Source organism: Vanacampus margaritifer, chromosome 18 (genome assembly GCF_051991255.1).
Source record: "Vanacampus margaritifer isolate UIUO_Vmar chromosome 18, RoL_Vmar_1.0, whole genome shotgun sequence".
NCBI classification, from domain to species: Eukaryota; Metazoa; Chordata; class Actinopteri; order Syngnathiformes; family Syngnathidae; genus Vanacampus; species Vanacampus margaritifer.
This window is the reverse complement of record NC_135449.1, coordinates 381,600-632,436: the sequence shown is the minus strand read 5'-3', so window position 1 is coordinate 632,436 and position 250,837 is coordinate 381,600. Positions and strand designations below refer to the sequence as shown.

The window sequence follows — 250,837 nt, the reverse complement described above, 5'->3', positions numbered from 1 at the left end:
ACCATTAGTGACGTTATGCAATTATACTAGTGAACTTCCAATGCTTTACTAGTTGCATACAGATGTCATCTAGTTCTGTTTTGCCTTGTTGTTACCTGGAGTTGTTCTACAAGTGCGCAGAAATCACAAACAGTGTTGGAAGGATTTTTTTTTTTACGAATGTCGCCTTACATTTTAAATGTTGACTTTTAAAAAACATTTGCTAAGTAATTGCCATCAATAAAAAGTGGGATTTAAATCAATTATTGAGGTAGTTTGTCCCTTGTTCACCCCAAGTCAACTTGAAGAGGGACAAAAAAGGTTTGAAAATCACCTCTTTGAGTTTTTCCATTTGTTTCAGGCAACAACAGAGCACAAGTCATTGTCGAGCTCCACCAGGAGAAAACACAGCAAAAAAAAGAAAGAGAAAAAACAGGAATGTCAATCGATCTTCTACTAGTGCACTGACTTGTGTTGCTCCTAGTAGCCACCCACATCTTGTTCGTACCCGACACGTGTGCGCGTGCCGATCGAGGCCGCACAAATGCCGGCGACAAATGTTGACAACAAATGTTGACAACAGGTGCGCGCTCGCGGCGCTCTCGCCATCCTCACGTAGTCCACGTGCACGCGCGGGAAGTGTGTGTGGGCTCACCGTAGAGGACTTGGGTCCAAAACTTTGCTGGTGCACGTCAAAGCCGGCAAACTTCATCCAGGTTGTTGTGCTTGTCCAGGTTCTCTCGCTCAGTGCACCGACATAAAACCCACCCGCTTATCCGGAACCGCGCCAATAGTGTGTGTGTGCGTGTGCGCGCGTGTGTCTGCCTTTGCTGTGTCTCGCAGGTCCGGCTCGAAGCGTTTTAAACGCACGGCACGGACTGGGCACGCCCCCCCCCCCCCTTACCCCGAGCCCCCACCGGTAACCAACCCCCGATGATACTGCCGCCGTGCGCGCGCATGACGTTGCTGCTCGTGCACGCGCCGCACAGGCAAGGTGACTTCCAAAATATTCCTCTTTTTCACTTGATTCACGTGCAAATGAGGAAAAGCAGGTGCACCTACTTTTTCCAAAGGCAGATGATGATGATTAATAATCCTCAATTATTTGTAAATATGCACTTTACCACTTGCACTACTTATGTGCTTTACATTGTTGATGAAATAGGAAAGTATGAATTATTGAAGAATTTTCTTACTTGTTGAAATGTCGTTTATGTTTTATTCACCTGCCACCTGAACGCTAATTATGCGTTGTCCCTGTCATAGCAATAAGAAATATACACATATTTTTTAATTAATGTAACATAATTGCTGTCATTATTTTATTATATTGGATATTTAGGTCAAACTACTTAAAAAACAAACAACTCATGTGCTACTCATTTGCTTGTTTGCGTGTGCGTATGTTCGCCACATGGAGGTGCTGTGGAGTGTAATTTGCAGGTCGTTGACCCTCCAAACGAACTCATGCAGTACACACACACAATCAGTCTGTTTGTCTGTCTGTCTGTCTGTCTGTCTGTGTCACTCACTCACTCACTCACTCACTCACTCACTCACTCACCTGTGCAGTAAGCCACACACGTGCAGGTGATGTTTTCATATCAAACGAGTGCGCTTTTGTTTTGTGCCAACACACGCGCTTACGTGAGCCCACAATGAAAGTTTCACTTGGTTCAGTTCTTCATTCAAATCTTTCTCAACTTTTATTATGATGATAAAAAAAAAAAAAATGATTCAAAACTAGTAGTCTTGATGAGGCAACAAGCAGAAGTCAGTAGCAAACGTGCTAACAAGCTCGTGCTACATGAGCAAAGCATCCACACGTTTACTTTTTTCATCTTAAGCTTCAATCTTGTCATGTATTTGATTTTTTTTGTTTTTGTAAGAGGTTCTAGCAAATGTTTGCTGGTTAGGGTTCTACTAGGAGGTCCTATTAGAAGTTTTCTTGTCGAATGCTGTAATAAGAAATTCTAACAGGTTTTCAAGCAGGTAGTAAAAGGTTAACTTGAACTTGTAGAAGGTTCTAGAAGACGTTTTCTAGGAGGAGATTGTCGTAAAAAGATGTTTTCTAGTGGAAGGTTATAGTACAGAACCCCATAAGAAGGTTCTAGAAAAAAATTCTCAGTGAAGGATCTAATAATATGCTTAAAAGTCTTCCACATGTTGGTGGCAAGCTTGTTTTCTTCTCCGTTGGTAAGTGTTGACGTCACGTTTTTTAGCGTATGTTTTGATACCGCAGCTACTTTTCCGCATGTGCGGCATCAGCTGGCGTGTCAAGATGTTGGCAGTGGGGATCTGACGGCGGCGTTAGCGTTTGGGCGCGGCTCGGGACCTCATGGCGCGGAGAGGGCCGCGGTGAGGGCCGCAGCCGCCTTTTGAGCCTCTGGTACGCCTCGGCGCTGGTCTGGGGCACCAGGACCTTGGCGGTCTGGTTGAAGAGCACGTAGTCGACGGTGTAGCGCCTCCTGCCGGCCCGGATCATCTCCTGGAAGACGTGACCCCACAGGATGTCGTCCTGCGTGTAGGAGGTCCGCGTCTGGTGTAGAGTTCCTGTGCTGTCGTCGGTGTACGTGAAGGACACCACCACCTCCAGGTCGGCGTGCTGCAGCTCTGCCGGGCTCATCCCGTAGAGCGGGCTGCCCTCTTGGATGCGGTGGCAGATGGTGGTGGGCGCCACCAGAACGATCTCCGGCTGCTGGATGTCAAGGTCCCGGTAGCTAACGTCGACCCTGCCGGTGGCGTGGGCGTCGGTGCGCACGATCTGAGCGTGTGCCATACCCTCCACCAGGTGGTTGCGGCGGAAGTCGCCCACCCGCCAGGAGAGACACAAGTGGCCGTCGCGCAGGTTGACCACGGCGCAGTTGCTAAATCCCACCGTCTGCGCTCGCTTCCTGGCCGAGGCCATCTTGGCGACGGCGATGCCGATGACAAAGGTGTCGATGAAGCAGCTGACGACGTCCTGGATGGTCACCACCATGATGGCTACGGCGCAGTTCTCCGACATCCCTCTGGACCCGTAGCCGATGGTGGTCTGGGTCTCCAGCGAGAAGAGGAAGGCGGCGGTAAAACTGCGTACCTCGTAGACACACGGCGCCGTCTTGTGGTCGTGGACGTCGCCGTGAGCCAGCGCGATGACCCAGAAGAGGATCCCAAAAAAGAGCCAGGACAGGATGTAAGACAGCGTGAAGATGAGCAGCATCATCCTCCAGCGGATCTCCACCAGGGTGGTGAAGATGTCGGTGACGAAAAGGAGCCACTCCTCGGGAACGTGGCGGAAAACCACGTTGCAGCTGCCCTCTTTGCGCACGTAGCGCTGCTTGCGCTTCTCGGGACTCTTTTCCGTCTTCACCGCCGTCATGTCGTCCCCGTGGTCAACGCTTTGGTACGACTTGTGCATCTTGGCGGCTGGCAAACATCAAACAGAAACACACGAGTCACACGTTCGCACCGTTCAACAAAACCTTCCACAATTTTAACGGAGCTGCAAGTTACGGCCTTTTAGTTTAGTTTGAGTTTGGGTTTTAGTGGCTTTATTGCTTTGCTCACTACTCGTCGTTTGTACGACGCTATACATTTGTATCGTATGCACTGAACTCGTGTTGTAGTCAAGACCACGCCAAAACAGACCAGGACATTATCGAGACGAGAGCGTATCAACACCAAGACTTTTGGAGGTCGAGACAGAGACAAAATAATAGAACAAAATGACGTGTCTTTTTTTGCAACAAATTCTATCTTGCTCCTGAAATAATCTGGCATTTAGGGGGCGTGGCACTCACAGCAGCTGCATTCTGCATTTCTCACTGATCACAGTAGTACCGGTCTTGATCCAAAATCCAGAGAGTCTGCCCTGTCCCAGACCAAAACCAGCCTGAATAAAAATGCCTTCCATTCCGAAACAGGACCCAGACTCTTAATAAGAGGTCTCTAGACCATAGGCGTCAAACTCCGGTCCTGGAGGGCCGCAGTCCTGCAGGTTTTGGAGGTTTCCCTCTTCCAACACAAGCTGATTCCAATAAGTAGGATCGTTATCAGGCTTATGCAGAGCTTGCTGATGATCATATATCAGCTGTGTTGGAGAAGGGAAACATCCCAAACCTGCAGGACTGCGGCCTCTGCTCTAGACCAAGACCCGTCTGGAGAACTGCAACACTACACTGCACTGGACTTTTCTACTACATTATACGTACATTTGGACAACATTATATTTGGACCGTTACATTTTTATGAAGCTAGACCTGGATACTACACTTGTGTTTTCATCGCATGTCTCAGTACTGCCGTGTAAGTTGACTTTGTACGATACTGAATACTGGATTTGCCCCCCAGGGTGAGTAGGTTTGTGTGTATGTTTTTGGGCCATGATGTGCTGCTGTTTTCCCCACATGGCGGCGGGTGGCGTGTCTTTGAGGCGCATTTTGACCTCAAAGCCGCCGCTGCCGCCACCGCTGTGTACAAAACACACGCTGACCTTCCCCACAAACTTTCCACTGCAGCCTTCAACGTTCTCCACAGTCCTGGACACTGCGTGATTCCCTCACTTATTACGCCATTACATGCTCACTTGCTGCCAGTGGTGCTGTGCCCCCCCCAGGCAGGGGAGGTAAGAGTGCCCCCCCCCCCCCCCCCAACCACCATCCTTGGCTGAGTACAACATAAGCTGCTAGTTCGCCCGCGGCCACGTTCTACGACGACCTTCAACTGTTTCATGCAAACAGCGAGTATTACAAAACGGCGTTACAAGTTAACGCTGGTCGTCTCGCGCTCTGCTGAGCATACCAGCTGTTAGCATGTTATTAGCACGCCATTAGCGAGCAGTCGCCATGACACCAGTCACCGACACATGTTGACGGTTGTGTTTTGGACAGTGACATACACAAACCTCTCCAGGCAGGCCGCAATATTATTGAACTATGAGGTTCTAGCAGAACATTCAATCACTAACGGAGGTTTTTGTGCTAGTAAAACCTGTTCTCGCAAAAAGGTTCTTGTAGAACATCAAGGGAAGAATTTCAATGAAGAGGTTCTAGCAAACATTTTCTTCTAGAAAATTCTATTCAAAGGTCCTCTTATTAAGACATGAAGTTCTAGGGTAAGATTCAGGTTCTACTAGAACATTTCTAGAGAAAGCTATAAGCAAAAGGTTCTAATATAAGTTAAAGGTTCTATTCTAAAAGGTTCAAGAAGTTTTCTAGCAGAAAGTTCTGGTAGAAAGTTTTGATAGGTTATGTGGGAAGTTGCAGTACAAGTTTTCCAGCAGAGGTAGAAGGTTAGGACATCAAGGTTCTAGTTTTTTAGTAGAAGGTTCTAGTTGATGTTTGTTATAGATGAAGCCTCTAGTAGAGGTTTTCTTGTAGAAAGTTCTGGTAGGAAGTTTTTAAGTCAAATCTTTTGGTGGACGTCAACTTTTTGTGACAAAACGCCTCATTTCAAAACAAAAATCGAACACAAGAAGAAGAAGAAGAAGAGGAGGAGGAGGATGAGGAGAACAAGTGCTACCTGAGCTTTGCGCGTGCCTCCGCAGGCGTGCTGGAATGAAACGACACACCTGTCATGGCAAAACGCAGCAGAGTGACACCTCCCAAAATTCAGGTGACCTGGCCTGGCTACGCCCCCCAACAGGACACGCCCTCGCCGGCTTTTCAAAATAAACCTCAACAGCTACTCAGACTCATATCATGTGACCAGCTCGCTACAAACCGGCCTGTTCTTTGCAGCGTGGGTTTGTGTTGCGCAACTAATAAATCAGTCAGTGTGTTGAAATTCTCACAAAAACGCTTTACGGCGGCGGGGGGGGGCTTGTTGCAAGCTAACAAGAGCACAAAGTGGACTCTCCTTAAAATAAATACATCTTTTGTTCCCAATAAAAATCCAACAACGGAGCTCTGGAGTGACGCCGATTAACGATTTTCTCTTCTGTGTTAAAAGCGTCGTCATGTCGCGGTTCTTCGGGTTGAGACCTTCACCCTAGCGAAAGGTTCTGTTGGTTTGCGTCTGTCACTAACCTGGTGAAGGTTGGTTGATCAGGTGTCTGTTCAGATGTTTGTTCAGGCAGCCATTCAAGAGGTCCTTGCGGCGGTCATTCCGACACTCATTTGGTTCTTGAGGTGGTTGTTGAGGCCTTTGTTCAGATGGTTTTCGGCGTTTGTGTGCCAATCATGCAGGCGGTCATGCAGGCGGTCCTTCCTTCCGATGGTCATTTGCTTGTTCAGGTGTTGAAGGTTTTTGTAAAAGTTTTCTAATGGAAGATTCTGCTCAGTTAGTAGGAGAACGTTGAATCAGAAGCTTCAAGTAGAAGCTTAAGACATGACGTTCTAATAGAAGATTCTGGGTAGGAGTTCTACCAGATGGTTGTTTCTAGGCAGAAGCTTTAAGTAGAAGAAGTAGAAGGTTCTGGGAAAAGTTTTCTTGTCGTTTGTTCAGGTGGTTGCTCGGGTGTTTTTCATTTTTGATGGTCGTTCCAGGGATGGTTCAGGCGTCCCTTCTGGCTTTTTGCTGCTGTAGCAGTTGGTGCAGACGTTCAAGCTGTTGTCGGAACGATCCGGTCGCTTGCGAGCGATCAGGCAGTCGACGTGCGGTCAAAGTCTGACTGGACTGTGTAATCATTTAGCAAGCATTTGAATATCGCAAATCCAACGAGCCAGCGCTCCTCGCCTTGCGTGACGAGACCCGATGACCTCTTCAGGCGTCAAAAGAAGTCCAAGACCAAAGGCCTCGCTGAGCTTGCAGATGGCTGCAGTTAGCGGCGCGTATCAGTTACGACACATCAGCACGTTTGTACTCTGACGTACTCGAGTACAGCTGTACTCTACTGCAGTGTTTCTCAACCGTGGGCCTCGGGGCACACTATCCAGCCTGTTTTCCATGTCTTCCTATTCCAACGCAGGTGGTTCCAATGATGAGGTCATCATTAAGCTCTGCAGAAGCCTGATAACGATCCTGATCATTTGAATCAGCTGTGTTGGAGGAGGGAAACGTCTAAAACATACAGCACAGGGGCCCTCAGGACTGGAGTTGATGAGCCCGGGCCTAAATACTAATATAATAATAATTAATAATTGGTTAATCAGTTATTTAAATAATCAAAAATTAGTTCATGATAAAATGATAATCATGATCAAAAGAAACAGTTTTACATGGTACTCATTTTTTGTTTTTAATTGGTTTTATCCAACAATTATATTCAAATTCATTACAAATAATACAATTACAAATGAGAATTATTTTTATTTCATAGTCGTATAATATTTCAGTATAAAAAGTATATTTATTGTTTTAACAGTTTTCTGTAAAAAAAAAAACATCACTTGGCTTAGTCTGCAGTTATTTTTTGAACACTCAATAAATTTGAGTTGATAAAACTCTTCTTAAAGTATTGGATATACAAAATCAATGTATAGAACATTAATCTGTTATATTGATATATTTCAAATAAACTTTCTCATACACAAGTTATTTATTTTTTTAACCTCGAGAAGCTAACGGCTTTTTTTCTTTCTCCCAGGGTGCACTGGGGCCAAGACCGGTGCCCATCTCATCTGCTGCCATGAAATTGTGTGTGCGTGCGCGCGTCATTGATTATATTGTTACAATATTCCAGCCGCTTGTAACATTTTCCGATGCTCTAATATTTTCCATGATATTTTTCCAGCGTGGCTGCAGGCGCTGTCATCGCTTTGCGTTCCTCAACATTTTGCCGCCACCGCCGCCGCCTTTTAACGGCCTTATTAACCTTTCACACACACAAACTCGCGCGCCTTATGAATGTAGCTTTTAACGAGGAGCGTTAGCATGTTAGCATGCGCTCGTTAGCGTCCCGCCATGCTCGGCGGGGCGTGCAAACTCGGGTGCGGGGCGCGACAAGGTCACGCTGACCTTGAAACCGTGACGCATGCACGCCTGGCACAGCTAGTTGCGCGTTAACACCTTCGTCACGTACGTGTCACGTGGAACACTTTGCTACGTGGCACCTTTTGGACTTTCAAAGCCGCGCTCGCTCGCTCGCTCGATTGCGGTCGGCCGGTAGAGTTAGCGGGCAAGTGTGCGGACATTTTGGGGGGCCGGTGGTCACACCAACAAAAGGGCTGGTCTGTCACAATCAAATCTCCTCGCGTTTAATTAGCCCAAAGCTAAGACAGGGAGGAGTCATTGGTTTATTTGGAGTTTTGTTGGCTGCCAATTCCCAAAATGTCAAAGTCGCTTTATTTGAAGAAAAAAAAAAAAAAAAGCCAACAGGCCAGGGTCCTGAAATTCCCACGCTTGTGGAGCACCTGAAGGCTCACTATCGTGTTCTGCGGCTTTTATTATTTGCAGCTGCTGTGCGTGCGTGTGTGCTGTTTGGCGGGAAAAGCAGCGCATGGCGTGGATGAATGTTGGCGCCGAAGGACGCGTCCTGCACTTTTGTGGGAAGGAGCCAATCCAAACGGTGGAAGCTGACGATTACGCCTGTTCTGACTCCTTAGCCTCTTGCTAACGCGTCGTGAGGTGTGTGCATCAACAGCTGGCCTATCACTTCCTGTCAGCACAGTGACCACTTCCTGTCTCCTAATCAAATCACAAATGAAGATTGGAAAAGAAGCAGAATGTGTTGTATGTGCTGCGTGTGTGTTGTCGCCGTTGTGTGTCGCACACATGGACCACACGTGTGCCGGTGTCACAACAACAGCAGTAGAGCTGCACGCACACGCGACGAGTGTGTGTGGCCTTTTGTGCGTCTGCCATGTTGTGTCCTGCTAACGTGCTAGCTGCTCATTACAAGCCGAGCGTGCACGTAAACGCTGCAGCTGTGACACTTTTGTTTATTTGGCAACCGTGTTTGTTAACTTGTTTACCAGCTAACAAACTAGCTTCTTCCGTTCAGCTAAGTACAGCTCATTAGCATCTTCCTGTGTGTGTGAGAGAGAAATTGTTGTTTGTGTTGAATGTACATGCAGCCCTGCGTGCCGTGTGTGTGAGTGTTGTAAAAGTGTGTGCGCATGCGCAGCAGCCAACGTGCGTATGTTGAATGTATGTTAGGGTGAGCACACGCCCGCTTTTATCTGGGACGGTCCTGCTTTTGAGCCCAGCAAATCCTGCTGAATTTCGACGGCTATATTGTTTTGCCGCACTTTCCCGCAGGTCGCGTGCCGGCGTCCCACTTTTGGGCCACATGTAAGTTGTCATTAGGGTGCACACTTCCATAAGGTCAAAAAAAGAGGACTTTTTTTTTTAAATTAATAAGTGTTCACTTTTCGCGGACTCGCTTTATCGCAGATTTTTTTTTTTTTTTTACAGTAATTTTCCTATTATATAAAATGTATGAAGGTTCGAACATTGAGAATGTTTAAACAAGAGAGAAATGCGAGAAAATGTAAAGGCCTTGATGAGAAAAGTGTATAATGGCTTAAACCACTAAACAGTAACATGCTTCTGTAAAAGTGCCAAAAAACACCTTATTTTGAAAAGCAAATAACAAGGAAAAAATGTCTTTAGTGATGACGCACCTGCTGCTCGCCTCGTGCTTTTAAGCTTCCCATTTACATTTACGTTTGCGTTCTCCTCATCGGCCTCTCATTGCGTCTAACGGGCGTCTTTTCATCATACTGGAACTAGAACTACTCGCCTGTCTACAAATCATGGGAAATGAAGTCCTACTAGCGGCTAAGCTAATGCTGCGGTCGTTAATCAGACCCATTGCTAGCTGAGCTTTTCTGGCGGCATATTTCCAATGTTGCGATGCGGGACCGGCGCGAGGTCAACGGCACAGCCGGCTTCCAGTAGCTGCCGGGACCGAGCAAAAAAGGTTGCAGAATGGCGAGTGCATCGATTGTTTAGCGCCCTTGAACTGTCACCCAAGATAGCATTTAGCATTAGCTAAAGTAAGCCTGTTTAACTCCAATTTTCTCATGCTGAATTTAGTTCCCACTCTGTCACCAGCTGGACTCGTTATAAATGTGTATGTTCGATTTTCTTTGAAAATCTGGTCAGCCTAACGTCTTTTTTATTTTTGACCTGACTTCTTCCCCGTCCCTTTGTACACCTGTGTGCTGAAAGTGGGCAGTCTTTCTTTATTTGTACTTTATGATCCTCATTCTTGTTTTACGATGGCCGTGTGTAGGCTAATTAGCCGCAGACGCTAATCCCACGGCAGACGGCACGTTCAGGCGCTAACGGCCTCGTAAAATGCTCAAACGCCAGTCCGGAAAAGTCGGGCATGGCGGTGGAGCCAACGTTGGGACCTTCGCCAACGCTGGGACCTTCGCCAACGTTGGGACCTTCGCCAACGCTCGGACGTTCGCATTTGTGCCGGTATCGCAGAGTACGGCCAAGTAGCGGCGAGTCCTGCCAAGTCCCGTCTGAGATTGAGTGCAGCCAAAAGCGATTTCGCTTTCATTTCCAACGCGGCCACTTTGTAGCCACGGGAGCTCGTGGCTAACATGCTCGCCGTACCTCAAATAAATACCAATGTTTCAAATAAATGACATTGTTAAAATAAATGACCAAAACATTGTTCAAAATGAATAACAAAGAAATGAATCAAAATGGCCCAAAGCTCCTGACCAGGTGAGAGTGGAAAACTTTTCTAGTCATTTGGGGAAGAAGAAAAAATTTGGCTAACAAGTAGTGCAGACTGTGGGAACAAAGAGGCTAATAAAACTGCTAGAACAGAGAGTGGTGGTATGCGTGGTGAGCAGAGAGCCATGGTTGGGTGGAGTCTTGCCACTTGGTGTTTAGAGATCAACATGGACCAGAGATGTGATCCGGAGCCCGCGTGACTGCGGTCGCCTCCCCAGTTCTTTCCTCAATCGTAAGCAAGACTTGAACTCCACTTGGGCAGGATCTCGTCCCCACTCCGCCCTTTTCTGACTGAGGGTCACGGCCTCAGATTTGGAGGTGCCGATTCTCATCCCGCAAAATGCTCCAGTGAAAGTTGAGCTTGATGAAGTCAACAGAACCGCATCATCTGCAAAAACCAGAAACGCAATCCCGAGGTGGCCAAAGCGGACCCCTTCGACCCCTCGGTTCCACCCACACATTCTGACCACAAAAGTTTTGAACAGAATCTGTGACAAAGTGCAGTCCAACCCTCACTGGATCCGACTTACAACGCTGACGCCGGTCGTGCAGGAACCGGACAACCTGTGTCGGGGTTTCACAGGGCAGTCCTACCACAGAACTACTTAAGGGGCACGGTCGAAAGCCTTCTCCAAGTCCATAAAACTTGTAGGCTGTTTGGGCTAAGACCTTTTTACCCTCCAGAACCCAGAACCAGAACCCTACCGAGCCGGTCCGCTGTTCCACACCTGGGACGAAACAAATAAATCCCAAATGCAGAATGCGAGGAAAGGAGACGTGTCCTTCGCATGACCTCCATTTGACCCCTGAACAAGTTGCATAAATCAAGTGTGAGCGAGTGCGTGTTTGCGCCGTGTGTGTTGAATTAGAGCGTCGGCGGCGGTGAGTCAGGAGCCTTCAGATGTCTGACATGCGGCTTCCGACCATTCCGGACTTAAACGTTTTCTCGTGTCTGCGCGGCTCTACTTTGTGTGTCCACTTCTTGAAAATGTTTATTTGGCACGCACACGCATTCACACGCACGCACGTCATGTGATGAATGAGAATCGTAATCGGCAGTGTTTAGATTCCCTCGCTGCAGATGTCGTCATGGCGATCCCGCAGCGTGTGCGTGACGGCGTGCGGTTGTTGTGATCCCTCACAGCTGAGCTTCGTCTGCGGCTCGATAAAAATAGTTGAGCGATGGGACCGAGATGAGTGCGAAAGGGGAGTCGCGTTTTGCGTGACCCCGCATCCTTTCCACACTTGCTGTCAGGAAAGGACGGCGTTGTCCCGCCCGCTACATATCGTGGCTCTCCTTTCCCATCTTGCACATTCTCAAGCCATTGTTTTGATGTTCGGAGCAGTTGCTTGAAGATCACGCTTGGCATCTCCGCTCATTTGCATCGATGGCGTTTAGCATGACATGCTAGCTTGAAGCTAATGGAAAACGCTTTCAAAAAAAAAAATCAGCTTTCTGAAACTTTGGCGAGAAGCCGACTGAGTTCTAAACCGCGATGCACGGACAACGTCATGACATAAATACACGTCATTTCCGCTTTTAACTTGTGGTCAAGAAAAGACATTGTCTTCATGTCATTCACCACGTTAAATAAAGTAGTTGCTTTTCTCCTGGCTCCAAAAACCTGCTTATGTGCTGTGCCGCCATGTTTGTTTACTTCTGCTTGTGTTTTTCCGCTGGGCTTTGGACTTTTCACCGAACAGACAGAAATAAAGCAATGTATTCAAGTTGGGCTTGTTTAGCGAGTGGCAACGTAAGATGTCTGCCGCGCTAGTAGTTCCCACAGTCAAAAGAGCAAGATTCCTTGCAAATAGAGCATGCGCAGAACACAAACCAAAAGTTTCGTACCGCCATCAGTTTTCTTTGAGCAAATATTTGAGTGGGTCTTATTTTGGTCACATGGCCTTTCAAAATGCAAATATTGCCAATATTCATGTTTTATTGACTCTATTTAAACAATGTGTCAACAATGTCAACGTTCTTACAGACAAGCTGACGATTTGGAATGCCGGTAAATGCCGGCGAACGGTCATTTGCAGGAAGAGGTTGGAGAGAAAACAACCTCGCTCATAACAAGACTCAAAACACTTTTGCTGTTCAACGTTGTGGAACGGACACAAAGTTGAGCTCTAGTCTAGAATATGACCAATCAGTGTGTACATTGTGGTGGTGTGTGTGAGTAATGTGATCGGCTCAGTGGCGGGCGGGCGGGCGGGGTGGTCCTTCTTTTCTTTCATCAAGGAATGTGACGCTTGCGTCGAGGAAACTCGGCACGCCGATTCCCAGGCCGCCGATTGGTGCGGCGCCGCGCTGCATCCTGGGAAATGGCCGGCACTCCATTGTCCACATGGGTGAGTGTGTTCCTGTACACTTCGCTGGCCTCCCAAGGGGGGGCGGGGCTGTCACAGGCTTGTGTTTTATCTGGATTGTCTATTAGTTCTTTTTGGTTACGTTTTTGGGACATGAGTGGGCAGGTGTGGTCGCCGCACTCAACTCGGACATTCACACACACATTTGACTGCTCGTTGATGGATTGTGTGTGTGTGTGTGTGTGTGTGTGTGTGTGTGTGTGTGTGTGTGTGTGTGTGTGTGTGTGTGTGTGTGTGTGTGTGTGTGTGCGTGTGCGTGTGCGTGTGCGTGTGTGTGTGTTGCTAATCATCCGCTTGTGGGGACATCAATCTCTTTCCACAATCATTTATGTCAGAAAAACCTTCTGAAAAGTCAAAGGATGCAACAAAATCAGACAAACTTTTCACATCTCACCGTTATTGACCCAATGATAGGAAAAGAGACGACCCGGCGGTACATAAATGTGAGGAGAACCACACCATCTTGCCGTGTTTTTTTCACTTTTGTTTTGGCGTGTTACATGTCAGGTGTGCCGCACTTCAGGAAGTCCCGCTGCAGGTCAACAATCAAGTTCTATCGGGGCCCCAACGCCGCTCCGGCCCCCAGCTGGAAGGGGGCGTGACCCCCGGGAGGACCCGAGCGCCGGTGGCCTCTCGGGCCCCTCGGAGGCCAGGCAACTGAATCAACACCAACCGCTGAGGTCCCTCAGGTCCCGTTGGCCCCAGGACACTTGTGGAGGACAGGTGAGCGACAACTTCTGTCATCATCAACATCATCAAGACACGCTTGTCAAGCTCTCGCATACAATACTGAAATGCTCTCTCACAAAAAATACGGCAGAATTATTTACTCACCTACTGAATACATCCGTCACAAACGACAGAAACACACACGACTGAAATGTTTCCACTCAAATACACGACTGAAATGCTCTCACATTACCACTGCAACATTCTCTCATACACTATTGAAATGTTATGTTAGTGAAATACTACTGAAATGCTCTCACTTGACTAAAACTCACTTGTGAAAAACTCCCAAAACAAACATTTGTCATACACGCTACTAAAATGCTCACACATGCAACTGAAACATTCACTCACACGCTATTGAAATGCTTTCACATGCTAGTGAAACACTCTCGCACTACTGAAATACTGTCTCACTTGACTCAATCCCTCTCACACACACAACTGAGACGCTTCGGGCCGCTTACTTCCTTTTGTGCGTCTCGGTTCGCGCTTGGGGCTTCCGTGTCGGCGAATGTTGATGAGCGTTTGCGGCCGTCTGATTCCTGGCCAAGCAATGGCTCGTCCGCCGCGTGATGATTGGCGTGACCGCACGGATTCTGGCGCGCACTCTCAGACACAACATTTACTGGGCTGTAACGCTTCCAGAACTTTCTTCCAGACGGAGCCGCTGAAAGATGCGTTGGTTCGGCTGCCAGGACTCGTTCGTCGGCCGTGACGTCGTGTCGGCTTCCCGCGGGTCCAGCGCACGCCACTGCAGAGAAATTGGGGAGAAATGTCAACCTCGCGTGCTGACCGTAAGCCCAAGAAACACGCATGCACACACACACAACATGCGCACACACATTCCTCGGGGCCCATTCCGAATGACGATGGGGCACACAATGGCCACCCGTTGCCTTACCGGGTTCAAGTTGGGCTTGTAGTTTAGGTTAAGTTAGCCCCACCCACCCCTTGATGAAAAGCCGGCGAAGGCCAAAAGCCTGCCAGGCCCCCTTTGGTCAGAAAGCGTCTGTCTGTCCGTCTCGCAGCCGTCGGCAGGTCAGGACAAGTTGAAAGGTTGCGTCTCGGCAACATGAGCGAAAGGTTGCACGTCACGTGAACGTTCACGTGCACGCCGACGTTCACGTGCACGCCAGCGCCGCCGTCCTTCCCACCAATTGTTGATGTATGACCGTCCGGCTGGGAAGGGGATAGATTCCTTCCTCTTAGCACGCCAAACACAAACAGGAAGTAAACACACACGCACGCACAGTCACACATAAGTGATGATGATGATGATGATGATGATGATGATGATGTCTACTGTGCAGATGCGTTTTCTTCTTTTGTCTCGTTTTGGTGAAGTTTTTTCTTTGGGGGGGGGTGCTTTTCTTGTAGCGCATGTTTCTGCCGGGACCCACTTAGCGGCGGGCACGTGGGCCATATTTAAAATGCCGGAAGCGTTTGCAAAGATTTCCTCCGACCGCCAAAGACAGACAGCCGGTAACAAATGTTTGCCTCTTAAGTCAAACGATGCTTGTTTGTGTAAAGTGTGTTCTTTGTTGCTGCTCGGTTGCTCGTTGACGTTTTGGTCAGTCGTTCCCATCAGACAAAATTGTCATCAATGTGTTCTATTGCCAGTTGGAAAGAGGAAGCATCCCAAGCATGACGATGATTGTTGTGATGATGATGATGATGATGATGATGATGGAAGAGGGGGAGGGTCCAAGAAACTTAGCACAAGTCCAGAGGACTCCAAATTTGGGAAAATGAATGCCGTGTTGTTGCTCCACTTAGTGGCCAACTCGTGGAATGGCACGTTCGGCATCTGCCAAGATTTTTTAGCAGTATTTTTGTATTCTATGTAAATGTATCATTCTTATACAAAACCCAGAGAAGAGGTGAGCCGTGATTGGTCGTTACTTATTTTCTCAGCACGGTTGAAGTGGAAAAATATGTTAAAAAAATATGAAGTTATCAAATTAATTCTGGACAAAATATTAACTTTTTACTGCTGAAAATGGCTCAATGAATCAAGTATTGCTTTAAAAATAATTTTGGGATGAAATGGAAGAAAAGTGAATTTCTCAATTTCACAAGCACGAGAAATACCTCAATGCGCGACATATAAAAAAAAGGCCATATGATCTCCTCAGTTTCAAATTTATTTGTTTTCAAATGAGGTGGGGAAAAATCTTGATTACAAACGCACGCGCAATCGGCAAGAAGAGTAAAAATTGGTCAACAGTCGAGAGTCTTGGGAAGGACACGCCGGGCAGCCAACAACAAGATGTCTAAAAGCCGCACAAGGCAAAACAAACACGAGTGACAAATGCAACAATTTGACTCCCTGGAGGAGGTCAGAGATGCTTTCAAGTAAAAACTCAAACTAACGGCCATCTACTCACTTTCAACAACATTTATCCTTGTTAGGTTGCGGGTGAGAATGGTCAGCAGCCAGTTACAGAGCACGTATAGACGAGGCCCACAGAATATTGTGTTCTATTGCTATCAAAACATGGAAGCTACCAAAAGAAAGATGAGTCTCTTTTTTCATCAGGAAAAGGAAGTATATTTATATTCGTTTCCGTTTTGCAGCAATTAGCATTAGAATATAGCTAAAGTCACAAAATTGTTGTTCCATTTCCATTTCAACCAAAACATGGAAAACATACGATTGTTTGTGTGCTCGTCATTTAGGTCGTCTATTGTTGTGACTTTCTCTCAATTCGCGTCACAATTTAGCACCAATTTACAGTATGTGGACAACCAGCTCATTGGGAACGTTCACATAAGAGCTGTTGATACAAAGACATGCGGACAATCAATCCGTTATCCGACAAATCCATTTAGGATTTTCTACAACCACCACAAGTGACAGCGGACAAACATGACAAACAAAAGTGTTGAAAATGGACACAATTCCTGGAGGAAGGGGACGGAATAACCGCAAGCAGAAGGGCTCCCATTGGCCCGGAGCTCAGCGGTCTGCCAGGATGACCTTGACGAAGGCCGCCACGTCGGTGTCTTTGGTGTCGTGAGACGTGAAGAAGGGATGTTGCTGAGGAGGACAAACCGTTGGTGCTACAGCGCCCCCCAGTGTTTGATGTGCGCACTCACCATGAGCTCTGCGTAGCTGGGTCGCTCTTTGGACACTTTCTTCAAGCTGAACAAGAAGGAGGGCGGGAGAAAAAAGACATTGAACAACGTAGCTGATGAAAGACAAGAGAAGGACATAGACGTGGCGCACCACAGGGAAATGAATTGGACGAATTCTGGGGAGAACTTGTCGGCAGGAAGCTGAGGAGAAGGTTCCTCCACCACCTGCTTGAGCTGCTGGAAGGGCGTACCCCAAGAGTCGTACGGGAAGCCCAGGATGGCCAGCTCCAGCTGGACTCGCCGATTCAACGTGGACGCCAGCCGAGACGTTGGCGTGTCAAGGCCAGGCGGGCGAGAAAAGGACGAAGGGTGAGGAGAAGCAGGAAGAGGAGGAGAGAAACAAAGAAGAGAAGGATGTGGAGGATCAGTAGGAGGACGGCTGGCAGGAGGGGCAGGTGGAAGAAGAGCAAGAGGAGAAAAGACAAGAAAAGGAGGATGTAGAAAGAGAAGAGGAAAAAAAGGTGAAGGAGGTGGAAAAGGGAAAAAAGCATGAGTAGAAAGAGGAGGAGAAAGAAAAGAAGAGAAAGGGTTGTCTTTGGTTACCATGGTGATCCCCAAACTCCAAATGTCGGATTTGACGTTGTATCCTTTCTGGTTGGTCTCGGGGTTGATCCTCTCCGGCTAAAGGACGCAAACGACATCAGCGAGGGACATCAGCGAGGGACGTCATCCGCCGGCTCACGCGTGTGCGTGTTTGCGCTCACCGCCATGTAAGGCTTGCAGCCGGCGTCCATGGTTTTGGCCACCGAGTCCACCAGGTAGCCGCTGATGCCGAAGTCGCACATCTTCACTTGCCCTTGCCGGTTGATCAGCACGTTGGATGGCTTGACGTCTGCGCGGTGAGCACACGCCACGTGAGCACAAGCCGCACATGACAACACGCGACCAGTCCGCCGCCGCCGCCGCCGCCGCCGCCGCCGCCATGACCCACCTCTGTGGATGACTCGCAGGTTGCTGTGAAGATGCTCCAACGCATTCACGATCTGAAAGCAAACCAGCACAGCCTGACGCACCATAGGGACAAGGATGAGACGTGGCGGCGGCGAGGGCGCGTACTCACACAGACGGCCATCTTTCCCAGGATATCCTCGGGTATGGTGCGCTCCTTCTCCAACACCTTCTTGTAGAACTTGTCCAGCGACGTGTCCATCAGCTCCATGCAGATCCACACGTCTCCCTGGCAAGCGCACATGCTCACCTGTTATGATGACGTCATCTCACTGGACAGGAAGTGTGTTACAGTGACATCCTGTCCCAATAAACAGGAAGTTTCTTACCAGGACAATGTCCCGATAAACAGGAAGTGAGTTACAGAACAACACAGGAAGCGTTACGATGACATCATCTCACTGGACAGAAAGTTTCTTACTGTCCCAATGATCAGGAAGAAGAAGCCGCGTCCACATTCATGGTCTGGGTCCACGAAGGACCCTTCGCATGCCGGGCCCTTGGAAGTCTCCTCCTCATGTAGCCTCTGCGGGCTGCTTAAGCCGTGGCCAATTTGGAAAGGCCTTCTGTGAATTTGATCTCAGCTGCGCGTGTCCAAAGGGGGCGGAAACAGAAATGCCGTCTGTCACTCAATCGTGAATCTTTGCAAACAACCAATCAGAAGCCTGCGTCAGGCGGGGGAGGGACTTGACTGAACGTCATTTGATTGGGATTCATGCAGCAGTTGGCCTAGAAGAGGAGCAGAGTAGCGTTCTGTCAGGGCCCGTCGCCACGGAAACCAAGGCCAGATTTGAAGGCTGCTTTCCAGGGAGCGTGAAATTGGACACCGACTTGCGGTCCAGTTGGGCCCGATGTTACGTCATGGCTGACAAATTCGGCTCCAGCCTATGAATTTGGACACAGCTAATGTCTTCCAAGGACGTTGTCCCAGTAAGCAGGAAGTGCTACGAGGACGTCTGGTCACTGGACAGGAAGTGTGTGTTTGCGAGTAGGAGTCACCTCTCTGAAGAGCGCCCCGTAGAAGGTGACGGTGTAGAAGCAGTCCACAGTCCTCATGGAGATGTCCAAGTCCATGAGCAGACTCTTTTGCTCTTGAGTGTTGACGGTGGCGCGGATCAGCTGAGATCGAGAAAAAAAAAAACATCAACATCATCAGAAAGTTTTATTTTGGTGAAGACAGAAAAGATTTCAGAGGAATGCTAGTGGATTTTGCAAGTTTAATGATTAGTTTGACTTTCTTCATGTGTTAGATTTTTTATTTTGAGCATTTTGCTCAAGCAGTCATTTAGTACCACTGGGGGAACCTTTGACCCAAGGCAGGTGCTTGCAACTATTTTGCCAACGTGACTTGAAATTAGAGAATGCGACATTTTGGAAGAACTGGATCTGGAGTGTTGAACCGGTTTGTCGACGTGTTCCTGGTCTTGTACACAATACCGATTGTTCTTTGGCCACGCCCCACAACCGCAGACCGTCGTCTCACATTTCCTGGCATATTCTTCTGTAATAGGAGGACACGAACAGTGTTGCTGAGGTCTGTTTGTCCAAAATCCTAACCCGTTGCGGACACAAATGACGACGGAAGAGACAAACAGAGGTGGAAGCACATCTTCATTGTCAAACTAAAGGCAAGAAACACAAGACCAGGAGACCGAGGATGGGACTCGTTTTATGGCAGCTGGTTTGAGGTTTGAGAAAAAATCTTGACCAACTGGAATATATACTTGTTGGTTGTGATGGACTTCCTCGTGCCATAAGCTGGTTCGAATGTCATTTCTCGAAACAAGAACACAAACCTGTATGATCGCTGGATAAAAACTAAGCAAAACTGGGAGGCGGACACACTTGGCCTCAACCAGACTGACTTGCTGGAAGTCAACGTTCAAAGTTCGTGAGACGCTGGTGTCTTCACAAGGATCATGGCTGACCCAGTTGAGGACCATCTCCAATGTCCATCCTGTTTGGACATCTTTCACGATCCCGTCATCCTGCCGTGCAGTCACAGCTTCTGTCGCGAGTGCGTGCGGCGGTGGTGGCAGCAGAAAAGCGATCGGTCGTGTCCAGTCTGCCGGACGCAGTTTAAATCCTTGGACCCGCCTATGAACTTGGCGCTGAGGAAGGTGTGCGAGGCCTTTTCAAGAGCCCCGATGGAGTCGGAGGACGTTTGCAGCTTGCACAAGGAGAAACTGAAACTCTTCTGTTGGGACCACAAGAAACTCGTGTGCGTCATTTGCAGAGATTCCGAAATCCACGCGGGCCACAAGTTCCGTCCCGTTGATGAAGTTGTGAAAGCTCACCAAGAGAAGCTCGGGAAAAACCTCAAGTATGTCAGGAGAAGGCTCGAATATTCCAAAAAGAAAAGAGACAAGTACATTGAACAAGCAGAACACATCAAGGTCCAGTGGGAGCGAGTTGAAAGGAAGATCAAGGAGGATTTTGAGGAGCTTCGGGGCTTCCTGCAGGCCGAGGAGGACGCCAGGTTGGCTGCCGTGAGGGACGAAGAGCAAAAGAAGAGTCGGAGCATGAAGGAGAATATTGCGGCTCTCAGCAAAGACATGGCCGCCCTCTTAGAAGTGATCAGGAGCGCAGAGGAGCAGCTGACCTCTGACCCCGTTTCCTCCATGAAGAACTTCCAGGCCGCCACGGTCAGAAACCAGAAGCTACCCGGCAACCTGGAGCCGCTCCCACCTGGCGCTCTGCTGGACGAAGCCAAGCATGTGGGCAACCTCAAGTTCAGCGTGTGGGAGCGAATGAAGCGGGTGGTCTCCTACAGTCCCGTCATTCTGGACCCAAACACGGCCGGTTCAAAACTCCGCCTGTCGGACGATCTGACCGGTGTGAGTTTTCAAGTCGGACAGCAGCGTCCAAGCAATGCAGAGAGGTTAAAGGGCAACATTGTGCTGGGTTCGGCCTTGGTCTCGGCAACACGTAAGTGGGATGTTGAGGTGGGAGACAACACTGACTGGAAAGTGGGTGTGGCTTGGGGGGACCCTTGTTTGCCAAGCGCAATGCTACAATCAAGTATTGGATTTTGTAATGGACGATACAGAATATTTGCTGACACGCTGCTTGGATCCTGGAATCCTCCAATGAAACTGCAGAGGATCCGAGTTCACGTGGACGTTAACGAAAGATCGATAACTTTCTCGGAATGTCAAACAAACACAATATTGTGCAAAAAGAATCCTTCCGATTGGCCACATTCATCTGACAACATCAACATGTATCCCTACTTTTACACAAAGGATGTGATTCCTTTGCAAATAATTCCACTTCCAGCTCCTCTTACCACTTCAAGTCCGCGATTATGAGATGCATCGTTTCACGTGCAACGTTAAAATTTATGAGATTAGAAAAAGATATTTGAAATGTCATTTTGTAGAAGAAAAAAAAAAGAGAGAGAGAGCAATGATGATGACATGTCAAATCGGTAAAATTACAGAATGAACAATACTGAGCTCTCTGGGGGGGAAAGAAAAAAAAAAAAGGATGTTTTGGACCATGTAAGAAAAAATCTACCTGAGCAAAACTGTCATTTTGTTGTTTTGAATTATTTGACGACTCAAAAGGTTTTCTTGTCAATGATTACAATTATTGAATGTGAATATGCTCAAGTTCCTCCACTCGCTTCAGCATAACATTCACTTTTCTTAACTCATTTTCTCCCAAAGACATATAAATACGTTCTATTTTAAATATTACCAGTGTCCCAAAGACATATTTACACGTTTCTATGTTGTTGTTTTTTATACGTGAGCATACGGAAGGCTTTGTTACTGAAGAGAACGGTTGAAGCAATTATTACAAAAACAGCCACAGTGGCATCAGAGTATAAGAGATCCACCAGGGCCATGTTGCAAACAAGCTCTTACCCCCCACAGCTTTAAACAGATTTGTGAATAATGATGAAACTTAGCTAATGCTAATTGCTGCAAAACAGAAACTGATAGAAATATACGTTTTTTTTTTCTAATGAAAGAAGAGACTTTCATCTTTCTGCTTTGTGTTTTTATAGCAATAGAATACAATATTCGGTGGGCCTTGCAAAACCAGTCCAAATTCAATAAAACAGCCAGGAGCGAAGGGGGTTGCTTCAGTCAAAATGGCTGCCAGTCAATGAGTTAATGCAGAGGTGGGCATCGAGGGCCGGAGTCGTGCAGGTTTTGCATGTTTCCCTTCTCCAACACAGCTGATCTATGATCAGCTCATCAGCATAAGCCTGGTAAGCATCCTGTTGATTGGAATCAGCTTGCGTTGGAAGTCAGAAACCTCCAAAACCTGCAGGACCCACAATGCCCACCTCTGAGTTCATGTCTTCGTGGTCTTAAAGCTAGTGGTGAAAGGAATGCAGACTTTTATTTTGAAGGCGTCTGCGGTCGGGCCCACCTTGACGGCCATAATGACGCCGCTGGGCACGTGCCTCATTTTGTCCACGACGCCGTACGCGCCGCGGCCCAGCTCGCCGATGCGCTCCAGCTCGTCGGCCTTCACCTCGAAATTCTGCCCGGCGACAAAACCGGTGAAAGCACAGGAAGTCAAGCAGGTCAACAGACAGGAAGTTACCTTGTCGCCGATGGTCACGCACGCTTTGGAGTCTAAATCTCTCGGCGGGCTGAAGCACACAAAAACATGATTGATTGATCGTTTGATTCACTGCTGTGTCCCAACACTGTATTGCAAGGGTGTGCAGACTTTTGTTACCAATGGTCACACGTTTAATTTGAAATTGGACCTAAACTAGAATGCATTCATTTAAGGGAAAAGAAGAAGAATGAACTAAATAGTGAAGTCATTCATGTTAATGTTGAAATCAATATTTTTTAAATTGTTAAATGTTGAAATAATAAATATTTAAATAGCTTAAATAGTTCAATCAGTCCATTTTGAAATAGTTACATTTTTAAATCAATCTTTAAATATTGACAAATATTGATATCGATATTTGATGGCACATGAATGTATTTTTGGGTCCTCATTCATGAACTCGTTTTTTCCCAAAAACCTCTAAACACGTTCTGACATGTTTTAAGTGTCCCCAAAACGTATTTATACATTTGTTATGTTTGAGCATACGGACGGCTTTGATGCAGCCTGTGAACTGAAGCGTGTGCTTGAAGAATGCTAGTTTTGACAGAAACGGCCAGCAGGTGGCATCAGAGTACAAGAGATCCACCAGGGCCATGTTGCAATAAAGCTGATTTCTCCACACTTTGATTTGTGAATAATGATGAAACTTGGCTATATTCTAATGCTAATTGCTGCTAAATGAAAACGGATAGAAATATTCTTTTTTTTTCTGATGAAAGAAGAGACTCTAATCCTTCTTTTGGCAGGTTCCATGTTTTTTTTTTCGCAATCAAACACAATATTCTGTGGGCTTTGCGAAATCAGTCAAAATCCAGCCAGGAGCTTCAGTCAAAATGGCCGCCGGTCAACGAGTTCATGATGTGACATGATGTTCATGTGTATGTCAAATATAAGTACAAAGTAGTTTGTTATTAATAATAACACAAGTTGGTTTCTTTTCCCAAATTAATTTTATTATAATGAATGAAGCACTTGCATGGAACAAAAAATGGGAAGTTTAAAGGAAAGTGGAGAAGTCAAATGAATGAAGAAATAGGATGGAATAGGATTGTCGACCCTCGGGATTCCGTGCAACGGTTTTCAAAATGTAACAATGAGTTTGATTTTGTCACGTCAGCACACGCAAGGTCAGACCTTGTTTTGATTTGGTGCTTTATCAAATTATTCAATGGATGATGATTTCTTGCATTTTGCCGTGCTAGCGACGCAGGCGCAGAAATGAAAAGCTTTTGCTTCTGCCTTCGCCTGTCGGTTGCATATTTACACGACGGATGCAATTTGTTTTTGTCCATGTTGAATTTTTCATTTATCTTGCCAATGATGCAAATGAAATGTTCATTCATTCATTCAAGTCAAAACAAATTTTCGAATTCAAATCGTTTTTGTTCCACCTCAACAGTATATATTTGAATATATTAGAAATGGATTAAAGATGTACATGTATTTTTTTTACATGCTAATACACTATCTTTCTTATTTACAATCAATCAATTAAATATTGACGTATATAAAAGAATGAAAAATCAATGGCCTGGCCCGGTGAGTGCCGTGGGGGCCTGCCAATGAGAGCGGAGCGTTGTCCGGTGGGCGTGTCTTGTTGTGTCAGGTGTTGGTGCCAAGTGGAATGTGGCAAGATGAGCTTACAGTGCGGGAGGGGGCGCTTGTTGGAAGACTTCCCTGGGGAGGGCGAGGACCAACTTCCGCTTGCCTGCCAACGCAAACAAAACAAAACGTCAGTCGAGTCGCTCGGCACGGCGGACTCGTGGCTTGGACGTGTGGCTCGCAGTCGGAGGTTCTGCAACCAATCCATTGTTTTGGTCTGAGCTGTTGTGACTGGCGACCAGTCAATCGGTTGTTTATATGTGGCTGGCGACCAATCGAGGGCGTACGCTGACTCGGCAATGGCACACCTCAAAGGTGGCAGCTTGAATGTTTGTTGCTTGTCACCAACAAACAAACGCACACACACGGCGTGATGTTGAGGGTTCAAATGTGAAGCAATGGGCAACGTGCCAAGTGAGCCACAAACAAGTCAGAAGGAATTCCAAATATTCTTCCAAGGAATTCCACAACAAGGACCAGCGAAAATGTTTGGCGCATTCCAGACGGTTTCCTTGCGTCGTCGTGACGACCAAGAAAAACTTATTTTTTAAATTGTTTTTAAGGACTCCAAACCGAATGTCAACACTGATTGGCAGCACCGAAAGGGGCGGGGCCTACCTGGTCACGTCCTGCAGTGTGTGTGCTTGCGTTTATGTATTTGCATGATGTGTACGTATGCATGCGTGCGTGCGTTATACACGTGCATATTTGTGAGTTTAGGTGTGCGTTTGCACGTGTACGTGTGTTTATTCACCTGTGTGTTATGGAGGTACCACACACACACACACGCACGTACGCTAGTTGTGTAACAGTTGAAGTGTACGTGCAGAAGAGGATGTGCACGCGCAAAAATGTCAAGTTGACAGCAGCAAGTGGGTCATGCGCCAACACCCCCCCCCCACCCCCACCTACACACACACACTTTTGTTTAACGCACGTCCCGTGACCAATTGCAGCGCGCGTGCAAGTGAGCGAACGCAGCATCAGGTTTGTACGCGCAAAAATGTCATCTGAGCGGAAGTGTGTCTCCGGCACGACGTCGCGCTTACCTCCCTTAGCTCTGCCGGGGCGGGGCCCCCCAGAGGGAGGTGGGGGGCCGCCCCCCTCGCCCCCCTCGCCCTCCTCCTCCTGCTGCAGCGAGCTTCTGGCGGCGCACATAGGTGCACCGTGCACGACGATGCGCGTGCACGTCGGCCGCTCGGATTTGCGCCTCGTGCACGAAGCACTCTTGCAGAGAAGGCAGCGCGCGCGCGTGCAGGAGGGGCGGGGACTGCTGCCAAGCCTCAACTGGCCAGCTGCTTCCTGCTCCGATGGCCGCAAGGCATCATGGGAGATGCAGTCCTCACTTTCTGGCACTGGAGAAGAACAATGATGACAATTCTCCACAACAATAACGTCGACTTTGTATGTTTGTCATGTTAACTTTTATGGATTATTATTTGTCATGGATGGATGGATACTTGAGCCAACTTTTTTCAGACCGATCCTCTCGATTGATTACCGATGCCAAGTACCGATACCGCTCACGCTTGTGATGCATAACGTTTTCTCCCTTTGTGACATTCGCTGATGTATGAGACGGCCGCAGCGTAGTAGCGCCATCTCCTGGCACGTAGGACCTACTCCACTTTCTTGCCTTGAGTATCACTACCTCATATCAGCAACCTTCACTAGTACCCGATACATGAATTTGATCAAAAGCAGCTGTACTGATACCGCACTCCCTAATTATTATTCATGTTTGATCCCAACTTTTTCAGGCCGATACCAGTACGAGTCTGCCAGTACTCAACTCTTGAATAGTCACAGATACCAAAACCAAGGATTGATCCGATACCATTAGTACTTTTGATATTTAAAAAAATAAACAATTGACAGATAGTTTTCAAGAAGGATGCTTAAATCCCAATATAGCATTTGCCCTTCAAATTGCATGAAATGAATGGCAATTTTCCATTCTTCGAATTTTTTGTTTATAGGTCTTGACTGTAAAACGGCCACAAAAGGGCGGCCGATATTGTCGTGAGTCCTGATGCCTTGAAATAAAACCCAGGGTTCGACCTCAAAACGGTACCTTGTATGTACTCTCGTCTCAAATTGTTTATGAAACAATTATTTTTGAAAACTTCAGTTGAGTTAGATTTTTATGTTGATTCCAAAATTGCAATCCGTTTTTTTTTTCTAGCACGTCAATTATGTTTCCACAGCTCAGCCTCCAGATAAACACAGTTCAACCGATTAGCATCACACGCAATCGTCCTCAAGTTGAACTTTTGACCTTGCACACAATTAGCACACATCCCTTGTAAAAGCATTCATACTTCATTTTTATCAAACAAGCACAAGCCTGTTAAGTGGAATTTTGATTATTTTTTCATATTTCCAAGAAAATGTTGATTCTGTAGTTCAAAAACTTGACGTGATGGAGAAAAACTAAGATCAGTTTTGAATTTGAAAAGAGCCACGAACTCAACAAAAATGCTCTCCCTCAATTTTATTGACTTAACTCACTCTAAATCCCGGAAGAATCCAACAGAAGAACTTCATGGACAAATTCAATTTCAACAAGTTTATTATTTTGCTTTTGTCAAATTCAAAAACGGGTTTCAAGTGTACGATTAAATGAACGTAGAACGAGTTGAAGGGAAAACATCAACAATGAAGTCAAAAGTAAATATTAGCACCAGACGTTTGAGAGGCAACACGACGTCAACGTGGCGGGACGACGACGACAAGCGAGAGCAGAAAAATGTCAACCGGCAACCCTCCCTTTTGCTTTCCCATCCGATGATGCAAATGTTGGGTCAGAAATGCTGCCGAGGCCGCGTTTCTTCGGAACCCTCTCGGCTGCCTGAGCTGCCCCAGTTCTGCTTCTGTTTTGCTCAGTTGATTTTTGGGGGGCGCGTGTTCCTAAGTAGTCATCAAAGGTCGGAGCGAGGCAAATGGTTGACGCCCGTCCGTCTCTGACAGGTTGAGCTTTCTGGCTCAAGGTGGCTTCTGAAAGCAAAGATGATGATGACGGTTTACACGTCGCTGCTGGAGCTGAAGAAGCCTCTTTGGATTCAAGGTAAACCGACCGCCTTCAATAAACAGGAGGATTCCCGTTGCCGGCGTTCAACCTTTGCGACGTAACGTGACCCGACGACCGACAATCTCTGCGGACGTGCAGACAGAGATGGCAAATCCGGGTCCAGAAAGTCAAAACCCTGAGCATGTTGAATAGAAGCACCTAAAGCCAAACGGTGGCAGGGTTTTGACCTTCCGAACCTGGATTTGCCGTCTGTGCGTACGGGAAAGCCAAACAGGTGAGGGTGCGATCGGCACGTGCGCATGATTAGTTGTTGCTGGCGACGAGGCTCTGGTACATGGGTTTGACCAGCACGTGGAGCGTCAGGGACCCGTCCACCAGGTACTCGGAGGTGCGGCGGTGCAGGTCGGCGTCGGCCAGGAAGTCTCCGTTCTCCTCGGTGCTCTGGTGGAAGTCGTACACGTGCTTGACCAGCAGGCGGCCCTGTTGCTGCGCCACCACCAGGACCGTCTTCTGGAAGCTCACGCCGGCAAAGTCGGCGCTGGAGGTGGCGGGCGTGACGATGATGCGGGGACGCCCGCCCTCGGCCCGCGTGGGCTGCATGGCGCCCGTCTCGGTGTACATGGGCCTCACGCTGAGGGGAAGCCAGCGGGGCGAGAACAGGACGTTCCAGGTGACCTGCACATTTACAGGTTTCCATTTTCAGCTCAGCAAATTCAAGCAACCTTTGACGACATCTCACAGTGGGACGGGCAGGAACACAGACTTAAGACTTCGATTTGGGGTCTTTGACCCGAAAAGGGGGAGCATACGTTGGAAGGAATTTACTGTGAGCTTGGATGAAGTCATATGACCCCGTAAAGCCAGAACATTTGACTAAATCCAGGTGGGGTCACATCACCTGGAGCGGCTTCCAACAAATATTTGTGACCGTTGACAAATACTTTTGATTGACGCACTTTGGCAGTCGTCAACGGAAAACGGCCTTCGAGTGGAACAAATGAGCAGAATGCAGCAAAAGAGTAGACAGAAGCAGTAAATTACCCGCTTGCTGGCGTCATGGCCGCTGGGCCCGAGCTGCGTCTGGAAGCTGGTGCTGCGGTCGTCGCGGGTGGGGTTGCTCACCACCCAGGGGGACCCCCACAGCGGGGCCAGGTAGTTCCTGGGCACAAACAGGCTGCAGTTGACGTCAAAGTACTTGGCCATGTGCACGGGGGAGGCGGCGTGGAACTGGTAGGACATGTAGAGCAGGTCGCGGACCGACTCCCGGTAGCGGGCCAAGACCGCCGACTGGGTCTGAAGGCGGAAGAGCTCTCGGGGTGGCATCATGGCGTAGCGCACCGCTCTCAGCGCGTTCTCCGCCATCAGCCCGTCGGGACGGTTATGCGAGATCCACTCCTCCAGCCCGGCAAAGAGCTCCATCTCGCTGCGGAGAACCAAATCGGACCGGCGCAGAAGCGTCATGAGCAGCTGGGAGCTGAGGCCGGTCCACTCGGCGCTCTGCAGGACCGAGGACAGGTTCCAGGCCAGGTACTGGAGGCAGCCGTCCCGCAGCACCGCGTCACCCGCCTCCAGCGCGTACTCGTACCAACCCGCCACGTGGCCCGAAGGCGATTGGCGGGCCAAGTTGAGGGTCATGTAGCGCGTCAGGCCCTGCTGCAGCGCCACCACCTGGTACTTGGTGGCCAGGCGGTGCAAGGGCGTGGCCTGGTCCAGTCGCAGGGAAAGGTCGCCGCAGTACAGGTACCTGCAACCGCACGGAATGGAAAAAAGGCTCACGCATTTCAAAAACATGTCAGCTTTACTGAACACTTTCAATTGTCCAACCTGATGAACTTTTCAAAGACGGCGGCACATTCCGGACTCTCGAGCAACGTGAGCATGCTGTCGTTTCGCTTCCGCAGCAGGTCCTCCAGAACCGGACTCTGCAGTGACAGAACCAGCGCGTGGACCGCCATCAGCTTCACCTCGTCGGCGTTGGGCGTCTCCACCCGCAACGTCACGTCGCTGCCGTTGCCCTGCAGCAGGAGCGCCTCCAGACGCTGAACCAGCGTCAGGGAGTGGCTGAGGGTGTCCACGCCGCCGTCTGGCCCGCCGTCCGGACCGCCGTCCACCTTCAGGGGCCCTGAGCCGAGGCAAGACCGGGTTATTTTGAAGAGCGCCATCGTGAAAATCCAAAGAGAAAGTCTCCAAAATAATGATCGCGTGCCAACATGAAATCCGGATGAATTAGAGCAGGCTTCCCCAATCCCGGTCCTGGAAGGCCGGAGTCGTGCAGGTTTGACATGTTTCCGTCCTCCAACACACCTGATCCATACAATGAGCTCATCAGCCCGAAGCCTGCTGACGATCCTGATCTTTCGAATCCGTTGTGTTGGCGGACGGAAACATTTCAAACCTGCAGGGCTCGTCCCACCCTCGAGGACCAGGATTGGGGAAGCCTGAATTCGTGGATGCAATTTGTTTTGAAAGTTGTTGACAGTGAAGTCAAATAGCATGAAATGAATTGACTTGTTGCAGAACCTCCACTTGGGACGTGAGCTCCGGACTAGAACCTTCTCCGGGGACTTGTACCTGGTCTCGGGACTCGATCCTTGACACAAAACCATGACTTGTCCTTTCTGCCTTGACTTTAGTTTGACTGCAACGCGTTGAGTGCCGACCTTCTGCCCGCTGTTACTAGGACAGTCATGAGGTCATCGATCGCTGGCCTGCCGACTGATTGCGGGTCACATTTAATTAAAACTCAGCCCCCCTGTGTCGTTATTGATCGGCTTCTCGTGGCTCGTGTCCGGCACGATCAGCAGATTCATCGTTTGGTTCCTGCTGAAAAACCGGATGGAGTTCTACTCCAAAAGGATCAACTGCAGGAGTCGTTCATTTCCTCCAGCTGGAGTGAACTGGAGTGCGGACTCCGCCCCAGACAGATTGTCAACCAATCACACGGCAAACGTTCGCAAACACGTTCACGCCAAACGACAATTTGGAGTCGCCGATGAAGCCGACATGAATGTTGGCGATCGCCGCAGTAGCCTGGAGAAAACCTCAGCACAACTTACTTGGACCCATTTTCCGGTCAGGTGTTGCCAATGTGAAAGTTTTGCCTCACCCGCTGCCGCCGTCAGCGCGCACGCAGCCTGGAGCAGCAGCTGCGCCACCGCCTTCATCATCTTCATCATCTTCATCTTCTTCTCTGAGCGTCCTTCTCCTGCCTGCGTCCGATGCAGATGAGGACGATGAGGACTTTTGCATGTGGGTCATCGGCCGTGCCCGCTTCCTGGGTGGAGCCTGTCCTGGGGGGCCGCACGCACGCACGCACGCACGCCACCGTGGCGCTCAGCAGGACGGCGGCTCCAGTTCAGAACGTGACACGCGGGTTCAAACGGAAGAACTTTCATGTGCAGTTCCCACGCCCAAAGTAAGTTTGTGTGTGCGCGTGTGCGTGTTTTGCACCCTCCGTTTGTATGGTACACGTTGTATAAAGGATCATACATCTTGGATACAGCATATAATAAATTATTATTAATATATTATCCAATAGAAATACATTTCAATACAGTATATTTTCTTTAAAAACATATTCAGATGAAATTTACATAGATGAACTTAAAATAAAAAATTGAGTAGTAGATGTGCGTGCGTGCGTTTAGCTCGCATCTGAACCAGCTTTCAAACTGCTTGCACTTACACGAGGTGGCCGCTAGAGAGCAGCAAGTCACCGCTACTCAGTACGCGCCTGTGCGGTTGAATGAGCTCTTTGCACAGCTCGACTACTTCCCGAACTTAACACCACTTCTTTGTTTCCTGTCTCTCATCAGTGGACAAACTGATGAATGCAGGCGTGTCTGGCCAAAGTCGTCGTAATTACTGAGGCCAGGCACACCTGAATTAATCACCTTGAAAGACAGGAAATGCAAATGAAGGTACATGAAGTGATGGATTTGTGCAAAGAGCCCATTAAGAAACTTTGTTTGAATGATAAATATTCGTTTTTATTAATGATACTCATTTATGTGAAATAGGAATAGATACTCATCAATATGTGACAGTGTTTCTATCAAATGATCACTTCTGCAACCTTCCTAGGAAATCACAATGCCTCAACATTTTAGCTCCTCTTGTACGTTGATGACCCTACATGTTTATGATTAAAATCGTTTTTCTTTTGGCAGAAAAACATTTTTTAAATAAGAGTTTACAAAGCATTTCTTTCACATCACGTCCAAAAAATGGAACAACAGTAGTTGAGTGTGCCTCAATATTAGCTCGTCGCTATTTCTCGTCTGTGCGTGCAATGACGTTTTGTCCTCATTACAGGATGCGACCACCAGGCGTCGCTCCAGCCTGACTCGGGCGTTTGCGTGGAGCGGCAGCTCGTTGCATTCAAGCGTGCAGGACCCTCCTCGGACCTCGCCGAGGGATTTCTTCTTTTCTCCTTTGCGCTTCATCTGGTGTCCACGCAAAGACAAGAGACGAAAGTGAAGCCACCTGAGAGCAGCTGAATGTGACGTTCGTCCCACTTTTGCTTCCCGCCTTGACTGATCTCGTCACGTCAATCTGAGCTCGGCCGTCAGGTACGTCAACGCATCACTCGCACTACATTTGTTAGTGCTTTAAAATGTATTTTTACAATTCTATTTGTCACTCCGGTCTCTTTAGTTATACTTTTTGTTGTACTTTTTAGAAGCTTTTGTCAGGAAGACACGTTGTCAAGTAAATTTTAGATTTGAAACTCATTTCTAGTTCTGTTTTTGTGTTTTTGTTATTTCACACTTGTGTTTCGTTGGCGGCTAGCTCCGTTAGCATTAGCATCCATTCGTCATTGGGATGGGGATGCTTGACGAATGCCAATCATGCCAAGGTGCGCTGTCACCATGGCAACCGTCACAGCGACCTTGTTGCTATCGCACAGTCGTGACTGACGCGAGGTCACGTGACTGCGCTACCCAACAATACTGAACAAAATGATGCGCTATTGCAGTACACTCAACTACACGGTGCTACATTAAAAAATAAAAAAAATACACTCAATTAAAGTGCTTAACAGTTGATGAAATCCTACTAATCAACATTAAATTGGAGTTGGCTGAAGTGGACAGCAACTCACATGTCCGCTATGTTGACTTTTCGGAAGCACATTTGTGCACTTTCACCCGCGTCAAACTTGAAATATTTGACTTGAGTTAAACATTAATGTTTCTCTCTCGCCTCATCTCACAGTTGACAACAGGATGTGTGAGTGCCCCCCCCCCCCCTCACTTTCACGGAAAGGGGAAATATTGGTGTCCAAATAAAAAAGAATACAAACTCCAACAATTAACTTTGTCCAAAAAAAAAAAAAGTATATTTATATTGAACCACTTTTCAGATTTTCAAAAATGTTGATTTTATTTATTTAAAAAAAAAAAAGTTTTTAAGTTCTAATAAAAAGTTCAGGGTCTATTATTATTCTATTCTATATACATTTAATTTAATATTTAATCATAATAAAAATACATCAGAATATTATAATTACACGAATTACATTCATGAATACATTCATATTAATAAAAACAATTATGTTTCATCCAAATTTACAATATCAGCGTCGATAATCGGCCTGGTCGATAATCGGTCTATCCCCGCTTGAATAATAATCGTTGCATGTCTCCCCACCCCATTTTTGCTGGCACTGACCACCAGGCTGAGCAAGTTTGCTGTTTGCCGCGTGTGTGTGTTAACAGGAAGTATTTGCTGACGAGCACGATGGCGTCCAACGCCAGTCAGCCGGCAGGTTGCGGCCCCGAAGTGTGGCCGCTCTACTTTGCGCTGTGCGACCTGGACGCGGCGTGGGGCGTGGCGGTGGAGGCCTTTGCGTCGGCGGGCGTGGCGGTCAGCCTGGTTCTGTTTATCGCGCTGCTGGCTAACGTGCCCTTCACGCGGGAGCGCCACCGCAGGAACGCGGTGGCGCTCCACGCCGGCTTCCTGGCGTGCACGGCCGGCCTCTTCGGCCTGACCTTCGCCTTCATCGTGGGGAAGAACTTCTCCACCTGCGCGTCACGGCGCTTCCTGTTCGGCGTCCTCTTCGCCGGCTGCTTCTCGTGTCTGCTGGTTCAAGGCGTGCGACTCAACGCCCTGGCCAGGACGGAGCGAGCCCCGCGGGCGTGGACCTCGTGCCTCGCCGCTTTGGCCCTGTGGTCGGTGGAGGTGCTCATCAACGCCGAGTGGCTGATCATCACGGTGGTGCGCCGGCCGCCGGGGCCGGGCGGCGATTCGATTGCCGTGCCCTGCGACGTGGCCAACGCCGACTTCGCCATGGCGCTGATCTACGTGATGGCGCTCCTGCTGGCCGCCCTGGGCGCGGGCCTGGGCGTCATGGCGGGAAATGGCAAGCGGTGGAGGAGGGAGGGCGCCCTGGTGGCGGCGTGCGGCGCCGTCTCCGTCGGGATCTGGGCGGCGTGGATCGCCATGTACGTCCACGGGAACCGCGGGCCCCGCTGGGACGACCCCACGTTGGCCGTGGCCCTGGCGCTCAACGCTTGGGTCTTCCTGGCGCTGATCAGCGTCCCGCAAGTCTGCTGCTCGGCGAACGGCGACGCGGACGGCGAGAGCGAGTGCGGGGAGAGCGCGTACCCGCGCGGAGGCGTCTGCTACGAGAACATCCTCAAGGAGCGCAACGCTCGCAACGTCTTTGCGGACAACATCGACAACAAGGCCTTCAGCATGGACGAGAACGCGCAAGGTACGAATGGCGCCGGGCAACAGCTTTGAACGTCGCTGCAGTGTTTTGCAATGAGTTTTTTTTATTTTGGTTTGATTTGACTTCATTAATAATCAGTTAGTTGTTGACATTCATTATTTTACATGTGATTGTTTTTTTTCTATTCCTAAAATCCAATTGAGAAAACGAGGGTCAGCGTGTCGCTCTGGTGGTCGGGGTCACAGTTCAAGGTTTGGATCTCAGTTGTTTTCCTGCGAGTACCTCAGATTGCTTCCAAACCTGAAGATGAAGAAAAGTCTTCTGGGACGGGACCCGACTCACGTGGGACCCTCGTGAAGACAAGCGATGGTTCTTGAAAGCGCTTGTCAAATGTGATAGCGCCACCTGCTGCTTGGGCACGCACTTGACTTGAGCTCTTGCTGACGGCCACGAATGTTTGACCTTGGACAAGGTCGAGGCGGGCACAACAATGTCAGCTTCCTCTTGATGTGTCGTCTTCACGCGTGAGCGCCCGATCACGTCCCGGCGGTCTCCGTGGTGACGCGTCCCTGCTTGTGTTAAACAGCAACAGCCTCACTTCAATCATTGCCACAGCAGGAAAGGGGAGGGGGAGGTCAGAGGAGAAACGGCAGCAAAACAGCCCAAAATGCACTCTCGGGCAGGGAAAGGCCCGCGGCTCGCAAAACGAGCGCAAGTGACGATGTCGAGCTGTTGCGGATGTTGACGGTTGCGTTTGCGCTTGCAGGCGCCAACATGGTGTCCCCGTACAGCGGCTACACGGGCCAGCTGAGGAGTTGCGTGTACCAGCCCACCGAGCTGGCCCTCATCACCAAAGCACGCCTGGCCGCTGTGAGTACGCACGAGTCCCGCCCACGCGCGTGGCGGTCCCGGGTCACCTTCGGGGATGGCTTTGCATTTCCGTTGCTCCCCCCGACAGAATCCTGCGGCAGACTCGGCCATTCCCAGAGCGTCGGCGGCCGGCGGGGGAGACGTGCGCGTCGCCAACGTGACGGGCGTGACGGATGCGGTCAACGTGGCGTACGCAAACGGCAGCGGTGTAGGTTCGCACCGACGCGTTTGTGTGTGCGTGTCGTGTCTGAATTTGTCTCTTCCGCCATCAGGGCGACGCGTCGCGCAGGACGCGTGACGGCTGACGGCGCCAACGCCGCCTTTGCTCTCCTGAAGATCGGCTGGACTTTGACCACATTTGACCTTTGACCTCCTCCCCGCTGTGATGGAGGCAAGAAGTGAGGGCTTATTGTAGATGTTTTTGCTCCACGCATTTCCTTTGTGGTCATGTGACGAGCGTGCGCGACGCCACGCAATCTGAACGTGGCGGATAAAAAAGGCATTTTGGACAAATGGCTTTTGCATTCTTTGGCAGTCACGAGAGTTCAAAGTTTCACGAGTTTGCGTCCAGGTTCACGTCGCCGCGGCAACAGTGCGCCACGCTCAACTGCACCGCGACTCGATTGTGCTGAAAACAACACTTGAGTGCATGACAACGTCAGACTAAAGTACACAACAAGTACACAACAAGTACACAACAAGTACACAACAAGTACACAACAAGTACACAAGAGTCAAAGCAGGCTTTCGATTCAGATTTCTAAAATCCATCCATTTTTTTACTGATGTAAAAAATGTTCATAGTTCATTTGCATTTCATTTAAATCATTGTAAGCATAACTTGGAAAGATTTTGAATTGTGTAATAAGTCAAGTTTTATCACAAATGGAAGAAAATACTTTGAAATTCCCACGAAGAGTACATTTTAAGAAAACAGCAATTATATTTTTTTTTGGGGGGGGGGGGGCTTTAACCCGCCTCAGGAAAGGGGTCGAGGTCGTCGAAGGACGTTTGAATGGAAAACTTTCTCGCTCGCCCGTGTGTGTGCATCAGCGAGTTTGTGTGTGACGGGGTTATTATAGTTTGGCAATTTTCATTTTGAGTTTGTTTTGTGTGTTTTTATTTTTATTTTAGTTGGTTTTAATTAGTTTGCACGCTGGTTAGTTTTTCATATTAGTTTTACTTCTTGTAAAAATGCTTAATTTTACTTTAGTTTTAGTTTCAGTTTTAGTTTTTATTTTAAGTGTATGACTTGTGTGAAATATTTAATAAACACTGTGTGTGTGTGTGTGTGATTATAACACGTTATTTTCATTAATAAATAAACCATTTAACCAGTTACTGCCTCTGCAAAAAATAATTTGGAATTTAATGTTGGTGTTTTGTTTTTTTAATCAAATCAAGAATTGATGTTCCATAATTAATCAATATCGGATTGAACTAAGTAATTGAATCGAAATCGAATCGAACTGAACTTTTTTTTTTATCGAAATCGAATCGATTGAGGAAATTCGAATCGATACGCAGCCCGAGTGCGTGTGTGCATGCGTGTGCGTGCGTGCGTCAGTTCGACAAAGGCCAGCTTGCAAGCTTGTGCAAATGATTGTTTTGCACAAACAAGTACTTGAAAAGTAGTTTGCGTTTTCGTCATCTGCCACAAAACAGGACGAGTCCGACACTTCTTGGTTCTTTGGAGTTTTTTGCTGCTCTCGCAGGAAGAGGAACAACAACAACGTGGAGCACAATGTTCCCTTTGTGCTCTCGGGACAAAGACGGCGCTGTGAGAAAAACCTTGAGCGAGGACACCTGAGCGACACATCTGCACGCGCACACTACACAAAAGTACACACCGCACTACACAATCAATGTGTGATGTCTTTTTTGTTGACATCATTGACGTGACTTCAAGCTGACTCCGAAATGAGTGAGTAAAAAGAGGAAGCGGGTGGTCCCGCATAGAAAACATGCGGACGGACGAGAGGCTTTCTCTCTTTTCTGTCTCTGTCCTCGCTCGCTCTCCCCCTCCGTCCTGTCTCTCTCTCTCTCTCTCTCTCTCTCTCTCACTTTCTGTCGTCAGGCAGCGTTTCCATGGCGTTTCCTTCCCGTGGGGGAGCCTTGCTTGCAAACAAGCAAGGCTCCCCCACGGGAAGGCAAACACACATCAGCGCAGGCTCACGGGGCTGGCGTTAGGGCGCGGTAGGTGTCGCGCGTTAAGGACAAACAACACCTGAAGACGTGGCTGGACTTGCGCTCACAAAGATTCCTACATACGAGCAAGCCACGAAACTCAAACATGAAAAATACAAATGGATACTTCATATGTATTTTATAGTACAGTGCAACATAACTCATAGGCATATATTCCTTATCCTCTAGGTGGAATGTTGTGGCAATCTCCGTGTATGAGTGATGTCTGTATTATACTGCCCCCAGGTGGCAAAGATGTGCACACTAGAATGCACCAAAGTGCATTGAATTAAAGCAGAAAGTGGAATCAAAACAAATGATTGCCATTCTATTTAATGACGTCATTATTTTTATAAAGTACAATACCATCGATTTAAAAAAAAAAAGAGAGAGAATCCAATTTGTATTTTTTATTTTATTTCTTTATTTTTACTGGTCCCGAAATTATTTTTATGTATTTCCTACAACTAATACATAATTAGTTAACTAAAAGGCAGAAGGTACATGCAGCCCAACACAATAATAGTTTTGTGTTTTTCGATGTAGGCCCGCATTTAGCGGAAATTTAGGGAAACGATGACAAAGTACACTACTGCCATCTGCTGAGCATGTTTTGTAACGCACGGCAATTGTTTTTTTTCCTGATTGGTCCATATTTGTCGCTCACGGCCAATCAATGCTTTTGTTGACAAGGGTTTACTTCCGGGAGAATGAAAGGACATTCACGTTTACGACTAGGAAACCTCGGCTAGTTTTTTGTTGTTATTTTTTTTAGGACACAAGTTTAATAGCATTGAAAACAAATCCGAGTCGTAATCGGACTTTTGTGGTTCCTCACGATGGTTTATTTGCTTGCGACGAGGTCGTCGGCGTCTTTACGAAAGGTCGGTTGCCTCCATTAGCCTCATACGTAACCGATCATCTATTTTCCACCCGTCCGTGACAAAAATAAATACGTTGCATTCTTTGTGTTTAGATCACAAAAAGCAGCACAAAAAGTACGTTGTGTCAGATGACGTTGAATGAATTCTATCGAAAGTCAGCCTTTGCTTTTAATTCGCCCATTTGACTTTTCAAAGTCTAGCTCAATATCAGTAATATAATATTATCGTTCCATTTCTGTTTCTTCTTCTTTTAAATAATAAACTTTATTTAAACAAAGTATGCTATGCAGAACATTTAAAAAGGCCAAACGTCGAAACGGTTTAGAACTTCATCAAAACACGCCAGGGAAGATTTAAAGAAGAAAAAAAGGGCACATCAAAAATGGAGAAGATGCCGTGTTAACAAAACTAATGTTTGTTTTCACAGCTTTTTGTTTCATTCACACAGATCATGTAGAAAAACAATTGTTCATATAACATATATCATAATATAGAACTTTGCTAAAATCATGTTTCATTATGTAAAATGGTGCGTGGGCGGTCCTATCATATTCAATAAGACCAAGTCAAAATGGTTGCCAACGAAAGGACAAGCATTTTGTTGTCATGAATGAAGCTTGTGTAGCGCCTCATCGCGACATCAACACACGCCATCATCCAAACATTACAACGGGAAGATTCAAAGTAGCCATTTATAGAAAGGTCAAATTATTAAATGTTGTTGCAGATGTGCGTGTTGTCTGTCGATATAACCAACAATGATCTGACGTGGAGTCGAGTGGAATCATGTTTGAAACACGGAAGGATTCAGAAAATGGATGTCCAGATGGAAAATGGGCAGCGGTATCGGACTAACTTGCCTCATGTTGTCGTTTTGCAGCTGTGCATGGCGTCCTGGGGGCGGGGTCTGCTCAACCAGAACATCCGCAGCAGGTGCGCGGACGTGGCTCCTCCCCGCGCGCCGCCGCCCCCCCCGGAGAGCAGCGGCTCGTCCGGCGGCCCCCCTGCCCCCCCCACGCACTGCTGCATGAGCGGCTGCCACAACTGCGTGTGGATCGCGCACGCCGAGCAGCTGCTGGCCTTCTACAACGACGGCGGCGAGCGAGCGCTGGCCGCCATCGAGGAGAGCGTGCTGGACGACAACCTCAAGACCTTCTTGAAGATGGAGATCCGACTGCTCCAAAAGACCTGAGCGCCCCCCTGTGGTGAGTTTGGAGGCCGCCGTCGCTGGCGCGGGCGCGCAACCTCAAGTGGGAACTTTTGACAATGAAAGCGCGACGGTCCGACTGGCGTGGGAATGTAAAGTGTTGCTAGTCGATGAGTCACGATGACGCGGCCGATGGTCGAAATGGAGAACTTTCCAGAACGGGGACGCCTGAAGCAGGAGGAAGGATTTGGATCTGGTGCGGATGTTTTCGAAAAAGTAGCGCGCCACCGGCGACGACCCGCCGCTCGCCATCAAGTCTGTTTGCACTTTTGTTTGCCGTTGTTTATTTATTGTTGTGAATAAAACACGCACGTATTTGTTGCACTTGTGTTGTCAATGAAACAGTGGCAGGTGCAACTTGTTGTTGTTGTTGATGGTTGGTCACCATGGCAACGTGAAACTGTCGGGATTACGCCACCACTGAATATGACGTGATGGAAAATGACAGATTAGTGACGTCATCATCAGGAGCACCGGCAGGGTCACCTCAGGTCACTTTGCATCCTTCAGTGGTCGTTGACTTTTTTTCCTCTCTACTTTTTGTCCGTCTTTGCGTCCGTCAATGACATCCATCTTTGAATCCAGGCATCTACGCAGCTCCATCTTTCTGTCCATCTGTCTGTCTGTCCTTCTATTTGTGTCCTTCTGTCCGGAATGAAGTCGGCAGACGTATCTGAGTAGTCAGCAGCTCATTCTGTAATAATTGCTCTCTTCCGGCAAAAGCAGTGACGATCCACCACAGATTGCTGATCGGTCGCTGTGGCACATTTCCAAAGAGCAGTCGGCTGCGTTCGCACCCGCAATGGCAAAAACCTCCCTTTCAAACGAGCGTCGGCCAAATGACCAACGTTTGGTCTAACCCGCCCCTGCGCAGATTTGCCGCTCATGAAATTGGAGCCCCATTTGTTTGTCCGTCCGTCTCTCTCCCTCGTGATGCATCCGACCGCCCCTCCGATCATCTAGCGAGCTATGACACGACACGAGGCGTGTCGGCGCTAATCTCAGCCGTATAAAAGCGACTGGTCATCGTCTTCCGCTCATCTGCCGTCTTGTCATCGGGCCATCGATCACGCAAGCAAAGCAGCACGTGAGTAGATCGCGTCCGCCCGGGCAACTTTGGGCCCAACGTGCTGGGGGGTCCGTTCGCCGTTTTTCAGTTTGCACACGAGTCGCGTGGACATTCCGTCCTCGCGAGCGCTTGACGGACGTCTCCATGGACAAATGAAGGACAGGATGAGGATTAACATGAGAAGGCAAACGTGCACAATTCAGGATTCATACTAATCGTAATATTTACAAGAATATGCTTTGATCAAAGAGTTTTATTGGCCAGTTTTATGTTCTTAAAAAAAGTGTACAAAAAAAGTTCACAGTATTACTTTTTATTCCAACGTGTTATATTTTTGAAATACTAATAAAAAAACGACATATGGGAAAAAAAATAAATATTGGCAATTTGTCATGTGAGTGTTACAATATGTTGCACTTCATTTGCATTTTTAAAGTCGACATTTCTTTCATAGGTTTGTCTCAATGTTAGACAAGGTTGCACATTTTATTGTGAAGCACTTTTTAAATATTAATTTTTTTTTATTGAATTTAAATGCGCAAATTTACCGTAACCACATAACCAGGTTTTTTTTTTTTGGTCAAAAGAATGACAGTAGTTTTGCGAAATGTTTTATGTTGTTGTGCGTTTGTCATTGAGATGTTAGCTCGAGGTTTAAGAGCGCCAGTGTTTGCTCAGCATTTGTTCCTCGTCCTCGCTAACAAGATTGAAGGCAGATTAGTAACGTGAGCCCGGGATTAGGATTAGCTCGTATTGTCTCGGGGTCACGCTGACAGAACATTGTGTTGTCGCATAAAACAAAAACACAAAAAACGTTTGTCTTGCTACACGTGCGTGTGCGAGTCGTTGTTTGCTATCAAACATCCTCTGGCAGCCTTTCAGGAAATCAAATGCGCGTATCCTCAAATCTGATCAACACAACTCATAATCCAAGTAAAAAGACACATTTTGCTGATTTACTAGATTATGCCATTTTTTTTATGTGTGTGTGTTAGGGCTGGGTTTAAGAAAATACAATAATCGATATCAAATCGATTTTCCTTTTCAAACACGATGATCTCTTTTTTCCATAAATTAACAAGAAAATAGAATTTTAAGGGTCCATTTTTTTGTATTTGACTAATTTCTTGAAATTTGCTGTTTACGTGAATTCAAAAGTATTTTCTTACATTTATGAAAGACCTGACTTATTGCGCTTTATCACAATTCAGAATATTTTTAATTTACAATGACGATTATTCAATTAGAATTATGAAAACATTTTCATCTGATCCTTGCTGATGTCAATGTTCGTGTAAGTGATCGTAACACGTCATTTTCATTAATAAATAAACCGTGTGTGTGTGTGTGCGCGCGCGCGCTTATGCGCATGTTAACGTGTTCCCCAGAAGCGCATCAGCCTACACACGCACGGACGGACGTGCGCGGCGGCGGAGATGAATCTGGAGGCGCCCAAAGCTGAGATCAAGTCGGCCACGCGGGTAAGCGGGGGCCCCGCCACCCCGCGCAAGGGCCCCCCCAAGTTCAAGCAGAGGCAGACGCGCCAGTTCAAGAGCAAGCCCCCCAAGAAGGGCGTGCAGGGGTGCGTGCGTGCGTGCCGCATTCTTTGCCTAAGTAGCAATTTCAGCAATCGACCATTGAATTGAATCAGCGATTGAATTCATCGTGATGAATTGTTGTCGGTCTTGTCATCATCCTGGTCCTTTTTGCGCGCAGGTTCGGCGATGACATCCCGGGAATGGAAGGTTTAGGAACCGGTGAGTCTTCCCACGCGCACGGACGCCATGTTGGCAAAATGTTCAAATGTTTTTTTTTGGAAGCATCTGCTTCATTCTTTTTTCACTAGCCGTGACAAAGCGCGGACTAGTACGCGACATCAAGTCGAGTCACGTGACATACGTACATATTGACGTGTGTGTGTTTGTTTCAGACATTACAGTGATTTGCCCGTGGGAGGCCTTCAACCATCTGGAGCTGCACGAGCTGGCCCAGTACGGAATCATCTGAGCTCACACGGAACTCAACGTCAACACAAAACTCAAACACACGCAAAAAGAGAGAGAAAAAAAAACGTTTTTTTTAAATGTTGTTGTCGTGGCACAGCAGCTGCTCGTATCTAGGATGCGATCTTCTTCTTCTTCTGCACACTTTGCCTGCCGTTGTCGTCGTCTGTCCGTCTTTCCTCACAGTCAACTCTGAACTTGTTGCTTTGTCCTTAGCGTGTTTGCATGCATCCTCAGTTTTATGCTGAAGTGATCCTTTTCTACTGCCATCTTCATCATCATCATCATCATCGTCGTCGTTTATGCGTGCAGAGTAACTCACAGCGTTTGCCGCTTATTTCTAAATGCTTTCATTGTGCTTTTCTTTTTTTCCCTGCAGCCTGGTTGGCTTTGCAAATGACAGGTTCAATAAAAGAACAATTGTTGATGGAGAGCTTTTCTTTTCTTGCCTTCTTTACGGTATAAAAAAAAGGAGAATTCAAATGTTTGTTTGTTATTGTTAATGGCAGGAGTGCGTCAAAAATCTAATATTTATCACTAAAATAAATGAGAATATATTTTTTACAGTCCATTATTGTTTTATATCTCATTGCAATAATAGGTTAAATCATTATTGCAAATGATACAGTAAATATATTTCTAAAATAAACAACTTTACAGCTACATTTGGAAAAAAATAAATCAAATGGTGATTTAGTGAAGAAGATAAAACTCAAGGTTTAAAATATTTTGTATTAAACAATTGATGAATTCATTATAAGTCCAATCGTTTTAAATGGATTTAAAACATTGAATAGTTATTTGAAAATGATTGTATTAAATGAGAAAATCATTACAATTCAATGAATTTAAAACAATAAAATGACACGTGACAAATAATTTTCATCATCTCATTGTAAATGGTTAAAATGATTACAAATAATGGACACATTTACAGAAAACAATCTTACACCTACAATTTAAAAAACAACAACCACGTTATAATAAATACATACAATGACTTCTATTATATTTATGTGACAAGCTGACGTCACCTCATTTTGACATTTTGATATGTACTGTACATAAAGCTGGCTGCATTAAACTCTACTAATGAATAATAAAACGTGTGAAAAGTGTTTGATAATGTGTAATGTGTCTGTATGTATGTATGTAGTTTGTTTATTTATTCTTTTAGGACGACCGGAACGTATGAATGAACATGTTTTCAGAGGGACGGTTATCGGGTGGACCGGCGGTGCCGCATCTGACGGACCCTAATGTTGGTTGCACCCGCTGTGTGATGGAGTTTCGTTGACAAACAAACACAGCGTCAAAGCGCGTCCAAGTTTCCACCATTCAATTTGTAGCAGCTGACGAAACGACAACAGCATGGCGGAAACCATCGTAAGTAGAAACAAACCAGCAAGCAAGTCACGAAAAAGTGTCGTTTGTGGCTTGCTGGGCTCGGCGAAGGTGAGCTAGCCGGGTTAGCATTAGCCGTAGCGGCAAATGTTGGTAGTGATGAGGCAGCACAATTAGCTAGCTAGCTGGCTAACGTGACGGCCCGTTCAAAGTGGACGGGCCCGGCCGGCTAACCGGCTAAAGGCAATGTTGCCTTTGGACTCCTCGACACAAATGTCACTTGGAGTCTGGAGAGTGTTTAACAAATGGTCTTTAACGTCCAGTTGTAGTGGAAAGGATTTCGACTTTGGCACAACCAGCTGGAACGTTCCGCCTTTTGGAAAGTTGTTTTTGGTCGCATTTGGTGTCATTAACCTCAATGAACTCCTCGTCAAACTAGACACCAAACTCATTTCATTTTATTTTTATTTTATTTCATTGTGGCACTGTCATCGTTGCCATACTGTGGCTGTTGGAGTACTTGTTATTATGACTGACTTTAGACTTGCAAGGTGTAGCTAAATTACAGGCACAACATTTGACTAAGAATGCAAGTAACAATTAGTTAACCTATTTTGTTGATTATTTGGATTGATTTATACATAAAAAAAATCACCCCTTCATTCAAAAACAAGATATCAATTCAAATTGATAGTACAAAAAATCTAAGCCGCAAAGTGACAAGCAGGCCTTTGATTGAGCCGCAAATCCATCATTTGGCAGACTTTGACTTGTCTTTGATGTTTGTGACGGTCGTCTGTCAACTGGACATTTTGGGAAATCCATTCAATTTGTGAGCCGCTTTTATCCTCATGAGGGTGGCTGGCGCGCGGCAGGCTGGAGCCCATCCCAGCGGTCTTCGGGCAGTAGGCGGGGTTACACCCTTAACGGCTTGCCAGCCAATCGCAGGCCACATTTTGGGAAATGTTGGACATTTGTAGCGAGTGGATCAGATGAGCGTAAAAGAATTGTTGTTTTTCTTTCGAGGTCATCCGCGTTCAGTCCCCAGACGGGATGAAGAAAGTCCCTTCAAGCAAGCGGGAGACGGCTGCTGCCTTCTTGAAGAAGGTTCGACTCCAACAGTAGATCACAACCTTTGCAGTTTTTCATCTTTCACTTTCTCATGCAGATGAAACCATTCAACATTTTTAGCCGAGCTGCTATTTGTCAAAAGGATATTATTTGGACAGCAATGTTTTCATAAAGATCCAAATATTTCATACATACTTTTAAAAGAATCCTTATTCTTTCCAAGCCTTTTAGTCAAACATTCTGTTGGCGCTCCATGAACATCGTGCTTCTCCTCCTGGTCTGCGTTGCCCACTTGGGATTGGGTTGCCATCCTTTTTCTTTCCTAATCGAATTAATCAATTCAGGAATTTTGTGTTTGTCTTCATTTTCCCGCCAATGCAATTCCAGTTTGTTGCCGTTTGCGCGAGTTGACTTGTTGGATGTTTTTTTTTGCTGCCGTTGGCAGGTGGCCAAAGAATTTGGCTTCAACTCCAACCGCTTCTCCCTTTACCTGAACCGCAACAAAACCGGAGAGATCCTCTCGCAGAACAAAAGCCTCAGCCTGCTGAAGATCAAGTGAGCATCGGCTGACGTGAAAGTCTGCCGGACAGGAAGTGATGTCACTAAGATGCGTTTTTGCCGCCGCAGGCATGGCGACATGCTCTTCTTGTTCCCCTCGAGCTCGCCGGCCGCCTCCTCGTCCACGGAGGTGATGGACACGGCCGCCCCGCACTCGTCCTCGTCCTTGCCGTCCGCTTCCTCCTCCTCCTCCTCCTTCTTGTTGCCCCGCCCCCAGCCGGCGCCGCAGATCCAGGAGGACGACATCGACCAGTTTCTCACCAAGCAGGACGGCAAGATCTACAGGAACCGAGACGCGCAGTTGTGAGGAGGCGCACGCCACATCCAGATACATGCAAAGTGCTAGCTTAATGCTAACATACAATGTGAAAAGCCGTAGACAAGCTAGCAGGAATTAGCATCGATGCTACGGCATTTCTAAACATTCAAACAAGTTTGACATGCACGGAGCAGAGATACGACGAATGCTCACAAGCATGAATTGTGTTTGTCACGTAAGAACAACAAGTCTTACTGCAGTTGAGTTGGGGACCTTCTCTGCCTCTTCTGACTTTTAATGACGCTATGGCTCTTCTAGAAGAGCTCGGTGCTGCCTGCTGTGGCACAATGTGGAACTACAGCTCTGCTGTCAATTTTAAAAATGGCCTCCCCATAAAGTGTCCATGCTAAAGAAATGCGGCAAAGCTTTACTTTTGTCCGAGTGAAGGTCCTCAGCTCACTGAAGTTGTGGTGTGTGCTTGCAGATGTCGCCACGGCGCCTTGGGGAAGTGCGTTCACTGCGTGCCGCTGGAGGTCAGACAACAGCTGACGGTCTTCTTGATCTGCGCTCCTGCTGCTCGACCTCCTTTTCTTCATTTTCTGCCGTGTTTTCATTCTTCCCTTCTCCTTTTCTTTCTTGCGCTCCTTCCGCTTCTCCTCTTTCTCTTCTTGCTCTCCTGGTTTGTCCGGATGCTGACGTGTGCTTGTGGCGTCTTGTGCTCCGGCAGCCTTTTGACGAAGACTACCTGAACCACCTGGACCCGCCCGTCAAGCACATGTCGTTCCACGCGTACCTGCGGAAGCTGACCGGAGGAGCCGACAAGTGAGCGCGGCGGCCGTTCGTGACATTTTCTTCATCGCATTACTGACCACGATCATGATATCAAGCATGCGCAATCAAGCCGGTACTTGCCATGTAGTCAGCCCACCACCAGGGGGCGAGCGCATGCTTGCCAGGATTATTTTAGTTTGGGAATTTTCTTTTTAGTTACTTTTCATTTCGTTTTTTAAATTTAGATTGCTACCAATCCGTTCCAGTAAAAAAAAAATAATTAAATGCTGTGTCCCTCCCCTGCGTGCTTTTGAATCTTGTCCGTCTTAGGGGCAAGTTTGCCGCCCTGGAGAACATCAGCTGCAAAATCAAGTCGGGGTGCGAGGGTCACCCGCCCTGGCCGGAGGGCATCTGCACCAAATGCCAGCCCAGCGCCATCACGCTCAACAGACAGGTACCGCAAACGCCGCCAAAGTCCACATGCACGTCGTCACTCGGCTGCCTGCAAGTCAAGACGCTGGTGAAAAAAAATAGCGGCCGCCGGCAGGACTTTTTGCATCTTGCTAAACCAAGCAATCTGACACTTTTTTTCTTTTTTAGCTTTTTGATATTTCATTTATTTTTCCAAGTCGTTCAGGATGATTACGATTTGAATTGATTTTAATGTAATAAACCCAACCAAGATTTATTTAAATGTTTCATTTCTTCCAAAAATAATTACTTTGCAAAATAATGTATGCTGATTCTAAATCCGTTTTTTGCTTAATTGTCACAATGAAGTCGTTGTTAGCTGACGTTAACGCGTCTTTCTTTGTCAAGCACCCAAGCAGCATTCTGACACGTGTGGGAAATCACAATAACGTCTGCGTGTAACACAACATTTCCAACAACGCCTTTTGATAATCCACGAGACAAAATTCCATATCACATTTTAGCACATTTTCAAAACGACGATGAATCAAATTCATTCATTGAGATCTGTAAGTGCTTTTGAGATCGGTGGTGGGTTCGAATGTGAGCATGCGAGCAAAAGTGTGGCACGTCTTTCCGTCATGTTGCGTCCGTCCCAGTTTGCGCGTTTGCTCCTCAGAAATACCGGCACGTGGACAACATCATGTTTGAGAACCACACCATCGCCGACCGCTTCCTGGACTTCTGGCGCAAGACGGGCAGCCAGCGCATGGGTTACCTGTACGGCAGGTACACGGAGCACAAAGACATCCCGCTGGGCATCCGAGCCGAGGTGGCCGCCATCTACGAGCCGCCGCAGGTGAACCAGCGCACGTCCGCCGGGCCCCTCGCCGGGCCCCTTGCCGGGCTCCTCGCCGGGCCCCTCGCCTCTTCCGTTCCAAGTGGCCAACGCTGGCGTGCTGCCTTTCAGAACGCCACTCAGAACAGTCTGGAACTGCTGGAGGACGCCAAAGCCGCAGCCGTGGACGAGATCGCCGCCAAACTCGGCCTTCGGAAGGTGGGTGGTCCTGACGCCGGCCTCGCTCGCTGTCCGCTTTCTTCACCTCAGCCTGAAACTGCTTTTGGCAGGTGGGCTGGATTTTCTCGGACCTGCTCTCGGAGGACACCAGGATCGGGACGGTCCGCTTCACCAGAAACCAGGTGGCCACCATTTGCCAGGCGTGTCGACAGTCGCGTCGCCGTCCTTCCTCAGAAAGATGACCCGTGTTGCTTTTGGCGCCAGGACTCTCACTTCCTGAGCTCCGAGGAGTGCATCACGGCGGGCTTCTTCCAGAATCAACATTCTAACCCCTGCAAGCTCTCTCGCGACGGCCATTTTGGATCCAAGTTTGTCACGGTGGTCGCCACAGGTCAGGCCGCCGTTGCCCCGCCCGAGCGGCGTTGGCCCGTTTGTCGCCGATTGTCACCGATTGTCGCCGATTGCGGCGCTGCTTCTCAGGCGGTCCCGACAACCAGGTCCACTTTGAGGGCTACCAGGTGTCCAATCAGTGCATGGCGCTGGTGAGGGACGAGTGCCTGCTGCCCTGCAAGGACGCACCCGAGCTGGGTTACGCCAAAGAGTCCAGTCCCGAGCAGTACATCCCGGACGTCTTCTTCAAGGTAACGCTCGTCCCGCCGCCGGTCGCCATTTTGGGCTCAAGGCGGCCTTCTGCCAACAGGATAAAGACAAATTTGGGAACGACGTCACCTTCCTGGCGCGACCTCTTCCCGTCGAGTATCTCATCATCGACGTGAGTTCCTTCTCGCTTCATTTCTTCCCCATCGCACACAAACGGATCAAATCGTATCAAGCATTGTGAAAACTTGGACTCCGCTAACATATTTAAGGTCGAATGTCACAAACTGAAACGTGACATCAGCATTTTTGCTGCTCACGTGTCGAGCTCGCAAGTGGATTTGCCCCAAAACAAGAAATACGGAAACGCTCGTCAGTCAAAAGCAAAATGTCCTCCCGATGGCGTCGCCAACAAATATTTTCCCAAGCAAGCTTATTTTTGCCACCACAAAGTTCTGGCTGCGATTCTGGGACCTTTTCGGGAGGATTTCGGATTTGGGCCAAACGTAGCAAATGTTGACTTGATGAGCGTATGAAAATGCGTGGACGGTAAAATACACCAGCAGGGAAAGGATCGCATTATTAGAGCTGGCAAAATTCTATTAAAACTATTTTAATAATCCAGTTTGGAGCCATTTTATTCCTTAAATTGGTCCAAATGCTCCATCAACAGTAATTGTTGACGGATTTCTGTCATCCTTGATGAAAGAAGACCGATTATTTTCTGTGTTTGATCCAAATAAGACATTTGCAAAAATCTCTTTTTACTTTGGAAAACAATGACCCAACTGCTAACATCGTACAATTTTGATCATAAAAAAAACAAACACTAATCACTGGTTCATAAACTCATCAGAGCTTTTGTAACTCAAAATGAAAATGAGTCCGATGAGATGCTTAATGGATTCTTAAAATATTGGATGGTGACGGCACTAAAACGGACGGTCGGCAGCGCGTAAGCAAAAGAGAAAGTCAGCGACTGAAGAGAGGAAAATGCCGGCTTGTATTTGTGGTCTTCCTGGTGCTGCTTTGTGGCCTGCATGGTCTCGTTTGCTTGCCAGATCACCACAACCTTCCCCAAGGACCCGCAGTTCACCTTCACCTCCGCTCAGCGCTTCCCCATCGAGAACCGAGAGATCCTCGGAGAGACGCAAGTAAGGACGCCCGCTCGCTGGCTGGCGGTCGACCCTGAGAACGGCAACGGCGCCAATCGTCTCCCTGGTCTTTCTCCTCAGGACTTCCACAGCCTGTCCACGTATTTGTCGCAGTGCGCCTCCACGTCCTTCCTGGACATCGTGTCCGACTTCCATCTGCTTCTCTTCCTGGTCACCAACGAGGTCATGCCTCTGAGGGTGAGTTTGGCACCGCCGCCGCCGCCGCCTTTTGCCACCGCTGAGCGCCGTCGGCCGCCTGACGCGTTGGCCTCCTTTTGCAGGACAGCATCGGTTTGCTGCTGGACGCCGTCAGGACGTGCGACCGGGACCTCGCCGAGACCTGGAAGAAGTCGGAGCAGTGGGCCACCATCGAGCAGCTGTGCGGTAAGTTCACTTCCTCACGGGCACGCGAAGCCCACGTTCAGCTGGCAATATATTGTGTAACATCCATCGGGAAAATCGTCAAAAATGTGACAACGTTTTGCTTAAACACAAAAAAAATAGCCATCTTTGTCCCACACAAATCGGAGACGATTAACGGTTGAGAGGCTGAAATCTCAACATTTGTACAATTTGAAACTGATTGCAAAACGATCAATGACATTTTCAATTATTACATTCCACAATTACAAAATCTGCACAATACAAATTTTGGAGTTGTTTAAATTTACACATTTTCACCTTTAAAAAAATTTACTAATATAATAATAGTTTCATCCAAAATGAACTTGCATAATTATAGTGTTTAAAAGAATTTTATTTGTCTTACTGATCTTAGCGTTTAAACATTTTCTTGTTTTGTATCAAAATAAATAAATGATTGTCTTAATCGTGATTTCAATTATGACCAAATTAATTGTGATTAATATTTTCTTCATAATCAAGCAGCCCTAATCGTCATAATTGCCAATTCATTTTACGATTGACTAGTTGATGACAGCAATTTCATCAAAGAAGAAAAAAAACAGTCTTGATTTAAAACAAAAAACGCGATGTGAAATTGTTTTCGTGCCCAAATTGCAGGCACGGTGGGGGGGCAGCCGTCGTCATCGGTGGGTTTCGACAGCATGGGCGACCCGTCGGCGCCGCCGTCCTCGTCCGCCATGTGGTCGTGCGTGCACTGCACCTTCATGAACCAGCCCGGGACCGAGCACTGTGAAATGTGCAGGCTGCCCCGCACTTAACAACACGCCAACAATTTGCCCCCCCCCCCCCCCCACCACCGCCACCCCACCCCCCAGCCTCCCTTTTACTTTCTAATAAAAGATGATGGTCCCTTGTGCTGTCAGTATTGAGCGCTTCCTGCTGGGATGCTTTGGACTGGGAGGGGCCAAACGCGTTCTGTAGCTCATCTGATATGTGATTGGACGCCGCCGCTCATCTTCATCTTCACTCAACTCGTGCTCGCCACTTCCTGGTCTCGACGTTTGATTGACGCAATCTGAAAGAGGCCAAAAAGCAAAGGTGCTGCTTTGAGGTACAAGTTTCATTCCTTTCCTGATCTCAAATCGCTTTTTGTCTGCTGAGGTCATCGAAAGAAACAATTCATCAAGTTCATTTTGTTTTTAATGTGTTTTCATAAGAAATATCAGATCCCCACCAATATGGAGTTTTACGAGGGCAAAATAAATTGGCAACAATTCTGATAACTAATCGGCTGATTTCTTCATTTGAAAACTTTATACAGTAATGAATAAAATAAGTTCTTTTTTGATCCCTAAACACTCCCAACAATAAAAGACAGCTAAATGGCGCCATCAAGTGGCGCTGTCCTTCCATTGCAGGGAAACCATTCTGGCCTGATGCGAAATGCTGCTGCCATCTAGTGGTGGGGATCTGAAGTGCACATACGCAAAACTTGTAAATGGATGCACTCGTATCTCAAGGCAGCACTGTCAGGAATCTCGGCAATCTCACAAATGCGAGCTTCTTGAATGTTACATGCACGTCGAACCCGTGGAATTGATTACAAGACATGGGTGCAAAAACTGCTTATGAGATTTGCAAACGTTCAACCGGATTTTTAAGCTTGGTTTGGACTTAAAGGGGAAAGTCAACGATCCCAATTAGTTTTTTTTTGACAGTATTCTATTGTATGCAGCGGCAGCCCCACTCGTCTAAATGCAACATTTTGCGTAATATTGCGTTCGTGGAATGCGAGTGACGCAGCGCAAGCCAGCAATTTTGAATCAATGTCAGAAGGCGGCCATTTTGACACTTGCTGTCCAGTCTAAATGACATCACAGCAACCAATCACAGCTCGGCTTCAGAAAGCGGGTGAGCCGTGATTGGTTGTTGCCTGAGCAGCTGTGATGTCATCTTCAGGTCACATAACATCTTATTGTCACGAAATGTTTACGGTTGACTTCCACGTGAATAAATTAGGCGGCTTATTAAGCTGCACTCGTGAGATTTGGAAGTTCTGCGAGATTGATTCGGACGAGGTTACGTTTGCGATATTCAAAGGACGTGCTTACAATTGATTACGTCGCGCTTTCCGGGTGACGCAACGCGCCGCTGTCACGTCGATTGCGCAAGATTTTTAGGCTACGTCGCACTTACAAGATAAGAAATGAAAATGATGACTTGCTACTTTGCTAAGTTGAGCTTGCAAGACGCGTTCAAGGACGCACGCAAAAAGTACACGTTGGACTAAATTGCACGTCAGCGCGTCTCCTTTTCTAAATTGAGTTGCGAGTTGTCAGGAAGAAGACATCCTCATGAATGTGCTGAGTGGCGTCTGCGACTCGCTAGCGCCCCCTGAGGACGTGGCGTGCTTTTGCCAGGATTTGCCACCTTTCCAAAACCAGGAAGGAAATGGACGCGCTTTGGCACAACTTTGCTTTGAGTCCAAAAGTGGTGTTTTGGCCATTTCTGCTCCTTGACGAGTTTGACCACAATTGCGTTGATGATGTGAGAACATTTTTTTGAGTTGAGGTGACATTTGTTGTTTTTGAGACGTGAACGTGTCAAGTCACATTAGTGGGCAAATTCTGTCCACGTTTGCTGAGCAAGCTTCCTCTTGACGTGATTTTCATTTGAAGGAATAAAAAATTCCAATTTGAAAATGGCTTTGGTCTTCCTCTTGAAGTGTTGATGAAATCATCATCTGATACTTTTGTGGCACTTTGACGTGATCAAGAAGCACGAATTTGATAACGGCATTTGTTTCCCCCTAAAATGGCTTCATTCAAATGATTCAGTCTTTAACTTGTCGTTGTGTGGAAATTAATTTCCATGAAAAAATGTCGTTGTAAAGAATATCATTTAAAAATGCAACTGAATAACTTTGGTTCAATTCGTTAAAGTAAGAAACATGACAACAAAGCAACTTTCTAAACAAAAGGTTCGTAATTGCAAATGAAAAGTAATGAAGCTTCCTGGCACGTTTTTCCGAATGTGGAAGGAAACGAGAGCAAAGCCAGGAAGGCGCGGACGGCGACGACATGCAAACTCCAGCCGGACTCGGTCTCGGCGGACGTGGAAACTCTCGACCACCACATTGTCCAAACATTAACAAAGGAGATGAAAGGAAGCTTCTGTGTATAAAAAGTCTACACACCCCTGTTTGAAAGACCTTTTGTTGTTGTAATGTTCCAAAATAAGACCGAGATGAATCCTTTAAAAACTTTCTAGCGCTATTACTTAAACGGTTAAAGGATTTCCCTGAAAAGTAAACGGTGGATGAATACCAATGAAATAAAAAATGGCAGTGAAAATCAAAAGTTATGTTTCCATACGTAATATCCAAAAGCGAGACGGGACACGCTCAGCTCATTTCCAACTGATGATGAGTCCTGGATCAGTTGGCACATCCTTTCAGAAAGTTGTCAAAAATGTTCATTGTTTTCCAACAAACCCCCCACAAAGATAATCCGTCTGCTTTCATGGAGGACGACCGAAATTGGGAGACAATTGATTTCCTGCTCAAAGTCTCAAATGCCAAAGATTGGGACCATTTCAAATGAAAAGTATATTTCTTGTTTCCCCTCAAGTTAACTGTACTAACAAAGCGGGCTAGCTTGATTGGCACGCAAGTTAGCCTGCTAGCTAAGTCACATGACCACGAGGCTGCAGTTCAAGAAGTGAAATGTGAATTTGTTCAGATGTGTAAAAGGGACTTTTATTAGTTTTTTATTTTTTTTAATCAAAGGTACACCTGTGTGAATGTTTGGGAGCAATTGCCTAAAGACAAACAACGCAAGCGCAACGTGATCAAGTTCCTTCTTGGCGTCCTGCAGGTCCAAGTCCGTCTTCCGAGATGTTGCGTGCGCACCTCGCCGCTGTTTTCATCTCCGCGGCATCAACAACGTCTTGAAGGATCGTGTCCGGAAAAGCAAATGATGAGCTTTGAAACATCAGCGAAACATAGACAAGCTTTCGACTTCCTGTTGCCAAGGCAACGCGTGGTTAGCAGCGCGCTAACAAACAACAGGAAGGCAAACATTAGAATGTTGCCAGCTTGGAACGCAAAGTTACACAAGTCATCTGAACCTGAAATGCTGTTTGTAAATGTCTTATTTTTTTCTTTTTACATATTTATATATATATATATATATATATAATAATTTACTCTCATTTATTCCCCCCCTGTCTGATTACTAATTCATTATTTAACCAATCATTAAATAAAACACTGTAAATGCAAATTCCTAAACGTATTGGTGAAGATATTTAGTTCACATATTTTGACTTCATTAATTACAATTATTAACCAATGACTGAATGAGAGTAATAAAAAATAAATACATGTTAAATATGTAAAGGTTTATTTAACTAATCAAATAATTCATTCTCGTAATTTGATCTGATTGATGTAATTATTCAACCTACTTATTTAACCACACACATTAAAAAATGCTAAATATGTATGTTTTTGTTATTTACAACAAATACATTTAATTAGATGATTGAATACAAAAGAAATCTTTAGAAATCGTGGTCTTGCTATTGCTGGATGTTGATATTTGCCAAATGGGTTTTGTAAACGACAATCGCAACTCAATTACCTGCAAAAATCAAGGACGAATAAATATAAACACAAATAATACATCAATGCTCGCTGGGCCCGATTCATGAAAGAACGGAAGCGGCCCCTGAGCCTGACGTTGCCCACCCCTGAATTGGACTACAGTACTCAATACTATTATTATTATTATTGTCATCATTATTAATATTATGGTGATGTCGTTCATGTTATTGTGCAGCAGTTAAACTAGCAGGTGACAAATTGTCAATAAAGTTTTCACTTCGCTGAGAAGTCTTGCTTATGCCACCATTAATCATAAATATTGATCAAATACGTCTCACGTGGTTCCATTTGAACTCTTGAAGCAAAACAGGAGATTGTCAAAATAAATCATCTTAAATATCAAGTCCAATTTCAAAGCAGCGACCTTGAAGCTTTTGTCCCGTCAGACAAACTTGTGCGTCTTTTGTCGTCCCCGTTTTCAAACATGCACGTGTTACATGAATCTTGAAACGCCCGCCTTGGTTTCGTTCCATTTCCTCGTACGAGTCTCGCAAAGGTCACCTTGTCGTCTTTAGTTGGAAAAGTCCCAATGCAACGCTTGGAAAGCGACCGTCTCGTTCTCCATTTAGTGGACGTTCCCGATTTGTTTGTGAATGTCCGTCCTTCACTCCTTGTCTCCGTCCTCGCTGCTTCCTGCCAAGCAAACAAACACAGTCGCGAGTTTTGTTGTTGAGGCGATGTGCTCAGTGTAGTACCACCTTGTGCCACAACATGCCTGGCAGCACTGAGCCGGACTGGAAGACATGCAGTTCAATTCAGAGCAGGAAGAAGAGGAGCAACCCAGGAGCTTCTTTGGCCATTTTAATGTTTGTTTTCCCCACACAGCACCAAGACCAGAGATGACAAATCCTGGCCCGGAAAGTAAGAACCCTGCCAGAGTTTGCTTTTAGCCGCAGGTGGAGATGAGCTCGTTTACCTGCGATTTGAGTAGAAACACCTGTGACTAAAGACAAACGGTTTCAGGGTTTTTACTTTCTGGACCCGGGTTCCCCAACCCTGGTGTTGTTGTACGGTGTGAATGCAACACACCTGATTCAACGATCAGGATCATTATCAGGCTCCTGCAGAGTTTGCCGATGAGCTTAAATATCAATCAGCTGTGTTGAATGTGGGAAACCTCAAAAAGATGCAGGACTCGCGCCCTCGACGACCGCACTTTGACACCACTGCTTTCGAATGACGTAACATCCATGCTAATTTAGCTCATGGTGTTATGTTGGCAACTTGGAATTCAGATTTGTCCATCCTCACCTCCGGCAGAGTCCACATCCGAGTCGGAGATGTGCGTGATGGAGAAGCGGGACACGCTGGAGGGCGACACGGTGAAGCGGGAGAAGCGAGCGGCAGACTTGGTCTCCCGGGGTTCGGCCACGGCGGCGGCGCGGGACGGCGAGTCGGAGGCGGTGGAAGATGTTGGCAGCGGGAGCAGAGGGAAGTCGTCCTCCCACTCGTAGCCCGCGCCTGGCACAAGGACGCCGGCTGAGTACGGGTTCCGGGAAAGCCCACGCTTGGGAACGGCACACTCACTCTCTTCCGAGACGTTCCCGTCCGAGGAGTCGTCAGACGCGTTGACCCTCTCGGGAGATTTGCTGCCCGAACCCTCGGCGGCCAAAGGGAATCCGTGTGCCGTCAGCTCCTTGGTGGGACTCTCCTGGTACGCAAAGTTTTCACGTTAGAAGCTCCAGACTTTCCTGATGTTTTGGCTGGATTACAAACTCATCGGGCGGGACTTCGTCACACGGGTCATCATTAAGTCTTAAGGCGTCACCTTTAAGTTTCAAGCACGTCTCAAGTTATTGTGGGGGAAAAAAGCAAGTCATTACTTGAGTTAAGCATATTTACATGCCGATCCACATGAACATGGTGGGCGAGCTGGAACCGATCCCTGCTGACTTTGGGTGAAGGGCGGGCAGGGAACACCCTGGACGGGTCAGCGGCTCGTCACACGGCAACAGACAATGACTCACATTCACACCTATGGACAATTTGCGGTCGTTAATGAAGCTAACGTTCATGTTTGTGGAACGTGGGAGGAAGCTGGAGTGTCTTGAGAACACAAACGCCACACAGGAAGGTCCGCGTCAACATTCGAACCCCAAACCCTGAAGTGGCCTCTGAACACTGTCGGTTTTGTGCACTGACCGACATACGTAACTTTCTTTCAATAACAAACAAACGGCGTTGACGGTCACGCAGTCAAAAGTCAACGTTGGGTTTCCATCCACACATTTTTATTCAAATTTGGAAATAATGCGCTAATAAAACTGAATGGAAACGGGAGAAATTTGAAAAAGGGCCCAAAATTCACAAACAAAATTTTACGCTTAGATGGATTTTGAAGTGTATCGAAAAAGGAAAATGCTAATTTTGGCGATGGAAACAGGTTTTGCGAATAAACGCTGACGGACGATAAAGTAAGGTACGTTCGGGGGGACCAAACTGAAGTCTTTTTGGAATTAATTCAAGAAGCGAATATTCATCCTATTTTAGATGGAAAACAGCAAAGAAACGCTGCGGTCAAGAATGACAAAAGCAATCTCGTACGACCTGGCCTTCTTCTTCTCTTAAATGACTGCTGGATCACATCTCTATGGTGTATAGCGCCACCTACAGCGGCGGAGTCCCCTCTCAATATTCGCAAAAGAAGAACAGAAACGCGCAGAAGTCGCATGTCCGTTTTTGCGCATTTTCAGTAAATTTGCATGAAAAATTCAAAAGAATTGGATGGAATCCTGACTAAAGTGAGTTTTAAAGTCCTAAAACCGGAGTCCGGTCCGAGTCGCCCACCTCTGCCGCTAACGACTGCTCACCTGATCAAAGAGATAAATGGTGACGTCATCAAAGAAGGACACGTTCCTCTTCCTGCGTTCCAGCTCCTCGTGCAGCTTGAGCGCGGCGGGCGTCTTGAGGAGGCCTCGCAGGCTGTGGGCGTGGCTGTCGTCGCTCACCACGATGGGCACCGGGTGGCACTCGTCCTCGCTCTCCTCCTCCTGGACGCCGAAGGTCCGCGGGTCCTCGTCCGACTCGTCGCTGTCGTCCGAGTCGCCGTCCTCCCTGTCCGCGTCGTCCCCATCCAGAGGACAATCGTGTGCGGGCGTCGGCTGAGGCGGCGGAGAGGACGAAGAGGACCTTCTGGAATTGGCGGCGTGCTGCAAGGCCACCTCGTCTTTGGGCAGGATGTGCAACACCTGCGCTTTGTCCTTAACCTTGGCTTCTTCCTCCTCTAACAGGCCGGTGGACTTGCGTTCTTCATTCAGGGCATCGAGAGCCTCCTCCATGGCTCCCACCACCTCAGCCGCCCAGTCTTCAAGAGACGAGCTCTCCTCCTGGGAGGGCCACTCATCCGGGCCCCCTTCGGCCGTTGAAGCGTCCAGCAAGTCATCATGGTCACAGTCCTGCGTTTGGTTTGTTCCACTTGGTTCTGGCAAACCATCTTCTCCGCGTTCTCTTCCTGAAGTCATCGCAGTGTCTGTCAGTGCTTCCTCATCTTCAGTTTTAAAACCGTCGTCTGTTTGATGCTCCTGCTCGCTCCTCATCTGCCGTTCGTTCTCGTAGTCGGAGAAGTAGGCAGAGTCCCTGTACGGTGTCTCTTGACTCAGTGGTGAGAAGGTGTGTTCGCAGGAGTCCAAGGACAGGTCGTCACAAGATGCTTCGTCCTTCAGGGCGCCGACACCAAAGTCCTCCTTCAGGCTCGCGTGGACGGCTGGCTGAGGCACGTCTTGGTCTTTGGCTTCGTGAGGTTCTTTTGGGACAAACTCGGGACTTTCATAATTTTCTGTGTCGTAGCCACTGTCCATGGCTTTGGGGGAACAGGAAGGGCGCGAGGCGGGGCTGGAGCCCTCACAAGACCCGGAAACGGAGTGTAGATCCATGGACTCGATGGAATCTGGCGTTCCTACCTGCTTCTGAAGTGACTTGAACGCAGGGGAAGCGCTCCGCTCACCGGACTCCTCCGCAAAGATCCCTGAAGTGATGTCAGTGATGTCATCATCTTCGTTGTCGCTGCAGTTGTCAAGGATGTCCGCGAGGCTGACGCTGGAACCCCCGCGGTCCAAGCCGCTATCTCCTGCTTGACTTGTCTCTGACAGCGGATCCGACGGGACCATCGTCACGTGTTTGTTGTCTACCGGCGCCGGAGGACTTTGGCTCACGTCTTCCATGTCGGGCTTGGTCATGAGAGGATGTTCTGTGATGATGTCTTGCTTTATGGCTTCTTCTGCTCTAAGATCCATATATGGCTGAGGCTTTACTGAGGCAGGTTTGGATACAACTGGACCTCCTGGTGCTGGTGAGAGGTTGATCATCTCGTCACTGCTCGGGACGTCCATGACTTTGTTGTGGTTGTAGCTGCAGCCGTTGCTCACCAGCAAGCCTGTGAGCGGGTCGACAAAGTGTGAGTGGCAGCACTCCCGCGGCGGTGCCACGTGGCCGTCGCTCTGGTGGCACAAGTACACCATCGCGTCGCAGCGGTCTGGCGACACCATGGGGGGGTGTCGACTCAGACGGCCGCTGTTGTCTTTAGCCTGGCGGGGTTCCAGGTAGCTGGCACTCTTCGGCAGGCTGTGGTATTGCAGGCCGAGCTCCTCCGGCCACGAGTCTTCGATGTCTGTGCTCGGCATGGTGTAGTGAAAGTCCACATAGCTTTCCTGTCTGCAAGTCTGACTGGCTCGTCTTTGGTGGCCGACGCTTCTATGGCGATGTTTGGAAGGCCAAGTGTTGCACGTGTGCTTCTCCATGAATATGTCTTCCTCCTCCCCCGAATCGCTCTCCATGAAGAGTGCCCTCTCCGCGTCCATGTTGATGCTGACCGAGCCGTGTCTGCCGTGACCCGGCATGGTCTTCCTCAGGGAGCCCATCATGTCGTAGTAGCCGCCGGTCACAGTTTTGCTGATGATGGACGAATGGCCTGTGTCCAAGTCCAAGTATGAGTCTCCGTAGACCTGTTCAGATGAACTGTTGAGGGAGGGGGGTATTCCCGCTGGGTTCTCCAGCTCGCCCAACGCCTGGCGAAGGCTCCTGGACCCCCAACTTTCTTGAAGATGCTCGGTGGCCAGCTCATCTCCCATTAGATAGTGGTCAAAGTCCACAGGTGGGGAGTGCTCGTAATAGTAACCTCCATCGCGGTCTTTGTAGGACACGTAGTGACTTGACTCCCAGGGTGCTAGAGGGCTGTTATCACACACCTGCCCTAAGAGGGGCTCCATTGTCAGGGAGATGGCAGGACTGGAGTCATTGGAGTCGTAGACGTCCACGTTGCGGATATCTGCTGACCAGTAGGTGTCACAGTTCGTAGCCTGTGACGGACAGACCATGCAGTCCCCCGAGTCGGCGCTCCCAGTGAGGAAGCTCCCACTGCTCTGGTAGTCCGGGCTGTAGGAGCACATGGTGTAGTCGGGCTCAATGCTAAAGTCCACCGGTTCTTCGATGCGGATGTAAAATTCGCTGTTGACTGACGGACTGTGGGCACTGAAGACGGGAAGTACACCTGGCGCATGCAGATGTTTTGGCTGGTAGTAAGTGGGAGAAGCTCTGAGGTTCTGTCTCTCCAAGGGGCAGCCTCCCACAATGCCCGCCGGGGGATAAAAAGCTTCATGATGATTGACTTGACTGAGGGCACTTGAGGACTCCGGGCCTCTGAAGGACTCTTGCGCCCTGGCCTGCTCCCACCTGTACTCAAAGTTTAGGCCGTGGCTGGTCTCGGTGATAGTCAGAATGTCATCCCCGGACTCTGAGTGGTAGCCATCGGCAGGTGAGAACTGCTGGAGGAGAGGGAACGATGACAGGGTGGACGAGGGCTGCTGGTGGGCCGTCAGCGGGGGACCGCGATGGACGTTGTGTCCGACACTGGGCCGCATGGACTTCCAGCGTCTCTCAAAGTCCTCCTCGGCTTCACTGGCCCCCTTAGCGCACAGATAGGTCAAGAGCAAGTGAACCTCCTCAGCATTGGGCCTCTGATCAGGTGGGAGCCAGCAGAACTGCATCACCTCGAACCTGAAAGTCACCCGCAAATGATGACAGTGGAAAAGATATCTGCAGCGTGCGTGGAGTGTTCGTGTGCTCACCAGCGTTCAGCCAGAGGAACTTGGAGTGTGGGCTTGGCCAGTCGCAGCTGCTGCTCCCTCACAGCGTAGCACAGAACTTGCTGGTCAGAGTAATGACTGTAAGGTTGCGTTCCCAGCTCCAGCAACTCCCAGATGGTCACACCCAGAGACCTGACACCACAGGGGGGACTCGTGTTTCTTCATGGTCCCAAACCCGTGACAGGACAGCGGTGCTTACCAGATGTTACTCTGCTGGGTCTGCTTGGCCACCAGCAGCTTTCCGTGCACGTCGTCCACCAGCTCAGGAGCGATCCATCGAAGCGGCACGTACGTCTGCTCAGGTGTGACCATGTAGTCGTCCTGACGGGAAAGCGGATGGAATATGAAGCCTCTTTGGGTGGCCGCTTTTCAACGGTGCAGGTTCTACCTTGTACTTGGTGTGGGATAAGCCGTAGTCGCCAATCTTCACGGTGACGTCGGCCGTCAGCAGGCAGTTCCTTAAAGCCAGGTCGCTGTCGATCCATGTGACAACATACTTAGAGATGTCGCATGTCACAAATTGCAAACATGTCAAGAGCCAGACAGAATTCATCACTCACTCGATTTTGGTTTTTAGCACAAAATCCTGTCAAAGAAACGCTAAGCGCGACTGATAAACAATCTTGATGACTTTCCTGAGACCATTTGTCCAACTCACTTCTTAAGCGGACTGTAGTTTTGTTCGGATCTTTCGGGTCCGCAACACTGCCTGTTTCATCAAACAACTTACCAATCCTAGCAAGTCTTTGTTATGGCTGTTGTTGGCTCATAAGTGGCACTCATATTAAATAATACTCTCAACTTGGCGTGCTCGGAGATACAGCAATGGTCCTAAAAACGGGTTCGCCCCCACTCAAGGAACCAAACGCTCGGCCCGCCACTGCAGAAGTACGGCCAACAAGCAAGTCATGAACTCTGGCCCATCCTGGAAATACGGACGTGACGATATCCACGATTGGACCTGCAGAGGGCGCTGCAGTCTGGTGGCGGGGGTCCACCGCCTGCAACAAAATCACTGATGCTGGAGTCTTTTCAGCAACACTCGGGCAGCACCAGGATGTTGTTACAGGAAGTGGCCGTCTCCAAGACAAGAATAACAACTGGATGGATGGACAGAAGGACAGATAGATGGACGGACGGACAGATGGATGGATGTGGTACCTGTGAGCAAAGTTGTGCGCGTGCAAGTGTTTGAGTCCTGAGGCGATGTCGCAGGCCATCCTCTGCAGGATTAGCGGCTCGGGGGCACCAACGCCGTCAACGCGCTTGCTGCTCCTCAGGTAAGCCTTCACGTCGCCCTGGTAATGCAACACACCATTACGTCTTACCACCTATGGCCACCGGGGGCAGTGTAGTCTGCGGAAGAACAACCGTACCAGCGGACAAAACTCCATGACCAGCAGGAAGGGCGTGACGTCGGTGCACTGTGCCAAGCACTGCAGCAGAGCCGAATGCTGCAGCACCCTGAGGGCCAGGAAGCGACGCGCCACACAGGAAGTGATGTCATCAGTCAGTGGCAACCATCAAAAAGTAAGTCAAACCAGGGTGACGGTATACCGGTAGGGTTGCACTTCCTCCAGGAAGTGCATCTGTTCCTTGATGCTGGCGCTGGCCTTCAGCTCCTTCACCACCACCTGATTGGTCCTCAGGTTCTCGTTCACCTCCCCCAGAAGAACCTGCCACATGGACATATGGACACCAATGCACCAGGAGGACACACGGACAAATAGGTGGTTTGGAATGGGTGTTGGTGGTGGGTCGGGGGGACACAGTGATGGACATACCCAGTCATGAAGATAACGCGGTTGTTGATGAATGTGGAAAACGAGGATGGAGAGAAGAAGACGTTATCTGCTTGCAAACATTGGAGACGACGTGACTCCGATTGCAAATGTTCATGCCGGAGTTTGCAGGGGTTGCTTTGAAAGGAACTTCCCTTTCCCAGGCAACATCAACCAATCAGAGACGCTCACAAATCTTCATGCTGACCTGCTTCATGAGGCTCGCGGGCTTCGGTAGGTTTTGCAAGCGTAGTCACGACCGTCGGAACGTGCGCACCTGGCGGGCGGTCTTACCTTCCCGAACCAGCCGGTCCCGATCTCTTTCAGGTAGAGCAGACTCTGGCGGCTCAGGTCGGACCATTTCAGGTGATGCGCTGCCAGGAGACAGAACAGTCCACGTGAGAGCTGTCAATCGCACAACATCGGCTTTCTCAAGCGTCCACTGAAGGACCTCCGACGTGGAACGTCCCAGAATGTCCGAGGTCCGCCCCCCCAGCCGCCAGTGACGCCGGACTGTCGGACTCCGTGATGCATCGCAGTCGACGTCCTTGAACACAAACTCAGTCCAGCTCATCCCGTCCATCCGTCTTTCATTGTGGGTGGAGGTGCAGACAAACAGACCTTTGTCAATTGACCCCCCCCTCGTGCAAGCCCCTCCTCCCCACCCTAAAAGAACACACAGTCCAGCCACTGTCCATACTGGACATGGCGTCACCCTCCCCACGCTGCTCATTCCTCACAGCCGCCCACGTCCTCGCCCGCGCCGCCTGGCACCAGCTAGCAAGCGCCAGCTAGCACCGGTTAGCACCATCAGCAATGACGCCATCATTTACTAAGCATGTAGCCAAGTGAAGATGTTGTGTTTGTGTGTGTGTGCTTCGAGGTTGTCTTGTTGTTGTTGCTAATCAATACTTGCGTGGGTGCTCTAAGCCGCCCGCCGCCTCCGTCCGGCCTCGTCGGCCTCGTCGGCCCGCTAGCCAGGAAGTCGTTAACGGGATGTGCAGCGCAAGCCTCCAAATGGACCCAGCGTTGCTTTTAGGACCGGCGGCCATTATCCCGTGTGAGTGTTTTTTTTTTTTTTTGGAGCTGAGGCGCTTCACAAATGCGTTTGTGCCTGCGAGTGTTCCGAATTGTCCGCGTACTCGTGTGTGCGTTGGCCTCTCGAATAAGACAACATGAGGGGAGGGATGAAGCAGTCGTAAAATAACAAGAGTTGCACTAGTCGGACGACGAGGCCGCACGATTGTGCGCTGATGCAAAAGTGCTTTCCGCGGAGGTGCAGCGTGCGCGTTTTGTTGAGTTTGTTTTTTTCCCGCGAGAGCGCCGCAGCAGCTGCACGAGGGCGCGTCCGCCAACATCACAACGGCTCTCACGCTCGACGAGTCTCGTGAGGAGACGCGCCCACTCGCAACTGCAGCGGGGAGGAAACACGCCGCATACCACGCACGCACACATTCCAACGTGCGTGTGCGCGCAGCTCCGCTCGTGTGCGCGTGTCCATTTGTGTGTGCGTGTGCAGCGACGCGTTCCACACCAGCGAGCGTTTGCGTGGGGCGCACAGCGTCCTTTGACCCACCTGGTGGCGCCGTCCGCCTGGCGAGAGGCAGCGCCACCTCGCCGAGGGGCAGAACGTAAACGTCCGGGCTGGCCGGCGAGGCCGGCGTGGACGCGTGCACGTGGTACGCCTCGCCATCTGGAACGTTGCGCAACTCCTGAAACGACAACAACACACGTCACACTTTTCTCTTGCGCTAGTAGCTTGATGACGCGGCACTTAGCATCGACGAGCAAACATTTTCTGACTCCTCCCCAAAGATTGCTTGTGAAAGTGGACATTAACGAGCCGTTTTGCCAACAGGGGGACACGCCCACCACAGATCAAACAAACTACCAATCAATTCATCAACCAACCAAACGAATGGCTGACATATCAATCAATCAATTAAGTGACCAACGAACCATTTGATTTTAAAAAAAAATCATTAACCAAGCAATCAATTAATGAAATATACCAATCAAGCTGATCAACCAAGCAATCACTAACTAATCAAATCAATGAGTCCACAACCAAATGTCAAACCGACCAATCGCCTAAACAACAACAATCAACTGACCTGCTAAACCACTGAACCAATCGATTGATTAACCCACCAAACCAATTAACCAGTTGACCAAGCAATCAATCGATCAATCAATCCAAGGGATGAAGCAATAAGATGTTTGCTGGACCGTTTTCTTCTTCTTCTTTGAATTTTCTGGCGGATTCCTTGCGTTTGGTGTTTAGCACCACCTAGTGGACTTGGCAGGTAATGTTGTCTGCAGTTTTGGCACTGAGAAGACGCCAGCAAGTAACGAGAAAAAAACTAAACTATTTTCTAGTCTACAAAAATGAAAAACTGCTCCCTGGCCAGCCAGCTGGCCACGCCTGGCCTTGGGACCATGAACCCCCCCCCCACCCATTGACAGAAGGAGGGGAACCCCAAAGACAAAAAAAACCAAAAACATTTTGCCAAAAATGGCTGACACGATGGTTGGAAGATTTTGATTTGTTTTGTTTTTTTGCGCGTCAGTTTCGAAGTCAAGTCGGGAGTCTGCGCAGGAAGTTGCGGGAAACGCGGACGGGTCCCCAAAGACCTCAAGAATGCGACCTGACAACACCCAACACACACACTTGGAGGCTTCTTTTCTTTCTCCTCTTCTTGACTTTTTCTGACTTTTTCTCCTCCTCACTTTCTCTTTCTCATCTTTCTTGTTCTTCCTTTTGTGACCTTCACATGCACACGCACACGCAAAGTTCACACGCCCCGCTCGCCCCTCGCTCGCCCCTCGCTCAACATGTTCTCTCTCTCTCTACGTGCACTTTTCACACTGCGCTTGAGAAACAGCCGTGCATGAGAGGAGGACGCGTGTGTGTGTGTGTGTGTGTGTCGAGAAGACAACGTGCACATACATCAAGTTCACCTGCTCAGAAGGTAACACGCACGCAACAAGAGGGTCAACACAAGCAGACCTGCAAGTGAAGAAGGTTCCGGAGTGTGACAAGGACTTACCTTCCTCAAGTCAACACACACACACACACACACACACACACACACGCAATCGGTGTCGTCCGACTTCGGAGTGTTGAGAGGACGACGAATCGTCTGAAGACGAAGAGGACAGTAGAGCGTGTGAGGAAGGCTGAGAAGGACCCCAGGACGGAAGTGGGAGGAGCTAAGAGGTTGGGGGTCGCACCACCCTCCTCCCTTCCCCTCCCCTCAAGGGAGAAAAAAATGGGGGAGAGGACGGGGGATCCACATAGTGTTAGGGTGACATCATCAGCAGCAGCACAACACAACACACGCACATCTGCAACACTCACACAAACACACTCACACACACACATAGGCAGAAAGACACACAAGATGACAGAAACACACGTACACACAGACATAAACATGAGAGACAAACAAAAACACACAAATAGGGAGGCACACACACGCACGCAAATAAACACACGTACACACAAAAATCTCAAACACATGAAGAATGATGCAGACACACACAAAACACACACACAAACAAACACATCCTGTACACAAACACACACACACACACATTAATGACATGCAGGTGTGTGTGTGTTTGTTGTTGATTGACAGCTGTCCCATCGTTAGCAACGTGTGCGTGCGACACCACCTTTAAGCGTGCACGGCGAGTTAGTGCCTGTTAGCATCAGTTGGCGTGTGTGCGTGCGTGCGCGCGCACGCGCGTGTTGGCGCTGACCTTGAATGCGGCGCCGCGATTCTTCTTGCAGCACAAGCAGGCCAGCAGGACCAAGAGCAGACCCAACGCGGCCGACGCCCACGCCAACGCCGCCGACGCCCACGACGGCTCCGCCCACTCGTCCACACCTGCCGGACGCATCGACAATCAGGACAAACTGCGAGGAATGCCAAACTACACGCTTGTGTGTGTGTTTTATGAAACAGTCGCACACGCGAGTGCGTCTTGCACTTTCGTGCACTTGAGTTCTTTTTCCGGCGCTGACCCACAATGCACTTGTGCGATGATCGTCGTCGTGTTCTTGAGGCATCCGTCGCGGATCCAAGCAGGATACGGAGGATGCAGTTGCCATGGAAACGGGCGTGCTGCTCCGTCCTTCCTCCGAGCTTCTGCTTGTGTTTCCTCGCCGAGCGGCGCAACTTTGCCGTCTGCCACAAACCGCCTCCACCTCAAATGCATCAAACAAGCTAGGCTAGGCTAGGCTAGGCTAGGCTAAGCTCAAGGGAAGGATTTTGCAGGGTAGCGACCCAGCAGCTCGTTTGACGAGCATCATCCTCAAGACGAAATTGTTTTGGGCTCAATCAGCGGAAGACTTACGGCACTCAATTTCAATTTCCTGGTCAAAAACATTTGATTTCACAGATATTTGAATTATTGGCACTTGTTATCATTCAAAAGACCAAAACAATGTTCCTCCGATTGTATAAAAGGAATTTCCATGAAAAGAAAACAAATCAATTCCTTTTTTTGGCTTCTTTTGCAAAAACGCTCGTTGAAAAACGACGCGCGTTCATCATCAGCGTGTCGTTTCTTTCTGTATGCAAATGAGGAGTCGTAACGTGACCACGTGTACTTCCTTTGCTGTTTTTGCCAGGACGCGCACGTGAGCAAAGTCTATTTTTAGCCCGCTGATATGAATGTGTTTACAATAATCAATAATTTAGCATATGAATTATGCACACGGCAATAGAGACGCATCAACAAACTCAGGCGACTTTTCTCAATTTGACATTTGGATTGTTTACATCACGTCAGTTTAATGCTAACAGCACATTTGAAAATGAATGTCACATTTTAAAGGTAACGTCACAATTTTATGCTAAAATGTTAAGTTTTTTCTTTCATTTGACAGCATTCTGTTTACTTCAAAAGTGATTTTAGCATCAATGTTTTGCTAGCTTTGAAATGTGACGTGACCAATAAAAAAGCATCCAAATGTGATGTTAGCATTCCACCTGAAATTAGAGTTAAATGTCAACTTGGATTTCAAATGTGATCAATGTATTTTCATGAAAATGTGATGATCTCGCATTAAAACACGAAATTGGCTTTCAAATGTAGCGCGAGCATTGAAATGTATAACGTTAGCATTCGGTTAGCTGAGTGAGCTAACAAATTCATTGGAGTACACAATTCGCACATTCTAGATCACATGACGGCATGATGACGTCACATAACGATGACGTCATCATCACCATCAGGTGACTGACAGGATGCCAAAAATAGAAATGGTTTGTTTTTCTGCTCTGTTAGCAAGAACCCGGCGCTGCGGTTGCCATGGCAACCGGCTGCACCACATTGTTGCGTAATCACGAGACAGGATGGACCATTAATTAGCGCCTGATGAGGACAAAAACAGGATTTTTAATCAACTTAATGAAGCGCTGCATGTGCGCGTGCGACAGCAAGAAGACGCTCACGTGAACACACACGTATACACGTTGTCACACACACACACACACACACACACACCGAAACGGAACCGCAGTGCTGGAATGTTTGTCTCACCTGGGCCGATGGCGGCGGCGCGGGTCCAAAGCGCGGCGCACGTCAGCATCATCAGCATCTTCCTCATCTTCATCTTCATCCTCATCCTCATCTTCAACCTTTCCGAACCGAGCCCGGCCAGCTGCCGATTGGCGCGTCCATCTCCGGGAAGGAAGAAAGCTTCAAAGGAGTCAGGAAGGTTCCGTGGAGCAGGACATTCCCCGTGGGGGGAGGGGGTGGGGTGATCAGTCAATCAATCAGACGCGAGCTTGCGTGATTTGGGTCCGCTGATGTCGGGGAGAAGAAGAAGGGGGAGGGGGGGCGGGGGGGCGTCTGCTGGTGCTGTCCGTGGTCCTGCTTGCGAGCGCCATCTTGCTCGCTAATGCTGGGGGAAGGGGCGGAGGGGGGATGCTGAGGGGCATTAACGCGCATGCGCGCGCGCACGCAGAAAGTACAAAAATGGAAACACATGCGTAGGCACACTCAGACGCTCGGCAGAAATGTTTCCGTGGCCAGCCGGGATTTCACAACATTTGACTTTGGGGTGGCCGCCGCGACGTCTACATTCGCCTGCTTGTAACTTGATTCTTATATCAGATTCATTCACTCGTTATCCGTCGCTTGTACTATCTGATTCTACCTCATGCACTGATTTGCTAGCTAACAGCCAATCAGAGTGATCGATTTTGCATACTTTGATTGCTTGGCCTGTTCATTGAGTCCTTTGGAAAAAGCACAATGGCGCAAAAATCGTAAACGTTTCTCTATTTTACGTGTCCATGTTGTTAGCTTGCTATGCTGTGAAAAGTCATGATCTTCATTGACTTTGAATAAGGATCAAAAAATAATATTCATTAAAGGGACATTTGTGAAGAGTTTGCATTTGGGTAAGTCGTGCTTTTTAAATACACGCTTTGTATAATTGCAGTGTGGTTAATGATCTCTAACAATCCATCCATGAAAATGAAAATGGAGGACAGCCACAGAGAGCAAAATGTTCCTCTAGATGTGGACACCACATAGCTCGGCACCTGCAGCAGGATACACACAAACACAAAACCAGTAACACAAATACAAACAGAAATACTTAAGAGCCATGCAGACAAAAACATTGCGTACACACAATGAGGATGGTTGCCTTTCCTTTACTCTTATGTAATCATCAGCGCATTTATAATTCATACAGATTAACATCACTTTCGATTTTCCCTCTCAACACAAATTTGTGTAACACACGCACACGTACACGCACACACACCAGCTGAGTGTCCTCAAAGGACGCGCTAGCTGTGTGGCTAATGCTAACGATAGATACTTCACGTGCACTTCCTGTTTTCAGTCAAGTGAACAAACTTGAACGTCTCTAACTTTGATTACCTTATGTCTGCTTGTGAACTAAGATTATTTAATAAAGTTTGAAATCTTGTATAAACAAAAACAAAAAAAAAAACTTGAACGTCTCAATCCAGCTGGCGAAAGCGCAGAGGCATCATGGGAAATGTAGTCCGACGAGCAACTGAAGCCAGCAGTGCTCGTGGTGATCGATAGAGGGCGGCAAAGTTACATCACAACTTGTCAAAAATATTGACTGCTTGTCTCCGCCATACGAAAGCAAAACTAGGATGAAAACAAACACGAAAATGGGGAGACGTCATATCAGATTTTATAAGCATTACATTCACTTCCGGGTCAAGCAAATGTATAACCGAAAATGGAACGCGGCATTAGCATGAAAGACACAGAATAGCAGCAGAGCTGCAGTGAGATAGAATCGCCACTAGACGGCGATCCAGTCAAGCCTGTAAAAAAGAAAGAAAAAGGAATCTATACAAACTACTTTAGACACTAAAGACAAGAAGACAGTACAGATTTATAAAAACATGTACGTTTTCTTCATCTATCAGGATTCATTTCATTTCATCACAATGACACTTGTCAAATAATGTAGCGGTGCGGTGCACGACATGGCAAACACAATTTGTCATTGACTATTTTTAGCAAAAGCTAATGCTAATTTGTGCAAACACTGCAGCTCTGCTTATCTTTGGGCTTTGACATGATTGTGCTTCGGGCTAAGTTCACTGTGGAACTTTATCCAAGGTTTTATTCCTACACATGTTTTCAAAAATGTCATTTTCAGATCACTTAGAAAATTAATCTATAACTCTAAAATGGACTTTTTCCCCAACCATTTTTTTCCCCGTGTGATGTTAAAAACTTGTTTGCTATAAGATTGTACACCTTTAAACACACATGGCAACATTTTTGAGCAAAGACTTACTGGATTTTCCGTGCAAAGTTTTATGATTAACTTTTGTTGTATTTGCCTTGTGACACGTCAGCGCTCACACGCGCTCTTTTTCAGGCGCTTTTATTGTGCACTCCAGTTATTCATTCACTTGACACTTGATAAGCGTTTCTAATTCTTTTGTTACACACAAAACAGGAACATTCCAAATATAATAAGTTACCGAGATGATGGAAGTCAGTCAATAAACGCACTCGCCGCATCCCGTCACTTCAGTTTGTTCCCTCACGTACTCAAAAGAAAGTCACTTGGTCATGTGACTTTCACTGCCAGCCATCAAGGCACTTAAAAAAAACAGCCCGAAAAAGAAAAAGAAAAAAAGTTTAAAACAAGCACGTCTACAACAGGCGTAAAAAAATAACAAATAAAATTATTTTGAGCTTGAAGATTGATTTTTATTTTCAGACATGCTTAAAAAATTGGACATGTCATAAGGACATGTTTTTACACCTTAATTATTATTATTTTTTATATAATAAATGTCTTAAAAGGAAACATCTTGAAATCATGTCAAGCGCTTGTTTAAACGTTTTTCTGTTAAAAGCACTTCTAAAAAGAAAAATGTTAAAAATGTTTTTTGGGGAAGAACAAATAAACATTTGTCTCAGTAGAAACATGTAAAAAAACAAACAAAAAAACATCTCAAAACAAACCTTTAAAAAGCAAAGCAACAAGCAAATGTTTTTTTTAATGTGTTTCTTTTTGGAAAAGGCCCACGATGCATTTCCATTGTGGAAAGGCGGGAGGCTAATTAGCGGCTAGCGCTCCAATCTGCTGCTATCCTAGCAACAGGAGCGGCCAGTTGGCGGTTGCCACGGCGACCGCTCAGCAGACAGTCTGGCTCAGCGGGCTGCTTTTGCTTGCGGTTCCGTCGGCGCGCATCCAAAAACGGGCACTGGCCGACGTGGAAGCCGCTGCGGCACAACTTGAGACGGCGAACACACGCTCAGCTTAGCGTGCTGCCTGCCGTCTCCTTGCGAACGAGCCGTCGGCGGCCAGCGCGAGTGGTTGAGGACATGCACATTTGCTGATAAGAAGTCAACGACACCTTCAGGCGGTGTTCGGGATTGTTACGCAGCACTCAAGAGTGTTCAGAAACATTCAAGAGCATTCATCCGGCTGCGTTCAAGAGTGTACAGGAGCGTTCAGGAACACCGAGGGACGTTCAGCAGTCGACAGAAATGTTCAGGGCACTCCGAAAAATGCACTAAGCACGTTCAAAAGCCTTCTTGAGCGTGTTCACAAGTGGTTGGAAAATGTTCAGGGACACTCGAAAAATATTCATGAAGGAGTGTTCGGTCATGTTCATTCGCTCAGAGGCATTCAAGAGCATTCAGGAGGATTGAAGTGCGTTCAGGAGAGGTCAAAACTATCGAGGGACCCACAAGAAGAATTCATTCAGGAGTGTTCAAGAGCCTTACGGGGCGTTAAGTAACGTTCAGGAGCATTCAGTCAGGTGTGTTGAAGAGCGTTGGGACGATTTCAGGAGTGTTCAGAGGAGCACTGAGCAGCTTGAGGGGTGTTCAGTAACGTTGAGGAGCTCCGAGGGCCATTGAAGAGCCTTTGGAAACTTGTGCGCGTTCAAGAGCGCATGTAGAGCGTGATGAGGCCGGCTCGGTGCAGCCGCTGCCACAAGTCCAACTCCAACTTCAAGTCGTGGTTGATGAAGAAACCCACCGGGTGGTACTTGCTGTCGTAGTAGTGGTCCGAGTACTTTTTGTACTGCGGCGTCATGAAGCCGTAAGCGCTGACGCGGTCGCAGCTGTGCAACGCCGCCAGCAGCATGACGCCGCCCGTCGACGGCCGGTAGATGTTCTTGTGTTTGCTTTTCAGGATTTTGGACGGGAGGAACCTGCAAGGAGAACATTTGCGTGCTCACTTGGAGGTCGCCGCCGCGCCGTCAGCGGTCGGGGGGGGGGCGGGGCTTCCTCACCTGTTTCGGACGTAGCGGATGAAGTCGGGATGGTACATCTTCAGCTTGGCCGCCGTCACGTCTTTCCCGAAATACGCCGTCGGACTGAGCGGGGAAAATGACATCGGCGGATAAAAAAAGCATCCAATCAGAAACAGCAAATACAAACTGACGACCGCAGCAACAGAAACTCGTTCAGTTTTGGGCCAATGGACTCAGGTGAGAATCCAACGTCATTAGCGATGTGCATGCCGTGTGCGCCACTGACTCTTTGCCTCGCTCCCGTCCTTGCTCAACGAGGGTGCGCCGGGCCGCCGCCTTCATTAGCAGGTAGTCGCGGTCGTGGTCGGGCAGGAAGACGTAACGCGTTTCCTGTCCGGGGGGGGCACGTCAGCGTCACGTGACCGGTGGCAACCTCCACGAGCGCTGGGCTCACCTGAGACTGCGGCGGCCTTCGGTAGCCGGCCGAGGCGTAGCTCCTCATGGAGTTCATTAGCGTGTTGGTGGAGAAGGTGTAGTGGGTGGTGCGAGTCCCCACGTCGGCCTCGAAGCCCGCCAGGATGGCGCCGTTCGTCCTGCCACGCCAAAGTGTCACGTCATCGTCAAAAGGAAGGACAAACCTGGATGACGTCTGCGCGCACATGACTCGACTTTGTCGCTGATGTTGGACTCAAGACGAAAACTAAAACCGTCCCACTTAAACGGAAACTCGGGACTTGGCTGGATTTTCTTTTCCATGCGAACGTGCAAAACGCCAAAAAATCACCTGAAGACGTAGTGATGGCCGTCGATCTCCTTCCCTTTCTTGGAGTCCTTGAGGATGCCGCCGTTTCCCACTACGGCGCAGCGGATGCAGCCGGACGAGTTGTCGCGACCATCCCAGTCGTCAAACATGGCGCCGTTGGCGGACGAGTTGAGCAGCGCCAGCGCGTCTGACAACGCTGGCCAGAAGAAAACACACAAATAAACGTTACCCTGCAGCAGCAAACACATGCAAAACAAAATATCATTTATTATCGCCAGAGACGTTTACTGACGGGGGAAATGCAAAAAAATTGGACCATTGCAAAAAGAGAAGAAACTAAAAGAACTTATCATTGCAAAAAAGCTTTCTAAAAAGCGAGATTGACGCAGATTTAACTTTGAATAAACTCCAGCAGAAAATGGTTGATCTTGAAATACTTCCTGTTTTCTCCTTTTAAATGTTTCAAACTAAACATCTGCTGCCATCTAGTGGCCAACAATGGAATGGCACCAGAAATCAAGATGCCGAACAAACCAGTTGTGGCAGTCCCATGTCAAAGTCCTGATGTTGTTTTTTGTGGCATTTTTCTCACGTCAAACTCGAGCGTTGCGTCAATAGAGGCGCGTTTCTCAAACATCCAACAAAGGAGCAGCTTTCGCGTTATTGACCTTGGACACGCCCAACTGCACCTTTGACTGCTCCAAGCACTTCCAGTCCTGGACGGACTCAGACTTTTCTTTTTTAGGATCGTCTTCATTTCAAAGTACATTTAAGAGTCAATTTAGACGACACGTTCATCGTTTCAAGAAAATGTTTGAAAGATGTTTTTTTTGTTCTTTTTGTTGTGGCGCGTTTGATGATTGACAACGAGATTTTCAAATGTGCTCGTGTTGCTACTGACTTTGGTAGCTGAGGCCCCCCCAGCCGTTTGCGCCCCCGTACGGACGCAGGCGGCGGTATTCGGCGGGCGTGGCGTGCTTGGACCACTGCAGCACCGGGACCTTCTTCAGGAAGAGCCCGGACACGTCCGATTCGGGGACGCGGCTTCGGATGGCGCCGGGGCAGTCCTGCGCACAGGAAGTGGCACGTTGAGCTCATCCTCGCGAACCGCGACCGCCATCGATTCCGAAACGTCCAACGACAGCATTTCAAACGAGAGTCTAACCTTGAATTCAGAAAGATTCCAAAAGGATTCTTGGCATGACAACAAAACAGGATTCCAAGCATGATTCCACGATTCTGACATTGAATCCGACATGATGATTTTAGTCAATTCAATTCGCAGCATGATTGCGACACGCTCGACCGCATCTTATTCTGACATCTCGCCGAGTTCCGCTGGACTCGAGTCATCGGCATGACGGCGCCGCCCTGTGACATCATCTTGTAACCGTGGAGACCAAACGAGTCAACAGCTTATTTTTTTTTTGGGGGGGGGGGGGTTCACTTTTTAGCGAACCGCATGATGAGTCACGGGCCAATGAGGCGACAGGCAGCAACCATGTGACAGTTGGCTGCGAATAGGATTTGAACACAATTCCAACATGAACTCAACAGAATTCTCAAATGATTTGCAACTTTTTTTTTGGAATTCTAAGCGAATCCCAGCATGATGAGCAGCCATGAATTCAACATGCTCCCAAATGCATTTTGAATTGGGATCTGGCGTGATTCCATCCAGATTTGAACATGATTGGATCTCTTGATTACAAGCTGATTTTGGCAGGAGCTTATTGATGATTCTAATCATGAATTCAAGCCGATTTTCGGACCAATGAGACGACAGGAAGTCTGCATTCCACTTACAGTTTGCGGCGGGACGTCTTCGCTGGCGTACGCGTCTCCAATGAAGTCGGGCTCGGTGGGCTTTGGGGAAAGGTTCTTACGCGAGGTGGAGTGAGCGGCCGGCGCCGGTGTCGTGCGCAGCTCAAAGTCTCGCGGTTCGCTGCGGAAGGTCAAACGTTGGTCAGTCGGCGGCGCACGTTGATGACATCATGAGGAGAGTCGACACCACGTCTTGTCTTATGTTATTTTTTCCTTTTCATCATCGCTATACATTTTTCGGAGTACATCGTTTGCGATTCATTGGAAAGTAGACAATCAGAACTTGTATTCAATATTAGCATTCAATTGATTATAATAAAATGTAAAATGAGTTTTTGTTATATTTCATTCTTTCATCATTTGTCACTTATCCAATGAAACAATTGTCAATCAAATAAAACCTATTTCCCCCAAATTCTAAAACATTTTAAAAACATTTTAAAAACATTTATTCATCCAATTCCATTCATTGTAAAAATACAACACAATTATTTGATCATCCAACTCTTTTCTATCCACATTCAAATCTATGTTTTAAGCTCATGTCAGGTTTCAAACTCAAGTGTAAAAGTTGGTGACGTGAGACTGACCTCCACGATGACCCCAGGTGGGCCCAGGACAGCGCCAGGGGGGTCTCCAGGCTCCCGGACAGGAAGTAGACGCATAGCACGGAAGCGGCGGTGACGGCGGCGAGAGCCAGCTGCCTCTTGGCCGACATCCCTGCCGGCGCGCAATTTGGCACGGCCGCACTCGCTCACAAGTCGGGAGCTTCCATACATCCGCCCCCGCCCGACTCCACTGAGGGTGGAGGGTGGAGGGTGCGCTCTGTGTACGTGTGAGTGCGTGAAGGCGTCCTTGGGGCCGAAAGTTGACGATCTGATGGAATTCTCTGGAGACGACAAGAAAAAGTGGAAGAGAATCAGCAGACCGGTCGTCATAAACAAACAACGTGACAGCGACGACGGTTTGAAAGCGTTGGAAATGAAGACGACTTGACTTGATTGCTAAGGCTAGTCTGCGCTAGCACTCGCAGCTCTGCTTACCTTCCGACTTTGACACGATGCTTCATTCCATCTGCTGCACTATTTGCCCGCACACGTGCCGTCCAAAGTGTGCAAGCCACTTGTTTTCACTCTCCGCGTCCGTTATCTACTTCCTGTTTTGCCAGCTTGGCTTCCTGTTGCTGGCTGAGTGCAGATAAGACACGTCGACACATAGCGGCCGTGACAAACGCGGTAGTGGCGGCGATGAGCACACGCGCGCGCGCGCAGAACGGGAAGCGGAAACACAGCAAAAACCAAAAGCAAGAACTTCAGCGTGCTGAACAGGATGGAATCTATTGAGATTCGAACCCAACTCCAAACATGACCGCAAGCCGAGTAGAAGAGGATTCCGAACGCATTTGGACTCTTAAAGACAAAATGGCTCCAACCACGAATCCAACATGATTTTGACATCACTGTTACAAGGATTAAAAGGCAGATTCCAACACGACTTGAATCCAACGCGCTTTTGTTCTTTTCTTTTGTTCTTTCTCACCAAGACTCCAGGATTCTTGTGACATTCAACCAATCGGATTCCGACACAATTCATTCCAACAAGATTTCCAAATGATTCTTAAGACGATTGTAACCATGAAGGCAACCTGATTTCATCCAACAAGTGTCGACTTTTGCACTCGTGTGTGCGTCACCGTTACCTGGTGAGAGTCGTTAAAGTGAAACACAGCCTGACACAGCCCCCCCCCCCCCCCCCCCCCCGTCCTTTTCCTGGGACAATCAAGCAGACTGGAAGGCAAGGCAGTGGTTGCTTGTTTACCGCAGTCTGCTTAACAACCACAGCCCGCTTGTTCAAAACTCGCTTCTATCTTTAACCACTGGTTAAGTAGATTTAACCGACGGTGAACTTAACCTGTCTTTGGAATCCCCTCCCACTAAATGTTGTCCATTTTTACAACTCAGCTTAAAAAACATATTTTTATTCTTTCTCTTTTGACTCCGCATGAGACTCGACATCGGATTCCTGCGGAACTCTTCATCCGAATAATCGGCAATGTCAGAGTTAAGCCCTCGATAGACACAGAGTTAAGCACACTGTTAAAAAGTTGAACTTTAACAGCAAGTTAACAGCCGGTTAAAGTTAACAGAGTTTTGAACAACAAGATAACGGCGCCATTAACGTTAATGGTCGGTTAAATCTACTTAACCAGTTAGTTAACGGCAGGTTAAGAATTTAACCGCCGGTTAGGGGTTAAACAGTGGTTAAAATAACCGAGAATTGAACAACGGAGCCCAGGAATTAAACATGATGGACTTTAAAAGGGTTGGAATACGATTTCATTGATGACTTTTCAACATGACAAATCGCAAAGATTCAAAGTTTAATTACAAGATCATCCGGACCAGGATTCAAAGCATTGATCTGGAAGATGAAGTCGCAATGTCAAATGTTTTGATCACGCGAGTAATCTCAAATCCATTCTGATTCCAACCCAATTCAAGTGCTCAATTGCATGACTGCTCTGTGATTGCCGTGGTGCGTCTGTGGTGGGAGGGGGGAGTTGTTAAAAGGCCTCACCTGGTGCGGACGGCCCTCGACGCTCCCTCGGCCAAGCTTGCCCAGGACTTGGAGGCGCTTTGAGGACTTGGAGGCGCTTTGAGGACTTGGAGGCGCTTCGAGGACTTGGAGGCGCTCGACGACGCTCGGCTGCTGCCAGGACCGCCTTCCTGGGGGGGGGGTTTGGGGGGTGCCTTGTCCCGTAGGGTGGGGCCACTGACTGTGAGAGCGCAACAGCTGCTGGCAGCAGTGGGAAGGGGAGGGGAGGGGACAATTTGCAGCCAATAAGAGCGCAGCGGGCGGGTGACTCCGAGGAAGGACTTCTTTTTTTTTCTTTCTTCTTTTTTTTCCTTCTTCTTTTTTTGTCTTTGCCGACCCGGATGCTCAAGCTGACTTGTAGCGCTTGGTGGGAAGGATGAAATACTGGAAATCGTCAATTTTAGGGCAACGTTTCCAAATGAATGCAACAAATAACCTGCTTTATTTCAATCATTAAGTCGCCAATAAAAATAAAGGAACCAATTCTTTAATGCAATTTGTTACGGTAACGTAAAATAGTTTTTAATACATTTATTTGATTATTTCAAACATTATAATCAATTTAACAAAGCGAGATCAATAATAAAAAAGGGGGAAATGGCAAAATTAACAAAACTATTTTATTTCTTTAATAGCAATCTTGCTTCAGTTATTTAATTGTACATTTTAATTGAACTGTAAAATTGTTTTATGTCCAATAAAATCTGCTAATCTTAATTACATTTATTGTATTTTAATCAAAGAATTGAATGAAGTATAAAATGTAAAAAAAAAAAAAGTTATTTTACTAAAACATTTGTATGATATTAAATAAATTGAGAAATGAATTTTAAGAACGAAGGTAAAAAAACAAACAAAGTCCATTTGAAGCAACCGATCTTGGGGGGGAAACGACCACAAGAGCCTTTTGATGACGCAACGTCCACGTCTGCGTCCTGCTGACGTGTCTGAAAATCAACTGCACGAGTTGTCTTCTTGCCGTGCAGGCAGTCGGGAGGGTTTCTTCGCAAGGCTTTGGAGTTTGGGTCGCAACCTGCTCGTGGCCACAGAGCTTCTTTTGTTTGTGTGCGTGTGCGTGTGTGTGTGTGTGGCGTGGAGGCGGGACGCCCGACAGCCATCTGAGCTTTCATCGGCAGAAAAGAAATCCGCTGAAAGACGAGACCAGTTGACAGCAAAGTGGGTCACAAGACTGGAAAGACTTTTTTGTTTTGTTCCGCCCACTCACGTCTCGCTTTGTCCTGCTGGAGGCGGCAAAGAGCAGCTGCCGGTTCCAAAGTTCAAAAGCAAAAATCCAGTACTGTTGAGCTGCTTTGAAAGAGCCCCCCCCCCCCCCCCCCAACCCCCCCGGACGTCCTTGCGTCCAGTCTTATTTTGAAAAGCAGGTGCAAACGGCAACCAAGCCTTGCTGGCCCGCACACGCCGATCACATTTGTGAGTCAAAAAGAACATTCTACTACATTCTTCCCATCCATAATGAACGTTTCAGTTTCCATCTATGACCAAATGTCACTTTTGCCTTTCAGGTGGGAACGTTTTGCCATAACAGAAAGCAACAATTCATTTGCAGATATCAACGAGGCCGGAAAATTGAAGAGATTTTCAAATACAGATTCCTGCAAAATGCTTCTTATGAGCCATTTCACGCACTTCGATTAGCCATGTTGTTGTTGTTGTTGTTGTTATGTCGAGATTTCGCTTCCTTTTCAGATCTTCAATCAGGTTTGAAATGAAGTAACCAAGTAGGATGAGTACGAGAATCATCTCAAACTGGACGTTCAGACATTCAGATCGCCGATTCCTTCATTCGCATAGCAAACATCTGCAAGGAGAAACCCGGACTCGGTAATGGCAAAAGTCACATCATTTGTCTCGGGCTCATTTATTATTGAACTCAAATTCATTCAATAATCACTAAATTCATATTTTGTACCAATAAAAGTTTGCTATTCGATTATTTACATGAAATTGAGATATTAGAGTAGAAAAACAATCCATACACTTTTAATCAAATGAAAAAGTGTGAACAAATCTCAGAGGATGGACCCGAATACAGAAGCCCCCCCCCCCCCTCACACACACACTTTCTTGGTGGTCCAAATGGTTTTCTGACCCCAATAAATAGCGAGTGCAAATAAATACAGCAGTCCTGTCCCGGTGGCCTCCGTTTTGCCATTTACTCGTTTGCTTCGTAACCGTGGCGGTCACGTGACCTGTGGTGCCCCGCCTTGGAAAAGCCCCCGCTAACCCCCCCCCCCCCTCGCATGCTCGCTTCAAACTTTTTTCCACTTCCCGCCCGCACATTCTTCTCGGCCCTCGCCGGCATGTCTTGACGGCCGCACTGCAATCAGGCCACCTCAAAACTCGCCGTCCTTCCCGGCACGTCCTCGTCTCCTTCTTTCACTTTGTCTCTTGAAAACGCTCGCTCGCCACAAACAAAACACCAGTCGCTATGATTTACGCCCCCACCCCACCCCCTCAGGGACGCAGGCTTGCCCGGGCTGGTCACAGAAACATCTGGAAAAGATCTGAGGGGAACACGGAGGCATTCTTGCTCTGTTGGGGGAGAGGTCGGGGTCGGGGGGGTCTTTTCAGTCAGTTCCAGCTGGTCCTTCGCGTCACTTCAGACTTGACAGAGACGACTTGGGCTTGCGTTACGTGACGCTTCCAAGTCACTCGGATGAAAATTGCCTTTTGTAGAATAAGAATAAAGCAGAGGAATCCGCCCGTTTTCCTCCATCTCCGTTGGCGGCCATTTTGGCCTTCTAGCGCCCTCTGCTGTTGACGCAAATTGCCGGCCGTCGGGCTCGTATTGCGAATGGCGCAGGTGAGCCCCGGAGATGGCAATGCGTTTAACCTGAGGGCAGTAGGGGGCGCTAGAGGACAAAATGACAGCAGTCATCTGTTGCATAAAAAACACTGACAGCAACGTGCCTGGTTTGTCCAACGGTTCTGTGATGTCCACACACACAAAAAAGAAGACTTGAACCCACTTTGAGTCGCTTGAGTGTCAGTATGACGTCAGTATGCGTTTACGTGGGAGCTGGACCGACAGGAGTGCAGGTCGACGGTCTTGCGCTCATTTCTCCATCAGCTGCTTCCTTTGCTCCTCCCACAAGGCCTCCAGGTGCTCCGCCCTCTTCAGGGCAGCCTATCGGACGACGGCAAGGCGCAGCGTTAAGGGCCGTCCTCCGCCAGCCAATGGCGAGGCTCAATGGCGCCACTCACCTCGTGCTGCCTCCGTAGAGCGCTGACCGCCTCGTCTTTCTTCAAGATGGCCGACTTGACCCTGCGGGTGATGATGTCATCACAGTGAGCGTCACGGCTGACGTTTTAGAAAAAAAGACATTCCTTTCTGCTACACTGCGAGCTGTCCATTTTGGAGTGCTGATCTCACAAAATCATCGGCTTTCATTTCACCCTGCTTTTTTTTGGGGGGGGGGGGGGCAAATATGGCATGTATCTTATTTTTATCATGTCAATGTGAAACAGTACAACTCAGATCATTTACAATCTGAGCCAGGCATGACAAACCAAGATGAATTGTGGGATACGTCAAGGGTAGACTCACTTATGGTGAAAGGGAAAATAATGGCCTTCAAATTTGGTAGAATGCAAACTGAGAGACTCGTTTCAAAGCCTTCAGGCATACTTTCATTAAACCACTTTTCAGATTTGCAACAAGTTAAAGCTTGTTTTGCGTCGCCCTGTGCTTCGCGTTCCAGATTAGGCCAGCCGAGGCCGTCTCCATGGCAACGAGACAATATGTTACAGTGTGAGAGCTGGGACAAACGACGCCACGTGTGCATTACATAACGCTATTTCCCCCCCTTGCTCACCGCTGGTGCACTTCCTGCAGCTCGGCTTCCTTCTCCTTAGTGATCCGGTCCACCTCCGCCTGCAGCGCCACTCGCACCTGGTCCGCCTCCGCCCTGGCCTTCTGCGCCGCCTCCTCGGCCTGCAGCAGGCGCGCGCTGAACTCCTGCCGGATCACCAAGGCCAGCCCGTGGCGCTCGTCCAGGAGCCGGTCCCGGTTCTGAGCGCGACGAACACCGAAACCACTCAGGTTAGCGCATTGCTTTAATCATCCATTCGTCTGACAATTCAACTTTCTATTATTTGCTGAATCGGTAAAAAAAAAAATAATCAAAAAATCCGTTAATTTGATTATGGATTAGTTGCCAACGAATTGATTAAATGGCAGCATGTGGCATCCCGCGACGCCCCGCAATGTGTGCCTTCTCACCTGCGTGACGACGTGCAGGTCTTGCTCCTTGTGCCGCAGCGCGTCCTTGAGCGCGTCCGCTTGTTGCAGCGCGTCCAGCAGTTGCTTCCTCAGCTCCTGCTGCTTGTCCAGCGCTTCCCTCAAAGAACCATCCAGCTCCTTCAGCTCCGCCTCGTACGACTCCCGCACGCGATTCACCCTGACGACACGGCAAGACAAACCTTGAAAAGCGCGTCCCACGGCTGACGCGAAACGCTCACGCCAACATCGCGGCTGCCGGCAGACACCGACCGGCTGCTTCACAAAATTCCTCAGCATTGACAACAGTGGAAAAAGCTCATTTTTTAGTGAGCATCGCGTTTCCATACGGTGGATCTGAAACATTCGCTCTGCAGAGCCGACCTTTTAGGGACCACCAAAAATGTCCAATTAAATGAATAAATATGTGAAAATAAAAGCAGACATAACCTTTTTTTTTTTTATTAATACAAAAAAAATTATATAAATGGAAATTAAAACATACATACATACATAAAAAATAATTAAAAAACAAGATCAAAAAAAAAATCTGACATTTGAACAGCATTTTTTAACACTTGATATTTTGACCAAAGGGACATTTTTCCATGACGACTGACTTATTTTCATGTTATAGAAATATGCATTTCTTTTATTTCTTTATTTATAAGTCTAAAACATGTAGAAAAAGAAAATCACACACAGTAAGTTGGGGGGGAAAAAAAGCTTTTGAATAATATTGGCATTTACTTTTCTGCAAGTGAAGGGAAAAAGAACTGCTAAGAAAAATGGAAATGAGATTTTTGAGTGGGAAAAAAAAAAGATCCTTGATAATAAAGCCAGACTGCCCAGGATGACACACGGCAAAACCGGTACCTGTTTTGCGCGGCCCTCTCGCACTCCTCCTTGTCCTTATTGGTCTCCTCCTCCAGCGTCCAGATGGCGAGCTGGATCTCCTTGTCGCGCTCCTGCCGCAGTTCCTCTCGCAGCTGGCGCTCGTGCCTCAGGAGCCCCGCCTCCTAAGCGCCAGAACACACGTGCGCATCATTAGCGAGGAGCACGTCACGGGCATGGGCAGGTGCGGTGTGTGTGTGTGTGTGGGGGGGGGGCGCTGGTCTCACCTGCTTCTTCCTGTATTCCTCCTCCCAGCTCATCTTCTCCTGGTCGAAACGCTCCTGCAGCTTCTTCAGCTCCGCCTGGTGACACAATCAAGTACGCGTCAAATGCCTAATTGGGCTTTTTTTTTAACGGAGCGCAACCAGTTATTATTATTCCGTCTACTGCCTTTTTGGCCACTTGCGGGGGTCGACCCCTACTCCAGCCGTGAGACCGAGCAGGAACAGATAACAAAATACTGCCGGTGTTGTGCCAAAGAAGTTACCCGTAAAAAAAAAAAAAACGGCCTCATTGCTAAGCAGCCGCACGGCAACGAGACTGACTCCGATAATGACCAGAACCTGCCATGTTTGATGGGGAAATTGCTCTGCTGGTCAAGTCGGATACAGAAGATGGATTTGTGCATGAAGACTTCTCAAAAAATAGCGTCAAGCGGTGGTTAAGTGTCCGTCGGCTTTCCCGGCTGCGCCAGACATCTTACAACACCCCCCACTCCCCCCCCCCCCGGACCACCATCGAGCGCCGCTGTTGACAAAACTGTTACCGGAAACACTGCAGTCATGAGATGAATTTCGAACGAGTGCTTTTTGTACAATGTCGCCGCCCCGGCGGTCCCACCTGATGCCTCCTCTCCTGCTCCTCTCGGGTTTTGTCCAGCTCCTCCCTGAAAACGCGTCCGGCCACGCTGGAGTTTTCCTCCATGCGCCGACGCAGCTCCTCCATCTCAGAGCGCTGCCTGCACACGGCGGAAGAAGGGCGAAGGTCTTTGAATGCGGCCGACGGCCAAGCCGGCGCCGGCCGTCTCCGCCGGCTGCTGGTGGGCTCGTACCTGGCCGCCAGCTGCGCCAGCCGCTCCTTCTCCTCGGCCAACTCCTTCTGGATGCGTTTCTTGTGTTGCTGCAGTGAGAGCTCCTCCTCCTGGAGCTGCTTCTCAAACCTGCGGCGGGCCAAGTCTCGCTCCTTGCGGCACTGCTCCTCCTTCTCGCTCTCCAGCTGCTGGCGCAGCTCCTGGCACTGCCGGGCGCAGTGCTCGGCCCCCCGCTCCTCCGCGTGCAGCAGCTCGGCCTCGTGGAGCGTGCGCAGCTTCTTCAGCTCCTGCTTGTGCTTGGAGATCAGCTTCTGGATCTCGGGCTCCAAACCTGCCCAAGAGGAGGCGGGAGAGGAGGAGGAGAAGAAAGACTAAGGATGGAGGACCCGCATGAGGTGCGCGCCTTTTTTCGTTTTTTTTTTTTACCTTTAACTGTGATCTCTTTGATCTTCTTGGTTTTCTCATCAATCCATTTCTCCCGCCGGATCTTCTCCGTGACGCTCATCAGCTCCTTCAGCTTCTTGATCTCCTGTAAGGGGGGAGAGGGAGGAGGCGCAGGAGGATGAGGAGGAAGAGAAGCAAATGGTGGTGGAAGGAAAGAGAAATAAAGAAAAGGGGAGCACAAGGAGGGAGGCAAATAGGAAGAGGAGCAGCAGAAGGGAGTAGCGGAAGGAGAGGAAAAGGAGTAGGGTGGGGAGGCGATGAGGAAGGAGAGAGGAAATAGGAGGAGGAAAAGAAGATAAAAGACCAGGAGGACGCAATGTCACTCGCGAGAGGACGCTCATGTGGTGTCGCGCGTGTGTTAGTAACATGCGACAAGGCGGGAGGATGAAGACTCAGCCACGGTGACGATGACGATGGTGAAGATGAAGACTCACAGGCACAGCGAGCATCCGGCAGGACGGACGGCGTGCGGGACAAACGAGTGAAGAGGAAAAAGAGGAAAGGTGGCGGCATGGAGGAGGCGCAGCGGAAGCGTTACCTCGCACAGCGGGCCCAGGATTTGCCAAACCTGAAAGGAGAAGCGGCCTCAGCGGCGGCCGCGATCACGACGATGACAAGGAGGAGGAGGAGGAGGAGGAGGAGGAGGAGGAGGAAGAGGCCGTTAAAGCAAAGAAGAAAGACAGACGCGCAGCAGAAGACGGACACTCTCTGTGAAAAACACTTTGCGCATTTATTCCAAATCCATCAGAAACACGCTTAGCGCTCCTGTGACATCATTTCCATTTTCGATATCCACTTTGATATCCTTTTAGCAGATTTCAAAGTTGGAAATTGCCAAGGACGATTCCAAACTCATTTTGTTGCTCAAATTTGCTTACAATTTCGAACAGGCCCTTTTCTCATGAATATTCAATATGTAAATGAGCTTGGCTCCCATTGGTTAGCCGCTCACCCTCACGTGATATGTAAATGTAAGGAGTAATATTACTTGAGTGCGATATGTCAACTAGTACAATTTCTTAATGGTATGAAGACCAAAAAATGATTCAACCAGTGCCCCGTTGTTCACTCACTAGGAACTTGCATCATCCGACTCGTATGCCGGCGTCGTGAGGACAAAGCGTGCACGAGTGAAGGCGGACATAAATGCTGAAAGTGTTTCCCACATTGAGGCGACGGTGAGCCGGCGGCGGCGGTCACCATTTCGTGCTGCTCCTGCATCTGCGAGATCTTCTTGGTGTACTTGTGGTCCACCAGCTTGAGTTCGGCGATGACGCCCTCGCAGCGCTCGCTCAGAGCTTTTTTGTCGCCGATCAGCTGAGGACGGACGCAAGAGACAAAGTTGAATTTTCTCTTTTGCTGTACGTGAGCCGACGTCAACGCCGATTTGTGTCGGCCCATCTAAGCCCAGTTTTCCATCCGTAACATCTTATTGGTGGACATTTTCAACTAAAGCTCGTCAGCCAATCAGAGAAGTAGCAGACGAAATGAAATGCGAGGGTGAGGACAAGGTGACAAATTCATCCGATAAATCGAAAACTAAATGTTTATCAAATGAACCTGCAACTATTTTGATAATTGAGTCATCGTTTATAGGCCTTTTCAAACTGAAAATGTAAAAAGATCTTTCAAATTTTAGCCCGTCAACAGAAAATAGAAAAGAAAAAGACAATCTAAAGCAATATTCAAATTGCCAGTAAAGCAAAAGAAATGAAAGGGGACAGAAAGAAGTCTACCTGGTCAATGAAGGCGAGGTGTCTCTGCACCGTGGCTTCGTACTGGTCCCGCTGCAGCTGAAGGTTTCGGCTCAGCTCCTTCTCCGTCTCCTTCACGTGCTGCACCGTCAGCTCCCTCTGCTGGGCCTGAAGAGGAGGCCAAGGAAGGCCGGGACGGGGTTGTGGGCGTGAACGCAAGGCAAAGACCAGCGGAGGAGGCGTGAGCCGCCGGGCCGCCGGCGAGTCCTCACCAGCGTGTTCTGCAGCATTTCCACCACGCGCTTCTTCTCCTCCAGCTCCATCTTGATCCTCATGATGGAGCCCGACACTTGGGCGGCGGTGGCCGAGGCCTGGTCCAACGCGGGCGCCGCCTCCTCCTCGAAAAAGGCCGCCTGAAGCCAAGAAACGTGGATGCTAGGACCAGTGTGTTTTTCTTTTCAAATTCAGAGCAACTGGGATTCGGAACAGGAGGCCATTTTGTTCAGTGGAAATGACGACTCGCCACCAGTCCCCACACGTAAATACATATATTTTTATCACATTTATGACTGCTAAATAGCATTCTAGTGACTCCTTTACACAACGTTGATTGCAAAATAAAGCATGAACCACAATCGTATTTCATTGTTCTCTCGACATTGTTTTAACGCTTCTTAATGCCATTTAAAGCCTTCATTTTAGCAAAATCCATTTAATGACCCGCAGTTTGTAAAAAAAATGATTTCTTCTTTTTTTTACAAGAAACAATACATAATACAGAGGCAGCAAAAACGGAACTGCGATATGGCTGGGTTTGACAACTTTCTGATGTATTTTCAATGAGGGAAAATAACAATGGATTCTAGTTTCATAGATTGCTATTGGCCAACCTAGACTCGAGCGGCCTGACCATACGGGGAATCTAAACAGTGGTCAGGAGTGACTAACCTCCCTTTGCGAGGTGGTGGAACGGGGCCGCTCCTGCTCCGACTTCTCCATCTCATCCAGGAAGTTCATGATGCTCTGCAGTTTGGCCTCCGACAGCAGCGCCGCCCCGTCCGGGGCCGGCGGCGGCAGCGGCAGGCTGAGCTGGACGTGACGCTCCAGGTTGTCTGCCGTCAGCGAGTCCGCATTGTCGTCCTTTCAAGAAGACACGCAAGTCTCACATACCTCGTTTGCACGCAGCATTTCCAACGGTTTGAAATCCGTCTTGAGCAAAAAGATTCAAGCCCATTTTATGAATTCAACAATTTGAATTTGGCTTCAATTCAATGGACAATGTGGAATTCCTTCTCATGTGCACACCCCGGCCACCTGGGGGCAGTATAATGCATATGTGCAGATACACATGGAGAGACGACGGAGCCGTTAGCACTAGCAATCAGCTTGTTAAGATTTTTGGATGATGTACCTCAAGGCACCACTGCACTAATGGAAGCAATTCTAAACATTTTGGGGGAGTTTGGCGCAAACACTATTGGCCGATTTTCACAATTTGCGGCAGGTTAACTTAGTTCTCTAGCGTGACTGCACAAGACATTGAAAAGTGCGTTTTCCAACCTGGTCGAGCCAAGCGTATTTGTCTTTGTTGTAACTTTTGGGCTCGGAAAGGCGCTCGGGTTCCTCCTCCAGCAGTTTGAGCGTGTCCAGCAGGTCGTTGAGGGTGGACTTGGACGCCACGCAGGATCGTTCTTCGCCGCTCAAATGCCTGCGAGGATGCTCCTGGACCACGTGCAATATGGGACAGCGATATGTACAAGGTATATTTGATGGGGAAAAGGCAAAAAAGAGTGGGAAGAAGCAAAAATATATTTAAGACGGGGGGTGGCGCGGCCGCTCACCTGAGAGCACCGAGAACCTCCGCGACTGGACAAGGAGGGCGAAACGGCTCGGAAACAGGACAGCTCGACAAACTCAGCCGGAAGGTTGCGCCCGTTCTTGGCCTTGACGTCCGCCGGCGCCGACACGGGGCTGATGTTCCTGGGCGAAGAAAGACTTGTGGCGCACGGGTAAAATTTGGCGCTCAGGGTCGGCCTGACGGTTTCTGGCTCAGACAACAGCAGGTCCTACACAACACCACCAACAGGGGGAGACATCGCACCAATCAGCATCATGACAGCAACTCGTGCTTGCTTACTCGCAATTTGTACTTGCAGCAAACAAAAAACATTATACAGTCATAATAAATAATACTCAAGTTTTAAATATAATAATGATGAGGAAATTATTTCATGACGGCCTGCTTTAAAATGCATGTTTAACAACAAATATTTAGTACCTAAAAAGAAGACAAATACATGAATTGACCAATGAAAAATTGCTTTCTTCAATTTTTTCCCATTTATTTTTAAAAAGTTACTTTAGTAAAATGCATTTTTAAAATTCAATGTAAATATGCTTTATTTACCTATTTGAAAATAAACCAATAAAATAAGTATACATTTAAAAGTTTACAAACTTTACTGATATTTTATATGATATTATTCACAAGAAATAAAATATTTAATAACTTTAATACATGTCAAATGTGCAGTATATGTAAAAATGTTTATTTTACTCCTTTTTATTGCATTACATACCCAAAAATAAATGAAACAATTATTGAATTTGATGAATTAGATTTTTTACATTTTTTTACTTAAAATCAATGCCAGAACTATTACAGGCCCAGATTTGCTTTTTCACGGCTGGCCTAAACCTGAAGATGGCGCTTTCTAAGACACACGCACACACGTACGTACTTCACAAGCGTTGGGTTCGGGGATCGTCAGGCGAGACAAGCGAGGTCTCGCCTGACGAATGGACTTCCTGTCATCGCCGCCGGCGCCACGCTCCTAAAGGACAAAACAGGTGAGAAGCGCTGCAGGCCCACAAAGGCGCTAAAAAGCAGAGATGACGCAATACCTGCGCACACGGCGAAGCTCTGTGATTGGACAGCGTGGGAGAAACCGCCCTGAAGCTCACTTCGCTCACGTCGGCCGCGACGTTGCCATGAAGGTCTGTCCACATGGACACACAAGGCACGCATGCGGGTACTGAATGCGTGTCTCACACACTCATGTATGTCTCAAACCGGCACAGCTCACACCCGCACACATGTCTGACACATGCACACCCCCGCCCGCGCCATGCAAAATGGCCACCTGTGTTGTTGGTTTTGGCGTGTGTCGGCGACATGTTGACGGTGTTGGTTGGCGATGCGTCGCTTGGGAAAATCCTGGCCGGCTTCTTGCTCGGCGTCGCGCCGCTCGGCCTCCGTGGCGGGTCCGAGTCCTCCTCTGTGCCCTGATGATGCTGCTGGGCTCTTTTCTGCTGCAGCTCCTACAGTGACCACCAGGGGGAGACATTAAGCACAGTAAGGGGAAAAAAACTTATTATTCTATTCAAAAATGGTCTAAAATTAAATTAACCATGAATAAATAAAATAAATAAATAAATCATTTATTAATAAAGTATTCCATGATGTCATTAAATAACTGCTCAATTGAGTAAATAATTTCAGTTATTCGCTTTCCATGACATAATTGGTGCATTACTTCCAGGTCAATTACAAGATCCGAAACCTTCGAAAGAATTCCTTTGCGATTTTCAGAAATGCTGGTGCTGACCTGGATCGCAAGGAGTCGCGCCTGGCGAGCTTTTTCTTCCCGAATCAGCTTCCTGTCGTCTCGGGGGATCTCCAGGTGACCGTCGGCCTCCGCTCGCTCCTGCCACTCCTGCGACCGCAGCAACTTTGAGCTTTTATCCGCATCCTTCATATCCAGCTTAGTTCATTCTTTGCAGACCTTTCTTTTGCTGTCCAGGATGCGTCGCAGTGCTTCCCGGTTGGCACGGCGCCGCCTGGCGTGACGTCTATACCAGCGCTGGATGGTGACAGCCGCCTGATTGACCTGCTGGATGAACCTGCAAGGTTTGGCGCACAGTTGCAATTGGAAGGACATTTACAAATTCAGGGTTCACGATATGCAAATTCACCTCACCACTGATTTTTCTCTTTTTTGGGGGTGAGCTTATTTTGACAGCTCATTTCATAAGAAACGGTTTCAAATATGTATTCCCTACTACTTTATTGGGGCTCACTTGGTTGCTTTGGCTCTGCCTGCCGCTCTTGCGCTTCCTTTACAGTGCGCCCCCTTGTGATCTGATGGATAAGCCGCACCTTTGTATTAGCCGCAGGGTCGAACGCAAGTGAAAAAAGTAGCGGCTTGTAGTCCAGAAATGACTGTAATTGTTTCAGAGTTTTACACTTGCTGTTGTCCCTCACCATACTGCACTTTAACTGTATTGGTGATTTTTTTTAATGACTAATTTAACTTTTCTTTTCTCCCTATAACGACTGATTAAAATAAAAAAATAGATCTATATTTTGGTGGGAGAAACGGGAGCTTGAATGTGAAGGTTGCATGGTGATACCTTTCCGCCTCCTCCTCGGAGACTTGCTTGCGGCGCTGTGGGCTGCCTCGCCCCGCCGGACTTTTGTTGTTGGACGACGCGGACGAGAAGTTCTTCTGCGACTTGGTGAGGGAGCCGCTCTCGAGAGGGACGTCGTCGTTGGCCGTGGCCTTCAGGAGGTTGCTGAAACAAAAAGCGCCGGGAGTCCGAGAGCTGAATGCAGACAAGCCGGAAGGTGCCAACTGACATTGGGGTGGGGGAGGCGCGGGGCGGGGCGGCGTACTTGAAGGCCGGCCTCTGGTTGGAGCTTTTGGGTGTCAGCGGTTTCTCGGCGTGGTTGTTGTGCAAGATGGTGGTGACGGCGTTCCCCACGGCGCCCTTGTTGCTCCTGACCGAGAAAAGGTGTTAAGAAGTTGGGGACAAAGTTCAAATTTGGCTTGTGTGTACATCAGGCCTGGTCAAACTTTTGCACTCCAGGGACCAAAAAAACAATCATGTCGATTTTTCGCAACGGCCATAAAAATTTCTTTTTTTGTTGTAAGAATTTTTTTTCCAAAAATTTGATTCATTCAAAACGTTTTATAAAATAATATTGCTTAAAAAAAAATGCATGATTCATTATTTTGTAAACCCCAAAAATTCTTATTTTTTACATCCCCAAGGAATAAAACAGATTTTTTCCCATCAAAATAGATTTGATTTCATAAGTTGTAAAATATACCAATAATTGAAATCAAACTGATTGCAATATCTTATGCCGATTACAATAAAAAAAGTATGTTTTTTTTCCATGAAAAGGGTTAGGGTTAGCAAAAAGAGATTTGTAAAATAAAAATTGGAAAAAAAAATTAAATTTTTGGGGACTGTAAATATTTTTTATATAAGAAAAGATGTTTTCATAAAAATATTTCAGTCTTTAAATTATATTATTATCATGATGAGGATGATTATTATTATATTTAATCTTTTTTTTGTCTTTTAAATTTTTTGTCACTAATCAAAAATTATCATTTAATTTTATTCAATTATTTCATTATTATAATTAGGATTTCTTCAAAGAAGCAGAATGTATTTAGAAACATATCGTCTCTCGCCTTTGATATCATTTTAAGACTTTAGAAAGCGTTGCCTTCCTTAAAACTGTCGTTTTGACACCAAAAAAAATGTACTGAGGCAAAATCCACCTGTTGTTGGCAGTGAAAGATGCGGCTGCGTCTCGTCTCTTCATGCCGGTGGGCGGGTCTGCGCTGGCACTGCTGCGGGCGCCCGGAAGCGGGCCGGGCGTCCGGGGCTGCTCGTCCTGATGTCATGGCAAGGACACGTGTGAAAACTAAATGTTTGGAGGACAAGGATTTTGTGTGCGTGTCGGTACCAAGATGTTCCAGGTGGTTCCGTCTGGTTTCTTTCGTCCATCGGCGCCGATGTCCAAAACGGTCAGATAGTCGCCACTCTGGTGGTCTGGACTGGGAGGAGTGCAAATCACATTCGTGAACAAACAAATATATACTGGCTTGGTGTCTCACTCGCTCGTTTTTGGTTTACGAGTAAATCAAGTTGACTTTTCCGAAGACGTCGAAGGCGTGTAGCAGCCAGCAAGTGGTCGGACACTAAATAACGAGTGCCCACTTCACGTCACGGTGACAACAAAATCTGAGCGGCTGGTTTTGCTAGCCTTTAGCCTTCTAGCGGCTAACGCATACAATAGCATAGATGTCAAACTTTGACCAGGTTTCACACTCGTTTTGACTGACAGTGTGCAGAAAAAGTGGACAAAATGGATTTTTAGATGGCATTGGACCTACAAGAACAAATCATGTCAACATAAGCCACACATTTCCCAGCCTTTTTATCATGTTGGATTGTAAACCCGAGCTAACGGCTAGCAACTCTGCATTGAGGACATTTCGGGGGAGGGGTTGAAAACGCGACTACCCAAAATTCAGTCCGCACATTCCTCAACTTGAAGATTGGCGCGTGGGGGGGCGCCAAGGCTCCTGGTGTTAACAGATGCGGGACAATAGGCGCACAGAGCGCACACTTTTCTTCTTTCACTGGCTTTCCTGGGCGGGGGCGGGTGAGGGTAATTTGACCCCAAGGTCCCTCCCCTCCCGTCGGAGCGCACGCAAAACAAGAGAGTGCACCCTGCGACCTCAGCCGCATCTCATTATGGCCTTTTGACGCCATTGTTACGGTCGGGTTAGCTTATCGTGTCACACCAACGTTGTCCACAAGCACGGACGCCGAGGCCTCGCGCCTGCCAGCTGTTCGCACCCGCCAGGAACCACATGCAGATATTTGAGCTTTGATGATTTTGTTGTTTTTGTAAACGTTTTTTTTTTTGTAAAAATTATATTTCTTGTCAAAACTGAAAAATTGAAACACTTTTTGTAAAAATATATTTTTTATACAAGAAAAAACAATATTTGTGTAAAATTAAATGTCTACATATTTAAACTGTAAAAATAGATTTTTTTATGGGGAATTATATTTGATATTTATCCCCTTTAGTTGTTTTTTTTATATATTTTTTTTCTAGAGTAAAGTGTCTAATATTTTTTTATACTTTTTCTTTTAACAATACTCATAGAAATGTGTATTTTATTTTATTTTTAAATGAATGGATGGATTATTTGTGTGGAACTTAATTTGTAAAAAAAAATTGTAAAATAGTACACACAAAAATTGTGGTTTGAAGTAAAAATACTTTTTCAAATATTACTCCAGTGAATACAGATTTTTTTGTAAAAATGTTTTTTTTTTTAGGACTGCAAAAAAATTTTTTTTTAAAGAATAATAGAATAATAAATAATTATACTACATTTTTTTAAGGACTCGACAAGTGGAAAGTGTGGGTGTGTCAAGTGAGCTGACTTTGGTACCTGAGCGCAAAGTGGGCCTGCTGGTTGACGTGCGTGGTGCTGTTGGAGCGCCGCAGGTTCTTGACTGAGCGAGGGCTTCCGCCGTCAACACCGTCTCCCTGCAGGGACAGAAACACGCTTTCACCAGAACACGGGCGCAAGTTTTCATTACGTCGCAGTGGCAGCTACTCACCAAGGTGTTGCGCTTCCCTCGGGCCTCGCACGGCGCTGACACGGACACCGAGCGGGCCAAGAACTTCCCGCCGGGCGAGATACCGGCTCCGGGTCTCTTGAAGAAGCAGAGCCGCGAGCCGGACAAGCTGAGGTCCAAGGCGTCACCCGGCGGGGTGGCTGAGATGGACGAGGGGCTTCGCGTGGCGTGCATCCTTCACTTATCACCTACGCACAAGACGACAGGCCATTTGTTGACAACAAAGCGACTCCCGTTACCGTGACGACCAACAACAAACACGATCTTTGCATTCTGCTCATATTGGTGAAATCTTGACTCATGTTAGCGTGCAGCTAACGAGACAAATTCCACATAACCGGTTCACTGCTGTCAAACGGTCAGTCTCAACTGGGCCAATAGGAAACTCACAGACTGACAATTAGCATTTAGCTGGCGGTGTTGTTAGCCTTTAAGTCACAGCATTGTCGACACAAACATTTGTACACATTTGTAACACCATACAACAATATTCACGCATATATTCTTTATTAGGGCTGCTGAATTATGCAAAAAATAAGAATCAAGATTATTTTGGCAATAATTGAAATCAACATTATTCAAAAAATTCAAGAAAATGTTTAAGCATTTAAAAATATTAACAGCAATTAATAAAAAAAAATAGAAACACTATAATTATGTAAGTTTCTCTTGGACCAAACAGAATTTATAATAATATTATGATAATATAAACATAAAAAATATAAATAATGTTTATAACGTATTTATGTTTGCAAAAACAAAACGTAAAAAAACTTTAACAAACAAATAAAACATATTAAGACAAAATTCTTTGAAACACTATAATTATGCAAGTTCCGACTGGATGAAACAACATGTATTAAATTTGTTATTTTAAAAAAGGTGCAAATGTATACATTTAAACAACTCAAAAATGTGTATTAATAATCCTTTTTTTTTTTTTTACGATTATGCTGATTTTGTAATTGTGGAGTGTAATAATTGGAATTGGAATAAAATTTTGAATAATTGCACAGCCCTGTACAAAGTTTTACTGCAACTCACTTCAACGCTGTCCTCAGCAAAGACGGTCCCCGGGTGGGCAAGGAGCATTACTGACATGATCTGCCTCATTTTTTTGGTTACATTTCAAAACATTGGTAACGTTAAATTGTGAACTATTGTGGTTTAATATTTTTGGATAAATGAAGCCCCCCTCCCCCAGACAAAGTGCTTTGGGATCATAGTTGGGGGTGAATGTAGTACATAATTAAAATAGGCAAGTCAAAAACTTCTTTATGTGGGGGAGTCAACTCTTCGCGATTTGTCTTAGCTATTGCATTGGTTGTTGGCCGCTGATCGCGAGTAACGAGGCTTGACAGTATTTCCAGAGCAGGTGGATGCAAAGCTGCACAAATGATCGAAGTCAGCTACGACAACATTGCAAAGCAATCACAGTAGAGGCAACATAAAAGTGTAACGTAACGAAATGTAAAAGTAACGCGCTCATTTAAAAAAAAATCAAGTCGGTAAGCCAACCTGTATGATACAAAATGATAAAATGTTCCTAACAACGACGATGACCACCACACGGTGACGTTAAATGGCGAAAAAGAGAAGATTTGAATTGCACACAAGTTTCCAGATGAACATTTTTTATCTTTTGTGCTCCAAAACGAGTTTTAAAAAAAGAAAGAAAAAAAGCCAAATAGCACAAGCTAACGTTCCGAACACATAAGCTTCAAGCTAACGCTCCATCAAGTCTGCCACGCCGAAAAACGTCGATAGAACTTACCTCAGCGTGGGAATATCAGCATAACTCTGACATGAGAATTTAAATGTCCACTTGAGGGTTCAATCAACTTGCTCCGGCCGTCAACTGGGGCAAAAAAAGAACGAAAAGCAAACACTAAAAGTCAACATCTTCTCTTCACCAAGACGCCCGTTAGGCCCGCCTCTTGCGCGAGCCTATTGGCTCGCGGTTGGCATTCGTCTCTCGTTCTTGCTTCTGATTAGTTGATCCCAGTTGTACGTTGCTGAGTAGCCGAGTGGGCGTGGAATACGAGTGGCGTTTGGTTGTCTCCATAGTTTACTGAGGAGGCGTGACAGCTCAGGCGAACGTGGTCTCACGCCAAAAACAGAAGGGTGGGGGGCGAAAAAGGGGATTAATTATTGGTCAATTTGGTTTTATATTTTTTGGTTTATATATTTGAACTAATGAATTCTAATAAATACAATTAAAATGAAGATTATTACCATTGCATTCATATAATCAACTGTTCTACATACACATTAGGGGGAAAAAACATATTGATCACATGTGAAGCTACATGGGCCATCTGTCCAGTTTCAAAATGGAGCATAAAAGTTTACCCAGCCACACCGGCTCAAGTGGGTGAGATTTTGAATGTTTGTTTTGGAATTGTTTTCACCATATTGTGTGTCAGGTGGTCATGAGGAGGAGGAGGAAAGTTTCCTGCCAGCTGCCTGGCCAGAGTCAAGCAGGCAGATGGTGACCTTTTTCTATGGGGGGGTCGTGCAAGTCAAAAGGCTTTGGGGAGGTCGGCACACTTTGATGGAAGCTAGCTGGAGAAAGAATGGATTCCTTTAGACTGGAAGGCACAACACGATTGTCACGCTTCTACTTTTTTTTGGTCATTTGAAACGCCATAACAAAGCCGGCAAACTTTTGCACCCAGGGGACACATTCCATTTTTTTTTTCAAACAACATATGGGTCATGAGGTAAAACATTTTCATTTAAAGCATGGATGAAAATCTGTTTATTTAAAAAAATCAGTGCTGCCTTGAGATGTTTGAGAGACTCTCACTCCCCTTTCAGACCAACACCTGAACATGCATTTATTTTTGATCATCAAATAAAAACAAAACAAGTCTGTCTATGTGTGTGTGTGTGTTACAGAACAACTGAACTTGTCCTGGTAAAGACATTAAAATGTATGAACACGTGACAACCTGAACAACTTGAATGTCTGCTGCTTCATGGACGCTAAACACGCCCACAGTTGCACTTGTCACTGAACAAAAACTGTGAGGCAGATGCAAGCGGACAAAAACAGACTTTTTCCAGCTCCTTTAAAGTGAAAGTTACATTTTTGGACTGCGACGTGTCTCCACAAGGACCATGGCTAGTAACGTTGAGGAGAATCTACAATGTCGAAAGTGTAGGCAAGTCTTGAACGATCGTGTGGTGTTGCGATGTCGTCACATCTTGTGCCGCGAGTGCGCGCAGCAGTGGAATTTGCTGGAAGGAGACCGATGGTGTCCAGTTTGCCCGACGGGGTCTCACTCGCTTGACGTACCGTTCAACTTTGCGCTGAAGAATGTGCGCAAGGTCTATGAAGGAAGCTCGCCGTTGTCGGGGGACATCCACAGCATGGTGGAAATAAAATACGACCAACCGCCACTCCAGGAAGTCCTGCAGTCTGCAAATCCCAAACTGGACGTTTGCAGCGAGATAAGAGATCACTGTCAAGAAAATCTAAACTACATCAAGATGCAGAGGGAGCAAATTGAAAGCAAGATTAAGAAGGATTTTGAAGAGCTTCGTGGCTTCATGCGGGTGGAGGAGGAGGCCAGTTTGGCTACCGTGAGGGAGGATGAGCAGAAGAAGAGTCAGAAGATGGAGGAGGAGATGGAGGCTCTGGACAGAAAGATGGCCGCTGTCGCAAACGTGATCAGAAGCACAGAGGGGCGGCTGACCTCTGACCCCGTTCCCTCCATGAAGGACTGCAAGTATGCGAGTGCCAGACTCCAAGAGCTGACCGACGGCCTGGAGCCGCTCCCACGGAGAACTCCGCTCCCACTCTCCGCTGGACGAAGCCAAGCATGTGAGCAACCTCAAGTCCAGCGTGTGTGAGCGAATGAAGCAGGTGGTCTCCTGCAGTCCCGTCATTCCGGACCCAAACGCGGCCGCTCCAGGACTGAGTCTGCCTGAAGATCTGACCAGTGTGAGTTGTCAAGCTGGACAGCAACGTCCAAAGAATCCTTAAAGGTTCAAGTGGAAGGCGGTGTTGGGTTCTGCTGTCAAATGAAATGAAATATGGTATGTGATTTTGTATGAGACTTTGGGATGTTGATTTCGCATAAATAGACCTGTTAAGAACTGTAACAATTTTAAATGAATCACAGTTTAAGACAAATTTCTAAACAAAAATGTCAATTTGTGATTTGTCTGCACACTTGTGTTGTTTTCTTCTGTGTACAAAATCTTTCGTGACTAAGATGATGATTTTGTTGTATGCAATGTTCACCACTAGGGGGCACACTTTCCATCCATAACAATTCAACTTGAGCTGGTTTATGAATTGCGCAATCAGTGGAACTAAACGCACAGAATGTTTGAACTACATTTGAGAGTTGAAGTTTGTTCCGTGCTGACGACAAGCAGGCCCGGATGTGAGGAAAACCTTCTGAATCCGTCAAAGTTCAATTCATGAAAGCAGTGACAACTTTCCAAAAGGAAGCACCTTTTCATATGGCCTTGAACCCGTGACCTTTTCCTCAAAGGTTAGCGAAAGCTATGCTAAAAATGTTTTGTTTAAAGATACATAACATAATGTAATGCTATGTTAGTTGTGACTTTATTTTGTGTAAACAATACATGAGAAACATCTGAAAAAAATGAACTAAAGAAATACATTCATAGTTGGCATTAGGCAATAGGCATAGACTGCTTTTGGGATTGAAATCAACTCTTGTGAATTTTGCATCCAAATGTGGCCCCGGATGAAACATAGCAGTTTGTCAAAGTTTGCGTTGCAGCGGAGTCCCACCAGGCTCTGATTGCGTAACGGCACCTTCCCGTCCGTCTTCAAGTCGCACAGCGAGAACAAACGTGTCCACTTCATGATTGACACACGGCACCGATCGTTTAGGGTGAAGACATTTGTCATTTTTATTGATACCAGCCTTACATGTTGATGTTGTGGTTTTGCCTTCAAAAGCATGCATTTCCTCTGTACAGACTTGGGAAAGAAAAGGACGTGACGTTCACCTTTCAGGGTGCTGACTGGGGGGAGGGAGGGGGGGGGGGGGGCAACCTTAAGTGATAGATAAATAAATATCTGATTTGAACGTAATAATTCAAGGCGAATCATCGCAATACATAATATTGCCACAATACATCATCAAGTAAATAAATATACTGTACATAATCATGGAAATATCACGTGCGCATGATGTCAGTCGACATAATCAATGTCTTGATCATGAAACATAATCATGACAGTCATCCACGTGAGAATTTCAGCCATCACAGTGTGGGAATTTCATCAACGTAAACAGAATTTCCAAAAGTGCTCATAGAAGATAAATATGATGGAAATTCACAACATACGTAACGTGTGTGGCGTTATACACGCACGCACGCACACACACACTCGTCATGAATATCAACGCATACACTTTTTGGAATATTGTTTGGACATTCAGTGCCTGGATGAAAGATACGTTTGCACCTGCACATTACGTAGGAAACCGACCGACCGCCTGCCGCCTCTTCCTGGTTCCTGGTGAGGTCACTTCCTGTTCCCGTTGGCAATCAGCGGGTCGATTTGTCTGGTCGTTCTCACACCGTGGAAATGAGTTTGACTTCGGAAGCACTACACACAAACGCACAGGAGATCAAAAGAGTCAAATAAGTCAAGGTAACAAAAGACAAAAAAGAAAAGAAATGCTACTACTGCTAATGCAATTTGCATAAAAGAGAAAGATGGAAAATGATACCAAAATAAATGCAATTGTTGAAACTTTTGTGCCCAGAAAGCATCTGAATCGCAAATCAGGTTAAAATAATCAAAAATGGAACACGCATGCATGCCATTTACATGTGAGAGATGCAAAAGCCTTCAAAACATTTCTCGCCATAATAATAACAACAACAATAAGAAAAATGGTAAAAACGCAAAACATATTGAAGTGCTGACTTGATATGAAGCAAAAGTTGCTCACCTGCCAGCAAATCGAGATGCCGCATCATACTCGTCCGCCGCTACCTGCCCACACAAACGCAGGTGGGGAGAAAGGTGAGGACAACGCAAGCAATCAAGCCAGCAATCAATCAATCAACAAGAATGAAGGAGGTCCGAATGCAGTGACGACAAGAACCCCTGAGCCCAAAATGCTGTTGACATTTGTGACATTTCCGCTTTCCTGGATGGCGGAAGAGTTGCTTAGACAAAATCATCTCTGCATATTTTTGTGGCTTTCTTTGGTCCGTGTTTGCCGGAAGGAATTCGTCAGGCAGGAGTCGAGCTCCGCGGCAGCGCGGAGGCGGGCGTCAAGTCACGCAAGAGTGCGCTTGCATAAGCGTCTTTGTCGGCCGCTGACGTGTGTCACCGTGCTCTCCTACGCACCTGAGAACAACCCCGCCCCCCCGCCATATCCTCAAGCCTTTATGTAACTCCGCTGGAGCCACAAACTCAAGTCAAGCACTTCGAGCTCTAATTGGTTGCCAAAAGTCAGCTGACATGTTTTGAATGGCCTAAATTCCTCTCATATGTTCCCACGTCACCTTTCGCTGTCCTGATCATGTGACAAGATTTCTTGGTGTGAGTTTTTTTCTGATAACATGACGTGACGGCGCGTGTTTTGCACCTGCGAGAAGCCCGGCACGGTGACGCCGTAGGGGCGTGGCTGCCTGGCCAGCGGGTGGATGTGGTAGTCCGCGAAGGTGACGGCGGCGGCGACGGCGGCGGCGTCTCCGTCCAGAAGGTTTCCCGTGCTGCTGCTCTTCCCAGGATGGAGGCTGCGCACAAACAAACGGCAGACGTTCACTGCCGGCACGTAGCAAGCGTTATGTGACACGTAACGTGTCACATACGTCATCTTAAAAACATGTCACATGATGTGTCATTTTTACCCCTTGTATTTTATTATTATTATTATTTATTTCTACCCCTTGTATTTTATTATTATTATTATTTATTTCTACCCCTTGTATTTTATTATTATTATTATTTATTTTTACCCCTTGTATTTTATTATTATTATTATTTATTTCTACCCCTTGTATTTTATTATTATTATTATTTATTTCTACCCCTTGTATTTTATTATTATTATTATTTATTTTTACCCCTTGTATTTTATTATTATTATTATTTATTTCTACCCCTTGTATTTTATTATTATTATTATTTATTTCTACCCCTTGTATTTTATTATTATTATTATTATTTATTTCTACCCCTTGTATTTTATTATTATTATTATTTATTTTTACCCCTTGTATTTTATTATTATTATTATTTATTTCTACCCCTTGTATTTTATTATTATTATTATTTATTTCTACCCCTTGTATTTTATTATTATTATTATTTATTTTTACCCCTTGTATTTTATTATTATTATTATTTATTTCTACCCCTTGTATTTTATTATTATTATTTATTTATTTTTTTAATTTCTTGCAATGTTGAGCGCTTGTTGCCTGCGAGTTTGCCTGTTTGTTAGCTGTGAGTTTTCCATTTTTGTATGTTAAAAAAATGGAAAATAAAGAGTTACAAAAACAAAACATGTCACATGACACCAAACAGTTTGATATTATGGAGGCTGGTGGTAGCAAAATTCATTCAGGAAATCACACTTATTCAAATTCATGTCAGATTGGACTCAAACGGCGTACTTGTGAACAGGAAGTCGGCCGTCGGCGTCTCCGTCATCCTCCGTGATGACGCGCGTGTACGAGAAGGGGAACCAGCCTCGCCTGAGGAGTGCAAGAGGTTAGCGTCAGGCCGGCGTGTGCCAATGTGTGTGTGTGTGTGTGTGTGTGTGCGTGTGTGTGTGTGTGTGTGTGTGTGTGTGTGTGGGCGGGCGGACTCACATGCGCGTCTTCTCGTTCTCGCCGTAGTGCCAGCCGTCGCGTGCCTCGGGCACCAGCAGCGTGACGGCGTCGCCTTGCTGGAAGCTGAGCAGCGTGCTGTTGTCGCCGGCGGCGTGCGAGAAGAGCGCTCGCACCCGCGCCGTCCGCACGCCACGCTCCTTCCTTTCCAGGCCCGCCGCCATTGAACTGGAACGCGGCAGCGTGCGAGGCTCCGCTGCCGGCCGCAAGAAAACGCACGTCACGCTTCACATGGCTCGTTTGACGCCGCGTCACGTGGCTTCGCGTGTTTCTCGTGTCATGTGACTGCATGTCATTGATGACATCACGTGTTTTAGGTGCCATATGACTTGAAACATGTTGCATTTGTTTGTCGTGTGATGACTTACCCAGCGAGGTTTTGCTCTTGGCGGGCGCCGCCCTTCGTATGGGCAACGTGTTGGAGTAGGCGGTCTTGCCTTGCGGCGGCACCGGCGCCACTTTGGACTCGGGCCACTGCTGGTAGTGTTCGGCGCCGACTTCCATCAGCCTCTGCGGCCACGCGGGACAAACACGGTCAGCAAATTCACATCATAAAAAACTTAAAGGAAGGAAACTCGCGGGCCACTTAATTAGGGACATTAACTAACTAACTCACTAACTAACTAACTAGAAAGTAGTAAGTTAGTGTCCCTAATCAGTTACGGACACTAACTAACTAACTAAATAACTAATGAGTAGTAGGTTAGTGTCTCTAATAACTAACTAACTAGTATTAAGTTAGTTAGTGTCCCTAATCAAGCGACCAGTGAGTGGACTTGAACTCAGGCACCTGCGGGCCGCCGCCGCTTCGGAGCGCCGCCAGTTGCGGAGGTCCGGCCAGAGTTTTGGCGCCCGCGTCTGGCGCGGCGCCGCTCATCTGCAACAGAGCAAACATTTGCGTTTAAACGGCCGCTCGCTCCGACACAAACAGACACACTCACACACACACACAGAGGATTTCCCGTCAGACTGGTCGCCATGACAACGCCGTCTCCTCCAGATCAGGAAAGACTTGAGAGTGACATCATCACCTTGTGTACTTCCTGTCTCCATCTCAGCGCCGCCCGCCCACGCGCGCTCGCACACGCACACGCCAAAAGTAGGTCAGCATGCCGGGCCTTTTGGGCTGTGAAATTTCACGCCTGCCTCCCGTCTCAGTGCTGATGCCCGCCCGGACCACGTCCAACAAGGGAAGACCGGTCTTGCTCAATCACAGGGCGCATCTCGAGACTGACGGGCGACCATTCATTCCGAATGACAAGTCATTTGCAACCCGAACACACGCTTGAAAACATCATTTGGCAGTGAAGCGACAATTGGAAACCCTCATTTGCCATCTTCACTTTTTGGAAGACAAACCCGAACCTTGACATCTCATCAAACTGTAATTGGACCGAAAAGCCTCACTCGAAACCCTAATTGAAAACCTTAACGGAAGCTTGAAACCCAAACCCTCACAGCACAGACTTGATGCCCTAATTAACCCTAATTAAGCAACCCTAATGCAAACCCCAAACTTGAGTTTGAAACCAATTTGAAGCCAAAACGTTTGGCTTGAAACCTTTACTTCCAATCCGGACCCGGTTTGAAACCCTAACCTTGACTTAAGACCCTCCTTTAATTGAGACTTTGAAACCCTACTTTGAAATCGTACGCTTCACAGGTCACAGGTTTGAAACTTGACCTGAGGGCAACATGGAGGAAGGTATGCTTTATGAGAGATGGGAAAAGTTCCTGGATGTCGTTACGCAACAGGAAATGTGTCACGTAACAGCGAGTGGCGCTCGAGTGTGAGACGGCGCCACTCATGGCCCACGCACACACACACACACACACACACACACACTATTTTATATAAGGCACCAATCAGCAAGATCACCGACGCACTGTTTTGCAACACCCGCGTGCCTCATTTGCATACTCATTAGCATACTCCAATTGGAATTTGCATAGCGACGCTGTGTCGACAGGCAACCTCGTCCATCGCTTGTCTACGTGTGACATTAAAATGGCGAGCAGTGTGCGTTGTGGGGCGGCGTGCCACCGACCTGCACGTCCTTGTCGCCGTACTTGACCAGCGTCTTCCCGCTCTGACTTTTGCGCCGCAGCTTCTTGAGTTCGTTCTGGCACTTTTCCAAACTCTCGCCTTTGCTCCTGTGCTCCGTCTGGTACTTCTTGAGCGCCGCCTGCGGGGGCAGCAGAGCGCCGGTCGGTCGGCGGCTGACAGAAATGCGGATTGCCGGCACTTACGTTGAGGTAGCGAGCGTCCATCTGCACTTTCTTCTCCAGCTCGGTCAGCAGCTCGTTGTGGAACGACTTCAGCTGCAAACAAACACAAAATGCAGCCGACTCGAATCGATCAAGCTAATATTGCTCATGCCAAACAAATACAGGAAATTGCTACCTTAAAATGAATGCAAGATCATTTTACAAGAAATTTTCAATACTAATTTTAGAAGAATTTTCAATTCCAATTTTAATTCCTCCAACCATGTATTCATTGAACTCATTCACTGCCATTGACGGCTAATGACGTCAAAAATTCATTTGAACTATTTAGTTTAAAACTTTTTTCAGCTTTTGTTAACAAGAGTATGAAAACCTAGAAACAAAATTATAGTACATTTAGAACAGATATAAAGTCATGTGATTAATTACAATTGAAAATCACCTGAAGCTCCTAATTTTTAATCATCTTTTCGTTTCTTTTTTTCAGAAAAAAAAAGATAATTAAAAAAAAAAAGTCTAGATTTTCATAATCTAGTTAACAAAAGTGGAAAAAAATGTTAAACTAATAGAAATAGTTCAAATGAATTTTTGACGTTTATAGACGTCAATGGCAGTGAATGAGTTAAAGGCCACATTTTGAGTTGAGTTTTATTTGATTTTAATTCCTGCCGCATGTTTGTTTGTCGCGGGCCGGCGGCGATGGCGCTCACCATCTCCTCCAGCTGGACCTGGATCCGCCGGTGGACTTCGGCCATCTGGAACAGAACCTCCCCTGCAGGCCACAAAAACGCCGTCAGGCCACATTTGCGGCGGGAAACCTCGGCGACGGCATGCGGGGGAGAAGACGCGAGAGATGACTGGGGGGGGGGGGGGCATCGGCAGGAGGAGGAGGAGGGTCGATGGAAGAAAAGAGGAAGAGGAGGTGAAAGCAGGATGCGGAGCAGGAGGAAGATGAGGAGGACAAACGTGCAAACCGATCAAAAATGCTGATGACAAATAATCCACACGGTGCAGCATGACGCATGCGCGTGCGTGTGCGTGTGCGTGTGCGTGTGCGTGTGTTACCTACATGCTGTTTCTTCTGAATATGCGTTGCGTTGCAAAAACACAAAAACAATTTTTTTAGAAAAATATTTCTCTTCCCACTTCCTACTCCACAGTTGACAGCAAAGTAAACGTTGTGGTGCCGGCAAGCTTGCGCGCCACCACGACGGCCACCTTCACGTCATCGTCATTGCATGAGTGCGAGTTGCAAGTCGTGCCTGCGAGACGCATGAGAGTCACGCCTTCTTTTGATGTTGCTCACACGTGCAACTGGAAAAGTCCTCTCATATACACGACCCGGATGCTCTCAGGCACATTATTCAAGCACTCTCACACGCTGCTGACATTTCATTTCCGTTCGTGTATGCAACTGAAATGCTCTCACACACACATTTTGGACGTTTTTTTTAATATGAGAGCAAATGCGACGAGGTGACGAGCAGCAGCCCCAATTTTTGTCTTCTTCTTGCCATAAAAACGCTTGCGAGGCTGCCAGCCATCTTTTGCCAGTGACGTAACAAGCGGATGTTTGCGTGTCCTTATACGGTCAACGAGAGGAAGCGGAACTGCGGGAGCTTCCCGCGCTGCCTTCCCTCCCCTACGCGACCATATTTGGCGGGCCCGGCGACGGAAGAGCCGACGCCGCGGCCGTCCATCTTCCTCCTCCTCCTCCTGGTCCAGAGGAGCGCCACTCGTCTATTTTTAGCGGCCAGCGCGTTCAGCGAGCGGGGGCGAAGGCAGACGCGCCGTAGATGAAGGCGAGCGGGGACGAGGAGGATGAGGAGGCGGGGACGAGGAGGATGAGGAGGCGAGGACGAGGAGGATGAGGAGGCGGGGACGAGGAGGATGAGGAGGCGGGGACGAGGAGGATGAGGAGGCGGGGACGAGGAGGATGAGGAGGCGGGGACGAGGAGGATGAGGAGGCGGGGACGAGGAGGATGAGGAGGCGGGGACGAGGAGGATGAGGAGGCGGGGACGAGTGGGACGCACGCCGTTCACAGCATCACGCATAACAACACTGAATGGCGCACACGCACGTCATGCTCAAATGAAGTGGCGACTTTCCCCATTCTGAAGGAGGCAAATGTCATCAACCCCAAAAATCACAACAACAAAATGATAGCTTTCTAATATGCGTCTTGTAATAAATTAGATTGAGCGCAAAGAATTCCCCAGTGACAACAACATTATGGACCAAACCAGCAACTGAATCCGATTGAATTGATTTGTTGATGTTTTATGCGCTGTCAATTGGAACCCGTGAAATAAAAAGGCTTTTGAAATGCCGTTCATGGATGAAATAATCCACCGATGACTGGACTTTTCAAAGAATGGTCACTCGCAGGCCGCAAATGATTGTAAGCGCTTTAAAAGGCGTCGCGGGAATGCCGGCGCCGCCCGCTCGGAAGTTGCGAAAAGCGCCAATCGCCAACTCCAGCCCGCACAAGGACTCACCGAGCTCCTTGGCGCCTTGGCTGTCGCGGGCCACCTCGCCCATCCGCACCAGAGCGTGGAAGTAACCCTTTGCCGCGGACGTGACACCTGCAAAAAAGTCCACATCCGTCACATGCCCGTCCAGGTCCCGCTACTAGTACGCCACTTGTCCCAAACCAGAGGACGAGTCGGCGCACTAGTAGAAATGTGTCTCGCTAGTCAGCTTCTTTGAGCCCGCTAGGCTATCGACGGCATGAAGTCATAAATGCTAGCAAAGCGGTTAGCGCAGCAGCTAGCATGCTAATGCTACGACAAAGGCGAAGCACGCTTCACTTGGATTCAACTCGATTTTGCAATTCAGCATTTAAAGAAATTGCCTTTGAAACCTTTATTATTATTTTTAAAAATGAATTTGAATCATTTATATATATATATATTGTTTCTATATATTATTATTTGTTATTATGTAAAAGTTTGAGTTGCCATCAAGTTTGGTTTTATTCTTGTCAAGTTTGAGCTCATAATATTTTGATATTATTGTAAAAAAAATACATTTTCATGGAATATTATGACTTAAATGTTACTTACTTTTTTCCCCCTTCATAATTCTTATTATATTCTGACTTTAGTCTTGATAATGCAGATTTTTTCTCTCTTGAAATATTTCCTCCCTGTAAAGTTTGGGGTTATTTTTGTTTTTATTTGTTTGTACATTTTTTTCTCTCTCGTTCTATTTGGACTTTTTTCATGCCAACTATTTGATTTTTTTTTCTTCCTCAACTTGTTCCTCTTTCAACTCACGGGAAACTTTTCTTGTTCTTGGCTGGCCAAGCTAGCGACAAAAACATCCGACGTTCCCAAAATGGAGCTCAGCGAAAAGCAAACATCAGCTGTCAATCAAAACGGGAGGCGGCAGGCGGGCGGGCCGCTCGGAGGGGCGCGACGCCGACGGATTTGCAAAAGAAGATTAACGCAAACGCGAGATGCTGCGACGCTCCGACGAGACCCGGCGGACAAACGCGACCTTCGTCCGCCACCTTTTTTTACGTAACGGCTTTTCGAGTTTAAAGGGCAACGCATGCGAATTGCGCAACTCGCACGATTTGCATGTTTTGATGCAAAAAGTCCATTTGAGTGGACCGACAAAGTCACTCACGATTGCCATTGAATGCTTCAGATTTCAAATCATCAACCACTTTTTGTCAACAAGAATTTAAATATGTTTCAGGACTGGAGACGATTACAAGTCGGAAAACAAGGCGGCGTTAAAAAATGGCTAAATATATGTTATGCGATCAATTTTGTTCAACTTTGTTTTTACTTGTTATGGCTGAAATGAAATTACCAAAAGTGACAACGTCGCCATCTACTGGCATCTGTCAATCATTGTGGTGGTTGTAGAAACCTGGAGTTGAGAACCCTCCCACGCCGGTGAATGACATCATCGCGAAACTGTTCATTCAAGAATCAAATGACAAAATAACTGTTTTTTTTTTTTGGGGGGGTGGGGGGGGGTCAATCTGATGCTAATGATGCTAACCCTTCATTTGCCGGCAAACGTCCGTCATCAGATGATGTCAAATGTGAAAAATGACACTTATGATCGTCCTGCCCTTAGTTGTGATGGCCGCCGAAGTCGCCGTCGCCTAAAATGGCCGCCCGACATCCAAACGGCCACCATTCCGCGCTTCCTGCTCTCGTTTCGCAATTCTCACGACGCCGTCTGTCCTACTTGCCGGCGTATGAGAGTCTTTTGTCACACGCTCTCATGTACATACACACACACAGATTTGTTTTACTCTCTTTGTGGGGCCATCTCATTGACACCATGCATTTGCTAGCCCCTCCCCCTAACCCCAAGCATCAAAAATGATTGCCTGCCCCTTTTCTTTACCCAAACCTCAAACATAAAACAATTCAAACCTAAACTCTTAAACCAAGTCTTGACACTCAAAAAGAGGTCCAGCAAAACATGGACGGGTGGGCCCCACAACTCTGTGAAATCCCAAAATGTTGGCCCCACTACGCATGCCCCACTACGCACGCACGCGCGCACGCACGCACGCACGCACGCACGCACGCACGCACGCACGCACGCACATGAGATTTCTGGGGGCCCCGCGAACATCCCTACCAACTTCCCGCTCAAGTATTGTTAGCTGTAAAGCATTTTGTTGTGGTTTGGTCTAAACTGACAGTTGAAAACGCGTTTGGAGATTTCATCTGTGATTGCTTAGGGTGGCTTAGCGCTCATGACAAAACACACGCACACACACATGAAAGAAAGCCGAAGAAGTGATGCAACAGGACATTGGACAAGTTGACACAGACGGACGGATGGACATGGAGACCCCCCCCCCCCGACCCCCCCGCCCACTTGCCGACGGTACTCACTGGTCAGCGCCTTCTCGTAGCTTTTTCCCATGGCCACGAAGTTCCTCAGGCACGGGTTGAACTGCTCCATGATGGACTGCGGCGACAAAACGCGTGGACAAGTTAGGCAGGCAGAAAGTCGCTCGCTCGCTCGCAACAAAATCTCCTCAGCAAGCTTTACTGGGCCGCACACACACGCACGCGCGCACGCACAGTAGGGGGGGGCCGCGCGAGTGTGGCGAGTGTGCGGCCTTGCCCAATCACCCGCCGCGCCCGCTAATTAATTTGCGCCGGCTGTTGTTGGATGTCGTCAGTCATGTGACGCGCGAGAGCAGCACGACTTCAACTCGTCGACATCCGACTGTTATTTGGACCGGATTTTTTTAATTCTACGTTTCTAATCTAATTTTAGCCTTAAACCTAATTTGAGATTCAGCTCTGGAACTAAATCCAGTACTTGAGTCCTGGCACTCGGGCTTGTCCTCATTTCAGTCCTGGTACTACAAGTCCATCCAATTGAAGTCCTGGAACTGTTGCTCGGTTTAGGCTTACGACAAGGTCTCGGGTCTGGTCCTAGTACTCGGACTAATTCTACACAAGATGTAGGTCTACAACTCGATCCAATACTAGTCCTGGATCTTATGTAAGATTTAGTCCCAGCCTCGGTTTTGTTCTCTACATAGACTCGTCCTATTTTAGGGACTATAGTCCTACCACTAGTTCAACTTGGAACTCTAGTCCTAAAACCAAATAATCTTCATATCATATATCAGTTTTTCCTTGTACTTGGATTATTCCTCTTATTAGACCTACTGTAGTTCTGCATCACCTTGAAATCCTAGTCCTGAATCTTATGTTAGACTTAGTACTACTGTAGATCCTTGTCTAGGACTTGGATTGTTCTTATTTTTAATTCTAGTACTACACGTCTAGATCTAATTCTAGCTCTGGACCGAGGCTAGTTTTAGGTCTAGTTTAAAGTCCAGTGCTTGTGCAAGTTCTATTTTTAGGTCTACTGTAGTGCTACACCTCAAACTAATCCTATTTTTTTCTACCTAAAGGAAAAGATTTCTTTTCTAGCGCTCGGTCTAGTTCTGTTCCGTCCTATTTCGAGAGCTAGCGCTGCAACTACATTGAATTTTAGTCCTGGACCTTTTGTTGGGTTTAGTCTGGATATGAGAAGAACCTCAAACAGAAACTCATGATGGAACTGGACTGGAGCTCGTTCTAGCTGTAAGACTACGTAGCCCGTCCTAGCTGCTTTAGGTCTAGGATTTGATGCAGGTCTAGATGTCGGCCCCCTTACTGGGTTTCTGGACTGAGAAAAACCGCAAACGTTGTGGTGACATGCAAGGAAAACAACAAAAGTGTGTGCGGGAATCTTTTCTTATGTAAGGAGTGACGTCGTGCGTGTGTGTGTGTGCGCATATGTGCACGTGCGTGCATGTGCGCGTGCACGCGCGCGTGATGAGTCAGCGCTTACATAAAGATCAGCAGGTTGGCATCATGTTGGGCTGCAAATTGCTGCACAGCCAAGTGGCGCCACCACAAGCTGGTTGGGGGGGGGGGGGGGGGTTGGCACAATGTGATAGTGAGGACATTTGCTTTGCATCTCCTCAAAGTTGAAGTCAATTTAAGTGTGTGTGCGTGCGTGCGTGCGTGTTGTGCGGCATGCCGGGATTTCGAGTGGCGCTGCGAGAGAGCGCAGATGCTGTTTGTCTGTTTGTCTTTCTGTCACAACAACAACAACAACCTCCAACGGCGCACAAAACTCCCTACACACCCGCCGGGCCATCGTCCTCCTCCTCCTCCTCCTCATCATCATCATCATCACGATTGAGTGGGTCAGCCCACACGCACACGCGCAGCATGAGTCATGGAAAAGTGCGCACGTTTGCATCTCTGCCGGCCACCAAACTGACAGCAAAAAGGTCGCGAGGTCACACACACAAGAGCACGCAACTCAAACGCGTCTCCATGAAGCTCCGCCCACACTCCAGCGTGACATCAACTCGGGTCCAAACGGTTCCAAACTATTGGATGTGTCCAAACTGCACAAGTGTGTTGGGGGGGGGGGGACTTGGGGGGCTAAGAATGGCGCTGGCAGGTGGTGGTCTGAAAGCCTGCCAAGATGTTTGTGCTGCCAACTTGACCTTCGACCCCCAGCGGCGATGCGCTCACCTCAGCCATTGCTGCAGGTGAGTCCAAATCCATTTCATCCCGTTTGCGCTTCCCCTCAAGTGGACGTTAACTCGATTTTGCATTTTCCATGAACTTCACCACCGAGAGAAAAAGCAACACTACTAAAAACGACTACTATTAGTTTAGTCCTAGTACAAGACTCCTACTTGGATTAGTCCTGAGACCAAGTCCTGCATCTAGATTTAAATCTAGTCCTGCATCTAACTGTTGATCTTTGTCTATTACTTGGACTAGTCCTGTTTTTAGTTCCGGTATGGACTACATCTCTGGATCTAATTCCAGCTCTGGACCTGGTCTACATTTAGGTGTGGATCGACTGTAAGTCTGGTACTTTTGCTAGTCCTATGTTAATCCTGGTCCGAGATCTAGTTCCGTTCCAGATCAAGCCCTGCTATTCGGGCTGCAGTGTGATTCTTAGAACTACAAGCGCTCGATCCGATTGCAGTCCTAGTGCTAGGTTTAGGTTTGCGACTAGGTCTAGGTCTAGGTCTAGGTCTAGGGTCTAGTGGGCAGTCTGAGTTTCATGATCTCTGCCTTCCGTTGTAATGTGTTAGTGTGGCAAAGAAAGGGACGAAACGAGAGATTTCTTTTGGTGACAATTTTAGAAATGCAATAAACAATTGTCCATTATGTCAAAATTGATTTGCAACAAATTGAGTTGGAAACTATAGAAGTCATCGATGAAATTGTAATCTACAAGATTATCAATAATCTCATTTTGCTGGAGATTTTATGACCAAATGGAAAAAACAAAACATGCATATTCTATTTCCGCTACTGCATTCTAAACTGATGCGGGGGCCACATTAAGCCCCCGCGTCTTGAGTTTGACACCCGTGCCCTAAATAGTCCGCACCATGATTTTGACATCAATTCCAACAACAACAAACACCATCATTAGATGATAAGCATATCGGCTACTGTACTCATTTAAGAGGATCAAAAATCAAATAAAAATAAAAGTCCTACTCACAAAACATATCATGAGATAAAGCATGCTAAAGGTATGGAAAAAGTGTCTCAACTAGAACCGATCAATCATCGATAATCAATCAGGAAGGATCAAGTGTGTGCGCGCGTGCGTGTTACCTTGTAGACGTTCTCGGTGATCCGGTGGACCTCGTCGCTTCTGGACATGTTGTTGGCGGGAAACGGCGTCGCGTTCATGGACCGGCGCGGACGCGTGGCGAGAATTCAGCCGGTGTGTCGTTGTCGTCTTTTATAGGAAAGTCCCGCCGACACCGCACCGGCGAACCCACGCGTGCGCGACCGCACGCGCGCGCGTGAACCGCCCCCCCTCCCTTCGCGGACCCTGGGAGAGGCGGACGCTGATGACGTACCAGCCGCTGCCCAGACACGCTAACAGAACCGAATTGCAATCCAGCAATTTGGACTGTTCAGATTTGGAAGGCAAAAGGGTCGCGGAATCGCGGAAGTGGCCACATTTTTTTTACATTTTAGTATTTTTCTAATGTGATTTTACGGCATCGCTGGCCACGCCCACTGCACTGCGTCCCTGGACGAGATGGATGAGCAGCATCGCACTTTTTATGCAACACACACACACACACGCACACACGCACACACGATGAACTCACGTGACACGTAACACGAACACGCACACACAAGCTGTCAAAGTTACACAAGTCAGCGCTGAATCAAGTAAACGGGTGAATGGCTGAACTTGACGATGACGTCACAGACCCACATCTACAATGCCGGCAAAAAGGTATGAAAGACGAAGGTCACCTGAAGGACGCGCGTCCACATCCACGCGCGTGATTCATGCACCGCCCACTCCCACGCGCGCGTGGCAGTCGCTCCATTCATCATCAGCTGAGAAAAACACAAAACGCGCCTATGCTGCACCCTGGAGGTCCAAAACACTACTACAACTTGTCGAACAACAGTTGCCCAAATAGACTGCTGCCTGCTACTAGTACAGGAAGTGGAGCATTTATTCTGTATTCAGGTGGATCTACTAGTAGTCTTTCTCCTCAGTAGCAAGAGAAGTTTGTCAGACTGCATCTTACTAGTGACCCAAAATTGTGAACTAGATGACCCGCTTACTTGAGTAATGATATGAAGGACTAGTACAACGCCCCCTTGTGGTCAAAACAAGCAGCAGCAGAAGACACGTTTGGAAAGCGCATTTTTATTGTGAAACCACATAAATGAGCTTCTCGCACCTGTTGGACTTTTACAAAAAATGCTTCCACGAACGTCCATCTTCCAGTCCACTTGTTTTTTTTTTTAAATCGGCACCACATGCCATTAAAAAGGTTTTGAAGTTAAAAAATGTCAGTGTACGCATGTGCGTGCGTCTGGAATTGACCAAACAATTAGCGCGGTGAGCCTTTTCGTAAGGACCGCGTGGCGCTCGGCGCTGGAGGTCGTGCAGAAGCTGAAGGTCGTTTGCCGGGTGGGCTCCCCGCCGTCACGCCGCCAACATTTCCGCCTTCTTCCGTGGACCATCGGCCGCTAAAAGGAGACACGGGTGAGACACGCGCTACGTCATGAAATTTACATCACTTGATGTACAAACTTATTTTCTTAAAGTTATTATATCCTTTTCTTTCTTAAAGAAGCAGCCGATTCATTTTATTCTGATAGATATTGGAATCGGCCTAAAGAAAAAATCGATTTGAGGCAATCCTAACTTTGAGTTGTTGTCTTTCCAAACATAGTTCACGATATGAAAACGTGTCCGTCGTAATTCGGCAGTCGGGACCGAGTGAATGATGACCAAGCGCATTCCTAATCACCACCAAGGATTTCCAATTCCACCATATCAAAAGTCCTGCATGGGTACGAGCGAATCTTTGTTGGTGTTTTTGCGTCGTCCTTCCAGAAGGCGGCGCCGATGACAAACCTGCTTTGTCCTCGGCGGCCTCGGGAGCGTCCGGGAGTTGATGCGAGGGGACGTCGGGAAGCAGCACGTCTCCCTGCGGAAAACGGGTTACGCACACGCATCGTCGTCAGCGCAATCAGAATGATTAGCCGATGATGATGATGATGATGAAGAACCTGCGTGATGGCCTCCAGCTCGGCCAGGACGGCGTCTTCGTCTTCTTGGGAAAACGAGCCCGACAACATCTCGTCGATTTGCTGAACAAAGAAGATGATTACACCAGAAACAAAACGTAAGATCATTTATTTGGATTACAAAAAAGTATTCATGCTCATATTTCAAGTTGATCATAAATCAAGAGATTTTTCTTTTGATCTTTCAAAGGCGACGCGCCGCGTCCACTCACCCGTTGGTATTCAACGGCGTCTTGCGTCTCGTCCAAGATGCGCTCAACTTCTTCGATGGACATCACCTTGCAAGAAAGCAAAAATGGGTCTTGCTTGATTCGCCTGCAATGACATCATCAGCGATGATGACATCATCGCGGCCCACTCACCTCGTGCATCTTCTTCAGGCTCTCGTTTCCGACTCGGAGGCCGTCGATGACCTTCTTCTCAATCTGGGCGAATTCCAGGTCCTGAACCTGAAACGTTGCCAAGACAGAAGGTGAGGCTGAGCGAGCGCCACGTTGTTGAGCTGCCGCCGCCGTTGCCGCCGTTGCCGACCCACCATGCGCTCCAAGTTGCTGATCTGGTTGTCGGTCTTGTCCAGCAGTTGCTCCTGGTAGCGCTTCTTCTTCAGCAGGAGCAGCGCTTTGCTGAACATGACAAATGCATGACAAATGTCACTTTACGACTCGGCCGGTATGAAAAAAAAATAATCATCACCGTTATTTGGAGTTATATTGAAATCATAAAGCGGATACATAATGAATGACATTCAAATTGACATGGCAACGTAGTCGAATGCAGTTGTGAAATCGCAAAAGCTACAACGGGGAGGAAGTTGCTTTTGCTCAGTCACTTGGCTTTATTTTGACTTCTATGCATATTTGAATGAATTGATAAAGTGTTTCACAATTAGATTCTTTTTGAAAACGGTTGTGAGGTTATCAACGCATTTCTAGTCAGCCAGCGTTCTTCGTGCACGTTTCCCGGCGCCACTTACTCTTTCCTGCCACTTTTCAGCAGCTGCTTGGCTAAAAGTCTTTCCTTGTCCAGCTGCAGGTCGATCTTCTTCTGGTACTGCCTCAGTTTATCTCGTTGCTGTTTCAGTTGCTGCAAAAAGTTCTTGTTAAACGTCTCAAAAGTCTACCAACAGCGATCAAACCGCTTGTACTCCGCCTTTTATCGAAAATTATTGTTGACAATCAGTTAATTCGCCAAGTGTGATTTTTGGGACTTGTTAATAAAAAAAAAAAAACTGTTTTCAATGCTAATTTCATGAACTACAAATGTCCGTACTACATATTTTAACAACTCGTGCACTGTAAATTCAATCTTGACTCTTAAATTGTCGTTGAGTGCTAAGTTATTACTTTTTAAATATAGTTGATATCGAAAATAGCATCATTATTGTATAGTGTCAGTTTTGTGTTTAGCAAGCTCTCCAATGAGAACAACCTTCTTCTTTTTTTATACATTGCTGGATGAAAGTGAACTGTGAAATCGCGTGTAACAAAAAGTGTCTGGTTATTCATCATATGGGGAAAAAACAATTATATGACTGGATTGGTCTTGGAAATGAAAGCTCTACCTCATAATGTTGGTCTCATGTCAATGAAATCATGTTTGACTTTTGCTCCGGAAAACAAGTCGAACACAACACAGATTGGCGCAAGAAACAGACAGAAATGTTAAAACGCATGCGGCCGAATTATAAAGCAACAGCAAAAACGTAGTTGCATGCAATAAACGTCTCGTGAGAATACTCCTGTATGCGCGATCAGTAAGAAAGAAGCCTAAAATGGAGAGTTTCCAAAGCTGCTTCGTGCTCCGCCATAACTTACCAAGACGGCCTTGTCTTGTTCCGTCACTCGACTCTGCTTCTTTTTCACAAACAAATTCCCCATCGTGACAAAGCATCACAGCCGCAATAGGCGGCCGGCCACTAAAAATCAGCGTGCGGCACCTTGACACGATCGTTTTGCTCGTTTTCCGGCTCCACAAACAAGCTAACGAGCGACGAGGCTGCAAATGCTGCCTAGCTAAATGCTAACTTCCGCTAGCTGAGGGCCACACCCACAGCCGGAAATAGGATGGAGGCCGCACGGGGACAAAACATGTCTGAAACGAAAGCGGAAATGGAAACTTTCATACTTTCGATTTCGTCTAAAATAATTAAAATGATAAACACTATACATTTTAGATTCATATGGAGGAACAGATGTCTGTACATAAGGAAAAAAATGACATGGTCAAAGGGTATGAGGAAGGCGGCTATAAATGCCATTGATTTTGATGTTACGAATGGAGTCTTGAAGTTAGAATGGCTGAAATCCTTTGTTACGAATCAGGATTTATTTTTGGTTTATTGTTCCTAATGTAATCTTCAAAAAAGTGGGTTGTATAGAATTTCTGTTGCGATGTGACTAAGTGTAGACCATTACCGGCCAAACTGTCAGATTTTCTGCAACAAGCCCTTCTCTATTGGAAATGATTGCACTGCCATCATTTTACTCGTCACAATAACCCAATCTGGTATAATCGATACATATTGCTTAACAGGAAATCCATTTTTAAGGCAGAGGGCTGTAGCGCACTTGTTAAGACAAAAATGGGAACCTTACATGAAGACTTTTGTCAAAAATGGCAAAATGCCAAATACAAAGTAGTTTTACGGAATACGCAAAGATAACAAATGCAATTCCGATCTCTTTTTAAGAGCGGCGGTGAAAGAAGATTTTCGGTCATCTGAAGTCTCTCAAAATTGGAGACAATCAACAAATATTGATTTCCGCCTGACAGAAGAGTCTATTCGGCTTAGTGTAGTTCAGGAAGATAAGAAATTAGACTTAGTTTTGAATGTTTTGTTGCTTTTAGGGATTTTTTTAATTCACAAATGCGGATAAAAAAACTCGGGGGAGATCCACTTGCTGTCGAATGAAAATGACGTCACGAGGAAAACAGGTCATCCGTCATAGTCGTTGTTACCTGAGCCCACTTGGCAATGATGTGATGTCATGTCGAGACAAAATGGCCGCTCAAGACACGGACTACATTTGTGTTCCAGTAGAATGAACACTACTTTCCCAAATTTTACAGTTTGATAAGTAGACATTGTCATGAAGAGACGTACTTTTAGGACAATTAAAAAAAAAGTTCTCTTTCTTGGGTGGGTGTAACAAATTTGAGAAGTACATTTGACCAGAATTTGGACATTTCTGTGCATTAGAATGACTTTGGTGAAAGCAATTTGTTCAGAGAATTGAAAGCACATATTCAGATTATTACAAATATTTTATTCATCCATCAGCTGGCAAGCGGTTGCGGGTGCACACAACCTACTGCCTACTGCCACAACCAATGAGACAATTGCAAAAAGTTGATGTTAGAAGAAAAAAAGAGATTCCATTTGAAGCTTCAATCAATTGAAATGTCTTTTTTTGAGGTTAAAAAAGGGGATGTGCCGTACAAGTCAAATTTGGCAAAATCAATTCAATGTAATAAATACATTTGAATTCACCAATTTAAGGGGAAAGAGACACAAATACATAAAGTATTTCCCCCTCGCCCCTCCCAAACACTAAATAATAAACGAGCCATCCGAGGCGTGCGTCCTGGCTAACTTGTGCTACGTGGACGACGTGAGCTGGCGCCTCCCGCTCGGCGTCCGTGTGGCTGTGAAAGCGTCCAGTGTGGTGATCGCGCCACCGACATGGCGTCACGTGTGCTGATTGGATGCTTCCATCTTGGACGGCTCACATTTAAAAAAAAAAAACTAAATAGGCCCCTCTGACGCTGCCCTTTTTCAAACAACGCCCAGAAAGGGGATATTCTTGTGGATTTGTAGGAACATCAACAAAAAAGCTTTCACGCTGCCTCTGGACAACTTGCATTCCCTTTCAAATGGCTCCCTACCAATAGTAAAAGCCCCTTTCACGCTGTCCTGTCACCATATTATTATTCAGCCGCCAGGTTTTTGTCCATAGTGGGCGTTCCCACATGGTTTGTGGGACAGCAACAATCACTCAAGGGTAGTTTTTTGACCGTGTGAAAGGGGCTCAAGAAGTCTTACACACGCTGCTTTGGTGCTTTTCTCCTGGACGGTTTGCAATTCTTTTGAATGAAAAAAACACCTCCTTTCATGCTGTTTGTCGGCAAAAGTGACGCGTTATCGGTGTGAAACGGTAGAGCCGGCATTTTACCTTCTGTCTTTCACCCAAACGTGGAGGGTATGCGTTGACGACACAAATGCTTTGGGGGTCAGCGTGAAAGGGGTGCTAAAGTTGCGAGTCGGTATTTGCGCGTGGGAGGTCACAGCTGTCGCACGACGCTGTCGCCGTAGTTGTCGCTAAGGGAGCGGTCGGCGAGGGATTGGTCGTTTGTCAGACGGCGCCACTGGAAGGTGGTGCTGAGCGAGCCCGCCTCCTCGTCCTCGCTCTGCTGCTCCTTGGCGAACTCCAGGAAGACCTGCGGACGCGTCACAACACACCGTGGGGCGTCACGCTTGGCGGGCGCATCACGTCGGCCGCCGCGTCACTCAAAACGTCCGACGCAAATCCCGAAACAATCGTTCACTCATTCCCGGCTCCCCAAGCAAACACGGTTAGCTTCATGCTAACACATCATGGGATACGATAAATACAAATGAAATAAAAACTATAATAAATAAAATAAATATATAAAATAATAATAACAAAAATACATAAAAAAAAGAAAAACTTTTTTTTCCCTTTTGGATGAAACAAAATGTACTAGTTATTTTAAAATTTAAAAAAAGGAACAAATGCATACATTTAAACACCTAGAAAATGAGCATTAATTAATTAAGCTGAATTTGTAATTGTATTTCAATGAACTGCACAGCCCTAACGGAACACATTATTTTCTATCTCTATGCAGTACTGTAACTGAAAAAAATACTCGAGTGCAAGTACTTTTTAGGAAATAAACTCAACTTATGACCTTGTTGAGAATTTTCTTGATCATAAGTCTGACATTTTCTGTTTTCAGGAGTCAGAAATGATCTTTCGCTATTTGAGACTGACGAGGCCGACGTTAACTCTTTGACTGCCAGACGTTTTCAGAAAAGGGATGCCGTGGGTGCCAGCCGATTTAAGCATTTTTGACTGATCTTTCAAGGTCCGCAGAAAATGTTGTGTTTGGACTATGGAAACACACATACTACCAAATGAAAGTTTGGACTCTCATCTTTCATCAGAAAAAAAAGTTTGTTTCTACCTTATTCCGTTTTTCAGTAATCAACAATAGAAAATGGTTCGTTTCACCTCTGTTTTGAAAAAAAAAAACGTCTTTTAACGTCTTTGGCACTCCTCCATAGGATTTTACTAAACGTTATTTAACGTTTTTGGCAGTCAAAGAGTTAATGTAGTGCGTGCGGGCGGCGTCTCACCTGCTCCAGCGTGGACTGCGAGAAGTTGTACTCCTCAATCTTGAACGTTTGCTTGACTGCACAAACAAACACGACATCACATTCAGTTGATGACATCACAACATTTGGCGCATTGCGTGCGCGTGACTGACCGCGCTCCAGCTGCGAGAAGGCGGCGGCCAGAGAGCGGACGTCCTCCGTGGGGATTTTGTACGCCATCAGCGTAGTAAAGCTGCCGTAACAAACAAGCGTGCAAGCGTCAAAAGTCGTAGCTTGTCTTCTCGAACACAAATTGGAGTCGGGTCGCTGCCGGCTGCTCTGGATTCAACATTTCAACTCGAACTACAACCATTCATACTACTAGGGAGGCTTTTTTCTTCTTCTTCTTTGCTTTTTTGCACATGCACAAGCAAAGAAGTATTTCAATCCATTTCAAGGTGCTTGCGAGGTTCGAACGTCCTCGCCGCTCCAAAACGTTGACTCCATGTTGGCATTTCCACATGCGCAAACTCAACGTGCGGGCGCGTGCGGGCGCGTGCGGGCGCGTGCGGGCGCGTGCGGGCGCGTGCCGCCACCCTCACCTCTCCTGTCTGGAGGCGTGCGGGAAGATGGCGAGGATCTCCTTGTGCAGCAGCGCCACCTGCTGGAGCCCCGTCAGGTCTTCCCCGAGTTTCATCTCCAGGCCGTAGCCTCGGCCGTACTTGGCCTTCAGATGCTGGATGGAGCCCAGACACCTGCGGGACCAAGACCGAGACGGCGCGTCAAACGCTGCGGGCTGGGATGGCCCGGCGGGGCCCGGCGGGGCCCGGCGGGGCCCGACGGGGCGAGACGGGACCAGACGCGCCTGAGCCGGCCCGACGTCAGGATTGCCACGCGGTCGCACACGGCCTCCGCCTCCTCCATGTAGTGCGTGGTCAGCACGGCGCCGCGCTGACGCTCCCTCATGGCGGCGCGGATGGCCCTCCTGGAAAGAAAGAAAATTAATTCAATAGCAGAGTTTTGTTCTGACGGCCAATTTCACATTAATCCTAAAGAAAATGGATTTGATTTGGTTGATCACATCAATTGTTTTTGTTTATAGTATGACCTATTTTGATTTTATTAACCAAATTGTTAATCATAATCATAAATAATTAACATTCAAATTAATTCCTTTAATTGTAAGAAATGATTCAAACCTTTTAAATTAATCTGAGTCAATATTGTAACTAATCATACAAAAAATTTGCTTTGCATACATAGTTTAACATTTTTTATTGTAAAAATATAAAAATGAGGGAAAAAAAAGTTTTTTATAAGAAACATTTTATAAATGTGAATGAATGCAAATTAATTAATATTAATTAATAAAGACATTTAACACTTATGGATTATATTAAATAGTTTACATGTAAATATGTAATTGTTTAGTTCTAATTAATTACAAACCGAACAGTACAATTTGAAAAATGGAAAAGAATTACAAAAAAAAGTGTAAAACTATTTGAAAAAATAAATAGGGAACATGTAAAAAACGGAATTTACCAGATAACTGGTTAATTACTAGAAATGAATTATAAATAAATAAAGAATAATAATAATAATAATAATATGTTTTTTCCCATTACATTTTTTTTATTACTGGTTAATGAATTCTAATGCAAATAATTGCAAAGAAAAATCGATATAAAAATGTCAGAGAACATGAAGAATGTAATTTGTGTGTATTTGATGAAGGAATAAAAATGTGTGTAAAATGCAAATCGGACCAGACGCGCTGTTTGGACTTGGGGTCCATCCCGGACGACGGCTCGTCCAGCAGGATGGTCTCCGGGTTCCCGATCATGCTCAATGCGAAGCACAGCTGCCGAGAGGACCAAAAGGTCAGGACGCGTCCGTCCGTCCGTCTCGTGTCAAAATCAGCCAAATTTTGTCCATCCACTCACTTTCCTCTTCAGTCCGGCGCTCAACGTCCGGGCCTGCTCGTGCACGTGCTCCTTCAGCTCCAGAGCGTTCACCACCCTGCGGCAAAAACACAAGAAAACAGTCCGCACTTCGCCGCCATCTTGGACTCAAAAGATTGCAATTTGTCGTCATCCGTGAGCGTTGAGGATCGCGCGTGACAAATGTCATCAACGCGGTCGGTCGCTTTGGATCGCCATCCATTTGCAAACGGCACAATCGTCCCAAAATGCACATTTTCAAATCTGAAGAGACGAGATTTGCCGAGTCCAAGTCCGAAGTGGGAAAAGTGCGGTCGGGACCCACCGCTGGATGATGCCGGGGACGTCGCGCCCGCGCAGCCCCTTGACGGCGGCGTACACCTCCAGGTGCTCGCGCAGCGTGATCCGGGGCCACAGAGGGTTGACCTGCGGGCAGTAGCCCACCTGCTCCACGCCCAGCTCGCCCGTCAGCACCTGAACACAACGCACGCCGCTCGTGACATCGCAAACAACGTCGCCGGGTGATCACATTTCATCTTTTCCACATTGAAGGCTTTCAAGCTTTTCAATTGAAGCCGTCTAACATTTCAAGGACTTTTGCTCGTGTGACATTTGAATTTTCATTTTATTCTCAATTGTGAAAGATTTTTAAAAAATGCGTGCTAAAAAAGATGAAGAAATTTACAATTAAATGCACAAAAGTCTTAGATACACTTTCAGATATTCCATTTGAATTTTCAACACTGAATTTTTTCAACATCCCACTTCAAAATATTTAAAATTTGAAAAAAAAATCCTGTAGAAAAAAATACATATCAGAAAAATTTGAATGTGAAAAAAATGAAGTCCATTTAATTCAAACTCAGACGTCACAGATTTGAGAAATTCAAATTGAATATTCAACACTGAAATTTCTTACAATCTGAATGATGAATGTATTTTTTTTTATTTAACATTTCAAAAAATTCAGGGCAAAAAAGAAAAGAAAAACCACATTAAGCTGAAACTCAGATGGCACATCTTCATAGGATATGACTTTTTTTTTTGTACCTTCACAATTCAGTGTTAAAAAAACACGCACGCACGCACACACGCATGCACACACGGACGCACGCACGCACGCACGCACGCACGCACGCACGCACGGACGCACGCACACACACTCGCACGCACACACGGACGCACGCACGCACACTCGCACGCACACACGGACGCACGCACGCACACACGCACGCACGCACGCACGGACGCACGCACACACACTCGCACGCACACACGGACGCACGCACGCACGCACGCACGCACACACACGCACGCACACACGCACCTGTCCCGCCGTGGGCTCCGTCTCCCCACACAGCATGTGCATGATGGTGCTTTTGCCGGATCCGTTTGGGCCCAGCAGGCCCAGAACTTCGCCTGGACAAGGACACGAGCAAGAGCGACGTGACGACGACGACGACGACGTGACGACGATTTGCATCGTCGAGACGGTCAGCTTGAAATCTTGTCACAATTACACTTTCAAAAAGAAACGAAACCTTTCAACCAACAGATGCTCTGAATGGACTCTTGGTCATTCTTTTGTCATTTTCTCCTTGCGTTCAGACCGAAGCGATACAAATTGGGTTTTTGCCGATATGTTGACGTGAGCTGCATTGATTGCTTTTGACCAAAGTATTGCTTATGCTGCCTTCGACAGGCAATTGCGAACCCTTTGGCAAGGCGTCACATTTGTTTGACTTGGGAGCATGAATTTCCTTTTCTGTTGCTGACACGAATGCGAATCATTCGGACTTTTCTCTGCAACCGACCTTTGCGAAGGCAGAAGGAGACGTTCTTGGCGGCCACTTTTCCGCTCTTGTTGAGAGCCGAACCCTCCCTGCCACTTTTGTACTTCTTCCTCAGGTTGCTGGCAACCAGCAGCGGCTTCTGCGGGGAACACAAAATTCGATTGGGGCTCAAGCGGCACATTTGGCAGCAGGAAGTTCCATTTGAAAATGGGCTGATTATTGTCAATTGTTGTTTTGACACTTGAAGGTAAATGAAAAAAAAGAAGAAGCACAAAGTAAAAAATCTCAAAAGCAAGGAAAACAAAATGGAGTGATTTGGTGGAAGATTTTGCCATTGCGATGGTTTGTTGACCTCGTCGCAGGACTGGCAGCCGAGAGCCTCCTTGACCTTTGCCTTCTCCGTCTGAACGTCCTCATCCTCGTCCTGGTCCTGGTCCGGGCCCTGGTCCGGGTTGCGCTCCACTTTGGGCCTCCTGACCGGTGACAACCTAACGCGGCGGACACCAAAGTTGACTTCCAAAACGTGTTCCAAATGTCGTTCCGTTACGCGCGTGAGGTCGACTGACTGAAGTTGAAATGTGGCGCACGCCAACAAAGACAACAAAAGCAGGACATCTTTGCCAAAGTGGCGCCGCTGACCTGCACAAGCCATCCGTCCTGACGATCCTGCCGCCGTGACGGCGCTCCAGCCAGCGCAGCGCAAACATCAGCAGCGGGCATTGCAGGTACGGCTGAACGCACGCAAACAAACAAAACCGCAGCCTCGGCGTCATTTACACTTTCAGCAAAAACGCAAAAATGACAAACCCAGAACTTTTTGTCCCGTTAACGACGCCTCCACATAGAAATGTCACAAGAATAAACCTCGGTAATGAGCAAATCATTTCTAATTCGAAGGAACCCTCCGACATGTCACACACGCGCACGGGTTTCTTTTTTCTTTGGAATGCGGCCCTCAAGCGCCGCTTTGGATGATGATGATGATGACGATGAAGATTTCAGTAGCGGATTTGTTGACTTACAGCAAAAACCGAGACGAGCAGACTGTTCCTCACGGAATCCTGGTCGTACTTGTCAGCCGGCAGGAAGTCGGCCTGGACAGCAAAACAAAGAAAAACAATCGGCTAAAAAAATCAAGCGCGCTGTTGCTTATACGTACTCGAACCGTCGCTGGCGTACGGCTGCGGGTACCTTGATGATGCAGTTGAGGCAGCCCATGAGCGGGTAGAGCGGGTTGAAGACGCACAGGATGTTGTGCAGCCACTGCGACAACGTCTGGTTGTTGCTCACCAGAGGAAGGTGAACCAGCGAGGCCGACACCACGCACACCTGCCGCGTCGGTGCCAAGGACGTCAATGAGCAGACATGACGTGGCGGGGAAATAAAACATTGGGCCCTCCCCCGTCCTCATTTTCTTACATTAAAAAGAATTTCAAAACAAAAAGTACATTGGTGAAAGACTTTGATGAACTACAGCAAGTGGTCCGGACCCTGAGGAGCAAAGCACCCCGGCCGGCAGGCGTTGCTCACCATCATGCACATGACGGAAAAGAAGTCTCTGTTGCTTTGGACTCGAGAGAAGGCGAAAGAGCAGACGTACGTGAAGAGGATGACGGCCGGAGCGAAGCCGAGGGTGCAGCCCACCTGAGAGCGCGACAGAGACGCACGCAGAGGTCACCACGGGGTCAACACTTCGTCTTCATTCTTAAGACCATTTACAAACATTCATATTACAGACGTGTTTGTGTTAGGAATGAGTTCTCAGTAACTCAGGATGATAAAAAAAATAGAAAAAAGCAGATTTTGCTTGAATTTGCAATTGTGTTATTTTTTTTATGGCTCGGATTCGGGTGTCAGAATTCAATAAGGGGCGAGGCTTAAAGCAAGGCACGCTTCACCTCGTAGTGCGTTTGGAGAAAGTGCTTGCGAGAGCGTCGTCAATATTATCATCAGATCAGAAAACAAAAGTGAGAAAGCGGCACGATTGTGCTGCGTAAAGCGGCGGCGGCGGCGGCGGCACGGACGGCGGCGGCGGCACGGACCACGGCGCCGAGGTGGCTGGCAGGCTGGAAGGAGAAGAGGACGACGCTCAAGCACAGGACCGCCAGGTAGCACAAGGACACGTCCACCAGCGCGCGGCCGCACCAGTACGCCGACGGGAGCAGGCCCGACACGCGCAGGGTCGAGCGGCACTTCAGCTGGGGGGACACGCACACACGTCAGGACGCGCGCGCACGTCAGACCGCCGCACTTCATTAAGTCAGGCATAAAATAGAAGAATGCAAGATAGACAGACATACATGGATGATCATGATATATTTTTTATGACTTAATGTTGTTCCGATCACAGCTTTACATTTGTTTTTAAAACGCACACACCGGCCGGCTCATTTGAAAAATACATAAAAAAAAGGAATAACCCAAAACTTTTTTTTTTTAACAAAAAATGATTGAGAAGCACCGGAGCAACCAATTATTTACACAAATCAAATCTTCATCAAAGTAATGAGATGCAGGAGAATTTTGGAGGCGTTTTGACGCAGCAAACACTCCACGGCTGCCGCTGGCTAAACTCGGGTCCACGCTTACCTCGCGGTCTCGCAGGTGCTCCATGGCAAAGTAGGCGGGCATGCCGGCCGCCAGCATCCCCAGCAGGACCGACTCGATGAAGCCCAGCATGTACGCCGTAGCGTACGGGACTTTCTGAGGGACGGACGCAAACAAGACAAGAACGTCCAAAGGGATGTTTGCCAAGTGGCCGCCAATGAGCCGGACCACGAGGCACTCTACTACTTGGAGATATTTTCATCAAGGCGGCTGAAATGAAATGTCCTCAAGTAGCATCGTGCAACTTTTCTCTTTTCCCACCAATCCAATAAGTCTCCCTGTACTTGATTTTGAAGAAGAAAAAAAACAGCTAATTGAGGACAAAGACCCCAACATGCAAAAGTACTCACATAGTTGAAGGGTTTGGTCCAAGTTTGGATGCGTGCGCTGCTGTTGCGACCTCTGAGCAGAGCGTTGCTGAGGATGTTGACGGTCATGGGCAAGGAGTGGACCGTGGTGCTGTTGAAGGCCAACTTGAACCTGAAGCCCTGCAGCACAACAGCACGCAAGTCAGGCCACGCGAGCGCACCACATTTTGGGGAAAGCGGGAATTTATGGAAGGAGGGAAAATTGTAGCCCTGAAGCAGAACATGTTGAAATTGGAATGGTGAGAATGGGTCCAAAAATGTGGAGGAAGTAGCAGGACCAAAAAGTGCGAGAAATAACAATGTCCTCTGGTGACCTTGCTGGATCCCGTCACGTTGATGGCGGCGCTGTGCGGCGCCGCCGCCATGTAGTCGCTGACCTTCCTCACTTCCACCGCGACGTCCTGCGCTTCCAGGTTGCGGATCAAGTCCGAAATATCCGTCCCTGGCACAACGGCAAACGTGGGGCCAAAATATCCAGCGGCCGCAAATATTCGCCGGCGCTCACCTGTGGAGTTGCAAACCAGCAGCCGGCTGGCGTATCTGCGGGGGGGCTGGTCTCTGCCCAGGAGGTAGACGGGCTGGAACCGGCGAATGGGCGCGTGCGTCAGGATGCTCCCGACCGACAGCGACAGCACCAGCATGGCCGCGACAAACACCAGCACCAAACACAGACTGCCGGACAACCGGCATGCCCTCCTTAGCACAGCGCTCGGAATGAATACCGCCGCCATCGATGTAGTAGTAGTGAGAAGAAATGCTAGCATAGACGCGCGCGTCTTGCTAGCGGACTCACATGTAAACGAAGGCCTTCCTCTCCCGGCACAAGTTGAGCACGTGAAGACGCGCCACCGAACTCAACTGCTGGCGCCACAAGGCTCCGCCCCTCGCCAATTCCGATTTGTCCCAAAACATCAGCAGCCGCCGGTCCGTCTCGTCGCCGTCGTCGCTGCCCGCCGACGCCGCTGCTGCGCCGTCACGCTCCACCTCGCGGTTGAAAACGCTGAAATCTTTTGCCAGCCAGGCGACAGGACAACAACAGTTTTGGAAGCTAATCGGACAGTCCCGATGCATTTGGTCTACGGATGCTGCATTAGGAAGAAAATATCAACTCATTCACTCTCAGCCATTTTCACTGAAGCAACCCCCTTCACTCCCGGCTGTTGGACTGAATTTGGACGGATTTTGCAATGCCCAAAGAAGACTCTGTTCTACTGATATAAAAACATGGAAGCTACCAAAAGAAAGATGAGAGTCTCTTCTTTCATCAAGAAATAAAAGTAGATTTATATCTGTTTCCGTTTGACAGCAATTAGCATTAGAATATAGCTAAGTTTCATCTATATTCACAAATCTGTTTAAAACTGTGTGTGTGTGGGGGGGGGGGGGGGGTCTTTTTGCAACATGGCTCTGGTTGATCTCTTATACTCTGCTGGCACCCGCTGGCCATTTATGCAATAAAGCATAAAAAAACACATGATGTATAAATACGTCTTTGGGAGCATGGTCATATTTAAAATATTTGGGAGCAAATGAGTTAATCACCATTAATTTGGTAATAATTAGAATCATGATTAAGACAATCAATGGTTTTTTGGTACAAAACAAATAAATACATTTCTTTGAAATACAATAAATATGTTAAGTATAAGTTCATTTTTCCCCAAACAAGATTTATTAGTTATAAAAAAAAAAAAAAAAGTTAAAATATATACATTTAAACAACTCAAAATGAGTATTAATAATCTTTTATATGTGTTTCTGATTGCGGTGATTTTGTAATTGTGGAGTTTAATAATTGAAATTGTAAATGAATTGTGATGAAGTGAACAGCCCTAATATGCTCCACGACCAAAAGATTCCCACCATCCAATTTCATGTGATCATTGATTAATTTCCACACCTGAAAATGTTCAATCTGTGCGTGTGTCCCGTTTTGGGACCACTGTTTTGAAGTCCATCCTAAGAGGGGAAAACCCCAGAAAAAAATGAAAAAGAAAAAAATACTTGTTTTGGAGAATGTGATGCTCATTAGCTTTTTCTTTTTTTATGAAGGATGGAAAAGAAAATGGATTCAAATCAGCCATTTTGTTTTTTGGGCTGTGGCGGATGTTGCGGCTTTGACGGCGCGCTCACCCGCTTGGTCCACTTCGGCGTCCTCCTCCAGACGCAGGAAGACGTCCTCCAGCGTCGTCATGGAAACGCCGTAGTTGACCAGGCCCAGGTCGGTTCGAGAGTCCAGCTCCGAGAACAAACCTGCCCAAACAAACACGTGGAAAAACATCAAGTGGCAGGCCCTAGACCTGTCAAATAGGAAAGTAGCACCATCTTGTGGCAACAAAATCAACACCGGAGGCTGGAACAGAGGAACGGCATTTCCGTTCATTTTTGTTCGTACCCGCAAAGGCGTGCATGCTCTCGAAAGGCAGCGTGAAGTTTAGCTCCGCCTCCTGCCGGCGAGTCAGCCTGGCTTTGGGCAGGTGCTGCTGGACCAGCGAGGAAATCTGCTCGGCATCGCAGCGCTCGCTGATGGACATCCTGCCGGGAGGGGGCGAGCGGCTTGACACGGCGTACGGCGAGTGGGAGGCGACAAAGCGCAAAGTACCTGAGGTGATATCCCACGCCGCACTTGGTCTTCAGGTACAAGGACGAGCCCACGCATTTCAGACGGCCCTGCGAGATCACCGCTTTGCGATCTGCACACACGCGGTTTGAAACGCTCAGTTCTCAGTGCGCGGCGTGCGTGCGTGCGTGCGTGCGTGCGCACCGGCGAGGATGTCGGCCTCGTCCATGTAGTGCGTGCTGAGGACGAGCGCTCGGCCGGCCCTGCGACTCTTCAGGAGGGACCACACCTGATGCCGGGAGCACGGGTCCATGCCGGCCGTGGGTTCGTCCAGCAGCAGGATCTGAAAAAGGCGCGCAGGCGTCACCTCCACGCAACAACGCGCGTGTGGCGCCGGCACGCCGCCGTACCTTGGGGTCCCCCAGGATGGCGATGCCCACCGACAGCTTCCTCTTCTGGCCTCCACTCAGATTCTTGGCCTGAGCCGTCATGATCTTCTCCAAGTCCAGATCCTGCAGCACTTTGGACACCTTTCCCAGGATGGACAACAACAAACACGTTCACGAGCCATCGACCCTCGGGAGGAAAATGTACCATTTTTGCCTTTTATTCAAATTCATATCAAATATAAAGAATATGGAAAAAAAAAATCACTGAGTGAGCTGAAATTGCACCCAATTGTCCAAAACATGTTGAGGTTCAAAATGGCGCTGTCCATGTCCATATGTGCGAAACAAAGTGAGTAAAAATTTGATTATGAATCATCATTTTTCATGTTTTTTGATGCACTGTACACCTGTTGTGTTATAGTGCATTTCCCGCAATTTACCACTGAACATTTAAAAAATAGATATATTCAGAAATAACTTGATATCACACTTGCAACAGTGAGCCAAACTTTGGCTCATTTTTGCGTATGTGTCGTAAAAAAAATTCCACGCTACGAGAGTTTTAAGAGCGGGTAGGAGGTTGTAACCGAGCACTTCTCCGTCTGTTCTCCTCGCGAGTAAAAAGAATGAAAATGTTGTAGGTTGGCTGCAGCTGGCAAACAAAGGCGTCGCCATTACCTCAGCGTCCACGTTGGCCGGCGGGATCCCTTTAATGGCGGCGAAGATCCTGAGGTGCTCGTCCACGGTGAGGACGTCAAAGAGGATGTTGAACTGCGGGCACACGCCCACCAGCCGCCTCATCTCAGGCCCGTCGGCGATCTCGCTCACCGGCGAGCCGTAAATGGCCGCCCAGCCGGCGCTGGGCGGGCAGATGCCGCACAGGATGTTCATCAGGGTCGACTTCCCCGAGCCGCTGTGGCCCAGCAGGGCCGTGATCTGGCCCTCGTAAATGTCCAAGGTCAGACCTGCGCACGGGAAGCTCACAATTTCACATCACAACTATTGGGACGTTATGTTTTGTCATTTCTGGAATTCCTGCTATCTTGCGGCTCTAATTGACAAAATTGGAAAAAAAAAATGCAAACGGTAAAATGGCCGCCCCCTGGATTCTGCTTCTTAACTCATTCACTGGCAGCCATTTTGACTGAAGCAACCCCCTTCGCTCCCGGCGGTTTGACATAATCACATAATAAAATATTGTGTTTGATTGCTATCAAAACCTACCAAGAGAAAGATGAGAGTCTCTTCTTTCATCAGGAAAAAAAAGTATATTAATATCGGTTTCCGTTTTGCAGCATTAGCATATAGAATAAAGTTTCATCATTATTCACAAATCCATTTAGAAATGGGAGTAAAAGAGCTTTTTTTTTCAACATGGCCCTGGTTGATCTCTTTTGCATTGCTGCCACCTGCTGGCCGTTTGTGTAATAACTACCATTTCTTCAACCGTTCTTTGCCGTTGAGAGGCTGCATCAAAGCCTTTTGTATGCTCTAGCGTGCAAAAAACAAACGTAGAAATACGTCTTTGGGACACTTAAAACATTGAAACTAGAACGTATTTATACGTTTCGGGGAGCAAATGAGTTCATTGATATTCCACCAACGTAATATTGATCGTTTTGAGACGAGCGGCCCCGCGTACAACATTGAAAATGTGGGATTTGACTTTTGATGCGTTGTGAAAGTGAAGCGCACCTCGGAGTGCCTCAACGTTGTTGTCCTTGTCATGGTACACTTTGCTGATGTTGGTGATGCTGCCAGAGAGCAACACACACACAGACACACACAGACACACACACACACACGGAAAGAAAAGTCAACACTTGCTTTGATTCATGTTGTGTTTCGCTTCCACTGAAAGAAATGTGATGTAAAAACAAACCCAAAATGTAAACGTGGCTAAAGAAGTGATGCAAGCAACCAAACGTCAGAAAAGCGCTTGGGCCTCCCGCCACTCGCCTCCAGGACGGCCGCGGACTTACCGGATGGCCTCCCTGCCCCGGAACTCGGGCGAGACGGGTTCTTCCGACCGGCTTCCGCCGGGAGCGCCGTTTGCCTCGGCGTCGTACAGCGAGCTCACTTCCACGTAGCGCTTGCTGCGCTTGGACCAATAGGACGGCTTGAGGAAGTACAGCAAGGACCGCCTCATCCCAAACTGGCCTGCGGCACCATCCGAAAAATGGGGGGGACGGCAGCCATGCAGCGTTTTAGTCTTGCGAGTTTGATCCCGAAAGGCGAGCGCTCACCTGGCAGAACCTGGTCCAAGTAGACGGCCAGCAGCAGGTACAGGATGCAGTCCAAAACCAGCATGAGCAGCGGCGCGGACAGCGGATGAGGCCCGCTGGACAGCGAGGAGAAGACGGCGCCCTCCCCTTGAGCCTCCAAGTACACCACCTGACACCACATCACGACAATCACACAAACGTGCGCGGCGACTCGGGTCGGCACCAAAGCGACAATAGGTCGCATGATTGAAAATGGCCACGGCATCTAAAGCAGCGCAAGGTTGGATTCCACTTGTGCAGCTCTGGCGCCCCCTGGTGGTTAGTTTAGTAGTGCATGTTCCTATGAATTGGAAGGTTTGGGCCGCTGCGGCAGTGATCGCGCCCATAAATATTGTGCGGCGTCACCTGCGCGATGCCGATGGAGAAGGCGGCGGGGGAGAGCAGGCAGAGGATCCAGACCAGCGGCTGCGGGAAATCCTCCATCAGGATGGTGAAGAGCGACAGGCAGCCGAAGACCACCGTCAGCATGGAGCCCACCGTGCTGGCAAACTTGGGCTTCTTGAATAACGGCGTCACCAGGAAGGAGTAGAAGATCTGCACGCACGCACGCAAACCTTCACGTGGGTCCATGAAGACCACAATGGACAGCGACCTGAAACGTGTCTTTGAGGAGAATTTGCCAAAGATTGCCGTGGTTGACATCGAGAGCATCTTGCGGCCTTTTGATCCATTTGGACAAAAATAGTGCTGCGCCACTATTTGGTGCCAAGGAATGATAAGTCACGCGAGTCGAGGAAGTTCTTTTAGATCAGGGCTCAGCCAGCAGAACAAGAAATCGGTCTGGAGACGCAAAATGTTGCGAGATTGCGTTTGGGTGGCGAGATCATTCGAGCTGCAACACAAAATATGCAACATCCGATACGTGCACGTTCATTTTCTTCTGCCTTTCCGCTTCTGGATTTTTTTTTTTTTTAATATACTTTTGTTTGGACCACCTTTCTGTCCAATTGCTGACATTTTATGCACATGTTCTGGTCTCTTCTTGCTTTTTGGGACATGTGATGGTTACTTTTGGAACATTTTCTTCTTTTCACGGATCTTTACTGCATGTGCTCATTTGATGGCTTTCTTCTTCCTTTGTGGACATTTTTAGATATTTTTTAAACAACTTTTTTACTTATGAAATTTGGACTCTCACCTTTTTTAATCAATCATTTTTTAATCAAAATTGTGAATTCATTCAAAGAATAATCTATCTAAAAATATTAATATATAAGTTGCTGCCATCTTTAGGCCATAAACAAACTTTGTTGAAGTGATTTGAGTTGAGAAGTTAGATTTGGAAAAGCGCCACTCACAGAGGAGATCCCGTAGAGGAAGATGAGGAAGAAGATGAGCAGGAAGTTGCTGTTGGGGAAGAGCGCCGTGCACGTGGCGATGACGGCCATCAGGACGGACATGGCGCTCACCAGGACGGCGTACAGAAGGCCCCACGACATCCTGCCGGCGGGCCAACAGGCTTGAAACGGCGCCGGCGAGCCAACAGGCTTGAAACGGCGCCGGCGAGCCAACAGGCTTGAAACGGCGCCGGCGAGCCAACAGGCTTGAAACGGCGCCGGCGAGCGGTCGCCGCGGCTTACCAGAAGGCGGAGTCGTAGAGCCCCATCATGGTCATGGTGTCCTTGATGCGCCGCTCCTTCTCGGCCGCCACGTTGATGATGAGGAAGGAGACGAAGGGCGTGAAGGCCAGCACCAGGTAGACGGAGATGAGGGCGTGCGGGAACTTGTGCTCCTCCACCGCGCCGGGCTGACCCATCATCACCACCTTCACGTCCAGCTCGCTCCACGCCGGACGTTTGGTCTGCAGCTGCACGCAAACGTCAAAGTCGCAACGCCGGCAAAACGCCCCGCCTCCTTGGCCGACCACAAACTAACCATCACGTCAATTAGACATTATTCCCTTGCTTAACGATTAAACATTATGACCCCCGCGGGGTGGAAGTCAAGTTGACCTTAATCACGGGATTGGGACGGCACAGGATCAAAACAGGAGCAGACGAGCGGGATGAAATCAATATCCGTAACGTGGACAGATTGGGAGTCAAGACAGTACGGCTTTGTTTTTGCCAAGCGCGTCTCACCTGGATGATGGCGGCATCAATCAGCAACTGGAGGCGGACAAATCCCGAGTGCCAGTAGTTTGCCGCTCGGCAGTTGCCGTCGCTGCCCACGCAGTCGCCTGCGGACCAAAAAGACGGGTGAATGGCGAGGGAGGGTTCGGTGGGGACCCGAACGCCATCCCGGACGTTACCGACGGCCTCGGTGAAGTCGCTGGGCAGCGGCAGCTGGCTGTAGGGGAAGCGGATGCTGTAGGCGGTGGCGGCGGCGTCGGCGAACACCACGCCCACCAAGGTGGACGTCTCGTGCGCGCTGGCGTTCTCCAGCTCCTCCTCGCTGCTGAACATCTCCAAACCGTCCGGGAGGTCTGCCGGCGACACGCAAAACATCAACGCGCCCCTCACTGAGCGCGTGTGCGCCTTGCCGTCGACACGCGTGCGCGTCTTACGCATCTCCCGCGCCACCTCGTCCATGATGCGGCTGGTGAGGTTGGTGACGGGCGTGTAGCCGAGGCTGTTGAGAGCGTTGAAGTACGAATCCAGCTCCACGGTGGGCACGCCGGGGTAGGAGACGTGCGGATTTTGAATGCTGATGACGATGAGCAGAGCCAGCAGCAGCAGCGGCAGGATCACTTCCTGCAATGACAATGACATCGATAACCAATATTTCATGCTGATATTCATTTTCAGTCAAAAAGAAAATATTAGCGTCAACATTTTACATGAGCATGTGTTATGCTAAGTTAAAAACTAAGCAAGGAAATAGTTTTCTACTGGAGATCATGTTTTCCAAAATGTCAACAAATGTTATTTTTAAAAATAAAAGTGTTGGGAGTTCCCAGTGTATCAGCATATTTTTTGTATAAAGTGGAAATTTTAATAAATCCATAAATGAAAAGTTTCCAGTATCTCACCGAGCGACAAATGCATGCAAATGCAAATTTGGGGTTTCCCGTCAGGGTTCGGAAAAGGTTTCAAAAGATCTTCGCAGACAGGAAAAATGGTCTGAATATGTTCAAAATGGTTTTGCGAAAAGTACAAAGTGTCTGCGAACATCTTACAAATCCTGAAAGCCCTCAATTTTGCTACGTTCGCAAGCATTCACCGCTCAGCGAGATACCAGCTTTATCGGCCTTCAGATTCGTAAAAAGGCCCGGCCGATAATTGGCCTGTCCCTAGTTATTAATATATTTATTATTATTTTTAACCACTGATTTTGACCGATTCAAATCACTCAAACTTGATCCTGTGCAGCTTATTTCTACTTCACCCCACTCTCCAAACAAAAAAGATTGTTTTCATTTTTAAACTCTGCTCACTTGAAATGTGACCGTTTTAAGACTTTCCCTTTCATTGAGAACAAAGGCTCGAATAGTTCTGCAAGCCCAACTCGCCTTTACAAGCCCGCGTGGCTTCTGCACTTCAATTCCCTTCAAAAGAACTCACAGGCGTGAAGTCAACATGGTTTTGTACAGTTACGCAAGCGGGTCACAATGACCTCTCTTCTGCCGTGGCTTCAATGTTGCAGGTGAAAAGAAAAACACCTGCAAGCTCTGCTGTTTGGTCCTCCACTTGATGAGCACGTTTTTGTACAGGAGACTTCGGGTTTGCTGCCACACTGCAGCATCTCTGCTCCTCCCGGCATGCTTAGCGTGCATGACGACGTCCGCGCCACAACTCGTCTGCCAACTGCCGGCCTCACCTGGAACGCACGCAAAAGCACACAAGACGCACGTCCATCCCCATGCGAACGTACACAAATGCATAAACACACGCACAGAAAGACCAAGAGAAGAATGGGAGTTAATTCCTTTGATGTTTTCACCCAGCAGGAAGCAAACACGCACTGCTTTTTGATCACTAGTACTTCTTTTAAAATGAGATAAAGCAAGCACCAAGCCTGGTTTCACTCGAACTATATAGTATTCGTCCAATTATAGCAGGCTAAACAAACGTAGGCCCGCCAAGCGGCTACTGTGCAAACTGCCCTCTTGGCGTTAACAGCAGATTCATTTCTGTAGTAGTAGTAATAATAATAAGAAGAATAATGTCATCAATGTTTCTTTTGCTACCACTGAGCTAAAACAATCAAGCTAGCAAACGTGATACACAATTGAAATCTTCACGGCAAAAGAAAAAAAGGAATACATTTGACCTACTCACGTAGCACATCAAGATTATTAAGACATTTATAGCCTTTGCGAGGGGATCTTTGTTTTTTTTATTTGTCTCACATAGCGTTCGTCACTCACTTCCTGTTGTCAAAGTGCACGTCCCAAAAATGCGACGTCAACCAATCAGAGCTGCTCTTGGTATGATTGACACAGGCTGCCGCCAATCGTCTCAAGCAACGTCCGAAACGCGAACAAAAATCATCCAGTGTTTTGCTTAAACCCTCACAGGGTCGTCGATGTATTCCTAGTTGAATCCAAAACGTTTTTATTTTCTAATTCCCACGACATCAACCAAGCAGAGCTGTTTTGTATGATTGACAAAGGCGTGCGACAATCGCCTCAAGTTTTGACGTCATAAACGTGACATAGAAACAAAACAAAAAAAGACGCAAATTAACAAGCCGTAGTGACATAGAATAAAAAGTCCTTAAACCTCACACAGTCATAAATGCGCTGCAAATTTGTTGAAACCGGCCTTATTTCCTTTTGTTGCATTGACCAATCACAGCTGCCCGTTCTTGGCATGATGCTGCATTGGAGGCAAGTGGGACATCGGAGTTCTCTGTAATGTCAACAAAGTTGCCTGATTCCGATCAATTGTTTTGGTTTATCACAACACCTTTTGACCTCCAGACAAAATCCCCCTTCATTATTTCCATATATAAATAAAGGAGTATTAAGTTTACATCACAAACATGAAAACAAGAGACCCCCCCCCCCATACAGCAACTGTAAATTCCAGCACTTTGATGAGTGTGAAACCGAGTTTGATCAAAACTATTGACACTTGACGCCTGCTCCAATTGTACCAAGCAACACTTTTTTTTTAAGATGCAGAACAAAAATATAACACAAATTATTTTGTAACAAATTTCAATAGGAATTTATTTAACATTAACCAACAACTTTATTCTCATTTCAATCTGGCCACTGCAGCAGAATCATCCTCAGAGGTAACAGAACCAAGGCGCGTTAAGAGGGAATGCTCGATGATGTCACGGAACTGCAGGAAGCGCCGGACGCACGGTGGCACGGGGAGCCTCTGGACCAGGTCCGTCCTCACCACCACGTCCGGTCCCATCAACATCCTGATCTGCAACCGGCACAGGTGCGACAGGTCGGGGATGGAGTCTGTGTGGAGGAGAAGGAGACCGCAGGGAAAACATTAATCACCAGCCAATGCTGCCTGGGGGACGGACACACGGACACACACAGACATCCCTTGGGACAATTTAGAGCAAAGCAACATGCAATGGAATATCTTCATGTCATGGAAAAGTGTGACTACCAAATTGCGGGAATGGTTGCCAGGTGAACTGTGCCCGTCTTTGGCACAGGATGCCTTTCAAAGGGGGCGCCAACATTGACCAGTTGACCAACTGCAGCAGAAAGTTGACAAGCTCGCTGTCGGCCTCACGCAGTCTGGAAGCACAAACAAGGGGATGGAAAAATCCACATTCATTTGTGGAAATTATGTTGGACGCAAAAGTATGTGTGACTGGCCAGTGCGTTTGTGTCTAGTCATTTGAAATCATGCTCAAATCTTCCATAAAGAAAAGGTCATTGAAAAAAAGGAGGAGTTTTTTTTAAACATTAATTCACTTGAAGCAAAAATTACAAATCGATTATTATTATAGCAATTATTTTCAAATTCAGAAGTGGAAACTCTGTGTTCACTGTAGAAAAAACTACTATAAGAAAAAAAGAAAAGACGGTCGTGTGAGCATGTGGAACATTTTTGCGTGTGTTTTTGTGCAAAGCAAGTGAACGTTGGACGTGGCGTTCAAAGTGACACCAGGTGCGAGACGCCGTACATGCTGATGTGCAGCAGCAACTCGGGCTTCAGTCCGGCCCGGAGGAGCGGCGGCAGCCAGCGGTCGGCAAACTCGGGCTGCTCCAGCGCCGTGGTCAACATGTCGCTCAACTCGGACGGCCTCAACGCCGTCTTGCTCTGACCGACGTCCGCCGCCGCCGAGTCGTTGCTCAAGAGTCGCGGGGGGGAAATCCACCTGCAAGGCAGGAAGCCCCATTTGTTCATTCGGAGGATCAACGCCACCCCCATTGGCCCCGCCTCCTGCACACCCCTGACTGGGTTGTGTGTTTAAGGTTTGGAAAGAATTTTTGGCGACCTGTGATCCAGGACCAGCATGAGCGGGTCGTGCCGGGCCAACACCAGCCTCCACTCTTCCTGGCGCAGCGCAGCACCCGCCACCAGCAACATCCTGGCCGCCTCGCTGTGGCCAAGCACACAATCATTCATTACATTAACAGTTACGTTTAAAACCAACGTGAAACATTGAGTCACACATTTGTGTTGATGTCATTTTCTGCCACTAGGCGGCAATGTTGTTTTATGTTGGTGATAGGAACAGTACATTTTTCTATGATCCAATTCAGAGCAATTGGTATTTGGAACATGAAGCAACTTGTGAACTCCAGGACATTTTGTCCAATGTCAATTTTAACATAGTCCCCACAAATGTGTTTATCGCTAAATTGAGTTCTAGTGACTCCACATTTGTGACCATCCTGGAAGGCAGCATTAAAAAAGGGGTCTGGAAGGTCACCCCCGGTCGCGGTGGAGTGTGTGTGTATGTGTGTGTGTGTGTACTGTACGCTGCGCGGGTGCTGGTTTGCCTGAGTCCGCTGCTGAAGGCGAGGGAGAGCGGCGAGTGCAGGCCCAAGAGCTCGCTGCAGTCCTGTGCGTCGGCGCTGAAGCCTTGCGCCAGAAGCAGCTCCACGCTGGACGGCTGGCGGCCTTGCACGGCCAGGTAGAGCGGACTCACCGTGCCCGAGCCGCCGTCACACGTGCGCGCCGTGGCGCTCACCAGCCGCCTGAGGATCCTGTGGGCGGAGTCCGACGCTTACGTGACAACAATACGAACGCACTTAGGACAAATGACAATACAGCATGTAAGAAGCGATTGGCCAATAATGTCAACACATTTTATAGATTAACGTACTGATGATTGTTTCCACCACACCCCAAAATGATCCATGCCCTGAGCCTTAATTGAATGGTGTGAACTCTGCTCCTTTAATTGCCCTAAAAAAAAATCAAGTTTTCTCAAAGTTCTCAAAATTCTGGGACCAAGAGAGGCATTTTTTCAAGGAACCCCTCATAATCCTAAAAGCAGTTCACTATTTTTGTTGTCAGGCCAAAGCCAAATGATCGCTTTGACGTCATCTGGTGACATTTGGTACCACACAAATAATACCTTATTTCATCTTGGCGGTCCCCACATGTGGGTGTGCACTTTTTAATATGATGGCACATAATTCACTGCAAATTATTCAGCAGAGGCCAAAGTTCAACCTGGCGGAGCCCCGTTTGCTCTAGCAGGAACGAGCAGCTACCCGAGATGGCCAAACTGCGCGGCGGCGTGGATGGGAAGCTGGGGCCAGTGGCGGCAGCACGCCAGGTTGGCGTCGGCGCCGTGGTCCAGCAGAAAGTCCACGCAAGAAAGGTGACCTTCCTGGGAAGCCAGCAGGAGCGGTGAGGCCAGGTCCGAGGCCTGCGTGTTCACGTTGGCGCCTGATTACAAAAAACAAAACAAACACACATTTCTGTTTCCTCCACTCTAAAAAAAGTTGGGTCAAAAGTAACCCAATTATGGATAAAAAATGGACCGATCCACTTTATGGGTCAATTTGACCCAACGTCCTGGGTTGTTTTATACAAAATAACCCAAAATTTTGACCCAAGTAATGGATCTGACCAGTATTTATGAGTTGCTTTACACTAAAAGGGGTTAAATAAACCCAAGTAGAGGATCGGTCCGTTTTTGACCCAACTGGTTTTAGAGTGTCCAACAAGCCAAAGGTACTCGTGGTTTCATGACTGTGTTGACAGAGCATACATTTTCCTACAATTCTGAGACAAAAACAAAACAAGCTTCAGGAGTTCCTCAAGTCAGCACGAAAGTGAGAAGCTTACCGGCGCGGACCAGGATCTCCAGACATTCCCGCCGTCCGTACTGCGCCGCCACAAAGAGCGGCGTCATCTTGAAGTCGTCGCGTGCCTCCAGGTCCGACGACTGCACCAGGATGCGAACGATGTCTGCGTGATTCTACAAGAGCAAACATCGGGGCGTAAGATTGCAAGCAGGATGGAGAACTTCTTGTGTGTGTGTGAGCTGACGACCTGATAGACGGCTTGATGAAGGCACGTCCAGCAGGAGGCCGTGTGCCATCTGTTCAACTTGGCGCCCTTGGTCACCAGCAGCTGCACCACGTCCTTGTGGCCGTTGCTGACCGCTGCCGGAGCGCATTTGTGACTTAGCGGCTTCGACGCAACACGCACGCACGCCACTAACCGACACACAAAGGTTGCATTTACCTGCGTAGAGGGGACACGAGAGGTCGTTGGTGAGCTGGTCGATGTTGGCCCGGGCTTTGATGAGGAGGCGGACGGCGTCCAAGTGGCCATGTCTCGCCGCCAGGAAGCAGGCAGACTCTCCCTCGTGGGTGGCCGAGTTGACGTACGCCTGGAAGCCCGACGACGAGCCGGCTGCATGTGAGAAAAAAACAGCGCACGTTTAAAGGAACTAATGCTGAGTTTGCCTGACAACAGTGCACCCTTGTTCTACACGTGAATTCATTGTCTGGAGAAGAGGACAAAGAGTGCACGAGTCTGGTAGGTGCAGGTGTGTCCTCTCCATCCAAAATTAGACATTTGGGGCCTCAGGAGGCAAATCCAAACCAGAGGCTGTCAAAAAGATTTGTATTTGACTGGGACCTTGAAGTTTTGAAATACATTGATAGCAGCGTGTATGTTGCGGTTGCGCTTACCCGTCATGGCGGCCGCAGAGAGGATCTCCTTGAGGCAGCCCCACCTGCCTGCGGCGGCCGCCTCATGGACGGCTCTCCAGCCGCGGTTGTCGGCGCTGTCGACGCTGCGACCCTCGCGGATCAGCCGCCTCAAGAGCCTCCTGCAGCCGCCGCGAACCGCGGCCGCCACGCTGGACACGGAGTCCTCGTAGCACTCGCTGAAGTCCATCCCTAAGCGACGCTAGAAGACACGTTTGCGTTACGTTCGCCATACTGGAGATGTTGCATGTGAATTAAAACAAAAAACAAAACGCAGTACTTGAAATTCAAAATGCGACTTTACCGAAGAGGAAGAAGCTTGAAGTGAGCTGCGGCAGCTCAGAGAAGCCATCAGCGAGCTTAGTCGGTGAATTTTTGTGTCACTTTGTCGTCCTGTAACGCGGCAGCATTGACGGCGAAATGGTTGGGAAAAAGCACTGCATCGACGATTCCAGAAGTCTTAAGACGCGCTATCAAAAACAAACAAAGCAAAGTCGCGCTTTTAATACGTCACCGCAACGCCCCGGAAGTGTAGCGAGACGCGTTTTCTCCTCAGCTTGAACAGAATCCACTAGAAAAGCTTCCGATTTTATTTACTTTCCACGATTAAACTATTATAGCGGAGTCGATTGATGATCGAACGAGCCAGAAGACATTCCGAGATGAAATAGGACAAATCGGCATCATTAACACTTTGAAGCGAGAGACATGGCAGGTACTAGGAATGAATATTATATACTGCTTCATCTTGTCAATCATCATCTGAATGGACGTGCTCGATATGTGCTTTTTTATGTTACCGAGACCAATTCCAGTCCATTGCTTGACTTCATGTGACTCGTCGCTGACCGCCGACCTAACTATTGTGTTTCTTTATGTGCTTAGTGATTGACTGTGATGATCAGTCCACTGATTGTTTAGTGTGTTCTTACCCAGGGATAGACTGGCACAAAAAAATGGGCACTGGCATTTTTGGACCGGCCCACGCAATGCTCACAACCCCTCCTGGAACTGAGAAGTCTTTGTTTGTCATCCCATCTACAGTCAGGCTTTCATGCATCACAAATGCACAATACACACTCATAATAAAAGCAGGATCAAGTCCAAGTCAAAAGCAATGTTTTGCTAAGCTTATTTGACTAAATCATGGACTTTGTACTCATCTCCCATTTACCAGCAATCAGTTTGTCCCTTTGTGGCCTACTATTATTTTGAAATATGATGACTATTATTTTGAAAAAAAGCTTTTGATGATGAGAAAATGACAGTGATGCGATGATGATGATGCGACGTCTCCCGTCAAAGCGGCGTCTGGTGCCAACGTGGACGTGACGATGGGAGCGGCGTGGCGGTGTCGGAGCGAAGGCCTCGGCCTGGCCGACATGCTGCTGGCGGTTGACGTCACGGCGTCGGATGATGGCGTCGGCGAAGAAGAAGACGAGCTGAGGCAGAGACTTGGGTAGGAAGCCACCACGGACCAAATTGGCGCTCCAAGTAAACGTTTATAAGGAGCCCCCTCCCCATATCCATGTCTCAGGGGCGAGGGAGTCCTGTTGGAGCGAGTGGACGGCGACAGCGGCGAGCCCTGCGTCCTGACGCTGAGCTGCGTCCCCGCCGGCTTGGCCGCCATTGGCCGCCTAACGCTGGTCAGCGAGGCTCGCACCATGGAGGTGTACCTGCCCACGGGCGAGTACTGCGCGACGGTCCGGGGCCACAAGCAGGACCACGTCCGGCACGGCGACAGGTCAATAATAAGCCAGCCCTCCAATTACTACAGGGATGGGACATTGTGATTTCCTAGGAATGTTGTAGACGTGATCATTGAAAATGTAAACACCTGCGGAGGTTGTGTGGAATTAAGTGTTGCATTTTGATCATTCCTACAGTGTTTATTAGTGTTGATCAATCATTATTGTGAGAAAACGGTTTAAATATCGTGAAATAGTTCGATTTTGTGTTTGTGTGTGCAGAGGACCTTTCTACAGGAAGCAGCTGAGCCTGGACGACGCGCTGTCGTCATGCAACGTCAAGGTGATGAAGCACGAGCGCTCGCTTTGTTTGCACCTTTTCAAAAATCTCTTGGCACACCAACTTTTTGCCTGCAACACAAATTGAAAAAAGCCACCAAGTGAGGTAGAAAATATCACATCTACACCCCCCCCCCCACACACACACATTTTTGTGTTTTTCTAAACAACTAAACCTTTTTTTTTTATATAAATTATAAAATAAAGCTGAAAAAGAACAAAGTAAACATATGCTCTTGTCTCTACAGTAATGTTTTATTTTCTGCAATATTTTCAAACTTTGAACAAAAAAGAGCAATAAAATAAAAATTAAAAAAACACACACAAATAAGACGTTGATCCAGTGTCCCCAATTTTTTGAGCCGCATATTTTTGAGACGTTTTCTTTGTTATTTTTATCCCCTGTAATATGAAATGACGTCAACCAATTGCTGGCAACTCATTTTTGTTGCAAGTATCCAAAGAAAGCTTCCTTTGGATGTATCTATTTTTGTTGACGTCTTGCAAAACCTGCCCCCCCCCCCCAGCTGCTCTCTCTGGCGGGTCGAAGCAGCGTGTTGCTGTGCGGCCTGGTGGTGGCGCTCCGGCCCCTGCGGTCTGGCCCAGCCCAAGACGGCGGCGGCGGCGCCATCGACCTGCAGCAGGTCCAGAGTCTGGTGGACGAGATGGGCGGCAGCCTCTCGCCGGGGGCTCAGAACCTGATGGACATGCTGCGTCTCCAGCAGAAGGTACATCCTCGTACGCGACACTTTGCTAGCCACTTGTTTGCTACATCCAAGCTTGTTAAAGCCATGGTTCTTATTTGGGTCTGCCCCCTCCAATATGGCCGCCGTATGGTGACATACAACACTCTGTTTGCCCCCCACTCAGAACCAGAGCAGTTTCCTGCCGCTCCTGATGGGCGGTGGCCTCTTAGCCGCTTTGGCCCCCCCGGCAAGTGTCGGGACCGCCGCCGCTGCCGTCGTCCAGGTACCGCTACCGCACACGTATTGAACATGCTAGCGTGGATGTCAACTTGATCTACTAACCACAAACATTTGCAAATATTTTGTTGTATTCGTTCTAAATATTATACAGTACCCAAGAAAACTGGCGACCACCCAAGTAGATTTCAAGAACATTTAATTAAAAAAATGTTTTAAAAAGTGTCGCGACTAGATATAGAAATAGAAAAGATGAATCAAAGCAATGTAACATTTCAAATTTTTACTTAAAGCATTTACAAATAATGCTCTTTTAAAATGACAAAAAGCGGTATTAATAAAAATGATGTAAACGTGTTATGATGAAGATGAATTGAGCATTTTAATTTCACCGCGTTAGCCCCCAGTGGACTCGTTCGGGCCCGCCCCCCGAACGGCACCAAACGGGCCGGCGCCGGACAGCCGGCTGGCCGAGCTGATGCGGCGCTTCCTGTCGAGCGGGCGCGATGCCGACATGCTGCACGACGAGCTTTCCACTCAGCTGACGCGACTCAAAGTGGACCACAACAACGCACAGTAAGTTACGCAACTTGCGCGCACACGCATGCCACGGTTCCGTTCGGGTCAGACTGGCGGAGATTTTTTCACGCAGATTCCGATAGTTGGACGGAAAATAAAAATCTGAGCTTTTGGTCCCTTGACTGACTGTCAAGCAGTGCTTTGTTTGTCTGCATGTGCCTTGTGATTAACTGGCGACCAATCCAGGGCGTTTGCGAGGATAGACTCCATCTGAATTGTGTAGCTTTTTTCTGGTAGCCATGGTGACGGGAACACCACCTCCTCCGTGACAAACGGCGAACAAAAGATGTGGTTGTGGCGCCACAATGTGAGCTTTGATAGCGGGCGAGTCAGCCGAGCGTGACGGCACCCGGACGAGTTCAGAACCGCAGAGGGACGCCTCACTAACGTCCGAAATTCAAACGTGCGCTTCAAGCGTGAGTCTTGCTTTTTTGCTTTTTGTGTGCGTTTGTCATTTACGTACTGGCTTCATCTGTTTGGCGACCATTCCATTATTTGTTAACCACTGATTTACATGCGTACTTTGGCGGCATCTTGGTGCCAAGGAACAATTTTGAAGTGAGTCGAGGTGCTACATTGTGACAAACGTAGTGCTTGGATGTCATCCTATGGCATTTTAGCCAATTGTAAACCTTTTTTAGGTGGTGTCAAAGACTAGCAGGTAACGAAAAGTGAGGCAACTCGATGTGTACCCTGCCGCTGACTGGCGACTAGTCCTTTCCGTGGTTTGTCGGTGACTTGACAGATGACAAGTCCATTCCTGATCTATATGTTCCCCTGCCATCGATGAGTGACCAGTCTGTTGTTTGTCTATATGGGATTGTTTGTCTGTTCTACTTTGGATTGGTTGATGCTGACCACAGAGACCAGTCTAGTTTTTCTTTTTAAGTCCCCTACATTGACTGGCGACCAGTCCGTGGTTTGTCTATAGTGCCCTGTCAATGCCTGGTGACTGTTACTCATTTTATGCATTTAGAATTAGCTTTTTTTTTCCTTACTAAGGTTGGACATGAATTGAAGTGCATTTTTATCTTTTACTTCTTCTTACTTCCCTGCCATTAAAATTAGCCTCTGCTAAACGGTTAGCAATCGCGATTAGCATTTAGCGGGCTAGTGATAATTTTTAGGTCAGCAAACGCTAACTACCATTCACATATGTACAGTATATTTTGTATGTTACATTTGGAATTGTGTCTTCAAACTCACGTTACAGACGATGCTTCCACAAGAAAAATCCAGAAGAAATCATAGTTAGTCTGTTAGCTACAATGCGGGTAATTAGCTTCCTTCTCGTTCTTCTTCATGATTTCCAACAGACTGGGCACGTTTGGCGCATTGCTGCCCCCCACTGGTAAAGTGGTGAACATCCAAAACCGAGCCAAAGCATCGAGTGCTGCTCGTGGCAGATCATTTTCTTGGATACAGGATACATTTCTTTTTCGCTCTCTTTTGGGGGAACGCCGTGTACTCATAAATGAGCAATAAAAAAATAAAAAAATAGTTAACTTGATCGCAATGCTCTCATTTGCAAGAAATGTCCACATAGGAAACAATGACGACAAATCTTCGAGGCAGAAATTTTGTTTCCACCTATTTTTGTAGTTGACTGAGTTTTTTTTGTTTGTTTTTCAGCTCTACTGTTGGCCAGTATACTGTTTGACACAATTTTCTTTTGTGTGCGTGTGTTTTTTTATGTCCTGAGCTCATCGCTCAGCACATCTGTTTGGACTTGTCTTTTCCGCCTTTGTGGGGATTATGCGTTGCCCAAGTGAAAACATTTTGGAGGAACATCAACTCTGACATCTGTTTCAAGTCTTCCTTTCATGTGAACGCCTTCTTCTTGTTTTTTCAGGCGTGAGGTTTTGTTGTACATCTTCAAGTGTCCCACAGCTGGAAGCAGATCTGTGGCGATCTCTCCAAAAAGTTTGTGTGGCTGTCAGCGAGTGACAAGTTCTGCGAATGTCAAGGCTGCTGGTCAGCGTGGCTTCCAGCGGGGGTTTTATTTTGAGTTTAACCTCAATCACACAAACCCAGAAAACGTCCAAGAATATATTGTTCCAAGTCAGCAAGTGGACCGATTGACAGAGCGTTTCTTAAAACATCAGCACTTTGCTGTCAGCTAGCGTTAGCTTAGCATCCCTGCTTGGCACGTGGAGAACGAAGACAAGATAAAAATACCTGGAAAAACAACACACCAACCACAGAACTGTTTAAAAAAAAAACACCTAAGACATGTTCAAATCCATGTGGAGACACAACAAAGACTCATTGGAAAAAAAACTGCAAACTGTCTTACAGTGGACTTGTTTGTTGTTTGTCCCTCAGGACTGCAGACACGTCCATGGAGCGTCGCCTGGAGGAAATGGAGCGGCGTCTGAAGGAGCACGTGGACCGCCGCTTGGACGCTCTAGAGCACAAGCTGGACAAAGTGCTGCTCGCTGCCCTCCAGCAGGGGGCGTCTGCCGCAACGCCGCCCTCGGACCCGCGTGAGGCTGACGTCCAGAAGTCCTAGCACGGCAAAGCGACGGCCCCAAACGTGTGCGCTAACTCAAGTAACGTACGTGGAATTCTGCGCTAACTTGACTTATTTCTCGAACGGGACAAATACAAAATGAACACACTTGCATGGAGCATGGAGAAGACACTCACATGGAACGAACTGTGTGGTAAATTGCATCGTGCTCATTCAGAAGGATGGGTGGGGGGGAACAATCACTGCTCACAGTAGCTTTGCTAACCATGTCAACTAACCAACAAAAACTGCTACATTAGCAAATAATAACAATTGGGAAAAAAATGTGTGCCTTTTCATAAGTGTGAAGACACAAAAAACAACGCTTTAAAGGCACAATGGAAACAACAAAAACATGCAGACAATAAAAAAAAAACAATAAAAAGATGCAAACACACAAAAGCAAAAACAAACAGACGCAGTAGGATTCTGTTAAAAAATAATTGTATTTTCTTTCTAGAAAAAAAGGTCATACACATAAAAACAACTTCCAAAATACAAGTCCCAAAAGGTACAGTAACCTAGCAACCACTTGATGGACACGCAAGGGCTTGCGTGTGTGTCTTTGCCGTGCGTTGATGACGACGCGTGGTCTGGAGAGTCCGTCCGGAAGGTCCTTAAAGTCAGCAGGTGTTGGCGCCCCCCGTCGGCGGCCGGCGGAAGCGCGGGCGGAAGCGCGGGCGTTCGCGCCGGTCACGGCTCGACGTCGTCGGGCACGACAGTGACGATGACGTCCTCGTTGCCGCGCCTCACCACCAGCCGCAGCGTGTCGTCGCGCCTGATGGCGGCGCTCACGTCGCTGGCTGACGTCACGCGCTCGCCGTTGATGCTGATGATGACGTCGCTCTCACGCAGGCCGGCGCTGCGTGGGAAAAATCACGCAAAGACGCCAGTCAACGTTTTCTTACCGCAAATGTGCATCAAACAATCTGATAACAAAATGAAAACAAGAAACGACACTATATACACGGTAGCCATGTACAGCGGCGTATTAGGGCCACGTATATATATATATATATATATTATTATTTTTTTGGAGGACGGGGGCAATATTCCAAGAAAAAAAACTCGTAATTCATAAAGGGCAACTTTGTGAGTTTATAAAGTGGCAGATTTGCGAGGACAAAAAGTCAGAAAGTTATGAGAAATACACGTAGCCCTAAAACGCCGTCTACATGCTGAGCTGATTTGCTCTAGTTTTTTTTTTTTTTTGCTCCATTGGTAATTCTTGTTATGTTTGGTGTTCCATTCAGCTGGTGTCTGTTTGTTTACTAGTGACTGTGTTGTTTTTGACGATTGTGCACTCACGCCTCGGCAGGTGTCCGGCTGAGGACTTCGATGACGTAAGCGCCTGAGGTGACGTCTGGGAAGTCCGACTGCCTGTCTTTCAGGTCCTTGGCTAGACTGGGGGGGGGTTAGTCACTTTTACATCATTGCAACAAGAAATAATTATTTGTGTGATTTCTCATGGGAAAAATAACATTAAGCATGTTTGACTTTTCTTTTTCTTTTTCTCATGCACATGTTTTTCCTATTGGCCACCACATTCCTTGACTCCATTTCGATTGTCCAGCACAAAAACCTTCTTGCTTTGTGTTGGCTTGCACGATTGTGACAAATGTGGTGACCACTCGCATTTTTTTTCCATGTCGTCCAAAGAACATTTGTGTCACATTTCTTCCGCTCTGTCATTAGACACGAATGCGGCATGGTAATAACAGAGAGGTCCGAATGTTAGCCGCTGAAAGTAGAAATCATTTTGGTGGCATTGACAACGTGCTCTTCTTGTCCGCCACGTTGACGGCCTCGGAAAATGCGTGCCTTTGTCTTTGCTACATTGCGGGGCCCAAACACGCGTGTTTTTCCAGGTTGAACTACCATTGCGGGGACCGACTTGAACTTGTGGGGACCACCCCCGCAAGATCGGACCTCTTTTTGAGGGCCAAGACTTGGTTTCAGACTTTAGTTTAGAATTATGGTTGAGGCTAAGCAATCGTTTTTTGATGCTTGGGGTTAGGGGGCGGGGCTAGGAAATGCATTATGTCAATGAGATGATACAAGGGCAAGTGTATGTGCGTGCGTGCGTGTGCGCGTGCGCGTGTGTGTCGCTCACGTTGGCGTGAGGCTCATCATCCTAATGCCGATGTACTTCTTCTTGCCGATGTTACTCCCTAAAAAAAAACAATGAAGAGACCATTCCAACAAAATGGAGACAATCAAAACAAGATTGTAATGTGTAAAAAAAGAAAAAAAAAAGTTTGTTCGTACCTTTGGCCTGTCGGACGTGCGACTCTGCCAGGAATTCTCGTATTTTGTCGGACGGGATCGCGAAGGAGATTCCCGCCGTCACCTTCAACGTGTTGATGCCGATCACTTCGCCGTCCTGCACGCGCACACACGCAACAAGTTTACACCCGTGTGTGTGTGTGTGTTTTTTAACAAAGTCACTGGTTAATTAATACAAATGACATTGATTATAAATAATAAACTTGAACATTAATGGCTATTTTATTTGTAAAACGTTCTTATTTACTTAATTAAACAATTGAGGGATTCGATCTTATTCAATAATAAAGATAAAAGATAAAGATTTGAATGAATTATTAAAATAAATTATTTGATATAAAACAGGTATTTTTAAATGTGTTCTACTATATTAAATAATTGGCTAATTCAATTGACTATGAATAAACTATTTTACTGGTATTTTTCATTTCATTTGTAACTAGATGATTGAAATAATACCTTTCAAAAATAAGCCCTTTTTTAATTGTTAAAATACATCATTTTTTTAAAAGGTTAATTCATTGAAGAGTTAAAATGCAAATATTAGACAGCTCAACGTTTTGTAAATGAAAAATTGACAAACAATTGTTTGAGGTAACAACGTGAGCGACTGTAAATGTCCAATGTTGCGTTTAAGGCGTCAGGGGCAAAGGTCAAGACGTGCGAACGCTTTAGAAAACGCGCTTTAGCACTCCAAAGCTTCTTTCCAGCAGTTTTGCTTTTGCCGGAATGAGGAGAACAATGCGGTCTGCTAGTAGGCGTGGCTGGACTTGGGTCCTAACGGCGCCGAGCGCCATCCGAGCACTCACCAGGTTGACCAGCGGCCCTCCCGAGTTGCCGTACTGCCGGCAAAAGAGAAGACGAGCAAAAGCGTCAAAGCGGGCGACGTGCTAGCTTGCGTGTTGCTTGCGTTCTGTGCCCACGTTGATGATGGCGTCCGTCTGGATGTAGTCCATGTCGGAGTCGCGCAGGCCCAGCTCCTTGCCCCGCCGCTGCGTGGTGCTGACGATGCCGGTGGTGACGGTGTTCTGCAGCGAGAAGGGACTCCCGATGGCCACCACGAACTCGCCGGGGCGCAGCTCCGCCGAGCGGCCCAGCAGCAGAACCGGCAGCTTGTTCTGAAAGGCCGCAAAAGCCACATTCGTCAAGTCGGAATGCAGATTTCACTTTTTCCTTTCACCTTGGAATCAGCTTGGATTTCATCTTGTGAATTTACGTCGACCTCATCCGCCACCCACGTTCAATTCCATCGCAGTTTTGATTTCACGTCTTCAACCTCACCTCCACTTTCACCCTGATTTAACGTTGACTTCTCTCATTTAATCATTGAGTTCATCGTTGCTGATTTCACTTTTGACTTTATCTTTGACTTGAATTCACTTTGAATGCATTTTGGATTTCGTCCACGATGTATCCTTTGACTTCACTTTGAATTCATCTCGCATCATCTTTGATTTGACCTTGATTTAAATGCGACGGCGTCTGTGGTTGAATCCCCTTTGATGAATTCACATTTGACTTTGCCTTCAAGTTTGTGAACTGGAATTCCCTCAATGCATCTTGGACTTGATCTTTGATTTCACTTTGCGTGACTTGATCTTTTATTTCCTGACTTTGAATTGCTTTCCAATGTCAAGGCTCATTTCATCTTTGGCGATTTCACCTTGGATTTAGCCTGGACTTCACTTTGAATGCATCGTTTCATTTCATCTTTGACTTTGTGTGTGCGTGCGCGTCGAGCTTATTCTCCTTCTTATGAAGTCCATGACTCACGTGGACGTTGATTTTGATGAGAGCGATGTCGGCCTTCTCGTCGATGTCCAAGATTTTGGCGTCAAAGGAGGCGCCGCTCTTCAGCTCCACCTGCGGGCACGACGCCAAAGGTGACATCTGCGTTGCGCACCTGCACTCCATTCACGTACCTTCAGTCGATGCTTATTGGCCACCACGTGGGCGTTAGTGACGATGAGGCCGTCCTCCGACACGACGAAACCCGAGCCGCTGGCGACGGCCACTTCCCGCTTGGAATAAACCATCCTGCGCGCGCACAGGAAACAATCATTGCAATCGCGCGTGACTTCCTGACTTCCGCCGTCTGGTCGTACTTGCGGTAGAGCTCGATGTGGACCACGGCCGGCGCGATCTTGTCCACCACGTCGGCGATGAAGTTGAACTTGAAGCGAAGACTGTCGGGGTTCTTCTGTCCTGCTGGGGCAAAAAGAACGTCAGGGGTGCCGACGCGTACGCCGCCGCCGCCACTAGGGGGCCCCGAAGAGCACTTCAAGGTCAACAGAGGTCAACTTTTGCTGTTAGTTTTGACAACAGTAGGCGCATCGATGATTCCTAATCAATATAAAAGAAGCCCCGCCCCCAATTTTGTTGCCCCCGTGGCCCAGATTTCCACACTTGGAGTGTGTCATGTCGCTCCCGCAGCAGCAGGGCGGCGCTGTGACAGGTTTCAGCCACGTGTTAGCGAGCCGCGCAAAGAAAAAGTCAAGTCTTGTCTTACATAAGCTTTGCGCTTGCTCACGCTGGAGAAATGCCGAAACATCCGCGACCGCTCCCAACAGCTGCGACCACTCAGGAGACGCGCAGAAGTCCGTCCAAATGTTTGACAAGACAAACGCGCACTCCATGGCTGAGTGAGACGCGATTGGTCGGAAAGGGAAAGACTGACAAGTGAGCTAACTATTGGCTACCACGAGACTTGACTTGATTTCTATTGGCATCGTGTTCCTGTATTGGATTTTTACTGGTACCACCTCACTGGACTTGATTTCTACTGGTCACCATGCGCCTGCACTCCATTTCTAATGGTCCTCATGGTCTTTTATGCAATTTCTAGCGGTATCAAACTTTTTACTGGATGCTGATTGGCCAACACGTAGCACGTGCTAACTGATTGTGAGAAGGCGGGCGTGCGATCAAACGTGGGATAGCGAGCGGCGTGCTGTGACCCGTAAAGGTGAGAGTGCGCTAAAATGAGGTCCAACGAGGACACGCACTTAGCGAACGCTCCAATGGCATCCACCAGCTGCTTTCCCAACAAGGATTATCAACCAATCGACGGCGCCCTCCGATCCCATCTGGAGGCGGACGAGCCTGGACTGGGGCAGATTCCTGAGAGCGGTGAGTCAGCGCGCAAGCGTCGCCGCGTTGACGGCGGATCCCAGCTTGTCTGCACGCTGAGCCGGAAAGAAAAACACTCGCAGTCGCTCCAATCTGGGTTAAATAACGTCTGACCCACATTCAACCCGGCGCCCAATCGTCTCTCAGCCATGAGTCACGGCGGCAAACGCGTTCCAGACCTACTTGCGGGCTCCAAAGTTCTGTCCGACCAGTCCACAAAACAACATCAGCCATTTCAAAGAGGAAGTTTGGCAACGGAAACCAAAATGTTCTCATGCAGGAAGGTCGAGCGCTTTTATTTGGGTCAATGCTCAGAAGTTACATTTGTTGCTTGATTGTCTCATTGCTCCACGTTTGAACATTTGAAATGCAAAAATGATTTTTTTTGCTTGCAGACCCTCGCGGACTCGCTTGAAGACACTTTTGGCTTGTGAGATGACAAAGTGACATCGTTGCCATGTGAGCGAGTGTCATTTCATGTCATGTGGAACATTCCAAGAGGAATGACACAAACTTAACTTCTTTTTTGTTCTTGCAAGAACAAGCAACTTAGCAACAAACGATATCGGCAAAAAAAAAAGTGTTTGTAGCTAACAAGTTCAAGCCAAGAACAATTGCAAAGTTTCTCGCAAAATGACATCAACAAGTGACTTGCGGTAAACAAACTTGATTGGATTCCATTTCGTGTGACATCTCACGCACATCGCGTCGAACTCACGCATGCGCTCGAACCCACGGACCGCAACTCAACTCACCGTGGCCGCACGCGCCTCTCTGGATGAGGATAACCGGCGGCCGGCCGGCCTGAAGCGCTCGGACAGCGTCGCGCCGCAGCCGGCAGACGTTGGCGTAGGTGACGCCGTCGCTGCCGCACACGGGTTCGGGGATGGCGCACACGCACACGCCCGCCTTGGCCCGGCTTCGCACCGTGCTCGTGGGCGCCACGCCGTCGTCCGGCGCCGCGCACGTCAGCCCGTCGGCGCAGCGGCGTTCGTCGCCGCCGCCGCCGCCGCCGCACGGCTCGCCCTCGCCGGCCGCGCACTTCCGGCAGCAGTCGCAGGCGTCCGACGCCAGCCCGGCCGGGCAATCGGCGGGCGAGGGCGGGGGCGGGCACCGCGACGGCTCGCAGGTCACCGGGCAGGCGGCGGCGGCCGAGCGCTTGGACAGCGAGGAGGTGTCGGCGGGGGCGAGCAGCGCGCACACGAGCACGAGCGCGATCATCTTGCGTGGGACGAAAAAAGAGCGCAAGGAAGGAAAGAAAGAACGAAAGAAGACGAGGCCGGATGCTAGCAGAAGGCAACCGTCAAAGCTTTCAAAGCTGGCGGCCAAGTGACGCCGGGCTGCCCCCGTGCGCTTTTTAAAGCGCCGAGTAAACACATCGTCTGATTGGCTGCCGCCTGTGACGTTTCCAGTCAGGGTGGGGCTGCGAACCACCGACTTCATTGCGATTATACAGTGGACCCCCGCCTATTCGCGGTTTCACCTATTAACGTATTCAAATTTAATTTTGGGGCAGGGTGACATTTTTTTTGTGTGTGTATAGAAAATGCTTATTTGTAGTATTGTCGAACTTATTTTTCAAGTGTTTTCAGGGGGGTCACGACAATTCTAAATATTTCCGAGACGGAATTGAGCCTTGCGTTTTGTGAAAACTACTGGCATGAGTATTTTCCAATCTACCCACTTTTTAAAGCATTTTTCACTCCCAAACTGTTTTGGAGAGGAAACATACTAACCTTTAACTGACGTTTATACTGCCCCCAGGTGGCCAAGGTGAGCACAACAAAAGGAGCAGCACAAACCTCACAACTGAAGCAAAAAAATGTGACAAAAACAGTTCAATTCTCGACATTCTATTTCATGACATAATGTTTTTATTAAAGAGTGCTAAAAGCACATCAGAAAAACACTTGTGTAAGTGTATTTACGTAATCCTGCTACACGCACACACACATGCGCACGCACACACACACACACAGTGCATGTTGTGCGTTATGAGCTCAGTCAGCGCGAGTGAACATATTTTAGGAGTTAGCGATGCCGCGCACGCCAAGACAACACCCTGTCCTCTGTGCCGTGCGTGTGTCGTTTCACTTCCAGGCCGTGTGGCGTCGGCGTCACGAGCTGTTTGGCTGTGGAGCGGGCCGACCGGGACCATTCCGGTAAATGAGGGCGAACCGTGTGTCCTCAACATAGGCCACGCCCACAAGCGAGCTCCCGACATCCACTCGGATCATCCAAATGTTCTCCGGCTGTTAATGCACGTCTGCCGCCGCGGCCTGCCTCTGCCCACCCGTCGGTCCGCAGGTGACCTCCCGAATCCAAGACTTCGACAACAACAAAAAGTCCACAAGTGTGTTGAAGGCGTCCAAACGTTTTCTTCCCAGAAAGCCTGCCTGCGTTTGCGCGTGCACGAAGCCACCACATTCCAGTCACCTTGAGTCAGTCAGCAATGATGTCGTCGTGGTGCTCAGAAGACGGACGAGGCGCCACATCGAAGCTGCTGTCAGCTGCTTTCTTTTTATGTCATTGATTTTGTTCCTAGTTTTTCCTGTTTATTTTCTATTTTGATCATTTGTTTGTTTTTACGTGATGATCTTTTTTTGGGGTGCCATTTTTATGCGATTCATTTCCTTACTTACATTTTCTTGGGTTTTCAATTGTTATTCAGTATTTTATATCGCTTTTGACTTGTCTTTAACGTGATGAATTTTGCATTCTTTAAAATGTTATTTTTCTATTCTTGAGTCTTGATGTGGTTCTTGAATTGCATTTTTTTAATTATTTTTTTTACTTGTTGCTGACCCGGTTGTTGCGGTTTTTGACTGTTTTTTTTTTTTATGTTGCACCATCTCTGTGGAAAAAACCTAAGAGTGAGTTACCACCTCAAAGCGACATCTTTGGGTGTTATTTGGAGTATTTTAATAATAAATACACAATCAAAAAAAAAAAAGTAAATCAGGAGCAGAGCAAACTCCAAGTAAGAAAAAGTTAATGAAGCTGAGGAGTCCCCACCGTCCTTAAAACAAATCACTCGGGTTCGAGATCCATCTCCTCCTTGCTGCACCGTTTCCATAGCGACTCGTCCCCCGCCGCCATCCGCTGGACTTGGGCATCTTCTGAGGATTGTGGGTGAGGGAGCGCCTCATCGAAGTCCAAGTAGAACGTGGAAGAGGAGGTGACGGCGGGCGAGCTGTCATCCTGCAGAGAAGAGAGCAAGTGATGATGATGATGATGATGATGACGATGATGATGATGATGACGATGACGACGAGGGAGAGGCGCACCGAGCTGGTAGAGCATCCCGGGCCACGCTGGGCCACGATGGCGCCGTTGATGGCTTGAATCCAGCTGTGCATTTCCTCGGGACTGTCGGTCTAACACACACACACACACACACACACACTTGTGTAAAGACACACACAAGTGCACAAGAGAGCGTCTTGTTCAGGTGCGTGTGTTTACCTGCAAGTAGAAAGTTCTGGACGCTGTGAGCATCTCAAAGAGGTTGTCCCTCATCATCAGTTCACTGCACGACACAAGCAAAACGTGCACATCTCGTTCATTTCAAAAGAAATAAAATCTCTCGCGCACGCACGCGCTTCTACTTTTCTCCTTTGCAGCAAACGATTATCGTCACAGCGCCCTCTGCTGCTGCGAGTGAAAAATGAGGACAAAGTTCAGTCAACTTGTCAAACGTTTGGGGTCCGAGGTCGAGGACACCCTCGTCATCCAAACGTCTCCCTACCATGTCAAGCCTTCAAAGTCACAGCAATGAAAAGAAAAGAGTTCACATTTATGCTTGCAAATTGAAATCTTTTGTTCCTGTAGTGGAGGCCTTGGGTTTGAAATGTTCAAATTGCCGTAACAAAATGTGCTCATTTGCATGAAGCTCATGGACTTTTTTAAAAAAAAATTAATTCATCACCTTTGCTTGCACTCTTGAACTTTGAAGATGTCCTTGAGGGGAATCACACGCAGCGCACCCGTGTCCTGTCAGCACACACACACAAATGTACAGCAGATGCTTTGGATTAACGCACGCACGCACGCACGCACGCACACGCAGTCGGGAACCCACCGAGTCGGTCTTGAAGTATCTGAGGGCGTTTTGATCCAGCATGAAGTAGCGCCGCTTCCACGTCTTCATCTAACACACACGCACGTTTGGAAATTACAATTCTTTTCATCATAATTCAACAATGATTGAATACTCCGCTCAGTTGGATTTAAAGCAGACTTTCAGTAAATAAAATAAATCAATATTCAAATTACAAAATGAATAATAATAAATATGTCATTAATATATGATCGAAATAATAATAATAAAATATGATTCCTGTCGCAGGATCTCACCACAGCTCCCTGTTTGACGCAGAAGCCCGCCTTGATGACATCCTGCTCTTGGACTTGGCCGGACAGGAAGTAGGCCTTGCCGGAAGCGGCGCGCTCGCGCTCGTCTCCGTTCGGACCGTCCGCCAGCTCCTGCCACGCAGACAAACAGCAACGGCTCAGCCCAACGTCGCAAACTCACTTCGACATCTACTTTGATGAGCGATTAAACGGAATTGTCCAAATCGATCTCAGTCTCTCAAGGTGAAACATTCTCCGATCTCTCACATCCTCCATGAAAGCAGACTGACGGTTTTGGTGGTTTTTCAAAATAAGACTTTTGCAAACATTTGTTTTGACGTTGCAAAACCACAAGCAACATTTTGGCATTCAGTTTTTATTCACAATTTGTATAGTGTGCTAACTTTTTTGGGAATTTGGGGTTAGTAAAAGATCTGACCAATATTTAGGAGTTGTTTACATTAAATGTCCCATTTCTTGACTCAAATAGACCCAAGAAGAGGATTGGTCCATTTTTTGATCCAACTGTTTTTAGAGTGCAAAACGGGTCACAATACCGCTTTGGAGTTAAAAACAGTTTGAAAAAGATTCCACAGACTGATAAATGAAATCATTGTTCGGCCATATTTCAATCATGTGATTCCCCAAACTTGCCTTTAAGTGGACGTACTAGAAATGGCGGCAAGCTGCGATTAGCTGACATACCAGAAAAACAAACAAATATTTACGCCGTGCTGCAACTGCCAGTAGGTGCCACTAGATGGCACCAAAGCAACATTTTGATGGCTTTAGTCTGCGCACAAAAGACAAGTTGCAACTTTCTCCATCACGGTGACTCATAGTTAGTCAGCGTTGGGCTGGCGAGTGATTCCAAACCCAGCCGCAAAGCGCTTGCTGGCGTCGTGGTGAAGTCTGGAATTCAAGGCGTGCGCTCTTGCGTGCGGCGGCGTGCGTACGCGCATTCCTTCGCACAGGTCGGGACCCGCCCAGCCTCACCTGAGTGGCCGTGACGATGGGGACGCCGCCGACGATCTCCGTCTTGTAGGAGACCTGCTTCAAGGTTGCCAAGACTTCCTGAGGCGGGTCGGCCCCCTCGGTGACCTTTGGCACCTGCCAGCAGCCAAGAAATCAAACGCATTTGGTTGGAAATGACAACAAAAATAAAAATGGATTCAGAGAAGAACGACCACAGTGTTTGTGTTGCTGGTCGGTGTGTGTGTTAAAGTAACCCTTTATTGAAGGTTTAGAATGATTATGAAATTGATGATCATTTTCATTTATGGCATTTCCTATTATACAGTATGTTAGCATTAAGCTAGTGGAGTTTTTGTTGTTTTTTTAAGACTGAATTACATGTGGATAAAACACCACCATGACAACATCAACGATGCTAATTTCTGTTAGCCTGTCTATGGCATTTCACATGACATGTTAGCATTAAGCTAATGAGCTTTTGTTAAATGGAATTACATGCATGTAAAATATTCCCCCCTCCCCCCAACAACCACAAGGATGCTAATTTCTGTTAGCCTATCTATAGGATTTCCCATGATATGTTATCATTAAGCTAGTGGACTTTTGTGAGACGGAACATCGTGGCTGCTGCTCCTTAAATGTAGCTTGTGCGAGGCGTGACGGTGCGTGCACATGCGAGGCTTACGGTGATCTTGATGGCGTTGTTGAGAACGGCAATCCACTCCACCAAGTCCTGTTGATCGTTGGCCTGCAGGTAGAACTTGCGCCTTCCCGCGTTTATAACTGTACAAAGAGACGTCGTCACACGAGTGGTAGCAAAAAGTCAACTTGACATCACTTTCACAACATTTAGCCAAGCAAGTTTCACGTCCTAAAATGAGCAACTTGCGCCCGTCAATTGACGAGCGCGGCCTACCACCGGAGAACGAGCATCAAGACGCTAATTTAAACTCGGTCGAGCACATTTGGCACGAGGACGCAAAAACGTCAAGAAGGTTTGTGCTGCTTTGTCCCACTGAGCGGCGGACGGACACTGGAGGAAGCGCGAGGAGGGACGCGGGGGGGAGTCCTCCATTTTATCCACTCAGACTCAGAGAGTATTTGTCAGGAAAAAAAAATTCTTCAGGGTTCAGCCAATTTTTGGCATCTCCATTCATTTTAATGGAGGGATACGATTTAAGATGTTTTGATTAGGAGCGTGGTCGGCACATAAAAGAATAAAATAACACAATTGAAGACAACCTTGAACCTCAACCGACAGCCAGAATATTGCCAATGGAAAATTTAAAGAAAGAAGGAGAAAGCTTCCAAGACTTCCGGACAGCAACTCACCAAAGCAGAACTCCGCTTTCGGCCTCTGTTTGGTGCCATCGCTCACCTGTGGACAAAAAAAAAAAAAACGAGAGATGTGAAAATGGACCCAGCACACAGGAAGTCCAAATGCTGCAAACAGGAAGTCCGAACGGTGAGGAACTTCCTGTTTGTGGTCTACGTGTGCTTGCTCACCTTGGACATGTAAGACAGGTTGAGACAGCCGACATGCTGGGCTCCTTCCGGAAGATTCTGAGCGAGGGGATACATGCCATAGTGTCACTGGTGTCGTCCAACATCCGCACGCACGCACGCACGCACGCACCTGCGGGTTGTCCATGTACCACACGAGGCTGTCCCGCTGCGCGCCGAGGACAAAGTAACGTCTCAGGAACTTCCCGCTGCCCTCCGCCTGCTCGATGTCCAGGAAGCCGCAAATGCGATTGTGTCGGTCCACGTACGGCATGGCCACCACGTCTGACGGCTCCGCCCACGCCGTGACATCACAGGTACGCCGCCGAGCACCAATCACAGGTCGCTGACGACGCGCCGGGACAACATCCAATCACGGCCAAACGGGAAAAACTGACAGCACAGCAAATGTGTGTGGCTTACAGACAACAATTAATCAATTAATTAACAATTATTTTGATGATAATTCATCATTTAGAGCCTTGTTTGAATTTAAAATGTAATTAAATGCTCGGATTTGAGCGTCTCAATAGGAAATATTGTCTGATTTCCTGCCTGATGATTTTTGCGCTCTATCCAAATAAGATATTTGCAGACTTTTACTTATGGAAAAAGCACTGAACATTTTTGCAGATTATCCGACAGATGTTACAGACCAAACCAGTAACTGAATCGCAATGAATTCATGTTTGTTTTTTGGTAAAGTGATGGAAATAAATACACATTTTTTAAAAAAAAAAAGTAAAGTTACATTGTATCACTGACGAATCAAAACAATAAGTGACACATTTATTGATTATTAAAATAACTGTTAGTGTCGAGTAGTTTGTTTTGCCTCACTAGCTAAACAGTTGTTAATTTGCTAAGTAGTCCAAGTACAAGTAAGTTGACTCTTCGTCCTCACTAAAATACAACTAGTAGTCGTTCTACCAGCCTTACGACTTACAGGAAGCCCTTTGAGCATTTTAACTAGTACGCCTGTTTGTCCTACTACTAGTGAAGTGCTAGATTCCAACTACTTGTATTTGGACATGTTACTAGTCGTACTAGTAGTACAAACCAGTAACATGAAAACGTAGGCGTTCGACAGTACGACTAGAACTCGCGCGTAGAAATGTCGTGCAGTAAGTAGCCTACTGGGGGAAAAAACGTTACTAGTTGCACTGTAGTTGTGCTAGTACGCCACAAATTGTCAGGACAAAATAGTGAGGCCAAAGAGCGTACTAGTAATCGGTTATTGGAAATTAGAATAAAATGCTCAAAGGGCTTTCCATACCTGTACAAAGCAAGTGTTAGCATCTTCCAAAATGAAAAAAGAAAGAAAGAAAAACTTGTAAACAAAACAACGAGCAAGTATCTCATCCGAGCTGGACAAAAGCGAGCAAATTCCTCATCAAATGGATGTTGAGTCCATAGAACATCCGAGTTTCGTTAACTTACGAGTTGTGCTCACTTCGACTTGACTTGGTTTGATGAAAGCTGAACAGGTAGCAGCGTCACGTCAAAGTCAGACACGCACACGATAGTAAGTGTAGATGTGGCATTGACTGACGAAAGCTGCGTGGAGGTTGCCGCCATATTGGATGTGGGACGCGCTGCCTGTAGACGTTGTGCGATGATCGTTTCCAGTGGCTGCCCCCGCGACTCGGCCCCGGATAAGCGGTATATGATCGATGGATGGATGGACAGATCCATATGTGTTATGGGCCCACTTTTTGATAAGATGATGACTCCATTTTATTTTTTTCCCTTTAAAATGTTGACTTTTCTCCCATCAAATTCGGACCACCTTCTGCCTATTTTACTTTTATCCTCATAATTTAGCATAATGTTAGCATTAAGCAAACGTAATGCGCACTTCGCTTATTAAAGATGCACCACAACACATTATTATGACAGAGGCATCCAATACGTACACGTTCATTTGCTTCCCGTCCAAACGAACCATTTATTTATAAAAGCAATTTTGACTTGATATCAAATATCTATCAATATCGACATATAGAACGAAGCCCTGCCCGACCAGTGGATTAGTAGCAAACATAATGAGATTCATCATTATTATTATTACATTTTCCTTTTGGAGATTGCGCCAACGGGAAAATACCGCCCAGCGACCCCTTCGCTGTCATTGAATGTTGTTGGGGGCTGGGCTGGGGTGCCAGAGCCCACATTTAGTTGTGATGACCCTGCTGCCTGCTAACAGGAAATTGTGTTACTGCACAGCAGATTGAAGTGCTCTGAAAATAATTCCACTTACATCTCATGTTACGACACAGTCAGTGATGATGTTGGGGATAAAGATTTTTTTGTTGTTGCATAATTTACATGTACAGTAATATTAATATACATACTGTATATGAAAAAAGTAACAATAAGCATGATTATGTATTAATTTAGCTACATATTATGGATTTAATTCACATAAGAGAGAGAAATGGAGTTTTGTCTTTTTTTTTAATTGATCCACAAATTTATACCATGTTCTTAACAATGTTAAGTATGAGTATCGTATATACTGCTCTAAAAATATACCTAGAGATCAACTAATCAAATGAATTCCAACTGTGCACGTTTTCGTCATTTGTATGCAGTCATGCGTAAAGGATAATTTACGAACGTTGTTCAAGCACTTGAACGCCGCAATAGTATCGACATCTTGTGCAAGCTAAAGAGCATACAAAAATTTCCGGTGGGTGTTGTCACAATAAATGTCCCAAGTCATTTTGTGGTATTGCTCCCCTGTGGAATTTAATCATGTTTTCATGCCTGGAATTCACATTTTTATGTATGTGTGTGCGTTGACGGGTATCGACATGGTTAAATATAACAAACGCTTCGTGTCGCTTTGAGGTTTTCACCACCTAATTCTTGAAGAGGTTTGACGGAATTTCCGGTTTGCTGTCAAACTTGACGTAAGTGGGTCCAATGGAAAGGAAGGCTTTGGTCGCCCAAGCCGGAGGAAACAATTGTGTGTAATTTAATTTCCAGGCCGGACAATTGTTCATGCCTTCTTGCTTTTAAATGACACCGAACTGCCCCCGCACTTGAGTTAAGCGTGTGCGGCGTTTGCCATCGATCGCTTTGGCCGCCGCCGGTGTCCGTGGCCGGCCTTGTTTATGCTGCGCTTGGGATCAGCCAAGCAGGCCTCCGGTCCGGTCCGATGCCAGTTTAACGCCTCCGCTGGTTTGTCCCCGTCGGCTCATTAGCTCACCAAGTAAGTTCCAAAACACTCTGTTTCCCCCCTCCATTTTAAATCATTTTCTTTTCTTTTTTAAACTCAAGTGCCGGTCTGTGCTGTGTGTTTGTCGTGCTGCGGCCCGGAACGACGGGATGGCGTTTATTGTTAGCTGTTAGCTCGCTCGAGTGCTAATGCTCAAGCTAACAATTTACACGGTGGGAAAAGTGGTGCAAATGACCGATTAAAAGCCACAAAATTCTCGCTCGTCTGGTCTTTTAACTACCCTTAACTACAAGAACCAAAGGGAGAAGACGCCATCTTAATAGTTTTAGGTATGTTGCTAATGCTAGCTTTGTTTTGCCCCACCAATCTGGAAATGTCTTCTTTTGTATTTGAGATTACACATTTGACTCTCTTTAAAAAAACACAGAAGACGCATTCCACGATAACCTTGCTGTGAACGGGGGTTCGGAACTACGATAGTAGAAATTTGCTCATTAATGTTAGGCCGTGGTTATTTTGCCGTGAACGGCTCTAATTAGTCAATCGCCGGAGTGAAGAATTCTTTGCGTGCCGTAAATCGGGCCGGCTAGTTCACCGTGGCTCCAGTGGGTTGACCGTGCATAGGTAATTTAAGCGCCTTATGTAGGTTGGCAGGAATCGTTTTTTTGGTCAACGTTTCTCTCTGTGGAGAACGATGTTTTTGAACACATGGTTACGTCTAATCTTGCAATCTTTCTGCTCTCTTAGAAAATATGAGCCAGACGCAACAATGACATCCAGATTTGGTAAAACCTACAGCCGCAAGGGAGGAGAGGGCACGTCCAAGTTTGACGAAGTGGTGTCCACCAAGAGGGGCACCCTGAGCACAAAATGGGGCGACACCACCTACAAGGCCAAGGTGGGATCCAAGCGCCCTGGCGCTCCGAGGGGCTCTTCCTTCCCCGATGCTCACAAGCGAGCTCGTCTCAGCGGGGGCGGCGGCTCGGACGACCCGTTTGGCTTCGACAGCGACGACGAGTCCAAGCCGGTGTCCTCTCGCAGCGGCGGCAAGTCGTTACCTGCCAAGGCGGCCTCGGCCGAAGCCCCTCGGGTGGAGAAAGTGGTGCTGTCCCTGGACTCTGGAAACTGGTCTAGCTCCCGCGGAGGAGTCCACGCCTCCTTGCAAGAGACGTCACGGCCGAGTGGGACGGGGCGTAGCGGTCCTTTCTTCAACAGCAGCCATGCCGGCAAAGGTAATTCATAGGGCTAAGCCGTCGTTGGGTCGGGCTTCTCATCGGCGCTGATATTCGACATTTTGGCACCTATCGGCATCAACATATGTTCATGGGGAAATCGGCAAAAATGTTAATTGTTTTCCAAAGTCAAAGCAGATGTTTGCAACGGTCTTATTTTGAAAAATCCTAGAACTAATCAGCACTCCTATTGTCTTGTTTCTTTTCACCCAGGAAAACTCCAGAACTCCTCACCGTCTTGTGAGAAGCAGCACAGCTACGCGTGGTACCAGAATGCCTCGGAGAGCGACCGGAAGCCTTTGGCGCAGACCGCCACCTTGAAGACCTCCGCCAAGGCCGAGTCCACATACAGCTCCTGGGACGCCCTGATGGGCTTCCGACCGCCTACGCCCAGCCGGGAGCTGCGCGACCCCGCCCCCGCGCTGTCTTGGACTTCGGCGGTCGCGGGCGATAAGCTGCCCTCGCCGCCCCGCCTGCAGAGCCCCGCAGAGAGCCCCGCGGAGAGCTTTGACCCAGACGGCGACTTTGGCTTGGAGACGGCCGACTACTACCGGACCACGACGACGTCGTCACCGTCGCCGCTCGTGCGGAATTCGAACTGTCGGACGTACCGGAGGCCCGGCAAGCGGGACACGTCCAAAGCCTCGGACTGCGGAGTTTCGGTGCACGGGTCGCTGGCGTCGGCATCCGGTGGCGCCGACACAATGATGGCTTTGACTCGTGGTGGCAGGACGAGGGACTACACCGTGCTGCACCCCTCCTCTGCTTCCATGTGTAACGTCACCAATCAGGTGGGCGGCGTGAAGGAGTTTACCGGTGAAGCGGCTCCCGCCAGTGCTACGAGTGCCGCTAGCTTCAGCGGTGCTGTGGATCAGGTGGACGCCGCGTGGCAGCGAAAGCGGGACGAGCAACAGCACAACAGGTACTGACAGCCCGCAGGTAGAGCGCGATGGTTTTTACAGGCCCGTTTTTATATTTTATTAAATATGTTTGATAATTTTTCAAAAAACGGTCAATGAATCAATTTATGAGAAAAAAAATAATTTGATTTTCAACAGAAACTATTTTAGATCTTGTATTTTTTCCTAAAATTGGCTTATTGAAATGTATTTATTTATTGTACATATATAGCGCTACTTAATAAATTTATTCTAATACTTAATAACTAAGTAAAAATGTATTAACATACCAGGAATTTTTTGTATATCATTTTTTAAAATAATTGGTTAAGTAAAAACAATATAATTCATATTTTAAAGGCCAACAGAAGTTTCCACAGCCTTTTTTTAGTCCATAAGAAGCCCGAATAAAATGAAACCAGAAAAATGCCCGAAAAGGTGTTTTGTGACCTGGACATTGATTTGAAAAAAAATGTGAGCGCACTCTGGTTTGTCTGCTCTTTAGTCAGGACCAGTCCAGATCAAAGAAGCGAACCAAAGCGGACCTGTTTGGTTTCGACGAAGTCGACGCCTGTCAGGAGGACGAGGACGAGGACGAGGACGGCTCGTCCAAATACAAAATCAAATACTTTGGTTTCGACGACATGAGCGATAGCGACGGCGCCGACGGCGGCGGCGGCAGCGGCAGGCTGAAAGTGAGGACGAGGGTCAAGATGGCCGCGGTTGCCGAGGAAACGCCACCTGTTGTCGTGCACCGTGAGCCCGTTAGGAAGTGCGACGTGCTTGACGGCCGCGTCGCCGAGCGGAGTCCAAATTGCTTGGAGAGGCAGGACGTCACATTACAAGCAGGTCAGTCCAAATTCAGCGCTTCTCATCCTTTTCTCATTTGTCTTGAAATTAGTTTGACGCTTTCTAACAATGCAAAGAATGATCCTCATTCCCGTTAGCCGATCTAGATTTCGGCTCCGCTCGCATCCGTTTTTGTGATGATCTCGAGTCGAGCGGCATTCCGTGAACACTGCAAGACAAGCGGCGTCCATGATTTGTATATTTCGAACGCGGACGACTTTCCATGGAGCGTTTGCGCTCTTTTATTCTCCCTTTCTTCCTTTTTTTGGATGACACCGTCGTCAGAGTCGACTCGTCAGCTCTTGGACGGCTTCGCCGCGGACGTGTTGGACTTCTGCGAGGACGATCTGAGGGTGGCGGCCGCCGGCCCCAGGAGGCCCCCCCAGGCCAAGCTGGCCGACAAGAACCAGGACACCCAGCGGAGGATCTTCAGCGCACAGAAGAAGGTGAGACGCCGGAAATGAAGTTGCGGGACAAACAAACTGGCATGACGACCTTCACCACTAGCATGCATTGCACCTCCTTCTTCTTCTACTTCTTCTTTTACGTCTTGTTTTTCTGTGTTTTTAATTCTACTTTTCTTCTACTTCTACTTTCTTCGACTTTTATCTCCACGTTCTTCTTCTTGTTCTACTTTCTTAAACTTCTACTTTGTTCTTCTTGTACTTTTGTCTTCTTCTACTTTGTTCTACTTCTTTTTTACTTGTACTTGTACTTCTGCTTTCATTTCCTATTTTGTGCTTCTCTTGTTCTACTTTATTATGCTGGTTGGCTTTGAGCTACTTTTGAATATAGATATATATTTTTTTTTAGGACTTTTACTAGTTCTATACTTTTGATGTCTAAATGTGGATGTTGACAAAGACTTTTTAGTGAACAAGGAGTCCATTTGTATACAAATGCCATTTCTTCTCCTGTGGCGAGTGTCTTCCATGCAGCATGTTCACGGTCCAAAGCGGCTCATGTGAGGACACTGCTCCTTTTGTCTCCACTTTTGAACCCTGCTACGCACCCGCTGATATTCATTGCCACATTTTTTTTGTTTCTGGTGATGAGTGACAGCCACCGAGCGCATGCTTGGCACCGACACGCACAGATGGCAGCCAAAGCAAAGAAAGGATGCTTGGGGGGGGGGCGCGGCGCCCCCAAATTGCAATAGGCTCCAATCAAGCTGAGTGGACTTTTGCCTCCACTTTGAACGCATTCACTGCGGCGGGCGTTTCAATTTGGAATCCAAGAATTTATGTCAATAAAATGAACTTTTGAAAAACATACAGTCGTGACCCCGTTTAACAGAGTTCAAAAGAATGAAAGCGTCTTTGTTGTACCGCATCAATGAAGTGCCGCTCTTTGTGGTTTGCCACCTGAGGGCAGAATCAGACAGACGGACGGACGGATGTACTGTCCGTTGAGGCGTTCTTATGAATCCCACTAGAGTTCTAGGCAGTCCATGTCTATGTGTGTGTGTGTGTGTGTGTTGCAGTCTCCCACCAAAGCGGTGTACAACGCCCGCCATTGGACGCTGGAGAGCGAAGAGGAGCCCATTCCGTCCTTCATGTGCCGCCCGCCGCCACCTCCCGTAAGACGGCGACACGCAAGTGCTCCTTGGATGCTTTTCCCCCGCCGCTCAAATCACCCTCCGTGCCCCGCGTATGTTCCGCAGGCGGCTCGGCCGTCGGGAGGTGCGTCGGCCGACGACCCGGCGAATGCGCAGAAGGACAACGGCGTATTCAAGGCGCCGCCGCCTCCTCCCAAGGTCACCAAGTGCGTCAACGTCCCCAGCGACCCCTACCAAGACACCGTCACCGCCCTCAAGTGTCGCAAAGAGCACAAGGAGGTACGGGGACCGGCGTTGGGGGTGCGTGCGTGTGCGTGCATTTGTGTGGTCTTGTCAACTTTGACCTTCCGGCCTGCGTCAGCTGTACACGGTGGTCCAGCACGTGAAGCACTTCAACGACGTGGTGGAGTTTGGCGAGAACCAGGAGTTCACCGACGACTTTGAGTACCTGGCCGCCGGTCTGAAGAGCGGACAACCGCTCAACACGCGCTGCCTCAGGTACGAGCAGGACGAGGAGCGGGCAAACACGCTTGTTTCACTCTGTCTGTGTGTGTGCGTGCGTGCAGTGTGATCAGTCTGGCCACGCGCTGCGCCATGCCCAGCTTCAGGATGCACCTGAGGGCGCGAGGGAAGGTGGCGCAGGTCTTCAAAACGCTCAACGACGCCCCCCAGCATCACGTGAGTCCATTTGTCTCCTCACTGCAAAATCTACAATTAAACATTCATCATTCCATTTATTATTATTTTTAAATATAAAATAATTAATTTAAGGAATATTAATTATTAATTAATTACAATTAATGTAAACATAGTATTATTATTTATTTAATGTTTTTAAATTAATTAATTAAACACGTTGATGTAAGTTATGATTACTTTCATTAGAAGTCAGTGCGCCCCCTCCTGGAAAACCCCCCCCCCCCAACTCTCTGCCACGACAAATATTATCATTTGTCTATAGAATTTGTTGTAAGTACACCACTGCAGATGGCTAATATTCCTTTTTAATTCTCTGACAATGAGAACGCCATTGCCATCTACTGTAGTGGATGTGCAATTACACCCCCCCATTGACGTCTTACAAGCAGTACTTTGTAAAAATTCAGCTCCTTTTCGACATGTAACAAATGATACGACAAATCCTCACCACATTTTCATTTCAGAGACATTTTGCATATTTCAGAATCATTTTTGCCATTTTTTGTTTAGAACCTGGCCATGTGCACGGCCTCCCTCATGTACATTCTGAGCCGTGACCGTCTCAACATGGACCTGGACCGCTCCTGCCTGGACCTCATGATCCGCCTGCTGGAGCTGGACCAGGACCACGGCGGCGGCGGCGGCGGCGGCAGCGGCGGCGGCGACTCCGCGTCGCAGATGAGCGCCAGGGAGATCTGCAAGATGAAGGAGAAGATCCGCAAGCTCTGCGACACGGTGCACAACAAGCACCTGGACCTGCAGAACATCACGGTGCCGCCCACGCTTAATCACACACGCATGTCAGGTGGCGTCGGTTGAGGGTTCGCGTGTGTGACCTCATTGGTCCCGCTTTCTTCCCGGCAGACGGGCCACCTGGCCATGGAGACGCTGCTGTCGCTGACGTCCAAGCGGGCGGGGGACTGGTTCAAGGAGGAGCTGCGACTCCTGGGGGGCCTGGACCACGTCGTGGATAAAGGTGACACGCTCTCGCAGTTCTGGATTGTTCATTATATTATTTTGTTTTGACTTTTTTTTTTTTTTGTAACTCAGTTTTCCTTTGTTTTTAGAGGAAGTTTTTAGTATTTATTAGTTTTACTTTTTGACTTCACTTTGGTTTTTATTATTATTATTTTTTATATATATGTATATCGAGTAAAATTTTTGTTTGCATTAGTTTATTAGTTTTTTTAATGTTTCAGTTTAGTTTTGCTTTTAATTGTGATATATATATTTTTTTAGGTAATATGTAGTATTTGTCAAATACAAAATAAAAAAAAAGAGTAAAAATAAAAGAGTAATTTAAATAAATTAAATATTGTGTAATAAAATAAAATACATTATAATTCCATTTAAAAAAATAACATCAAAAGCTCATTTTTATATTATTGACAAAAACAAAGCTTGTTTTAGTTTTATAAACATAACTAGTCTCAGGTTTCTTATAAAAAAATTGCATGTTTGTTGGTATTTTATGTAATTAACAAAAATGTGTATTGAATTTTTGTTTTGTAGTTTTTTTTTTTTGTTAATTTCTGTGTATCAGTGTGAGTGCTTTTATTTAGTTTTATGTCTCAGCGTGTGTGTGTTAACATGCATTTGTGTGTGCGCACAAATACTTTGGGCTCGGTGTGTGCACGTGCGACACTAACGACGTGTGTGTGGCACCACAGTGAAGGAGTGTGTGTGCAACCTGAAAGCAGAGGACGACAAGGACAAGTTGGTGTCTTCCTTGTGGGGAGCCGAGCGATGTCTCCGCGTGCTGGATAGCGTAAGCGTGGCAGCGGCGGCCATGTTGGCCAACACCTAACCCGGTGTGTCAAGCGCAGCCTAAATGTGTGTGTGTGTGTTTAGGTGACGGTGCACAACGTGGAGAATCAAAGCTACTTGATCGCCTACAAAGACTCGTCCCTCATCGTGTCCTGCGCCAAGTGAGTCCACCATTCGTCTTTTCGGTGCTTTTGAGAAACCGTCGTCATATTTGAGATTCACGTTGACGTTAACCGTCCGTGAGCGACTTGACCTTTGAACCGCAAGTTCCGCAGGCCGCCTGAGGATGAGGAGGAGGATGAAGAGCTGGAACGCATCCACAAAGAGCTTCAGTGTCAGCGGGTGACGCGGGCGACGCGGACCCGCGTCTGCTCTGCTCCACTTCAGCTGCTTCAGCTCCTAATGCCATTAACACGCACACACACAGGCAGTGTTTCCTAATTCTTTAACTTAATTTAAGTTTGACTTCCTCCTCCTCCTCATCATTGTCCTCACCACATATGCAGCTGTCACTCAAACCATATTGAATTCTGACACTATGATAACTGTGAGCAAACAAATCACCGTATTGAAATTGCAGCTCTAAAATGACCTCTTTTTTTAAATATTTGGGTAAATAAAACTTCCATTTTTGCAATTCAACACAACCCATTTTATTTTTCAACAAAATGAAAAATGGTACAGAAGAAATATTGTAGCATGTTAAGTGTAAATCAATGTTAACATTCTTGTGTTTCAATTATTACTAAGTCACAGTCTCCCATCACGGTGAGCTATTAAGTACTGATTAGAGAGAGACCGATATCTTTTTTTCAGGGCTGATACAGATTATTACTAGTCAAGGAGACTGATAACCGATATTTGGAGCTGATATTTAATTTCGGTAAAAGGGAGAAAATATTGTCGTGTAAAAAAAAAAAAAATCTTTAAATTCTTTATAGTCAGGTGCGCCTTATAATCCAGAAATGACTGTATGTCTTAAAAACTCAATGAAAACCTAAACAAGGGAATGTCATAGTTTTCAACAATAAATACATTTTCCCCAAATTTAAAAATAACTGAAATGTTAAACTTTCAGGTCTCTGTTTTACTTTCAAGCAAAAACAAACGTTGCAGAGAGTTTCTAAGCTCAGCAGGATCTCTTCTAAAGCTAATTGAAAATATCAATAAATTGTTTCCTGAGGTCAACACAGTTTTATATGGATCTAATATCAGCCATCAGATTAAAAAAAAAAAAAAGAAGGCAATACTGATATTCGTCAAAATGCCAAATATGAGTGTCGCTAATCAATCTATCCCTCCTACTCATGCTTTTTCCTTGGGGCTCGTTTTTGCGTCCTAAAGTGCTCCGACGTCTCTTCAAAAAAGAAAAGAACTCGTTAGTGGTGACAGCGATTTATTGAAAGCTTGACTTTTAAAAAATGCATCAAAACGGTCATCAGGAATGCGAGAATGATCGTGAAGACGTCCCAAGTGTACCTTTGCGACTTCCTGCGTGCGGGATCGAACTTGCTAACCTGCGGCCGTCCCCCCGCAGAGCACTGCGGCGCTGCGAGGAGATGATCCGGCGCTACAGCAGGGAGGTCGTCACCGTGCAGGTGGGCACGGACGGCGGCCTGATGGTCGCCAAAGCGGTGGAGAACTGCATGAGGGCCGTCATCGGAGTTCTGCTCAACCTGACGCACGACAACGGTCAGCGCACATTCGCACGCGCCGAGTGCCGCGGCTGCTAAATGCGTATGCGTGCGTGCGTGCGTGCGTGCAGAGTGGGGCAGCACCAAGACGGGCGAGCAGGACCACTTGATCGAGACGGCGCTCAACTGCGTTCTCAGAGTTCCTCAGTACTTTCCTCAGGAGAAGAGGTTCGACATCCGCGTTCTGGTGAGCCCCGTGTGTGCGCTTGTGTGTGTGTGTGCGCGCTTGTCGGCACATTTCAATTGTGTGCGCGCGCGCGCGTGTGTGTGTTGTAGGGTTTGGGCCTGCTGATCAACCTGGTGGAGTACAGCGCCAGGAACCGCTTTTGTCTGATGGAAATGGAGATGGAGGGAGGTCACGGCCCCTGCGACTCCACCGTGCTGCTCCCAACGCAACAGCAGGACGACGTCATCGGCGACGTCATCGATGGCGGCGGCGCTCCGCTCGGCGCCATTGCCGCGCTCGTGCAGGTACGCCTCGGCAGCGTCCAAAAATGGAACCCGTTGGTGTGGCCCCCTCAACCAGGAAGGACGCCGTCTCTGTCTCCGTCTGTCCGTCCGTCCTCAGATGTTCCTACAGCGCGAGCGAGCGGCCGTCCAGGCCGAGGCTCGGACCGACGACCTCATCAAGGAGCCGGTCAAGCCGGCGGACAAGAGCGGCGAGTGGCAGGAGACGGGCGGCGAGATCCAGTGGGTGGCCAACGACAACCACTGCGACGACAACGCGCCCCAGGACAAAGACGACAAGAAGAAGGAGGAGGAAGACGGCGAGCTGGACCTCAACAAAGGTGAGACGCCGGCTTTAAAACCTTCAAACGACGACATGCGCAAAATGAATCAAAAAAAATCAAGCTACGCTAAGCTCAAAAAGACAACATAAGAGCTTCGTTTTTCAAGCTCAAACTTTGTTTGCTTGATTATTGTTTTGACACACTTATATATCCGCCGTGTCTTTTACCACGGACTCGGACACTTTCACCTTCCCAACGTTTCCTCGGAGCCAGACTGAGCGCATGCACGCGCCTGGCAGGAAGAAAGCTTAAAGTTTCGGTCCCGAATCCCCGATCATGAAAATATGGGCGACGGCCATTGTGCCACAGTGCAATTTTTAAGGGGTAAATGGGACCCAAAAACCAGACAAACTGCAAACTAAAAGCTTGGATTTGTCAAATGGACAAGCTGAAAGCCAAACAGTGCACATTATGAAGCTAACAATTAGTAGCATCAAGCTAAGTGTGCCACGTTGTGTTTTTCAGCCCTGCAGCATGCGGGCAAGCACATGGAGGACAGCATCGTGGCCTCCTACACGGCTCTGCTGCTGGGTTGCCTCTGCCAAGGAAGCCCCGTGAGTCACGTGCGCGCGCACGTCTACCTTGCCCGGAACCAAGCTAACGCTAATGCTAACGTGTGTCTCAGATGAATGTGACTACTGTGCGAGAGAACTTGCCTCAGGGGGATTTCTCCATCATGACGGAGATGCTCAAGAAGTTCCTCAACTTCATGAACCTCACAGTGAGTCGCGTGCGTGCCAGCGTGCCGCACCTCCTTCTTTCTGCTCCTCCTCTTTCCTCCACACATTCTCCTTTCTTTCTTTCCTCCTCGCCTTCGTCATTCAACTCCTCACCTTCCTTTTCTTTCTCTCCTCCTTTTCATCATCCTCATCTTGTTTTGTCTTCCTCCTTTTCCTCCGCCGCCTCCTCCTGCTTCCGCACTTTTTTCCTCAGCCTTTCACTCCTTTTCTTTCTGCACTCCTCCTCCCTCTTCTTGCTCCTTCGTTTGCGTTGGCTTCCAACTTGAAGCTCTTTCTCTTTGTCCCTTCCTTCTCCTCTTCTTCCTTTCAATCTTGCTTCTCATTCTGCTCCTCTTTCGTCGCCCTGCTTTGCCGTTTATCGTGACGTCACGTGTCGCGAACGTGTCATGTCCTATCGTTTGTGGCGTGTGTAACCGTTTTTTTTGTCTTGGTGTCTGCAGTGTGACGTTGGCACCGGAGGACAAAAGTCCATCTCCAGAGTCATCGACTATCTGGAGCACTGCTAGATGCACACAAGCTTACACGCACACACACACACACACACACACACACGGTCCACCTCCAGTCAGTATTTTCAGCCCCTCCCATCAATGGAGCAACTGAAGTGATTTTAAAAATGTGGACTCATCCTTCGGCCATCCTCGTCTTTGGTTACATGTGAGGTCAGTTCGGAATTGTTTCAGCTCGGTTTGCCTCGTCTTCTCCATCCACGCGCCCCAAATCTGTTTGGTTTGATGTCTTGCTTGTCATGCGGAGGCTCGCGTGGTCCCGCCCATCCCTCTCGGTTTTGCCCTTGAACACGCGAGTACAAAGTGCAAGACCACTTGAACATTTTTTTTTTTTAAGATGATTTTATGGTCTTTATTTTTTTTGGTGAACTTAAAACATGCACTTGCCGCTTATAGTTTACAACTTCCGTTGTGTGTGTCAGATGCATGACATGCATCTCATTTAGTAATTTGCGTGTGCGACTTACAAAGTTGGATGTGCAACAAACTAAGTTTTGTGACTTCTAACGTCACATATTTGACTTCCTAAGTTGTACATGCAACTCACTAAGCAAGCACGATTGACAAGCTAGTTAGTTGCACACGTGACTTTGTGAGTTGCGCGTGCGACTTGACAAGTCGCACGCGTGAGATGCATCAAGCGGCAGTCGCTCCCCGACCAGTTTTCTCCTTCCAACGGCGGAATAACCCTTTCACGGTTAAAGGTTCTTTTCATGACGTCAGATTGTTCCCTTCATTTTGAAACATTTCCTTCACGTCATTGTCAACACGCACGCACGCACGCACGCACGCACACACAAACGTTTACAAGAGCTTTATGGAGGATGTTTGTGTACAGTTTGTACATATGTTGCCGGAGGAGCGGTGCATGATGGGAAGTGGGCGGGTTGGGCCGCGCGGGGAGAGGCCTGGACTACTTTTAAGAATTTTTTACAATTTTTTTTTTTTTGGGGTGTGTGTGTTCCTCCTGCGAGTCGAAGGCTTCTTAACAGGGCGACTGCGTTTGTATCCGTCTTTGCTTACGTGTACATACTTTGAAAAGAATTAAAGTTGCTACTTTCATTACCTTCTGCTCGTTTCCTTTTGTTGCTTGAAAAAGAATCAAGTGGGCGGGTCAGGGTCGGTAGAATTTATTTTCACGAGGAAATACAAATTTGTTCTCGTTTTTATTTCAATCACTCTTATGTTCAATGCAATTATTTGTCAAATGTACCGTGATATCTTCAATTGTTTGTCATTCCGTGACCAACCAAGCAACATCAGTTTAATTGTATAACCATTTTTTGCCATTGAAGTGAATTGCAATGCCATTTAAGTTTTAGCCCCGCCCCCACACATTTTTGTGACTTTTTTCTTTTCTTCACAAAACGCTTTCATTGTCAAGTTTAAATAAGAAAAACATGGTACATAATGTAAAGTAAAAATAAATAAATGTTGTCTTTAAGGGGCGTGGCCTGTGAGTCACGTCCAGAGCTGCAGTTGCAATTAAGAAAAAGACATTAGCATTTGCCCCTTGCGAGCGTTCTCATTTTGTTTGTTTGTCCCACAATAAAGAGCCACAAAAAAAACGCATCTGCGATTTCGGCTCTCCTTGCCCACATGCCCAGGGCATTACAGTGCTTGTGAAGTTTGTGAGAATTTTGCCTCACAATACAAAAGAAGAAGAAAAAAAGAAATCGACCAAGCAATGACTCTCAAGTTTCCGTGTGCAATGATTTATTGATTTAATGGTGTCCAGATCTTCAAATTGTCCACACTTTGGGAATGTCAGCAAATATCTGCTTTTCACTGTAAATGTCTGTTAATGCAACAAATAGTTGAGACCTGTCCATAGTGTGGATGCTCCGTTTTCAGAAGTGCACTCTTTGCAAGCGAGCTGCTCCCACGAAGACCAAGAAGGAGAAAAGCAAAAGTCGATGAAGAAAGTCACGTCAGTCAGCATGAAGGCAACTCCAAACGTCATTTTGCGGCGCTGGGCTGCTTGCGCTTGCGCGTGAGTTCCTCGCAGAGTTTGGCGTCCGCTCGCCTCGCCTGGGACCCTCTTCGCGGGGGGGCGCCTCCCCATCGCTGGCCTCCTCCTCCGGCGCTCCTTTGGCTTGCAGCAGCTCGCTGAGCGTGGCGATGTAGATCTGCGCCATCTGCAGCGTCTCCGACTTGGACAGCTTCCGGCCGCCGTGCAGCCGCGGGATGACGCTGCGCAGCCGGTCGAAGGCCACGTTGAGGCCGAGCATCCGACGCCTCTCGCGGGCGTTGGCGGCCAGGCGCCTCCGCCGCTGCTCCGGCTGCGGCTGGCCCATTTGGCCGAGCCGGAGGTGCACGATGGCGCACGGAGCCCAGGGGGCGGGGCGGCCGGGGCGACCGGGGCGGCCGGGCTCGTCCTCGGCTTTGGGTCGCTGCAGCTGCTCCGACTGGTCGGGGAAGAGCGACAAGAAAGGCGTCAGGAGGCTCCTGAGCGGAGGCATGTCGTCAACTTTGTGTCCTTGGGGACGGACGGCGCCGATGTGACAATTAAGCTTGCGCCCGCCCGGTTGCCACCCGCGCGCTGGTGGGCGTGTGCGGGTCCAGCAGCCGAAGGGCGGCCGCTCGGCAGGAAGTCCGTTGGCGCAATTTGGAGAGTTCATCAAAAGGGGATTAGAGGCGCGCGGGTGCGCATGCACGTGCAGCCTTGGAAAGCCACCAAATGAAGCGATGACAGTCAAGCGTCTCGTGACGTCACGTGGGCAAATCTTCGTTCTTGAGGGATTTGGTTTGGTAGAAAAATCACATTTTCATTCTGTAGATGTCTCAATACTTTTGACCATGCTAGCTTTTTGGGCACTCTGTAACAGTCCCATTTTTGTCCAAACTAAACGTTTTCTTTATTGTTACACATTTTTTATGCGTCTCAATACTTTTCTCGCAATAGCAGTTTTTTCCCCTCCAACTTTTTTACTCCGCATTTTCTTTACTTTTGCTTTACTGATGCTGTCCCAATACTTTGTCAAAAGTCTGTAGACGTCCCAATATTTTTGTCTGAATTCTCTCCATTCTCTGAGATGTTTCAGTGTGCGTCCCTAACTGCATTTTCTCACTATTTTGCTGGCGTCCTAACGCCACAGCACTTGCTGTTCACATTTTGTTGCCAAACGTATTGAGACAGCCATCGAATTTACACAAAAACTATCAGGACATGATCATGCGGAAATTAAGTCACAGTTTATAAAACGTTTGGACTTTATCAATCCTTTATGGTTTGTCCTGGTCCGAGGTGCAGTAGCCCGTCTGTGGACTTTCGGGTTTGATCTGTGATGCGAGTCTTCTGTCAATGAGCCGTTTGATTGGCTGTAATCAAGCATGGGCGTGACGCCACAGGAGGTGTGTGTGTGTGTGTGTGTGTGTGTGTGTGTGTGTGTGTGTGTGTGTGTGTGTACCCTGAGCCGTCTTTTTCCTGGCTGAGGTCCTCCTTGCCAAGCATCCTGGATGTTGCAAAAGCAACTTTTCCTTTTCTCTCATGAAAACTCCAGTTGGCGGCCTCACGCCAACCCGCTTGCTGGTTTTGGTTCTGGTGAGGGGGGTCTTTCTCAGGGGCTTTGATCCGCCGCCCGCATCGGCCGCTGCCGCCAATGAGCCGTTTGATTGGCGGCCCGACAAGTGTGGGGCCAAAATCCTGCCGGGGTCGGGGGTCCTCCCGTCTGCTGTGGTCGCCTCCACGCTGCTCGCTTTTGTAAAGGACCCCCACCCGGTCGCCCGCGTGGGCTGGCACACGCCCGCGTCTGTAATCCCCTCACGACGCCTCTGGAGGAGGCATCCAAAGGACACTTCCTGTCACTCATCGTCGCCACGCCGCGCCCGTTTTTAATTAAACACACAAAACACTCATCAGATCCGCTGACGTCATGCGCAACAGACGTTGGGCGACCTCAACCGGCACGGACAGCAACTCACACGGTGCTGAAAACAACCATCTTGCAGTGTGGAAATAAAATAAGTCAAAAAGAAAAATAAAACAAATGTATTGTTGTGTAATCGAGATGCACGATTGTGTAATTTGTGCTTTTGTTGTCGTTCTACTGCGGAAGCCTCGACCACCATCACACGGTACTTTCTGTTTAGTACGCCCCCCTCTGACGAGGTGTGGCTACTGCACTTCCGGGTTTTGTGCTTTTTGCAAGGGTCAAAGGTTACAATTTAAGATGACCGGTGTCAGGTGCGTGTGTGCGTGTTTGTGTGCGCTCTGTGAAGCTTTTCGGCTCATGATTGGGACTTTTGCTTCCTGCATGACGTGAAAGCTCGAAATAAATGTCAAGTCGTCGTCCAGCCGTTCGGTCGCCTCCTCGTGAAAAACAACCAACCAACAAAACGTGAGCGTAATCATTTAATTAGAATTAAATGTGTCCGTGTATTTGTTTGTTTGTGTGTCTGACCACCAGGGGACAGCAGAGGCCAACCTCCTGTAAGCGGGCCTTTGACGTCACACAGGAGGAGATGACGTTAAGGTTCGTGCTGGCTTTTGTTGTCACTTCACAACTTTAGGAAATCATGAATTCATAAGGTGATATCATCAACTGACGTTCTCAAATGAAATGATGACGCCATGCAAGCCTGACATCGTGTCTTAGTGAACGATGTATGACTTCATGGCCGCACAACAATCAAAACTTTAGGCAAAAGAAAAAAATGTTTTTTTTTTAGGATTGGACAAAAAGTGGAGCGATGTTGTCTGGATAAAATCGTGCGTTAAGTGTGTGTGAGGGGTTGTCGTGTGCTTTTGAAACACAAGCAAGTAAACAAAGCAAGTTGAGACTTACTCTCCATGTAATACCAACTTGTGGCCAGCAGAGGGAGGAAGTCTCCACCAAAAGCCAACAACGTGTGAGCGTTTTGCTGTCAAGTTGCTTTTTTTTGTGTGCGTGTGTGCGTGTGTGTGTGTGTTGCTGTCAAGTTAGTGAAATATTTCATATATGATGACGATGCCAAAGGTCATGGGATGACGTCAGGTCCACTGATGATGCCCTTTGTTGTTGTCATGGTAACCACGTCCTCTCGTCATCTGCTAACCAAACAATTTATGCTCCCCCCCCCACCCCCGATGAGTTGAAAATGCTCATTATTAATTTTTAGGATCAAATTGACGATGATAATGATGACGATTTTGGCGGGAGTCATTTTACACCCTGAACTGGTCGCTGGGCCAATGAAAAATTTAAAGAAAAGACTGGTCGCCAGCAAGTTAGCTGTGACTTTTGCTAAAGGAACATTTGCATAAATAAGGCTTGTTTTATGCGACGTGCTTTCGGCAAAATCATTTTTGGGACGAAGAAACACGTGCGACTGGACCAAAGGTGGCGCTACAGGGGGGCCTCGGGGGGCTTTGGCCCCCATCACAAATCAGATTTGATTTGATATTCTAAAATATATTTAGAAATGATTTTCCCAGCCCCCCCCCAAGTATCGCTGAAGCCCTCTAAGAGAGAAACAAATCTGGGAGCCGTCCCTGGACTGGACAAACATTTGAGTTGACTTCTTTGACTTTTTGTCTTGATATGGTTGCGGAAACAAAAAATCGAAACTTGTCGTTTCGTAAAGTTTGAGTTTATTATTCTTGTCGTTCAACTGATATTGTTGCGCAATAGCAACGTCAAACGTTCCTGTTTGTCTTTTTGTCCTTTTTGTACCCATTTGGCGTTCAAGCTCTGATTTCAAAACCAAATTGATCCGAGGTGACTCGAGCGGTCTTGTCGCCAGTCATTCATGCAACACAGGACGGATTGCCAGCCAATGACGGGTCACTTTAGGGCACAAACATTGAGCGAGTGCCGCACTGGGCCCAGATCGGATCCCTGCAGAACCTCTCCACCGTCGGCCACACGTGCAAACCGCTAGCGCACTGCGCTAGCCAATCAATGCAGCTCATGGCGACCAGTCCGTTACGTGTCTGCATGAGCCCTGCTGCTGGCTGGCGACCAATCCTGGGCCAACGCTTCTACTTGCCCAAAAGAATGAGAAGGAAAGGACAATGAGAGAGAGTGAGCTGGAAAATGTGAGGATGCGAGCGAGCCATTGAGTGTGAGTGAGAGAGTGCTCTCTCGCTCTCTCTCTCTTGAGAGAGCGAGCTCCTTTCCTCTCTCTCTCTCTCTCTCTCTCTCTTTTTCGTCAGTGTAGCGCGAGGCACAGCATGCGGAGCAAGCCTCTCCTCCTCTTCCTCCTCTTCCTCCTCCTCATCCTGGTGGCTCAGCTGCTTTTCTTCCTCCGCAGTCCGGAAGCTTTTTCTTCTTCTTCTTCTTCTTTTTCTTCTTCTTCTTCCGCATCTTTTTCTTCTTCATTTTGCCCGCAGCCTCACTTTGGATTGCTTTCCTTTTCCTCGCCTGCTTTGGCCCTTTTTCTTCCTTCCTTTTCTTCCTTGTTGCTCTTTTTGCGCACTGAGGACGCGGCGGCTGGCGTCGGCTTGCGTGCGTGCGTACGCGCGTGCGTGCGTGCGTGCACGCGGCGGCCATGGATCTCCGCATGCTGCTTGCGCTGCGCGCGTGCTTGTTGCTGTTGCGCGGAGCGACGCTGCACGCCGACTCCATCGTTCACATCGGTAAGGAAGCCCCGTTCCTTCTTATTTGGGGGTTGGGGGGCGGGGGGGGGGATGCGGTACGGTCCTGATGCTGCCTGCTGGTGGGGGGGGATGATGAAGTATAGCCCCCCCTCCCTCCCCTCTTTGGCGCGTGATGAGGATGGCAAGCTGTTGCTCAGTCATTCATTCAGCTTCATTCAAAGTCTTGCAGGTTTTTGTAAACATCATCTTGAATGTGAATAATAATAATAATGTTGAAACATTAATCATGACGTCAACATGCCGGATTTGATGTATAAACCTGAAACGGGACAAATGTGATGTAAATATGCTGGAAATGTGACGGAATTACAACACATGAGATGTCAAGTCTGTCAAGTTGAGTCCCAAAAATGTGAAACATTTGCTGCATAAACCTGAAATATGATAACAACTTGCTCAAATATCATCACTGCAAACGTGTTAAGCGGAAAAAAGTGATGGAAATGCGTTACATTAGGATGTAAAAAAAAAAAAAAAAGGGAATTGATTATGACCTCAAGTATATCAAGTCAACATCGACGAGACGCTTTCGTTGTACAAACCAGAAATGATGACATCAACATACGAAATGAAAAGTCACACGTAAAAACTAGAAAGATGACGGAAATACGCCACAGTCAATGTAAAGACATAAATAAGATTCATGAGATGCTTAAACCTGGAATAGAATGTAAACATGCCAAACTAGATGTCACATAGGATGTAAGTCTGCGGCAGGATGATGTCGAAATATTACATTTGATTTGATACGAAATAAGATGCAAATAAAAACACATTGAAATTCGCAAGCTGTTTAGTGAGCGACATTTTTCTTAAAGAAGATGACGATGCTAGCATGTTTCTCGTTGTCATGGTAACCAACAAATCGTCTTTAGCCAAACAGAAAGCGTCGTTGGTACAAGATGATAATCGGAATATTTGTAAGGATTGCAATAGTGATAGTAGTGACTTATTAGGCAACATACGCCTTGGACTGGTCACCACGTCAATGGTAGGCCTGAAAAAAGATTGGTCGTCCACACAAGTGACCTGTTAACGAGCTACAATTACATCGACTCCGTTATTTTGACTCAAGTCACTTTTTCCACACGTCAACTCGTCGATTTGAGCTTGCGGGCCGTTGGCGGAGTTCGTTCCCGATTGGTCGCTCGCTCAGTCACAGGGCACATAAGGACAAACAATGGAGCGGTCCCTCGTCAGTCTCTCTCTCTCTCTCTCTCGCTCGCTCGCCCGGCGCAACTTTGAGCAGGACGTGCGCCTCATCTTAATGCGCTGATGACAAAGAGCACAAACGGCCACTGTTGGCGCCTGGCGAGCTGCTCACACACACTTTGTCATCAAACACACTTCAAAAGGGGGGGGCGGGGCTTGGACAGGAAGTGTGATGATGACACGAGTGCGGTTTGCTGCAGCGAGTGGCGGTGAAGCACTGCGCTTGCTACAAGAAAAAAGAGAGAAGAAGAGTCCGTTGTCAGTCACGCGACGTTTGCTTTTTGTCACACGCGCGACTCAAAGAGTTAACTCGTCATCGGCAATTAATTCATAAATCACTCACAACAAAATCCGCTAACACACAGCTAGCATAGTAGCAACGAAGAACCAACCATCGCTTTCCTTTTATGCTTCCAACTTGAGGTCTTATTTACGTGCATGCACATTTATTTTATATTATAATTTTTTTTTTTTTTTATGAAAGCAGAAATTCTGTATTTCAGAAATTTGCTAGGATAGAGCAAACCGTTGGTGAGATCCGGTCAAAAGTATTTGGACAAGATAGTGAGGGAATGCGGACGGACGGACGAGCATGTGACGGCGATGATGATGATGACGATGATGAAGATGATGATGATGACGATGACGATGATGATGCAGAAGACGTGCTTACCTTGGAAAAGTTGACGGTTGATGTTTTCCGGCTGGTACGATTGATGATGAATGCGGCGCTGTCAAACAACTGACGAGACACATTTGGGTCGCCGGTTCTTGTCGGGAAAAAAACCAGCAGCAGCGCATTCTTGTCAAGATTTGACGAAGAAGCACCAGAAGCTGCCGAACCTCCGAAAAACATTGTAAGACGCGTTGGAAAGTTTTAAGCCAGCAGAACAATCGACTTCGTAGTCAGCAAGTGAACGCAGCGCAAGTGGACCGCTACCAGAACCGGAAGCCAAAGAAGAAGCTGAAGTCTGAGTGGAACCGTGAACGGAAGCCAAACCGGAACCGGCTGCCGAAGCTGAAGTCGAAGCAAAAAGCCAAACGCGTCCGCAAGCCCAAGCGGCGAGACGATCTCCAGGCCGAGCGGAACCGGAAGCCCGAACGGGCTGACGACAAGCCCAGAAGAAGGATGCTGAACTGGCCGCGACCTTCGCCGGCTCGAGACTTCAGACAATCGGCGGCCAACTGGAGCGACTGGCGCTGACTTGGTGGCGCTCGGATGGGATGTGACAGCGGACGACCTCTGATTGACCCAAAGACCCCTTGGAGACGTTTTCCATTGGTTTGGCAGGCAGAGTTGCCGTCGGCCATTTTGTTTCACCTGGAGACGTGGCGAAGCTTTGACGTTGACGTTGAGTGTTGCGCTTCACTTGGCCAGAACCTCAAAGCCGTTTTGTGCCGGCTCACCGTTTGTCCGTTTGTCCGTTTGTCCGTCCGCCACCCAGAAGATTGTCCTGGTCTACGACCTGCTCCGGAGTGGCTGACGTGGGTTCAATCCATGTTGACGCGTCCTTGAGCAAGACACGGAACCCCGATTTGGATCTGTCCGATGTGTGAATGTGAAGCATTGCGAAGCGCATACGAAGTTGAGGTTCTGACTCGCTCTTCTACGCGGTCCAGGTGCCATCTTCGAGGAGAACGCGGCCCGGGACGACCAAGTGTTCCAGCTGGCCGTGTCGGACCTCAGCCTGAGCGACGACGTCCTGCAGAGTGAGAAGATCACGCACTCCATCAAAGTCATCGAACCCAACAACCCTTTCCAGGCCGTGCAAGAAGGTGAGCGGCCGGATTCTGTCCCGCGTTCCAACGTGAGCTCGGGTCGGAGCCTGCAAAGAAAGCGGCTCGTGTTTTTGCTTCTGGCTCCAGTCGTGCTTTTGGTTTTGGTTCTGAGCTTCTACCTTAGCTAGTTTTTTTTTCTTCTGCTTTTCGCTTCAGCTCGCTTGTAGCTCGGGTTCTTGCCGACCTTTGGATCTTGATGCGGCTTTGGTCTTAACTTTGCTTGTGCTTAAAGTTCTGCTTGTCGCTGAGCAGGGAAATGATTGAGTCGATGCAATCAGCGAGTTTCTGCAAATGGCCGCCGTGCCATCTGCTCAAACGTGAATGCGAAGCCAGAGTACTCGCACCCCATCCAAACCCAAAGTGTTTCCTCGCCTGCTCCCACAAAACCACGAGCATCCCCCCCCCCCCTTTGGTTTTGCTTCTTGTGCCGTCTTCTTCTACTGGTTTTGGCGGTCGCTGCGGTTTTAGCTGCGGTTGAAACTTGCTGTTGATTCTGCTGATGCAAGTTGATGGATGATGCAATGTCTGATGATGATGATGATGATGATGATGATGATGTTGCCACGGTGACGGGCTTCAAGCTTCGCGACGCTAGCAGTGATGACAAACTTGCGGTGATAGCGACACCTGGTGGCCAGTTGACCAGGTACGAATATTGGCGTCGTGCCACGCAGAGAAATCGAATCCTTTCAATAATCGTTTCCGTTGTTTTTTGTGTAAGGACGAACTATTTGCTGTATTAAAATGTAATGAGCTTTCGTATGATGTCATCCGCTGGTACCGAAAGCCTAAAGTTGTGCCGCGCATTCTAATAAGATGCTTGCTTTGATAAAATGGCCGCTTAAAGGAGACTAATTGTCTCCCTGATGCGTGTGACGGGAGCCAATTAAGGTCCAATCAGAGCAAACATGAAATCGTTCTTTTTTTCCTTCCACCTGAACACGTTTGCACGTTTTCTTTTTCACCTCCTTAATAACCATACTTTTTTTTTTCCTTCCTCACCGTCGTCCTTCAACGCACAATTGTGAGCAATATTATCAACATTTGGAGACAAAAAGAAAAAAAGCATTTGCTGAACGCCGCGTAACGACTTTTCAAAAGCGCTTTCGATATTTGAAGCGACACAAAATGGGCCATAACGGAAATTATGATTATGACGACAATGATGACTATTTGTAAATTGTTTTTTGGCTTCCCCAGCGTTGTCAAAGTTTGTTGGCCGTGCGCGTCCACAAGAGAATTTGCGACTGGTCGGGCGCAAAAGCTGATTGACGGACAAACGTTAGCACGTTAGCATGTTGAATTCGTCTCGTCGTTGCGCGTTTCAACGTGGCTGAGGCAGACCAGGAAGGACCAAAAATGTAGCCATGAGCAGCACACGCACACGCACACGTACACGCACGCGCACGCGCACGCACACGCTGGCTGGTGATGTGAACGTTGTTGACTGACTTACTTTTGTGCCGCTTGAATTTATTTTCCACGTTAAAAATTCAACAGTGTTCTTGTCTTGGAAATGTCGCGTTTATTGTTATTCTTAAGCCGTAAAAGGCCTTTTTGGCTCGTAGCCGGAAATCCTTCACAAGCTTCACCTGGCAGGTAAAAAAAAAGCAAACAAACACTTCAACTGATAGACATGAAGTCGTCTGGACATGTCAAAAAGTCTCGAGGACCTGCGTCTGAAACGGAACAGGAAGTCGGCCATTTTGGTTTAGCAGACATTCTGGGGCACATTTCCTGACTCAAAGGTAAGAAAGAAAGAAAGAGAAAGAAAGAGAAAGAAAGAAAGAAAGAGAAAGAAAGAAGCGTCATGCTTCAACTTGAAGTCTGCAATTTTATTTTAAATCGTCATTTTGGGGCCAATTTCTGAACTTGAAAGTTCGAAAATTGTCCCTGATCGCTCCACATGCAATTGGGTGTACGCGTCCCTTTTAACGGGACGGATGAAAAAGTCTCAGGGACCCGAGTCCTAAATTGAATGAAAAATATGATTATTGATTTTGGATTAAAAAAGCCATTCTAGACAAATTGTAGATCTCTTTCCGCACTTTGATTGGAATGCGCTAGATTGCATTTAAAATTATTATTTATTTTTTAAATGTCGCCAACTCCATCACGGTGTCAAACTTGGTACGCGATCAAAGAATCTGCCAATAAGTCATCTGACAAAATGTGCCTGGGAAAAAAAGACTTTTGACTTTTGGGCAAATCCTGCTGACGCGATGACATCACCGCGATGACATCACGAAGCTCGCGTGTGCAAAGTGCGTGTGTGCACCGCGTGCAAAATGATTGACAGGCAAAGTTTCAAAGCGTCATCTTGCGAACGGACTTTGGTTGGAGGGACTCGGCGAACGCGACGGCGAACGTCGCCTGACCTCATTTGGCCGGCGGTGCGAGCGCCGCGCGACTCGTCAACTTTGAGGTGGCGGAATCGAAGGCGGGAAAATCTCGGCAGGTCTGAGATTTGCACTCGATAAGACGCCGCGTCCCAGTTTCCGTGCCGAGTTTGCCCGCGGCGCTCGTTGGTGTTTACGCGCGACTCGCAATTCTGCTCGACTCGGAAGCGACACCTGAGCTGCGGCGCCGACGCGCTGCCACGCGCGCTTGCGGGTGGCGCTCCTGTCGAATTCTGTCATGGCGGCTTTCTCCAACTGGCCGTCGCCAACATGTGGATTGGCGGGAAAACATTAGGCTGCGTGATTGGAAAAAAAGGGGCGGGCCTAGGGCAGATGCCGACACACACAAAAAAACCATTCATCAAAAATGTACATGTATTTTTATCATTATCGGAATGTCCAGATATTGATGTTTATGGTCCTGAATGAGGCTAACGTGCGAGGCTGTTTTTGTAATGTGGGAGGAGCAGATTGAAACCGGAAAGTCCCGCCGACCACGTGCCGCCGTGCCGCCGTGCATGTAACACGCACTTGGCGTGCTGATGCGAGCGCTCCTCCCTTCTTTGGAGTGTCCAACCTTCGCCGCAAATCATCTTTTGCCCTTTTTGCTCCTCAAGGGCCTCAATGTTCACGCTGGCAAGCCCTCGAGGGATGCGCACGCGCGCACGCACGCACGCACGCACGCACATCAAGCTCGTTTGCGGTTGACATGACAACCGCCGGGAGACCACGCGGTCCGCAGTGGGCCGGCGAGGGACACACTTGTTGATGCCTCTGCAAGCGCGCGTTCAATTAAACACGCACAGCGACAACGTGTGTTGAAAGCGCACGTTCGCAGACACGCGCTGACAAGCGCGCGGTCACAACACGCACACGCAGGTTGAAACGCTCGCAAGTGATTCTGTGGTCCAAAAATGTCGTGTTTAGCACAAACGAGCCGAGTTCTGTTTTTGTTTGTACTCGCGTGCTGACAATATGTTGACAACGCGACACGGCGCGTCCGCGAGAAATGAATGAAAGATGGCGTGCCAGCTAATAAGCACTCATGTATCTTTGATGGGCCGTTGATGAATTATGAACAAGCTTCGACTGCCGCCTCGTTAGCGCGCGACAAAACGCCGCTAACGCTGTTAGCTGAGTCACCGCGCGCAAAAGCACAAACAACGCACGCGCGCCCACCTCGCCGACTCTGAGCTGGCCAGGTGAGCCGTCGCAACGGTGTGTTGCCACGGCAACAGCTAATGATTGCTAACTGGTTAGCATACGCAAGGTTACAGGTGTGTGCGTGTGTTTGTTGTTGCCATGAGTGCGTTGTGGCCTAAGATGAACCCTGGCAGCTAGCAGATAGTTAGCATGCACGCTAGCTCTCACATTTTCACACTTTGTAATGAAATATGTGCTTCTGGCAGAGTGGCTTGTCGCGCCGCTGCACGCCACCAAACACGCACGCACGCGCGCACACACACACATGACAAATTCAAACACATTCTGGAACACACACCAAAAAACACATTCTAGGTTTAGCCAAAGAGTCAAAACATCGACGTTATTTATACACGTTTGTGCGTGGATGTGTGTGCGTGTGCGCGTGCGTGTGTGTGTGATGCAAGAGTTCATGCTGTGATATGATATGATGATGCTTTGTTTCCCACGCATGGAAAGATCAAAACACTGAAGAGTCTCTGTGGGTGTTTCAATGTGTGTGTTTTGGTTTGTGTGTGAGCGCGCATCACGAGTCTTGCACGGGCTGAAGGTTCCCCGTCCAGTCGTTTTGTCCCGGAGGTGAAAGCGTCAAATGGGTCCGAGGTCGTGGCCCAGTGGTCGCTTGGAACCGAACCGAACCGAAGCGAAACGGGCGCCATCGCCGTCGCACATGCTGCCCCCCCCCCTCCCCCTCCCCGGCCCGGCCCGGCCAATCACGAGCCTCCCCGAGCGGAAGCGACAAGCCCTGGCGACTCATTATCAGAATGTCCGGAGCGATCCGTCAAAACGCGGCCGCCTGACCGCCGGGTCGCCGCGTGGACACGCAGCGACCGGCCGGACGGGTGACGTTGCCACGGCAACATGTGATGCAGCCGGCCGGAGGGAAGCTTTTATTTTGAAATATTGCAAACATTTTGGTATAAGATCAAAAAAAGTGTGGAAATTGAACGATGAAGTTGGAGATGTTTCGGCATTCGTTGATGGCGGACTTGCACCCCAAATCAGCACTCGTTTTCCTCATTCACGTTAACGAGCGAGTCGCCAAACCAATCCGATCGTTTGCTTATCGTACTTTTCCCCAAAAACGCTTCATAGTCCAAAAATGAAAAATCCAATCTGATGAAAATATGAGCCGATATTTGAAGTGACCTTCAAACTAGCGCTTCATCGTACGTTTCCAAATTGATCTTCAAAGCTGTCGTGGAATGGAAAGATTTTCATTTTTACTTTTAAAACCCCCCCAATATAAATCGGCTGGCGTGGCGCCCTCGTCAGCCGCAAGGTCGCCACGTTTGCCTTACAAGGAAAAGAAGAAGCGCTAACGGGCCACAAAATGAAACCCGAGTGGCTCGCGATGGTTGTCCGGGCCACTCGTCACTGTTTAGCTTGTTGCCATGGCGATGTCGCCGTGGAGATGAGACCAGGGGAGGCGGAGGGAGGAGTTTTTTTTGTTTAAAAAAAGACATAAAAAAAATCATTATTCATTCTTATAACTGCTCTTCAAGTGTGTGCGTGTGAGATTGACATTAATAAGATATTTTTCATCTCCAAATAAATGGCTCAATAAATTAGTGTTAACAACCGCGTTTGTTAAAAAACCAAACGCTCGCTTTGTTGATGACAGGAAGCTAAAATGCTAACGCTACCCGCTGCGTCTGACGCTCTAGCATGCTAGCTGCCGCGCGGCCGAGGTTACATCTTCTGTCATCTGCTAATCAGGCCCCAAGGGTACGACTGAGGACATTTTGCGTGCGTGCGTGGGTGCGCGTGCGTGCGTGCATGCGTGCGTGCGTGCGTGCGTGCGTGCGTGTGTGTGCGTGCGTGCGTGCGTGTGTGTGCGTGCGTGCGTGCGTGTGAGATTTTCTGCTGACCTCAGCAAAGTCTCTCCATGCTAATGGGCGACGTCATCACACTCTGCTGTGATTGGATAAAGGTTGAGGATACAGATAAGATGTTTATGCGTGCGTGTGTGTGAACTTCTGCTTAAGACAGCACACACACACACACACACACGCGCACACACACACGCACACACATGGTGTCTGCTCCCGCATGCTAAATGAGGTGCGAAAGGTTGCGAGCAAAAGGTTTGCGGTGATGATCTGGCGGCTAAGATGGAAACGTGCACCACCTTGGACTGGTCGCCAGTCAATGAGATCAACAAAAGACCGGTCGCCAATCAATCGCCAGGCACAAATCAACAAACTTGTGGAAAGGATTGCTTTCAACATAAAGTGAACAGCAAGCACTTTATTGTGGCCTCCTTTAAGAGGCGGTGCCTGCCGTGTGACATCAGCACGTGTACGTGAGCGTCTGGGTGCGAGTGTGGTTGACAGCAGCGCCTTCAGGAGCCTGTTTATATGTGGTGCTCCTTTCCCACCTATGAGGGCATATCAAGACCCCCCCCCCAAAAAAAACAGTGACTCAACAAAAAGTCCCGCAGGTGTTGTTGCGACGGTCTCGGTAGCCATCTTGTCTTGTTGGTATTGTTGTTCCTCGCCGTCACTTTTGCCTCCGTCATCTCCTTCTTGCTCTTCTTGTTTCTGTGGAACGCCGTCCATGAAATATTCATGCAGCCCCGAGGCGGGCCGGTCTGCTGCAGCAGATCGCGCCCGTCTCGGCGCCGGCAACAAAGTGGCGCGCTATCGCCGTGACGATCGCTCAGGAGTGACCGCCGTCGCCTCCCCCTCCCCCCTCCGCTGCCTCCAGTGGCAAGGGGGCGTGCACAGCGACCCCGCCCGACCCTCCATCAACTTCCAGGTTGCAAAGTAGCGTGAATGGCTTCTTACGCGACTCGTTACGAATGACATCAAATTAACTGTAAAATGTGGCTACAGATTAACAAAAAAAAAAAAGAGTATAATAAAAATCCTACCCTGGCAGCAACTTATCCTTTTCTTCTTTCCTTCCTTCTTTCTTTCTCAGATCCTTCCTTTTTGTTCCTTCTTTCCTTTCTTCTCTTGTGCTGCCCCCTGGTGGCCAAGACACGCACACCATTAAGAGCGGCACGATGGCCACTGAAACGAAGCAAAAAGTGTGACTAAAACAATTTCATTCCTTACTTTCTATTGAATTATTTGCTTTGTTTTATGACGTCGGTGCTATTCTAAAAAAAATGTCTAGATCAATTTTTGGGTTTAGGTTGGAAGGGATGAATGTCTTTCATTTGCATTTTTAATGGCAAAAATGATTTGTGGCAGGGGCAGCACGGTGGCTGACTGCTTAGCACGTCCGCCTCCCAGTGCTGAGGACGTGAGATCGAGTCCGGGCTTCGGCCTTCCTGGGTGGAGTTTGCATGGCCCCCCCCCCCGTGCTTGCGTGGCTTTTCTCCGGGTGCTCCGTTTTCCTCCCACATTCCAAAGACATGCAATGGCAGGTTGATCGGACAAATTGTCCGTAGGTGTGATTGTGAGTGTGCTTGTTGGTCTCTGTGTGCCCCGCGATTGGCTGGCAACCAGTTCGACCCCGCCTACTGCCCGAAGCCAGCTGGGATAGGCTCCAGCACCCCCGCGACCCTCGTGAGGAAAAGCGGATTTGTGGCAGTTGATGCAAAGTTTGAATGAAATGAAATGAAGCAAACATTTCGAGGGGGGGAAACAAAAGAGGAATGTTGTCTTTTGGCAAAAGAAGCAAATTGTAAAGCAAAAGAACCCAATAGTTGAAGGGTCACGTGGATGCAAATGTTTGCTTTGGTTTTCCAACATGTGCAAAGTTCCAATTTGCAAAAGCAACTTTCCTGAAAAGTTGCTGAAAACGTTGGCCATCTCTGGCTTGTTGTTCCGCTTTTGTGACGACACGCGACATCCGCTTAGCTGCTGTTTACCGGCTGCTTTATTTACCGCCGGTTATCAACACGTACGCGGCTAAAAGCGTCGAGCCCTTCAATAATGCACACTTGAGGCTTTTATTGTGTTTTGTGTCACTTGCGTTTTTCAAGCAGGCCTCGTGTCTTCATTCGCTTTGCACGCCGCCGCCGCCGCCGCCGCCGCCGAATGAATAATTGAGCGAAGGGAATCATCACGGGCGAAGTCCACAAAACCGCAGTGACAAAAAAAGTGACACTTGCGCCGTCAGTTGGTTCTGTTGGGCCTTCGGGCCACTTGACAGATCTTAGTCGTATCAAGAATTTTGCATCGACAGCGACGCCTTGAGATGCAAGTAGAATTGACTTTCCTCACAACTCCTCCAACAAGGAGATGAAGAGAAATGCAACAAATTGGTTGTCAATGATCTCTTCGATGAATGGATGAACCTCAACGGGACAAACGTAGAACTTCCTGAAACCACTGGACAGGAATTCAAAACAGAGCAATTTCTGCAGAAATTGCAGAAAAGCTGAACGCTAAGATTTGAAGGCGTGTGAAGTCGATTAAAAGAACAATCATATGAAAATGACAAGTTTTTACTTGTAGTTAAAAGACAAATGAATAAAAAGAAAGCTTACGCGGAATCAGACGAGGCGGGAATTTTTGAAGCAAGTGGAAATTCAAACGCTGTAAAAAAAAATGAACGGCAAAAAGTGCGGATGCTAAAAATCACAATAACGTCTGAAAATCGGCAACAATGTTGACGATTGCTTTCCGAAATAAAACCAGATGTTTGCAATTTTGATTCAACGCAAATAGAATGTGATAAAATGCAGAAATGGAAAAAGCTCAACTGTCAAGAAACGATGAGGAATTCAGCTGTAAACAACGAATCGATCATCAAAAGCGAAATGAAATCCATCGCGAAATGTGCAGATGGACGTTCTGACACGTCCCCAGGTCACAGCAGGTCACAGCAGGTCGACGCCGGCGACCTCTCGGTCACCTCTAGCGTCGCCGTGGCAACGCGCGGCAGAGCGACGACGACCAAAGCCTGTCGATTTTCAAGCTGGCCAAGATGGAAATTGCAAAAGTTCTTTTGGCCCGACTGAAGGTCGCCGGCTCGCTATCGCTCTCCTTCTTCTTCTTGTGCGCCGATAGCCGGCGCGCCGCCGTAATGAACACTTTGACGCCTCCGTGACTCCTTTGTGCACGCACAATAGTCAACGTTAGCAGCCGGCCCCCAAATAAAAGCTTGGCCTTTGGGAGAAAAAAAGCGACAGACTCATTAGTCGAAAAGGAAAAACAATGACTGGACTCTTCACGGGGAAATGAGCTCACTAATCTCATCAGGATGCGCTTAACACGCGCACGCGCACGCGCACGCGCACGCACACACCGCAAGGAAATTAGACAGAAGGTCTCCAAATGTAACACACAAACTAGCGTAACACAAAATCCAGCATTACACACATCATGTACAGAGGCGTGTCTAGCACATTTTTGTGGCGTGCTTAACCCCCCCTAAAGTCAATCCAAGCATCCAAAGATATTTTTTTTTCCCTTTTCAAATGTGTATCCAACATATTTTTTTCCAACTAGCTAAAGAAGTGTTAAAACTAGAGATGTCCTGATTTTTTTTTTACGTCCGAGTACACCCTCCCCCCCCCCCCCCCTCCCCCAAAAAGTCTTCTTTTTTTTTGGTGGGCACCAGGTAGCCCCCAACGTAGCACATGGGGTTTTTCTTATGCACGACGTAGCATAAGAAGTAGCCTAGCATGTCAAGTGTATGTTATAGAGTAAGCATCGTATGGTATCGTGGCAATAATGTGATAAATGAAAAGTTGCGTCCAAGGTTTGAATTTGTGCTTCCCGACTTTGTTCTTATCGGTCCTTTGTGAAACGACGTTAGCGCTTAGCGAGAACGGAAGCCAAAGAGCAAAGAAAAGCCCAACAAAGCTTCTTCTTATTCCAGCTAAGCGGCTTTGCTTTTTCTTCCTCTTCTTGTTGCCGTTGAAGAGATTTTGATGCGCCGACAGCAGATAAGAAGCTGCGGCGCGCCGGACGGCGCTCGTCGCCTTCTGTCGAAATCCCCGCAAAGCTTTTGACGTTCCGACAAAGTCCCGCCGATGACGTCCGGCAACGTCGGCCACGCTGGCGTTCGTTAGCAAATGGAAAGTGCCTTCTTCCGACTCCTGTTTGAAGAATCGCATCTTCAGCCACGCACAAAACGTCTCAAAGGAAACCAAAATGTTGACCGAAGCAAGCCTCTTCCCTCCCAGCGCTCTTGCTTGAACCAATGCACGATTGTTGACTTTTTCCTCATCGATACTTTGTGGTCAAACAAAGAAAATGACATCCAAACCAAAAAAAAGATGCTGACTTTATTGCCTCCATCTTCTTCTTGGGTTCTTGTTGCATCGGTCATGTGACCGGCGAGACGTGACCGGCGTGCGTCTTCCCGCCACAAAGCCACGTCGGAGGGAGCCAATCCAGGCCGTTTCCTCGTTAGCGCAAAAGTACATGAATGATTGATGCTCATTTGCTAAAGCGACGCGTCGCTCACTTCTACTGATTTCCCGACTCACTAATCGCTATATCAGGATTGTGGAAAAAAAAGTCAAGGAAAAGTTGAAGGCTTCCCAACGCGGCCCCGTGTTTCTTTTTCCCTTCTTTCTTCTCCCCACGTTGAACTCGCCGCCACGGCGCTTTGTTCTTCTTATCTCGCAGCAGCGCGATAAGAGCAAACATGCGGGACACATTTCAGTTTATCTTTACGCTAGCAAAGGAAAAAGAGCAAAGAAAAGTCTGATGGATAGAAGAAAAAGAAGGTACGCAACGGCCGGCAGACAAAAGCCCTTTCAAGCTAACGGCTAACGGCTAAGAGCGAGCGAGTGCGTCACACCAACAAGGCCATTAACAAGTCGGATGGAAATGGCAAGGCCGCCATTCAAAGTGCGTCGGGACGAGTTAGCGAAAGGTAAGCAAGCGCTTCGGGGCAAAACGGCAAACAAGGCTGCGATTCAATTAGATGCTAATGCTAAAGGCTAAAGGCCCGCTAATGGCTCCATGATAAATGTATCACACTGAAAGCAAACTGTTGTGCTACAGGCCACTTTTGATGGATGTCTTTTTTATTTATTTTTTTACTTGGACTGGAACACATCACTTGTAGATGAAATAAAAAAAAAAGAAAAAGTACAAACGTGTGTGTGAGGCTGACACAGCAAAAAGACGGATTGTTTTCTTTTCTCTTCGGCTGCTTTCATTCGACTTTCGGACAATCCGCTTCACCATTATTTTCTCCATCATTAACTCGGCTCGCCGGTGTGGACAAGCGGCTGCGTGTAAGACTTTGTGTGTGCGTGCGTGTGTGCGTGTGTGTGTGTGCACACTCATGAATACTAATAACAAACTCACACGGCAGATTCATTACGTTAACTCACTGCTGTTGACACCTCAACAACACACATTGCTGCTCGGGTCAACACATGCACGCACACACACACGTACGCACACACACACACACACACACGCACGCACACGCACACACCAAGTCAGACACGCGGCCCGTCGTCCTCACCGGCGAGCCGCGTTTAAGCAAGCAAGATGATGACGTAAAAGTTGGTGAAATATGCAAATTCGAAGGCATAAGGCCCGCCCACTGTTCTCAAACCGTGTTTGAGCAGCACCTGGACTTTTCTTCTTCATCATCATCATCGTCATAAAAATAATAATGCAAATGGCGTGCGCGCTTCCATTCGAGCATTCGTGTGAAGTTCTTATGATGGATGTTGAAATAAAAGTGTGAAATGAGGCCGTGCGACTTGAGGTCAGTGAGCTTCATCGCATCAGCACTTCAACTCCACTTATGTTTTTTGCACATTGTTTGAAAAAAATCAAATGCATTTAAATGGAATGATTTTTCTAAAATGAAGAAAGTCTTATTTTATGTATTGAGATGAATATTTTGCATTATGTTTGCAAAATAGTACATTTTTGTGTTCATATATTTTTAATGTCATTTATTTGAGAAACATGAATTAAGAGACGCTTACGTGATCTTTTTTATTGTTGTCAATTTAGATGATGAGTCTGAAAGGATTTTTTATTTGATTTTAATTATTAGGAAATGAAAAAAGATGAATGAAGTGTGACAGTTCGCAAAATCATTTGAACATTTAAATGATTGTGAAAAAGTTTGAGTTCATATCATGAATGACATTTTCTAGATTTTATCCCAACAAATGTGTTCAGCCAGACAGAAGGTCGTATTTTTAATTCAAATTCAAATTTTGATTTATTTAAAACGAATCTTTTAAGTCTGACGGAAAGCTGTCTTTTTTTTCCCATTTGCTTTAATAATTGAATTTCAATGATTTATTTAAACAGATGCGAATAAATGGTGACCCTGCAGCCATTTTGGATGCCTGGTGTGACACGTTGAAGACTCGCACATGATTTTTTTTTCCTTTCTTTTTCCGTCCACGTGTTTCCGTGCGAGCGTTTCTTTCTTTCCCGCTCCGGGTCTCGTTATCCAACTCCAGCTGGGAGCTTTTTTCCCGCCCGGCTTGCACTTTTTGCCCTCTGCCGGGACGCTTGGCGTGTTTGAAGACGGCGCGGGGCTTCCCTCTGCGGCGTTTGGCTCGCCGGCCGCCGCCGCCGCCGCCGCCTCTTTTTTCCCATCAAAGTGCTGAGAGCGCATGTGGACGCGTTGAACTTGATTTGTGTCCCGTCTGCCAGCTGCTGTTTTGTTTTGATTGACGACGCGATGGAAAACGTGCTGACAGGAAAGTTGCGTCCGCGTTGCATGCCTTCGCCTGACGGGGGCAGTAGTGGGGCGCCGGTCAAGATCATTGATGATGTCAGTCAGGAAGAAGACCAAGGCGGGCAAATCCAATGACGGAGGGGCCCCCATTTCCCATCAGCGCCACTGGGCGGGGCCACATAACAGCACGCACGCTTCCATCCTAACAGGATGGATGACAAAAATGTTAAATAGCGAAAAGCTGCATATCATTTATGCCCCAAAAAAGTCTCTAATATAAGTATATGCGTCATTATTCGTCTATATGTGTTTTTCATGATAAACAGGGGTTTGCTCCTCCAGGCCTCCTTCAAAAAACCCCAAAAACAAAAAATATGTGAAGTTCTGTTAGCTTTGCAAATGCTGCTTCCTGCTGTATGTTAGCATTAAGCTAGCGCTGTTAGCTTCAGTAGGCTAAAGGCAGCGAAATGCCGATGAAGCTTTGCAACGTTTTTGCAAAGTCCTCAATTTGAACCTCCAGCAACTTTGCCGCTAAGCCGTCCAGTTGCCTCCCCAGCGGCTCGGCTTGTTTGGATGGCCGTGACCACGTTTGCCGCCGCCGCCGCCATTGTTGTCGTCGCCGCCTTATCACAGGAGCCTCCCGTCAGCCAATCAGCTTCCTGCAACACTTAATGGCCTTTGTAATCAATCGCCTGCCTTTTTCCTCATTTTAAATCCAATTACCTGCTAGAGAGAGGCAGAGGGGGGGGGGGGGTATTGATGATGGCGTGCGTGTGCGTGTGCGTGTGCTAGTACGCGTGTGTGCCAGGAAGTTGAAAGAAGGAATTTGCGTTGGCAGGGGCAATTTATTATTGCTCTTGTCTGCATACAGAGATTGGAAAGCTCACTATCTCCCTCACAAACACACACAAACACACACACAAACACACACACACACACACACGGTCAATTTAGGTGTCAGTGAATGCGGATAATCTAGAAACAAGGCAAGCAGCCAGTAAACATAATTCTCATACACGCAGCATGCTCGTGTGCACGTGTGTGTGCGTGTGTGTGCGTGTTTTATCAGCAGCCTGCCGGCCTCCCCCGAAGTCCGTTCAGCCTTTCAACTTTCATATTTTCCCTCATGACAAAAAAACAAACAAACAAAAAATCGCAGTATTATCAAGAGCTCTTCTACTTACATGCACATGCGTGTGTGCGTGTGCACGTGTGTGCGTGTGTGCGTGTGCGCGCGTGACGACGGTCCGGAGGGAAAAACAACTTTGGTGCTCGTTTCTTTCTCGAGGGAGTCGAAAGTCGGACGGACAAGGTCACGATAGCCCGCTGCCGTTAGCCGTTAGCAGTTAGCTTAGCATGTCTCCTTTGAATGCCCGGCATTTTATTTCTTGAAAGGAAAAATATTCAAGCCAAGGAAAGACGAACGCAATTTGTCAGGGTCAAAGTAAAGAAAGTTTCAAAGTAAGGTTTTAAATCAGGGTTCGACTTTCAAAGTAAGGTTTTAAATCAGGGTTCGACTTTCAAAGTAAGGTTTTAAATCAGGGTTCGACTTTCAAAGTAAGGTCATTCAAACACATCCAAAAGTATGCAATTATGATGATGTGTTTTTTTCAAAAGTCCGACTTCCTAACTGAAAAAGACGACGTGTAAAAAGTTCTGCCCGTCAATGAAACGGAAGCGTCCTCTGCCTTTGAATTAGAAAAAGGGAAAAATGGCCCGAAATATTCCGCAAGCGCTTGAAGATGTTGACAAGTGCAAAAAGGCGTGAGATAAAAATAGAAGACAAGAAGAAGAAGTCTGAAGCAGGACGTGTGGAGAAGACAGAAAGACACAAAGACAGAAAGACAGAAACACAGAAACACAGAAAGACGCGTCAACGCTTGCAAACGATCGGCAAATTTGTGACAAACTCATCCTTCAAATGAGATTCAAATGTCCAAATGTCCACACGTCCACACGTCCACACGTCATCCTTCCTTCCACCTTTCTTGCACTCCAATTTGAAAAGATTCCCAAAATTGAGGACGTAAAGTCAACACATTTTCCCAGACTTTTTTTTTTCCCACTCGAGTCGTCACGACAACCAGCGACAGCCGGGACGAAACAAAAACACGGGAAAAAAAGTGGACATCATTTTGCACATTTTTCTCCTCTGACGCCCACGTCACTCACCAGGCCATGCATTAGGTAGAATGTGAGGACGGCAACACCAAGTGGACAAAAATAATACCTGCCTGTTGCTATTAAGCAGAAAAGCTTTACAGTAAATATTCCGCTAAATGTGTGCTGGCTCATTTGCATATTTTTGTCCGTGTCTCGTTGTTCTGCGATGAGTTTGAAGGCGTCACATGAAAGTCAAGTGAGACCTTTTTTTTTTTTTGTTGCTGTCCCCTGTGCCCCCGTCACTCCGCCCCCACAAGGCCCACCTGCTCCACGCTCATAAATAAGTCAACAAAAGGATGAAAGGACAAATCGGACGCAAATCAAATAATCATCAAAAATAAAAGCAGCGAGCGGCCAGCTTTCAAATCACTCGCAAATCCAAGACGCAATTTTTATTCCGGTCGTCTTTTTTTGGTAAACGACGGAAATAACTTCAAGTCGCTTTGCTGACTTTGATCAGATGAAAAAAAAAAAAAATAAGATCTCTTTTTTTTGTGCGCGTGTGATTTTCAACGAGAGCAACGAAGAAGAAACGCGACAGGCGGGAGACGACGACGCTGACGGGTCACGTCGTCTCCCGTCGCCATCAAAGCGGACGTCAGTCAATGCCGGTTAAATATAGCCAGCGCGCACGCACGCACTCTTACTTATTTAGCACCTCTTCCAACTTGAAACCTCACTTTTTAATTTCATGCACGGTGACGTCCTTTCCTGCAGCTTTTACAATGAGACGAAAAGCTTTAGCTTGTCAATAATCAACAGCACGCACACGCGCACGCGCACACACTTATTTCTCACCTGCCTGTGTGTGTGTATGTGTGTGTGTGTGTGTGTTATTTAGGTGGCGGTATTCGACGTAATATTATCTTTGATGTGGATTAGACGCAGGCCGAGCCCATGATTAAATTGTGTGCGTGCGTGTGCGTGATCCGTTGTTAAATGTCAATCGGGCCTGTTGAGCTCGAGGGAACAAATGAAAGTGAGATTGTTTGCAGGGATGTTCACTCGATTAGACGCACGCGCACACACGCGCGCGCACGCACGCACGCACGCACAGTGTTCTATATTATGAGTGTTATGATGGCTGCCAGTTTTCGTTCTAAAATGCTAGCAAAAGTTGAGGCCTGATTGCATTACTAGTAATACTAACTACTATTACTAGTCAACTGCCACTTAAGGTGACCACAAATAAAAAAAGCAGGTTGGCTCGGTACAAAATAATTGTCCATCTTCGTCAATGAAAGATGGCCGCCGGCCGGGGATGGTCATCGCTAATGCTAAATGCTAAATGCTATCTCGGTTGACGGTTCAACAACGCTAAACAAGCAACTGGGCTTCCAAAATGAAGCAATTCATCGACAAGTGATCGTCGATCAAATTGATTGGCAATTATTTGAATGACGGAGCCATTGTTTAACTTCCAATTGTCCAAATCGTCCCATTTCAGCCTCTGGATAATAAATCTTCTCTGATTTTCCTTCATCAAAGTCAGACATTTGTAAACATTTGCTTTTACTTTGGAAAACAACGACCGAATCAACGACCGAATCCGTTTCGGTTTCTCGTATCGCAACCCGCATAAAAACAAGACAAGGTTGGCAAAATCCGCCATCCGGGACGTTTGGACCTGAGGCTCAAAATCCGGACGTTTGGACAGCCTGCGACGACGACGACCACTTCTGACGTCTGCTCGCACCACGACTGCAACGTTCGCCAGCACGTGCGTCACTTACAACTAACTACTACTTTCCTACGTTCAAAATGTGCCACTTGGATCCGATGCTAACTTTCCCCCCCGCCAATGTAACGCTTAGCTTAGCGGCTAGTGTCAAAAGTCTGCTAATGAGCTCCAGGCTACGAATTTGCTGAATATTAATGAGGGCGTTTAGCAGGCTCCGGCGTCGGGATGACACGCACGCACGCACACACGCACGCACGCACGCACGCACGCACACGCGAGATCTTTGGCTGTTTGTTCCGCAGACTAAACTGAAGAGCTAATAAAAGTGCCGCCGTCAGCGATTAGCTTAAGTGGCTAAATGGCATTTGTAAAAGCGGACGCGCACGCAAAGAGCGGCGCTCGCACGAAATGAAAACAACCTTGACATGCAGCGAGCTCCTCCAATTTCATCTCTCGCGTCCACGTGCATCCGTCGTCACGGAAACATCCGACGGCTCAAAATCACTTTCACATTCACATATTTGAATTCATTTGCAATTTGAAGGAGATTTTCACGACTATTTTGAAATGTCATCTTCTGATCTGCAATGCAAGCGACGCTTGTTTTTCACATCGATTGCAACCATGTGACCATCCGTCATGTAAACAATTTCAATACAAGCATCCTTAAGGTTAATTAAGTTTGAGGAGTCGAATCAAATCAAATTGCTGAAGCAGTTTTTGACGTACTTTGCGTGAGTTCAACACTCTTGAAAATGGAAGTTTCCAAACTGCTTCAAGCGCTTGAAAATGATTTGAAAACAGTTAGCAAGTCCTCGAGTCCTCTCGTTGGATCGCCACCATTTTGTTCTTCTTCCAAGATGGCCGCCGTGGCTGCGGATTTCCCAGCAGGCTTCAGCGTCAGTCAAAAATGATGATGACAGTCAAACTTTCTGCAAACTTTATTGACACTCACACAAGTCACACTTTTTTTTATTGGGACCAACTTTTAGCCCCTCGTTGCAGCGTGCGTGTGCGCGTGCGTGCGTGTGCGTGCGCGCGCGTGCGAGCCGGTCGACATTTCCTATTGTAATCGTTCCCACTGCAGCAGCAGGAGGAGCAATAAAAAGAGGACATGAATACATAAATAGGTGCGAGGCGTTTGGTCCGCGCTTCTTGTTTGGATTCTCGACTGCAAAAACAAGACAAGAAAAAAAACAATCAAAACAACAGCAAGAGAATTTGACGTTTTTACAGCGCAAGTTTCGTAGTAGCCCGATTTCGACTTGTTATCGAGAACAGGCTCAGACAGATATCGTATCTTTTCGCTGCAGTTGTCTGAGTGTGTGCGTGCGTGCGTGCGTGCGTGCATAAGTGTGTGTGAGAGTCGCGATGGTGCAGTATGCAGATACGCTTACCCCCTGCGGTGGACAAATTGTCCTACAACTCCTTGCCCTGCTGATGGCTGCCATCCAGGCCGCTCGGCGTGTGAGTGCATGCGCACGCGAGAGAATTTGTGCGTGTGAGAGCAAGATAGTGAGATTTTATTTGTTTGTGTGAGAGGGATTTTGTTGTATCTGCTATCGCACGTGTGTGTGAGATTGAACGTGTGATTTTGTTCCTGCGAGAGCGTCTTTTAGTGCGCGCGCTCTATTGTCTGTTGTTCTTCTGGCCCGCGAGCATCGAAATCAAAGGTGGTGCAAACGGCGCGGCCATCAATCCTGAGCGAGGCGGCGGCGAGGCGGCGGCGAGGCGGCGGCGAGGCGGCGGCGAGGCGGCGGCGAGGCGGCGGCGAGGCGGCGCCTCCGCCCAGGTGCATTGTGGGCAAAGCCAGAGAGACCACGTTAACGATGACGAGGCAAACAAGGCAGCCCACCAAAACAACTTGTTGAGTGACAGTTGGGACGATCACAATTGACGCCTGCGGAATCGCAAACAAACAAACAAATAAATATTTCGGAAATATATTTGAGAGGATCCAAATAGCAAAACATTCACAACCTCCAAATGTGTCTTCACAAACGTCAGCCATCAAAACTGAATGCAAATCAAAAGCCGACTTTGCCAGTTGAACCAAATTTGTTGTCGATCTTAACAAGACACACAAAAAAAGCACCAAATTGAATTGTCGGCCATTTTAGGTGCAGGCCGCCATTTCAAGGGTGAATTTCAGGGCTGGTTCTTTGACAAAGTCGGATCGCTGTCAAGATGGAGGCGAGTTGCGGCCCGCTTTCTTCAGGGAGCGTCACGGGCTTCCCGCACTCCAAATACGAACGCAGCAATTAGAGCGCGTCCGTCGGTCGCTGCTGCTTGTTTTGCGTGGGCCGGCACCTGCCGGCACTCGTAAACGTTCCGCGCGGCGCGGGATGAACCAGGCGACCTCGGCGGCGGCACAAGAGGCCCGCTCCATTTAATCGCCATCGATCCGCCTCCATTAGCCAGAGGCGGGAAAAGCGCCGCATGGCAGAACACGTCAGGCCGGCCGGAGCCTGGAAATAACCGCGGCCTGTGAACACATCACGCCAAGCGCGATAGGAGAGCGGGATGTTCCGGGGAAGCGGCCACGCCAGACCGCCGATCGGCGCCGCGTTTCTTCTTATCGGCGCCTGCCACCGATTAACGAGCGTCAGACGGGAATCGACCGGCCGAGCGAGCGAAAGCGTTGACGCGGGACGCCGCTGTGGAGCACAAACGCAAAGTACACGGGACTCGAACACATCCCACCGGGCCACATTAACGTTGAGCCGGGTCAGTGGGTCAGAACCGGCACGTGTCATTTTCCTGCTGATGATGTTCAAAACCCGGCAGTCGTCGTCACAAAGTCATCTGACAGTTTAGACTTTTTTTTTCTCTCCAACTTTCAGCAAGACGCGCAAACTTAGACGAGATCTTCTCAAGTCCATTCAGACTCGTTACAATTTGTCTTTCTTCTTTCTTTCTTCTTTCAACCCCATATTTTAGGGACAAAATGTCTGAATGGAATTGATAAGATTCTTCAAATAAAGTGTCAAATGTCTCAAAATACGTTTTGTACGATTTTTCACAAGAAGTCAAACGCATTCAATAATGCTTGCATTTGTTGTCCTGCTCCTTCTGATGTACTCATCCTGGCCACTGGGGGGCAGCACAACAGTTCAGTCATGCAAACCATTTCACAAAATGTCCTAAGTGAGACGCTGTCATCGTCCGAGCAGATCAACAATACGTGCCTGTCAGGATTGTCATATTGTTTGTCCACTTTTTGTCTTGAAATATCGCCACGATTGATGCTATGTTCCCATCACGTGTTAGCATGAAGCTAGTAGCCAAATCCTAAGACAAAAGTCCACTAGCTTCATGCTAACTTACAACAGAACTCCCCATGGACGAGCTTTGGGAAATTAGCCATCGTCAATAAACGCACAATTTTGAAGGTTTTATGCAAAATAAAATGCGGAGTTGTAACTTTTTCCTGCTCGTCACGTGCGCTCGCGTACGAAATGCGCAAAGCGAACCCTGAGCTCCGTTGCCGTAGCGCGACAAGTGTCCCCTTCTTCCTCCTCCTCTTCCTCCTCCTGCTGCTCCTGACGTCCTTCCAGCTCCGAGTATAAATAGCAGCGTTGGAGGCGTTTTGAAACGAGTCCAGTTGAGCTCGTTCTGCTCGCCGCGGCTGCGACTTCGTCCATTATGGGCACGCACACGCGCGCGCGCGCACGCACACACCTGTACGGCAAAGTCGCAAACGTGTTTTTGGGTCTTACAGTCGGCCGGTTTGGAATTGAAGTGGATTTGAAGTGGGATGGGGGTTGCTGGTGCTGATCCAACAGTCTCCGCTTTCTCCTTAAAGACCAGAGACCGCCACCTGGTGGCCTGAAATCGCATTTTTGTCATCCGTCTGCTCAGGAAGTGCGTGGCCCCATGTGGGCCCCCCAATAGCAGTGATGCAAAATGGTGGCCCCTCCAGCAGTCGCCGCTATCGACCCTTCGACTGGCGACCAGTCCGTTGTTGTTGTTGTTGTGCTTTTTTTCCCACATAACCGGCAGCCATTGAAATGTAGCCGCTGCCCTGCGGCCGCTGACGAGCGTGACCGCACAAAACATGAAGCGGCCGGCGGATGTTTTTCTCATCGCCTCCACCTGTCAACCACCTGAAGCGGCGCCCGCGCGGAGGCCGCGTACGCCGGCTCTCATCATCATGGCGGTCAAGGAGGGCCTCTCGTCGGGGGCTCCGTAATATGCCGGCGGGCGGCACATTAGCTGCTCGGCCCGAGTGGATAGAAGGCCAATTACGCCGGCAGAGGCGGCGGCGGTGGCGGCGGCGGCGGCGGCGTGGGTGTCAGTCGGGTCGAGTGATGCTCCGGTACGCGCTCGCGGCCCACAAATGGCCGGCGCGAGAGGGTCGGATCACTTTGGCGCCGTTCTTTGGCTAACGACTCCGGCAACAGCTGAGCCCAGAATGACGTTTAACGCAAGGAAAATGCTTCGAGGTGGCACCTAAACTGGATCCGCAATAATTCATCGGCAGATTCTTCAAAAAATAAAAAAAAATCTGCAAACATCTTTTGTTTGATTTTGACGCATTTCCAACATCAGGAAAAGAAAAGGCCAATCTTTGGCAATTTCTCTCCAAGAGGACAAAAGTCACAAAACCAGTCAAATGTTCAACCTATCATTCATGTCTTAATCATCGCTAACGTTGTGACGTTGCGGCTCCCAAAAATGGGGGGGCGACAAAGGTCGAAAAGAAGGCGGCGAGTCATCCCCAATTATGACGATGATGAAGAGGATGTGATGATGATGATGATGATGATGATGATGACGATGGCCTCCAGCAGCTGCTCGGAGACGCCAGCAAATGTGACAAACTTTACAAGCGCCGCCGGCTCAAAATCTGTTCAGCCGCACACAAAAAAAAACAAAAAAAAACCTCACACTTCTGAATGTTGTTTTGGTTTCCGTGTTATGCGAATCTCCGCCGCGGCTGCAGCGGCCGGCGAACACTTCATTGTTTGCGGATGCGCCTCCACATTGACTGCCGACCAGAACGCCGCGTGTGCGTGCGTGCGTGCGCGCGCGCGCGTGTTGTTGCCGCGCGTCGGGACTTGAGCTGTTTGCTGCTTCACTGAAGCCCAAAATCAGCAACATGCACCACTTTGCTCCTGGAAAACAAAAAAAACAAAAAGAGGGAAAAAACTACAAGTGAAGTTCTGAGATGTTAAGACGGACGATCAATAAACGCGATCGTCATCGTGAATCCATCAACATCATTCAGAAGCAGTTATTGATGAACAAGGCTGCATTTTTATGGATTGGCGTCACTCAAGTGGAGTTTGAAACTCATTTGATCTGTGACGGTGGCGGCACAGTGCGCTAGTGGTCGGCACGTCTGCCTCGCAGTCGGGGGATCCGGGTTCGAGTTTCGGGTGGGAACAAATCTTCATGAATTCATTTATTTCAGGCAGCGATCAACATAAAGGAAACAACCAAAGCATCCATTTTCAAAAGTCTGTCTTGGATTTTCTTCGTTTTTCTTCCCAAAAAAGCCACGAAAAGCCACGAAAAGCCACGAAAAGCTTCTCAGGCGTTGCTTGTTGCGTGTCAGCAAATTCATCATCTGGGCTCATTTAAGTTTCCTATTTTTCACCCGCTGCTCCTCTTCAACATATCAGAGCAGAAATATCACGCGACCCGCGTCAGTCACGGCCGCTTCGAGCCCACACGCCGCCCGCAACACGTGCGCGCGTTGACGGACCGGAAAAATGCTTTCCATCAAACGGCAGCCGATCGTCGCCGAGCGTCGCCGTTGTCACGGAAACGCACCAATAATGAGATTGCGGGGTCACACCCAAAAGTTTAGCTCCGCCCCCCCACACCACCTTGCTGTCAGCCAGCATGAAGAGCGACCTTTGACCCCTTTGTGATTGCATTCCGCTTCAGCCAATGATGAGATTGCCGCGCGTGTGTTAAAGGCCAGTGTGTGATGTTTACAATTCCTTTTATTTGACTTTATTTCCTTTTCCTGTTTTTTGTCCTCTCAACGAGCGTCCAACTGTTTTGTTTCCCGCCACTTGTTGTTTGCATGCTGCGAGCACTCGAAACAAAACTCTCTTCTTCTTCTTCTTTTCTTTTTTTTCTGCTTCCTGCGTTTTCTACAAAACAAACGCACCCGTCGAGCGCGTCCGTGTTGTGTTTAATGGTCGCTGCGGCGTCCGGAGAAGAACGACGCGTTCCGATATGTACTGCGCTCTCCATTCATGTGTGTGCGCGTGTGTGCGCGTGTTTTCCATCTGGGAAACGGCAGCAACAGACCGAGCAGAGGGGGGAGGGGCTTATTCCACAGCAGAGCCAATCAACAATGGACACTTGAGATGGCGTCCATTGAATTTTTTTTCCCACGCACAATTTTAGACTCCTGTAAAAAACAATTTGGTCGCGTCTTGACCGTTTTGCACCGCTTTTGATGAAATGTACGTAATGAGTACGGATGAGCGTGCACCGATATCAAGTATGGTATCAAGTCGCTACTCGGACTTACTGCAACGTCTTTGCACTTTCCTTGAAAGCGAGACATTTTTTGCTCGTCCACAATCGGGAAGCTCATGAATGCAACATTTCAATTCCGTTCAATGCTCGGCTCGCAGAGAAAAAGTTTCACGCAGGAGAACTCCATGTATGAATTTTTCAAAAGGGGCTCCTCGCATCGAGCTGGAGATTCGCAGACGCCGGGATGTCATTTGATGTCCTTCAATGAGCTCGGGTCCAACACATGAAAGTGTGTGCGCAGGTTGCAGGTTGCTTGAGTCTTGCTTCTCATATTTAAAACATCAAAACTCCTGACACTCCACAACGTACAACATCTGCCAGCATTTTTCATTCCATTCTCCGCCGCCGCCGCCGGCGAGTTGCCGCGTTTGCACGGGGATGCCGCGCCGGCCGTCCGCCGGGACACGGACACTCTTCGCTTGTCCCAGGGAAATTCCAGAGTGGGATGGAAGAAAGAGAGAAATAGAAATGGATCATCTCATGCGAAATACGCAAATTGAAATCAGAATGCAATTAACATTGAGTGTACAATTGAAATCATCCTGCTCACTTGAATGATCCGAATGGAAATTCCAGACAAATCCATGTCATCAATTGTATAGCAACAAGTGAAAGAATCCATTTCGAGTGAAATAATCCAAGGCCACCTTGAACGGTTGTGCGTGATTGGTCGCCAACTGCGAAAGAGCAGCAAAGGCAAGGAAGGGAATCGCTGGTCCGAGGTTGCGTGGCTTCCTGTTGTCATGTTTAGCATGTTTAGTGTGTTTAGCGTGCGTGCGGCTAATGTGGCGAGTGTCACTTTGCTGCCGGGGCCCGCTGGGGCCTGACGGGTCGAGCGGGCGGCCTCCGGTCCGGGTGGGTTCCGGGTCGAGTTTTTGGGGAGGTCATCGTCCTTCCTGTGGGCTGAAGTGTCTGCCGATCACAACTGGTCAAAATGGCGAGAGGAGCAAGTGGAGGACACGTGACTTTTCTTTCTCTTCCTCCTCTTCTTCTTCCCTCATCTTTTTTTGCTGCTTTCCTTCCTCCTCTGACCTCTGCAGGTCATCTCCATGGCAACTCTTCCTCATCACCTGCCCTCCTCCTCCTCCTCAGTGCATCTGTCCTTTTGATCACCATCTTGTCCATCATTTGTCACCCTCGTGCAGGCGACCCGCTGCCGCCGCCGCCGCCACCGCCGTCGTCCTCGCCGTCCTCGCCGTCCTCGCCGTCCTCGCCATTCATCTCCATCGCCGATCCTCGCCGCTTCTGTGCTCCTCTTTTTCTCGTCCCTCCTCGCGATTCCGTCGTCTCCTGCTCTTTACCTTCCGCTGATGTTCCTCCTCCGTCATCGTTACTTTCTGTCTTTTCTGTCTTTTTGCGATGGAGACGCGAGACCCCCGAGGGGACCCACCAAGGACACGCCGATGATAGGATCCTTGAACACGATCTCGCAATATGAACAATATGTCAACGTAAGGCCGACATGATGATGTCACGGTGTTAAGATGATGTCATGATAATTGAACGGCAACGCGGAGGCACCGAATGAAGAACTCATTAAAGTTGTTGACGTTGTGGCGACGCTTTGTCTCGGCAGAAGCTCGGATCGATTCGTCCGATCGCCCGACCCTCTCATTTATTATTTAATGGCTCCCCCCGCAGCCAATCACACGACGGCGGAAGATCGTTAGCCTCTTTGTTTGCGATGTGAACTTTCTGTCTGCGGTGAAAGCGTTGCTTCGTTCTCATGCAAACAACAATCGGATCTCGACTTTTTTTTTGCCGTCCGACTTGGACTCAAAGCCGACGCGCGTCACAATCAAACGGGCGGCTTATTAATTACGATCCCAGATGAAGCGCTTGACGCTTGATTGGCTGGCGGCGTCCTGCGGTACGGCGTTCCTCTTGACTGAGTCGAACCGTAGTTGGTGCCGTGAAGCGGCCGAGGGATTTAGAACGCGTCGGCTTCATTTGAACAAATGAGCTCAGAGGGCGGAAAAGCTTCCGGCGTGCCGCGGTCATCATCGGCGCTGCATTTCTTCAGGCCAGCACGGAAGGAAATCATCTCGTGAATTGTAGCGCTGACATCGCATTGGTTCTTGATTCCGTTCTGACTTTCAGTTTTGAGTCTGTGAAAATCATTTGGGTCCAAACCCAGCACGACGGCAATTGCGACAAACAAATGCGTGCGTCACTTTCTGTATTTCCTTTTCCTAAGCGACCTTCTTGTGTGTGCGCGTTGCAGCGTGCGAGCTGATGAACCAAGGCATCCTGGCGCTGGTGACGTCCACGGGCTGCGCCTCGGCCAGCGCGCTGCAGTCGCTGACGGACGCCATGCACATCCCGCACGTGTACATCCAGAGGAACGGCGCCGGCTCGCCCAGGACCGCCTGCCAGCTCAACCCCAGTCCCGGAGGTCGCGGCGGCTACACGCTGGCGGCGCGGCCGCCCGTGCGCCTCAACGACGTCATGCTGACGCTGGTGGAGGAGCTGCGCTGGCACAAGTTCATCGTCTTCTACGACATTGAGTACGGTACGCCACGCACAGGCCACACTTGACGGCGATCCAGTTGGGCGCAAAACAAATATGGCGGGCGAGTCCCAATTGCGTCTCGTTGACATCTTTGGTCCACTTAGTGGAGACCAATCAATGATGTCCCGTAGACGCCGGCGCACGAGCGCGGTTTTAGTGCGGCGACGCCAACGGCGCTCCCCGTGAACGTTTGCCGGCTTCCCTCGCAGGTCGCCGACAGATTTCCGCTGCTCGCTTTTCCCATTCGCAGCGCAAAGTCTTTGTTGGGGGGAAAAAAGCTTTAGTAGCGGGAAATCTGAATGGACTCACGCGGGGCAGCGCGGATCTCCGAGCGGGATCAACAATGGCGCGTCCGCATCAAGGCAGCCAGATTGAGGACGTAGCGCGGCAGCTAACTGGTTAGCTCGTCAGCATCCCGCCACACACACAAACACGCGCGCACGCACACTCGCGTAGCGCAAGGCTCGGCTGAGCGTGACACGGCAGTTCAGAGAGGAAATCTCACGCATGGACACGCTGCAATGCACTCTGGGAAAACCGCCTTCGCCAGCTGTCACTCACAAGACCCTGGGGACGCCATAGACACACCGATGTGGGCTCGGGGGGTCGCATGGGGTGAAGTTGGTGGGCTTGTGGGGGTGGGGGGTGTCGGGTCACTCGCCGCAAGCACATCAAAAGCGAGCGGTCGTGCACGCACGTTATTGATTTTGGGTTTGATTTTCTTTTTTGTATTTTCCATAAAGTCATTTAAAAGAGAACGTTACAGTGATGTCACGTGGTCAGAAGTTTTAGTCGGGAGTAACTTCATGTGGCCAAGGTAGAGTTAGTTGGTCGAGTTAGTTGTGAGTTATGTCATGCTGACATAGTGAGTAGAAGTGCGTGTCATGTTGTTGTTTTCAAAAGAGTTAGTTGTGAGTACATCGTGCGCCATTTTGGCACAAGCGCTTGACACGTTGGCTCGAGTTAGTCGCGAGTTAGTGCAAGTCCAAGCGACCTTTGGCCTTGTTGGAGATCTGATTGTGTTGCTGCTCATCGTCCTGGGCAAGTTGTCCCAAAATTTGGTTAGCTCCAAAAGACGTTTGAAATGTTGGTAAGACTGCCTGGATGCGCTCGTAAACATTTTGTGCGACTCTGACTGCGACTCACGTCAGTTTCCGTGACTACGTGCCGCCATTTTGTAATTCTCCTTGAAATAAGTCCAAGAGTTGCTTTTTCTACAAACTTGAATGCTTTTGCCGGACTGGAACTGAAGGACGACCGGAAACCGCGCCCCGCTTATTATTATCCTTTTTTTGGTGTCGTGCTAATCCAAGAATTTTTCCTGGTGAGGAATTTGGATGAATTGATCCAGTGATTGGAGATCAATACACTGCACAGATGCCATCCCTGATCAGGGTCTGTAGGGGGCCCCTTTTGACCTCTGACCCCCAATAATGCAAGGACGAGGAATGTTGAAGTGATGAAAACAAGCTGGACTAGCGCTACAAAGTGTGCTAATGATCGACAGCTAACATACCGGAACAGTCCAATCGTCAATCACGTTGTCATTGTCAGTTGAGTTAGTTGGGAGTAACGATGTGTCAGGTTGCTCGAGTTAGTTGCCAAAGGTCATGTTTGCTGCCTGCCCCCATTTAGGCTGTTCACGATCTGATTGCGTTGAAGCTCACAAAAGCAAATGCGCTAACGGAGCAACCGGACGGCGTTCCGAGCGGCCCGGCTTTGCATTCTGCGTTTTGGGGGACGAACGTCCTTGTCAGCTTTTGGGCTGGAAGCGATTCCACAATTCTGTGCTGGAAAGAAGCATTTTGCTGACAACTTGACTTGCCTGAAATGGAGCGGCCACTCACTGGACTCGACTCGCTCGTTCCGTCTTTTTGCCTTCAAACACGTTTGTTAGCTTCCGATAGCCGCCGCTCGCGCGTTCACGTTTGTCTGCGGAACCAAAGCACGTCCCGCCTCCCTTGAAATCGGAGTCAGGCCGCGCGGATGACAAGCAGCCTCGGTCGCTACGTCTTCATGAATGTATTCAGCGCGTTAGCCTGACGTAGCGTCAGGCTAACGCGCTGAGACGGCGGCGCGCGTTGATGGGGATGAGCGGCGATGGATGGAGACGAAAGTCCTGTCGGCCTCGCCGGGCTCTCGCTCGCCTTTCGTGCGGCGCCGCGCTCAAGGTGACGACCGCGGAGGAGACAGGAAGTCAATTAGCGGCATGTTGGCCTTAATTGGAGCCCCGCAGACAGTTGACGTGTGCGTTAGCCGTTATTGATGGCAGTGCTGGAGAGATGATGATGACTCGAACCTGTGCCAGCCCTCCAAGCTGCTCGCAATTGACCTCATGTCCAACAAAGAGAAAAAACACGCTACATGATATATTTATTTGTTTTGATACTTCTGGGGGGGGAAATAAAAGGAACCCAATTATGGAGGAAAAATGGACTTTACGGGTCAATTTCAACCAACTTTCTGTGTTGTTTTATACAAAATGACACCTTTTTGGGACCCAAGCAAAGGATCTGACCAACATTTACACTAAAAGAGACAAATTTCTTGACTCAAAGTAGAGAATCGGTCCATTTTTGTCGGGTTATGGTTCAAAAAGTTCATCTTGTCTTCAAATCTTGTAGTCATTTGGTTTTCCTTTTTTAAGACAAAAAAAAACGTAAATCAAGAAGATGGCAAGATTGCCTGAGGTCCGAGACGCTAGCAATCTTGCTAATCACGTTGAGCGAATTGCTAGCGGATGTCAACATGCATTCTTTAGTCCTCATCAGTAGACGATATTTGAGGACGTGTCCGTCCCCCATCCAGCAATCAACGGCGCCGTGTTGAGCTCTCCAAAGCTTCAAGCGATGATTTAAGATGATTTGGATTTCCCGCACGTTTTCTCGCCGCGCCAAATCCAGCGTGTGACTTATCAGGAAGGTCTCCAGTGGAGCGCGCCGCCAATCTGCTTTACGGCGCCGACCTTTTAATTGAATGTTTTACGCTTTACGGGCCGTCGCAAACAACAACCCTGACTCTAAAGTTCACGCAGGTCATTCGTGCTTAATTGTGCTTTGGACCAAAGAGACAATTGATCGTGTGTGTGCGTGCGCGCGAAAAGCTTTTAGTGCGTTTGAGCCAACAAGCACAATTGCAATTGAATTGGTCTCAGTCAGGGAAGTTGAACATTCACACCACGTGGGCGTTAGAGAGCACCGTCGTAGCTCGCAATGTAATGATGTGGGTCTATGATGTCATAGCAACCACAAGGTCACGCTTCGGTGACATTGCGCAACAATGCTGCCACGTCATAGCACAACATGCTAGCACGTTATTAGCGTCCGTTTACGTCGGCTCGAGATGTGGCTGGCAGCCATTTTGTGACAGCGGCCGGTCCATCAACAGCGTGCAGGCGGTCCTCGTGGAAAACGTTCAGTGCGGCGAGCAGTTTGATTGACAGGCGACGGGCGTGTCATGGGCTCACTCGTCACCCGCTCGGCTGAGAAGCAACGCCGACGTCAACAAGCCGTTCGGGGCAGAACCCTCAAATCCTTCATTCCTTCCTTGTCAGATGGATGAGGATAAGTGTTACCTGAACGCACCACCACTTACTTGCACTCGCACCATTAAATCCTGGCCAGGTGGAGGACCATAAGTGGACCCTGAACACATCATCACTCACTTGCCAGACGGGGGACAGTCGGAGGGTCCTGAACGCACCGCCTCCCTCTTCCTTTCCAATCAGAAGGCCCTGAAGGCACCACTGATTACTTTGCAGATAAAAGTCCTAAAGGCCCGAATGCACCGTCACTCTTGAGCCAGATAGCGGACAATTAAAGGGCCCTGAACGCATCATTACATACTGTCCAGATTTAGGATGATACGTGGGCCCTGAACGCGGCGAAAATAAAAGGACCATGGATGCGCCGCCACTTCCTTTCCACAGAAAGCACAATAAATGATCCTGAACGCACCACCGCATGTTTGTCAGACACAATTACTGGAGGGTCCTGAAGGCACCGCCGCAGAAGATGAGAAGTGCACCGCCCCTTACTGGGCAGATAGAACGCTCTGAATGCACCGCCAGACGGATGACGATAAGGCGGCCCTGAACGCACCACGTCATTGCCAGATAAGCCCTGAAAGGACAATTTTTCCAAATAAGTGCTTCTTAACCATGCGGCCATCTTGTTGACATGCCCACCGCGGGCTGCGAGCGCCGATGAGTGGGCCGCATAAAATTGCTACCTGATTCATTTATTTGTATTTTTTATTTTTTCTTATAAACAATATAGCCTACACTATAAATGTTACGTTTTGCCATTACAGTATTTACAGTTCAATATGTCAAGTGTAATGTTGACGTCAAGTCTAGAACGACTATTTAAATAATAAGTAGACCATTTATGTTCAGTAAAAGCCATAAAAGTTATTTTTTCATATATAAAAACAATTATGTGGAATTGAAAAGGCTGTTTTTATTTTATGCTTGAATAAAACCTTCATTCTTAAACATTACTGTTAAAAATGCTCTCCAAAAGAAGTCATTTTTACATTCAGCAAGGTTGTCGACATCTGATCGAGTAACTCGGCATCGAATTGAGTTACTTTGTCATCACGAATGTCGGTTTGTGTTTGGCACGTTGGAGCACAAAAAAAAAAAATGTTGGAGCACAAAAAAAAAAATGTTGGAGCACAAAAAAAAAAAAATGTTGGAGCACAAAAAAAAAAAAAATGTTGGCGCAAAAAAAAAAAAAAATGTTGGAGCACAAAAAAAAAAATGTTGGAGCACAAAAAAAAAAATGTTGGAGCACAAAAAAAAAAATGTTGGAGCACAAAAAAAAAAAAAAATGTTGGAGCACAAAAAAAAAAAAATGTTGGAGCACAAAAAAAAAAAAATGTTGGAGCACAAAAAAAAAAATGTTGGAGCACAAAAAAAAAAAATGTTGGAGCACAAAAAAAAAAATGTTGGAGCACAAAAAAAAAAAAATGTTGGAGCACAAAAAAAAAAAATGTTGGAGCACAAAAAAAAAAAAATGTTGGAGCACAAAAAAAAGGACACGTTGAAAAAAAAAGGACACGTTGAAAAAAAAAGGACACGTTGAAAAAAAAAAAATGTTGGAGCACAGGTGCGCCATTAAGTCGACAAATGGTCGCTTTAGACTCGGGATTAGGACAACAGCCGGTGAGGGGCCTTAATATGCCCCCCCCCCCCCCCTCCCCCCTCCCGGCGCGTGTGCGCAAGTGTGACTATTCTCTGCCGGCTCACAGTCGACCTTGAATGAGAGCCGACATTACGTTTTGTTTCTCATCACTGGCTGGGGACCAATCCATAGTTTGTCTATATGTGCCCTGACATTGACGGGCGACCATTCCGTCCTCGACGGGCTGGCGGCCGTATACGATACGATACGATACGCATGAAGGAGTGACTGGCGTCTTGTCTTGCGTGTGCGTTTCAGACATGCGAGGCCTGCAGGGCTTCCTGGACCGTTCGTGTCGAGCAGGTCTGGACGTGTCCCTGCAGCGCGTGGACAAGAACATCAGTCAGGTGTTCAGCGAGCTCTTCACTTCCATGAGGACGGAGGAGCTCAACCGGTACCGCGACACGCTGCGCCGCGCCATCTTGCTGCTCAGCCCGCACGCCGCACACACCTTCGTGCAGCAGGTGGGACGCAAGCGAACACCGTCCTAATGACGCACTTTTGCTCAACCGGCGCCATTTTGACATTTTTCATTTCTTTTTTTTTTTTAATTCTATTCAACCCGTTTGTTAGTTTTCATTAGCTCACATTTTGTTGAAAATGCTTGATTTTAGTTTAGCTTTTTATATATATAATAGAAAATATATATGTAGTAATTTTGGAGCGTATAATTAAAAAAAAGGTCAGTGAAAATATTATGTAGGAAGTAAGACTTTTGCCATTTTTTTTCATGTTGCGATGCTCAAATACTGTATAAGAATAAACAAAGACCAAAACAAAGGATATTTTCACTACATTTACAGTTGAATTTTTTGTAAATGTGAGATGTAATAACATTTACTTTGGGTTATTTTATAGCATTTTTAGCATCTTTATTGTTAGTATCGATAGCAGGTATCGGCATAACCAGCCTTATTTCAAGCTATCGTCCTCCCGACAGCAGTCGATGCCGGCATCGGCTGCTCTCTTGTGGCTGTTTGGGAACTAAAGTCATTTTTGGATGACACATGAGCATTTTCTGTCATTGTTTTTGGCCATTAGTTGTATTGGTGTTTAGTATCGGTGAATACTCAAGGGTCGAGTACTCGTACTTGTGTCGGTCTGGGAAAAAAAAAAGGCGATATTGAACGTCCCTTGATCCGACCCAAGCCGACGACTGCCCGTCATCTGGTCTGTTACGCGGCATCGTGTCGGCTTTTTGGCAAAGCTCAACACGACAACCAAAAACAAAAAAAAAACAGCAAAATCTGATTCAAAGCGGATTAAAAACGGATTAAAAGCAGATGTTTTCGCAGCGCCGTGCAGATAAACATTTCCACACGCTCACGCACGCGCACTATTAGTCACATGACTGCCTTGTGTTTGCACACCTGCTGTCACACGCGCACACGCACACACATTTTGATGCGCGCACACGCACATCAAGTTGAGTTGTCGGTTGGCGAGTCACTCCTCCGTCTCCCACATGCCGCCTTTTCAGCCTGGCGCGCCCGCGCACGCACGCACGCACGCACGCACGCACGCGCATGAGCAAGCAACCTGCTACGTTGCAGAGGTTGCGGGTCAGATCCAAAACAAGCCAAAGTTTTGTTTTTTTCCCGTCCCGGTTGTCCGTCATTCGTCAGGCTGACGAATGAAGGGAGCGGACGCAAGCGAGTGAGAAGGCGGGGCGGCGCTGGCCTGATTTATTGGAGGGGGGGCGTTCAGGGCGCAAACAGGGCATCAATCTCTGACCACCTCTGCGGGCTGCGCATAAAAAAAAACAAAAAAAACACTCCAAAGTGGACAAAAGTCCTGCTTGACCTCAACCAACGGCACGGCAGTTAGCCGGCAGGGCCCTGAACGCACCACTGCACGCTCACCAGATAAAAGGAACATTAGAGGAGCCTGAACGCACCACCACTCACTTGCCAGGATCATGAAGATAACAGGACTATGAACGTGCCACCATTTACCGATGAGGGCCCTGAACGCACCACCGCTTCCCCACCAGATAACGCATCATTAGAAGGCCCTGAATGCATCACCGTTCACTTGCCATGTAGAGATAGCAGGACCCTGAACGCTCAACACATTAAAGCGGATTAGTAGGTCCTGAACGCACCACAATTAGAGGATCATGAATGCACCGCAAATTTGCCGTGTCACAGACCCTGAACGCAGCAGCACCGACTGGAAAGAGGGCCCTGAAGGCAGCGTCCATCTGGTTTTGTCTTTCCAGGCAAGTGTTGCTTCGTCACACGTTAGCCGTCCGCTAACGCTAATCCGTGACTCTTGAAGAAGAAGCCGGCGTCTTGTTTTTCTTCTTGTCCAAGAAGAAGAAGGTGAAGAATCCGTTTTTCGGACTTTTGCACGTGTGCTAAAAGACTTGGCCTGCTTCCCTGCGTTTGGGTCCGCCACCAAACCACTCGACAGACTTGCAGACTTCTGTATTTGTCCATGGAAGCAGACTGGCCATCTTTTTGTTGAATCCGAGAAAAACATGAGCAAACTTTTGCTTTTACTTTGGAAAACAAACCTCAGCATTTTTTTCTTCAAACTAAACCAAAAGCAGGAAGTGAATCAAAGTCAATTTGCGCATTTTCCGCACCGTCAATTTGAAAATAATGTTTGCTTTTCAAAAAAAACAACAACTTTTTTTTCATTTTTAAAGAATTCATCGGTTTATTGATTATTGAAAAAATGGTTAATTGTAGCTCCAAATTTTGCATGATTAAAAATAGCACGCAAACAATACAGTACAACATGCTTTAAGATGAGCTAACGTGCTAATAAACAAGACATTAAGATTTAGGGCGGCTACTTTTTTCCATCCCGTGAAGAAGATTGAAGACAAGGAAGTCACAGGAAGTGGCTGGCGTGTGGCAGGAAGTGTGATCAACGCCAGCGTTGCTGTCACTCGGAAGATTCATGCGCTCGCCAGCGGGCCTGAAAAATGACACAATTATAACGCACGTACGCGCGTGTGTGCGTGCACACATCCACACGAAGCCTGACAACAAATGTGATGACATTTTTGGGAGTCACAACTTTAGGACAGACACACAAACGGATACTCGGGCACAGATACGCACGCACGCACGCACAGATGGTGTGAAGTTGTCCCAGGAGGCCATTTTGGCGGTGCCGGGCCATTGGAAGCTTTTGTCTGTCTGCGGCCATATTGTTCGGGAGAGTCAATCAGCCACTCAGGCGCCATCATGGCAGCCGACAAACACACACACGCACACACACACACACACGCGCACACACACACGCACACACACACACACACGCGCACACACACACACACACACACACACACGCACACACACACGTTGGTAGGAGCAAGACGGAAGAAGACGCCTCAGGATGGCGACAAGACACACGAACAAATGTTGCATACAAATGGACGGTGGTCTCCTAGCAACAGACTCACTTGAGGGGGCGGGACTTGTGAGATCAGCACCAAAATGACACCTATCAGTCAGTCAGTTTCACACACACACACTCATCATTCAGTTGTGTGTATGTGTGTACATGTGTGAGGTTGTGTGATGACTCAGCACGTTCACTTGTGTGTATTTGTAGTTTATCCGTGATTGGCTGGTGACGTTTCCATGGTAACAAGATTCACACGCACACGCACGTATTAGTGTTTGGTGTGTCACAAAGCTTTTTCCCACCAGGCCTTGGGTGCAAATGGCTTTCAAGTGTAACGGCGCAAGGACACGCACGCATTCAATCTGTGTGATTTGCATACGCGCTCACAGGTGTGTTCACTCTTCTCCTCTGTATTGCCATCGCCATGGCGACCCCGGCGGCTTCATCTGAGTCCACATGCAAATGTGCCTTTTGCGTGTAGGCAGCGCTGTGGGCTAGTGGTCAGCAGCTTGACAGGTTCCGTGTTCGAATCTGTTCTCGTGAGTCAGCATGTTCTTGCGAGTGTTTTTTTGCCCTCCCACATTGCAACGACATGTTAGCTAGCGTGTTAGCTAGCGTGTTTTTCTCCAGACGTCCGATTGTCTATTGGCTGGCGACCAATCCATAGGTCATTGTCGAAATCATTTTGATAGGTGGCGTTTGATTGCGTGGAATGAGATGGAAATGTGTCGTCTAACAACAAACAAGACGTTTACGGCTGTGCGCTCATCTCACTGCGGCGTTATAGACACAGAAAAGTGAAAAGTGTAGAAACGTGTGAGGTTTCGTTTGAGAGGACTGAGACGTAATATCGAGCCTGCAAAACAACATCCCTCACCCCAAAAAGCAAGAAAAAGCCCCCACAATAAAAAGAAGGCGGAATGCCGTAAGACAACAGCACGCCGTACGGCAACAAAACACACAAACACGACACGACACGACACATCACACAACGACACGAGACAAACCACAACTTCCACTCACTGACTAATCGGCCGATCGATTGAGCAAGAGTGGCGTCCCAAGACTTTTGCCGCTTGTGAGTGGTTTGGTTGTGTTGCGTAACAAAGGTTGTGTTTGTGTCCTTGTTGTGTGTGCAGGCGGTGGAAACCAATCTGGCCTCCAAGGACAGCCACTGGGTGTTTGTGAACGAGGTACGCTCGTCAATAGCTTTTAGGACTTGGTCAATGTACACTACGTGACGCCACCATTTTCGCCGTCTTCGATGGTCCGAGTGTCAATGTTTGCAGCCAATTAGCGCTCTTAATGAGCGTGCGTGTGTTTGCGTGTGTGTTTTGCCACATACTGCCGGCGGAATCTCACTTTGCCGACAACAGCTTCAAAGTGACGCTTTAACTAATCACACGCAGCGTTTGCTAATGAACATGAAGAGTGAACGCGCCCCCCGAGACGCCTCCGACTTTTTGCATTTCCTCAAGATTTCATTTCTTCAAATGTTGGCAAGAAAAAAACAGCAAAATGTTGAGCGAGAAATGCCAAAGTTTATTCCTGATTTCAATATGAAAAGTAGCCATGATTATTTAGGAGGACATAAACAACAACATGCTAAGCAATCATGTACAGTAACACGCTAACTCCAACATGCTAAGCTATAAGCTGATATCCTACAGCAACATGCTAAAGATGCTAACCACAAAGTAGCCTCCAACAGCACCTAAGCACGTTGCGAATCATACGAGCTCGCTCAGTCACAACATATATGGCGCATATTAGCTACTTTGTAATAAATAAATAATAATAATGTTTTTTTGCAAACCAGCCTTTGCATTATCTGTTTGTTTGTTTTTAAATCATCTTCCCAATGAAAGCCAAAACCGACATCAAGCTAAGTTCACATTTGACCGTCAAGTTAACGTAGCTGAGGACGTCAATCCGATCAAGTCATGTGACCGTAGCCCCCCCCAACCACCTCTGAGTCTTGTTTGGAAGTTGCTAGCGTGAGGCTTTGAAGCGCTAATGAGCTCATTAGCAGACAAAAGGTTGCTCGGCGGCCTCCTTAAGCGCCCGCGACCACTCGCTCATCTGTCTTCCTCCACTCGTCTTTCATCCGCCAACGCGTGCAGGGGAGACCAATCGCTAACCAGAGGAGGGGGGGGGGGGTCACTCAGATGGGGGCAGGTGCTTCTTTTCTGGAGGAGGGTTAAGAGGCGAATGGCTCTTTGATAAACAATTAGGAGCACAATGGGGGCAACAAAAAAAAAAGACGCCTGTGTTTTTTTTCCTTCAGATTCTCCAGAATTTTCAAACGCCAGAAGCTTTCACCAGATGGAGAATATCTTTCTTCTCCAAATGCTCCCCGGTTCACGTTGGTCCTGTTTTCTACGCCTCTTAAGATCTTACTTACAAGCATCGTTTAGTACGAGCTCGCTTTTCGTACATTTGGCTTTCCAGGATTTCTTGCGTCGAAATCTTGGTCTTGGCTGTCGTAGCAAAACCAACGCGACTCGTCCGTTTCCTGGAATCGATACGTATTCAGCCCATGCGGCTTCAACAGACGGCGAGCCTTCATTAGCGACTCAAAGTGATAATCACCCTCCCGGTCTGCTGTGCAACAATCAGGCAACATCTGTGCAACATCAAAAACCTTCAAAATAAAAGCTTGGCAGATCCTTTTCCTGACTTATTGAATACATTTACAGTCAATGAACAAATCGACAAAATGTGATTTTCAGTAAATGCCGCGAAAAATGGATGGCGGGTTGTAAATGGCCCCCAAGCCATAGTTTGGCCACCACTTGTATACGCCAAAGAGTCCTTATTGCTAGTAAAGGTCAAGTTAAATATAAATGAGTGACTTCAATTTATTTCACACTTTGTATGTAAAGGAAAAGCTCCCCTCTATAAATCAAATGTATTTTTGTCCACATTTTTAGATGTCTGGAACAGATTCTTTGGATTTACATGATTTCCAATGGCAAACATTGCTTTGGATTTCAGCCAATCAGGTTTTAGTCGAACTTTGTGGAGCAGATTGATTCCCAAAACTGAGCTTCTTCTTTGGCCGTTTTTCGAAAGTAACATGGCCAACTGCTACGCTGGCTTGTGTGCAGAATCTTAGTCTGCCCTTGAAGCCCCCCCCCAAAAAAAAAAAAAAACTGTTGCAGTGATTTTGTTGCGCGTTAATGGCAACATCACATCAACACATCAACATGCGGCGGTCGAGTGCACTCAGCCCAAAACTGCCCGACTTTTATTTTTGCAGAGGCGCATGATGAGCCAAAAACATTAGCATCCATTTGGCTGCGGCAAATGGATGCTAATGCGCTAATTAGCTTGTTTTTCATGCCGCGAGAAATAAGCTCCATCAAGTCATCAGGACGTGCCGTGTTTGCTTACACTTTCATCTGCTCGTGTGTGCGTGTTTAATGTCCTTACGCCGTGACCGAAGGCGCGGATTGTCTTGCCCGTGCAAATCTTTTATTGCGCACTTGCAGGTGATGCAGGCGAGGTTTGGAAGAAGACGATAGAAGGAAATGCAGATTCGTATTTCGGTGGTCCGCGAGGAGATCGTGCGGGCAAAAATATTGGGACAGCAAAACGTGACGCGGATCCCACCTTCACTTTCGAAGGACACGTCTGCTCCTTTTGCATCCAATTGCCGCTGTTTGCTAACAAGCTTTGTGCCGTCTGCTCGCCACTGCAGGAGATCAGCGACACGGAGATCCTGGAGCTTACCCATAGTGCACTGGGGCGCATGACGGTGGTGCGGCAGATTTTCCCGCTGTGGAAAGACAGCGGCGCTCGATGCATGACCAACAACCATCGCATCTCGTCGCTGCTGTGCGACCCGCAGGAAGGATACCTGCACAACCTGGAGGTCGCCAAAGCTGCCTCATGCTAAGCTTAGCTACTTGCTAGTCGCTCAAAACTTGGCTACTTTGTCTGGTTGGTCTCAAATTGGCTAGCGAGTCCAATTTGGGCTAATCGTTAGCTATTCAGTGTGAACTTAGCAAGTCTTTCTCAAGTGGTCGAAAATGAGCTCGTTGGCGTCAAGTTAGTCTCTCCCAAGGCAAGTTGGTCTTAAAGCTAACTAAGTGGCTAGTTAGCAATTTGAGCAAAGGCTGTGTCACGTTTTCTATTCTGTCTAAAAGTAGCAAGTGGGCGCTCCAGTCTATCTAGTCCCGCCCCCTCCAGCGTGTTGACTTCCCGCTGCGTCCCGGCAGGTGTCCAACCTGTACCTGTACGACAGCGTGCTGATGCTGGCCAACGCTTTCTACCGCAAGCTGGAGGACCGCAAGTGGCACAGCATGGCCAGCCTCAACTGCATCAGGAAGTCCACCAAGCCCTGGAACGGCGGCTGGTCCATGCTGGAGACCATCCAAAAGGTTCGCTAGCGAGCAGCGCCAGAGCGCATCGCAAACGCGCTTGATTGTGTTTATCAACGCTTAACTTTTTTTTTTTTTTTCACGTGTGTGTGGATTGCAGCTCCATAACAAATGTTTTGTTTTGTAAGCGCGTGAAGCAAATCAACTTCCGTCCGCGACTTTGCGTGTAAGCCAAACGCTTGCGATGTCTTTTCCCGTCCGGCGGCAGCCGGCGCAACCGTTGCTGCTGTCACAGGAACGTTTTTTTGTCTTGTTTCTTTTTCTCGTCTGACGACTGCCTGCGCTCGAGATAATGGAAGCCATGAAATGTCTTGTCGTCCGCCGGCAAAAAAGAAAGAAAGAAAAAGAAAGGACGGCGTTTGCTGCATGCGATCCGCTCGGACGTGCCGCGCATTAGCGGCTAACTAATAATATTGATGAGCGCATCCCCCTCACAGTTTTTCCAATTCGGGTTCTTTTCATTCATTTTCAGAGCAGATTTGTTCTTTTTTCCTAAAAATGCGTCATTTTAGTTTTGTTGAAATTTTTAGTTTGAATTGTTTTTGTTTTGTGTAAGAAAATGAAGTTGTATTTTCCCTTTTTTGATGATCTCGCTTCGCCAGCGACAATGCAATTAATTGACGCGTGCGTACGTGGTTGGGTACTTTTCGTGCAGGGTAAGCAGAGCTGCATTGAACATTTGCTCACAACTCAGCAACCATTTGTCATTAGCCTAGCGCGCTGCTAACATGAGGCGCTCTGAGACGTTAAACTTGTGCTGCGTGGGCAGGGCAACATCACGGGCCTGACGGGCACCATGGACTTCAAAGATGGCGGCGCCAACGCTCACGTCCACTTCGAGATCCTCGGCTCCAGTTTCAGCGAGACCTTCGGCAAGGACGTCAAGAGGGTGAGCGGACGGACGCCCTCTCCGGCGACGGTGCAAAGATGTTTGTGTAACAAGAAATGGCTGCGTAGCGTCGCGTAACCACTTGGACAGGATGTTGCCATGGCAACGTTGTCAACAGAGTGATGTCACAGCGCAAATAAATCTCACATTGCTTAATCCTGCTCGACAGCCATCGTCAGAAGTCGCAGCGCCACCCGATGGCCTGGCATGCACAACGCGGCTCTCTTTTTCTCGCACTCATGCGCGCGCACGCAGGCTATAGTCGACTTTGCTTTGGTGTGTGTGTGTGTGTGTGTGTGTGTGTGTGTGTGTGTGTGTGCGTGTGCGTGTGTGTGTGTGTGTGCGTGCGTGTGTGTGTGTGTGTGTGTGTGTTGTAATGGAAAACACGAGCCGACATGCGCTCGTGCATTTTCCTTCCCGCCTACTTTCATTAAACACCAACGTGTAATTGACACCCGGTCTCATACGCATGCATAACCATTTCAATGATTTAGCGGCTTGTGGGGTCCGCGTGTCAGCGCGTGCGCCCGCACACACATACACGCACACACGCACACACGCACACATGCAGAGAGTTGCTGCAGTAATGAAGATTTAATCATCTGGCCTCTCACTCTGAGTTACGAGTCCCTCTATACTTTATAATGGCCATCCTCTTCTCTCTCTCACACGCGCGCACGCACACACGTGCACAAACACACGCGCGCACACACGCGCACTTAATAGAGCACTCATGGAAAGACAAAGAAGCATCAAGACGTATTGTTGTTGTTAGCATGCTGGTGCTCAGTCAAGAGTTTTACATGCCTGCTCATCAATATGCATGCTCATTATCATGCACCCTCATTAATATGCACGCTCATTAACATGCACCCTCATTAATATGCACGCTCATTAACATGTCAGCATGTGCTTCATCTGATTGAACAGCTTTCGTTTTGCGGGTTTTCACTTGTGGCGCTGAAGCGCGTCATAATCGATCACCGTGATCGGATCCCGCTTTCCAACACCCTCATTTGCATAACGTTCATTGATTGATAACAGCGGGAACAATGTGGGTGTCGAACCCTTTGAAATGTGTGGCTGTTGATCTTTTGTCTTGTTGTGTTTTTGCTGCAATGTGTCCCGCGCGCGAGCCGCTCTCGACGGCCAACGCTCGTTAACGAGGCCGTTAGCGACATTGAAAGCATCTCACGTGACCGCGGAGGCCCAGCGACCGCAATGGCCCGCCCAACCAATCCTGAAAACGAGCCTCAGGTGCTGCTGATTTGCACCCCCGAGGTGGTCTCAACGCGTTAGCCGCAATTTGGCGCTTTGCTAAATCCAACGTCAACAACATCAGGATGGCGTGTCTGCGTCCGGTCGGAGGCGTCCAATCGGGTCATGTGACAAGTTGCAAACGTGCACGTGTAGAAACATTTTGCCAGGAAAAGCACTCGCAAGCTTCTCAGCAGAAAAAGTGCGGGTGTTGTCGCGCTTGACCGGGTTCAACAGCCACACTTTTCCAAGTCAAAAGGGTTCAACAGCCACATATTTGCCGGCGCCTTTTCACCGCCGACACAGCCAAAGAAGCAGACGCGTCTTTCCCCATCTGCCGTCTGGGTTAGCTTGTTTTGGCTAATTAGCCGGCGCTCATTACGGCCGGCGCCATCTTAACAATGGGTGGCGTGGTCGTTAAGGAACAATAACGCGCCCGCGTTAGCTAACGAGGCTAATTAACTCCCGTCGCGTCACGCCACCGCTGACGGTTCAGCTCGCTCGCGTCGCTCATTAGCCACTTTGTTATCTTTTGTTGCGAGCGATCACAATGAAGACAAAGAGCGCAAAAGGCGCCGATGGTGCCGGCCGGCAAACTTTGGAACAAAGCAAACCACGAGGGGGATCGGATTCAATGGCGGGGATTTTGTCAGCTTGCGTCGCCGTGGCAACAGTGATGCGTTTGAAAACAGCTGCCGACGGCCCGCTTGTGACTCATGGACGCGGCTTCTCGAACCCGAGCCGCACGCACGCACGCGACGAGCGGAAGCTGGGCTCGATTGGTCGCCGGCTGACAGGAAGCTGCCGACCACAGACAAACCACAAAATGCATGCGCGACAGCCTCACAGCAAACACACGAGCGCTAAGTTAGCAGCCGGATTGGTCGCCAGGGCCGTAACAGGCGTTTGTCTTGTTTTTCTTGTTGCCAGTTGGCCACCTGGGACCCGGTGCACGGCCTGAACGGCAGCCTGAAGGAGAGTCGCATCGAGAGCGGCATGCAGGGAGTCACCGTCAAAGTGGTCACGTTGCTGGTACGACAATCGTTTTGCACCCCGGACTGGTCGCTGACACCTCATTTTGTCAAATACATTTTGTCATCCGCCATCTAAACATCTTAACTCTACTGCTGCACCCGCAAAAAAATGTTCATGCTTTACATTCTACTTAGTTATGTTTTTGCAAAGCACAATATTTTTTGAATACGTTTTTGGAGGAGGAAGGTCGAAGGTCATGCTAACAAAACAACAAGCAAGCCAGCAAAAAAGTGTTTTTTTTTCTTTTTCTTTTTGTATTTGCTGGTGCGACGGTTCAAGCTTGAGCGGCTTTTGATGACTTTGGGAGATCCAAGCAGGCGAGTTTTTCCTTCCCGGAGTTTGAGCGAGCGAGACGAAACCTCGCACCGGCATTAGCAGCCTGTCACAGATACGACACCTGGTTGCCGCCCCCGCAGCCCTCGGGCCCTTGAGTCCAGCCGGCTCAAGGTGCCGACACTTAGCACCTAGCGGACAAGAGATCCAAGGTTCCGCTCAGGGTTCTTCTTCTGGTGTCCCCTTCTTGTTCTCCCCGCTGCTTTTCTCGTCAGCGTTCTTCATCTGCGTCTTCCCGGTGATTCTTGTCAGGAGGACCCGTTTGTGATGGTGGCGGAGAACATCCTGGGCCAGCCCAAACGCTACAAAGGCTTCTCCGTGGACGTGCTGGACGCCCTCGCCAAGCTCCTGGGCTTCAAGTACGAGATCTACCAGGTGAGCGCTCCCGCCCTCCCGCCACTTCCTGTTGCCCCCTCGCGCCGGCGTCTGAAGCCTTCCGCGCCGTCCCCGCAGGTGTCCGACAGCAAGTACGGATCTCGGCTTCCCAACGGCTCGTGGAACGGGATGATCGGCGACCTCATCAACAAGGTGACCCCCCCGCAACAAAACGCTGACCTCCGATCGGCCGGCGCAGCAAAAGCACATGTTGTGTCCTGAACCCGCCCGGCAGAGAGCCGACCTGGCCGTGTCGGCCATCACCATCACGCCGGAGCGCGAGAACGTGGTGGACTTCAGCAAGCGCTACCTGGACTACAGCGTGGGCATCCTGCTGAGGAAGCCCGAAGAGAAGATCAACATCTTCTCGCTCTTCGTACCTTTCGACTTGGCCGTGTGGGCCTGCATCGCCGCCGCCATCCCCGTTGTGGGCGTGCTCATCTTCCTGCTCAACAGGCTGCAGGCGCTGCGCTCGTCCGCCGGCCAGAACGCGGCGCCGCCGGGGCAGCCCGGCAACGGATCGGGATCCGGACCGCTGCACAGCGCCATCTGGATCGTCTACGGGGCCTTCGTGCAGCAAGGTCAGACGCGTTTCATGGCGGTCGCAAGACACATTTTGGAGTCCGCTTGCCTCCTTCAGATGCAAGATAGCAAAGGTGGGCTGAGTCTGTAAAGATCATCCTGAGGTGCGAAATGTTGCTGTTGATCTCGTTGATCCAAAAAAAGCCACCCGACAAAGCCATGGCTCGTCCCAGTTCGGCTTGCAGCCGGCCAATGAAAAGCTGCGATGTGATTGGGACGCGTCATCGCACGCTTGATCGACTTCCACAAATGAATTCGAGCGAAATGAAACACGGCCTGTAAATTTCACACGTCGTAAAGCAGAGAGTTGTTGACAAGCCTGCAAATTGAAATGATTCAACAATCGGCATGTACACAAAAAGGAGGCTTCAACGTCCAGATGTGGTCTTCGCTCTCAAATGCGAAAGGACGCTCGCCTCAACCGTCAATCGAAAAGCACGCTTAAGCTTCCCGTCTGAAAATGAAGCTGCCAGTGGCTGGGATGCAAAATGCTGTGACAACGAGGCGCTCTAAAGCGGCCACACCAGTCAAATGTTTTGACCTGCACTCTTCCACCTTCTCAGGGCCAACAACAAGGCGCTCTAAGATGTCTTTTCCACAATAAAAGACAAAATGTCAGACGCTTTAAGACGCGTTACTTCCTGTTAAGATTCTTACTTTTACTCAAGTACGGCTTTCAGAAGAAGACAAATGAAGAACGCAATAAAAACTAGTCGCAAAGAAAAAGCGACGGCTTCCCGTTTGCGAGGCTGCGTGTAAGCGTCGTGCGTGTGCGTTTTGTAGGCGGCGGCGACGGCGGCGCGGTGGGTTCGGTGGCGCTCAGGATCGTCATGGGCAGCTGGTGGCTCTTCACACTCATCGTGTGCTCGTCGTACACGGCCAACCTGGCGGCGTACCTCACCGTGTCCCGGATGGACCACGCCATACGGTAAGCGCCTCACGCACACACGCACGTGGGAATGTGCGCTGCGAAGGCCTTCGTGGAATTGCTCTTCATTCTTTTTGCAAGCCACAAATCACCAGGAGCCTCAACAAAAGCAAAAAGTTTAGTCCGTCGTTGTGTTTATCACGACCACAATTCTTCAGGACGTCGGCCATTTTGGGGGAATTCCACAGCTTGTATTTTGACAACTCTCTAAATTTGGAAGAGAATTTTGTTTTTGCCTCTTAAATCACCGATCGACGGGAAATTTGATGGACATGTTCGTCATGACAAGACGCACAAAAAAGTCTCCAGGGTCCAACGGGCTCATTTTGTCTTGAAGCCTTTTGTTATTCTGCTTTTTCCAAAGTGCTCGTGCGTAAACGTGTTTGTTTATTTACTGCGTCTCGCGTCTGTCACGTCGCATCCAAGCTAACGTATCGGGACTTCCTTTTCTTGTAGTCAACATTATTTGTCCACGGCGGCCTGGTTCCGTCACTCTTTTGTCAGATTGCGAGCGGCGAAGGTCCCGGTCACGCGCCTCCTTCGGCTCTCCCGCCATCAAGATGTCGGCGTGTGACGTTTCCGTCAGGAGCCGCGTCGAGATGGACCTCGTCTGAATCCAATCAAAGAGTGCAGATTTTCCCGCGACGCCCACTCGGCACGCTTATTGCACGCTAACCGACGCACGCCGCCTCTCACGTTTGCGTCTTTTGCATCACGTACGAGCGCTCACACCTGCGGGACGAAGACCACCTCAAGGGAAGGCGAGGGAAAGTGGGCCGAAGGCACAGGCGGCTCCGTCCCTCGCTTCTTCCGATTCCTTCGCTCGGTCCATCGATTTGCGTTGCGTCGTTGAGCGCAAGTCGCCACCGCAAACGTGACAGGAAGTCTTTTGCAAAGTTGGCAACTTGGTGATTTGCTGCGCGCGTCCTGGTCCGTCACGTCTCGCACGCGCATACCGGCTTGCCATTGCAGGTCCTTCCAGGACCTGTCTCGGCAGATGGACGTGGACTACGGCACGGTGCGGGACTCGGCCGTGTACGACTTCTTCCGCAACAAAGGCACCAACCCGCTGGAGCAGGACGGCACGTACGCCGAGCTGTGGAGGACCGTCAGCAAGAACGGCGGCCTGGACTTCTCCGTGTCCAGCCCCTCCGAGGGCATTCGCAAGGTCAGAGCCCGTCGCTTGCTTCGGCGCCGGAGCGCAATGGGGGCGGGCTTGGGGGGAGGGGCTTGTTTTAGGATTTATTCCAAATTGCAGCTGTATTCATTTATCGACTTAGTTTACAGTAATCATCTTTTTTGTTCAACAATCGCTAGGATGCGCTCGAGTTCACCTCGTGACCATAATGGAGGAGAAGCGCTTGAAAAAAAGAAAGGAAGGCTTTACGAATGGCTCAAAACATTACCCACAATGCAATGACATTGACACAAATTGCCATAATTAGTCACAAATGACGACTAATTGCCACTCACAATTATTCACCCTCTTTGTTGATCGCTCCAAAATGCACCTTTTGGGATTCTTTTTCAATCTCAATCAACCTGAATGTCAACAAATAAGTCGTGGCATGAGTTCCCAAACTAGCGGTTGCCACGGCTACCGCGCCTGCGTCTGTCCCCGCAGGCCAAGAAGAGCGCCTACGCCTTCCTGTGGGACATGGCGGCGTTGGAGTACGCGGCGCTGACCGACGACGACTGCGCCGTCACCGTGTCGGGCAGCGGCGTCAGCAGCAAAGGTTACGGCATCGCCATGCAGCACGGCAGCCCCTACCGGGACCTCTTCTCGCAAAAGTAAGAGACACGAATGTCGTGGAACGCGTCGCCGGTGCCGCCGAATGCATCGCGACCGTGTCATTGAATGCATCGCAAGTATCCGCGACCAGAGGTGGCAAATCCAAGTCCAGAAAGTCAAAACCCTGCCGCAGTTTGGCTTTAGCACCAGGTGATAGCTAGCTAGCTAGCAGGTCAACGAGCTAGCAAGGGAGCTAAAGCCAAACTGCGGCAGACTTGGATTTGCTACCTCTGTCAGTGATGGTGCCGCTGAACGTGTCACACGTTTATCAGAGGATGTGGCTGTCCTTGAACGCATCACCGGCCCGCCAAATCTCTGATGTGCATGGCAAGTTTGTTCAATGGCTTCGGGAGCCTTTGAATGCATCACAACTGTTTTGTAAAAGTGTCACTGAATGCATCAAAACTATCAGTTTGGGTGCCTTTGAACGCAGCGCAAATGTAATCAATGAGGCTGTGATTGAACACATCGCAACTGAATTGTCAGGGTGTCATTGAACGCATCATAACAGTATTGTGAGGATGTCACAAGTCATCTGGAGAAGCCGAAAAACGCCAGCAAGTCTTCATGTTGTCTGTCCGATTTATTGAAGCTTTTTTGACAGCAATTCCTTGTTGCCGTGACGACGTCAAAGATCCTCACAGCCAAGAAGAAGCGTGAGAAGAGCCCCGTCTGAGAAAAAAGCTGCAGGCAAATAAAATGACGTTTTTTCTTCTTCTTCTTTTTTTTTTTACCGTGTGAGAAGAATTTGATGTTAAAGTTAGTGAAGCTGACAAAAAAAGTGGACTGTGTTGGTTCCGCTCGACTCCTTGTGACAATTTGGACATTTGGAGGAAAAGGGTGCGAGCGCCTCCGCCTTCATCCCGGCAAATTGATCCCAAAGAGAGTTGGAGAATCATTTGGTTAAATCTCCACTTTGCATCAGCAACGAAACTTCTCACGCGTCTCGTATCGATCGCGCGAAGGCCAAGCGGACAAACGAACCGCATGAATGGAAAAACCTGCGTCAAGTCGCGTCACGTCACACTGTCCAGTTTGCATCCAAGATGGCCGCCGTTGCTATGGAAACAACAGACTGCGGCTTCCCGGGTTGTTTGGCCTCACGTGACCTTCTGCTGCCAACCCGTAAGAGTTTGTCTTTGTCAAGACAACAAACTTTAAGGATTGGATTGCACGTGTAACAGCGAGGGGGTCCTTGAACGCATCTCGACTCGAAGGTGACGTTTTCCGCTCTTCTTATTTCTTCATCCTGGACGATTTTTTCAGCATCTGGTTACCGTGGCAACAAGTTAGCATTTCTGACTTAAAGTCGACCCGTGACCGAGCTTGTCACCCAACCACTTCAAATTCCATTCATCTGTTCCAGCCACTGAAAAATGTTTTTGTTATCTTCTGCTTTTATTAACTCATTGACTGGCTGCCATTTTCATCATGTTGACACATTTCTCATGAAGTGTGTGTTGTCGTTTTGTTTTGCGAACGAGCGCAAAAAAAAAAGGCGTGCGTGCGTGCGTGCGTGCGTGCGTGCGTGCGATGGGACTTTGGTGTCAGCAGAGTTTGCCGGCAGATCATCACAATTCCTCCACGCGGGTGTCGTCCAAATGGAAGCGGAAAAGGTGGAGCGCTGCGTCCCCCAGCCGCTTCACACGACGGCTGCTTAATGACAGATGATGACGGCTTCCATTGAAAAGCCCCGCCCCCTCCTCACCAACATTGATTATGGCCGTCTCATGCGCGGGGCAATTACAATGGCCGCCATGTTGGACCGGCCTGTTTTTCTGTGTCGTTAGCCGCTCACACATGAACTGGCTTTGGTCCCGTCTTCAAGGAACGGCAAATCCTGGTCCACAGTTTTAGCCCCTGATGCTAGCTAGCAGGTAAACGAGCACCACGGGAGCTAGCATTTTTTTATTTTTGCATCCCTCGGACCATGCCGGCATGTCCTGGGTTGTGCGTGCGAATGTGCCGGTCCCGGGTGTTGCTGACCAGTGTTTGTGCCCGGCCAGGATCCTGGAGCTGCAGGAGAAGGGCGACCTGGACATCCTGAAGCAAAAGTGGTGGCCGCGCGCGGGCCGCTGCGACCTGAGCAGCCACGCCAGCGCGCACCCGGACGGCCGCTCGCTCAAGCTGCACAGCTTCGCCGGCGTCTTCTGCATCCTGGCCGCCGGGCTGCTGCTGGCCTGCCTGGTGGCCGGCCTGGAGGCCTGGTGGAGCGGCGACGGGTGCTGCCGCCGCGCGCCCAAAGAGGTGACCCAGCCCGGGCGCGCCGCCGTCGCCTCGCTCCACTTTAAGGATCCCGCCCGAGCCGGCCCCCGTTTAGCGGAGCTGCAGTACACGCCGCTGTAGACGGGGGCGCTTGAAATCACTTTTTGGTCCGTTTGTGTCACGCCGTCGTCGTTCCATTCGGTTTCCGGCAACGCCGGCGCTATTTCGCCCATCGCATGACGCGTCTCATTACACGCTGCGCGCACACACGCGCACAAACATACAAGCGCACAACAACACACAAAGCGTACAATACACACTTCCACACCAAAACACGCATTCACGCCACAAAATTCTGAAGTGAATTGAGAACCGGACCTTCTTTGCAATTGAGTTCTTGAACGTGAATCTGAATTGAGGCGGCAGAATTGAAATTGAGTTTCCAATGCAGGAAGTAGAATTAAAATGTTAAGAAATTCATGCTGCTAAATTCAAGATTGACAGTATTTTTAAAACGTGAATTTCATACAAATATTATTTTAAGGACTGAATAATTCACAGTAAATAGTTTTTACATTCAAACCCTACTCAAATAAAACGGATGATGAAAATGGGGAAATCCTTCAAATTGTTGAATTTGATGGAAGAACAACACTTGATTTCCCAGAAGGCTTTGCTCTTCTTTCCAAGTCTTTCAAAAGCTGGCAAACATTTTGGCCATTTCTCACTCGTGTGCGAGACGAGAAGAAGTTTCTGCAACAAATTCAGTTTCATTTCCTGTCATTGAATTGAATTGAGAATTTTGCACAGCCTTCATTGACAAATATGCAATCAGACTTCAGATTCTTTTTTCTTTTTGATCCTGCCATCCGTCCTATTTCCTTAAAAATTCCATCGCCACCGAATCTCATCATGTCTTCCACTCACGGCGAGCGTGCGAGATCTTACTGGAATTCAAATGTTTTGACGTCCTTGTGCACTTTGTTGTAAACGTCGGCTGAAATTCAGTCCCCAAAAAATGTCCAAAATCTTTTTGTATGTTATTTTCAGTTTGCAACTCCACAAGGAAATAAATAGCAAATAGAAATGATGGAAATGTTCAATGTGGTCAACTAACGACCTCATTTCATATCAAACGTCTAATGAAGCGTTTTTAAATCAATAACTAATCATAGATTTTCTAAATATAATTTTGCTCTTTTGTTTTTTTTCTTCATCCCAGCAGTGGCAAGCTTGGCTTCATTTCAGCGCGTCCGTCCGTCCATCCGTCCGTCCGAGGCCGTCCCCGTCCAACGAGCGCCTTTAAAAGCCGCCAACGCTCGCTGGCTCGCCTCCGCGGCTTTATTGTTCCCGTTTTATTCTCCTCAGTCGGCCGTGAAACGCTGAGCCAGGAACGTCCGACACGTCTTCATAAAATCCTTCATAAGATTCCTTTTATGGTCTTCACAAACTCCCGCGGTCAGACGAGATCCTCGTAACATCTTCATAAAAAGCCGCACGGCGGACGGCGAGTTGGTTTTGCGTGCGGCAGGATGACGACAACGCGCCGCGACGCAGCGCTTGGCAACTTTGATCGCGGCGGCTTATTGGGGTTCCGTCAGCCGCCGTTCAGTTCAGACGTGCGCGATATCAAACATTTTTGCTTCAAGTTTGACGAACTATTTAGATGGGAAAACATCCAGCGTGAGCTAGCTTAAGCTTAGCTAGCTTAAGTTTGGCTAGCTTAAGCTTATTGTTGTGGAGGGGAAACGCTCTTCCCCATTTTTAGCAACTATAGTGCTTTGGCGCAAACGACGTTGAGCTTCATTTCAGCACAAGTTGTCCTTTGCCGGCATTTTGTGACATCAAGAGGCAATTTGACACCATTTTGGGGCCGCGGCTATTTGTTATTAGCTTCGGGGCTCAGTCGCTAATTAAAAGTTAGCGTCAATGACGATGTTTATTCTGACGCGCGTATTTGCTCGCTTAAACGTGATTGGAATGCCTCGCTTGAACGGATCGCTGCTTTGTGTTCCGCACCTGCAAGAAATCCTGATATTTTGACTACAGGAAATACTTGTGTGTGCGGCGGCTAGCTCACGTTAGCATTCTAATTTGAATACATTTGATTTCTCTGTGCTGTTTTCACATTCTTTTCTGTCGTTGAAAATTCCCGAGTGTGTGTACATATTTGCGTGTACATGATCGAAGTCCAAGCGTGTGCCGTGCAGTTCACCAAAAATACATAAACAGAGATGAATACAGTGCAGCGGCTAGCGCTCCGTTATTAGCGCATCAAGAGAATATCGTCTTTTATGGACGGTGGAAACGTGGAAATGATGTCCGATTGAGTTCTGACGTTGTCCACGTGTCACGCTTTAAATGGGGATTGATCACATGACCAAATGGACCCACAAGCGCAATTTTGACCCAAATATTGACGGCATGCAAATGTAGTCAAAGGCTAATGAATTGTAAACGGTCAAAACCGCATACGGCAACATTCCTCGGCAAATTGTCTCTGCGACGACAACAAATCTTACTGGAGCTTCGTCCGTCTCTTTTTTGTTGCGTTCATTTGGCTGCGTCTCTTCCAGTGCGAGTCTGGACAACGGTAGCCGGCAAAGGCGGCGGCGGGTCCCTCAAGTCAAGCGCGAGCGGCCGTCGGGTTTGGACGGGAGGCGGGGGGGAAGTTGGGGGGAGGGGGGCTCTCTTGGGCGCTTGTCGGCGCTTACTGTTGTGTCTTCCATGTCTCCTCCTGTGATTGACGCTTCCTGTGTGCTGTCGTGCAGGTCGCGAAGGATTACAGGCTGGCTTTGGTTTCGGGTCCGTTGACTTATAATGACTTTGCCTCGTCCGAGGGGAGGAGGGACATTTGGACAGACAGAGGGAGAAGCTGGCAGGAAGCGCATGCCGTTGGCACAGGTCAGAATAGAGCAAACATACACTTACCAACTTGTGCAGTCAATACACTTGAAAGTCAAACTTTGGTTGTCGTTTTCAACAAAGTGCACACGAGAGTCCGGCATTGTTCCCATCCTGGCGTCCTATTTTAGTCCTCAGTCTTAAATCTTCAAAAGGTCTTGGGACTTTTCCCAGCCAAGTGCATGCTTCGGGACTGCGGCATTGTTCCCGTCCAGACGTCCCGTCATCCGTCCCCTGTCGATAGTCCTTCATGTTGAGTCGCTAATCTTGACTTTTCAATTGGCCAAATTCGATTTCAAGCGCCGGGGCGTCGGCAGGGCACGGCGAGGGGGGGCGGGGCCCGGCGGCGGTCCCGTAGCATTGTGGCGAGGGTGGCGGGGCGATTGCATGGAGCAACAAAAGCGGCCCATCGCCAATCTCAGCCTCTGTGTCCCCCTCCCCTGCCCCCACCCCTGCAGGACAAGGAGGTGAACCTGGAGCAGGTGCATCGGCGTATGAACAGTCTTTTGGACGAGGACTTGGTCCACAAGCAGATCCCCGGCCCCTCTATCGAGATCTCTGCGCTGGACATCGGCAGCATGCGGCCCACCCCGGCGGGCCTGATGCCCCCGGGCCTCGCTGTGACCACCTTCCTGCCCAGGGAGGGGGCGCCACCGCCGCCTGTGAGCCACCCTCACCTTGGGGGGACCCTAGGCAGGACGCTGGCGCCGCCCCAGCTAGCTGGCAGCACCACGCTAGCGCCGCAGCTCGTGGGCAACATGCAGTGCAAGCACAGGGCGCCCAACGGGGCGCTCTTTCGGCAGAGTCCTGGCAAGGTGCCGCTCTACCAGGCAGGACCCATAACCGCAGCCATTGACGCCACCCACAGCACCTCCATTTAGGCCTGGGGGGCTTTTGCAGTCTCGCCCTCAAGACAGGAAGGAAAGAAGATGTTTTTTATCCGGCGCTCTGGACTGGACTTTTCTGGTGTAAATAACAAAAAAGAACCAAGTGGGCTTCAAATGTATTTTGAATATTCTCCATTTTTGACCTTGAGTTCTAAAAAACACAAAAGCAGATAAAAATGGATGATATAGAAAGTATATATAAATATATATACATGATGCCAACATTGACTGTTTTCTAAATTTAGTTGAAAATGAGACGATGAGGCTTAATTCATTGTGATTGTTTTCTAAGTGCCCAAAAAAAGCAAACAATGTTTCCATCCGCTGTCCCGCATTGTTTTTTTAATGTCACCGTCGTCGTGACAACCGACAGATCGTTATCGTTAATCAAAGTTCATCTTGTTTCATTTCCTCCCGCTAATCAAAAAGTCAAACTTCATTAGATACTAAAATGTTTGAGTGGTCAGCCTTATTTGATTTCAGGCTGTGATGCTCGGCCCTGGTTGCCGTGACAACGAGCCCTCGTTGCCGCGACAACGCCGCTCCAAACACACTAAAGGCTTTTTGTCTTTTGGCTGCGTTGACTTCTCTTGTTGAACATTTATGCGTCGTAAATGTGGCTTTGATTCATTCCGGCCGATGAGCAAACGGGAGCGCCGTTTTCCAAAGTGCAAGATGGAATCTGTCGGCATGCAGCGCCCCCTGCTGCCCTGGAGGAATGAAGGGCAGCAGACAAACCTTCCGTTTTTCCAGGCACAATAATGGAGTGCGTTGCTGTCGTTTTGTTTGTTTGATTTTAAAGACTCGCAGCCCGTTTAGTCCTCCCATGAAACAGTCCCAACATTTTTTGAAGTTTAAGGGTCTAACTCGCCCGTCGGCGACCCGATGGCAACTCCAGTCTCAGCGACAACTCAATTCCCCCAAAAATTCTTAGAAGATGTTTTTCTTAGAAGTCTGCAGTTGGTCTCGAGACCTGGCGAAGACGACTTCTGTCTCCGGCGGCGGAGACGTCTCTGCGACCGCGAGAGCAGCTCGAGACGTGGCGGAGACGTCACACGTCAGTGACGTGGTGGCGATGTCGGGAAATTGCAAATGTTTGTGACGTCGCGGTGACTTGCAGGAGAATTGCTCGGCGCCAGAAGTCACGTTGCTCAAAGCGCAACAATATTTTGATTTCGGTTTTCATAACTCTTTGAAATTGTGAGGCGGGAAAAGCATAACATGTCCCCTTTAAAGTCATCACCTTTGACCTTTACAAGGCTTATTTGGTGCATTCAGCCCTCGTCAATCAAGTGAAACACAAAGTCAGCTTTAAAAAAACAAACAAATCCCGCCCAATAAGCAGGTCGCGACCTCCTCGCCTCACGACTCGGCTCCTCCCCGCCAGCCCCGCAAGTCGGTGATGAGCGTCCCGAGAGCAACATTGAGTTGAGGCCGCCGGGTCGTTTCCGTCACGGCCGCGGGCGGGAAAAGACGAGCTCGGCTTTGCGTCGCTTCTCCGTCACCAAACGTTGAGCGCCAGCGACTGGACGCTTCTCGCGCTTGGAGACGTTTGCAACATTTCAGGTGTGTCGAGATAGGGTGAGGGTTGTGTGTCGGATGTTGTCAATCTTGCGGCATCTCTGAACCTTTGTTGGAATCCGTCGCGGGTTCAAGGAGAGATGAAAAGCGCCATCCTTCCCAACACGGGCACTCTTTCAAATGAATTCCACTGCCAAACTGCCATTTTCCTCACCGACGGCAAGTATGGATGTCGCTTGCTTCTGTCCTTTTTCTGTCTCATGTTGATGAATTTTATTATTATTATTATTATTTTTGTAGCAACCGGAATGTTCATCTTTAGTCGTTTGGAGACGAAATCAGCTTTCTCGGGGGCTTCATGTCCTGCCATCGACTCACGTTGTACATACACAATATACAGTAAGGCAACGAGACGTATGTAGTGGACCTCCGATATTCAAAAGGGAACGGAACCGGGCCCGACCGCGAAGAGCAGAAATATGGAAATATCTGACCGCCATTTTTTTTCACATTTCGGTCTTGTTACTTTTCTGAATGAACGATAGTTGGTATTGCACAAGCCGTCTTCTTCTAAATATTCGCACCTGAAATGTAACCTTGAAGAGGCTTTTTGGTTTCAAGGTCTTCACCGAGCGGTCCAGTTGCGCCTGTTGAACTTTTGGCGAACATCCGCCGGCTTGCGTCCTCGGGAGGCTCTGCTTGTTTGTGGCGTTCCACCCGAGGACTTTTATTTATCGACACGCTGCTTGAACTTTCTTATCTTGAATAAAGAAATCTGTTGACAAGACGCCGGGCTGGTCTTCTTTTGAAGGTGAGCGGTCGTGGCAAACGGCGGCGATGCCTCCCGGCGGCTCGTCAGCCGTCTTCTGGCTTCACGCTCAACCGCCAACGCGCCCGCTGACTCCACGGAAAGGACGGCGCGAGGAACGTGGGGGGGGGGTCAAGGGAGGGAGTGGCTTCGGTAAAGTCGGCGTGGAAGACTGGCCATTGGTGGAGCAACACCGTGTCCTTGTGTCCGCCTTTGATGGCGACCTGCGTTGACCAGTCCCTTGGTTTGTCAACGGCGACCAGTTTACAGGCTGTAGCAGCAAGTTGAAATGATTTCAAAAATGATTTTCAAACGTGTTCCCTCCTTAACAACGAGAACGGCGCTGTGGCTTTCCCGTGCAGATCCACCTGCCCCTGGCGAACCCCCCCTTTACCGTCGGTTGCACTCGCACGTGTCGTCAGATGGCGGTCGCTATCGTCTGTCTCCCCGACGCCGAGCCTTTTGGGTAAACGCGCTCATTACTCGCTCCAGCGGCAGCAGCTGGAGGCCGTAAAAGCTGGTGTGGTTGCCGTTGCCGTGGCGGCGAAGGGACAGTTATGGGCCGAGACGCCGCCTGGTCGGGAGGCAGGTCAATGGCGGCAAATCGGCGGCGCGATGGCGAGGAGCTCCGATTAGCACTGAAAGCATGCGGCGTGAAATGAAAGCTAAACATAAATATGCAAATGGGATGAGAGTGCTGCGCTGTTTCTTTGGCGGTACAGTCGTGACTTGAAATCAAATCATCTTTCCCCATTGAAATGAATGGGCATTGAATTAATCCGTTTTTTTAAAAAATGTTTTCACGCAACAAAAAAAATCTGTGCTGCAACATAGTACAGCCCTGATCAAGCGCATCCGGATGACTGTGTGCTCTTCCGCTGTAGCCCTTAGCTCATGCACGGCCATTTTGGCGGACCAGCCCAATGGGACTTTTCCCAACCTTCCAAGTAGTGGTTGGTGGTCGCGGTACTAGTGTCCATCTTAACACACCTCATTCCAGGATAATCACTCTTTGAATCATTCTTTTGAGGCATGATCCGACAATCGGGCCTTTGATCGCAATAAATCGTAATCGGCATGCGTGTTGCGGGTCACAAACGTCACGGCATCCAGACGCCATTCAGTCCGTCTTCCTCCGACATCCCGACATGCGTGTCGTTGTTTTGGTTCCAATTCCAGTTCCGGCACACGAGCCGCCGGCAGGAGAATGAAAACGGCGCAATGTCACCGGGGACGTTTTCGAGTGCTTTGAGCTTTTGGAGCCGTCGGCGCTCATAAAAACGCACGAGGACAAATTTCAAGCATTTTCTTGCTGGCAAAATTGCTGCCATCAAGTCTGTTGGACTCATTTGGGAGCACATAACAGCAAATGGAACACTCGCGCACAAGTCGGAATGGTCGCCAGCACGAGGACGGAGGAGGGATGTGCACGGACATTATCTTGCGACCAGTCCACTGAAGAGTTTGGCTTTTTCATAGCTTGTTTTTTTTTTTGCTGTTGTTGTTTTTTAAATTCCGTTTTATTTATTTTTTAATAAATATGTGGAGCATTTGCCAGATTTTAGTATTGACTGGCGACCGGTCAATTTTTTTGTGCCCTGACATTCCACGTCACCTCAGGTGTCTCGTCGTCTCTTCATTTGAAAATCATTTTGCGGTGTCTCACCAAAATGTCAGCAAAGGTGAGAAGTTGTTTGATGGCGGCCATTTATTAAGCAGCTTTTCTCGCACAGATGACACGCTGACATTTCCTCTCGCTGGCAAAACACAATAAGTCAAATGTGAGGAAATAAATGATTAAATGGAGGAAAAAATAGTTTGTGGAGCTGGGAAATGAGTCATGCTTTTTTTTTTTTTTTTGCGAGGGTGGGGGGCGGGGCAACAAAAAAACTCGCAAGCCGTCACAACATTTCTCAGCCAGCTAGCGAACTTATCGGTGGTGAAGTGTCGGCGTTCCACAGAAGGCGTTGAGACGTGACGCTGTCAGACAAACGCCACAAAGATAGGTCGCGGCCTGCGGAGCGGCTTCATGACGAGAGACGTGAGCGGCCGAAAAGCAGGAAAAATGTGCTGAAGTGCAAATGTTGAGTCAGGACAACATCTTGGGGCCGCGTCACGTTCGGGAGCGGACGCAGATGGAAGATCTGCTGGAATTCAAGCACGTCAGCTAACAAGGAAAATGGTTTGCTAGCATTTTAGCACATGGGCTAACATAGCATCATCTCTTGTAAGCACATTCGCTAATGGATACGATTTTAAGATCGTTGATTAGCATTTTAGCACACTGGCTAACAGATGGGAAAGGAAGCTCATCTCTTAGCGTGTTAGCTGATGGACAAAGAAGTAAGTTTTTTTTTTAGCACTTTAGTACAACAGACAGTAGATTGTTTGCATGTTAGCTAATGTGTAGCGATGTAAGAACATTGGTAGCATTTTATTGCATCAGCTAACAGACGGAGAAGGAAGAAAGATCGTCCATGATCAACTTCTGCTAACAGACATAAATAGAAGATCATCTTTGAGCATGTGAGCAGACTAGAAAAGAGATGGCGAAGGAAAATCGTTGACTCGCTAACGAACAATCTTCCTTCGCCACCTGAGACGACGAGCTGAAATAGCAACAATCTTCCATCGCAATCATTTGGACTGGAATGTGGCACTCTTCATTCCTTGATACGCCCTCGGGGGTCACAAAACTTTTCTCCTGTTTTTGTCACACTTCTCGGTCAGCTTAAGTGCTCAACTGCTGATCTGACGTGCTAAAATGCTAGCCAAGCATCTTTCATCTGCGTCCTAAAAGTGCTAAAAGGCGATTTTCTGTCCTTTTCTGGCTCTTGATGAAAAAAATGAAATCGTGTCACTCGGCCACACTCGAGTGTTGCGATTCATGCGCAGAAATATCAATCTTCTCCTCGGGGGGGCTCGTCGTAGTAGCGGAGCCCCCGCCGCGAACCCGCCGTTGAATCAAAAGAGGGCGTGAACTAATTAGCGAGCGTGTGAATGGAGCTTTAATCGGCGAGAGCTCGCCGGGGGTGACGAGGGGGGGGTGTTTGATTTGGAAGCCGTTGTGTCGCTAATCGCCGGCTTCTGCTCACCGCCATCGCCGCCGTTCCCCGTCGGGACGCTGCTTGTTTGCTAACGGCTCGGGTGCGCTAAGCAGCTTTCTGGGGACTGGGACACTTCAAAGGTGGACTCAAAAGTAGTGGGACGCTTACCGGACGTGAAAAGTCCCAAAAATGTGGAGGGTCGACAAAAGTATTAAGACACTTAGAAAGTGTAAAAAAAATGCATAATATGGACAAAAGTATTGGGACACATCCAGCAAATGTTTATTTGATGGGACACTTTGTAAAGGAAAATGTCAAGTGCAAGAGCTCCAGTCGAACCGCTAATCGACTGACTGACAGTTTTGTTGATGCGTGTTTTGGATCCTCCTCTTCCCGGGATTGCCGGCTTTTTCCAGCGTCGAGACGGATGTGACGGATCGGCGCCTTTTAGGCTTCTGCCTCCAATGATAACGAACAGACATGCGCTCCGGCACCGCACTGTTGCATGCTGGGTAGGCAGCGAGCGGGGGGGGTCCCATCCATCAGCGCTGACACGGGAGCGGACGCCGCACAGATCGTGACGTCGTAAAGATGGACGAGCGCTCATCGGCCAACAGCTGGATGCGGACGCCATTTTGAAAAACCCAAAGTAATGGAGTCATTATTAGCCAGGGCAGTAAAGTGGCTTGTGGTTAGCATCTCCCGCTGCCTCGCAGTTCTGAGGTTTTAGGTTCGAAGACGAAATGATGTAATGTGAGGCTTTACTTGTGGCGTCCCCAAATTGACGCTTTGCATTGAAAACGGCGAGGAGAGCAACGCGAGTGTCTCCCGTTCGCAAGCCAGAAGTTACATCGGCTGTTGATGTCTGAGAGGCTTTTTATCGTGTTTTGATCCGCCTCTTATTTATTGCAGCCCGAGTGCTTTTGATGGCGGTGGAACAAATTGTCCCCAGGCGATAATAAAGTCCCGCTTGTCGCTTCCATAAGTCACACTCAACCACGGCGTCGCAACATTAGGAACTCGTGATGGGAGTCAGTAGAAGCGTCATTGAAGAGCGCCGCTGACACTCGGGACAAACGGGACAATCGGGACAAACGCAAACTGCTCGCACAGATTGACTTTTCTCCACATTTGATCTTGCAGCCTTTTTCCAAAATAAAATACATCCCCCAAGTAGAAGTATTTCGTTTTTTTGTACTAACACTGTGGGAAAGTTTGATTACAAATAAAACACTGAGTTTACATGTCCATACTTGGATAAATGCTGCTTGGAGACACGAGTACCTGGACCTTTTTATTCCATTTATTTATTTTGCCTTGACATACGAATAAAAGCTTGAGATATGCATGCGCTTCAGACACCCACCACTAGTTGGCACCAGCGAACTTCACGACATATTGTAGCAACCCTTGTGGGTGGGTCGCGGGTCGAATCATTTGCGATGGTCTGGACGGGCCGTGAAGGCGTCGCAGACGACTGTTGTTAAAAGGCTACGCGCGCTAATGAGGCGTAGTTGCGGCGTAGTTGCGGCCTCCAGCCACTGGGAAATTGTGCATGAAAAGAGTTCTGAGCTCCACACTGATTATTTCACCAAGGTCACGTTACAAAATGGCTCCCATCAATTCATGTTGATTTTCTTGCAGTGGAAGGACAATATCAATTGGTGGCGCTAATTCACCACAAAGCTGATTTGCCAGAAGCCAATTAAGACCGCAGAAGAAGAAGAAGAAGAAGGCCGGACAATACATGAGCTCGAGTATTTTAGTTTGCTGGTCATGTGGAGAGCAAATGTTCTTACTGAGTACTTTTTTTTGTAAAAAAAAAAAAAAAACATGACAAAAACCAATGTTGGCGTTTTGGGTGTCGGAAGGTGTCGCATTTGCGTCCGTTCAGGGCAGCGCGGCATTGCCAGCCTTTGCCAGCCAGCTGAAAATGGTTCTCAGGTGCTGATCATCCTTGAGATTTTTCTTCAGCTTAATTGGAATCCGCCTGCGGTTAGTTAAGCTGCAAAAACATCTCCAAGATAATCAGAGCAATCCACTCGCACCTGAGCTCCATTTTCAGCTTCAAGGCCAACAGGCTGGGAATGCCGGCTCACTTTTTATTTGGAATACATTTGCAAGAATATCCAGCAAAAAAAGAAGAAGAGCAAAATGTCAATTGAGTCCATTTCGGAGTAAAGCTTTAACAACAAAATGTGGGAAAAGTGAAAAGATGAGAAAGAAAAGGAGACGCGGCGCAGGCGAAGGACGAGTCGTGACGAGGCGTTGATGGCGTCCATTTAGGCGGCTCGCCGGGAGCTTGTGATTGGCCGCCGAGCTGGTGTGAGGCGAGGAGGAAATTGGAAGCTCCGGGGGGTCGCGGCCACTCGCCCGGGCTGGGACCTCCGCTGGGAAACTCGCTGCGATCAACTTTGAGGTCCAGGACAAAATGATTCAGGTGGAAAGAAGTCTCGGTGCGTGGAAACATCAACCTCGAACCTTTTTATTGTATCTGCAGTAGTCAATAAACACATCTGGCGATAAAATGAGCAAATGGAGCAATCTGCAAAAAATGCTTGTTCTAAAAAAGCCTTACTCCTAATAAATGCCTTCTCGCATCTCAAATGAGTCCATAAACACGTTTGTTCAAATGGAGGCTTCACCCCTCATAAATACAAGAATGCTAATTCTGCAGGTGAGTCCATTCTTGCCACACTTGCCAAAAATAAGCTCCTTACCTCTCATAGACACAACTTTCTTTGAGTAAATGCCCACCCAGGACACTGTACAAGGTTTTGTTACAAAATGGTGCCGACCCCCCATGAATGCATGAACTCTTTACATCAGGAAATGAACTCTCAGGCTACGACACTCTATTAATACAAAACGATGGTATGCTATCAAAAAGAAATGCCTTACTCCTAATAGACATCTGCTACTGACTGCAGAGTAAATAAATGCCTGCCAGTAGCCGAGGAATTGACTTCTCCATGCGGCTGATGAAGTCTTCATTTGTTGGCAGCGGACGACGCCAGAGGGACTTTGATGGCCTCCTCACGTCTTCCGAATCTGAAATCAAACCCTCTCCGGTGGCGGAATTTGCGTCGGATGGCGGAGGCAACAACGCGATTCTTTCCTTTGTTAAATCCTCCCTGACAACTTGCCGTCGTTCTGACATTCACATTTCGCCGACTCGGCTCTTTCCCAACGGCTCCGCGTGCCTCCGGGGGGGCAGCGGGAACGTTTCTGGCAGGCGGGGAGCGTATTTGATGGCGTCTCAGGTTTGAGTTCCGCTTCAAGTAACACAACGGAGGCTGCCGAGCCGCCATACATGACGGGTCCGGTGGCGAGTTCTGCTGTTGGAATGCGTTGCGCGTGGACGTCGTCCCCGATTTGTGCCCTCAATGGATCCCACAATGCATCTTGTCCCTGCTTACTGACCACATTAGAAGTAGAAACACTGATTTGATACTAATCTAGGGGTGTGTTGACGCATGATGTAAATGATTATGTAAGACGTCAATGACATTAGAGGTGGACCTCGGTCCCTCCTTCATGGGGGGTCCAAAAGCCCCCAAATGGATGCAAGTCCACAAATGAATGGCCATATTTGAATGTTATAATTCATATACATTATACATAAAGCCAAGGCAGGGCCCGGGTGTGTCGAACCTTCGACCGCCAACGATTGGTTCTAAATAGCAGCATTAAAGACACATCAACAATAATAAACTCAAGTCAACTGCATGTGTCGGTCACATTTATTTATATTAATGGGGGAAATGAAATGCTTTGTAAAGTGCACCGTTTGTAATATTGATATTTTCTCTAGTTCATGTCTGGCCAGTGTTGGCTAGTTATTGACAGTACACGTATTTTGGGGCTTGTTTCATGCCTTGATGAACGTCAACGTGGAAATAGTTGAGATCAGCGCAACGAAATGAGAATTGTTCAGTCGGAGCCACAAGAGCGATCCCGCGTTAATGATCTTCTTTTGGCTTCAGTGCTCATTTACTAAATGCCTTCCTTTATTAATCCCACAGTGGGCAAATTAAAGATGCAGCCTTCTAGTTGTAAGCACTAATCTGGTGCAAACCCGTGCAACATGGCCAGCAACAACAACAAAAAGATCATCCTTCCTTTCTTGGAATGGAAGGATTTAAAAATATCTATTTTTAAACTCTTCCTCCTCTTGGCTTTCCAAAGGGTTCTGTACGTGTCCTTAAGTACAGCGTGTAAGTGCAATTTGCCACCTCTGCCTTGTGAAAGTGAAGATGGCATTAAAGTAGTTCTTACTGACTCGCACCTTGTCAACAACAAAAAGATTGATACGTGACAATAAAAGTTGCCAGCGATTGTGTAGCGGTTGACTCACGTTGTGCTTGTCTTTCACGCACTAAATCTTCTTGAACACTCTCTAAAAGTGGCACTTTGCGAGACCATCATCAGTCTCAGCTCGATCAGGAACCGGGAAGAGAAAAGCTCCTGGTCGCCACGACGACCGCTCATCAAGTCGGACGCGTGGCGTCCACTGGGCTGCGTTGCCATGACGACGGCCGTGATGGAGCGAGAGGGGAGCGCCAATGCGGGTCTTGAGGACGGCTTGCGTTCATCCCAGTGTTCGTGTTCGTGTCGACCAATGAATGAGGCCGAGCTGGAGAAAAGAGCGAGGAAAACATTGTGGACACATCACGGAGTCAGAGGTGGGAAGCTTTTAGTGTCTGCATGCGCTCAGGTAAAATAATACATTATATTCATACTCAAAAGAAAAGTGAAAGGCTGAAACACTGAAACCCATAATTACATTTTCAGCCTTTTCATGTTCTGTCCATTCAAACAAACAGCTTGCTACCTCTTCTTATCTGTCAGAACCATATGAAGCTGATTATATTAAATTAAACATGAGACAAAAGCACGCTCTTTTGTTCGAACTCGGCAACAAAAACCTTTTTACTTTGCCATGCCTTGGTAAAAAAAAAAAAAAAAGAGCATACAATGATGTAACCATAGCTACTGTGCTATCTTAAATAACGTCAGATACCATTTTTATCTCATAATTAGTGACGGAGTGAACTTACAAAAACGGGTCTATTTTCGTCGTTTGATTGCTGCTTCTTGTTGTTTATATCTTATCCAATCAGATTTCAGGGGCCGGGCTGTTGCCAGGTAAGGTGAAATCTGCCTCTGAAGATGTCAAGATAAATAAATAAAAATACAAAAGAGGTATACATTTAAAATACACTTAATACAAACATGCCGTTAACATTAACTACAGTCAGGTAAAAACAACAACAACAACAACAATGTAATGTGACAAAATGTGGAGGGACGTCTCAGGATTTAACCAATCAAATGTTCAGCTTCAAAGCTTTCTTCTGATTGGTTGGCCGCCAAGCTCACTAACGGCACTTGCAGCTATTAGCTAGCATTTGTATCGATTAGCCAACTTGTTTATTTAGCGTGCGAAGGTAAATGAAGTGTGGAGAAAAGAAATTAATGTCGGAAATTCAACCAATAAAACTCCACTACAGCTTTATTGAACCAAGCGGAGAAGGAATGCTGTGTTTCGTCTTCAATTAGCTTTCAGTTTGGGGTAAGTGGACTGTTAAGGCCTTGGTTTGTTTGCTTGTTTGTTTGTTTGCTTGTTTGTTTGTTTGAAATAGACGAATGTGTCTTCTTATCTTTTGTTCCAACGAGGATATCATGTGCTCTTTATACTCCTGTACAGTCTATCAGAGTTTTCCAAACTTTGTAATTGTTCTTAGCTGTGACTCGTATTTAACAATTTGAAATGGAAATATACATTTTCCCGCAATTTAACACAGTTTGCATGTGTCTGGTATGCTAATTTGTCAAAAATCATCAACTGTTCATATCATTTTACTGCATTTTTCTTTCCGTGGCCCGTATTCGTGTAAATATAAATGTAAAAATGTCATTTCTTGTGAAGTATAAAAATGTAGTGGAGCCTAATTAATACATTAGTAATCAAACAGAACCGGCAGAAGTCATTTACATGATTATTTTATGGTGAAGAATGTGAAAATCATCACAGTGGAGCGACTTGCTCAAACGCCTTTTCACAAATACTGCAGTCTGATGACTACAAATGCACTTTTAATGTCACACTTGATGTGTCGGCAGGACAACTATTTGTATACAGATATTAGAAGGCCCATTTTACATCACATTTCTGCTTTAAGGTAGCTGAAAGTTCAGCTATGAAATGCTATAATATTTGGTCATTATACAGCTTTGAGAGGGCTTAAGATGATTATGTTAAAGAGGCCACAAATTGCTGAATGTGTGTGCGTGCGCGCGCGCAGGCGTGGACGTTGGCATCTGGCTGTCAGATAACCCCAAGGACGAGCCCCTGCAGGATAGATGGCGCCAATATTTTGGACGTAATCGTCTCGACACGGTGAAAAGGTCGCCGTTTGTAACCGACGCGCTGAGTGTCGCTGCGAAATTCAACAAGGCCAAATGCCGCCTTTTAGCACTTGAATCATTGCGGGGTGTAACCACAGTCCGGCTCGCCTTCCATTTGTCATTTCGCAGCTAAGACGGGGGATGCGCAAGTGCTCGTGGAGGACGACGGCAACAAAGAAAAGAAGGAAGGAAAAAAAAGAAGTCTTGAACGACTTTGAGGAGTCCCGTAAACGTCGCTGATGTCCTCCAGGACAAATTGCCACGAGCTCGGCGGTGGGCCGCTCTCCATTTGGAAGGCGCAGGCACGGACATTTTTCTGGTTAATGACGTGCATGTCGAGCGCGACGCGACTCAAATGGCGTTTTAACGGCGTGCTGTCAGTTTGCAGGAGCCAGCATGGAACAATTGGCCACCTGGGAAAATTAGGAGGCGGCGGCGAGGAAGAGGAGGAGGAGGAAGCTGAGCTGAGGTGAAGACGGACTAATTGGGCCGAGAAGAAGCTGCATTAAAAGGTAAATGCGTACATGGTGGCAAAGTGCTGCCTTGACTTGACTCCAATTTGTACCCTGAGCAAGCTTGTGAGGAGCAAAGAAGCCAAAAGAAACACGTCAAGCACAACGGTGACGTTTTTTTGCAAAATAATCTCTTTACACATAAATAACTTAAGAAAAGTCCCACCATGAGCCACGCTGACTCATGGCATGGCTCAAGTTGAACATCAGTGGCTTTTTTTTTTTTTTTACATGCTGTTAGCCATTCACTCCATTTAACTCTCTTCTCCGATTACTGATTAATCTGCCGATTATTTAAAAACATATATTTAATGCATAAAATTGTGTTCCCACACCATTTGTGTGTGAATATTTGTTATTTGAAGTCGATGCTAACTTCCTGTTAGCATTTGAATGGGATCTTCTCTTCACTTTTAGCATTAGCGCAAGGGTAACGATGCTTTAAAAGACGAAGCATGTTTTATGTTATACAGTGGATGTAATTCTTATCATCGTGTTTAGGGATGTCATCAAACAGCTTAAAGGATGCTTAGAGACAACAGAATAACCAGCATAAGATACGCTACACACTTGCTAGTTGCTAATCCTACGCAAGCAAAATGGTGCATTCAGGGTACTTTCACAGTGTCGGAAACGTCGTTTTTCTTTCATGAAAAATTGGCCGATTATTTTGGCAGATGTTTGAAGGGCAACAATGGGCCGGCTCTAATCGGAGGCCAATTAATCGGTCGGGCCCTACTTTTCCCACAAGCGTAAAAGTCACTTTAACTTGCCACCGAGACGCGTGCTTGTTTACAGGCCTGCCCGCAAACCGTTGGGGATGTTGACCTTTTGACAAAACCAAAGTATGCAGTTGAAACTTGACAAGTGAACAAAATCCGATCTTGTGCAAACTTTTTGAATATCCAACCTTTGAATGTTTCGCTACTTTTTGGCACAACTTGCTTTTCTGTGGCAAGAAGCTGAGCAGAAAGATTTGCAACAGGGGTTTGAGCCATGTCGCCATGGCAACAGAGGACGGAGGTCGAGAGAGAGAGATTGTTTGCGTTTCCGCATCACGAGATTCAAATTTCCGCTTTCAAGCTCCCGCAACAATGTTGTTACCAAGTTTTATCATTTTGAAGTCAACGCTTGATTTCTTTTTTTCTTCTTGAATGGAGGACCAATCGGTGTTGGTTGCCTTTCACCGACCTTGGTTGCGCTCGCTGGTGGGTTTTTTCTTGTTGTTGTATTAATATCAAATAGTTACTACAGGGGTTGGAAAAGTCATTAAATACAACTCGGACTCTCATTATTCAATATTTTTAGAATCAATTAGTCGCCCTTAATCAAATAATCGGACACAATCTTATTTTGAATTGATGTTGATTTCATTTTCCCCCAATTATTGATTCTTCACCGATCATTGTTGTTTTTGGGAAAAGAAAAAAAGTCATCCCCACAAAGAAACTGGATTAACGGCCCTGTCCTTGGTGGTCGGGTGATAATGAGTCTTTGGTCCAATCTTTAATCGGGTCAGAGGTATCCAGTCAATAAGTAAGAAAAAAGGGAGCGTTATTTCTCTTCATCTGATTGTTAAACCGTTTCAAATCAATGTCTTTTCTTTGTGCCTCCTCTCTTAATAAAAGTCATTTGGCGCGGCGCGGCGGGTCAGACTGCCTGCGAGGCTGAAAGTGAGGAAAATGTGATAAAAGCGTCTTCCCATCTCTGCGGCCTTCGTCCCCGCACGCGCGCACGCACGCACGCACGCACGCACGCACGCACGGTTGTTGGCGCTGCAATTTCCTCAGGAGATGGCAAAGTTGGAAGCGGCTGAGGGAGGCGCCGAGGTCCGCTCTTTGAAAGGAAGGAATGACTGCGCTCGTTGGCCGCTGGGCTCCGTGTTTGCATTTGGCTCACGCTGGACGGCCGCGCCGCGGTGCTGCTCGCATCTGACCCGCAACGTACGTTTAACACGGGGGTTTCCACAACACGTTATCATTCCCAAAATGCCGCAAGCATTCAAAAGTTGAAATAATGCTGCAGTTACAAAAATAAATCAAGTCCATGACACGCAAGTCCTGATGGTGTGTGTGTTCGTGCATCCAAACGCTCGACGCGCAGGCGAATGATGTCCCTTCTGCCATCTAGTGGTGAAGCGCAGGACTTTTTCCCAAGTATGAAATCGTTTGTAACGCAATTCAAATCATATCCGATTTGAACGTTTAGCGTCCTGTTCTGGAAAGAGCGTTTTACGAGCGTCACTTCATATCTATGATTTCCTTTCTTTTTTGCTCTCGTCGGCAGCTGAGGAGCGAACCTGCAGCAACCCTGAGTCGCGTTCTCAACGTTTCTCTTTGGCAGCACAAAAAGTCCCGCCTTGCTATTTACCGCCTCTTGGCTGTTGTATGCATCGTTAATGCCGCGCTCATTCCAATGCTGCTGTTGTTTCGGACAATGCTAATATGCTAATGTGGGATCACGGCGGCGGCGGCACCTTGAGCCAGAGCCGGCGTCGTAGCGCCGCGCTGGCACGGGTTCAAGATTCAGGCTGGAGATCTGAAAATGGGAACAATTAGCATCGCTTTGCTCATTTAGTTCCCTAATTAGCCCCGGTGGAAAACATGAAGGCTGCTGGAAGGAAGGAGGTGCTCGTAAATTGGGGCGGGCCGCCTCGGACTGCCTCGGACCGCATGCACTCTACCTTTACAACTTACTTCAGATCTTATGTCAACATAAGAACACAATAGAGGGATTTTTTTTCTTCCTGCAAACCCAACAGGACATTAAAGATGATTGAACTCATTGACTGGCAGTCAAAAGCAACCCCCTTCGCTCCCGGCCGTTTTACTGGACGTTGACTGATTTTGCAAGAATATTCTGCTATAAAAACGACCAAAAGAAAGTTGAGTCTCTTCTTTCATCAGGAAAAAAAAAAATTATATATAATATATATATTATATTATAAATATTTCTATCTGTTTCCGTTTTGCAGCAATTAGCATCAGAATCGAGCTAAGTTTCATCATGATTCAAAATTCGATTTAAAATTGTGAGAGAAGGACCTTTTTTGCAACATGGCCCTGGTTGATCGCTTATACTCTGCTGCCACCTACTGGCCGTTTTTGTAATAACTACCATTGCTTCAACCGCTGCATCAAACCCTTCTGCATGCAAACAAAAACCTTTTTTTTTTTTTTTTACGTATAAATAAAAGTCTTTGGGAGCGTGTCAATATTTAAAATAAAACGTATTTATGCGTTTTGGGGAGCAAATAAGTTCAACAAGAAAAGAGTCAAACAAACTCATCAATATTTGAAGTGAGCCATTTCAGGGAAACTTCCCAATGATGTCAAAAAGTATGCGAGGATTGTCTCAATGTCAAAAGTGCAAAAGCCTCCGACCTGTCCGACCTTCGTCCCTCGCGACGGCGCCTTTTCCCACGAGGCCTTTGGGCTTTGAAGGCAGCGCGTGACGTCACGCCGCCTCGTCCCGACTTCATCCGCACGTGCTCGGGGATCCCGCAGGAGTCTTCTGGCCTCCTTTTAGCGGCGGCGGCGGCTCGGCTTTGCCGCCATTACAGACGGGTTGGCTCGAGGCCGCGCCTCCTCACGTCTTAAAGGCGGATCAAAAAGGGATTCCGGGACTTTTCCAAGGCTGCGATGGGAACGGCGCACTAAGCTGGCTTGGGGCGGGGGAAGCCTTCCTGCTTCAAGATGGTGTGAGGATGAGGAGGGGATATGTTGGGAGGACTTGTTACAACTTACTTAGGGGGGGCGGAAGGGGGGGGTTGTCCCGTAATGTCCCGTTTCAGTAAACACAAGTTGTCTCTGTGACAAGTGCTGACATAAATAACATTTGCTTACTTACTTATTTTCACATTAAGATCTGTATGGAAGAAAAATGCATTTCTGTGAAGGATAAAAAAGTAAATGCTGACGAGGAAAACGAAAAGGTTTGAAACCATCGGGGAAATTAAGCAAATCCCAGAAGGCGAAACAACAAACGAAACTTGTTTTGTGTAATATTGCTGTCATTTGGAAATTGGATTTTGGTGTGGGAAAAAAATATCATCACGGCGATGTCGGGGAGTGCGCCCAAAACAAAAATGGCCGCCACACCAACGACACTTGACTGTTTTTCACGCTAGATTTGACCACAGCTCGTGTCATTGCTAGCCGCGCGTACACACGCACACACACACACACACACATAAAGATGGCGCACACAACATTGACCTTGCCTGCAGCAATAGCTGACCTCACGCACGTGCATCGACACACAGTGAGACACCACAGCACGTATTTATTTCCTGTTTGCATTTTGGATCCGTACACGAATGCTGCTTGGGGTGAAAATATGAGGAAAGCCGCAGTTTTGCAGTGGCGGACCTCGGGGGGGAATTGATGTTTAATCAAGGTGTTCCTAATAAAATGACAAGCACTCGTATTGCAAATCATTCACTGGAACACATGCAAAAATAGCAGGGTGATGTCAAGGGGTGTGGCCAAAACGTAACTGGTGGCAAATGCCATTGACCGGTTCGAGACCCACAACACCTCAAAAACGTCTTCTATTCTAAATAAGAAATATGATATCCATCCATCCATTTTCTTAACCGCTTCGTTGTCACAAGGGTCGCTGGAGCCTCTCCCAGCTGGCTTCGGGCGGAAGGCGGGGTTACGCCCTCAACTGCACCCGGACCAACTGCACAACTGGACCAAAAATGAACAATACAAGAAAATAATGACGTTCAAATGTTTCACTCCCCCCAAAAATGGCCGATTTTGTGACCTTGTTGTAAATGCTGAAGAAAAAGTTCATTGTATGTTTTAGTTAATCAGACGATTAATCGTTTCTCAGAAAAGAATTCTTCTAAATATCATAATCGTAAAAAAAAAGAGAGAGAGAGAGATGCTGTGGGTCGCGACTCTTGAACGAACGTCCGATCGTCGCAATCCACTTGAGCCGATGTCTCGCCTCTGATGTCCGATTTTTAAAGCGGCTCGACGGCGCCACCCTTCTGCCTGGGTTCGAACGGAAGAGGCAGTGAAGGAAAAGCTTCTTTCCGATGTTGACTTCAGTAAAAACAAAGCCCCCCCCCCAAAAAAAGTGATTGCGTGTTGGCTGAATGAGCACGTTAGCGGTGCAGCAGGTTAATTGCCAGCCGGCTTCCATCTGCTGCGGAGCGTGCGCAATGTGTGTGCGTGTGCGCGGCAGAAGCTAAACGTTATTTTGCAGACGCAGGCACGCCGCCGTCACACGATGGCCGTGGTGCGTTTGCAATAAGAGGCGACGGCGTATTAAAGTCACATTTGGGTCAGTGACCCCGTGAGGACAATAAGAGCGGCGGCGTATGCGTTTCCTTTTGGAGTCCTCATCATCATCATCATCATCATCATCATCATCATCACAACGCCAGCGGCTGTGCTGGACTCATTAAAGATGCATTTATGCACACGCATGCCGCCGCCGCCGCCGCCGCTTTGTTTTTGTGTGCTCGGATGCTCGTGTTGTTGTTAGGAAACATCGCCAAAAAAAGTGCTTCAGTGACACTTTGGCGTCGAGGCTTGTTTTGTTTAATGAGGAGGAAACGGCACTTTGCGTTATTCACCTTATGACGACTTCAGCATTTTGCGGTTTGTTGGTACACGTTGATTTAAAAAGATGCGTAAATATTTGAAGAAAGGATGACCAAAAAGAGCAGTTTGTGATTGTGGGTGCAACTGAATTTTCAAAGTATTATTTAGGAACCATTTGATTCCCTTTGGTCATAAGTCAGCCCATATGAGGTCATATGACTTATGTCAGTTGCTATGACGCTTGTCATATTTGTAGTTGCTATGAGGTTGTTTTGCAGTGTTGTCATGACTGAGCTAGTAATTGAATTACTTCTTAATAAAAGTAACTTGTTACCAGGCAAAGTTAATATTTTCACTACTTTAAAAAAAATAATATATATTTTATATCAAATAATTTGGATTTTTTAATTTTGTTTTATTATGATTATAATTATGTCCAGGCTATGTCGGGTGTTTTCATTTATTTCTGTGTATATTTATGGCTCGCTCCATAATGACAAATAATAATAATAATAATAATTCCTTACATTTGGAGTAGTGAGGTTTGTTCCAACACTGCCAATGACGACAGCAATCCAAATCCAAATCCAAATCCAAATCCAAATCCAAATCCAAATCCAATCCGTACTGTATTTATGTTTGATGTGTTGGCTCATCTGCAGGTCGCTTGTCGACGGTCCTCGCCAGCCCCGCCACGATTTCATGGGCATTTTTCATGATTGTTGTGGGCTAAATTAATTATATGCAAAATAGTGCTTCATTATATCATGGCTAAAATCATGGTCATACCTACGAGTCCATTTCCTCCGCATTTCACATCAAGTCATGAGAATAAATATGGGGAGGATCATTCTTTTTTTGAACTCTTATTTTGTAGTTGCTATGTTCTTTCCGCTATTGCCAGCTGCGTCCTGCAATTGTCACTCTGAGGTCCTGTATTTGCGACTCACCTT

At 47.9% G+C, this 250,837-nt stretch overlaps 22 protein-coding genes and 1 long non-coding RNA gene across 55 annotated transcripts in view; 9 read left to right on the top strand and 14 right to left on the bottom strand.

The window, feature by feature from the left end:
- Positions 1 to 713, bottom strand: part of kcnj2a (potassium inwardly rectifying channel subfamily J member 2a) — a 4,783-nt gene extending 4,070 nt beyond the window's left edge. The window contains exon 1 of the mRNA XM_077551443.1: positions 635 to 713. The gene's annotated coding sequence lies outside the window, so the exon portion shown is untranslated. The remainder of the gene's footprint in view (positions 1 to 634) is intronic.
- A 941-nt stretch (positions 714 to 1,654) lies between these two features.
- Positions 1,655 to 5,552, bottom strand: kcnj16a (potassium inwardly rectifying channel subfamily J member 16a). The gene is given in 3 exon segments (XM_077550818.1): positions 1,655 to 3,387; positions 5,482 to 5,522; positions 5,524 to 5,552. Coding segments are annotated over 3 exon segments (1,221 nt in total). The 5' UTR covers positions 5,538 to 5,552; the 3' UTR covers positions 1,655 to 2,221.
- Positions 5,553 to 12,767: 7,215 nt separating this feature from the next.
- On the top strand, positions 12,768 to 35,829 carry gprc5c (G protein-coupled receptor, class C, group 5, member C). 3 transcript variants are annotated; one of them, XM_077549827.1, is made up of 8 exons: positions 12,768 to 13,629; positions 14,297 to 14,432; positions 15,016 to 15,120; positions 31,259 to 31,515; positions 32,665 to 33,662; positions 34,387 to 34,490; positions 34,579 to 34,696; positions 34,763 to 35,829. In XM_077549827.1, the coding sequence occupies exons 5-8, from the start codon at positions 32,687 to 32,689 to the stop codon at positions 34,786 to 34,788; spliced, it is 1,224 nt and encodes a 407-aa protein (XP_077405953.1). In that variant the 5' UTR covers positions 12,768 to 13,629; positions 14,297 to 14,432; positions 15,016 to 15,120; positions 31,259 to 31,515; positions 32,665 to 32,686; the 3' UTR covers positions 34,789 to 35,829. The 3 variants fall into 3 exon arrangements, with proteins under 3 accessions (XP_077405953.1, XP_077405951.1, XP_077405952.1); XM_077549825.1 differs by lacking the exon at positions 15,016 to 15,120 and having other exon boundaries at positions 34,579 to 34,698; XM_077549826.1 differs by lacking the exons at positions 12,768 to 13,629; positions 14,297 to 14,432; positions 15,016 to 15,120 and adding an exon at positions 29,866 to 30,359 and having other exon boundaries at positions 34,579 to 34,698.
- map2k6 (mitogen-activated protein kinase kinase 6) lies at positions 15,762 to 25,208 on the bottom strand. Of its 2 annotated transcripts, XM_077549828.1 has the most exons (12): positions 24,963 to 25,206; positions 23,956 to 24,019; positions 22,288 to 22,336; positions 22,111 to 22,224; positions 18,724 to 18,843; positions 17,837 to 17,953; positions 17,708 to 17,759; positions 17,481 to 17,608; positions 17,320 to 17,397; positions 16,868 to 17,007; positions 16,738 to 16,783; positions 15,762 to 16,678 (listed from the first exon to the last, which is right to left on the bottom strand). In XM_077549828.1, the coding sequence occupies exons 1-12, from the start codon at positions 25,069 to 25,071 to the stop codon at positions 16,598 to 16,600; spliced, it is 1,098 nt and encodes a 365-aa protein (XP_077405954.1). In that variant the 5' UTR covers positions 25,072 to 25,206; the 3' UTR covers positions 15,762 to 16,597. The 2 variants fall into 2 exon arrangements, with proteins under 2 accessions (XP_077405954.1, XP_077405955.1); XM_077549829.1 differs by lacking the exon at positions 16,868 to 17,007 and having other exon boundaries at positions 24,963 to 25,208.
- On the top strand, positions 19,195 to 21,259 carry LOC144037936 (E3 ubiquitin-protein ligase TRIM35-like). The gene has a single exon (XM_077549824.1). It carries the CDS (start codon positions 19,644 to 19,646, stop codon positions 21,033 to 21,035), a length of 1,392 nt encoding a protein of 463 aa, XP_077405950.1. The 5' UTR covers positions 19,195 to 19,643; the 3' UTR covers positions 21,036 to 21,259.
- Positions 26,474 to 30,209, bottom strand: btbd17a (BTB (POZ) domain containing 17a). Of its 2 annotated transcripts, XM_077549823.1 has the most exons (4): positions 30,051 to 30,209; positions 28,769 to 29,066; positions 27,986 to 28,688; positions 26,474 to 27,619 (listed from the first exon to the last, which is right to left on the bottom strand). In XM_077549823.1, exons 1-4 carry the CDS (start codon positions 30,124 to 30,126, stop codon positions 27,248 to 27,250), a joined length of 1,449 nt encoding a protein of 482 aa, XP_077405949.1. In that variant the 5' UTR covers positions 30,127 to 30,209; the 3' UTR covers positions 26,474 to 27,247. The 2 variants fall into 2 exon arrangements, with proteins under 2 accessions (XP_077405949.1, XP_077405947.1); XM_077549821.1 differs by having other exon boundaries at positions 28,769 to 30,205.
- A 1,546-nt stretch (positions 35,830 to 37,375) lies between the features above and the next one.
- oxld1 (oxidoreductase-like domain containing 1) lies at positions 37,376 to 39,092 on the top strand. Its single transcript, XM_077549830.1, has 2 exons — positions 37,376 to 37,561; positions 38,442 to 39,092. Exons 1-2 carry the CDS (start codon positions 37,517 to 37,519, stop codon positions 38,751 to 38,753), a joined length of 357 nt encoding a protein of 118 aa, XP_077405956.1. The 5' UTR covers positions 37,376 to 37,516; the 3' UTR covers positions 38,754 to 39,092.
- Positions 39,093 to 39,709: 617 nt separating this feature from the next.
- Positions 39,710 to 42,271, top strand: pde6gb (phosphodiesterase 6G, cGMP-specific, rod, gamma, paralog b). 2 transcript variants are annotated; one of them, XM_077549831.1, is made up of 4 exons: positions 39,710 to 39,855; positions 41,229 to 41,419; positions 41,554 to 41,594; positions 41,768 to 42,271. In XM_077549831.1, the coding sequence occupies exons 2-4, from the start codon at positions 41,274 to 41,276 to the stop codon at positions 41,842 to 41,844; spliced, it is 264 nt and encodes an 87-aa protein (XP_077405957.1). In that variant the 5' UTR covers positions 39,710 to 39,855; positions 41,229 to 41,273; the 3' UTR covers positions 41,845 to 42,271. The 2 variants fall into 2 exon arrangements, with proteins under 2 accessions (XP_077405957.1, XP_077405958.1); XM_077549832.1 differs by having other exon boundaries at positions 39,769 to 39,855; positions 41,226 to 41,419.
- Positions 42,272 to 43,059: 788 nt separating this feature from the next.
- Positions 43,060 to 50,672, top strand: nploc4 (NPL4 homolog, ubiquitin recognition factor). Of its 2 annotated transcripts, none has more exons than XM_077550782.1 (17): positions 43,060 to 43,226; positions 44,211 to 44,291; positions 44,701 to 44,810; positions 44,883 to 45,116; positions 45,557 to 45,605; positions 45,800 to 45,894; positions 46,174 to 46,297; positions 46,934 to 47,113; positions 47,225 to 47,311; positions 47,383 to 47,454; positions 47,537 to 47,663; positions 47,753 to 47,913; positions 47,973 to 48,044; positions 48,931 to 49,023; positions 49,105 to 49,221; positions 49,305 to 49,407; positions 50,047 to 50,672. In XM_077550782.1, exons 1-17 carry the CDS (start codon positions 43,212 to 43,214, stop codon positions 50,205 to 50,207), a joined length of 1,881 nt encoding a protein of 626 aa, XP_077406908.1. In that variant the 5' UTR covers positions 43,060 to 43,211; the 3' UTR covers positions 50,208 to 50,672. The 2 variants fall into 2 exon arrangements, with proteins under 2 accessions (XP_077406908.1, XP_077406907.1); XM_077550781.1 differs by having other exon boundaries at positions 46,934 to 47,146; positions 47,183 to 47,311.
- Positions 50,673 to 53,564: 2,892 nt separating this feature from the next.
- On the bottom strand, positions 53,565 to 67,759 carry aatkb (apoptosis-associated tyrosine kinase b). 3 transcript variants are annotated; one of them, XM_077550519.1, is made up of 14 exons: positions 67,470 to 67,759; positions 65,682 to 65,809; positions 63,493 to 63,628; positions 62,211 to 62,290; positions 61,693 to 61,811; positions 61,512 to 61,599; positions 61,297 to 61,433; positions 60,524 to 60,608; positions 60,335 to 60,456; positions 60,118 to 60,267; positions 56,866 to 60,046; positions 55,583 to 55,706; positions 55,307 to 55,516; positions 53,565 to 54,688 (listed from the first exon to the last, which is right to left on the bottom strand). In XM_077550519.1, exons 1-14 carry the CDS (start codon positions 67,558 to 67,560, stop codon positions 54,660 to 54,662), a joined length of 4,680 nt encoding a protein of 1,559 aa, XP_077406645.1. In that variant the 5' UTR covers positions 67,561 to 67,759; the 3' UTR covers positions 53,565 to 54,659. The 3 variants fall into 3 exon arrangements, with proteins under 3 accessions (XP_077406645.1, XP_077406644.1, XP_077406646.1); XM_077550518.1 differs by lacking the exon at positions 53,565 to 54,688 and adding an exon at positions 54,695 to 54,971; XM_077550520.1 differs by lacking the exons at positions 53,565 to 54,688; positions 62,211 to 62,290; positions 63,493 to 63,628; positions 65,682 to 65,809; positions 67,470 to 67,759 and adding exons at positions 54,695 to 54,971; positions 61,920 to 62,198.
- A 2,666-nt stretch (positions 67,760 to 70,425) lies between these two features.
- On the bottom strand, positions 70,426 to 76,976 carry st6galnac (ST6 (alpha-N-acetyl-neuraminyl-2,3-beta-galactosyl-1,3)-N-acetylgalactosaminide alpha-2,6-sialyltransferase). Of its 3 annotated transcripts, none has more exons than XM_077550635.1 (10): positions 76,815 to 76,976; positions 75,281 to 75,424; positions 74,828 to 75,126; positions 74,220 to 74,358; positions 73,315 to 73,480; positions 72,435 to 72,609; positions 72,105 to 72,243; positions 71,937 to 72,040; positions 71,690 to 71,773; positions 70,426 to 71,608 (listed from the first exon to the last, which is right to left on the bottom strand). In XM_077550635.1, exons 3-10 carry the CDS (start codon positions 74,953 to 74,955, stop codon positions 71,338 to 71,340), a joined length of 1,206 nt encoding a protein of 401 aa, XP_077406761.1. In that variant the 5' UTR covers positions 74,956 to 75,126; positions 75,281 to 75,424; positions 76,815 to 76,976; the 3' UTR covers positions 70,426 to 71,337. The 3 variants fall into 3 exon arrangements, with proteins under 3 accessions (XP_077406761.1, XP_077406762.1, XP_077406760.1); XM_077550636.1 differs by lacking the exon at positions 76,815 to 76,976 and adding an exon at positions 76,626 to 76,765; XM_077550634.1 differs by lacking the exon at positions 75,281 to 75,424.
- Positions 76,977 to 78,695: 1,719 nt separating this feature from the next.
- cep131 (centrosomal protein 131) lies at positions 78,696 to 94,530 on the bottom strand. Of its 3 annotated transcripts, XM_077550629.1 has the most exons (29): positions 94,370 to 94,530; positions 92,578 to 92,783; positions 92,406 to 92,503; positions 90,899 to 90,989; positions 90,711 to 90,826; positions 89,810 to 89,914; positions 89,548 to 89,709; positions 88,920 to 89,037; positions 88,743 to 88,850; positions 88,278 to 88,455; positions 88,039 to 88,133; positions 87,876 to 87,968; positions 86,976 to 87,200; positions 86,695 to 86,856; positions 86,083 to 86,274; positions 85,407 to 85,547; positions 85,177 to 85,302; positions 84,641 to 84,757; positions 83,979 to 84,008; positions 83,423 to 83,525; positions 83,018 to 83,327; positions 82,807 to 82,924; positions 82,194 to 82,268; positions 81,949 to 82,091; positions 81,076 to 81,253; positions 80,669 to 80,865; positions 80,058 to 80,118; positions 79,866 to 79,980; positions 78,696 to 79,781 (listed from the first exon to the last, which is right to left on the bottom strand). In XM_077550629.1, the coding sequence occupies exons 2-28, from the start codon at positions 92,767 to 92,769 to the stop codon at positions 79,909 to 79,911; spliced, it is 3,606 nt and encodes a 1,201-aa protein (XP_077406755.1). In that variant the 5' UTR covers positions 92,770 to 92,783; positions 94,370 to 94,530; the 3' UTR covers positions 78,696 to 79,781; positions 79,866 to 79,908. The 3 variants fall into 3 exon arrangements, with proteins under 3 accessions (XP_077406755.1, XP_077406754.1, XP_077406756.1); XM_077550628.1 differs by having other exon boundaries at positions 78,696 to 79,980; XM_077550630.1 differs by lacking the exon at positions 83,979 to 84,008 and having other exon boundaries at positions 78,696 to 79,980.
- Positions 94,531 to 97,612: 3,082 nt separating this feature from the next.
- On the bottom strand, positions 97,613 to 111,537 carry baiap2b (BAR/IMD domain containing adaptor protein 2b). 3 transcript variants are annotated; one of them, XM_077550631.1, is made up of 14 exons: positions 110,812 to 111,537; positions 107,542 to 107,617; positions 105,169 to 105,255; positions 103,739 to 103,750; positions 103,380 to 103,441; positions 102,691 to 102,762; positions 102,489 to 102,626; positions 101,231 to 101,317; positions 100,809 to 100,950; positions 100,423 to 100,636; positions 100,225 to 100,305; positions 99,192 to 99,342; positions 98,547 to 98,590; positions 97,613 to 98,197 (listed from the first exon to the last, which is right to left on the bottom strand). In XM_077550631.1, the coding sequence occupies exons 1-14, from the start codon at positions 110,887 to 110,889 to the stop codon at positions 98,164 to 98,166; spliced, it is 1,278 nt and encodes a 425-aa protein (XP_077406757.1). In that variant the 5' UTR covers positions 110,890 to 111,537; the 3' UTR covers positions 97,613 to 98,163. The 3 variants fall into 3 exon arrangements, with proteins under 3 accessions (XP_077406757.1, XP_077406758.1, XP_077406759.1); XM_077550632.1 differs by lacking the exon at positions 105,169 to 105,255 and having other exon boundaries at positions 110,812 to 111,536; XM_077550633.1 differs by lacking the exons at positions 103,739 to 103,750; positions 105,169 to 105,255 and having other exon boundaries at positions 110,812 to 111,535.
- Positions 111,538 to 111,963: 426 nt separating this feature from the next.
- On the bottom strand, positions 111,964 to 114,832 carry chmp6b (charged multivesicular body protein 6b). The gene is made up of 8 exons (XM_077550637.1): positions 114,582 to 114,832; positions 113,741 to 113,850; positions 113,303 to 113,390; positions 113,130 to 113,216; positions 112,980 to 113,045; positions 112,750 to 112,830; positions 112,595 to 112,667; positions 111,964 to 112,203 (listed from the first exon to the last, which is right to left on the bottom strand). Exons 1-8 carry the CDS (start codon positions 114,642 to 114,644, stop codon positions 112,160 to 112,162), a joined length of 612 nt encoding a protein of 203 aa, XP_077406763.1. The 5' UTR covers positions 114,645 to 114,832; the 3' UTR covers positions 111,964 to 112,159.
- Positions 114,833 to 116,012: 1,180 nt separating this feature from the next.
- Positions 116,013 to 134,717, bottom strand: abca5 (ATP-binding cassette, sub-family A (ABC1), member 5). 2 transcript variants are annotated; one of them, XM_077550627.1, is made up of 38 exons: positions 134,360 to 134,717; positions 133,652 to 133,809; positions 132,557 to 132,743; positions 132,302 to 132,475; positions 132,132 to 132,229; positions 131,631 to 131,857; positions 131,349 to 131,490; positions 130,396 to 130,584; positions 130,012 to 130,159; positions 129,748 to 129,925; positions 129,461 to 129,519; positions 128,444 to 128,730; positions 127,787 to 127,906; positions 127,581 to 127,719; positions 127,419 to 127,509; positions 127,212 to 127,351; positions 126,950 to 127,069; positions 125,610 to 125,823; positions 125,322 to 125,488; positions 125,131 to 125,258; positions 124,799 to 124,936; positions 124,431 to 124,544; positions 123,884 to 124,039; positions 123,372 to 123,485; positions 123,033 to 123,170; positions 122,864 to 122,935; positions 122,481 to 122,572; positions 122,194 to 122,329; positions 121,863 to 121,980; positions 121,376 to 121,467; positions 120,374 to 120,522; positions 120,052 to 120,127; positions 119,875 to 119,969; positions 118,971 to 119,090; positions 118,708 to 118,860; positions 118,279 to 118,358; positions 118,148 to 118,203; positions 116,013 to 117,204 (listed from the first exon to the last, which is right to left on the bottom strand). In XM_077550627.1, the coding sequence occupies exons 2-38, from the start codon at positions 133,763 to 133,765 to the stop codon at positions 117,049 to 117,051; spliced, it is 4,977 nt and encodes a 1,658-aa protein (XP_077406753.1). In that variant the 5' UTR covers positions 133,766 to 133,809; positions 134,360 to 134,717; the 3' UTR covers positions 116,013 to 117,048. The 2 variants fall into 2 exon arrangements, with proteins under 2 accessions (XP_077406753.1, XP_077406752.1); XM_077550626.1 differs by having other exon boundaries at positions 134,271 to 134,379.
- Positions 134,718 to 135,137: 420 nt separating this feature from the next.
- On the bottom strand, positions 135,138 to 143,950 carry asb3 (ankyrin repeat and SOCS box containing 3). 2 transcript variants are annotated; one of them, XM_077550003.1, is made up of 13 exons: positions 143,826 to 143,950; positions 141,066 to 141,189; positions 139,395 to 139,560; positions 139,073 to 139,292; positions 138,621 to 138,791; positions 138,426 to 138,538; positions 138,219 to 138,351; positions 137,639 to 137,816; positions 136,919 to 137,125; positions 136,411 to 136,515; positions 136,096 to 136,290; positions 135,570 to 135,703; positions 135,138 to 135,412 (listed from the first exon to the last, which is right to left on the bottom strand). In XM_077550003.1, exons 3-13 carry the CDS (start codon positions 139,440 to 139,442, stop codon positions 135,195 to 135,197), a joined length of 1,722 nt encoding a protein of 573 aa, XP_077406129.1. In that variant the 5' UTR covers positions 139,443 to 139,560; positions 141,066 to 141,189; positions 143,826 to 143,950; the 3' UTR covers positions 135,138 to 135,194. The 2 variants fall into 2 exon arrangements, with proteins under 2 accessions (XP_077406129.1, XP_077406128.1); XM_077550002.1 differs by lacking the exons at positions 141,066 to 141,189; positions 143,826 to 143,950 and having other exon boundaries at positions 139,395 to 139,621.
- On the top strand, positions 139,585 to 147,637 carry c18h10orf88 (chromosome 18 C10orf88 homolog). The gene is made up of 8 exons (XM_077550007.1): positions 139,585 to 139,805; positions 140,396 to 140,549; positions 140,628 to 140,834; positions 141,061 to 141,121; positions 141,645 to 141,845; positions 141,988 to 142,086; positions 142,441 to 142,616; positions 144,945 to 147,637. Exons 1-8 carry the CDS (start codon positions 139,799 to 139,801, stop codon positions 145,129 to 145,131), a joined length of 1,092 nt encoding a protein of 363 aa, XP_077406133.1. The 5' UTR covers positions 139,585 to 139,798; the 3' UTR covers positions 145,132 to 147,637.
- On the bottom strand, positions 145,559 to 151,887 carry LOC144037996 (serine protease HTRA1B-like). 3 transcript variants are annotated; one of them, XM_077550004.1, is made up of 10 exons: positions 151,302 to 151,886; positions 149,523 to 149,625; positions 149,340 to 149,454; positions 149,191 to 149,280; positions 148,341 to 148,535; positions 148,227 to 148,259; positions 147,400 to 147,514; positions 147,245 to 147,302; positions 146,440 to 146,535; positions 145,559 to 145,993 (listed from the first exon to the last, which is right to left on the bottom strand). In XM_077550004.1, exons 1-10 carry the CDS (start codon positions 151,765 to 151,767, stop codon positions 145,825 to 145,827), a joined length of 1,440 nt encoding a protein of 479 aa, XP_077406130.1. In that variant the 5' UTR covers positions 151,768 to 151,886; the 3' UTR covers positions 145,559 to 145,824. The 3 variants fall into 3 exon arrangements, with proteins under 3 accessions (XP_077406130.1, XP_077406131.1, XP_077406132.1); XM_077550005.1 differs by having other exon boundaries at positions 149,523 to 149,622; XM_077550006.1 differs by lacking the exons at positions 148,227 to 148,259; positions 148,341 to 148,535 and having other exon boundaries at positions 151,302 to 151,887.
- A 1,537-nt stretch (positions 151,888 to 153,424) lies between these two features.
- Positions 153,425 to 158,969, bottom strand: LOC144037999 (pleckstrin homology domain-containing family A member 1-like). Of its 2 annotated transcripts, none has more exons than XM_077550008.1 (12): positions 158,818 to 158,969; positions 157,511 to 157,770; positions 157,381 to 157,437; positions 157,207 to 157,252; positions 156,560 to 156,657; positions 155,896 to 156,009; positions 154,903 to 155,031; positions 154,628 to 154,696; positions 154,475 to 154,539; positions 154,012 to 154,075; positions 153,834 to 153,923; positions 153,425 to 153,747 (listed from the first exon to the last, which is right to left on the bottom strand). In XM_077550008.1, the coding sequence occupies exons 2-12, from the start codon at positions 157,649 to 157,651 to the stop codon at positions 153,577 to 153,579; spliced, it is 1,044 nt and encodes a 347-aa protein (XP_077406134.1). In that variant the 5' UTR covers positions 157,652 to 157,770; positions 158,818 to 158,969; the 3' UTR covers positions 153,425 to 153,576. The 2 variants fall into 2 exon arrangements, with proteins under 2 accessions (XP_077406134.1, XP_077406135.1); XM_077550009.1 differs by lacking the exon at positions 158,818 to 158,969 and adding an exon at positions 158,654 to 158,811.
- Positions 158,970 to 160,094: 1,125 nt separating this feature from the next.
- LOC144038241 (wings apart-like protein homolog) lies at positions 160,095 to 172,364 on the top strand. Its single transcript, XM_077550550.1, has 20 exons — positions 160,095 to 160,594; positions 161,309 to 161,793; positions 162,007 to 162,715; positions 163,198 to 163,541; positions 163,827 to 163,987; positions 165,025 to 165,120; positions 165,205 to 165,378; positions 165,461 to 165,597; positions 165,666 to 165,777; positions 166,309 to 166,569; positions 166,663 to 166,774; positions 167,469 to 167,566; positions 167,650 to 167,726; positions 169,103 to 169,257; positions 169,331 to 169,446; positions 169,536 to 169,730; positions 169,828 to 170,047; positions 170,516 to 170,604; positions 170,676 to 170,771; positions 171,231 to 172,364. The coding sequence occupies exons 2-20, from the start codon at positions 161,331 to 161,333 to the stop codon at positions 171,294 to 171,296; spliced, it is 3,681 nt and encodes a 1,226-aa protein (XP_077406676.1). The 5' UTR covers positions 160,095 to 160,594; positions 161,309 to 161,330; the 3' UTR covers positions 171,297 to 172,364.
- A 525-nt stretch (positions 172,365 to 172,889) lies between these two features.
- On the bottom strand, positions 172,890 to 175,089 carry atoh1c (atonal bHLH transcription factor 1c). Its single transcript, XM_077550551.1, has 2 exons — positions 174,710 to 175,089; positions 172,890 to 174,032 (listed from the first exon to the last, which is right to left on the bottom strand). Exons 1-2 carry the CDS (start codon positions 174,751 to 174,753, stop codon positions 173,231 to 173,233), a joined length of 846 nt encoding a protein of 281 aa, XP_077406677.1. The 5' UTR covers positions 174,754 to 175,089; the 3' UTR covers positions 172,890 to 173,230.
- Positions 175,090 to 175,490: 401 nt separating this feature from the next.
- LOC144038123 (glutamate receptor ionotropic, delta-1-like) lies at positions 175,491 to 234,332 on the top strand. Of its 4 annotated transcripts, none has more exons than XM_077550298.1 (19): positions 175,491 to 175,639; positions 175,716 to 175,774; positions 180,712 to 180,867; positions 205,616 to 205,903; positions 211,348 to 211,553; positions 215,592 to 215,645; positions 218,156 to 218,329; positions 218,676 to 218,837; positions 219,607 to 219,726; positions 221,914 to 222,015; positions 222,604 to 222,726; positions 222,805 to 222,879; positions 222,962 to 223,307; positions 224,092 to 224,236; positions 225,209 to 225,404; positions 225,861 to 226,027; positions 228,035 to 228,275; positions 231,005 to 231,137; positions 231,596 to 234,332. In XM_077550298.1, exons 4-19 carry the CDS (start codon positions 205,627 to 205,629, stop codon positions 231,991 to 231,993), a joined length of 2,919 nt encoding a protein of 972 aa, XP_077406424.1. In that variant the 5' UTR covers positions 175,491 to 175,639; positions 175,716 to 175,774; positions 180,712 to 180,867; positions 205,616 to 205,626; the 3' UTR covers positions 231,994 to 234,332. The 4 variants fall into 4 exon arrangements, with proteins under 4 accessions (XP_077406424.1, XP_077406425.1, XP_077406423.1 ...); XM_077550299.1 differs by having other exon boundaries at positions 175,496 to 175,639; positions 175,719 to 175,774; XM_077550296.1 differs by lacking the exons at positions 175,491 to 175,639; positions 175,716 to 175,774 and adding an exon at positions 177,422 to 177,858.
- Positions 234,333 to 241,818: 7,486 nt separating this feature from the next.
- Positions 241,819 to 250,837, top strand: part of LOC144038177 (uncharacterized) — a 24,859-nt gene continuing 15,840 nt past the window's right edge. For 8 of the 11 annotated variants that reach the window (XR_013289168.1, XR_013289162.1, XR_013289160.1 and 5 more), the window contains exons 1-3: positions 242,786 to 242,975; positions 243,941 to 244,113; positions 244,200 to 244,323. This is a non-coding gene — a long non-coding RNA (uncharacterized LOC144038177). Of the gene's footprint in view, positions 242,086 to 242,785; positions 242,976 to 243,940; positions 244,114 to 244,192; positions 244,324 to 250,837 lie in introns of those variants that run through there. The other 3 variants (XR_013289164.1, XR_013289159.1, XR_013289163.1) reach the window with 2 other exon arrangements.

Excerpts from the sequence above, each read along its gene's own strand:
- LOC144037936 (XM_077549824.1), top strand. The coding sequence starts at position 19,644 with ATGGCTGACCCAGTTGAGGACCATCTCCAATGTCCATCCTGTTTGGAC.
- map2k6 (XM_077549828.1), bottom strand. The coding sequence starts at position 25,071 with ATGTGCGCCGCCAGAAGCTCGCTGCAGCAGGAGGAGGAGGGCGAGGGG. Across the intron at positions 17,609-17,707 it reads CCTGCGAGTCATCCACAGAG|ACGTCAAGCCATCCAACGTG; the intron begins GTGGGTCATGGC and ends CTCACCGCGCAG. Across the intron at positions 16,679-16,737 it reads CCAGCTACGCAGAGCTCATG|CAACATCCCTTCTTCACGTC; the intron begins GTGAGTGCGCAC and ends TGTCCTCCTCAG.
- btbd17a (XM_077549821.1), bottom strand. The coding sequence starts at position 29,550 with ATGGTTTTGTGTCAAGGATCGAGTCCCGAGACCAGGTACAAGTCCCCG. Across the intron at positions 28,689-28,768 it reads GTCTTTGAAAAGTTCATCAG|GTACCTGTACTGCGGCGACC; the intron begins GTTGGACAATTG and ends GTGCGGTTGCAG. Across the intron at positions 27,620-27,985 it reads GCCATGACGCCAGCAAGCGG|GTCACCTGGAACGTCCTGTT; the intron begins GTAATTTACTGC and ends GTAAATGTGCAG.
- gprc5c (XM_077549825.1), top strand. The coding sequence starts at position 32,687 with ATGGCGTCCAACGCCAGTCAGCCGGCAGGTTGCGGCCCCGAAGTGTGG. Across the intron at positions 34,491-34,578 it reads CCAAAGCACGCCTGGCCGCT|AATCCTGCGGCAGACTCGGC; the intron begins GTGAGTACGCAC and ends TCCCCCCGACAG. Across the intron at positions 34,699-34,762 it reads CGTACGCAAACGGCAGCGGT|GGCGACGCGTCGCGCAGGAC; the intron begins GTAGGTTCGCAC and ends TTCCGCCATCAG.
- oxld1 (XM_077549830.1), top strand. The coding sequence starts at position 37,517 with ATGGTTTATTTGCTTGCGACGAGGTCGTCGGCGTCTTTACGAAAG. Across the intron at positions 37,562-38,441 it reads CGTCGGCGTCTTTACGAAAG|CTGTGCATGGCGTCCTGGGG; the intron begins GTCGGTTGCCTC and ends GTCGTTTTGCAG.
- pde6gb (XM_077549831.1), top strand. The coding sequence starts at position 41,274 with ATGAATCTGGAGGCGCCCAAAGCTGAGATCAAGTCGGCCACGCGGGTA. Across the intron at positions 41,420-41,553 it reads CCCAAGAAGGGCGTGCAGGG|GTTCGGCGATGACATCCCGG; the intron begins GTGCGTGCGTGC and ends TTTTGCGCGCAG. Across the intron at positions 41,595-41,767 it reads AATGGAAGGTTTAGGAACCG|ACATTACAGTGATTTGCCCG; the intron begins GTGAGTCTTCCC and ends TGTTTGTTTCAG.
- nploc4 (XM_077550781.1), top strand. Across the intron at positions 45,117-45,556 it reads AGGAACCGAGACGCGCAGTT|ATGTCGCCACGGCGCCTTGG; the intron begins GTGAGGAGGCGC and ends GTGTGCTTGCAG. Across the intron at positions 48,045-48,930 it reads TCGAGTATCTCATCATCGAC|ATCACCACAACCTTCCCCAA; the intron begins GTGAGTTCCTTC and ends TTTGCTTGCCAG.
- aatkb (XM_077550518.1), bottom strand. The coding sequence starts at position 67,560 with ATGAGGATGAGGATGAAGATGAAGATGAGGAAGATGCTGATGATGCTG. Across the intron at positions 60,609-61,296 it reads GCGCACAACTTTGCTCACAG|CGACCTGGCTTTAAGGAACT; the intron begins GTACCACATCCA and ends ATGGATCGACAG. Across the intron at positions 55,517-55,582 it reads CGGGAACGTCTCGGAAGAGA|GCGCGGGCTACGAGTGGGAG; the intron begins GTGAGTGTGCCG and ends TCCTTGTGCCAG.
- st6galnac (XM_077550635.1), bottom strand. The coding sequence starts at position 74,955 with ATGTCGGCCAAGAGGCAGCTGGCTCTCGCCGCCGTCACCGCCGCTTCC. Across the intron at positions 72,610-73,314 it reads GGGGGGCCTCAGCTACCAAA|CGTTGTCAGACGCGCTGGCG; the intron begins GTCAGTAGCAAC and ends TCTTCTGGCCAG. Across the intron at positions 71,774-71,936 it reads GGACGGGAGCGAGGCAAAGA|TCCGACGGCGTATTTCGGGA; the intron begins GTCAGTGGCGCA and ends TTCCCCGCTCAG.
- cep131 (XM_077550628.1), bottom strand. The coding sequence starts at position 92,769 with ATGCACGCCACGCGAAGCCCCTCGTCCATCTCAGCCACCCCGCCGGGT. Across the intron at positions 89,710-89,809 it reads AACCAGAGGCCGGCCTTCAA|CAACCTCCTGAAGGCCACGG; the intron begins GTACGCCGCCCC and ends TTTTTGTTTCAG. Across the intron at positions 86,857-86,975 it reads GAGGTTCTCGGTGCTCTCAG|GAGCATCCTCGCAGGCATTT; the intron begins GTGAGCGGCCGC and ends CACGTGGTCCAG.
- baiap2b (XM_077550631.1), bottom strand. The coding sequence starts at position 110,889 with ATGAACGCGACGCCGTTTCCCGCCAACAACATGTCCAGAAGCGACGAG. Across the intron at positions 107,618-110,811 it reads TCACCGAGAACGTCTACAAG|TCCATCATGGAGCAGTTCAA; the intron begins GTAACACGCACG and ends TTGTCGCCGCAG. Across the intron at positions 99,343-100,224 it reads GGCCGACTTCCTGTTCACAA|CCTCCATCCTGGGAAGAGCA; the intron begins GTACGCCGTTTG and ends GTTTGTGCGCAG.
- chmp6b (XM_077550637.1), bottom strand. The coding sequence starts at position 114,644 with ATGGGGAATTTGTTTGTGAAAAAGAAGCAGAGTCGAGTGACGGAACAA. Across the intron at positions 113,391-113,740 it reads CTGAAAAGTGGCAGGAAAGA|CAAAGCGCTGCTCCTGCTGA; the intron begins GTAAGTGGCGCC and ends TGTCATGTTCAG. Across the intron at positions 113,046-113,129 it reads GCCTGAAGAAGATGCACGAG|GTGATGTCCATCGAAGAAGT; the intron begins GTGAGTGGGCCG and ends CTTTCTTGCAAG.
- abca5 (XM_077550627.1), bottom strand. The coding sequence starts at position 133,765 with ATGCACGCTAAGCATGCCGGGAGGAGCAGAGATGCTGCAGTGTGGCAG. Across the intron at positions 131,858-132,131 it reads TTGATGCCGCCATCATCCAG|CTGCAGACCAAACGTCCGGC; the intron begins GTGAGACGCGCT and ends GTTTGCGTGCAG. Across the intron at positions 127,070-127,211 it reads GAGCATGCACGCCTTTGCGG|GTTTGTTCTCGGAGCTGGAC; the intron begins GTACGAACAAAA and ends TTGTTTGGGCAG.
- asb3 (XM_077550003.1), bottom strand. The coding sequence starts at position 139,442 with ATGGCTTCTCTGAGCTGCCGCAGCTCACTTCAAGCTTCTTCCTCTTCG. Across the intron at positions 137,126-137,638 it reads GCGCAGTTTGGCCATCTCGG|GATCCTCAGGCGGCTGGTGA; the intron begins GTAGCTGCTCGT and ends CTCCGCCCACAG. Across the intron at positions 135,704-136,095 it reads TTGCTGCTGCACATCAGCAT|ACTGCGTGAGGCCGACAGCG; the intron begins GTACGGCGTCTC and ends TTGTGCTTCCAG.
- c18h10orf88 (XM_077550007.1), top strand. Across the intron at positions 140,835-141,060 it reads CACGTCCGGCACGGCGACAG|AGGACCTTTCTACAGGAAGC; the intron begins GTCAATAATAAG and ends TTGTGTGTGCAG. Across the intron at positions 141,122-141,644 it reads TGTCGTCATGCAACGTCAAG|CTGCTCTCTCTGGCGGGTCG; the intron begins GTGATGAAGCAC and ends CCCCCCCCCCAG.
- LOC144037996 (XM_077550004.1), bottom strand. The coding sequence starts at position 151,767 with ATGATCGCGCTCGTGCTCGTGTGCGCGCTGCTCGCCCCCGCCGACACC. Across the intron at positions 148,536-149,190 it reads TCATCAAAATCAACGTCCAC|AACAAGCTGCCGGTTCTGCT; the intron begins GTGAGTCATGGA and ends GCGGCCTTTCAG. Across the intron at positions 146,536-147,244 it reads ATGATGAGCCTCACGCCAAC|TCTAGCCAAGGACCTGAAAG; the intron begins GTGAGCGACACA and ends ACCCCCCCCCAG.
- LOC144037999 (XM_077550008.1), bottom strand. The coding sequence starts at position 157,651 with ATGCCGTACGTGGACCGACACAATCGCATTTGCGGCTTCCTGGACATC. Across the intron at positions 156,010-156,559 it reads ACAACGCCATCAAGATCACC|GTGCCAAAGGTCACCGAGGG; the intron begins GTAAGCCTCGCA and ends GGCTGCTGGCAG. Across the intron at positions 154,076-154,474 it reads GTTCAAGAGTGCAAGCAAAG|TGAACTGATGATGAGGGACA; the intron begins GTGATGAATTAA and ends TGTGTCGTGCAG.
- LOC144038241 (XM_077550550.1), top strand. The coding sequence starts at position 161,331 with ATGACATCCAGATTTGGTAAAACCTACAGCCGCAAGGGAGGAGAGGGC. Across the intron at positions 162,716-163,197 it reads GACGAGCAACAGCACAACAG|TCAGGACCAGTCCAGATCAA; the intron begins GTACTGACAGCC and ends TCTGCTCTTTAG. Across the intron at positions 170,605-170,675 it reads GCCTCTGCCAAGGAAGCCCC|ATGAATGTGACTACTGTGCG; the intron begins GTGAGTCACGTG and ends CGTGTGTCTCAG.
- atoh1c (XM_077550551.1), bottom strand. The coding sequence starts at position 174,753 with ATGCTTGGCAAGGAGGACCTCAGCCAGGAAAAAGACGGCTCAGG. Across the intron at positions 174,033-174,709 it reads CAGGAAAAAGACGGCTCAGG|AACGAAGATTTGCCCACGTG; the intron begins GTACACACACAC and ends AAATCCCTCAAG.
- LOC144038123 (XM_077550296.1), top strand. The coding sequence starts at position 177,771 with ATGGATCTCCGCATGCTGCTTGCGCTGCGCGCGTGCTTGTTGCTGTTG. Across the intron at positions 177,859-180,711 it reads CGACTCCATCGTTCACATCG|GTGCCATCTTCGAGGAGAAC; the intron begins GTAAGGAAGCCC and ends TACGCGGTCCAG. Across the intron at positions 180,868-205,615 it reads TTTCCAGGCCGTGCAAGAAG|CGTGCGAGCTGATGAACCAA; the intron begins GTGAGCGGCCGG and ends TGCGCGTTGCAG.